The following is a 288358-nucleotide window of genomic DNA, read 5'->3' on the forward strand; positions in this document are numbered from 1 at the left end:
CAAGTACGTGCTTAGCGGATGATGGAGAAGTATGTACTGTTTAGTATATAGTAAGCTATGCCAGTATTGGGACCGATTGGGACACACTACCTCGTCATACAATTGCGTCTCAACATTAGATAATTTTGTCACGCATTAACACAACGCCAAGTTTGAATATTTAGCTAGAGGCCATTAAGCATCGTTAACCTGATTAACGTTAATTTCTTGTGAAGTCTAATGGTTAATTAACCAGTAAGTAGATTATGGGATTAAAAGCAAACAAATAATAATCAACAATGTAATAATAAAATATATTGGCACGTGAAAGCCAAAAATCGATAATCTTACAAATACTTGAATGTATTTTTTTGCTTTCAGTTGCGATAATTTATATTCCTTCTTTGTACATTTTTCTTTTGAGCTTTTCAATAATATTTTTTGGGTTTGCGATATTATTTCTGGGTTAGCGACTCAGAGTTCTCTTGAGGGGGTTGGGTTTTGAAGAGGGTTTTAACGCTTGCGATATTTTTTCCTGCCTTTGGGGCCTTTGTGAATGGGACACAAATGTTGCAAACTTCACCGGGGTAGAGGGGCAGAGTAGTGGAGAGCGTCAGTTGGATGTATGCCAACCTGAAGTAGTATCAATCATAATCGTAATAATGGCACTATTATTTCCTTGAATTGCTGAACTTCTCCACATGGCCAGACCTGTGGTCTTTTACCCTTGTAATGTTCATCTTAAAAAATGACATATGGTCTGAAAATAATACTAATGTAGCTAACTCAGTAACATTTCTAGAACTAAAACAAAACAAAGTATTCCTTTATTGCACTGCTAACTCGGTAAAGGCAATGACTAAAGTCACATGTGGATAATGTTACTCTTGGCAGTAAATTTAGACTAGCTAAACCTGGACCTGTTGCAATTCCGTTACTGAGGTGTCTTTGTGTATCCACATTGTTCTTAGCTAGCCTGTGTGTGTCTTATGCTGCCCGTTTTTTAAACTTATTTTCTAAACATTACTTTCAGGTGATGACGTTTTCTGTAGTTTTGTTCCCGGAGGAGGATGACTGTGTGGCAGCAGTTCCACGCCAGGTATGTGAATTACATGTTGATCTTGTAATTGCTGCAATATTTACTTGGTTTCACCATATTTACCTGTTCACCAACTTTTATGTTTATTTTTAGGATGGAGCAAGCACAGTACTCCAAGGCACCAGATAGGTACTCCACGCCACCATATAGAGGATGGCTACATAGGTAAGTGTGGGTTCATTCACTTAACCCAGATGCTTAACTTTTTATTAAAGCATGTTGCTTCCAATTTTATTTGTCAATTTCAATAAATTTTTAAGGGCAAGAAGGCAGAGGTAGGGGGATGTTTTAGCTCTGCACATGAAGGTAAGAATGAACATGTTGGTGGACACTGCGATTTGAGTTCTGATTGTAAAATAACCAGATATTTAGGACTGATTAATTAACTGTCTGTCTTTACTTTCAGAAAATTTGAAGAAGATCAGGTGGCTGACTGAAGAGAAGGTTGAGCTGAGGGCACAGCTGGCTCTACAATCAGGTAGAAACAAGACTATAGTTATGCTAGCATCTTGTCTTAATGAAACTGTATTTGTCTGAATGTGTGCCCTTTACTGAAATGCAATACTGTACAGCCTTTCTGAAATTACATGTATATGGCTGTTTTGTTTATTTCACTATTAAGCTATTGACATTTCATTGTGCTTTTTAGCTTCTGATAAATGTCTGACTGAAAAATGTCAAGCCGAGGGCACAGCTGACTCTACAGTCAGGTAAAAACAAGATTATAGTTGCGCTAGCATGTTGTCTTCATGAAACATTTAATTTGTCTTGAATGTCATGCAATTCTCAAAATCACGTCAGACCATTTAAGTACAATATCTGATTACTGTATTACAGGAGCCATAAGAAAGAATCTTTCCAACCGGGATGCCACTGATGAGGCTGTCCAGAACCAGGTCCCCAGGTACCAGAAAGGGGCAGCTGACCGTGCAGGTTGGGAGATGTCGCAGCGGTACAAGAGACCTGCCGTGAATATGAATGACATCTCCAGCACAACCAATATTGCTGCTAAGCTGCAGTACTGTATTCTTTTTTTAATTTATTTTTTTACTGCTGCTATGTACAGTGTTATATATTTATGATTGCATTATCCTCTTAATATATTTATAGCTCTGTGTGAATGTTCTTAATTCTGACTGTAGTTGTAGTGTTATGCCACCATTCATAAGCTTATTGCACTGATGTATCTATGATATTCAATAACTATTGATTGCTGCTAGGTCATACTTATGTATATTACTGCCATTCTAGCCCTTGTTTATTTTGTATTGTATTATGTTTATTTTGTACTTTCACATTCAAATACTGTAATTTTACTATCTGTTGCTGGACACGTTTTCTTGCACTATTTGATTTAGTAAATTTTTTATTTCAATTAATTTGCACATTTTTATTTTGTATGCTTGCTGTATAATACATGTTTTTTTTGTGTGCATCTTGCACTATTTGAAATAAATTGTTTAGATTTTATTCAGTTCATTGTCATTTGTGATATGACCAAAATTATTATAAAGGAATATTATGAAGGAGCCGCCGGTGGGCAACTGGCATGTTGCTTGCTGGGAAATCGCTTGTAAATTCAACAGGTCCCTGATCACAAGACCTATACGCTTCAGGTAACTCTTATAATGTTCAGAGGGGTGGCTCACACATTGCACAGACTTTGGTTTCCCAGTTAAGCACCTACACTTTTTTTTTTGGGAAGCGTTTGAAAATGCAAAATTAGCTTTCTCAACATGAGACTAAGACACATCATTATGATGCTAAATTATTCCCTACATAGAGCAGCATGTTGCACATTTTTTAGTTTTCCCAAAATAGGGATCCCGATTTTATTTTCAATATACATACATTCCCCTCCAAGAACTGCCACCTTAACGTGGTGGAGGGGTTTGAGTACCCGAGTGACCCTAGGAGCTATGTTGTCTGGGGCTATATGCCCCTGGTAGGGTCTCCCAAGGCAAACAGGTCTTAGGCGACGGGTCAGACTAAGAGCGGTTCAAAACCCCCTTAATGATGAATAAAATTATGAGTACCGTGACGTCGCCCGGTATGGCACAGCCGGGGCCCCACCCTGGAGCCAGGCCCGGGGTTGGGGCTCGTATGCGAGCGCCTGGTGGCCGGGCCTTCCCCCATGGGGCCCGGCCGGGCTCAGCCCGAACGGGCGACGTGGGGCCGCCCTCCCGTGGGCTCACCACCCACAGGAGGGACCATAAGGGGCCGGTGCGAAGAGGATCGGGCGGCAGTCGAAGGCAGGGGCCTAGACAACCCGATCTCTGGACACGGAAACTAGCTCTAGGGACGTGGAATGTCACCTCGCTGGCGGGGAAGGAGCCTGAGTTAGTGCGTGAGGTTGAAAGGTTCCGATTAGAGGTAGTCGGGATCACCTCTACGCACGGCTTGGGCTCTGGAACCACACTCCTTGAGAGAGGATGGACTCTTCACCACTCTGGAGTTGCCCATGGTGAGAGGCGGCGGGCTGGTGTGGGTTTGCTTATAGCCCCCCAGCTCTGCCGCCATGTGTTGGAGTTTACCCCGGTGAACGAGAGGGTCGTTTCCCTGCGCCTACGGGTCGGGGATAGGTCTCTCACTGTTGTTTGTGCCTACGGGCCGAACGGCAGTGCAGAGTACCCGACCTTCTTGGAGTCTCTGGGAGGGGTGCTGGAAAGTGCTCCGACTGGGGACTCTATTGTTCTACTGGGGGACTTCAACGCCCACGTGGGCAACGACAGTGACACCTGGAAGGGCGTGATTGGGAGGAACGGCCCCCCTGATCTGAACCCGAGTGGTGTTCAGTTATTGGACTTCTGTGCTAGTCACAGTTTGTCCATAACGAACACCATGTTCAAGCATAAGGGTGTCCATCAGTGCACGTGGCACCAGGACACCCTAGGCCGCAGGTCAATGATCGACTTTGTTGTCGTTTCATCTGACCTGCGGTCGTATGTCTCGGACACTCGGGTGAAGAGAGTGGCGGAGCTGTCAACTGATCACCACCTGGTTGTGAGTTGGATCCGATGGCGGGGGAGGAAGCTGGACAGACTCGGCAGGCACAAGCGTACTGTAAGGGTCTGCTGGGAACGTCTGGCCGAGTCTCCTGTCAGAGAGATCTTTAACTCCCACCTCCGGCAGAGCTTCGACTGGATCCCGAGGGAGGCTGGAGATATTGAGTCCGAGTGGACCATGTTCTCCACCGCCATTGTCGAAGCGGCCGCTCGGAGCTGTGGCCGTAAGGTCTCCGGTGCCTGTCGAGGCGGCAATCCCCGAACCCGGTGGTGGACACCGGAAGTAAGGGATGCCGTCAAGCTGAAGAAGGAGTCCTATCAGGCCTGGTTGGCTTGTGGGACTCCTGACGCAGCTGACGGGTACCGGGTGGTTGTGGGACTCCTGACGCAGCCCGGGTGGTTGTGGAGGCAAAAACTCGGGCCTGGGAGGAGTTCGGTGAGGCCATGGAGAAGGACTATCGGCTGGCCTCGAAGAGATTCTGGCAAACCATCCGGCGCCTCAGGAGAGGGAAACAGTGCCCTACCAACGCTGTTTACAGTAGAGGTGGGCAGCTGTTGACCTCAACTGAGGATGTCGTCGGGCAGTGGAAGGAGTACTTCGAGGATCTCCTCAATCCCGCTGTCACTTCTTCCATTGAGGAAGCAGAGGATGAGGGCTCAGAGGTGGACTCGTCCATCACCCGGGCTGAAGTCACTGAGGTGGTCAAGAAACTCCTCGGTGGCAAGGCACCGGGGGTGGATGAGATCCGCCCTGAGTACCTCAAGTCTCTGGATGTTGTGGGGCTGTCTTGGTTGACACGCCTGTGCAACATCGCGTGGCGGTCGGGGACAGTGCCTCTGGGATGGCAGACCGGGGTGGTGGTCCCTCTTTTTAAGAAGGGGGACCGGAGGGTGTGTTCCAACTATAGGGGGATCACACTTCTCAGCCTCCCCGGGAAAGTCTATGCCAGGGTTCTGGAGAGGAGAATACGGCCGATAGTACAACCTCAGATTCAGGAGGAACAGTGTGGTTTTCGTCCGGGCCGTGGAACACTGGACCAGCTCTATACCCTCTACGGGGTGTTGGAGGGTTCATGGGAGTTTGCCCAACCAATCCACATGTGTTTTGTGGATTTGGAGAAGGCATTCGACTGTGTCCCTCGCGGCATCTTGTGGAGGGTGCTTGGGGAATATGGGGTCCTGGGTCCTTTGCTAAGGGCTGTCAGGTCCCTGTACAACCGAAGCAGGAGCTTGGTCCGCATTGCCGGCAGTAAGTCAGACTTGTTCCCAGTGCATGTTGGACTCCGGCAGGGCTGCCCTTTGTCACCGGTTCTGTTCGTAATTTTTATGGACAGAATTTCTAGGCGCAGCCAGGGGCCGGAGGGTGTCAGGTTTGGGGACCACACAATTTCGTCTCTGCTCTTTGCAGATGATGTTGTCGTGTTGGCCCCTTCTAACCAGGACCTTCAGCATGCGCTGGGACGGTTTGCAGCCGAGTGTGAAGCGGTGGGGATGAAAATCAGTACCTCCAAATCCGAGGCCATGGTCCTCAGTCGGAAAAGGGTGGCTTGCCCACATCAGGTTGGTGGAGAGTGCCTGCCTCAAGTGGAGGAGTTTAAGTATCTAGGGGTCTTGTTCACGAGTGAGGGAAGGATGGAACGGGAGATTGACAGACGGATCGGTGCAGCTTCTGCAGTAATGCAGTCAATGTATCGGTCTGTCGTGGTGAAGAAAGAGCTGAGCCGCAAGGCGAAGCTCTCGATTTACCAGTCAATCTACGAGCTTTGGGTCATGACCGAAAGGACAAGATCCCGGATACAGGCGGCCGAAATGAGCTTTCTCCGCAGGGTGGCCGGGCGATCCCTTAGAGATAGGGTGAGAAGCTCGGTCACCCGGGAGGAGCTCAGAGTTGAGCCGCTGCTCCTCCACATCGAGAGGGGTCAGCTGAGGTGGCTTGGGCATCTTTTTCGGATGCCTCCAGAACGCCTTCCTGGGAAGGTGTTCCGGTCCCGTCCCACCGGGAGGAGACCCCGGGGAAGACCTAGGACACACTGGAGGGACTATGTCTCCCCCCGGAAGAGCTAGAGGAAGTGTCTGGGGAGAGGGAAGTCTGGGCATCCCTGCTTAGACTGCTGCCCCCGCGACCCGGCCCCGGATAAGCGGAAGAAGATGGTATGGTATACATACATTGGGGAGTACAAGTATTTGATACACTGCCGATTTTGCAGGTTTTCCTACTTACAAAGCATGTAGAAGTCTGCAATTTCTAAGACGGAATCTAAAAAAACAATCCAGAAAATAACATTGTATGATTTTTAAATAATTAATTTGCATTTTATTGCATGACATAAGTATTTGATCACCTACCAACCAGAAATTATTCAGACTCTCACAGTTAGTTTTTCTTCAAGAAGCCCTCCTGTTCTCAACTCATTACCTGTATTAACTGCACCTGTTTGAACTCGTTACCTGTAGAAAACACACCTGTCCACACAATCAAACAGATTCCAACTGCTCCACAATGGCCAAGACCAGAGAGCTGTGTAAGGACATCAGGGATAAAATTGTAGACCTGCACAAGGCTGGGATGGGCTACAGGACAACAGGCAAGCAGCTTGGTGAGAAGGCAACAGCTGTTGGTGCAATTATTGATCATGAGGAAGTTGAGAGATAAGCCCAGAACTACACGGCAGGACCTGGTCAATGACCTGAAGTGAGCTGGGACCACAGTCTCAAAGAAAACCATTAGTAACACACTACGCCGTCATGGATTAAAATCCTGCATCGCACGCAGTCCCCCTGCTCAACCCAGCGCATGTCCAGGCCCATCTGAAGTTTGCCAATGACCATCTGGATGATCCAGAGGAGGAATGGGAGAAGGTCATGTGGTCTGATGAGACAAAAATAGAGCTTTTTGGTCTAAACTCAACTCGCCGTGTTTGGAGGAAGAAGAAGGATGAGTACAACCCCAAGAACACCATCCCAACCATGAAGCAAGGAGGTGGAAACATCATTCCTTGGGGATGCTTTTCTGCGAAGGGGACAGGACAACTGCACCGTATTGAGGGGAGGATGGATGGGGCCATGTATTGCAAGATCTAGGCCAACAACCACTGTACATTGAAGGGTGTGTCTACCTAGCAAAGATCAGGTTTCCAAGAAAGAAACCCCCATGCCAAATGGTCAATGTAAACATTCATGTGGTTATCAGAGCGCAATATACAGGCACATTCACTTCCAATGAAACATACATTTACATTGTAATTGTTAATGCTCAGGTATGCCTAACTCAATTGTTTGGTGGCCAAACACTTTAGTTAGGCATGTGCCAAGAAACTACAGGATATTCTAAATGCATGATAGCCAATTTCACAGACCTGTGTGATGGTACTGTGGTAAAGTCAAATTTGAGAGCTGTTTAGCTATGTTGTAAAATTTGTTAATAGGTTATATGGTTTATAATTCCTTCACACAAGCGACCGTGTTGCACATTGATGTCTTTGATGTGTTAGTGAATGTTCATGGTTTTTTTACATTTTAACTTTGTTTTGATGAATATACAGGATGCAACTCCTTATTGTATAGATTCCAGATCCATCCCTATTACCAATTCTCTATTTTTCATGTCCGTCCTGAAGAGATGGCCAGTGCGGGTTCAGGATGGCGATTCCTGTGGCTGTATTTGTCATTGTTCTTCATTCACTCATGATGTTACTTTCCATTGACTTAATGAAGTGGCAGGGGGGATGTATGATATGATGGTTGATTATGATTGGAAAGAGTTGAGCTTAGGCATCTGTTATGTTTTACGTTTTCCATTTACAGGATGTTTTTAATTGGTTTATTTGGAGATTGTTTTTTTTATATATATAAGGTCTAACATTTTAATGGTTGAATCGCATAAATCTAACCATTTGTGATTTGGCTAAGCAAAGTCAAGTCTGACAATCTTATTCCTTTTGCTAGTTGCTATCGGGCATTAATATAGCACTAATATAGCATTAATATAGCACAAGGAGTCAAATAACATACAAGCCATTTCTGGATGGAAAAGGAACTTTGACATAGACTTTTATGGAAACTTGTTTGAATAGAGCGTATGCTTCACTATGATGATGGAACTTCTGTGATCCACAAGATGGACTGTTGAAGCACACTAATCGTTGTTTTGCAGTTATACTTTCAACAGATCAGGACATCACAAACCCTTTTCTGATGATACATCAGGTCACTGACTGGACACAGACAACTGAGTGTGTGAGTACCAGCAACATGTTCAAGAAGGATTTCTACAACTACACTGGTTGAATCTGTTTCAAATCTTCCTGACCACTCACATGGCAGAATGATGCCAGGGTCAGATTACTTGGCTTCACACTCCATTTCTAGATGAGTCATCGACAGCAAGATGAGAAGTCACCCTAAACCTGGGTCGAGATTATGTTGGGGTACATAGTGCTTCCATAACCAGAACATCTTAAACTTTCATCAATATCTTTGTCTGTTACCATGGCAACAGTGGCCTTGATGCAACCTGTGAATAACAGTTTATTATTATTTTTAAATGTACACAGACTAGCTTATATAATTCTTAAACTTCTCTCCACATATTGCATTGGGAAAGCAGCGCATGAAAAGGCTGTGATTGCCACCTTATAATGGTGTGATTCATGGATAATCGAGTGAGAGAATTCAATGCCCAGATAAAGCCCCGCCCCCACGCCAATAAAGGCTCAAAACTTGGCATTGAGAAAAGATGACGCGAATGAAGGTGGGAAGAAATTGTAATCTAAAGAAGTAGCGAAAATACAAAAAAAAACGTGTTTGAACAAAGATATTTTGACATCGGACGCAAAAATCAATTTAGTGATTTTAGCATAGCCTACTTTTACCACATTTGAATATTTTTTTTATATGATTGAATTTAGTTTTTTCATACCATGAAATATTTCAGTTACGTTTTTCTTTTCTTATAGTCAATACATCTGAGCTCAATTTGGCTCCATAGAGACCTCGTACAGGATGGAGGGATGGCAGCCACCGTCATGGCTCCCTGTGGAATTCCAACAGGTGGGTTTTAAACCTGAATCAGCATGATTCCATTTACAACCGATGGCAATAAAGTAGGTCTACAGCTGTATTCTAACTATTTTACCATATGTTTCAGAGTCGTCTTCAAAAAGCTGTGATGCTGCCGCCATATATTTTGAAGGAAACTGTCATGCATGCAAACAGCACAGGAATGTTCACTTTACAGTCGTTGCTCTGCAGCAGCAGAAGACACGGGATGTTTTTACAAAGATTCACGTTAGTTCCGACTTCATGAGGGCGTACTACTACGTAGTAGAATATTGTTGCAGTCGGCTCTTTAACAGTGCAGAGATAATAAAGAAAACACTCACAGACTTTGAAGCGCATTCTCGCTAAGTCTGTAAGGGCATAAGGGCTGTCCCACTGTCAGATCGTCATTGAGCCCTTTATGCACCCTTTTCATAAGTCCGCATTTCGGTAGACTTTGCGTGAGGTAATTGCCCAGTTGATAGCATTGTGACAGTGGTTACCAAGGGAAGCCCAGAAGCGAGGGAAAAATTCTGGCAAAAGAGAACAAAGAAGAGGAACGGTAAACTACATTACATTAACAAGGATTTAAGATGGCACATAGAACACATGAAATCAGAGGAATGCAATCACCTTATTACACACCTAGTTTATTCAACTATTTATTTTAGTTTTTGCTTATGTTGAGATAAATGAAGTTTAAATAATGCTGATTTAATAACCATGTATTTTTATGTTTTTGTTTTATTAAATTGTATGTTGCAGCCAGGTATAACTTCCAAGGTTTAAAACTCCATCATACTGTTTAAATTCTCACACCTTATCTCTGGGAAGAATAGGTAAAGACTGTCTTTTGTCTTACACTCAGCCACACTCACTCAGACTTTACACCTGGCTCAGTTAGAGAGACAGGATTAAAACCCAACCATTAACATACAAATGAAACTGCCGCCTATACAGCAGGAAGAAACCTGCTGTCTCCAACCCCCTGATTTTCTAGTCTAGGTTAGGTCAATAGAATGTAAATGACTGTAACCTTGTTAAGATTTCACATCTGTATGCAAGAACCTGTTGATCTGTGACCGAAAATAACCCCAAAGGGGAAGAATTTACCTTCTTTCATTGGACAGTGAAAACAAAGAGATTCGTCCAACATGTCACCATGCCAACGAAGAGCCAATAAGGATGGGTTTTACTCACGAGAGTGAAAAGTAACCGCCCCTGTGGCGGGAGAAACAAAACCAATGGTTAATCTTCATTCGGGGCGAATATTTGTGGAAGCTTGAGGGTTAAAACAAGTATTTGACCGCTGCAGTGTATTTCATGTATTTTGACTTATCATTTCCTATTAATAAATCTTTGTGTTAAATTTTCATTCGGACCGAAGCCTCGTCCTTCTTCAGAGATTCTGATACACGCAAATTCTTAACACTTAACAATGCTGTTTTGACCAAATGTAGTACATTGATTATTGTCCACATACAGATTATTATTGACAATTACTTTTCGTCCACTCTGCAGTGGTCACTTTTTCGGTCACTTTTGCTCGAACTGCATTGTGGGATTGTTGACGTGCTGTACTCTGCTTGCTGTTACCTACCTGGCTACCAAACTTTTTCGAATTTACTCGATATAAACTAATTGGTCAAAATTCTATTTTAGAGTTTTACCAACGCAATATTTATCTGTTGACCTCTTACCAGGCAAGGATTATGCTAGTGTAGAAATAGAAAAATCTGCGTCAGTGCCACCAGGTAGAAACAATAGTTTTGTTAGCCCCCCGGCACAGCTCCTGCAGCCGGGCAATAACTTTCTCTTGGTCACTGGGAAGAAATGCCGTCGACCAGTTAAACCTGAATCGTTGCTAAAACCAACTGAGACTTTGAACAGGTTTTCCCCACTGGAGTCGGAGTCAAGGCTCGAGCCGTCTTCGGAGGGGAATGATCAGCAGGCATTTTCTACCGGTGGCCTTGAAAAACTAAAAACTTTAATCATTGGCGATTCCATTACACGCAGTATTAGACTAAAGAATCAGCCGGCGATCGTACATTGTTTACCGGGGGCAGAGCCACCGACGTAGCCGCAAATCTGGGGTTGGTGCTAGCGAACTCTAAAACTGGCAAGTATAGAGAGTACAGATGTGACAACTGCGACCTCTGCTGGTTCACCTCCCCCTGCAGCGGGCGGGCCCCAGCGGTCGACGTCACCGGCCTTCTGACACCACCGTCTCATCATACATTTCACCTGTGTCTCGTTTAGTGCACCTGTTCCTCATCATCGCTGTTTCCCCCGGTATATATGTTCCCTCTGCTCCCCCTGTCTTTGTGTGTGATTGTCTCTACCTGTGTGTAGAGCTGTGCTACGCTTTGTTAAGCTTAAGCTGTATATGTTCGAGTGGATACTATTAAATATCCTTCCACCACGCCTTCTCCTGCTCCTCCTTGCTCCTCAAACCCCGAAGCCGTGACAGAATCACACACCTAAGAAATACAGCAAGGATATGGAGCCTACAGGAGCCACAGGCAAGGTCGGTGTTGCGGAGGCGGTCCAAGTACATTCAACAATGCTGGCCAGCCTAGGCGCGGCAATGGACAACGTCTTGAAAGCGGTACAGCGCCTAGAGCTGAGCCAGCAGACCCCCGCAGCACCGGCCGTTTCTCCGCCTGCCCTTTCCTCGCCGCCTAGCATGGGGGCACTGCATCTCCCCTTGCCCAGGGACTTCGACGGGGCGGCGGACCGCTGCCAGGGATTCCTCCTACAACTGGACATCGCGCTCCAGGCGATGCACCCTGCGCCGACCGAGGCTCAGAAGATCACCTCGCTCATCTCCTGCCTATCCGGAAAAGCCCTGGAGTGGGCCACCGCCGTCTGGAACACCGAGCAGCCCACCCAGGGCAGCTACGCCGATTTCACCCGCCGCTTCCGAACCGTGTTCGACCATCCACACGAAGGAAGAGAGGCGGGTGAACGGCTGTTCCACCTACGGCAGGGGACGAGGTCGGCGCAGGAATTCGCTCTGGAGTTCCGGACCCTGGCAGCGGGATCGGGGTGGAACGAGCGGGCTCAGATCGACCACTACCGGTGTAGCCTTCGCGAGGACGTCCGGAGGGAGCTGGCTTGTCGAGACGTGTCCCTCTCCTTTGACCAACTGGCGGACATGTCCATCCGTCTCGACAACCTGCTAGCTGCCCGAGGACGTCCCGGAAGAGGCCCGCCCGTTCCACCCTGCCAACCAGACGCCGCCGTCCCCATGGCCCTGGGGGCGGCTGCGCTGTCGGGCAGGTGTAGGGGAGGAGAGGTGTGGAGTGCCTCCAAGAGGAAACGAGGCCGTACAACCGCGCCGCACCGCACCTCCCTCCCCGAGTCAAGAGGTGACAGGCAGGGCACTTCCACATCACCCCAGGTAGCACATGCACATTCGCCACTAACCTCTTCCCTCTCTATGTGCACTGTCCCTGTTAGGTTCCCCGGCTTTCCGCGGCTCTCCCGGTGTAAGGCGCTGGTAGACTCAGGCGCAGCCGGAAATTTCATGGATAAGTCTTTTGCCCTGCGGTCACGCATACCCCTCCAGGCCCTCGACACCCCCCTGCCCGTGAGAGCTCTAGACAGCCGGCCACTAGGGTCAGGTCTGGTCACGAGTTGCACTGTTCCCCTCCTCCTGGTTACCGACAACCGACACAGTGAAACCATATCCTTTCACGTAATCGACTCACCCACATTCCCAATAGTTTTAGGTTTCCCCTGGTTATCCCTACACGACCCCGTCATCTCCTGGTCTAGTCGACGTCTGTCGGGGTGGTCGCGGAAGTGCCAGGGTAGGTGTTTGGGTGTTTCCGTTGGCTCGACCTCGGTGGAAAGTCCAGACAGTGCGCCCGCCGTGCCCATTCCCCCCGAATACAGGGACTTGGCTACGGTTTTCTCCAAAGCCAAGGCTGCTGTGTTGCCACCACACCGGCTGGGGGATTGTGCGATAGACCTCGTTGACGGAGCCGCACTCCCGAAGGGTCACGTGTATCCACTGTCTCGCACCGAAACGGAGACTATGAACGCCTACGTTACGGAAGCGTTGGAACAGGGCTACATTAGGCCCTCCAAGTCACAGGTCTCCTCGAGTTTCTTTTTTGTGAAGAAGAAGGACGGTGGTTTGCGCCCGTGCATCGATTACCGGGCGCTGAACAAGATCACCATTCCGTTCCGCTACCCTCTCCCTTTGATCTCTGCGGAGGTGGAGAGGATGCACGGGGCCCGCTTTTTCACTAAATTAGACCTCAGGAGTGCCTATAACCTGGTGCGTATCCGGGAAGGAGACGAGTGGAAAACCGCTTTTAGTACCACATCTGGCCATTACGAGTATTTAGTGATGCTACCCTTGCTACCCTTGCTGTTCCTGTCCTTGTCCACCTGGTCATACTTCTGACCTAGTCTAAAATCAAATATACTCTGGATTTAGCCAAGAGAAATGTATTTATTATTCCAATTGGACTCTTAATATCTCACCCGGCACAGCCAGAAGAGGACTGGTCACCCCTCTGAGCCTGGGTCCTCTCTAGGTTTCTTCCTAAAATTCGACCTTCTTAGGGAGTTTTTCCTAGCCACTGAAATTCAACACTACTGTTGTTTGCTCCTTGGGGTTTAAGGCCGGGTGGCTCTGTAAAGCACTTTGTGACAACTGCTGTTGTAAAAAGCGCTTTATAAATAAATTTTGATTGATTGATTTGATTGATGCCGTACGGGTTGATGAATGCTCCTTCAGTCTTCCAGTCCTTCGTCAACGATGTATTCCGGGACTTGTTGTGCGAAGGAGTGGTAGTGTATATTGATGACATCTTGATATTCACTGCTACCCGCGCCAAACATGTCTCGTTAGTGCGCAGAGTGCTGGCTCGACTGCTGGAGCATGACCTGTACGTGAAAGCCGAGAAGTGTCTGTTTTTCCAGTCGTCTGTGTCCTTCCTGGGATATCGCTTTTCCAGCACAGGTGTGGCTATGGAGGAGCCTCACATTGACGCCGTGCGTAATTGGCCGACCCCAACCACGGTTAAGGACGTGCAACGTTTCTTAGGCTTCTCTAATTACTACAGGAGGTTTATCCGGGGCTTTAGCCAGGTCGCGGCTCCGATCACCTCCCTTCTGAAGGGGGGGGCGACCCGGTTGAGGTGGACAGTGGACGCAGAGCGGGCGTTTGTGGAACTGAAACACCGTTTCACCACCGCTCCGGTCCTGGCCCATCCCGACCCGTCGCTCCAGTTCATCGTGGAGGTGGACGCGTCCGATTGTGGGCTCGGTGCCATCCTCTCCCAGCGGACGGGGTGTCGTAACACGCTCCGTCCCTGTGCCTTCTTCTCCCAGAAGCTCAGTGCGGCGGAGCGGAACTACGACATTGGTGATCGTGAGCTGCTGGCCGTGGTTCGAGCTCTGTCGGCGTGGAGGCACTGGTTAGAGGGGGCTAAACACCCTTTCCTCGTCTGGACTGACCACCGGAACCTGGAGTACATGCGGGCAGCGAGGAGGCTGACCCCTCGCCAGGCAAGGTGGGCTATGTTCTTCACCCGGTTTGTGTTTACTCTCACTTACAGGCCGGGGAGTAAGAACGTCGGGGCTGACGCGCTGTCCCGCCAGCATGACACGGAGGAGAGGCCAGTGGATGATGCTCCCGTGCTCCCGGAGTCATGCATCGTGGCACCGGTGGTATGGGAACTGGACGCGGACATCGCCAGAGCGCAGCGCGACGAGCCCTCTCCGCCCACATGCCCTGAGGGCCGTACGTATGTGCCGGCGTCTGTCCGCGACCGCCTCATCTACTGGGCGCATACATCTCCCTCCTCCGGTCATCCTGGCATCGGGCCAACAGTGCGCGCCCTGGCCGGTAAGTACTGGTGGCCCATTTTAGCCAAGGACGTGAGGGTATACGTCTCTTCCTGCTCGGTGTGCGCCCAGAGTAAGGCACCCCGGCACCTACCTGTGGGCAAGTTGCACCCCTTGCCCATTCCACAACGACCATGGTCCCACCTTTCTGTTGATTTTTTGACTGATCTCCCCCCTTCCCAGGGCCATACCACCACCGCCTCTTGCCTCTGCCCGGCCTTCCTACAGCCCTACAGACCGCGGAGGCCCTGTTTACACACGTCTTCCGGCACTATGGGGTGCCCGAGGACATCGTGTCTGACCGGGGTCCCCAATTCACGTCCAGGGTGTGGAAAGCTTTTATGCAGCACCTGGGGATCTCGGTCAGCCTGACCTCGGGCTACCATCCCCAGTCTAACGGGCAGGTGGAGCGGGTAAACCAAGAAGTGGGTAGGTTCCTCCGGTCCTACTGCCAGGACCGGCCGGGGGAGTGGGCAGAGTTTCTGCCGTGGGCAGAATATGCACTGAATTCTCTGCACCACTCCTCCACGGGCGTGACGCCATTCCAGTGCGTACTGGGCTACCAGCCGGTCCTGGCGCCCTGGACGCCGAGCCAGACCGGTACCCCTGCGGTGGACGACTGGTTCCGGCGGGCAGCGGGCACATGGGAGGCAGTACAATCCCGCCTCCGGCTCGCTGTCCGCCGTCAAAAGACCTCTGCGGACCGCCACCGCGGGGAGGCCCCGGTGTATCGGCCGGGCGACCGGGTCTGGCTCTCGTCCAGGGACCTGCCCCTCCGCCTGCCCTGCCGGAAGCTGGCCCCGCGGTTTGTGGGGCCCTTTAAAGTCCTGAGGAGAGTCAACGAGGTAACATATCGGTTACGCCTTCCCCCCGACTACCGTATTAACCCCTCGTTTCATGTGTCTCTCCTCAGGCCAGTGGTGGATGGTCCCCTTCAGGGGTGTGAGGTGCGGGAGGTTCCCCCTCCCCCTCTGGACATCGAGGAGGCCCGGCGTACTCTGTCCGCTCCATCATTGACTCGAGGCGCCGGGCGGGGGGCCTCCAGTACCTCGTGGAGTGGGAGGGGTACGGCCCGGAGGAGCGGAGCTGGGTTCCGGTGAAGGACGTCCTGGCTCCCGTCCTTGTCCGCGACTTCCATCAGCGTCGGCCGGATCGCCCTGCTCCGCGCCCCCCGGGTCGGCCCCGAGGCCGGTGTCGTCGCGCGGCTAGGGCCGCGCGTCAGAGGGGGGGTACTGTGACAACTGCGACCTCTGCTGGTTCACCTCCCCCTGCAGCGGGCGGGCCCCAGCGGTCGACGTCACCGGCCTTCTGACACCACCGTCTCATCATACATTTCACCTGTGTCTCGTTTAGTGCACCTGTTCCTCATCATCGCTGTTTCCCCCGGTATATATGTTCCCTCTGCTCCCCCTGTCTTTGTGTGTGATTGTCTCTACCTGTGTGTAGAGCTGTGCTACGCTTTGTTAAGCTTAAGCTGTATATGTTCGAGTGGATACTATTAAATATCCTTCCACCACGCCTTCTCCTGCTCCTCCTTGCTCCTCAAACCCCGAAGCCGTGACAACAGAGATATTGTTATCCACATTGGCACCAACGATGTTAGGATGAAACAGTCAGAGGTTACGAAGCAGAACATAGCATCAGCGTGTAAATTAGCTAGAAAGATGTGTCGGCATCGAGTAATTGTCTCTGGCCCCCTCCCAGCTAGGGGTGGTGACGAGCTCTACAGCAGACTGGCGCAACTCAATCGCTGGCTGAAAACGGAGTTCTGCCCGTCGCAGGAGGTAGAATTTGTAGATAACTGGCCTTCTTTTTGGGACTCTCCCAGAAATAGGGCCAGGCCTGATCTGCTGAGGAGCGACGGACTCCATCCTAGCTGGAGTGGTGCTCTTCTTTTATCTAGGAACATTGACAGGAGTCTCACTCCTATAGCTTTAACATGAGATAGGGTGCAGGTCAGGCTGCAGGCTGTTAGCCAGCCTGCTAGCATAGTGGAGTCTGTCAATAGCATAGCCAGAGTAGTTAGTACAGCTTTACCTATTGCCACTGTGACTCGTTCCAGGCAACAAGGTAGTGCTAACAAAAACAACCTTATTAAGATAAAGCCTTCCTCCACCTCTGTCAAAAATAAAAATAATTGTATCACTTCGCATCTCAAAATGGGACTCCTAAATATTAGATCTCTTGCTCCAAAGGCAGTTGCAGTAAATTAATTAATCTCTGATCATAAACTAGATGCTATTGGTTTCATGTGAAACGTGGCTAAAGCCTAATGAATTCACTGCCTTAAATGAGGCCTCTCCTCCTGGCTATACTAGTGATCATATTCCTCGTGCGTCCCGAAAAGGAGGGGGTGTCGCTAATATTTATGACAGTAAATATAAACTTACTCTCAAACATATCACAGAGTTTCATTCTTCTGAAGTTTTACTCATGAAAGTTAACCAGGCCAATAAATCATTTTACATAGCTACTATTTATAGACCCCCCGGGCCATACACATTGTTCCTCAATGAGTTTCCAGAATTCTTGTCTAACCTTGTAGTCATGGCAGATAGTATTCTAATTTTTGGCGATTTCAATATTCATATGGAAAACTCCAATGATCCTCTTCAAAATATAGATATAGATATTGTAGATCTAATAATTTACCCCCAAAATCCTTATTACATTTACCATTAAAACAAGAAATCCACTTGCCCCCCAAACAATGAGTTTCAAAAGCTGTACTATAAATTCTCGGACTTCAAATAAATTCCTTGATATTCTTAAGTTCGCTCATTAACGACAGAGTAAATAAATCTGTAAACGATCAAATCGAGGATCTAAACTCAATACTGCGAAATACATTAGACATATTTGCACCACTAAAAACTAAAGAAATACGCAACAACAAGCTTGCTCCCTGGTACACCAACAATACTAGAGCACTTAAGCAAGCCTCCAGAAAATTGGAGCGAAAGTGGCGCTCCACCAAGTTGGAAGTATTTAGACTTGCCTGGATAGACAGTACAGTAAAATACAGAAAATCACTCACGTCTGCTCGATCAGCTTATTTCTCCAACCTGATTGAGGGGAACAAAAACAATCCAAAATTTCTCTTTGATACAGTTGCAAAGTTAACAAAAAAGCAAAGCTTAGCAAGTGAAGTGGGTCTTCACTTTAGTTGTAATGAATACATGAACTACTTTGATGAAAAGATCGTCACCATTAGAAAACAAATAACTGACTCCTTAAATAGTTATGGTCCTCAAAATCTCAGTTGTCCAAAAAATTTCCTGAACCTCCCTGACCAGGTGTCAATGGGGACACTTGAATTTTTTGATACCGTATCGCTCGACACATTTACAAAATTTGTAACGAGTTCTAAACCCACAAACTCTCAGCTAGACCCGATTCCTACAAAATTACTTATGGAGTTATTTCCTGTGCTAGATCAGCCAATGCTGAACATAATAAATTGCTCCCTTTCCTCCGGATGCGTACCAAACTCACTAAAAATTGCGGAAATTAAGCCTCTTCTAAAAAAATCTAATCTAGATCCCGACATATTAAACAATTATAGGCCAATATCGAACCTCCCGTTCCTCTCAAAAATCTTAGAAAAATGTGTTTCCCAACAACTGAATGCCTTCCTAAAGACAAAAAACATTTATGAAATACTCCAGTCCGGTTTTAGATCCCATCATAGTACTAAGACTGCACTCGTGAAGGTAACAAATGACCTTCTAATGGCCTCAGACAAAGGTTCCGCATCCGTCCTGTTGCTTCTTGATCTTAGTGCTGCTTTTGACACTATTGATCACTCCCTGCTCTTAGAGAGACTGGAAACCAATATTGGGCTACGTGGACATGTTCTAGCCTGGTTTAAATCTTATTTATCTGAAAGATATCAGTTCGTTAGTGTGGATGGCATATCCTCTGACAAGTCAAAGGTATGCTTTGGAGTTCCTCAAGGCTCGGTTCTGGGCCCATTATTGTTCTCACTATACATGCTCCCTCTGGGCGATATAATCAGAAATCACAATATTAACTTTCACTGTTATGCTGATGACACACAGTTATATATTTCAATGAAGCATGGTGAAGCCCCTAAATTAGCTATTTTGGAAGCATGCGTTTCAGATATTAGGAAGTGGATGACTTAAACTCAAATGAAACAGAAATGCTCCTTTTAGGACCCAAAAAACAAAAGAGCTTTGTTAGCAGATCTCACTGTGAATCTCAACGGCTGCATGGTCGTATCCCAAAAAACTGTAAAAAACCTTGGCGTTACCCTTGACCCTGACCTCTCCTTTGAAGAACATATAAAATATGTCTCAAGAGTTGCTTATTTTCATCTTCGAAACATCGCAAAAATTAGAAACTTTCTATCAAAAACTGATGCCGAAAAATTAGTCCATGCTTTCGTTACTTCTAGATTAGATTACTGCAATGCTCTTCTCTCTGGTTATCCAGACAAATTAATAAATAAACTTAAATTAGTGCTGCACACGGCTGCTAGAATCCTAACTAGAACAAAAAAATTTGAACACATTACTACTGTCCTGGCGTCCTTACATTGGCTGCCTGTTAGGGTTAGGGCTGATTTTAAGGTTTTACTCTTAACCTATAAATCAATACATGGACTTGCTCCTACTTACCTTGCTGAAATGATCCAGCCATACATACCTACACGTAACCTTAGATCGCAAGATGCAGGCCTTTTAATTGTACTGTCACGGCTTCGGGGTTGAGAGGAGCAAGGAGGAACCGGAGAAGGCGTGATGGAAGGATTGTTTAATGTATCCCAGCGAAAGTAATCAGCATAAGCTTTAACAAAGCGTTGTACAGCTCTTATCGTAGCAAGAGACAATTACACACAAAGACAGGGGGAGCAGAGGGAACATATATACCGGGGGAAACAGCGATGATGAGGAACAGGTGCATTAAACGAGACACAGGTGAAATGTATGATGAGACGGTGGCGTCAGAAAGCCGGTGACGTCGACCGCTGGGCCCCGCCCGCTGCAGGGGGAGGTGAACCAGCAGAGGTCGCAGTTGTCACATGTACCTAGAATTTCTAAACAAACAGTTGGCGGCAGGGCCTTTTCTCATAGAGCTCCACTCCTGTGGAATGATCTGCCAATTAAGGTTAGAAATGCAAACTCAGTGCAAACTTTCAAGTGTCTACTAAAAACTAATCTCTACAGCACGGTTTATAATTAGGTGTAGCCTGGCCCGGAGGCGTGAAGGTGACCAGTAGGCTTGATACTGTCCACCCTTGCTGTCTTGCCAGGTGGGCTCTCGTCGCCACTGGGATGCCCTCCCTCCAATGCCTTTCGGGGGAAGAGTCACTGGCTTGTTGTTGACTCTCTGTTGCGCACTTGTGCAATTGGGCTGTATGCCGCTAGCAATACTCGGCCCTCATTCAGGGGGGTTGCGGTTGGTGGGTGTCCCTTTGGTTGATGCCTGGCAATGTGGTTGGATTGATTTCCTGCCTGTTGGGCCCTGTCCAGGGCCTCCCCCGGGTAGGGCCACAGTGTCACCGGACACCCCCGTCTCAGTTCCAAGTTGTTACGCTGCTATATTATTGTGCTGGGGGATATGAGGGATGTACTACTAACTTTTCTCAGTTTCCTCCAGTTTTAAATTTTAGAAGGAGATGAGGTCCTGGTCCACACCTGCGGATTACCTGGTTTGGGGGGCCCATTGCTGTCCCTGTCCTTGTCCACCTGGTCATACTTCTGACCTAGTCTAAAATCAAATAGACTCTGGATTTAGACTCTGGACTCTTAATATCTCACCCGGCACAGCCAGAAGAGGACTGGTTACCCCTCTGAGCCTGGGTCCTCTCTAGATTTCTTCCTAAAATTCGACCTTCTTAGGGAGTTTTTCCTAGCCACTGAAATTCAACACTACTGTTGTTTGCTCCTTGGGGTTTAAGGCCGGGTGTCTCTGTAAAGCACTTTATGACAACTGCTGTTGTAAAAAGGCTTTATAAATAAATTTGATTGATTGAAATTAGACTGTAGGGCAAGAGCCTGCAAGACATATAAATCAGGCAGTCAGTATATTAAGTTCCTTGGCCGCAAAGAAAGTAAAAAACATAAAATAAAAACCCACAATAGTGTGCAACAGGTTTCAGCGTCGTCAATGTAACATGATAAAGTCACAAAGTGCTGTCCTATTACTATTTATAGCATTTTGAGCCCTTGCAGCCTCTTACCAGGTGACATCAGTTAAGTCTGTGAGGGTTCAGGGCTTAAACTTAAACTTAATTGTGACCACTGGGCCCACATGGAAATGCTCTGGTTTTTGGATCTCAGTCAGTTCAATGAAACTGTTCAGTTGTACGGTTGGTTTGATAAACAATCATTTAAAACAACAAATGATCTTGAACATTATACCAATAAAAATACAATGATTCCAGTAAATCAGTAAGATCAGTGAGGTCATGGAAAAACTCTGAAATAGCCCACTGCATTAACACAGGCAGCCCATTTCACCCCAAATAGTTTTTCTACTAAATCTTTTAACATTAATATCACTTTTTCAACAATAATCAGATTTGTCAAAAGACTAAAAAAAACTAAATTGGGCTGTTCAAATGTAACGGTCAAAGTATTGACTTTCGTTTGACTTAACCAATCAAAATAGAACAGCATTTTCTCTCTCTACATCAGATGTTTAAACTAAGATTTACCATGCTAAACTGCAGGGTCAAGACTAGCAGGGTCAAGACAAGCCCGATAGATAACATCACTTACAATAGTATTTTCTAAATTCCCTCTTCTGGCATTTATAATGAGTTTTCCCCCATCAGCCATATGTCACATTTACATCACCTGTTTATGAAAGATAGGCAGGAGACTGAGGCGACTGAGGAGTTTTCCCAGCATTCTAACTGTTGAGGAAGTTTTGAGCATCTGAACTGTAGTTCGCAAGGCGTCTTGTGTGGTTTGGTACATTGTCAGAGAACCCTTCTTGAGAGCTTGGTTACCTACTTTACCCTAAATAACTACTTTACCAACGTCCGTAGGACAACTCAGTGAAATTATCTGGTAGCTTTATGACAGACACCGACTCAGACAATTGTTCCTTCAAAATATATTGAAAAAAGTGTCTAGCCTCTGGTGGTCAGGTAGTCTCTAGCTACGCTCAAAGAATACGTCCTGTATGATGTTGTCGTCCAGAGATGTTCGGATGCCCATCGGGAGTGTTCGGTACTGTCGGAATCTCCAAGTTTGTCTTCATGTGGGGCATGTCTCTGTTAGGATTATGAATAGGAACATCAAAGACAAAGTATTTTATTTATCAAATGCACCAAATAATATAGCATAATTCTGGACAATTAAATTATTATTACAGTAAGAAATATATTAAGCAAAAATATGGCTAAAAATATACATAATGTAAACTAGCAGCAATTCCAGAGTGTAGAACAGGGTGTATGGAAAATATGGATAGAAATATTTAATATTATAAATAAGTATAAGTGTAATATTCCTATGAATGTGTAATATTCCAATATGATCATTGATCAGTGTTGCTGGTTGAGAAGCCTTATGGCCTGAGGGAAGTTAGTGCCATAACCCTCCAGTAGTGTCTACCAGATGGCTGCAGTGTGAACAGCTGGGTGGCTGTAGTCTTTTATGATGTTCTGTGCTTTTCTCAGGCATCTTGGCCCTCATTTATCATTCTTGCGTAGAAACGGGCGTATATGTTGGCGTAAGATTTTGCTTACACTCCTCTCATCGCCTGATTTATGAAACTGTGCGTACCTTTAAAATCCAGGTGTAAGCAATACCTTCCCTTGATAAATGCCGCGGATGAAAACGATCGTCATTAGAATAACACGCCCCTATATATTCAAGTCTCCGCTTTCCCCACGCCCTCATTTTACGCCATGGACACACGGAAGACGGCAAAAAAGAGAAACTTCTCTGACGTGGAGATTGAGACGATCACCAGGGAGGTAGAAAGAATTGTTTCATTTGGCAGTTTAAAAAGCGGAATAAAAGATGATGATGTGATGTGGAGTACCATTCATTCACATTAATAACTGCATGACAATTTGTAATATTCGTCTTATTATTTCACGATATTTATCAATGACGTTTATTGTTATTTAGAAGAAGAATGTCGTTATTATTATTATTTCTATTATTGTCTAAAAGAAGAAGAATGTCATTTTTATTATTTTGTCAGTCTGAATTATATTTTGGTAATTCAAAGCCTTTTATTACTGAACCCAGTCCATGCGCAACTGCCGGGCCTAACCCTGAAACGTCATGTAAAGCGCACAGACTCGCATCTGAAGGAATACATACACAAGTCAAATGCTTTGGTAAAGTCACACAAATTAAACATTGAAGTCCATGTTGCACAAAAATAAACACTGATGTTTGTAATTATGTTGTTGGTTTTTTTTACAGTAGGTCATAATATATCACATCTTTTAGTTTGTCAGTGCGTTAGGATTTTCTTTTCTGCGCTGTTAAGGTTTCATTTCGCTCCGCCATGTCCATGTGCAATATTTTGTTGTCATCCATCCACCAAAGATCACTCAAAATATAACTATTAATACTGTTTTATTTTCAGTTTACATATCTGCACTGGCATAACATCAGTGCACGAGGGAACTGCAGCAGGGGCTGAGTATACGGCTACACATTTTTTACTTGAGACAGGTCAAAATAAAAGTCCCGTCTCACACATGCGCACAATTAACTCTTGCACAATTTTGGGTATACAACAGTCAGTATCATAATTAAACAACATAATATAACATAAATGATGAGAACATATAACTCAACATGCGCATTTCCACACTAACTCAAAACGTGCGTACACCACCTCCTGAGCTGGCGTAGGATTTGAGAGTGCCGTACGCCAACGTCCATATTGATAAATCTCAAAGTCACCGTGGTTTTGGGTATACGCCAGGTGTACGCTGGAAATTTGGTGTACGCACTTTTGATAAATGAGGGCCCTTGTGTGGTAGATGCCTTGCACGGAAGGAAGATGGCAGCTAATGACTCTGCAGACTTCACCACCCTCTGGAGGGCCACCCTCAGCTGCCATACCAGGCAGTAATACAGCCTGAGAGAATGCTCTCAATGGTCAGTGTTTGCAGACATGCCAAACATATTGAGTCTCCTCAGGAAGTATAGTTGCTTTTGGGCAGTTTTTACCACAGCGTCTGCTTGCCTGGACCAGGTGAAGTAATCCTTAATGAACACGATCATGTCCTTAGTCATGCAGACATTGAGAGGTAGTTGTCCTGGCACCAAGTAGCCAGGTCCCCTACCTTCTCTCTGTAAGTGGTCTCATCATTGTTGGAGATGATGGTAGTGCCATCCACAAAATTAAGGATGACATGGGAGCTATGTTTTGCCACACAGCCATGCATGTGGAATACAGGAAGGGACTGAGAATGCAGCCATGGGGTGCTCCGATGCTCAGGGTCAGTGCAGAGGAGATGAGGTTGCCCATTCTTACCACTTGGGGTTTGTTCGTCAGGAAGTCCAGGATCCAATTGCAAAGAGAAGAGTTAAGACCCAGGGCCCTGAGCTTAGGAAAAAGACCTGTTCAGTCTTTTTCCTAACCCTAACCCTACAAATATGTTCAGCCAATTATAAATACTTGTTCAGTATTTACAGTATATACATTCTGTATATAGTCAGTGGGGGCTTTCATCATCTTGGCAATAAATTCTGTGGAATGAATCAGATGTAAAATGGCCTCAAACACAGCACTAATACAGTATAATATAGTCTATACCACACTGTTCTTACCTTAATATCAATGTGGAAGTTACAAAATCAATACAATGCCAAATACGATTATTTCTAGCCTGCCCCTAGGAATGAGGTTGTGATGATTCTGCAGTTTTATATCAAATCACATCACAGTTGAAAGAAGGAAGGCAGGCAGGACACAAGGCGCAGAGCCAGAGTAGGGAAACATCCTTTTAATATTTTCAGTAAAACAACAAAATGAAAGGTACAAACCGCAAACTGAGGCACACAGCACACCCACAACTGGCACAAACAATGATCCGGCAACTTACATAGGGTCCCCAATTAGAGACAACAAGGTGCAGCTGCCTCTAATTGGGGAGGACAGAAACCTGACATGAATTTCCTATATATTGAATACTATCTTAACTCTTCCCCTTTGCAGCAATCTCTTGCTTAGGGCCTATAGTTTTACACACAACAAACACACACACACACTATCAAAACCTGAGTCATCTTAAAAAGCATTATAACACCTGTCCTATATACACTCACCTAAAGGATTATTAGGAACACCTATTCAATTTCTCATGAATGCAATTATCTAATCAACCAATCACATGGCAGTTGCTTCAATGCATTTAGGGGTGTGGTCCTGGTCAAGACAAAACCCTGAACTCCAAACTGAATGTCAGAATGGGAAAGAAAGGTGATTTAAGCAATTTTGAGCGTGGCATAGTTGTTGGTGCCAGACGGGCCGGTCTGAGTATTTCACAATCTGCTCAGTTACTGGGATTTTCACGCACAACCATTTCTAGGGTTTACAAAGAATGGTGTGAAAAGGGAAAAACATCCAGTATGCGGCAGTCCTGTGGGCGAAAATGCCTTGTTGATGCTAGAGGTCAGAGGAGAATGGGCCGACTGATTCAAACTGATAGAAGAGCAACTTTGAGTGAAATAACCACTCCTTACAACCGAGTTATGCAGCAAAGCATTTGTGAAGCCACAACACGCACAACCTTGAGGCGGATGGGCTACAACAGCAGAAGACCCCACTGGGGACCACTCATCTCCACTACAAATAGGAAAAAGAGGCTACAATTTGCACAAGCTCACCAAAATTGGACAGTTGAAGACTGGAAGAATGTTGCCTGGTCTGATGAGTCTCAATGTCTATTGAGACATTCAGATGGTAGAGTCAGAATTTGGCGTGAACATGGATCCATCATGCCTTGTTACCACTGTGCAGGCTGGTGGTGGTGGTGTAATGGTGTGGGGAATGTTTTCTTGGCACACTTTAGGCCCCTTAGTGCCAATTGGGCATTGTTTAAATGCCACGGCCTACCTGAGCATTGTTTCTGACCATGTCCATCCCTTTATGACCACCATGTACCCATCCTCTGATGGCTACTTCCAGCAGGATAATGCACCATGTCACAAAGCTCGAATCATTTCAAATTGGTTTCTTGAACATGACAATGAGTTCACTGTACTGAAATGGCCCCCACAGTCACCAGATCTCAACCCAATAGAGCATCTTTGGGATTTGGTGGAACGGGAGATTCGTGCCCTGGATGTGCATCCCACAAATCTCCATCCAAGATGCTATCCTATCAATATGGGCCAACATTTCTAAAGAATGCTTTCAGCACCTTGTTGATTCAATGCCACGTAGAATTAAGGCAGTTCTGAAGGCGAAAGGGCGTCAAACACAGTATTAGTATGGTGTTCCTAATAATCCTTTAGGTGAGTGTATAATGAAAAATGCCACCCAAGCAGCTATGCAAGTGTTTGACTCAAATCTACAATATCTTGTAATACCTGAGCTCTTTTTTTCTTTCACTTACAGAGACTGAATTGCACAGCTCACAGGGATATCACTATTTTTCACTATATTTCATGTACAGATCCCCCAAAAGAGAAATTATGACCTATTCTGTGCTCATAAAAAAAAATTGGGTCCAGCACAGGGATCACATCTGCAAGTCTCCACTGGAAGCACTGACTTACTCCACTTACAGTAGAGGTCTAGCATTTGTTTACATCCTGAATATTTAATTTATGTCTTTAAACAGGTGTGAAATTGAGGAGCTTGTCATTTCAGAGGTGTGGTCATTTGAAATGTTTATTGAGTTTGGCAGAGAAAAACGTAAGTGAGTGATAACAATGTGTGCTTGATAATTTTTTGTTTGGAAATCTTTTATTTGCCCCCCAAATATGCAACACAAACCTTGGTTTTATCCAGTAGGGCTACATGTAGGTTCAATAAGAGACATGAGGGAGAATATTCACAAACTTAATGATGCATGCCAAGATTTGCATCCATTGTAAAAGTGGCTGTCGAGCCAAAAAGGATGTAAATTAAAATTGTGTATATTTTCTTAATTGCAAAAATCCCAGTTCGCATCTTATGATTGTGTTGTAGCTGGAGTAGCTGTCTGATGATTCCAAAATGCCACTCCACTCACCCAACTGATTGTCTGTGTCCTTGTCCATCTGGTCATGCAGCTGATTTGAATAGTGTTTTACATACTCTGGACACAGCCCACATGCATGTATTAATTATTAGCAAGCAAGTTTATTTATATAGCACAATTCAAGCAATTCAATGTGCTTTACAAAGAAAAAGAAAATATATAAAAACACAATAGCATAAAAACAAATACCCTAATGAAAACATCAAAACAACATAATAAATATATATAATAATAATAATAATAAGAAGAAAACCTAGAATAAGAAAATAGAAAAAGAATAAAAACGGGATAAAAACATAGGAAGCTATAAAAGTGGTAAGGCTAAATAGTGCGGTTAAGTTTAAGCGCTCAGTCATAGACGTGTGAAAAGATATTTAAAAAATGACATGTTTGGGGCACGTCTAAGATCTTCTTGTAGTTTATTCCACTTGTGTACAGCATAACTGATAAATGCAGTTTGACCATGTTTAGTTTGGACTCTGGGCTCTGCTAGCTGACCTGTGTTCATGGATCTAAGAACCCTGCTCGGTTTATATTTTTCAAACATATCAGAAATGTATTCAGGGCCTAAACCATTCAATGATGTACAGACTAACAGCACCACTTGAAAATCTATTCTGTAACTGACTGGAAGCCAGTGCAAAGATTAAGAACCAGTGTGATTATAGCCAGAAGAAGACTGGTCACCCCTCTGAGCCTGGGTCCTCTCTAGGTTTCTTCCTAAAATTCGGCCTTCTAAGGGAGTTTTTCCTAGCCACTGAAATTCAACACCACTGTTGTTTGCTCCATGGGGTTTAAGGCCGGGTGTCTCTGTAAAGCACTTTGTGACAACTGTTGTTGTAAAAAGGGCTTTATAAATAAATGTGATTGATTGATTGATTGATGTGCTCTGTTCTCTCGGTCCTGGTTAACATTCTTGCAGCAGCATTCTGAATGAGCTGCTTCTGTTTTACAGTCTTTTTGGGGAGTCCCGGTAAGAGGCCATTACGGTAGTCAACCTTACTAGAGATAAAAGCATGCATGAGCTTTTATCGCTTTTATCTCTTTATTACAATTTGTATTCTTAAATTCTTCACTGGGCTCAGCCAGAGAGTCTCTTCGTTCTTGCACCAGCAGGCTCTGGAACAGTTTGTTTCCATCTACTGTAACCCTGCTGAACTCTGTGACCCATCATCACTAACCATACCCCCCTCCCCCACCCACCTCTCAGGGACCTTGTTGCACTGCTCGCTTTGTACACTGCCTTGCAGAGTCTGATAATGGATGTTTTCAGTTGTTACTAGTACAACCTCACTGCTGCTATCCCTGCATTTCAGTTGCACATGCAACTAACACATTCAATTTACCTCTTTGCACATTTAGAATTGCTGTCGTACTGGCATTTTTACAGTTGTTATATACCTAATTGCTGCTATCTCTGCTTCTCAGTTTCACATGCTACCTTACTCCTTCAATTTGCCTCATTTTCACATCTTGAATGCCATTTAGAAATGCCATTTATACCCGCACAACTATTATCCCACTTGCAACAATATACTTTTTCTGCCCTCTTCTATTTGCACTTCTGGTTAGATGCTAACTGCATTTGGTTGTGCTGTACTTGTACTTGTTTAATAACAATAAAGTTGAATTGAATCTAATCTAAAGAGGACTGGCCCCTCCAAGTCACCCTTTAGAGTCTGGTTCCTCTCTATGTTTCTTCCTATGTTCCGACTCTATTAGGGACTTTTTCTAGCCACTGTGTATCAATCCTGTCATTGTTTGCTCTTTGGGGTTTCAGGGTTTGTAAAAGCTCTTTGTGACAACTGCTGATGTAAAAAGGTCTTTATAAAATGCACTGCTCAGTAAATTAACACGCAATCATCACAGTATAACACCAAGTCAATTAAACTTAAAATTAAATTGAGATATAAATTTGTTCAGTTAGGATTGTGAATCAATTGAATCTGTTTTAGTGCAAATGAAAGTGACAACAGGTGCACTGGAGAGGCAACAGAAACAGGGAATGGTTTTGCAAGTGGTGGCCACAGACAGTTGCTCTCTCCTCGTCCATCCTGATTGATTCTTCTGTAGTTTTGCGTTTTGCTAGTGTCCTTGTCACTGGTAGCATGAGGCGGTACCTGCAGCCCATCCAGGTTCCACAGGCAGTCCAGCTCCTCCAGGATGGCACATCCATAAGTAGCGTTGCAAAAAAGTTTGCTGTGTCTCCCAGTACAGTCTCAAGAGCCTGGAGGGGATACCAGGAGATGGGCCGTTACACAAGGAGACCTGGACAGGGCCGTAGAAGGGCATGACTCTAGAATCAGGACTGGTATTTGCTCCTTTGTATGAGGAGGAACAGGAGGAGCTCTACAAAATGATCTCCTGTGGGCTACGGGTGTGCATATTTCTAACCAAACTGTCAGATACAGACTCCATGAGGGTGGCATGAGGGCCTGACATCCTCTAGTGGGACCTGTGCTCACAGCCCAGCACTGTGCAGCTCGATTGGCATTCGCCAGAGAACACCAGAACTGGCAGATCCACTAGTGGAGCCCTGTTCTCTTCACAGTTGAGAGCAGGTTCACAATTAGCACATATTGCAGACATGGTGAACGTTATGCTGCCTGCAACATCATCCAGCATGAACGGTTTGGTGGTGGGTCAGTGTTGGTCTGGGGAGGCATATCCTTGGAGGGTCGCACAGACCACACTGGGCTGGCCCTAGCCTTTTAGGGGGCCCTAAGCAAAATTTGGGGGCCCGCTCTTCCCTATTGGTCTGGGGCTCACTAGTGGACTGGGTCCCCTAGAGGTCAGGGGCCCTAAGCAACTGCTTATGTTGCTTATGCCTAGGGCCGGCCCTGCCTCCACATGCTAGCCAACGGTACCCTGACTGCTGTTAGGTACCAGGATAAAATCCTCAGACCCATCATGAGAGCTTACGCTGGTGCAGTGGGCCCTGGGTTCTTCCTTGTGCAGGACAATGCCCAGCTTCATGTGGCTGGAGTGTGTAGGCAGTTCCTGGATGACGAAGGCATTGATGTCACTGACTGGCCCTCACGTTCCCCAGACCTGAATCCAATTGAGAACCTCTGGGACGTTATGTAGCAGTGCATCCGCCGCCCCCAGGTAGTGCCACAGACTGTCCAGGAGCTCACTGATGCCCTGATCCAGGTCTGGGAGGAGATCCCCCAGGACACCATCCCCCTTCTAATCAGGAGCATGCCCCGATGATGTCGGTAGTGCATAAAGGCACGTGGGGGCCATACACACTACTGAGTCACATGATGAGTTGCCATGATGAAATTCAAGTTGGATCAGCCTGTGATTTCAGTTGTTTACTTTGATTTTTTTTGTTATTTGAATCTAGCCCTCAAGATGGATTCAAGAAGACCGTTGTTATGTAATTTTGTTAGTCATTTTGATCTTTAATATATTTCGTTCAACGAGACATGATATGTGATTTCAGTGTTCCCTTAATTTTTTGAGCAGTGTACATTTAATTGATTGATGGATCTTTAACAATGTGCTTTCTAAAATTCCAAGTTACCAGCTTTCAGTTCCATACTCAATAAATGAGTAATATTATCCAGTATAATGTTAATATACAGTATTTATTTTCATTGTTTTGGAATAATTATTTTAATCGAAATGTTGAATAGTTTAAAACATTAGAGGAATGTAGGATAGGATCCTTGGGTACACAGCTTTAGATCTTAGACCTGCTTCTGGGGGAATTTGTTGATCTCATTCACAGGAATGATGAAATAGGTGACTTGCTGCCGGGTTCCAGTCTTATCCTTGTAGTTCTCTCTGTGTTTCTGACAGAGCTTCCAGCCAATTATTTATGATTATGTACAATTACCCTTCAAATAGTCATATTAAAAACATCTCAGAACTCCCGTCCCATTCTCACCTGTCCGAAGGTCTCGAGCGTCTCCTGGCGGTCGAAGTCCACATTGACGTGCGTCCAGTAGGGGGTGTTGAGGGTTCGGTGACGGCTCTGAGCCTGATGGGCTGACACTAGGAGCCGGTTGTTGGAGAATATGGATAGGAATATCTCACCGAGGCTATACGGGTTTGTGCTGCAGGATGTCCTGAACGTTTTTGATAGTAGCATTGCCAAAAGTATTCCCGTACAAGTACTTATTGCCTGGAATATGGCCGCAGTACCTAAACAAATGTGAAAGCACACGTCTTTAGGACCTACTATAGCTTAGAGTTATTTTCTATAGACATCTGTTATTTATGGGACGTTCAGCTCGAAAGATACGTCGCTCACCTGGGCATCAGGGAAGGTGTGATATAGATCGCGTTGTTGTGCTTAATAAGCTTTCTATTTCCTCTGATCGCCATGTTACTGGTATTTTCTACCGGACCCTCGGACCACGCAAGGAGCAGGACAAGCAACTGCCCAGCACCGGACACAAACACATGAAGAGACCTACCTAACTTCGCACGAATAACAGGTTGCCTGGCAACTGCCCTGCCGGTCACGATATAATGACAGAACTGCGTAGGCTACATAGCTTCATTAAAAAAAAAAATATATATATATAAAATAGCAGGATCACATAAAAACTAGCCCTATTAATTACTTAGAAATGACTAATCTTATACTAAAACATTATTGCTTTTCTATAATCTTTAAATATAGGCAAAACATGTGAATGTGTAATTGCTTTGAGTGCTATATAGGCTACCCAAACACATTTTCTAGTTAATCCTCAATATATCTGGTTTATCTAGACTACAGGGCATTTCTTCCTAGAAATGGTAAACAGTATTATAAATTCAGATAATATACCGCCCTGACCCCCTCTCTCCATAGCTTGCCACCTTCGGCTTCTTCCATTTCCCTCCATCTGCCTACGCCAGACGCGCAAGTCAGGCACCGCGATGCACAAGTGAGGACAGCCTCTGCGCTCATAGCGCGGGATAAAACGAAAGCTCATGAATATTTGAACACCTTTTTGTCCAAGGAGGATAAAGCAGATGCTGCATGCGAAGTGGAGATTTTTGTTCACATGCGACGCTATGAAAGAGTCTAGGTTCAAAGATCAATGAACATTTGGTCCAGATAGGTTTAACAGCGGCACGTTAGACGTTTTTCTTTGCTCTCAAATCAAGCCAACAAGAACATTTCATCCTAAAGTGCAGGGTTGAAGGTTTCCTAAGTTAAAATGGCTCTTTTAGTCCACGTACAGACTGTCCGCGACCTTCGCGGGAAGGGGGACAGAATCGCCAAAGTCACATTTCGAGGTAACAATCTCAATTACTTTATTACCCTAAATATTAATTGATTTCTCTATGGCCTAAATACTATCCTCATTTTGATGGCACTGTGCCAGGGGTTTTGCGATGTGATTCATTTCGTTTGGCAAGACTTTGGTTAGGTTGGTGAACCCCAATGAGTTAACGCGCGTTCTACCTTTGAGCTGAAAAGTTGGGGAAACCCCTCTCTGCCTCTGCATTCCCGGGTGGTAATTAGAGACTGGATTGTGGAGGTGAGGAGCTTTTAACAAAATGGGAATACATAATAAGCCTACCAATGTTTTGAGTCAATGAAAACATTTGGGGAAAAACTATTTAATGTCGTTTTAAAACGTTTTTAGGCTAACCATTAGATTGAGTAATTTGTTAATTAAAGCATATTGTCCCATATCTACCAGAGGGAGATTATTTATCTAATCCAGCACGTAGCGGTTATACTCCTTTATTTCACATTGTACGGCATTAAACTCTGATCCACCGGGGCTCACCCCCTCCTCACCACGGGCTCAGTGGAGCTGGATAGTCGACACTGCATTCAAGCACCAATTATTTTATCAAATTAATGGTATTCCAATAAGGAAGCTGTTCTGTGGTATATATCCAATCACCAGCCATGTCTTGTAGAAAACGACTTGGCAATGCTAATGGGCTTGGATAGATAAAGCATGCACGAACAAAAATACTTAAAAATACTCTGTATGAAGGCTTGACTGATGCTCATTAGTGTAAGGGTTATGTGTGTGTCTGCCTGTGTGGGAGTGCGTGTTTGTCGCTTCAGCTGGTTGGCAATTTCAGCACCTCGGAGAGCGAAGTCAGGTTTCTGATAACACTGTATTGACAAACATTTTGGTGTGTTTCTGTGCGTGCAGGTGCGGTGTGATGTAAGGGCTTCAATGTGTGTGTGTTTGTGTGTTGTTGTTGTAGTTATTGACGTTCTCCCTCTTTTTTGTGCCCTCACATTTTTTTACTACGTTTGTGTGGATGAATACCTGCAGTGACGAGTAAGGGCGAATGCGTAAAATCTTTAAACATGAACCATAATAACCTTCTCAAGTGTTGCCGTGATGTGTAATGTAAATGCTTTGTTAAGTGTACGTAAATGAACCTTTGGTCTGTCTGTAATGTATTTTGTATTTGCGTTTACACTGGCAGCCGAATGCGATTTTGTTTAAAACGAATTGTTTTTTAAAAATAATCTCATGAGACTTTTTCAGATCTTTAGAAGTTCTCATATCAGACCAGTAAATGGAAAAAAAGAATTTTGGCAACGAATATTCTTATAATAGGTCATCCAACGAAATCATCCGACAAAATCCTACAAAATCATCTCTGAAGTGCCTAAGAGGATGTTTCTATAATCTTTGCAGTTGCTGCAAAACATTTCATGATTTCACAATGTTAAATGGTTTCTTGATACGTTTTTGTGGCATCAAACCGACACATTTTTGGTCATTATGCTTTTAGACATCAAACAACGTTATGACATGGCTAATTGGTTTTATTTATATTTGTGATGACATCATAATGCTGAATTCATTGTTGAAAGAAAGATGGGATAACACATAATAATAATTAATGATAATAATAACAACAACTTATTGAAAATCTGTAGAGCTTTTCATAGAATGTCAGAATACTTCAAGAGCAAAAAATGAAAAAGCAATGTATATTTTACGGGTGTGTCTTTGATTTCTGCATCCCCCTAAGATGAGAGGGTCAGGTCATGGCTTGAGCAAGGGAAGTGGTCAGTGGATGGTAGATATTGGTGATGGAATAATGGGGTTTTATAGTTGCTCACTTCTATTCTTCCCCGTGTGGGACCCACTTAGTGATTGCCTCAGCAGCTCTGGGCATCAGAACGATGAAATCAGAATAGTACAGTGTTCTTCACTACAGCCCTCTTCATATGCAGTGTTGTATTTCTCTATTTACTATTCCCCGCATGCTTCAGATGCTACTCCTCAAATACTATTTGCAAAAGATTAGAAACTGGCAGGCCTGTGTAACAAGAACTGTGAGTGTGTTTCAGATGCATTTTTTTCAGATAAAAGAATTAGCCAACTAGCTAGATAAACTAAACTAGTCAAAAACATGTTAGTTCGTAAGTCAATCTGCAACCCAATGGCTAAAGAATGCCAGTTACATACAATAAAACAATGAAACAAGACCAGAAATAATCATTTAAAACACCAATAATAAAAAAAACTGAAACAAGCACAAATGTACAGGTAACCTGACATCTCCAGAACTTAAATTATGACAATGAGTAGCCTACTATTTAGGAAAGAGAAGGCCAATAGCTGTTTACACTGTGGCATATGATAATAAAAACCTGCTTCAACAGTGTCGCCCATAGCTGTAAGGATGAGGTTTTGCCAGTTGAAAAAGACACCTGGTGTACTTACACTGAAACCCTATCTCATGTGGCTTGTCGTTCAGTGTAATTGTGGAACTATAAAAGGTGTTCGGTTTCTTAACAAATAACATATGACATCAGAGATGCGTCTGATATAACAGTGTAAGACAATCCTTTAAAGCAAAAAATGCGTTTTATTTTAATTCAATCTTTTTGTTCTTCTCCTTTGCTCCTTTCAAATCCACATTACTTCCTGTGGTGTTTGAGATTTTGTTAAAAACATCCTGCTTGTGCTCTGGTACAAGCTGTCAGCAGGGCTTCCCAAGTGCTTTCAACAGACTGTTTCCTGTCTGGACAGGAAGGGCCCTCACAGGAAGCCTAGAGGGGTGGACACCTGACGGTTTTGTAGCATTGTTACCAGTAACCAAAGAATTAGACCTCTCTCCAAAAAGAGTGTCATGTATATTTACCTATGTATCAATTTAGAAGATGATGATTCCAATATGTTTGTTTTTTTGTCAATGCATTGATTGATATTTGAAGTTTGCAAATATCATACCATAACCTGTATGCCCGCACATTGTAAAAATACCTTGATTTTAGGAACTGGTAAAGGACAGTATGTCCACTAAGGCCAAGATTTTACCCAAATCTTCTGGCACCAAGTTGTTGAATGAGAGCATGGATGTTGTAAAAGTTATTCTGTTATTCTATTTCTGGAGTCCCCCCTTGACATCATAATAGAAGGATGCTAAATTGCCCGATGGTTTTTGGACGGCTTTGTTAGCTTCAGTATAGTGATTACATAAGCGACCCAGTTGTGAAGTCTAGGTCTTCCCTTAGCCAGATACAACGATTTGCACTGTACTGTAGTATGGTAATGCCTTTCTTCTCTTCCCAGGCCTGAGGGAAGTTACGCAGCCAAAGTGTTACAGTGTATATCATTTAAATGAGAAATTAAACAATTAAACAATTCCACCATTGCATCATTTTGTCTGAGTCACCCTGGTTGAAATTAAATTACAGATTAGCAAATAGGTTATCATTTGGCTAGGTTTTGACAACCATTTCTAACACTACCTTCTTCCTGCTTTTCTGTCTCTTTTGAACTCTTCTATAACAAATTAAAATGTATAAGAGTCTTTATTGGTGTTTGAAGGCTTTGTTTTGCACTTTCTCTTTTCTGTCAATCTGTTTGTTTCTGTCAGTTGCTCTGCTCAATTAGAGAAATGAAACAGGCTGCCAAACTCATTCTCTACATCCCAGGGACATTAAAAGTGCTAAGACCGTCCCAATTCTATTTCAATATTTTATTTTATTCTACCTTATTTAAGGTAAAAAATGTTGCTTGTGCCTGTCTTTCTCTGCCCTGCCTGTTGTTCTTTTGGTCTGACTGTTTGCCTTTTTTATTGTCTGTCATTACTATTAATTTAGTTTTGTCTCTCTCTGTCTCTCTCTGTTGTCAACTATTTGCCTTATTCGCTCTCCCTTCTACTCCGTTGTCTAATTTGAGTTGTTTGGTCTTAAGATTACCTTACATAACAGTCTGTGTGTAAGAGAGAACCAACTCTCTTGAACTAACAAGCCCATCATATCAGTTTTATGAAAAGATAAATCATGACAATCACATTCCGTCAGTCCAACGTTCTCTGTGAAGATTAAATATATTGACGTTTAAACTAATGTGACAAGTTATCCTTATGAAATCGTCAGAGCAGCATGGTCTAAGGCTTTTTTTTACATTCAACATCTTGAATATGTAGTATTTATTAACAAATCTATATTTTATCCCCTAGGATGCAGGAAATGTATAAAACAGATGTTACTCAATAATAGTTTCAGTGACTGAAAAGGAACCAGGCAAGCCTAATTCGTCCCGCCTGTGAATAAACGGGATGAATTATGTTGCCCTTGCTGGATTTAACCCAGGGTCTCCTATGTGTTATACATGCGTACAATCAAATGTAATCTTAAAATGTACGTACGTATGATTTCACCGACAAAGCTGGTATTCATCAATATTATCTTTGTCGTATCCTTAAGATCAAACTCATGTCTGGTCGGAGACCGTGTAAACAAATGTAAAAATAAGATAATTCTTGATTCTCAATAAGACCATCATTATCACGCAAAACAGCAACCCTAACAGCCTCAGTATAACACATTATTATAACACATTATAAAATAACTACCGTAGGCTATTATTGTATTATTTATTTCATTTTATTCTGCATTTTCCCTCTGTTTGTTCATGCGTTTGTATGCTTTGAAATGTCTTTGTGTGTGTAATGTCCTATACAAATAAACTTGCTTTGCCTTGCCTTTCCTAACTCAGGCCGTATCAACGTATTTGGAGATATGGTCATTATCACTTCAGTGGCTGGCTTCTTTATTAGCTAACAGATCTTATGTTGACTAGTGAGAGGATACATTAACCAGTGGTTCTGGGTCAAGCAGTCACTCTAATGATGGCAAAGTTCTTTTAAAGGACTTTGTCTCTGGGCTGAGATGCAAAATGCTGTTATGTAACTGCATTGATTTTGCATAGATATATTTTTGGTTAATTAGCCGTTTCAGGCTATAATATATGTTGAAATCTGTGAATTCATAGTTTGATGATCGCCACACCTGCATAAATTACAGGTTGTGTAATATTTAAATAAGGACAGGTGCAGGGCGTTCTCACGTCCATGGCTTTATACGATTTACCAATCTGCGATGACACCTACGCTCATTTGGACTAAGGGCAACCGTTTCATGAATCACACTTAGAGATCATCGTAAGTCTCTACCAACATTTGAATCTGAGATCTTTCCTGAGAAGGTTTCATGAATGAGGATCAATGACTCCAATTACTCTATGGATAGTTTGTTTCTTTAGAAAACAATGAGTTGAATAGCCAACCATTATGCTATGTGAACTACGTTATGTAAATTGAGAATGCCGTTGTTCCATCGCATAATCACCATCAACAGTTTTATTTTAGGCTTACTATAACATAGCTACTGAAGCTTGTAGCCAGTGTTTCTGTCTATCCTTAAAAAATCCTAATGCATAATTTGTTTTGTCCATGGCGAGGATTGGGGTCATGCCAGATATTTATTTATTTATTTGCCTACCAAGGCTAATTACTGGTCTGTGACAGGAGCAGTAATAGTGCGCATGTGTGTGTGTTTAGTTGGCAACCTCTGTACACATCTTTCCACACACATTGACAGGCATGAATAAACACAAAAACAAACAGCCTCACAAAAGCTTTTGGATAATAGCCCTCATTTACAAAATGTCTTTGACCAATAGGCACTGTATTTCCTAGCAGTTTTTTCTATATATAGTACATTGAGTCATAATTTCTTAAACAACCTGGAGGAAAGTGTAAAAGTATGTGTATCTACTCTATCACTACATAAAGGAAATATAATGGAGATATATCTTTGTCCTTGTTTTCTAATCTTATTTAAAAATATAATGTCTCCATAGAGAGATGTAGTTCTCTTGTCTGTCTCCCTTTTTCTTTCCCCTTGTCTGTCTTTGGCTCCCACCTCTATATTTTCTGTCCATCTCATATGGTGCCATTATGAGTCATCATTTAATCATATTTCCTCTCCTGTGGCTCCCTATATCAAGCATCATGTGGTTTTATGTTTGTCATTAGATTATTATAGCACTATTACTATCATTTGACCTTTACACTTAGTCACATGTAAACTGTGTTTCAAGTATTTTCATTGTTCCATGGAGCAGATACACAATCAAACTACGGGATTATTATTATTGTAATCAGTTTACATAGAAGTAACATGGAGGCGAGGTAAATTGTAGCAAAACAGCACTAAGATACATCAAAAGGACATGATAAACCAAGCTTCTCATCCACCATTTATTAGCAGCTGAATAGTTTGGGAAGAGACTTCTATTTCCTATTTGTCAAAGGATGAATCCCTCTTCTCTGTTGCCTTACATAATTGTTTTAATATGATGGAGGTGGTGCAGAACAGCTATGATGGGGATTATCCCCCTCACCACACCGGCTCTGTGTTCACCAAAGCCGTGAGTTCTCTTTGAGATTTTAGAAGTCTCTCAAAGCCATCCAGGGGATACTATCCACTCTCCCTAACTCCCTTGTGTTATTTGAGATTCCTGTATAATCCATAGGGGTTTCCACCTCTTCCCGGAGCATGTTGTTTCTGTACTTCAGTGAGGGCGACACTATCCGAGTCTGTGCCAGTGTGCACTCATAAGAATTTAATCATATCTGAAGGTAGCATTTGTTGGAGCAACGGCGGTGCAGTCCATTAGTATTTGGACAGGTACACAAGTTTTGTTTTTTTGGCTCTGTACTGCAGCACATTGGATTTGAAATGAAGGAAGGACTAAGAAGTTAATGTGCTAAAAGAAAGTGTAAGATTGATTTAACCTTATTTCTCTTGAACAAGAAGGATGAATTTTCTAAATGTGACTTGCTAATATAAGTGCGCCATCAGAAAGTCTGAAACAAGTAAATTGACCTTATAAGGCAGGGGGTGGGAAGCTAATGTCAGATGGTATTGAAAGTGATGGTGTAGAATGTGAGTTGCATCCATGATTACTGAACTATACTTGACTTGCAAAAATACACTGAAGCTACGGAGAGAGTGGCTAAAATGTTAATAAAGCACTAATAAATATCCACATAACTGACAATATGTCAGTCGGACAAAAGTTATCCTAGAATGTGATGCCTCATCATGGAATAATAGAAAATGCTCCCCTCATTAATGTGCAAACATTCCACAGTGGTAATGTCAGGCTATTTGTCAGTTGCACAATACATCCTAAAAAGTATATTTTTGTGTGTGAGTGGTTTAAGATAGCTATGGAAATTGTTTAGAAGTATGAATTGTCTTTAAAATGCCTGCATGATAAATTAACATTAGCAAATGTTAAATGCTTTAAGTAGCTAATGTCATAATTATTAAATTCAGATTTGTTTGGCGGCTAATAAGGAGATGGCAATTGAAAGAACAGTGGTGGATGTACAGTATAGCCAGTTACACTCAAGTAGATTACAGTATTCAAAGTTTGCACAGTCCAAACCACAATATGGGGTTGTGACTGAATAATCTAAATTTGGGCCCTAGAGGAAAACCAGTTAAGAATCACTGCTATAGTGCCTAACGGTGCCATTACAATAGAAACCATGAAATTCTGGCAAAACAGATTTGACAAACCAGACATGGTCAATTGTAGTTGTGAAAAACCTGTCCTCATTTGTAAATTTTTACAAAGGCCTAAAAGAAAATCTAGATTTTAAAGAATACCTTAAGTGGCTGGAAGAGTCATTACCACAACCAGTCAGAATGAATACCTAAACTGAACCATCTAAAGTTGAGGTTCTTGTGAGAACCTGTTGAGGTAAGGGTTATTTAATGAATAATTAGTATGCATTAGTAGTTTTATTATTTGATTTAACCTGTCTAACCCATAAATCTCGCCCTTTTCTTCCTCAGGTCTGTCATTCTACACGCGTGTGCTGGAGAACTGTGAAGATGAAGCCAGATTTGATGAGGTTTGATACACTTTATTTTAGGACTTATTTATAATGACTTAAAAGAAATCATCCAAACTACTTTAAACACCTACTCTGATGCATAGCTTTGGCCTCCAAAAGCTTACAATCGTGGAATCGATGTCCTCTGGCCATTAGGGAAACAAAGGCATTTATTTAAAAAAAAATCCACCAGTCAGTGTCACTTATACCAAAAGGTTCTGGAACCCTAAAACCCATGGGAAAAAAACAATCTCTGCAACCTACAGCACTCCAATATGTTCATAGCACTGCTACACCTATGCCCCTTATAGTTCTCAATCTGAACAACACCCATTCCTCCAGTATTATTGAATAAGGTGCAGGAAAAGTGGCATAGTCCAAAAATCTACTTGGCTCGATGATCTGGGGACATGTTTTTCTTCCCCTGTCATCTTAGCACTTTCACATGCCTGTTAATTAAACCTCTCATGACTAACAGCTGAAATCTCTCGGCATTGGAAATCTCCTGCTGTGATCCCTTTTCACACTGTAGGGGCAACAAGATGACCCCAAATGTTAAAAGCCTTAAACTTTTATCTTGCTCTGACAGTCTAAAGATTTAGAATGCCTGGGCAACAAAGCGTTAACTGCCAAAGCATTAATCTTGAGTCCCACTCCATTTTCTCTGCAGCTCAGTCAGGCTTCCAAGCTGGCCGTAGTATTTCAGCATCTCTTAAGGTCCTAAATGACATTATTTCTTCTGTAGACAGAAAGCAGTGTTGTGCAACAGTGTTTATTGATTTGACTCTGTCAACCATCACGTACTAATTAATAGATAGAGCAACCTATGGTTCTTATTGGACTGTCTCGCCTGGTTTGAAAACGATTTCTCTGACCACATGCAGTCTGTCAAATCTGAGGGGTTTCGGTCCACATCTCTTGTGGTATTTAAATGTGTTCCTCTAGTTGTGATTCATGGGCATCCTATTCTCTGTTTATGTTAATGATGTTACGCTTGCTGACGGTAAACCCCACATCTGCATTTATGCCAATGATACTATCATGTAGACAACTGGCTCCACTCTGAATACTGTGCTATCCTACAACAAAGTTTTCATAACCTCCAATACCATCCTTTGACCTCCACCTACTCCTCAATACCAAACAATTAAATTAATGCTCTTCAACTTGAGCCTACCAAAACCTGTCTAGCCCTCAAACATCCATTAATGGGACTAAGTTAGATTATGTCAACACTATAAATACAGTGGTGTATAGCTTGACTGATCACTCTCATTGAGTACTCACATCATCCAACTGTTTAATATTACATCCAGACTTTGTTTTTCCACAACAAGGCATCCATTGTCCACAATTCCCAGTATTGCCTTCTAACTTTGACCATCCTGCCATGCCTCAAATACACCAAAGTAGTCTATAGTCCTGCAACTTAAAAGCCCCTCAGTAAATTAGATGCAATTTACCACACTGCTTCATCATCAACAGTCATCACTGTGACCTTTACACTCTGCCAGCCTACGCTTTATATATAATGCCAGACTAAATGATTTTAACCTATTTTCTAGTACCTTTTAGGTAGATTCCCCTTCTTCCTTAGATCACACCTTAGCTCCTGCTACTCTGATAGTAACCTGCACTCTCATAGATAAATTGGACTGTTCACCTCTAAACCATTGCAGAGGGGATCATGAAAATGCTAATTCATTTTGGTTCCCCACTGACATTGACTGGAATGTATTTCTAAAGACTTTAAAACTTGACACTGTCATTCAAAAATGAACAAAACAAGCCACTACCAGAACAATGTACCTGCTTAATCCATTGACCACATCTGTCTGTATTTGGTGTAATTTGATGTTTATTGTTTATTCCCTTATTTCAGTGTATAATGTTAATTCTTTCTTTTTTTTATTATTTATGTGGCTGTGTGTTGTCTCATCCTCTTGCAATTGAATGCTTTTGGCCAAGTCAACACAGAAAATATTAATTAGGTTTTCAGTTTTTAAGGCTACATATTTTGTATGCCTTATTTTTACATAGGTAAAATCATTATGTAGGGGGAGATGGATAGAGTACAGAGGAGCACTGAGACAGGAAGGGGTTATCAAAAATCTTGTAGCTAAATAGGATATGTGGCATATAGAAATGTATTGCTTTTCTATACCTCTGTCCGATAGATAACTTTATTTTTCTTTTCATATTCCACCACAACAAATGTTACGTCAATGAAGCCTGCTTAAATTGATTTCCAACTGAACAGAGAGTTAGAGCCATTTACTGTAAATTAACAAATACCATAGCAGGTTTGAGAATGCTGGAATGTGATTCTGATCCACTGTAGACTTGTAATCTCTCAGCTTTGGTTGAGGCTGATGATTGGCGGGCTCTGTTTAGTTCTGTAGCTGAATGTTTCCCAGTGGAAGTCCTCTTTTCACTTTGGGAAATCAGCTCTGCTTTGCTTTAAGAGATAAAGACTACCACTGGGAATGGGATGATGAATATAGGGAGTGAAGGTAGGGTAAGAAGGTTTCAGAGATTTAGGGATGGATGGGTGAAAATAATGGAATAATGAGAAAGAGGGGAGAGGAAAATAATGTGGGAAAAAGCAATGGAGATGGAGATTTTCTAGACAAAATGTAGGTCAGTAATTCCCATTCTTTCCCATTCAAGGTTCTCTTATAGGGAAGACAAAACATTATAAAGATTAAGTCATCCAGTGCAAAATGGAAAGTAAAAAAAATATATTTTATTAATCTCAAAAGTCCCAAGCTGCATATTTACATTTTGGGGCTTGTTGTCTCTAAGCAGAAAATTGTTCAGTTGAAAGGCTTGGCTCAGGGAGTGAGTAATGTTTCCTTTACTTATAACCAGAGCCATTGTTTTGAGTCTAATCAGCGACAACAGTTTTGTGGAATTTGGAACTTACTCATGCCAAGGACACACAGACGCACCACTCATTTACCAAGGGTACTCTTTCAGACCCATTTACTTGCTTTTGCTCTCACTAGCAGCACTAACAGAACCTGGTCCAGTTTCTGTATAGGGGGAGTGATGTGAACTGACAGTATTCCAGCTCTCCCTACCCAGGATTTGTGGATATTAACAAAGAAACGATTGAAGAGGTCATTATGTCAACATTAATAGATTGCCAAGTCTTGCCCCAGGCAGCCAAGGGCCTAGAGTCCCCCTCGACAATGTATGTGCATGTAGTCTGAAAAAAAGTAACTGAAAATGCTTAGGATGTAATAGCAGTTTTGTCTTCGTTATTGTAAGCCTCCTACTCCTCTTTCCTCCTCCTCTATCCCAGGCTCTCTAGTAGAGGGAACAGCACCATTAGCATAGAGATAGGATGGCTGTTATTTTAGGCATGGACTGGAACATGCCTTTGATATCAGAACGATTTCTGAATCTCTATTCATAATTCAACACGGCTGTGGTTGCGGGTTAGCTTTTAGCTGCAGTACATTGGGACTGCCACGTTGATTGAACCGTAATTTTAATTTCTTCTACCCCATGTTAGAATTAGCCTAAAAGCAACAGATATTTTTAAATGCATATTACATGCTGTCCTCATCACATACTACATGTTCTCTCCTTTACATATTACTTTGTCTCTTCAGTAAGTACTGCAGGTTCTCTGCATTGCATATTACACAGTCTCTTTATGACATATTACAGGTCCAATTTGCATATTATCTTGAGTGTGTCAGCCAAGTGTAAAGGGTTTTCACTGAAAGTTGCTCCTTACTACTTACTGAATCCCACTTCTTGATTCCTACCATCATCCACTGTGGCTGACCTCAGTGGTTAATTATCTGGTTACTTAAAAGTCACTTCCTGAAAGTGCCGGAATCACATCCCTGATTGGCTCAGGCTGTAGTTGAATCACAGGAAGCAGGGCAATGTGGCGGTTTCCGTTGTGTTTAATTGAGCAAGTATTTTTGTTAACTCAGCTATCTAAATCAGCTATCCAATTCATGGACGGTTCGGCTCTAGACAGGAATTTTCCAAAATATGAGCATTTTGAATAAAAGCAAGAGTAAGAAATTATATAGTATCATGAGGGCTGTTAAACAAATGGCCCTCTGGTGGTTTGAGTAAAACAAAAAACTAAGCATTAAAATGTGTGGGGGTTGGGAGATAACTCAGTATACCTAAAAATGACTAAGACGAAATTTAAAGTAGATATTACATTCATAAATTTTTTTGTACTCTCTCAGCTCTGTTTATATACAGTTTTTTTCAATTGCTTGAGGACATTGTCTAACTAGAATTCAAGGCCCAAACACTATTGGCCAGAATTTAAAAAAGGCTCTCAAAACAAATACATGACACAAAAGCACTACCTGCATCGAAATGTACAATTTGTTAGCAAATTAAAAGTGATTAATTACTCAATAAATACCAACTACAACTATCGAAATACCCCAATATGGTTAACCCTTTATTATATGTCTGTGCCATTTGTTTATACAATAATTACATTTTCTACCATAAAAGGCAAATAAACGTTATTACAGCATCTGCTGTATTAAGATTATTTCACCAAAGATGACCAATGTAGAAAGAATATCAATTAAGAACATGAATATTTAGAAACACAAAGACTTTACCTTTTTCCTTTTTTTCTTTTACAAATTCAATAATGCTATATATAAAGAGAATATAAATAAAATACATCAAGCTAAAAAATTACTCCAAAAAAAGCACAGTAAAAAATGTATTTTACACTTCTTATCTACTGTATACAGTACAGTAGAGTTTTCCACAATTGCTAACCCACTAAAACTGTTTCTTCAAACAATACACACAAAATAAATGTATTCCAGAAGGAATACCCTAAACCATATGTGCTATTCACCTGCTTCACACAATTCTCTGTTCCATTGGCACCTTTGGCACCGGCAGTCAGAATGTTAGAATGAATGGTAACACTTTACAATAAGGATACAGTCATAATCATTATTAAATGCATTAATTGACATGGATTAATGACTTATTAATGCATTTTTAAAGCCTTGATTATGTGTGCATGTGTTCGTAAACATAATAACGAATTATTAGTTAACTGTTGGAACACATATCGATAAACATTAACTAATACATTAAAACATTGTGTAAACTCTAGTTAATTAATGCATCGGGAAAAAAATGAACTGTGTGTGATTGTGTCAATAAACATGTTACCAAATGAATAGGTAACTAATAAAGGACATGTTAAAAAACATATATTGCAATCCAAATCTTAATTGATGCAAATTTTCATTGGTGTGCATGTGTTAATACACAGGAATATGTCTAGGTAACTGTTGAATGGCCCAATAACAAACATGAAATGATTTCATGATGATATAATGCAACTACAGATCCATGATTTGGTGTCTTTCATCATAGCAAAAACAATTAAACGTTTATTATTGAACATAATCAGTTCAAATGAAGTCATTTCTTAGAAGGCAACATATAGAATAACCCTAATTCCTTTAACAAACAACACCTTTCCCCCAACTACTGTCATTTGTTGCTGAATACTGTCCAGTCACAGAAGCCAGGCTTTTGTCCTTCGTGAACATTACCTTACTTGTTACTTAGTGACCTGTTGCTTACTTACTTGCTTTTTCTTGTGTCCATCATGAACAATAATAGCTGTTGTCAATCCTGTGTATTATTTCTTGTTGATATGTCATGATGTTCAAGAACTTATGTGTTACACTCCAAAAGTATTGCTTAATTAACACATTTATAATTCTGCTGTTTCAAGAATCTGTTATATATATATACTTTAAACATGCTTGAATGTTCTCACAAAAAACAGCATTTCATTAACTCCAAAGTAATATTACCCAAATGTCTGATGCTTTTTATAGTCTTTTATGCAAAAATGCAGATCTAATTTATTCATGCTAATGACTGTAAAGCAGTATTTTTTAGTTTATTAATGCTTTTAGATGATTATGGACTGTTACATACTGATAATTAATAATTAGTTAAGTTAATGTGTTATCCTTATTGTAAAGTCACTACTATTCATTTATTTATTAATTGCTGAATAGAACTTGCAAATTGTTATAAACTATGAAGTTCTTATAATTAAGTATTAGTTAAGTAGCTTTGTGATCCTTGTAAACTGTAAAGTCATAACTATGTTTTCACAGCTTAAAAGCACTTCCAGACAATAATAATTTGTTTGATTATAATTAAAGAAAAAAAAAAATTATTGACACAACCACACACAGTTCATTATTTGTAGATGCATTAATTAACTATTAGTTTACACTATGTTTTAATGTATTAGGTAATGTTTATTGATATGTATTCCAACAGTTAACTAATACTTAGTTAATATGTTTAATAACACATGCACACATAATCAAGGCTTTATAGATGCATTAATATGTCATTAATCCATGTCAATCAATGCATTTAATAATGATTATTACTGTATCCTTATTGTAAAGTGTTACCGAATGAATTAAAACTGCCACAGGCAAGATCACCTATATTTTAGAACAGTGGATGACAACATAAGATAGAGAGGTATAGGGAAGAGCAAACATTTAGAGGAAGAAAAACCACAATTTTCAATGTGATTTGTGACACTATAGTTCACCATGTTCTTGTACATGGTATGACAATGAGGGAAATTGGGCTGAATACAGAAAAACCAGGGCTGTTTCACTCTTGCATCAAATGTCTGGACCTTACTTTAAACTTATCTGACTACTGTGCTGACCACCCTTTTTTCTGTATCTGTGTGGAATAGCACACTGAGGACAGTATAGGACAATTACACAAAACTGACACTGGTTTTCATACAATTTTTTTTGTATTGTCAAGAGACACCAACTCATGGTGGTAGACCATGCATGTAAGGCCCAAGAACTAGGCATTGTGAAAATGGCTGTTGAAAACAATATTATACATACCCAGAGAAGAAGAAGAATTTAAAACAATTTAAGGGTATACAAACATCCTGAGCATTATATGAAGACCTATGGCCAAGGTTGAGCCAGAATAAACAGAATAAACATGTAATTCCATGAATATTATTCTATATCTGTCTAAGACACTTTTTGCCGTCTTGGTCTGCAGTGTGTTTGAAAGCAAAGAGAATAACTGTTTAGTAAAATAAATAATGCTGTTTTCATTAGTTCATACTGCGGGAAACTCTAACACTCAACAGGATAACACAGCTTCCCAGCTCACACAAACGCACCATTCCTCCTCGTTCTCAATCACCGGCATTCTAAGCACCTGTTTCTCATTACCTCTTCAGAATATAACCTAGGTCTGTCCTCCTTTCTCTGTGAGGTATTGTTTGTAGCATACAACCTACTAAGCCTGTTCTAAATATGAGATTATTGTCTACCAATTTGTCCCTAGCCTGCCTTTGTTTTTTTTTTTAGTTTGCCTAGTCCTTCTGTACTTTTTCCTGTGCTTTCCTGTGTACTGACCAGTTTATAGTTCTTTGACATTCTGTCTGCAGCTCGCAGCTCACTGCTTGTCCTGTTTCCCTGTTCTTACCTAGATTACCCTGTTTATCGACCACTGCCTGGTCTCCTAACCAAGTCTATTGCCTGCCTCTGGATTGTTTATTAAAAAAAAAGTGTTTATTTGTTTATTAACTTCTGCAAGCTCTGCAATAGGGACCAAACATCTGCCTCCGAGTTGTATTCTCACAGATGATCAACTTGACTCCAATTTTATTAAAAGCAATTGAGAAAAATATTAATACCAACTAAAAGCTAGACTGTTTGGGAGAAATTCCCCCCAAAACGAATAGAGGACTATTTATTTCCCCATTTTGACAGCTAGAAATAGTCACTGCAATCCCACAGACCTCATTAAAATGCATCCCCAAAGGCAAAATAGTGAGACACCCTGGCCCAGATGGCAAAATAGTGAGACACCCTGGCCCCACTGTCTTACTAAAGGCAAGCATTTCATGGGTATTTATGACCATGAAGCTATACATTGCATGTGTCACTTCTATGGTTTATTTTTTGTTGCTGAGTTCTTAAAGATTCAACAACAAAAAACACACACACGGACACACACACTGTGATTTCTAATGGGGAATGTTTTGTCTTTGTTCCTCCTCTGCAATGCGCACCACCATTAGACTTCAATGACATCTCACACTCACAAAGAAATCGCTCCTCTCTGAATTTAACCTAGAAATGACACAAAAGCCCTCCATGAAACAAAATCGAGGAAAACCGATCGTGACCATTAATAACTATAAGATAATTGTCTTATCATGGCCAAAACTGGAGATAAAAGTTAAAAACAGGGCATGTTAGGGCATTTCTGTGTCAGTTATTTTCCCAGGTACATTTCTTCTAATAATCTACCGACTCTACTCAGCAGTTCACCCTACACCAGATGGCCTCAGAGCCCCACACAGCAAGAAAGCAAACAGTTATTGGAGTTTAATCAAGGCTGCAGTCCAGTTGAATTAAATTCCCAATCATTTCACATTAGATTAGCTCAATCTAGAATGACTTCACAGCAACTGGAGAACAGCTGACTGAACTAAAAACTGGACTTATTTAAAATGTACTCAAAGTCTAATAATATTGTATGCTGCTGGATGATCTTTGTACTTGTGTGGATTTAACAGTTGAATTCGTGCCTCGTTATTTAGACAAACGATGTGCTCAGGGAGGTGCCATCATTGATGGTGCACTTTGCCATATTGACCACATTCATAAATAACAGTGCATACATCCTTATTAACCTCTAATGAGTTTGGGCTATATGTCACTCAACCGGAATGATTGCATGTATAGTTTGCGGCATTGAGAGATAAAATGGATTATAGCAAGATATAGCCAGACTTAGTTGTGAGAGATACGCTTGAGTGATTGACATACAGAGGTGGCGTGGAGAAAAACAGGAATGGATCGTCCAGTTGATCAGAGTGAGTGAGGGAGAGTTGGAGGCAGAATGTGTAGGAGTGAGAGGGAGAGCGAGAGAATGTGTAGGAGCAAGAGGGAGAGGGAGAGCAAGAGAATGTGTAGGAGCGAGAGGGAGAGGGAGAGAATGTATAGGAGCGAGAAAGAGAGATCGAGAGAATGTGTAGGAGCGAGAGGGAGAGCGAGACAATGTGTAGAAGCGAGATGTGGATAATTGGAGAGCACACACATAAAATGCACTCATTTACACACACACACTCTTCTTTTGAAAGTATGTCCACCTTCCTTCAGTGAGTGTAAAGCAATCCACCATGTGTGTAAAGCACCTTCTCCTGTAATGCCAAATAGAAATGTTTACGTAGGTTAAACAAATTATTGAAGGAGTTGAAGTGAATTATGTAAGACTACTTTCCTTATCTCTGATGGGGAGCCTGTGTGTTTGTTGATGTGAGGTTCAAGCATGTATTGGATGGGCCACCTCCGCTTTCCCTCCCCCTGTCCTGAAAATGCAGAGCAAAATATCACATCCCTCCCTATGAAAATGACTTATGTCATTTCCCAGCTCAAGTAATGAAGAATAGCCCACGACAAAGCTGTTCTAATGTATTTTTTTCTAATTCAATATACTTAATTACAGGCACTTCATACCTAATACTTTTTATGGAAGTCACACATAAAGACAGATCGAGACTTAGTGCAGTCATACAGTAGGTACATAATTGATCTTATCTTAGATGTTTTCATCCTGTGTCCATGGTAACAGTCAGGAGGAGTCAAGGGATATGGTCTGAGGACCGCAAGGTGACTTCGCTCACCCGATTAAGCCCTGGTTTTTACAGTAAAGGATTATGGGGGTAAATACTTCACCTCAGCTGCATCTGTGCAGTCAGTGGGTACCTGGTGTCTTCAAGAAGAGCATCATTCTTCCAATTAGGGCCAGCTGCCTGCTTTTTTAAAGAGAACTCTTTAATGACCGAAGAAATAAGGATGAGATGCGAGCTAAAGAAGTAGATTTGTGATCCCCAGACAGCTTGAGAACTCTTTGAGGTCAAAACACTGTTTTTTATTATCTGAGGCTAATGCTGTATGATATTAGCTGTGATTTTCTGTATGATATGAGCTGTGATACATATTTGAAACTGTGATTTGATTTCAATTCCACTTACTAAACATATTGCTCACCACACCTCTACTGCAGAGGGACAAGGGAGAACCAGGAGAAAACAAGTTTTGATCAGTCATGAGGTTTGAAGTTTTAGGCTTGCTACTGTAGCAGCCTGGAGGCCACAGTTAGGGCCTCCAGGCTGTTCCCTATTGCCTCTGGTTGGGGATCCTATTTAAGTTGCTTCAGTTTAGCTTTCAGTTGTCAGTCATTGTTTTGTGTCTGCGTTGTATGCCATTTCAGTTCACGGTTGTTTTTCTGCTTTGTTGTTTAATGCAAGAGGAAGTATATTAAAGTAATGGACATCCCAAAATGCTTTACGCCTCACGTCCTTCACCTCAGCAGTGACACTGACTTTTTCTTTAAGTGAAAAGATGAGGGAATCATGGAAACCCCTACTCTTTTACTCCCCAAAGGGGTGACTAGATTAGATTAGATACAGTACAATGAAATGCAGTTAGCATCTAACCAGAAGTGCAAATAGAGGAGGGCAGAAAATTAAACTATTAAGAATGTTAAGTATATATACAGTTCTGGAATAAATAAAGTGACCACTCCAATTTTTTCTTAAATCAGCATCTGTACATGTATGGCATCCATTCCATTCTAGTGTCTTTTAAATTCCAACCCAGGCACACCTCATTTTACTTAATCAGGTACTGATTAGGTGATTACCTGAACCAAATCTAATTTAACGATGAAAAGTATAAAAACAACTGCTGTGATCATCACTATCCTCTTGCAATAAGACCAGCTGGATGGCAAAAACAGTGCAAGTAGTACCTCAAAGCTAATTTGAATAAAAAAATACTATTCAGCATGACAAAAGAGTTGAAAAGAAAAGCTTTGAGTGAGGAAACAAGTTAAATTCTGGTTTTACTGTCAGGGGGATACAGTGAGCATCAGGTTGCTTCCATCCTGAAAATTGCAAAGCCGGCGGTTCATAAGAACAAGGTCAAGCAACAGACATTGGGGACAGCAAAGCTACAGACTGTCAAAGGGCGAAAAACGACGGTCCACTGACCGAGATTACGGCAACTCATTCGAATGTCACTCAACAACCGTAGGATGACATCAAGTGACGAGGACGGTTCATTCATCATCAATGAAGAGCAATGAAGAGTCAGGCTGAAGTTTGCAAAAGACCATAAGGATTGGACCGTAGCGGAATGGAGTAAGGTCATCTTCTCTGACGAGTCAAATTTTCTGCTTTGCCGAAACACCTCGTTGTCTAATGGTTAGACTGAGACCTGGAGAGGCCTACAATCTAAACACAAAGTGATTGTTCCCTTGGATCCATTCCAAAACTTTAATATTCTTCTGGTGATGCCATGCTTTTGTGGTTTTGGATATGTGCTTTGGGTCATTATCGTGCTTAAATGGGAACTTCCTCTTCATCTTCAGCTTTCTAACGGACGCCTGAAGGTTTTGTGCCAAAATGTACAGGTATTTAGAACTGTTCATAATTCCCTCCACCCTGACTAAGGCCCTGGTTCCAGGATGATGCTGCCACCACCATGCTTCACTGTGGGTATGTTGATCTTTGGGTGATGTGCAGTGTTGTTTTTGCGCCAAACATACCTTTTGGAATTATGGCCAAGAGGTTCATCCTTGGTTTCATCAGACCATAACACATTTTCCCATGTGCTTTTGGGAGACTTGATATTCGTTTTTTGCAAACTTCAGCAGGGCTTGGATGTTTTTCTTTGTAAGAAAAGGCTTACATCTTGCCACCCTACCTCATAGCCCATTCATATGAAGAATATAGGAGATTGTTGTCACGTGTACTACACAGCCAGTACTTGCCAGAAATTCCTGCAGTCCCTTTAATGTTGCCGTATGCCTCTTGGAAGCCTCCCTGACCAGTTTTCTTCTCGTCTTTTCATAGATTTTGGAGGGACATCCAGTTCTTGGTAATGTCTCTGTTGTGCCATATTTTCTCTACTTGATGATGACTGTCTTCACTGTGTTCCATGGTATATCTAATACTTTAGAAATTATTTTTTACCCTTCTGACTAATATCTTTTACCCTTCTGACTAATAACAATGAGATCTCTCTGATGCTTTGGAAGCTCTCTGCAGACCATGGCGTTTGCTTTGAGATGCAACTAAGAAAATGTCAAGAAAATCCTACTAGAACAGCTGAACTTTATTTGTGATTAATCAGTCACTTTAAATGATGGCAGGTGTGTAATAACTTCTAGTTTGAATGTGTTTGGTTAATTTTGAACACAGCCACAGTTATAAGAGGGTGTGCACACTTATGCAACCAGGTTATTGAAAGGTTTTATTTATCATTTTTCCCCCTCGAAGATTTCAGTTTGTATTTCAATTGAATTGTTCACATTATGGGTCACATTAAAAGTGGAAAATGTTCTGACATGATTTCTCTTTGTCTGATTATTTTACATCACAAGAACCAGGCATTTTAACAGGGGTGTGTAGACTTTTTTATATCCACTGTAGGTGTTGTCCAGGTGGGTCAGGGCAGAGTGTAGAGCTGTGGAGATGGCGTCCTCTGTAGACCTGTTCGACCAGTAGGCAAACTAGTAGGGATCCAGTGTTGAGGGGAGGCAGGACTTAAGGTGGGCCAGAACTAATCTTTCAAAGCACTTCATGATTGTGGGGGTGAGTGCAGTCCAGTCGGAAGTTAGACGCGATTGACTGCTTCGGCACTGGCACAATGGTTGTGGTCTTGAAGCACGTTGGGACAACCACCTGGGCCAGTGAAACGTTAAAGATGTTGGTAAAGACCTCGGCCAGCTGCCCAGCACATGCTCCTAGCACACGCCTGGGGACACCATCGGGGCCAGCTGTTTTGCATGCATTCGCCCTGTTCAGTGCAGACGACCCTTCTGCGGTGGATAGTCTGACAGGGACGCGTCTGGGGGGAGTTCAGCTTTAATGGCTGTCTCTTTCCCGAAGTGTGTGTAGAACTTGTTTAACTCATAGGGTGAAGGAAACGTTGTTGGCTGTGGCGGTAGTGTTTTTTGGCTGGTAGTCAGTGATGGCTTGGATGACCTGCCACATGAATCAGGGTTTGGAGTTGTTGTTGAAGTGTTCCTTGAGCCGCAGTTTGTGGTAATTTTTAGCCATCTTGATGCCCCTTTTCAGACTGGCCCTGGATAAGCTGTAGGCCTCTGCATTGCTGGATCTGAAAGCAGCGCTGTGTGCCTTAAGCAGTTCTCTGACCTCTCTGTTCATCCACGGCTTCTGATTGGGGAAGGTCTTTATTAGTTTATGGGTGGTGACATTGTTGGTGCAGATGTTGATGTAATCCAGAACGAGGAAGCATATGTTTCAGTGTCCGTATGGGAGTTAAGGGTGGCTTGAGTGGCAAACAAACTACAGTCTGTGTGTTGAAACTGGTGCTGTAGAAGTGAGTCTGACCCTTCTGGACACATTTTGACTGTACTCACTGATGGTTTCACACGTTAAATACTTGGGCAGTAGAAATTGTGAAAAATTGTCAGATTGCTCCAAGTGGTGGAGGGGAATGGCTTTGTAAGCCTCTGGAATGTTTGTGTACCCATGGTCTAATGTATTGTCTCCTCTGGTGGGGCAGGAGACATTCTGGCGGAATTTGGGAAAAACTGTTTTCAGATTTGAATGGTTGAAATCCCCTGCAATCACCAAAACCCCATATGGGTGTTCTGTCTGGTGTTTGCTAATGGCAGCCTTGCTAATGGCAGTTCTTTCATTGGTAGTTTAGCATTACCATCCGGGTGTATCTCCTGAGACCTGTAAAATGGCGTACATCTATTCATTAGGTATTCCTGATTGCCAGTTAAGATAGTTTTCGTACAGCATTTTTTTTATATATAAATGAACAGTCTACCACCTCTAGTCTTACCGGAATCAATTTAAATCCTATCCGCTCTGAATATATCTCGGCCATCCAGCTCAATTGTGTTGACGGTTATGTTGTTGTTAACGGTTATGTTGTTGTTAACTCTAGATGAGTTACTACAGATATTAACCAGTTTAATATACACAAACATGATAGGTTGTGCATAACCTATTTTTACAAACTTTTATCAACATTATGTTCCGTTCACCACCTGGTAACTTGCAAATCCTTGAAGGATGTGGTGAGCACTCAGGAGTTGTGACAGCTGGCCTACTTTCCCTGGCTGGAGAGCAAGTATTTTCTAAATAGTTAGAAAAGTTTTCAGGTACCAATCAACACTTATCTCACTATACTGTTAAATATAATTAAATGTTTTTGACAATTTAAATGTAAGTTAGAAATAAAAAGTATATTCTCATATCAAACAGGGCGGCAGAGCTACAGCATTATAATATGTTGGATCACAGTTGCTGGTAGCGTTTCACCTGTTTCATGTATTATGTTGTGTTGGGTAGTATTGTAAATATAAGCATGCTCATTCTATTCATTCTCCCTCTGTTTCATGTACAGCTCCGGAAAAAAATTAAGAAACCACTGCACCTTTTTCTTTCCTTTCCAAAAAAGTTGAAAAGGAAAGTTTGGGGACAGAAGTGTTCAATTTGCAGTGGTCTCTTAATTTTAACCTTTCTGTTTCTCACTCAAACCTTCCTTTTTGACTTTTTTGGAAAGGAAAGAAAAAGGTGCAGTGGTCTCTTCATTTTTTCTTGAGCTGTATATGTTATGTTGGGTAGTATTTTAAATATAAGCATGCTCATTCTAATCATTCTCACTCGGTTCTTGATTTAGGTGTGGCGAATCTCAACAAGATGCCCTGGGCTGTAAGGGAAAAAAAATGTGTGTCCCACTTGAGATTTAAATTTGCAGAGAGTGCTTTTTTAAAGACTATTTGGGATTCTCTAGTAACAAGAAGCATGGGGTTCTCCAAGGATATTTTACGGTCTCCTGATTTTCCTGGACAGTGCCCAGAATGTCAATTTAAGGGCAGGAGAATGGACTGTGTATTAGGCTTTTTTTTGTTTATTTATACAAGTTGTTAAGGTATAATGATTATAACAAGCTAGTTTTAGCAAGAGGTAGATGTAAGGGAATCCTGCGTCCCCTCAACAAGGGGTCTAGTTGAGGGTCGGTGATGGTCTTGTGGTGGGACAGCACAAGGCACATGACTTCATAACCACAGAGGCCAGTACGATGGGTCTGTAGTCGTTAAGTCCTGTGATCCTTGGCTTCTTGGGAACTGGGATTATGATGGAGAACTTGAAACAGCTCGGTATGCAGCATGTCTCCAGTGAAGTATTGAAGATGTTTGTAAACACAGCAGAAAGCTGATCTGAGCTTTGGGGTGGATGGGGAGACACCGTCAGGCCCTGCTGCTTTCCAGGGGTTCTGTCTCTTGCATAGTCTATTAACGTCCCCCTCCAGGTTTGACATTTCCATTGTAGTGGCAGGGGTGGGGATGATTGGGATGGGTGATTGTGAATTGGCCCGATGGTGGGGGGTTGGTGTTGATGGGTGGACACACAGGGAGATGGTATGTTGTCAGGATGGCCCTTTAGTCTTTCAAATCTGCTGTAGAACTCATTCAGGTCACTGGCAAATTGCAAATCATTAATGTAGTGGGTGGGGGGGTTAGGCTTGTAATTGGTAATCTGTTGGAGGCCTCTCCAAACAGAAGCAAAGACATAGGTCAAGAACATTTGTTTTAATTTATACAGGCACTTTACTTCTTTCACTGCCTTACCAAAGCTGTATTTAGCCTCTTTGGACTTGTCTCTCTCCCCGCTCCTGAACGCCTCCCCCTTTTCCAAACGCAGCGAAGTTTGGAAGTGAACCAGGGTTTGTCATTGTTGTAACTCACCCTAGTCCGTGTTGGTACACAGCTGTCCTCACAGAAGCTTATGTATGATGTCACAGCATCAATGTACTCATCCAGACTATTAGTGGCAGACCTAAACATTTCCCAATCAGTGCATTCCAAACACGCACACAACTCCTCAATTGTTTATTACTTCACATCTTTGACATTTGCACAGCAGGCGTAGAAAGTGTTTGCCTGTATGTGGGTATTAGATGGATCATGGTGGTCTGAAAGCCCTCCAAATGTTTTTTTTTTTGTTTTCAATAGATCCTTACTGGAGAATTCTGCACAATGTGTTTCCTCAGAGATGAACTCAGTTTGACTTTATACTGTACCAATATGGTTCGAACCCATCTTGGAGACATATGTGTGACAAAATGGGTTTTCTCTGTAATGACCTCAATTCCATGTGTCACACAACCCCATGTTGTGGCATGTTGCTACTGTAAGCTATCTCAGTTTCATCATCACAGTTGGTGTGTGAGTTTTCATCTTTGTCCCATTAACATCACGCTGTGGCTTGCCTTCACTCTCCAGGTTTTCTGGAGGGGAACAAATTTAGATTTAGTGTCAGATTTAAGTGAAGTCTTGGATAGTGGGTTCAGAAGTTTGATCAAGGATATGAACAACAGTTCAGTCTGTTCAAGATTTGTTTTCAAGATTAATCTTCTGGTTTGCTCTGTTTGTTTTCATATTTTTTGAGCAACCCGCAGTATAGTTTACCTTTTGTGTGTAAGAAATATTTTTCTTTCCCAAATTGATGAATTATGTACATCACTAATATGCCAGTTGCTCTTGTTATTCATTGATTTTATACTGTATGCATATTTTCCAAATGCTAACGACTGAATTTAATATAGAATGTACAGTAAGAGAGAAACTGGTAAGAGGGAGAAACTGAGAGCAAAATTGCTACATCCCTCTTTACAGACAATATTTTTTTAGTAAATGGAGAAGACATGGACAAAGCTATACATGCATTCTAATTAAATAACTGCATTCTAATTACATTTTAACAGTAGCTATACATGTTTTAAATTTCCCTTCAATTTGTTCAGGAAGTTATGTACCCAATTAGGCACCTGAGAGAGAGAAAAAGAGAGATGGTAAAGGAGGGATGGGACAGAGGAGCTTTATAAGGGTGTTCATGCTCGTCCTCTCTCTATTAGGGAGATTGACACCTCTGACTCTAGGGATATAATTTGGCCGGCAGCACCCATTCTGGTATAACAGGAACACAGACACTCACATAGACTCACGCACCTACACACCTGGAGTCTTCTGTATGGCTTCCAGTGGAAGGTAGAACCACAGGTTTCAGTAATAGGACGGACTTGATTGATCACTGCGCTGACTAAAAACAGCACTCTTTGCTTTCCTCAGCAAGCAGGAGAGAGGATCAGTATGAACTTCAAACAGTACAGCAGAAAATATCCACTTTTATTCCACTCAGTATTGTTTTGCTGTTGTATTTTTTACAGGATTCAACTAGCTCTCTCCATATGGACACTTCCCCTATTCCAGTCTCAATTACCTTTTTTGAACTAGATGTTTGAGAACATGCATAAAATGACTATGTGGAGGGAAGGGCTGCTGATTGGCTAACCAATTGAGTGCAGCCAATTAGAGCTGTGTTTCCTGGGACATGTAACCATTTGCAGGCAAACAAGAATCAATGTTCCTGTAAAGATTGTGTCTGCAAGTCTCACACAAAGATGTCCGTTCCAGGGATAAATAAAGTAGTAGGTTGAAAACTAAAAGATAATGTGGTTGCAACCAAATTGTCACTCTGCAGGCCGACTTGAGTTTATCTTTAAAAAGGTTTTTAATGTTTTTCTTAAAAATATCTTGCTGGTGTTGCTTTGATGTTGTGTGGAAATTTTTTTCTCCAACTAATTATAGCATGCAGGCATAATTGTGTATTCTATGGCTCAATAGGCGAAAGCACTTGTGAATAATCTTGTGTTTATTGATTGACATTAAATACTTGAACCAGTTTGTCAAATTATTTCCTTACCAACTGTGGATGTTGCGGTTCAATCAATAGTCCTGTGGTTGTGCAACCTGTCACTTTGTGTTTTGCCAAATATCTAATTACCTTTTCTCTTCTCTCAGACGTTCCGGTGGCCAATTCCCAGTAGAGTGGATGAAAACGAGATACTGGAGGTTCAAGTGTTTAACTACAGCAAAGTCTTCACCAACAGGTCAGTGACAAAAACTAACTGCTGAAAAAGTTCAGACCGACAGGCAAGTTGCGGTCCTGTCTAGTTCATGTTGGTAGAGCATGGTGCTTAAAAAGTCAGGGTTGTGGGTTTGAACATGTATGCACACGTCATTATGGTTATTTGCTCAGGATTACAGCATCGGCTGAAATACTTATGTAAAAATTTCATAACACGTAAAAAACATGTGTCACAGATCATATTAATATACATCAAATTGCTCAGAGATGTAACATACAGGTGCTGGTCATATAATTAGAATATCATCAAAAAGTTGATTTATTTCAGTAATTCCATTCAAAAAGTGAAACTTGTATAATGTATACATTCATTCCACAAAGACTGATATATTTCAAGTGTTTATTTCTTTTAATTTTGATGATTATAACTGACACCTAATGAAAACCCCAAATTCAGTATCTCAGAAAATTTGAACATTGTGAAAAGGTTAAATATTGAAGACACCTGCCACACTCTAATCAGCTAATTAACTCAAAACACCTGCAAAGGCTTTTAAATGGTCTCTAATTCTAGTTCTGTAGGCTACACAATCATGGGGAAGATTGCTGACTTGACAGCTGTCCAAAAGACGACCACTGACACCTTGCACAAGGAGGGCAAGACACAAAAGGTAATTGCTAAAGAGGCTGACTATTCACAGAGCTCTGTGTCCAAGCACATTAATAGAGAGGCGAAGGGAAGGAAAAGATGTGGTAGAAAAAAGTGTACAAGCAATAGGGATAACCGCACCATGGCAAGGATTGTGAAACAAACCCATTCAAAAATGTGGGGGAGATTCACAAAGAGTGGACTGCAGCTGGAGTCAGTGCTTCAAGAACCACCACACACAGACGTATGCAAGACATGGGTTTCAGCTGTCGCATTCCTTGTGTCAAGCCACTCTTGAACAAGACACAGCGTCAGAAGCGTCTCGCCTGGGCTAAAGACAAAAAGGACTGGACTGCTGCTGAGTGGTCCAAAGTTCTCTGATGAAGGTAAATTTTGCATTTCCTTTGGAAATCAAGGTCCCAGAGTCTGGAGGAAGAGAGGAGAGGCACAGAATCCAGATTGCTTGAAGTCAAGTGTAAAGTTTCCACAGTCAGTGATGGTTTGGGGTGCCATGCCATCTGCTGGTGTTGGTCCACTGTGTTTTCTGAGGTCCAAGGTCAATGCAGCCGTCTACCAGGATGTTTTAGAGCACTTCATGCTTCCTGCTGCTGACCAACTTTATGGAGATGCAGATTTCATTTTCCAACAGGACTTGGCACCTGCACACAGTGCCAAAGCTACCAGTACCTGGTTTAAGGACCATGGTATCCCTGTTCTTAATTGGCCAGCAAATTCGCCTGACCTTAACCCCATAGAAAATCTATGGGGTATTGTGAAGAGGAAGATGCGATACACCAGACCCAACAATGCAGAAGAGCTGAAGGCCACTATCAGAGCAACCTGGGCTCTCATAACACCTGAGCAGTGCCACAGACTGATCGACTCCATGCCACGCCGCTTTGCTGCAGTAATTCAGGCAAAAGGAGCCCCAACCAAGTATTGAGTGCTGTACATGCTCATACTTTTCATGTTCATATTTTTCAGTTGGCCAACATTTCTAAAAATCATTTTTTTGTATTGGTCTTAAGTAGCATCATAGCATAGCATCATCTTCCGCTTATCCGGGGCCGGGTCGCGGGGGCAGCAGTCTAAGCAGGGATGCCCAGACTTCCCTCTCCCCAGACACTTCCTCCAGCTCTTCCGGGGGGACACCGAGGCGTTCCCAGGCCAGCCGGGAGACATAGTCCCTCCAGCGTGTCCTAGGTCTTCCCCGGGGTCTCTTCCCGGTGGGACGGGACCGGAACACCTTCCCAGGAAGGCGTTCCGGAGGCATCCGAAACAGATGCCCAAGCCACCTCAGCTGACCCCTCTCGATGTGGAGGAGCAGCGGCTCTAAGTAATATTGGTCTTAAGTAATATTCAAATTTTCAGAGATACTGAATTCGTTGTCAGTTATAATAATCACAATAAAAAAAAAATAAACATTTGAAATATGTCAGTCTATGTGCAATGAATGAATATAATATACAAGTTTCACTTTTTGAATGGAATTACTGACATAAATCAACTTTTTGATGATATTCTAATTATATGACCAGCACCTGTACAGTGAAGAATGACATTAACATTTAAGTATTTTTCACCTGCCTTGTGCCAGCCACCGACATAATGCAGTCAGTTGTGTAGAATATTTACCTAAAATGCGTATAGATGTCACGATTTCAAAGAAGCAGGACCCAAACGCAGACTTGAAGGAAAAATAAAGGTTTTAGTGTTGGAACTGATGCAGGTAAACAAAGCATGGAGAGGACCAGAAGTAGGGACACCGGGCGGGGCCGGCGAGGCAGGGACACCGGGCGGGGCCGGCTCAGGGTCTGGGACGCTGGGCTCCATTGGCTCTGGGCTGCCGGGCCGCTCCTCCGCCCTCCGCCCCGGCTGCCCCCATAGCTCCCCCCAATAAATGTTTGGGAAGGCCTCCAGGTGGAGGACTGAAACGGCCAGCTGGCAACCCCCTGGTGGGAGGCTATGGCCCTCATGACAAGTCTGCTGGGTCCATTGTAGGGTCAGTAATTCTGTCACGATTTCAAAGAAGCAGGATCCAAACGCAGACTTGAAGGAAAAATAATGGATTTAATAGTTGAACTGAAGCAGGTAAATACAAAACAAGAAAATGGCAAAAAAACAGGCAGGCAAAAACACATGCTGGTGGCAGGGATGGGCATAAACCAAGTAGAAAAACACAATGACTGACAAAGGGCTAACAGAAGAGGGCAAACTAAATAGGGAGCTAACGAGGACCAACAAGACACAGATGCAAACAACAACCAAACTTGACGGGGCTACATTCAAAACCAGAACAGAACGTCACAATATATATTTTCAGGCATTTTAATGATCTATTTTTTGAGACAAGGGGGGAGATGGAGGAAAATATTTCCATCAAAACAGCAGTGGGTCAGATTTGAACCCACGCTGCAGTAATACATATGTACCAGAGGTAGCTGCTTAGAGCACTGAACCAACATAAGCCTGAATAGTGTAGCATTGTAGAAAGGCATTAAGGTGATGCATTAACTCAAATGAATGTCTGTACTGCAGGGCAGGATCTGATTGCATTTCTATAGAGTGGAACAAGGCAGTAATTAAACTGTTTTAGATATGTGTTAATGGATGTGTCATTTACACCTAAGCTAAAACACTCAGACGAAAGAAGAGATTAAGTAAAATCTTTATCTAAAAATGTTCTTATGCTAGTGCTTAAAATCTATACATATATATACAGTATTGTGCACAAGTCTTCAGTTACCTGAGAAAATTGTTTAAAGCTATTTCTCTGGGCAGTAAGAGTTTAATTGTCCAACAAAGCAAAATATAACATTAGAACAACTACAAATAAACATTAATACAAAAAAGTAACAAGAATTTCTTGTCATACATATGGTAATTGATACTGTATTTTGTGTGATGGCTTGAAGAAATGTCATAAACTTGCCCAGTTTCTTTTTTTTTTTTTTTAAAGACAGAAACCCAAAATACCATCTGCATCTCATGAGCGACATCTATGTCGACATCCCTCTATGAGAGACAGAAGTAATGCTAATGGAGTGCTTGCTTAGCAGCTGGCATTTTCCATTGCTCAAGAAATTGCCATCTTTGACTGATCTTTGATATTTAACACCTGAACCGCCAAATGCCTACGCCAATTGGCATTTAAGTTTGTAATAAAAATGTAACTACCATTTTGAAAGCTACTCCCTCCTCCTCCCAGGATTTTTTCTAAATAGGCATACTGTATATTACATTGTTCTGTTGTCAGAATCCTAAAGTCACAAACAGAAACCTATTAAGAGACTATTTACCTGTTTTTCTACCCCGTTTTCTGACTTAATCCGCCAAAAGCACACGTTGGTACCCAAACAGCCGCTAATGGTACCCAGGCGCTAATCACCCCCCCATGACGTCAATGGATGAATGCGCGATACTCCCAGATGAATGGTTGAACTTGAATGAACTTACAAATGAAATACAAGGTTTCCATGACCATTCAACAAATTAATTAGGCTATTATTGAAACATAATACAAACGATATAGGCTACTCGAAAATTCGTCTCCACTAGAACTCCCGGGAGAGACCTACAAAGATGCTCCATTCCCATAGCCTATTCATTTGGGGAAATGGACCTCGTCTTTTTCTAAAAAACAACTCTCGCTTTTTTGATAACTTATTCAAGTCACTTATTGACAAACCTCATATGTTAGTAAACTAGGAGACTAGAACTATACATTGACATTGAAACCAACTTGATAGCCCCACTAAAATACCTGGGAGAGACCTGTATTGACGTGCCATTCATATAACCTATTCATTTGGAGAAATGAACCTCGTCTTTTTAAAAAAAAACTCTTGGTTTTTCGAAAACGTATTCACGTCACCTATAGATTGGCTCTGTAATTTTCATTTAGTACATTTATAGGGCCTAATGAATGAATTAAAATACTATAGTCAATGTTCTTTGAAATAATTGTTCTTTGTATTTTTTTTGTATGATAAGACCTTCAATACAAACACATTCTTGTGTTCTTCAAATCGAATAACCATTTAAAACAAATTCTGTAATTTAGAATTTTTTGACTATTCTATATAGTTTGACCCAGTAGATGAACTGATGCTCTGGCTGGATGATGATGCTGCAGAGGAGAATGTGTTTGCTAATAGGGCCGATTCGTACTGTATGCTAATGACGCGAAATTACAGAGCATTCGGCTCTGGCAGATACTGGGGGTCAAAAAGGCCTTGCGGTTCCAGTGCTAAGAGTACTTAAGCAAATAATTCCATGTAGCTCTGCAAATGAAGCACTCACAGTCCACGCATTACACTGACCATTACAACGTGTGCCTTACCTAAACAAAATGGCAGGTGTTTGTGGGATCACTTGGACAGGGGGAAAAACTAAAAGAAGGAAGTCACGGAAAATATTGACTTTCATTGTTGCTTGTTTTTTTTTATGTGTATGTTATATAGTTTTTTCTTTCAAACAAGTGAACACTAGTAAGTTAAACTTTTTTTTTGACAACCTTAAAAAACATTGTTTCATTTTTTTATGGCATAATGATTGAGAAATTGAGTAAACTGTACAAAACTTTAGCCACCAGGAAATGAACAAGTGGTAACCTTGTCCCTGACCAAAATCCTAAACTTAACCACACTGGAAGCATTATCTAATTATCTATCCGATGCTTCCCTCAATGAGGTTATCAATGAAATGGCTTCCCTCCATATACAATTGCAAAAGTTTAGATATTGCCTCTTTAACCCACATAATGATTGACTATGACAGGCCTAATAACTTTTTGGTAACCAAAAGATTAACTGTTAACTTCAATATTACAAGCGTATCATCACCAACTTTGGGGACTACTCTTGTATTACTGGATGCATACCGTACAGGAGAAAGTTTATGTTTTTTGTGCTGTTAGACAGGAATGAAGCCAGTGTTTCCAGTTGGGGATCTCTTAGCCATATTGTTTCAATCCCATCAAATCACATACCAGCTGCCCAGTCTCAGTGGCTGACAATGGCAGTCGATGCGTTTCCACACAGAAACCCTGTCAGTGTACGCAAACTCTGTGTGTGTGTGTGTGTGTGTGTGAGAGGATGTTTATCTCATCTACTTAAAGAGATGTGTCAGAAATAAAAGAACTCTGACAATTCTGTTTACAGATGTTCCATGAATGTTCCATCAACAGAGACACATGATAATGTCCTGCATGCTGTGTGCTTGAGAAATACAAAGAAAACCTTTTTTTATTTGACCAGTTAAGTATGACTAAGAACACATTATTTACAGAAATGACCTGGAAGCAATAAAGTGAAGTGCTTTACTTAGGGACAAAACTGCAGCTGTGGGATTGGAACCAGCAACCTTTCCTTTACTGGCAGAATGCTCTTATAGCCTAATAGTCTATCTTGCCACCCCATTCTTGTTTACAAAAACCATGGGACCTCCTGTTTCCACTGATAATCGCATTTCTGTAATGTTCAGGCCTATTAGCATGTCATTAATATCCCAGTACAGGTTTGTGGCCTGGCTCACACACAGTTTTGATGACTCCCAAGTGGAACCTTATTGTCTTCATGCCATGTTTGGCCCTATAACTACAATGGTTGGCACATCTTCAAACCCACATTATCAGTTCCTCTTCAAACACAAAGCATCAGTTAATCTATTAAATATTGTGTGTAACTCTCCAAATTATAGCTAACAAAGGGAGCTGGTAAATAATTCAAGTGGATCACCAGCAGTGTTGGCCATATGTCTCACGGCCATATGTCCACAGAACGCAATGATATGAGCATGACGGATACCCATGGCTTCTTGTTGATAGCATCATGACCTGACAACCGTCAATAATTGCAATGTCACCACAGCCAGCCGGCCATGTCATACAAAGTTAGGACTAGAACGGAGATAGGGAGGAGTGGGGGACGGTGTGTGTGACGAAGGGCATGTTACTGAAAATCAGAAACATTCTTTTGTTGATAACACGCACATGCATTATTTTTTTCCTTCAATTTGATCCATGTAAAGGATGTGAGTGTGACAGTAGAATAGCCCTAATTCTACACAGCCATCCACAGTGGAAGAAGAGTGTGTATAATTCATTCTCCTCCTCCCAGTCTGAGCTCCTCTCTGACTTTTCCCCCTCCCTCCATACATTAATCAGGCTGCCTCTTCCTTTTTATCCCTCGTTTCCTCTGTTTAATCAATTCTATCATTATTTCCTTCATTTAATCATCCATCCCCCTGTACATTCTGTCATCCTTGTCAGTCCATATGAAATGCAGTTGTTATTTTTCACTCCCTTTAAGGAAGAGTGAAGGAAAACCTTATGTTGATCCAGTTTCTCTATTTGCCAATAGGGGGCACTGTAATATGACAAACTAAATCACTGACACTTAAAGCTAAATAATTTCTCTTTCATAGAACCCCTTCAGGACCTACAGTAGAGTCATTTCTGTAATTGAATACTAAACAGTCGTGTTTTGTTTACCTCTCTGTTGAAAATCATTAACATTCCAAGATTGTCTCTGCAGTCATTTGTTTTAACAGCAAAAAAATTTGTTTTCGCCAAGCCTTGATTTAATTAATTACGCAATAAAATCCCAAAAAGAGACTTGAAGGTTGACCTAGATTAGAAAAAGGAATTTGACTTGAGAAGGCAGGGAAGAAACTGTGTTCTAAATTATGAAGCAGATGAAAGTAAATTGTTTGGCAGGGGAGGTTAAATAATAAATGGTACCTTTTGAAAACCTAAAAAAGTGAGCCTGAACTTGATAGGCTGGTTTTCTTCTATTATTCAGGAGGTGCAATCGCTGAAAGGGACCAACAAACCGTTACCTTTTCTGAGGTGGTCCCAATGCCCATTGTGACCCCCTCAGTGCCGCTCCAGACAAACAGAAGATCCAGTTTTCAGAGGAAACGGATGGATGCAATTTCCTCTTTTTGAAGTTTAGAAAGTGACACTCATTCTTAACTCTTCATCCTCATTTACTGGATTGGTTGAACAGTGCAGAAGAGAACCTCCCCAATAGGTATTATTTCTTTTTCATTCTCATAGATACCACAACATGGGAGATCTAGTTTCAGGTATATGTTACATAACAAAAAAAATAGCAAAAGGACTGGGAGAGATTCTACTGCTGTATTCTCCACTGGGAATAGTCCTAGGTGTCTGCCGAAGAGATATGCACAACACAATGTTATTCAGTATTCAATCCCTTAGCTCATGACTGGTGATGGGATGATTTGTTACTGTGAGAATTTAACCTGGGAAGAAGGGCTGTCTCTGTCATCGACTTCCATGTTGGCATTGAGTGAGGGCTCCTTTGCTTGGTTCCAGTTGTTCCTGTTCTGTGTTGGCTGCATACTGCAACCATCTCTCAGGTGGCAGGGAGAGAGGGATAATACAACCCCTGCGAGAGAAAGAGAGCAGAGAAATGGGACCGATGGAAAAGCATGAGAGAAAGACAGGGATACATTGGTGATGAGGGCAGGGGGGGAGAAAGAGAGGGAGGGAAAGGGTAGAAAGTAAGAAGAAGATGCGATGAGAGAGCTAGAGACAATTTATAGGGATGAACACATTGTTTTTTACAATCTGGGTTTTCCGGAATATGGCATAATGGCCAATTGAGGCTATTACTGGATTTCCAGTTAACTGTTTCTTCATCTCCATATCTCTCTCTTTATCTGTTCTCCTAATGGCCTTTGGTCACCGTCTTCTTGTGCTTCACCGATCCAAGTTCCCAGTCTTGTAAGGCTGTTCTCACTGTTACTGATCTTCCCTTACAAGAAATACCATCAGCCTTCTACAGTGTGTGTCTTTGTGTGTTAGTGTACATGCCAACGTGTAATACCAATGATATGTTGCTCTTTTTAGATTAATCAGTGTGTTACTTAATAGGCTTCTGCAGGATGTGTGTGTATGTGTGCATGCGTGTGTGTTTGTTAGGGGTTGTTTTAGTGTGTGATCATTAGGCCTGGCCTGACATCTGTCTGGGGGAGCCCAGTGTGTTCCAGTGATCTGGGTCTTTGTGTGGTGTGTGGCTGATTGGTCTGCTATAACGTTGAGAGAGTGGGGTTACTATATCAATTATTTACATCTTCTTCAATGCTTTGATTAGACGACATTACGTTTTGAACCCATTTTACACTTCAGGAATAGGACATTATCTCTGAGATGATTTGAGAAGCATCTGTAAATGCCAGATAAATGATTTACCGGGGTAATGATGTACTCTTTCAGTGTAACCATATTTCTGTATGCAATCTTGTTTGTGGTGAGACTGGGTTATTAGTGAACAGGAGTTAAGATTGGCTCATCCCCAAATGCAGTCGTTTGTAGCCTTTGGCTTTTTTCACTTGAAAACAATAGGAAAATGCTTTCTGCGCAATTAGTAATTTATTTCAGGTTCTTAGCCCCAAGGATGGAAAGTCGATACGCTGTGGGAATAAATCACCTAAGTTTTCTTAGACAGTTTCTTAAAATTGTTGTGCCCCAGGGCAGTGGTACCAGCCAATGAGAAATATATCAGGTAATAACTCTCTGGTGTTAGAAGGAAGGCTGGATGTTACTTCACAAATTCTTTGCTGGCGCTAATAAGCAGAGGATGTGTGTGTGCCTATAAAGTGTTTACTATGCTTGTGATTACCAAAAATCCTTGCAAGTATAGAAAAACCAAAATGTAACCTTGATGGAACATATATCCAACCCGCATGAGGAAACATTCTATTGATTTTTAGTTGCCATGGCCAGTGTGATTGCTTATGCAGAAGGCTCCTTTACGTTTTCTAAATATTAATTTTTTTTTTTTTTTTAAATATGTGTATATATTCTGGATTGCATCAAAAAAAATTCTGCCAGGGAATTCATGACAAATCCGCTTGTTGATCATTGCTAGCTATTGATGCTAGTTAGTGTGTACTTTTATTTGAAAACACCAACCTATTTCTTTTTTCTTTCAACCTGTTTGTTTTCGCTTTCCACGGTTTCCTGACCCACGTGGGATTATGTTGGTTATTGTACATTACATAGAAGAGTTAATGGCTACAGAGAAATCGCAGTCGTACAGTGCAGAAGACAGGGTTAGGTAAGGGTTCAGGGTGAGGTTAGATGTTTTGGGTCAAGGATAGGGTTACAGTTGTTTGATTCAAATATTGTTAAACAAGGACACATACAGCCACACAGCTGCATGGTACAATGTAACCTACTACCGCACTGACCGATTACACAACCTTACCAATGTTTCTAGCTGAGGTGCGAGCCTGTGCATAGAATTTTCTACTCTATTTACTCATGGTTCTTATGGTCCGTTTGTTCCAGAGTCATTGGAACCTTCAAGATGGTTCTGCAGAAAGTGACAGAGGAAGGCCAACTGGAGGTGACAGACACACTCATCGACGACAACAACACCGCCATCAAGGTGAGCCCAAACACCGGTCCCAGATCAGTCTACAGGTCTTCATCCATAAAAGTGGGTAGGCTCTTGTGATCGATGGTCAACATGCTGTATAAAAACCCAATGCAGCCAAATAGATAAGTAAATAGAGTTTTATTGACGTCAGTATTGATCCAACAGCCGTAGATATTCAGAGAGAAACATTAACAGAGGAATTGTCAGAGAGGAAGTGGGAGATTTTTGGAGCAATGTAGGGAGGGAGTTATAGCAAAAGAGAGATGGATAGTGGGCAGAGAAATTGAGAGAGATAAAGACAGAGGGACAATTCTGGGGCTGATCGTATTCATCACCCCTGGCTTAAATTAGAATATTGGACCGGTGAATACTGACTCTCTGTTATTGAGATGATACTACACACCAGTCAGAATGGCCCAGAGGGTGCATGCACACAAAACACACAGACATAGCTCTCAGCCCCTCTGCCCCTCCCAGTTCCTGCTCCCTGGTAAGAAAGTGCAGGCCCTGAGTCTCACCTGACTTACCCGAACGTGTTCTTATTTACTGCCTTCTGCTGAAAAATGCGGGGTTACCATGGAAACGCCGCTAAGCCCCGCAGTGATAATCTGGGGGTCGCAGGGCAGTGGGGGAGAGAGAGAGTGAAAGAGAGAGAGAAAGTGATATTTATAGAGCCAGAGAAAGGGAGAAAGTGGTGGAGGGAGAGAGAGAGGCAGAAAGAGACATGGAGGGGAAGAGGGAGAGTGGGGGAGAGAGGCAGACAGGGAATGTGGGAACATTACCTACTTTTCTGTCTCTGTCAGTGAAATAAATTGCTTGGTTTGTAATAAAGATAAGTTCTCTGTCCAGTGGGACTTATAAGTCGCCTGAAGACAGAAAAGATTAATCGTTCTGTCTCTACCACTTCCTGTTCAGATCACAACAAACGGTTACTGTCACACAGAATAAAACTTTGTGCAAAAAGTGACCACAGTTGCCTCTGTCAACCTATGTAGCATTTAACAGCAAAATCAAGTTTAACTTACATTTTTGGCGGTGGCTTTCTTTAAATTATGTTAATTTCTTCTACAATATTCACATGAAAAGAGAGCCAGAATGGTTCTATAGATAGTTTTATGTAAACCTACCACCCACCCGGGAGGTTGATGACCCATTTCGTACTGCCCTCCATGAGAGTCCCGACCACTATCAGTATGCCACGAGTCAAACAATATATGATTGCTTTACTACAAGTCTGAAACATAAACCACTGCGCAATTCAGGACCCTGAAGTAGTATACATTTGACTATAAAGGACTAATAAAGACCTTTAAGTATTGTAATTTAAGCCTGATACTTGACAATGCCTTTAAAGGTTTGTATTTGCTTTAGTTTGTTTCATTGTAGATGCTTAAGAGTGTCTGCTAAATCGCAAAATGTAAATGTGAAATGTGATTGTAGTTTGTTTGAATTTATTCATTGTTTGGCTTTTCCATTCCAGACCAGCATTACCATAAACATCAATTACACCACTATGGATGGGACTGTGGGGGTTTGGAGCGATGGAGAATTTCTGGACGTCCCGAGCGACCCGGAAGGAACGTTTCAGTTTGAGACAGACAGCCTGCTCTCCGGACGCAGCCACAGGTCAGGATCAGTGGCATCTCCAGGACGATCCATCCATGGAATTCCCACTTTTAGGAAGTAAGCATGTCAACTTTGCAAACCTGCATTCACCCTCTGCACACTTAGTACATTTTCTCTATCATCATTAACAGCAACCTCAAAGCTTAGCTAAGCTAAGGTTATTTTCAGCATCATTAAATCTAGCATTATGCTCAAAATGCGCAACAGCCACTTGTTCATCATCATCATTATAACAAAAGCAAAGGCAATAAAATCATGAATCTACACGCTGGAGGAGACTCCTCAGTTTGCCACTGTAGTCTACCAGTCTGTAGGGAATTAATGTGCTCTAGCAGGATGTTCCAGCCTCCAGACAGTGCTCACGACTACTAGCCTTCTGTGTGTAGTGAGGAGTTTTCTGCTGCATTATGTGTAGGCTAATAAGGTGGAAGTGGTATTGATTTCACTTTGGCCGTCTGCCGAGCTAGGCTCGGTGCCTTCATCCATCATTACAACACATGGTAGGAGTGGCGGTGTGATTTATTCAAGATACTGTTTGAAGGTAGGGTTCCACGCGTATTGTGAAGATGATTCGGGACTACACTCTCCCGACATAAGAGGAAAGCTGGTTCTGTTATTTGGCTGCCGGATGGAGACAAGCTTGAAATCGGCTGAGGGGGAGCTGGCCTCCTGTGGGGTGGGACAGCGAAGAGACCGGTGGTGGAACAGGAGAGTGTTCGGTTGGGGTAGAACATTAAGGTTGGGAAGCATACTTCCTCTTGCTGAATCATATGTCAAGTCCCAGGGGCTTTGATTAAATATTTGACTGGAATCCAACTTACTGAAGAGTGTACTGAAAAGCGGGTTGAATTGGGAGAACTGGCATCAGGCAGACTGCGGTGTTCTGGATGAATTACAGTGGTTTGACAGCGCAAGCAGAGGGCTCACCAGTCAACAGAGAGTTCCAGTAATAAAGATGGGAGATGACAAATACATGGCTTCCTGTGTGAGGAAAGGTCATCCTCGATGTATGAGCGTGCTTCTAGCAGAATCTGTTTTGATGTTCATGAAGAACGACAGGTGTTGTCCCAACAGGATATCACGCACTTACTTCCATTTTAAATGTAATGGGAGAGGGATAAATGTATAAGTATAAAGGGAAAGTAAACATTAAATGTAATGGTTATGATTAGATGAATGAATTGGATTTATACAGACTATCACTTTTATTACAACTACGATATGTTATCATTTGACCACCAATGTGGAAAACTCACCTGGAGGATACTCAGTGTCCAATAGTTGCAAGAACACTCATTTCATCCATTTTGAGGTAAAATGTGATGGGTGATATGTACTGTGCATAACTAATGTAAGATTTTAACAATTAAGTACAGTGTATACCCGGTCGAGTCAAGGGAGAGATACATTCAGTTATTTATTGGAATTGCTGTTATCTTCACAAATGCCCCATACATCACCTCATCATTATAACGTTGTTCTCATCAACATGTCTACCTAGAACAACACATTAATTCTGTTACCCAGAGACCCCTCTACCTCGACAACCCCCATACCCAATGCCTGAGAGAAAATTTAAACACAGATGTTCTCTTGTTCCTTAACTTATCAAAATGAGCTTAATTGTCACAAAACATACATTCATACAATAATAATACAATCAGAATACTACAATAATGAGGGGGGATGACTATGTGTTCATGGTGCGAATAAGGATAGGTTTGGAAATGATACTCGATATTGGGTTCATGAGAACCAGACGAGATTATATTTAAACACAATTTCTTAGAAATCTTCAATGACGAAATATGTGACTGGAAATATAGTCTTGTAATGAATGTCACTTCAATTCGACTTTCTGAGTATGAATTATCACATGCAGTAAAATACAGAACAATATCCAAGCACTGTGAAAGGTTTTGCCACAAACTCAACTGACAGGCTTCTCTTCTGTATGATTTCACATGAGAAAATGCTGATATCTCGTTATTGCCGTGGCTCTAGCGCTTGACTGTGGAAGTAGAGATGCATACACATTTGTCAGCGTTGTCTGGCCTTTCAGTGTTTTGTTCACAGGCGCGTTAGGTTTTAGTTGATTTGGTTCTGTTGGGGTCTTGGCATTGTGATTGTGTTAGTCACAATGTTTACATATTGTTTGCGTCTTGTCTGTCACTCATTTGAATGTCAAATATTTGAATACCCAAAATTCATTTGTTATTCAAGTACTTGTGTGTGTATTCAATTTAGTCCCCCATTTTTTTACCTGTAGTGTTGTCCAGTGTTAGGTATATTGCCCGTTTGTTGTTTTTCATGTCCCAGATGTAACGTTCAATGTGTAACACTTTCACACGTGTTTGTTGTTTACAATCGTCAATCAAAGCAGTAGTATTGTGGTAGGGTCCAGTCAGTCAGAATGACGTAAATGTCAGCAAGTGAATGATAGCTAACTAATTAATGGGAAGATGGAATATGGCCACAAAACTCTATGTAAAGTTGTGGAATTTAAATTTGCTGTGTAATTGAAATTTGAGAGTGCAGAAAAAGAGTTAAGCAAATAGTATATAGCTGACTAGCTTAAGTAACTATCTTCTGTAGGCTCTTCCATCCAATAAACTCAATGTTATTTACAAATATAAATATTGTCTTCTAGTTCTCTAGACGAGTTTTGCGTTTCAACCACACAGCTTCCTTCATACGTACAGTCGCTCTTTTCTCACAAGTACGGTCATTGAGACATTGTTAGATGAGAACGTCACCCACTCATTTGCGTGTTATGTTGTATTGGTAGTTTTTTAAAACATGTATTTCGGTTTACTAAATACTATTCAAATAATAACACAAACTATTCGGCTATCAAAATCCAATGCACATCCCTACCGGTTACCCAAAATGCTGCCACACAAATGATTTAAAAGTGTCGGGGGCATCTTCTATGCTAATTTTATCTTCACACTCTGTCACGGTGATATCACAAGACAGCTTTTCACCTCAAAGAGAAATATTGTCACGTTTTAATATCGCAAGATCTCGTCACACCCCTACTGGGTAACACTTATGCTTTTCAAATTCAAATTTTTTGAATTTGTGACCACAAAGAGCCATGTTACACATTTAACGTTACATCTGGGACATGACAAACAACAAACGGGCAATATACCTAACACTGGACAACACTTATGAAATCTTTAGGCTACAGGGAAGCGTGACCCCTTACTGGCCCTCCAACACCATTTCCAGCATCATCTGGTCTGCAGTCCAACCAAGACCACCTTGCATGCTAAGCTCCAGATGCAAGCCATTAGTGGGAAACAGTGATACGCTGCTTGCTAAACAGTAAAACAATTAACTTTAAGCATTATTTTATTTTGTTAAGGGTTTGGAAAGGTTTAAATTTTTTTTTTTTATGACTGACGAGCACAGGAATTAAATGTGGTGCTCACAGCCATCGGCCAACCCCGGTCCACAATACTTGCGCACTTTATCTTAACTGTGCTCACTGTTTGGTGTCAGGAAGAGTTATTTGGTGTCCGGAGAAATGAGGAGAGGGCCTAGAACTGAACTTAGGAGGACACCAGTTGTGAGATAAAGTTGTGCAGATGCACACAGGTTCTTTTTACACCACTTGCCAAGATGGTTCACGGTTCTGCCTACACATATTCACCATATGCTATGCATTATACTGGCGGTCTAGACACACATTCATACACTTATTATCCACTGTACTTTGCAATACCTGTCCACAGGTAAACATACATACACACACACACACACACACACACACACACACACACACAGAGACACCTGTCCATTCCACCTGTCAACTCTTAATCACAGTGTCAACATACACACACACAATCATCATGTCAACATTAATTGATGCGTTGTACTGCTAACACTGTACCGTTAATGACAGTGTTAATGTGTGTTAATGAAAGTTTTAACAGTGTTAATGACAGTGTTGATGCATGTTTATGACAGTGTTAACACAAGTTAGTGAAAGTGTTAATGTGTGTTAATTATTGTGTTAACATATGTTAATTATAGTATTAACACATAATGAAAATGTGGTTCAGCATCCCACGGATGCAGACATACGCACAATTGCGTCTTGTATTTGGAGCAGTTAGTTTAGTTGCTGAAACATTAATCCTTGCCACATAAAGGCATTATTACAATCATAAACTTAATTCATTATCATCTGACATTATGTTTGATGACATTTCAGAGTAATGAAACAGGAAGTTATTCCTATCCGGCCCATGCATATAAAATCAGTGTCACAATCTATTTAATCTGTAATAATTTGTTTTCTGCATTTCCATTTTTCTCATTTAGCAGAACCGCATAGACAATATCTGTTCGTTATGAGCTTGATTATGTTACGGCTGAGGGCTAGACGTGAACTGCGGGAAGGTAGTGGAAAATAGTGTGTGATATTCATTAGAAGGTTAATGTCTGGCATAGATCAGTTACTTACGGACCTAATCCTAACACCTTACTGAGCAGCTCTGGGTCAGAGAAAACGACCGTTTCAGCCAGGAACAGTATAGGCTAGGCACAAGAAATGGAAGCTCAAACCATCTTATTCAGTCTGTCCTGCATCCTGTGTTGCGACCCCATCCATAATGCTGTCATCATATATGGCTTAAAGTTCACCCCGCATCGTTACAGTTTCCTCTGTTGGAGGAGATATTTTGCTCTTCTAAAAAAGTGATATAGACTGATTACAACATAGTTTAAGAGAAAAATGGTAGAATTTCATGAGAGTTCCAACCCAGACTTGCCTTCTGCATTTAATCCAACCCCTTCGAACTGGAGAGGTGTGTTGAGCTGCAACTGTCAGCCATTAGAACAGGATGTCCACTGAGGGATTTGATCTAACAACCTTTTATTACTAGTCAGATGTGGAATCCACGGGGCTACCTGCTCCCCTAACAATGTGTGTGGTATTAAGGTCTTGCCTGACACAATAGTGGTTTCAAAGAGAAACGTGTGCACACACAGACACACACACACACACACTACCATGCCCTACCATTCCTAGGCATTGCCCTAACTCTGGCAGTCCAGAATGATTTGTTGCAAAAGTTGGAATGTTTTTCATCATTTCCACCCAGTTGTATACAGCTTTTTTTTAATGCTATTCATATAAATCTCCTCACACTCAACCAGTTTGCTATGGTGCTTGGGTAAGCATTTTGAGGTACTCTGGTGAGATCAAAATATTTTTTTGTGATGCTGTGCCCACCACAATTCCTGAAAATGTAATCCAAGTTCCCCTTGGAATTGTACTTCTGAAATCTTATGTCTCATGTCATTCACCAGAGTACCTCAAAATCTGAGTCCTTTTGTGTGAGAGATGACAGCATTATCCTTTTAGAACCCACAGTCATGAATTAATGAACACACACTGACACATATACTGCACCCAGATTAACTTTATTTTTTCAAGCTATTGAAATATGCAATGGACTACTGCTCATTTACATACTCCACATGTATTCCTATGCAAAGCAGAGGAAACCCAGTTAGGGATGGATGAAAGGTTCATTTGATTAGGCTTTTATTTTGTTAATTTATTTACTTTTGTGTTAGAATATACCCAAGTGGTGCCATGACATCATTTGATCGTACCCACAATGCTAATGGCATATAAAACAACATTGTATTGGTAATGTTGAGACATATGTTTATAGGCAGTATTCTTATATATCGTATAAGCATAACACAGTTGTAGAAAGTTTTTAATGTACGTTTTTATGTTTTACACCATATGAAATTAAAGCAGCAACAACAAATACTAACATTTTCTTTAATGTGTAGAGGGTCTTTATACACATTAAGTCTGTGTGAACTTACAGTGGCAGACCTGTTGGAATGTTCTGGAATCGTCTAATCTGTCTAATCATTTTGTGTGATAATTCCATATACATAATTAGAGTTAATTAAACTGACTAATCGGCTTTGGTGCATTATGTTAAGGTGAAGACATGAACAAGGTTGACAATGAGTCACTGTAACAAGTTTAGATTTCATTTGCGATGACAATATAGATATTCTACAGATGTATTGTGTTGGTTAGCTTAGATTTAGAAGGCATTTGACGAAGCCCTAGAGAGTGTGTTGTTTTTGAAACAATAGAAAACTGCCTGACACTTGATGCAATACCAGACGCTGAAGCGCAAGAGCACTATTTCTAGACTACTGAAGAGTTGGTGAAAGTTTTTCCACTGCAGATATACTGCCTTTCCTCTCTAATTTCTCAGGCTCATTATCTCCATTTCTGCTTCTTTTTTTGCCTGACCGCGTAAGCGGAGCCGGCCGAGAAGTGTGAATGTCTCTTACTGACTAACTGAGTGAGTGACTGACTGACTACCCCTAGTTAAATAGTGTAGTGGTTAGTGAAGCGGACTAAACTATAGGTCCCGAGTTTGTATCTCCTCGCAGGTGAAGCAAAGTATGCATTATTAAACTTCGGTGGCTAAAACCATTAGGATCTACATTATATTCCACGATTCTTTCGTATTTTCACTTGATGAAAAAGTTAGTTATTGTCGCCTTTATTGATAGTTATTGTATAAATGTAATTTACGAAAAAGTATGTTGTTTTGCCATGAAAGAAAAAAATATGTTTTTATGTCATGAAATTAAATAGCTTTGGCAGACTCACTAACAACTGCTCAATTCTTATGACTATTCCAGTAAGTTAGTAGATACCGATAAAGCTTATTACTGGCTATTAGGCTGTTAAAACAGCCAGTGGCAAACGCCATACATAGATGCTATTTGTGGTGGTGGTAAACTTAGTAAGAAACGTTAGTCAGTTTAACTGTATCAATGCCATTCACAAATGGCCAATTAAAACAGCCAGTGGCAAAAGAGAATTTGGTCAGGATAGAGACAAGAGGCTATACTGACAGCCAGTAACTATACAGCTCCGTGGTGTAGTGGTTAATGACATTTCCTTTCATGTGGGTGACGCAGGTTCAAATCTTGAAATGGGAACACTTTCTATTGTGCGCCGGCTGAACTAGGCTTGCCTGGTTTCTATTTCTGTCCTTGCTCGTTTGGTCTTTCTCTCCAAAAGTAGGCATGCATGCTTACGCAAATGAAAGGCTTTTTTCGTTATTTCTTTTTTTTTATCCAGTTAGGGCACATTGACACAAAATACTGTACTATGGTGTTATATTCACAAAGTGTCCTGCTGTTTGACACTAATGAGGAAAAAAATGCCTCACCAACCCAGAATACAACATTATTAAAAATACATAAAGAAAAAAAATCCCAAACGACAGCCAGGAACAACCTTATTACAAATAAACAGAGGAGGCCAAAATCAATGCTGTAGCTAAAGTGGCATTTTAAATACCCCTCTCTGCAGCTAATTTTGTTTTAGTGTCATGAACACCAATGTGTAACTAGCCGAAAGAGCTTAGCTCTTGGGATATTGACAGTCATATTTCAAAAGGCTACATTTGTACTGAAATAGGAATAGATTGAAATGCTAAATGTAATTGAAAAAGAGATTTATAAACACACCTTTGGGGATCAATAATACAGAACAATTCCTGAGATCTCAGCGAAGCAGTCAATCTGTTTTTTAGACTTCCAATTTCATGATGTCCAAACCTCAATTATGGCATTGCCTTATTGCAGAAACTCCCAGTATGTTCAGGGTAGTCGAGGTGTCCTTTAGTGAATGTTTTCCATCCCACTTGAAATGACACAGCTGTACTGCGAGGTGGTGACTTAGACCAGAGTGCCAGTCTGGACCATTCTGAGAGAATGCTGTGTGTGTGTTTTGTGTGTGTATGTGTGTTTGTGTGTGAGTCTATTCAGTACCATCCAACAGAGCCCCCAGGGCAGGACAAAGCTTTTTGGCTATACATTATTAATCACCTGAAGCTCAATTAAGTTTTCTCCTCTTATTTATTTATATTCAATTTCCCCAGTTTGTTTATCTCTTACACTGATCATTCTCCACTACCCCTATCTTCCTGTCTCTTTCCCTCTCTCTCACTGTCTCACTCATTGCCTCTGATGCTCCTGTTTCCCATGGAAGGCAGTTAATTATACTTTTCTTTAGAGAAATGCCGTGAATGTATACTGTATTCACTTATCTGATGTTAATGTCTTGACATTTACACTCACCTAAAGGATTATTAGGAACACCTGTTCAATTTCTCATTAATGCAATTATCTAATCAACCAATCACATGATAGTTGCTTCAATGCATTTAGTGGTGTGGTCCTGGTCGAGGCAATCTCCTGAACTCCAAACTGAATGTCAGAATGGGAAAGAAAGGTGATTTAAGCAATTTTGAGCGTGGCATGGTTATTGGTGCCAGACGGGCCGGTCTGAGTATTTCACAATCTGCTCAGTTACTGGGATTTTCACGCACAACCATTTCTAGGGTTTACAAAGAATGGTGTGAAAAGGGAAAAACATCCAGTACACGGCAGACTGTGGGCGAAAATGCCTTGTTGATGCTAGAGGTCAGAGGAGAATGGGCCGACTGATTCAAGCTGATGAGAAACTTTGACTGAAATAACCACTTGTTACAACCGAGGTATGCAGCAAAGCATTTGTGAAGCCACAACACGCACAACCTTGAGGCGGATGGGCTATAACAGCAGAAGACCCCACCGGGTACCACTCATCTCCACTACAAATTGGAAAAAGAGGCTACAATTTGCACGAGCTCACCAAAATTGGACAGTTGATGACTGGAAGAATGTTGCCTGGTCTGATGAGTCTGGATTTCTGTCGAGACATTCAGATGGTAGAGTCAGAATTTGGCATAAACAGAATGAGAACATGGATCCATCATGCCTTGTTACCACTGTGCAGGCTGGTGGTGGTGGTGTAATGGTGTGGGGGATGTTTTCTTGGCACACTTTAGGCCCCTTAGTGCCAATTGGGCATGGTTTAAATGCCACGGCCTACCTGAGCATTGTTTCTGACCATGTCCACCCCTTTATGACCACCATGTACCCATCCTCTGATGGCTACTTCCAGCAGGATAATGCACCATGTCACAAAGCTCGAATCATTTCAAACTGGTTTCTTGAACATGACAATGAGTTCACTGTACTGAAATGGCCCCCACAATCACCAGATCTCAACCCAATAGAGCATCTTTGGGATGTGGTGGAACGGGAGCTTCGTGCCCTGGATGTGCATCCCACAAATATCCATCAACTGCAAGATGCTATCCTGTCAATATGGGTCAACATTTCTAAAGAATGCTTTCAGCATCTTGTTGAATCAATGCCACGTAGAATTAAGGCAGTACTGAAGGCGAAAGGGGATCAAACACAGTATTAGTATGGTGTTCCTAATAATCCTTTAGGTGAGTGTATCTTCATTGTAATCCAGACTTTGAACAAAAAGCTATGCTTATTGATGTGCTGGGGTCCTGTTTGGTTCAGTTGGTAGAGCATGGCCGTGAATCTGACTAGTGACTGAAATATTACTAGATCAAATCCCCTAACCAGCGAATTAAGAAAAAAGAAACACATTATTTTCTTGAGCAAGACAGTTAACCATAATTGCTCCTGTATGTCACTTTAGAAAAGATTGATTGCTAAATGACTAAAACATACAGAAATATATAATGACTAGTTGCTGCATCAACTAAAGTTAATGGGGATAAACAGAGAAGTTGCTGGCTAATCGTGCTGTTACTCATCCACAGTGAGTTGGGAATCCCCTTCAATTACAGGGTAGTGGTCACATGACACACGTGTGCACATGCGTGCACTGTAAACATTCATCAAAAACATAAGATGACAGGCTTTCATTTGCATAGCTGCAATTGCAAACCTGTGGTGTATTCAAGGTTTTCAAATGCTTCTAAATAATATTTTGTTACGGCTTTAACATTTCAGATTTGGTATCAACCCCTACCAAAAATGTGTATTTAAAAAAATCCACATAATTCCTGTTGGCTAATTTTCCTTATGTAATTGTGGTTTGAAAAAATATTCTACATCTGAACTGTACAACTCTCTCATGGGAGGCGAAGAAGCTGTTCGTTCATTTGAGAAAACCGACGGTTATTTCTTAACCCATATTTTCAACCAGAAATTATTGCTTCAACAGTTATTATGTTCTATCGATCCCACAACCACAAGAGTCAGGTCCAGACAGTAGCGTTACTTAGTCATAAGGCAGAGGGCCAGTTTGTATTGATGTTCATTGTCTTTTTGCGTTCCTCTGGAGTCACTATACACATACAGAAGCCCTCTCATTAATTATGTATCAATACAGAGTGCAAAAAAACAATATTCATGGTTACCGGGTGACATATCACACACCCTTGATAATATTGTTCAGTGTGAATGGATGTGGTTGGTATCAGAGGATTCTGTTGTCAATGATGACGTTAGGTGTTCATGAACACACATTGCAATCTAGCTGCATGGGGTTGTTTGACTTTAATTGTCTCAATCTTTATTGCTGTAAAATGTTTGCTGTTTGCTGAGTCTGCTTTGGATATTCCTCTGTGATGCTGCACTGAAGCTGAAACAGTAGTGTGCTATGGGTTCTTGCTCCTCATGGCTGTGGAGTTGCTTGAATGAGGCTACTTTATAACCTTATTCAAGGTGAAAGCTTGTGTGGTTTTGATCGGTTTGGTGTGCTGTGAATGGTTTGATCTGCAGTATTTTGAAAATCTCTGAATTCATTCATAATGTTTGATTGTTTGGTTTTTCTTCTATTTCAGTTCAAAGGAAAAGAAGGCCAAAAAGACCAGGTATTTTGTTACATTGTTCAAATTAAACAGAGATTTTATTGTAAAGACAAAAACACGTTATCCCTGATTTAATTTATGGGAAAACAGTCATTTTGTTCAGTGGGTTGAAATACCCTCATCTGAATAATGACTGGATAAATTGCGTACCGCTGATGTCTTATAATATATTTTTTCAGATATATTTTTATGGTTTTTCTGAAGTTCAGTCAGTTTTTAATTTCTACTTCTCATCATTCCATCTCACTGGTCTGTCTACTGACTGACTTTTCAAATTCTCACACATCACAGTCTCCTATATAGTCTATCAAACTAAAGTCACAGGGTCGTTGATTAAATGACAATAGCCAAAACGCAAAAGGCTCACAATCAGTTTCTCTCCCCCATTTCTCTGAGTCGGATACAGATTCATTTGAAAGATAATGAGGTTTGTGAACCAATCTATTTGTCACAATCTGCATTTCCAGATGAGTGGGGAGGGATGAAAGCAGGAGGTATAACTGCCGGCTTTGTTTCTTTTGTAGTGTTTGAGTCTTTCTCTTTAGTCTCTTTGATGTATCTGTGTTGAAATTTTGAAGGCTGACAGGCTGCTTCCTAAGTCTGTCTACTGCCTTTTCATCACTTCCATCTTGTTACTGTAGCCTTTATTTCCATAGAGCACAGAATATACTCTGTGATTTGCTTTGAGTCCCTGCTATTGTGAAAATAGCAATGCCGATTGTTTTGATTACAAGCTAGGACCCGATACCTCTATTCCTCTTTTGATTGGAAATAGAAGGGATCGAGTGTCTAATTTGTTAACTGTAACACGTCAACCTACAAGTCCCGGAACCCCTATCACATCTATTAAGCTGGCTTTACTTGATATCAGATCTCCTGTCAACAAATCATTCTTGGTAAATATCATTATAGTATCCAACAACCTAGATGTTATGTTTCTCACTGAAATGTGGCTAACAGAAGATTGTAGTGCTACTGTTCTTAATGAGACAGCACCCGAAGAATTTGGTTATATGAATATGTGTCGAAATGGTAGGAAAGGAGGAAGAGTGGCTGCCCTATTCAAAGATACATTCCAGTAGCATTTTTTTAATCTGTTTTACATTGAAGGGTACCCCCAAAATCTTCTTTTTAACCATTTACAGACCTCCACGATATTCTGCAAATTTCACTGATGATTTTGCTGAACTACTCTCAGTTATATCAGTTGATTATAAATTGTTTATTAATTACAGGGGATTTCAACATCCACAGAGATTATAATACGGACAATAATGCCAAAAAAAAAATGTGCACTACTTAACACATTTGATCTCATTCAACATGTGAAAGAGCATACGCACACTCAAGGCCACATTCTAGATTTGGTTATCTCTAACGGTCTCGATATTTCCTCTGTCATGGTTAAAGACTTGGCCCTGTCTGATCCTTTCTGTGTCTTTTTTGAATCACATATCACCCGAATGTTCCAGTAAACTGTTTCTGTTACAAAAAGGTACATTACAAATGCTCAGTTTATGTAAGCCATAGCTCTCTCTCCAACAATAAGCGCTGTGTCAGTTGATGTACTCCTGGAAAATGTTTATGCCAAATTATTGAATGTCATGGATCTTGTTGCACCGGTAAAGGTAAAGAAAACTATGAGCAAACAGAAAACACAGTGGAGAACCACCATGATGGCAAACGTCCTCAAAACAGAATGTAGTAAAGTGGAACGTAAGTGGAGGAAAACTAAACTTCAAATTCACTAAAACATCAATAAACAAATCCTTGGTAGCTTCAACAATGTGTTACGCAGGGCCAGACAGCAACATTTATCGGTAATGAACAACAAGAATATCAACAATACTCGCACTCTATTTGCCATGGTCAACAAGCTTAAAAATCCCCTAAAGCAGATAGCATCAGAACTCATGTCCACTGTGAAATGTAATTAATTTGTGTGTTTCTTTAGTGAAAGAATTATAAGTATTAGACGGACCATCAGAACTACATAGTCTAACAAGGACTCTGTACCGTCACCACGACCACCAAGACATAACTTGGTTATTATGTTGCATTTTAATACAATTGATAAAAAATCCCTAGAAGAAACAGTTTGACATCTTAAAGCTTCTACATGTTTTCTCGACACACTGCCATCAGGTTATTTTTAACTCTATAACAATGGACATATAGCAAATAGTTAATAGCTTTCTGCAATCAGGCATTTTCCCAACTTCTCTAAAAACAGCTGCCATTAAGCCCTTATTAAAAAAGGGAAAACTGGATTCATGTATATTGAACAACTATAGACCTGTATCACATTTCGCATTTATACCCAAGATCATTGAGAAGGTTGTCTTCAATCTACTCAGCAATTTTGTAAACTCAAGAGACCTTTCAGTCAGGCTTCCGACTTCACCACAGTACTGAAATAGCCCTGATAAAAGTTTTAAATGATATATGGCTGAATACTAATTCGAAATAAAAAACAGTTCTGGTTCTATTAGATCTCAGTGCAGTCTTTGACACTGTAGATCATAGAAAACTTCTAGATATGCTGGAAAATTGGATAGGACTCTCCGGGACAGTCCTTGATTGGTTCAGATCTTACTTTGTCACCATTGGTAATGATGAATCTGATAGGGTGGCTATGACATGCGGAGTTCCCCAGGGATCAGTTCTCGGATCGCTTCTGTTCAATCTCTATATGCTACCTCTGGGCCAAATTCTACAGAACAACAACAGTAACTACCATAGCTACGCAGATTATACTCAAATATATATGACTGTCGAACCGTATGAGAAAAGCTCAATAGACTTTGACTGTGTCACTGTATAGAGCACATAAATACGTGGAAAATGTTCTACAATTAAACCAAGATAAAACAGAGATTATTGTGTTTGGCAACAAAAATAAAATATCTAGTATTAGTAAACAGCTGGATTCTCAGGCCCTATAAACCAGGGACCAAGTGTGTAATCTTGGTGTTCTGATTCAGACCTCACATTTTACAGTCATTTCAAAGCTGTCACCATAACAGCATTCTTTCATCTTAAAAATACAACCAGAATCAAGGGCTTTCTGTCCAAAAAAGACAAGAGTAGCTCATCCATGCTTTTATCTCTAGTAGTGTTGACTACTTTAATGGCCTCTTAACTAAACTCCCTAAAAAGACTGGAAAACAACTGTAGCTCATTCATAATGCTGCTACTAGAAGGACCAAGAGAACAGAGCACATCACTCCAGGTTAAAAACACTTCTCTTTTCACACGCCAATGATTGAGCGCTTAAACTTAACCAGCTTTTATAGCTTCCTATGTTTTTATCACATTTTTATTGGATTTCTATTTTCTTATTCAATGTTTTATTATTATGATGTTGTTTTGATGTTTTCATTTGAGTATTTGTATTTATGCTCTTGTATTTTTATATTTTAAATGTTTCTTTGTAAATCACATTGAATTGTTTCTATGTTTGAATTTTGCTATATAAATAAACTTGCTTGCTAAGATGAAACCGTCATCCCCTACAGATCTCTGACTGACACACACCAGACTGTTCTCTTTAATCATCTTTCAACGGCAAAAGAGTGAGAGATTAAATGCTTATACAACCGATGCACTGTGTGCATGTGAGAGCGTGTTGGCGTGCTCATGCACCCTTCAGTACAGACCAGTATATGCTGTGTGTTTGCTCCCTTGCCATGCTTTGCTACCCTATCATATTGTTTAATCGTCAGTGATCCCCCAACCCCAGAGCACCTCTACCGCTCTCGCTCCTGTGTCTCCCTGGATTCACACCTGTATACCTCCACATTAGGCAGGACCTACCTGGATTCAGGTACGCCTATTAGCTAGGCTCCATACGGAATAGCGTGAATGGTCACAATTCAAGCTTATTTTGTTGAGAGACAGGAATGACCTCCTGAGCTGGTTTTGGACCTTTCGAATCTTGCATATGGTATGTATGGACCACTTGCTTCTGCCTGAGTGGTATGAACAGCTTCATTATGTGTTAATCTGACTGATATTTTTATTCAACAATGTATTGAATAAATCTTCTAATTTTATCAATCAGAGACAAAAACATTTTCAACATACCGTTTTTCACAGCCCAGGAAAAGGTAACTTTTGATATGTAATTCTGTGAACTCAAACCTTGAAATTGTTGTTGAAAAGTTCAGTACTCTTATTTGGGGCTGAAACTTTAATTGCTTAAACCCAATTTACCGTCTTTAACAGACCGTTTGAAAATGTGCTTGAGTTGGCCAATCGCTGTCTAGAGAAGGATGAGCTGGTCATTTTTGTGTGTGTTTGTAAAGAACCCTATTTAACCTAAATGCTGTGGTCATAAACTTGTTGTAACACTCACATAGCAGTCAGTACTAACTCCATTAGTGACCGTTTGGTATGGGCGACATCTTGTGTTGTTCTGTACTAAAATTCATGGTAACCTCACTTTTATTTGGCTGCAAGTGTTCTTGCCCATATTGGCTTACATAGTGATGTGTAATTGTTGAGTCCAGTCCAAGTAAGGAAATTAAACAGCTATAAAATAACTTTTAATCACTTGTGAATTACAATGGTGATGAATATTTATTATTGAGACTGGCTAAATAATATAAAATGGAACAGTGATTAGCTTAGTATTTCTGTGTAGTACAAGATGAATTAAGTGTACATATGTAAGACATGTAGTAAGTTTGTTAATTTACTCAACATTCAAGGATATTCTGTAGCTGGCAAAAAGTAGTGTTGCAGTCCAGCAGCAAAATATTTATTTTATTTTTACTCATCAAGCTTTTTCAAATAGAGTGTATAGAGTTTACAGTCTTCAAGACATTAGAAAACAAAGCTATTCACCTCTGAAGTAAACTGATTTTACAGAATATTGCTGATTAAGGAATTTCTCCAATTGAAAAGTGAAAAGCTTGCCAGTTTGAATACAAAAATGTGAGGCTTTCCTTTAATTATTTTTTCTATTGTGTTGAATCGAACTTTCTAGACACTCCAGCATTGAATGAAAGACTGTCTTTGGTAGTTGTTAACTGCTTCTTTTTAAAGCAATGTTTCATTTTCAATCCATCCTGCTAAACTTGGCATGTTGGACACTTTGTAATTTCATATATATTCTTGAAAGAACACTCTTATCTCCTTTATGTTCTGGTTCTTATCAAACAAGGCATTTGATGGATATCAGTGAATTTGTCAAATAATGGAAACCAGAACTTGAACTCGGCTCAACTGCTTCACTGCAGAACACTTGAAGACCTCCCTTTCATCCTCTATCTGACATCTACCCATATCTGCAACTAATTGGTTGGTCACGCTCATCGTTTTTAATTATTAAGGCCCCTCATTTGTTGGTCCAGGCCTTTGTTATGGTTCCGGTATTGCTGATATGTGATCCTCAGTAATAACTATGTGCTGTCACAGGACACCGCCGGTTTCTATTGTGATTGGGGTCAAGGGGTGAAGAGACTTGTCTTGTCAACTTGATGTTTGTCTCTGCAAAATGTTTCCATCCTGATGGCGCATGTTGTCATGAGTGGCGGTATCAGGACACAGGCGCAGAGGCTCAGGAAGAAACGTACTCTTTATTGCACAACTCAGGAACAGAACATGCTGCAAATGACACATGACATTCATACAATGACTGACAAAAATACAATCGTAGGAAGAACTTAAATAGGGACACAAAGAGGAGTAAACAAGGCACAGGTGAAAACGTTAAAAGCCAAAGGACAAGCTGTGTGCAAAATCAAAGTACAAAAACTAAACAGAACAGGCCACGTTCAAAACCAAAAGAAAAATATATTCTGAACAAAAACAGAACTGTAGCTATGTTGGTGTGGGGTTTAGTTAGTTACTGTTTTTCTACAGGTTATTTATTAAAGAATTTCTCCCCAGATTAATACATGAAGACTTAAAACAAAATAATAATGAGCCTAATGAAAACACATAACCTGACATTTTGGGCAATTCTCTCTGTCAGTAATCCAACAGCTATTGACCAGATTTTCCTTAAAAGGATTTCCTATATCTCTGCACTTCCTCCCTTAGAGCAGGAAAGGGTGTATTTGCAGCCATGAAGCTTGGCAAGAACAAGAGCTCCAAAGATGACCACAGGAAAGGTACACTTTTATTAATCAGTTGTTCTTCCAGTCCGTGGTTGGGTTAACACTAGAACCACCAAATGCCTACGCCAATTGATGGTTGAGTTTGTAATTAAAATACCAGAGAAGTAACCAGGCACACTTCATTCAGCTGGCCTGCAATTAAAAGTGATAATTGTTGCCACCATCTGCAAGCGAGACTGAAGGTGAGCTGTGCCCTGCCTAAGCTATTTCATTACTTCATCATTCATGAATGATATTGATAAAATAATGGTCAATATAAGTGACGATAACCTACTTTTTCATCAAGTGAAAAAACGAGAGAATCGTGGAAACCCCTACCCGTTTACTGCCGAAGGGGTTTTGATAAAGCCGATTTTACCCCAAAAAGTATGCACGGATGCGTACTTAGAAAATCCACCAGAAATTGTCGCAATACATTATAACCGTAAATAGTTTTAGTTTAGACTTACTATAATGTACAGTGAGGGAAAACATTATTTGATCCACTGCTGATTTTGTAAGTTTGCCCACTGATTATGCTATTTAACAACGGGTAGTCAGTCAGTCAGTCTGACACTCAGTCAGTCACTCAGTAAGAGACATTCACTGCTTGGCTGGCTCCGTTTACAGGGGCTGGCAAAAACAGCCAATTTTTTAAAGCTTCCTAAATAGGCATATATTACATTGTTCCATTGTCAGAACTCTTAAAAAATAATATTTTTCCTGTTTTTTTACCCCTTTTTCTGACTTAATCCTACAAAAGCACAAGCCACTTAGCGTAGGTACCCAGGCTGCCGATAATGGTACCCAGGCGCAAATCACCCCTAACTGAATACATGATGTCAATGGATGAATGTGCAATACTCCCAGATGAATGGTTGAACTTGAATGAACTTACAAATGAAATGCAAGGTTTCCATGACCATTCAACAAATTAATTGAAACATAATACAAACGATATATGCTACTTGACAATTCAACATCATTCATAGCCCAAACTAGAAGCCCCGGGAGAGTCCTGCAAAGACGCACTGTTCACATAGCCTATTCATTTGGAGAAATTGGCCTCGTCTTTTTCTAATAACTCCTCTCAGGTTTTCGATAACTTATTCATGTCACCTATAGACAAATTATATTTTAGTACTCTAGGAGAATAGAGCTAGGAGATATATGCTAATTCGTATGCTAAAGACACCAAATGGCGTTTGGCTGTTGTCGATACTGGGGGTCTGAAAGGCCTGGCGGTTCTAGTGTTAATCTGTGGTGTTAAAGACAAGATAGAGATAGCCAAGGTGGCCCACTCCTGGCATTAACTGACATTAATTGTGTTGGCATTATAATGGCACCCTCCAGATGAAGCAGCAATACTGGATATGGAGGATTTGGACAGGAAGCCTATACGTCTGGACCCAGACTGCATCTCCCTTGCCTCCTGCACTGCTGTGACCACTAATGTCTCCAACAAGAGGTCAGTGTCAATGTATTTTTAAATTTTTACCAGAGAACCTTCATGACGCAGCTATGTGTTTATAACCCATGTTACAGTAACGAACTGCTTTCTACATTTCACAAGGAATTTATTGTTTTTAATCTTTAATTCTCTCAGATCAAAGCCTGATATCAAGATGGAGCCTAGTTCTGGGAGGCCGGTGGATTACCAGGTGAGAGGAATTATAGACCATCACTACTCCCTTTGTAATTTTAATCACTGTGGTCAGGTGTAACCATGGACTTTCTTTGACAAGCAGCCCCTAAGGGGAGATTTGGCCTACGCCTAACTCTGTTAGATGTGTGTCTTAGTTGCATTGGGTACATTCCTCCATAGCTTCACTGCAAAGTAGCTGCTGGTGTTTAGTTGATAGAGGAGGGAAGAATGGATGGAGGGATCTCTGTGAAGTGGAAAGAAAGAAAGCTCCAGTAAGAATAAAGGGGATAATGCAAAGGCTGGGTGGGTAGAACAGAGGCTAGCATTAATTTAGCTTATAGGCTGAATAAACCCACAGATATCCCTGCCAGCAACAGCACGCTGGCCTATATGGAGTTATGTGCCAGTCTCTATGACCATGGTCTGAGATGTTCACAGCCCAGTAAATACACTGTGCTGTGCTCTATGCACTAGACCATAATCTTCTAATACAGGGATAATTAGCCCTGAGAGACTTTCATCTTTCATCTTATTCGCTTAGATTTACCACATTGTTCTATGGTGCAATCATTTACTTTTACACATTAGGAGATGATTCCAAGGTGAAAGATTCCCTTCCCAATTATTCCCTCTGAATTCTGGGAACTGGGATTTTAGGTGATGTTTTATTCATTTGAAACACTGATGCCGATGTTTCCCGTTAGATAAGCGTCACAGTGGTGGAGGCCAGACAACTGGTTGGCCTCAACATGGACCCTGTGGTGTGTGTGGAGATTGGGGACGACAAGAAGTACACCTCCATGAAGGAGTCCACTAACTGCCCCTACTACAATGAGGTACATGCATCTTTCTCGTTCTCCCTCTGCTTCCCTCACATCCCCTCTCCTCTTTTTTTCTACAGTGATAGACTTGAAACAGTGAGAAGAGCGGCTGGTGTTACTACGGAGGCTCCGGCACCGGCCTTGCTCTTTGGCTCTGTTCAGATCAAAGCCTCTTCAACGGGCTCAGCGGGAATGTTTTCTGCCTTAAGCTCGGCATATTAAACTTTTATTTCACAAGAGAGAAGCTGAGCAAAATGAGAATGCATTATTCAGTTAGTGTCGGGATCCTGCTCCTGACAAATGTGTTCATCGGTAAATGTACTGTTGTTTTATATACTGTTAACATGGGTGTGACTCTGATTTAATTCATCCATGTTGGAAGTACTTTTGTTTATTGGTTGTATTCTTGTATTGAACTCAAGCATTTAGAAACCTGTGGGTTGTGTCCTTGATGAATTTATCTTTATAGGTTGAAATCAACATAAAGCTGAACTCCCGAACTTTGGATAATTTCAACCACTAGTTTTGAAATTAGTGTTTACTGGCAGAAATTGATCCTGTGTTGTGTGTGATGTCATAGAATTGTGTTCACCATCATGCACTTATTATATGATATGTTAAATCCAATACGTTATTTGTATTTGTTTTGTATGATATGTTGCAAAGTCCTGTTCATGGAGATTTGTTGTGCTTAATATCTTGGACTGTAGAGGGCATCTCAAATGTCAAAGCATTGCTTTCAAGTGTCAGCATCACCCGGGTTGTTTGGAGGGATGTTGGATAGGGTTACCAAGTCATGTTGCATTCTAACCACTCCCTGTGATCAGTCACGGGAGCCTGCTAGCTCAATTGTGATTATTATTCTAAGGTTATTTTACAAGTGCTTAGGTTTCAGCATACTCCCTGGGTGAGCAAGCAGTGTGAAGAGGAACTGAACCTCCTGGCAGGACACAATATGCATTTGAGGACACGTCCTGATCTTTGACTCTGCTTTGCCCACTGGGAGTTGCTGCAACGAGATGAAGCCACGATCATGAATTACACATCACAAAATAATGCCATGACTATCCCATGACATCACGTCTTTTCTTCTCCCCACAGTATTTTGTCTTTGACTTCCACATGCCACCTGATGTCATGTTTGACAAGATTCTAAAGCTTTCAGTGAGTGGTGTATCTTTCTGAAACTCACACACATAAACAGCCACACACCCACTCAGTCATTCACTTTACTGCAATAGCCTTTGAGCATGAAACCAATGTTTTCTCTTAGTTCTACCACAATGCACTGTACTACCTTCACAACAACTACAACCCCAACAGCCTCTGTTATAGGAGTGGTGTAGCCTATGTGGTTTCCATGCATTTGTTATTGACCAGCCGCAACTATTGATGACCATCAGATTATCGCCAACTCATCTTAAATTAAAACTTTACTCTGGTTGTTTTTTGATTGCAGACAGGTTTCCTTTAAGGGAACATAACCAGATTTGATAGCATTTCAAATTGGCCAGTGGGTAACACTTGTAGCACCGGGCTACATTCTCTATGTTGAAATGACCCACTGATGTTCTCATCTTTACACCAGGTGATCCATTCCAAGAACCTACTGCGGAGTGGAACATTGGTTGGCACCTTCAAGATGGATGTTGGCACAGTCTACTCCCAGCCTGGTAAGTCTTGAGACTGGAGACATGGATCTGGATGTCTTTCATAATGAGTTGTCTCAATACGTATGTATTGCTAGGACAAATTATAATTCTTCACTTGTAAAATGAATAAATAACTGATTGAAAATTGTCTATCACAGAACATCAGTTTTACCACAAATGGGCCATGCTGTCAGACCCTGACGACATCACGGCGGGTTGCAAAGGTTACGTAAAGTGTGACATTGCCGTGGTAGCAAAAGGGGACAACATCAAGACCCCGCACAAAGCCAATGAGACGGACGAAGACGACATAGAAGGGTGAGACAATGTTTTGTTGGAGGGTTACAAAGTACAAATGGGAATAGAATGTTGTTGAATAGTGAGACTTTTGTTGAGGGCTTAGAGGAAAACATAAAATGGCCTGTGAATGCTATCGAGGAATTATGATGAGGTAAATTTGTTATTTCAACTGTTTTTTCTGGTCAGGAACCTCTTACTTCCAGAAGGTGTTCCCGCTGAGAGGCAGTGGGCGCGATTCTATGTAAAGGTCTACCGCGCTGAGGGCCTCCCTAAGATGAACACCAACCTCATGGCAAATGTGAAGAAAGCCTTTATAGGGGAAAACAGAGACCTGGTTGACCCTTACGTACAAGTGGTCTTCGCCGGACAGAAAGTGGGTCTACTAACAGATACTTTTTTAGGAGATCATGACCCATCCACTCCATTCAATGCTTACAAAGGCATTATACATCTGTTATTCATTATGCAATATGATTATTTATGTATTGAGTATGTTTAACTCTTTTTTAATGTATGTGATTATTTTCAATGTTTCCTCCAGGGCAAGACATCAGTCCAGAAGAGCAGTTACGAGCCCATCTGGAATGAGCAGGTGGTCTTCACTGAGATGTTTCCTCCGCTCTGCAAACGCATGAAGGTCCAGATACGAGACTCTGACAAAGTCAACGATGTCGCCATCGGAACTCACTTTATTGACCTGCGAAAGATCGCCAACGATGGTGACAAAGGTAAGGTGATCTTTGGTGACAAAGGTCAGGTGACCCTGACCATAGGTCAAAAGTACAATGGGTCAATCCAATCTTTTTTTCTTTTTACTTTACCAGTTAAATCATAGGTGGAAATCCCGGGGAGGACATGGGGTCATGACCCTCCCATCCTGGGGAAAACTATGATTTGTCCCCCCAATATATCACTGTAAACATAAATATTTAATTTCAATAATAGTATTAAGACACAATGAAAGCACTTATGCTGATTATAGACACAGTGCGTCACAGTGGTTTGATCCACTGCCCCCCACCCCTCAGCAGTGACAAATCGTGCAGGTACCCTACATTAAGTTTCCACAAGCTTGGATTGACATGAAAAAATTATAAAACCAACACTTGGTGGAAAGTTAAGTCACTGTGCATGCACAGCTTGCTGTCAACTGTCAATCAAATTTGAATGCTTTAGTAACTGCAGTAGTTACACATTCTTTGTAGTTTAGTGATCACACCACTTAAATCTTCAATCGCATTCTTTGTAGCTTAGTGATCACACCACTTAAATCTTCAATCGCATTTGCAGAAAAAGACAACAGAGCTAGCCTACATTCCCACCAGTAATTGGTGAAGTACAGTATTGGGAAGCATCTAACCCAAAATATTTTTGGGGGGCAAAGAATTCTTGCTGGAGGGCAATGCCCTGATGTTGTCAGGTCTGTGTACATGATTAAAGGAATAATACATACAGTGGATATAAAAAGTCTACACACCCCTGTGAAAATGCCAGGTTTTTGTGATGTAAAAGAATGATACAAAGATAAATCATGTCAGAACTTTTTCCACTTTTAATGTGAACTATAATATTGACAATGAAAAATTAAAAATAAAAACCTTACAATAACATGGTTGCATAAGTGTGCACACCCTCTTATAACTGGGGATGTGGCTGTGTTCAGAATTAACCAATCATATTCAAAGTCATGTTAAATAGAAGTCATTACACATCTACCATAATTTAAAGTGACTCTGATTAATCACAAATAAAGTTCAGCTGTTCCTGATATTTTCTTAGTTGCATCTTAGAGCAAAATCCATGGTCCGCAGAGAGCTTCGAAAGCATCATAGGAATCTCATTGTTTTCCCACTTACAAAGCATGTAAAGGCTGTAATTTTTATCATAGGTACTCTTCAACTGTGAGTGACGGAATCTAAAACAAAAATCCCGAAAATCACATTGTATGATTTTTAAGTAATTCATTTGCATTTTATTGCATGACATAAGTATTTGATACATCAGAAAAGCAGAACTTAATATTTGGTATAGAAACCTTTGTTTGCAATTACAGAGATCATACAGTACGTTTCCTGTAGTTCTTGACCAGGTTTGCACACACTGCAGCAGGGATTTTGGCCCACTCCTCCATACAGACCTTCTCCAAATCCTTCAGGTTTCGGGGCATTTGTTTGGCAATACAGACTTTCAGCTCCCTCCAAAGATTTGAGATGTGAGAGCTGGAATTCTTACTGGTTGGTAGGTGATCAAATACTTATGTCATGCAATAAAATGCAAATTAATTATTTAAAAATCATACAATGTGATTTTCTGGATTTTGGTGTTAGATTCCGGCTCTCGCAGCTGAAGTGTACCTATCGGCAATGTATCAAATACTTGTTCTCCCCACTGTACCATGGAACACAGTGAAGTTAGTCATCATCAAGTGGAGAAAAAATGGCACAACAGAGACATTACCAAGAACTGGATGTCCCTCCAAAGTTGATGAAAAGACGAGAAGAAAACTGGTCAGGGAGGCTTCCAAGATGCCAACAGCAACATTAAAGGAACTGCAGGAATTTCTGGCAAGTGGACTACATGTGACAACAATCTCCTATATTCTTCATATGAGTGGGCTATGGGGTAGGGTGGCAAGATGGAAGCCTTTTCTTACAAAGAAAAACATCCAAGCCCTGCTGAAGCAAAAACAAACATCAAGTCCCCCAAAAGCATGTGGGAAAATGTGTTATGGTCTGATGAAACCCAGGTTGAACTTTTTGGCCATAATTCCAAAAGGTATCCATCTTCTTCCGCTTATCTGGGACCGGGTCGCGGGGGCAGCAGTTAAAGCAGAGATGCCCAGACTTCCTTCTCCCTAGACACTTCCTCTAGCTCTTCCGGGGGCGTTCCCAGGCCAGCCGGGAGACATAGTCCCTCCAACATGTCCTAGGTCTTCCCCAGGGTCTCCTCCCGGTGGGACGGGCCCGGAACACCTTCCCGGGAAGGTGTTCAGGAGGCATCCGGAACAAATGCCCAAGCCACCTCAGCTGACCCCTCTCGATGTGGAGGAGCTGCGGCTCTACTCTGAGCTCCTCCCGGGTGACCAAGCTTTTCACCATCTCTAAGGGATCGCCCAGCCACCCTGCGGAGAAAGCTCATTTCAGCCGCCTGTATCCGGTATGTTTGGTGCAAATACACTGCACATCACTCACAGTGAAGTATGGTGGTGGCAGCATCATGCTTTGGGGCTGTTTTTCTTCAGCTGGAACCGGGCCTTAGTCAGGGTGGAGGGAATTATGAACAGTTCCAAATACCAGGCAATTTTGGCACAAAATCTTCAGGCGTCCTTTAGAAAGCTGAAGATGAAGAGGAAGTTCACCTTTCAGCATGACAATGACCGAAAGCACACATCCAAATCCACAAAAGCATGGCTTCACCAGAAAAAGATTAACGTTTTGGAATGGCCCAGCCAGAGCACAGACCTGAATCCAATTGAACATCTGTGGAGTGATCTGAAGAGGGCTGTGCACAGGAAATGACAGATTTGGAGCGCTTTGCAAAGAAGAGTGGCCAAAAATTGCCACTTCAAGATGTGCCATGCTAATAGACTCCTACCCAAAAAGACTGAGTGCTGTAATAAACTCAAAAGGTGTTTCAACAAAGTATTAGTTTAAGGGTGTACACACTTATGCAACCAGGTTATTGAGAGTTTTTTATTTTTCCCCTTCAAAGAAAGGTTTGTTTTTCAATTGAATTGTTCATGTTATAGCTCACATTAAAGGTGGAAAAAGTTCTGACATGATTTATGTTTGTCTCATTCTTTTACATCACAAGAACCTGGCATTTTAACAGGGGAGTGTAGACTTTTTATATCCACTGTAAAAGGCAACAATAGTACATAATATAATACAATAGTACATATAATACATAGAGGGCCAGACTAAAATTGAAAACACTTAAGACAACAAAAATTATGTAAAATCAAATCAAAGTAATACAATAAGAAATGATGAGAAATTTAATAAAAGCAACAACAGATTGAAACACAGTAAGAGGGTGTTAAAAGTAAGTAAAGAGTGGACTTGACAAAAACCAAGGGACAACCTCAGGCTGAACTAAAAACAAGAGAAAAGGGTGGGTCTTTACATTTAATTTAAAATTGAAATGGTAAAATGGATTTAATGTGGAATGGGAGACTATTCCAGAGCATGAGGAATGGGAGACTATTCCAGAGCATGAGAGCAGCAACAGACACAACTAGGCTACCCCATCCTTCCTGGAGGGTGGGTTCTTGCTTCTTCCAAAGATACCAAATAGTTTATTTTGAAAGACCAAAAATCTTGCCCATGTCTATGATCAGATGTTTTAATCCTTAATATAATTGATGCAACTGCTCTTATTTTCTCTATTTCCATCACATTCATGTTCACAGTAGCAGAGGAGTTTGAAAATGATGCATAATAGAACAAATTGATGCATAAAAATTCACCAGAATGCAGGAAATGAATCATCTGACACTCTCATTGGGGAGGACCCCCAGACACTTCATTTGTGTCCCCTGGGCTTCGGGCCGCTGGCAAGGTGTCCCTTATTTTTCCACATTGAAGGTGGCAACCCTAGTCTGAAAGGCAACTCAATGCACATAGCAAACGTGAGGTTAATCTAGTACATTTGTTTTATGTTGGTAGGGTTCACACACTAGCTGAATTTGCGGAGCTACAGTAGCAAGAAAACAGATGGTGCAAACTAAAACAGTATTACAGCACTACTTTTGGTGTCCCCCTCAAACATTGCTCTTGAGAAAGTGTTTGTTATGGTCCCCTCCACATTTGATATCAGATTTTTGACCCTGAGTTAAGTAAGATTTTCTTTATAGGAAGTTTGTTTACCCTGCAAGCTCGGGGACTCAATCAACCAACCTTTCGGTTACTGTTCAGATTCTGTAACCACTAGGCTAACTGCTGCTCATATTGTTTTTGATATTCACTATTCAGTCATTTCAAAGTCTTTATGGTGCTTTGACCCAAATGACACAAGTCAACAAGAATTAGTTGCTCCTTCACCCCGAATCAATTGCTTTTTTGCAATTTAACAATTGTCCTTTGTTAAATTTTCCTGTCATTCACTATCCACGCCTCCTTCACCCCTGTTCTGTTCTGTTCTGTTCTGTTCTGTTCTGTTCTGTTCTGTTCTGTTCTGTTCTGTTCTGTTCTGTTCTGTTCTGTTCTGTTCTGTTCTGTTCTGTTCTGTTCTGTTCTGTTCTGTTCTGTTCTGTTCTGTTCTGTTCTGTTCTGTTCTGTTCTGTTCTGTTCTGTTCTGTTCTGTTCTGTTCTGTTCTGTTCTGTTCTGTTCTGTTCTGTTCTGTTCTGTTCTGTTCTGTTCTGTTCTGTTCTGTTCTGTTCTGTACCCCCAGGGTTTCTCCCCACTATGGGTCCAGCTTGGGTCAACATGTATGGCTCTACCCGTCAGTACACTCTGATGGATGAGCACCAGGACCTCAATGAGGGGTTGGGGGAAGGCGTGTCCTTCAGGGCCCGCCTCCTCATCTCTGTCGCCGTGGAGATCCTGGACACTGGCTCCAGTGAGATTGTGAGCTCCACCGAGGTGCAGGTGGAACCCGTCTCCCACATCTCAGAGGTGAGTGATTATTGAATGGCGATTCATTGGATTCATTGCCTATTAAGTATGTACACTATCTTTATATTTATATTTTTCTTTTCAGTGTAAAGCAATTGAATTGCTTCTATTTATGAATTGTGCTATATGAATAAACTTGCTTGCTTACATTATGAGTTTATGGTTAGGGCCATTTTCATGTCCTTTTAGAAATGGAGGTCACTGGCTGGTTACCAAAGAAACCTCTTATTACTGTTTTCAAACTAATTTACTGTACCTGACCCTTCCCAACACCAGTCAATCAAGATCAAGAATTCTGAGGCAGAGGACATTTGGAAACAAGCAAATGGCCAAACAATAGTGTCCCTAATCTATTCAGATGTACACAAAGCGTCAGCTAGATATCTCTATTCAGTTGTTAAATTACATTATATCGACATTATTGTTGTTAACTGGCCTTTAGGGAAATCAGTTGCCAGTGTTATCCCTAAGCTAAACATTTGCATTGTTTTTTACCCCGGGCCAAGTACCTGACTGACCTATGGCAGTCACATTTAACTAATGCTTCCCTTATGCCTCCCTTGGGTGCAATGGGTTATTGATACCAGTTTGACGATATGCCAGGAGCTGGTGTAGCTATCACCTCTTAGCCTGGGGGATGTGGAATGAGATGAGTGAGACAGCGTTATGGCTATGTGCTTTGGTATTGTAAACACATAAAAACATGTTTCCTATGCCAATAAAATACCTTTGAGTTTAAATTAATTGGTGAGAGGGAGACAAACAGAGGCACATTTTCATAGAGGCCTACCATAGCATTCCCAAAATGTCAGTCAACTGTCAATCAGCCAAAGCAGCAGTCAGGTTTGGGGTCCACTTGTAAAATAAGATTTCACTCAATGGGAAAAGCACCGCATTGAAGCATTGCATACAGGGGTCTGAGAAATCGCCTTTATATCCTTCATGCAGGGAATTACTAGGTCCATTTGCTATTTGCTAATTACAACCAAAAAGAGCAATTCAGCCACTGAATTACAGTCACTGTCTTTCATATTCTTAACAAGCCCTGCAATACCAAGAGTTGAGCCAAGATAAGAGTCAATACTTTAGAAGAGTACAAAATACTGGTTTAGTGAGCACAGCCTTAACATTGAGAAGGGTAAGCAGTGGAAAACATGGCTGCCTGTAGAGGAATCCCTGCACCACAGCAGAACCTGAGAGAGAGCTGCATATTCAGAAAGAAAACATTGCAGCATTTTCCAATATGTTTTACCATTTATTCAATTTTTGTAAGACCTATTTGATCAAAATAATAAAATGAACCAGGCGAGCATGCAATTAGAAGGGTTGTGTGTTGTTGCCCTCACTGGATTCAAACCAGGGTCTCCTGTGTGATAGACTGTGTGTTTAACCACTATGCCACATGTACAGAGATGTGGTGTTAGTATACTACTCAAAAGTAGTTCACTACATTAGTTAACATGCCGCTTTCACAGTCCGGCCAAAAAATTGGATATGTATCCTTGACCCTGAACACCTTAACCCTGGTCAAAAAGGCAGAGCAACGCCTGTACTTTTTCAGGAGGCTGAAGAAGGCCCGCCTGTCTCCCAAGATCCTTGTGAACTTTTACTGCTGCACAATCGAGAGCATTCTGATGAACTGTGCCACAGTGTGGTTTGGCGGATGCTCTGTGGCTGAGCGGACAACCTGGTCTTAGAAGGATGACTTAGACTATTTTACGTACATTATAGTCAGGGGATTTCGTAAGATATATTAGGTGCAGTAAAATAACGTTTGTCGGAATGGAGAAAAAAACCCAGTAACCATGGTTCAAACGGGCGACTTTCCACATCCTAGACTGGCACGCTACCCACTGCCCCAGTGAGGAACCTGTAATCAGTCTTGACGAGTGGTGTTGTCACAACATAAATATGTTTGAAGTGATTTCTCTGTAATCCTAAACCAGACGTTTTCAGTTGTTACATGTACATGTCTACCCTGGGAACCTCATTGCTGGTATCCCTGCATTTTATTTGCACATGCTACCTTACACCTCCAATTTGCCTTCATTGCGCATTTTTATATATCCAGAATCAAGAATATTGAAATGTTTTCCAATTATCATCTAAAGGATTATTAGGAACACCATAATAACACTGTGTTTGACCCCCTTTCGCCTTCAGAACTGCCTTAATTATACGTGGCATTGATTCAACAAGGTGCTGAAAGCATTCTTTAGAAATGTTGGCCCATATTGATAGGATAGCATCTTGCAGTTGATGGAGATTTGTGGGATGCACATCCAGGGCACGAAGCTCCCGTTCCACCACATCCCAAAGATGCTCTACTGGGTTGAGATCTGGTGACTGTGGGGGCCATTTCAGTACAGTGAACTCATTGTCATGTTCAAGAAACCAATTTGAAATGATTCAAGCTTTGTGACATGGCACATTATCGTGCTGGAAGTAGCCATCAGAGGATGGGTACATGGTGGTCATAAAGGGATGGACATGGTCAGAAACAATGCTCAGGTAGGCCATGGCATTTAAACAATGCCCAATTGGCACTAAGGGGCCTAAAGTGTGCCAAGAAAACATCCCCCACACCATTACACCACCACCACCAGCCTGCACAGTGGTAACAAGGCATGATGGATCCATGTTCTCATTCTGTTTAAGCCAAATTCTGACTCAATAGAAATCGAGACTCATCAGACCAGGCGACATTCTTCCAGTCATCAACTGTCCAATTTTGGTGAGCTTGTGCAAATTGTAGCCTCTTTTTCCTATTTGTAGTGGAGATGAGTGGTACCCAGTGGGGTCTTCTACTGTTGTAGCCCATCCGCCTCAAGGTTGTGCGTGTTGTGTTGTGGCTTCACAAATGCTTTGCTGCATACCTCGGTTGTAACGAGTGGTTATTTCACTCAAAGTTGCTCTTCTATCAGCTTGAATCAGTCGGTCCATTCTCCTCTGACCTCTAGCGTCAACAAGACATTTTTGCCCACAGGACTGCCGCACACTGGATGTTTTTCCCTTTTCACACCATTCTTTGTAAACCCTAGAAATGGTTGTGCATGAAAATCCCAGTAACTGAGCAGATTGTGAAATACTCAGACCGGCCCGTCTGGCACCAACAACCATGCCACGCTCAAAATTGCTTAAATCACATTTCTTTCCATTTCTGACATTCAGTTTGGAGTTCAGGAGATTGTCTTGACCAGGACCACACCTCTAAATGCATTGAAGCAACTGTCATGTGATTGGTTGATTAGATAATTGCATTAATGTGTAATTGAACAGGTGTTCCTAATAATCCTTTAGGTGAGTGTACATCCCACTTGTAACATTAATTGTTCTTAATTGTTTCAGTTCTATTTGCACTTCTGGTCAAATGCTAACTGCATTTCGTTGTACTGTACTTGTACATTTTCAGTGACAATAAAGTTGAATCTAATCTAATCTGTGGCATGCCTAAAAGAGAGACGTGTGACAGACTAACACATCTTTGTTATTTCATAGTTTTTTGGTTATACTTTTTTATTCTGTTGATGATTGTTATTTTGGATTGTTCACAATCTTGATAATTTTTACTTTAGTTAGCACTTTAATGCTTTATTGTACATAAAGAATAATTTCCAAAAGTCTGATACATCGTAATAATTTATGTGTAGCCAATAAAGCTCAGGATTTGTAAGTTTTTCTGTGCGAAGATCAAAGGGGGACTGCCCCGTTTACTCTGTTGTTGAACAGGACTTCTTTATTCTGTATTTTTTTGTTCAGAGCGCCACAGGGAAAGTAGAGGAATTCTTCTTGTTTGGTTCCTTCCTGGAAGCCACCATGATTGACAGGAAGATCGGCGATAAGCCAATCAGCTTTGAGGTCACAATAGGTAAGAGCCCTCGTCCCACTACTAGTCCTGGTCAGTCCATGCTGAATATGATAATGGAGGCCATTTAGACGTCCACTTTCTTCTGGTCTAAAGATCAAATCTTAGTGCCCCAGAGCACTGAAGGGGACATTGCTCTGCTTAGAATGCTATCCTTCATATGGGATGTTAAATGGGTGCCTGTCTGTGCTTGCTAAAAAAATCACTTAGCACTTCTCAATATAGTGGTATAAATCTCTATGTCCTGGATACATTTTCAATCTGATCATCATTGCATCATGGCAATGAATTATCCCAGGCTTACAATAAGCTAATTCATCCCTTCTACTCCCCTGTTGTTTTCCTACTATAGGAACTAACCGTATGCAATCAATAATGTACACTGATCAGCTATAACATTATGACCACTGACAGGTGAAGTGAATTATACTGATAATCTCAACACCTGTCATTGGGTGGGATATATTAGATAGCAAGTGAACATTCTGTCCTCAAAGTTGATGTGTTAGAAGCAGGAAAAATGGGAAGCGTAAGGATCTGAGCGACTTTGACAAGGGACAAATTGTGATGGCTAAATGACTGGGTCAGAGCATCTCCAAAACTGCAGTCCTTGTGGGGTGTTCTCGGTCTGCACTGATCAGCACCTATCAAAAGTGGTCCAAGGAAGGAAAAGCGGTCTCACTCATGCATGTGGGGAGCGAAGGTTGGCCCGTGTGGTCCGTTCCAACAAACGAGCTACTGTAGCTCAAATTGCTGATAAATGTAATGCTGGTACTGATAAAAAAAATTGTCAGAACACATAGTGCATCGCAGTTTGTTGCGTATGGGGCTACACAGCCACAGACCAGTCAGGGTGCCCATGCTGACCCCTGTGACTGCCGAAAGCACCTAATTTTGAGCATCAGAACTGGACCACGGAGCAATGGAAGAAGGTGGCCTGGTCTGATGAATCATGTTTCCTTTTACATCACGTGGATGGCCGGGTGCCTGTGCGTCGCTTACCTGGAGAACATGGCACCAGGAGGTAGCAACATGGCTATGGGAGGTAGCAAACTGGTGGAGACAGTGTGATGCATTGGGAAATGTTCTGCTGGGAAACCTTGGGTCCTGCCATTCATGTGGATGTAACTTTGACACGTACCACCTACCTACAAATTTTTGTAGACTATGTGCACACTTTCATGGCAATGGTATTCCCTGATGGCATTGCCCACTATCAGCAGGATAATGCGCCCCACCACAAAGCAGAAATTGTTCAGGAATGGTTTGAGGAACACAACCACAAGTTCAAGGTGTTGACTTGACCTCCAAATTCCCCAGATCTCAACCCAGTCGAGCATCTGTGGGATGTGGTGGACAAACAAGTCCGATCCATGGAGACTCCACCTCGCAACTTACAGGACTTAAAGGATCTGCTGCTCACATCTTGGTGCCAGATACCACAGCACACCTTTAGAGGTCTAGTGGAGTCCAAGCCTCAACGGTTCAGGGCTGTTTTTGCAGCAAAAATGGGACCTACACAATATTAGGCAGGTGGGCATAATGTTATGGCTGATCGGTGTATGTAAGTTGCTATGGAAAAGAGTGTCAGCTAAATGACTGAAATTTAACTATAAACTGCACTATGGAGGATACAGTAACGACCTGACAGATTCAATTAGCGTTAGTGTTAATTGAAGAATTGAGTGTTTGGCTAGTTTGGCACATGTATATCACACAATAACAAAGCCATACAATTATACTACTGTATACCTTTTCTCCATTTACTTGCAGGTAACTACGGCAACCATATAGACGGCGTGAGCAAGACCTCGGCAGCTAAGAAAAAGAGGAAAGAGGGAGGAGGAGAGAGCGATGAAGATGATTCAGAGTTGATCCAGCAGAACTCCAGTGAGGACGAGGCGGACGATGATGCAGACCTTGTGTCTGTGTCCTCCACCCCTCCCATGAAACCTGTCATCACAGACAGGTCAGAGGGCAGGGGGTCAGGGGTCATCACGAGTTGTGGTGTGCAGTGGAAGAGGCCAAGCGGGTGGGATATGTCTTCCTGAAATCTGTCTCTAAGCTGGTCATTAGGAAAGTAAGGTGTTTTTCTATGTGAGGATTATTTGATCTAATAGAAGTTTCATAACATATAGGTTGTTGCGAGTTTACTAGCATACTGCATATATACTATATATATACAGTTGTGCTCATAAGTTTGCATACCCTGGCAGAAACTGTGAAATTTTAACATTGATTTAGAAAATATGACTGATCATACAAAAAACTGTATTTTATTTAAGGATAGGCATCGTATTAAGACATTTATTATCACATAGTTGTTTGGCTCCTTTTTAAATCATAATGATAACAGAAATCACCCAAATGGCCCTGATCAAAAGTTTACACACCCTTGAATGTTTGGTCTTGTTACAGACACACTAGGTGACACACACAGGTGCAAATGGCAATTAAAGATGAATTTCCCACACCTGTGGCTTTTTAAATTGCAATTAGGGTGTGTGTATATAAATAGTCAATGAGCTTGTTAGCTCTCATGTGGATGCACTGACAAGGTTCTTGCACAATTGTTAAAGACAGATTTAATGATTTTCAAGAACTTTTGAAACCTCGACAAAGACAATTTATTTGATTAGAAAATAGTAAATTTATTGAATTATTGTTCAATAAATTACCTCTTTAATATTGAGGTCAACAGACATATTTACTGAAGAGTTCTTCCATCTTGGACCTTGCTGTATTTTCAGCCTTCTTTACAAGTTTGTCTGCATCCTTCTCTAGAGCTTCGCATACATTTGTGATTGTGCTTCTTTTCTTGCGTAGCTCTTGAAGCTCATTTTCAGCCCTTTTCCTCTTGCCCATCTGTTCTGTCTTTTTTTTCTGTCCTTTCTTCCAAGTGGATCCTATACCGGCTTCGTACTGTTGCACACTCATTTAGCAGCTCTTAAGTTAGTGGCCCTTTCACCACTCCACCACACACACTCACATAGTCGCATATTGGTCTCTGTGAGACTACAGTGTCCTCCTCCATATTGCACATCTCCACATCTTTGTTTATGGAGAACCCACGCTCTACAGTAGCTTGTCCAAGGGACAGAAGCAACAGCCTTTCCACAAAGCTCCAAAGTTTTGCAACTCATGGCCTTGTGCATGAAAATGTCAACTCCACTGAATAAGAACTTCTGAAATTGTTGTGCAATCACCTGCAATTAGATAAAAGCATTATTTGTAAAATGTTCAAGTTAATAATATATCTTGTGAAAATAACGAGATGGATTTTCAATGTACTATATAAAATATATCTCAGATTTCTGATATATATTAGGCCTACAGTTTCTGAGTCATTAGGGTGTTTTCAATGATAAAATACAACAATTATGAAATGCTGAACAACTTGTTGATTGAAAATAACAATCTAAGTGAAAGACATTGAGGAGAGCAGGTCAATAACCTTTAGGGAAGGTGCCTTAGTCAAAGACATTGAGGAGTAAAGCAAGATACAATTTGGTAAAGGTGCCCAAAGATTCCTAATGCCAGGTATGTCCAACCACTTTGCCGCCACTTTAACATTGATGTCAAGGAAGACAGATTTAGCAAAGCAGGACTGAGAGACTGGGGGCATTTTGGTCAGTTTTGTATAAAACATGAAGCTAGAGTAAAGCCCATGCTGCTCCTGTGGCCAGATACAAAGGTTTCATGGACATTAAAAGGTCTGACATCATGCATCAGAACTTACAGAGACTTTGGAGTCTAATGAAATGATACAAATATGTAAGGATAAGTCTAGTTGTAATCGATCTTTAGGCTGTCCTAGTAACTTTTCAAGTAAATGTCATTTGGGGTATGCTGTATAGTCATTCTGTAAAGAATGATTGTACTGTGACGTTTGAAATAACAATCAAAGAATGGACTACTGTGTTGTAGTGAAAACGTTTTCCAGATGCACACTACAGTCTTTTTTCTGGCTATGCTACTGGTCCAAACTATTCCATAAAGGGCTTAGTGCATGCAGATTTTTGTTGCAACCAATCAGGAGATTAGATCTTTACTAATCAACTCACTTATGACAGATCAGTGGATATAGAGTCAAGCCTGTTGTGCTCCTGCTTGTTTGGAATAAAAACATGCAGCCACACAGCCTGCCCTATGCTAAACAGTAGTCTAGTTTTTTATTTCTTATGTGTACATACAGTGGGGAAAACAAGTATTTGATACACTGCCGATTTTGCAGGTTTTCCCACTTACAAAGCGTGTAGAAGTCTGTCATTTTTATCATAGGTACTCTTCAACTGTGAGTGACAGAATCCAGAAAATCTCATTGTATGATTTTTAAGTAATTAATTTGCATTTTATTGCATGACATAAATATTTGATACATCAGAAAAGCAGAACTTAATATTAGGTACAGAAACCTTTGTTTACAATTGCAGAGATCATACGTTTCTTGTAGATCTTGACCAGGTTTGCACACAATGCAGCAGGGATTTTGGCCCACTCCTCCATACAGACCTTCTCCAGATCCTTCAGGATTCGGGGCTGTCACTGGGCAATACGGACTTTCAGCTCCCTCCAAAGATTTTCTATTGGGTTCAGGTCTGGAGACTGGCTAGGCCACTCCAGGACCTTGAGATGCTTCTTACGGAGCCACTCCTTAGTTGCCCTGGCTGTGTGTTTCGGGTCGTTGTCATTCTGGAAGACCCAGCCACGACCCATCTTCAATGCTCTTACTGAGGGAAGGAGGTTGTTGGCCAAGATCTCACGATACATGGCCCCATCCATCCTCCCCTCAATACGGTGCAGTCGTCCTGTCCCCTTTGCAGAAAAGCATCCCCAAAGAATTTTGTTTCCACCTCCATGCTTTAAGGTTGGGATGGTGTTCATGGGGTTGTACTCAACCTTCTTCCTCCAAACATGGCGAGTGGAGTTTAGACCAAAAGGCTAAATGTTTGTCTCATCAGACCAGATGACCTTCTCCCATTCCTCCTCTGGATCATCCAGATGGTCATTGGCAAACTTCAGACGGGCCTGGACATGCGCTGCAGGATTTTAATCCATGACAGCGTAGTGTGTTACTAATGGTTTTCTTTGAGACTGTGGTCCCAGCTCTCTTCAGGTCATTGACCAGGTCCTGGCGTGTAGTTCCTCATGATCATTGATGCCCCACGAGTTGAGATTGACCATCATCTTGAACTTCTTCCATTTTCTAATAATTGCACCAACAGTTGTTGCCTTCTCACCAAGCTGCTTGCCTATTGCCTTCTCATCCCAGCCTTGTGCAGGTCTACAATTTTATCCCTGATATCCTTACACAGCTCTGTGGTCTTGGGCATTGTGGAGAGGTTGGAGTCTGTTTGATTGAGTGTGTGGACAGGTGTCTTTTATATTGGTAACGAGTTCAAACAGGTGCAGTTAATACAGGTAATGAGTGGAGAACAGGAGGGCTTCTCAAAGAAAAACGAATAGGTCTGTGAGAGCCGGAATACTTACTGGTTGGTAGGTGATCAAATACTTATGTCATGCAGTAAAATGCAAATTATATATTTAAAAATCATACAATGTGATTTTCTGGATTTTTGTTTTAGATTCCGTCTCTCACAGTTGATGTGTACCTATGATAAAAATTACAGAACTCTACATGCTTTGTAAGTAGGAAAACCTGCAAAATCGGCAGTGTATCAAATACTTGTTCTCCCCACTGTATAATATACTGCCATTTTGGTGGTTCTAGTGGTTCTATGTCATGCAATAAAATGCAAATTAATTATTTAAAAATCATACAATGTAACATAAAACAACCCTATGTATAAACGAGGAAGAGGAGGAGTTACCCTGCCCGGAGGAAACCCGGGGCCCCTGTCTGGAGCCAGGCCCAGAGGGAGGGCTCGCCGGCGAGCACCTGGTGGCCGGGTTTGCCACGGAGCCCGGTCGGGCATAGCCCGAAAAAGCAACATGGCACCCGCCTCTCCATCCTATGGGCCCACCACTCATGGGAGGAACCGCTGGGGTCGGGTGCGCTGTCATATGGGTGGCAGTGAAGGCCAGGGGCCTCAACGGACCAGACCTGGGCGGCAGGGGCTGGCTCTGGGGACGTGGAACGTCACCTCTCTGTGGAGGAAGGAGCCGGAACTTGTGAGGGAGGTGGAGCGCTATCAGTTAGATCTGGTGGGGCTTACATCCACTCACAGTCTCGGTTCTGGATCCGTACTCCTGGATAGGGGATGGACTTTATTCTTCTCTGGAGTTGCCCAGGGTGTGAGGCGCCGGGCGGGGGTTGGGATACTCACAAGCCCCCAGCTGAGTGCCGCTATGTTGGAGTTTACCCCAGTGGATGAGAGGGTCGCCTCCCTACGCCTACAGGTTGTGGGGGGGGGATCTCTGACTGTTGTTTGTGCATAAACCTGGCTAGAACATGTCCACATGGCCCAATATGGGTTTCCAGTCTCTCTAAGAGAAAGAAGTGATCAATAGTGTCAAAGGCAGCACTAAGATCAAGAAGCAACAGAACAGATGCGGAAACTTTGTCCGAGGCCATTAGAAGGTAATTTGTTACCTTCACGAGTGCAGTCTCAGTACTATGATGGGGTCTGAAACCGGACTGAAATCCTTGCCTGAATTTGCGTCTGAAGCAAAACATGTAACTCTGCTATCTTTACCTGAAGATGATAGTTCTCCGTGGTGTAGCTACAACAATTACAGTGATAAGGCATAGTTACGGTACTTAGCTTCGGGTGTTCAGGGGTGAGTAGTTCTGTTAATTATCCCCAAATTGAATCCCGGTGTAGAAAAAAAAGTTTGGCAGGTAGTCAGGTAGGTAACAGCAGGCAGCATACAGCATGTCAACAATCCCACAATGCACATGATGAGCTAGCCAGCTAGATGTTTAGCTCATCCCAATCTAGCGTAAACTAAACAACTACTGAAGACGACAAAAAGATGGCATGTAGATGGGATACAATGAAGACCCACAGGTAACCTCAGGAGAAATACAGGCTGCTCAGGAAAAAGACGATCAAAAATGACATGCATAGTTGAGTTGGCAGAAAGAAGCTTTACTGCGCCAATGCCACAAAAAAGCCTGGTAACAATGTACCCGACAACACCCTGACACGCCCCCCAGCTCCTGGCACACTGTAAATTAGAAGGACGAGACAAAAATAGAGCTTTATGGTCACAAACATAAGCGCTATGTTTGGAGAGGGGCCAACTATAGTGAACAGAATACCATCCCCACTGTGAAGCATGGTGGTTGCTCATTGATGTTTTGGGGGGTGTGAGCTGTAAAGGCATTGGGAATCTTGTGAAAATTGATGGCAAGATTAATGCAGCATGATGTCTGAAAATACTGGCAGACAATTTGCGTTCTTCTGCACAAAAGCTGACTATAGGACTTTCCAGCACAGTGACCCTAAGCACAAGGCCAAGTTGACCCTCCTGTGGTTACAGCTAGGGGTGTCACGATATACAGTACCTGTAAACCTTGTATGTATTTTTCCAAAAGCCCCTCTCAGTCTTTCAATACCTTATTCTTGTCACCTATAGACAAACGATGCATGTGCTTAAACAAAGAGACTGGACCTATGCACTGGTGTTGAAATCAACTTGTTAACCCCACAAGATCCGGGAGAGTTCTGCAAAGAAGCTCTGTAGCCTATTTACATGGAAAGAATTATGTTGTATTTTTTCAAAAACTCCTCTAGGTTTTTCCATAGCTTGTTCATGGACAAACGATGCATGTGAACAAACTACAAGTCTGGACCTATACACTAGAGTTTTGAATTTTCGTAGCCAATTCACTAGGCTAAAATGTTTTGTATTTTTCCTAAAACTCCTCTCCGTTTTAGGCCTTGTGGATCTTTTGTTTAGGAGTTCATCTGGTTGCCTTTTCACTATCCATTAAGTGTAATTGTTCTTTTTGTACGATAATTTTTTTTTATTTGTAGAGTTATGGTTACAGACTCTCTCCACCTCCATACATTTGAGTGTAATTAATTTGCCAAAAAAGAGAAAAATATTAAACAAAGTTACGATTAAATTGATAGCATTTTTTTTTACTTAAAATGTCATATAGATACCGTGATAATATCGTTACCGTGAATTATTTTGGCCACAATAATTGTGTATTGAAAATCTGATATCGTGACAGCCCTAGTTACAGAAGAAAAATCTGAAGGTTCTTGAGTGGCCATCACAGTCTCCTGACCTTAATATCATCGAGCCACTAGGGGAAGATCTCAAAGGTGTGAGATGACCAGAGACTTTGCATGACCTGGAGGCATTTTGCCAAGATGAATGGGCAGCTATACCATCTGCAAGAATTTGAGGCCTCACAGACAACAATTACGAAAGACTGCACACTGTCATTGATGCTAAAGGGGGAGACTGGGGTGCGGTTGCAATGAGAGATTTCATTTTCCTCACATCCATTGTACTAACAGATATGTAGCCTACTAACGCGTTTTTAGGCTGTTGTTGTTAAACTAGTGCAGAGTAAACACAATTCATGACATGAATGCCTACTCTCCAGTGATATATAAAAAATGTCTGTCTAGTGCTCAGGATTAACTGTGTCAATGATGAATGGCTAAGGCTTGAGGGGGGGGCAATGTAATTGCCCAGTACTTGTCCGGAGTCTATACATATTGATGAGGCTAGCATAGCATTTTACTCTACAATGAATCCAAGCCGATAGTGTCCACACCACTCATTGAATATTACCCCCTCCAGACGTACACACCAATCCAACGGAGTAATTAGCCAGAGCTTGACAGCCCACTGCAATTATTCTCATTGTTAGGGCAGAGACGAAAGAATCGTATCATTATTTCCAGTATCTCTGTGGTGGCTAATTTTCCATTTGTTTTTCCTGATACAAAGCTAACGCAAAATATATTTTGCTTATGGGGTTGCATAACTAAATGCAGGTATGACGATGCTTTTTTACCTCAACAGATTTGTTTCACCAACAGTTTTGGGGTTAACGAGTAAGTAACGCGTTACAGTACTCAGACTTTTTAAAGGTAATGAGAAACGTAAAGCATTAGTTATTTAATTTAAGTAATCCCTTACTAATAATTTTTTCTAATAAATATGGCATTATTCAATATCCCTCAGTGCAACCAATGTAGCTTTACTTTTCTCTAGTAGCAAGTGGCAACAAAGGACGCAAAGATGCAGCACCAGCTCTCCCAGATAAAGGACATGATACACGTACTAAAGCCACTTGCCCTGCTCCCATTCATTTCATTACGATATGTAGCGTCATCTAGCAATTTGTGCCACGGAAAGCTCGGGTGAGCATCGCGATTGTTGGCTTTGGAAGCAGTTCACTATTTCGACTACATCGTTATTACCCTAGCATGTAACAATCACACGGTGGCTGTTGTTTTGCTGGGATTTCTTGCCTGTTGGACAACCAAAGTTTGATCGGAAATCATTCTCGGTTGGACAACCAAAGATGATCCTACTTCCTCCATTATGTCCAGGCAAACAATTGTTTAATCCGAATGAACACGTAGTTGCACGTCAGAGCTATATTAACAACAAAAGATTATGGAGCGCACTTAAATAAAGGTAATAGGGCAGCGAGGCTTATTTGGGAGTACGCTTTCATTCCATTAATACACGTTATGTAGCCCACATTGTTTTTATATATGGGAGGTGTTATAGTGGTTTAATAGTGGTAGTTAATATAAGCAGATTTTTTTTTCTTTTGTCAACAATATAGTTTATAGTAAATTAACATAAATAGATCATCTGTTTCTAAACACGATTTTCTGAATAGTTTCAAAAACAGATTTAGTAATTATTCACCTCTGAATAAAGTCATGAAACATTGATGGATTATGCACATTATTGCAAAGAGATTTAAAATTGATGTTTTCTTTTTGAAAAGGTATGTTTTTCAGTGTACAATGCTACAGTTGTTATATTTGTTCCTCATTGTTCACCACAATGAATCTATCTAGTATTGAATTCTGCACATATAGGTAGGCTGTATTATAAGCCTGGCCTGAAAATGTGGAGGCACTTGCAATACAAAATAATGTATTGATGGAAGAGATTCTTGTTTAAAGAACTAAACGCAAATATTATTTGGCATTCTGGTATATGATTACTTGAGATAATAGGGTTGGTCACTCTTGCTGTATAATGATTGATAGGCTAATGTTATATGCTTTTGAGTAACACTGACTACGTAATACCTGACTACGTAATTATACAACGTCCCATTAAATCGGTGCCTTTTGGGTATACCTGACCAATAAGTGAATATAGAGTCAAAGGATCTTAAAGTAACTAAGTAATAACACCTAACTTTCTAAAAAAATAAAAAAGATGAAATTTGAAAGTAATCCATTACCACATATCTCATTCTCTGAGATACTCTTAGAAAGTCAACATTCACCCTATCCCCTGTCAGATAAGAGTGAGGATAAGCTCTATACACAGCCTTTTGAATAAATACTTTTTTTTCTTTTATTTATGACAACCTTTAGAAACTACTTCCACCTGCCCTACTTTGAAAAGAAACCATGTATCTACATCAAGAGCTGGTGGCAGGACCAGAGAAGACGACTGTACAACTCCAACATCATGGACAAGATGGCTGACAAACTGGTTAGGAACCACTCATGTTGAACACACACCAGTCGCAAAATACGTTTATTAACATCAAGTCATAATGCATTAAACATAATATATTACTGTACAAAATTCACTTATGTGTGTGTTTTTACCGACAGGAGGAGGGTCTTAATGACGTGCAGGAGATCTTTAAGACAGAGAAGGCCTTTCCAGAGCGTAGACTCAGAGGGGTGCTGGAGGAACTCAGCACTAGCTGCATGTGAGTGAACATGACAGATATACCACAACCACATTCACTTCCACAGTTACCTTGACTGGAGTACCATTGCCTCTGTGTGACACATCTTTAGTCGGACAGCCTAATGGTTAAATCGTCTTTAACCAGAAACTGTTGAGTTGCTAGATCAAATCCCAATACTGTTAGAGGGAAAAATCTGTATTCCTGTCCTTAAGCAAAACAGTCAACTGAATCCCTAATTGCTCCTGTGAGTTACAGTGGATAAGAGCTAAATGGCTAAGATGTAAAAAAATTATAAAATAATATGTCAGTGTTTTTATTTTCAGTCGTTTTGTCACTTTGGCCAACAAGGATCAGCACCAAGCAGGCCGAACCAAACTGGACAAAGAGAGACTCAAGTCCTGCATGAGAGAGATGGTAGTGTACCACTGTGAGAGTTATTAAGGGTGTTGCTATGGTGGTGATTTAGTCCATGTGTAGCAGAGCGGGGCTACGTGTCTGATGGCATTTCTCACTCTGCAGGAGAGCATTGGGCAGCAGGCCAAGCTGATTCGGTTCCAGGTGAAGAGGAATACAGTGAGAGACAAACTCAAGATAGTTCAGAACTTCCTGCACAGGCTTCGTTTCCTTGCTGACGAGGTACAGATTATGTTTCTGATCAGATTTGTGTTTTAACAATTGGAGGGTAATTGATAGCAGCCCCAGAAAGATTCAGATTGAGAGAGGGAGCAACATTGCCCTACCAAGCACTGGTGTGTGTGTATATACACATCTCTGGAAAAAATTCAGAGACCACTCCTAATTTTTCTTAAAGGTCCCCTGACATGAAATTTTCATTTTGTGAGGTTTTTTAACATTAATATGAGTTCACCTAGCCTATATATGGTCCCAAATTTTCTAAAAATTCCATTCGGTGTAAATTGAGCATTTTCTATCTTTCTCTGACTTGGAGAAAACGGAGAATCAAACAGGCTGATCTGGACCTGTCTCTTTGTGACGTCGCAAGGAGAAATTGTTAACTCCCATGGTAACTCCCCTTTTTCTGCTTTGCCCGCCCAAAGAAAGAATTTAAATAGAGCCAGGTGTGAGGCACACATGTGTGTGAGCGCGACTTCAATTTGTCTACGCGACGAGGAGGGGCATCATGGCTTTTGAGCGAAGGAAACACAATAATTGCTCAGTAATAGGATGTAGAGATGAGCAACGAAGCCTTTTTTTACTTCCTTCGTACATGCCACAGAAGAACCAGTGGAATGATTTCATTTTCTCCGGAAAAGCGCCGACACAGCTTCCCAAAGTTTTGCATGTCTGTGGCAAACATTTCACCGACGACTATGTACATAATGTTACACAACAAAATGATTTACTCCTGCGCGCACATAAATATATAGGCTTTATATATCTTGTGTAACGTGCCTTCATGATATGAAGGGAGAATTTTTACATTTAAAAAAACCCTCTTCTCTAAACTAGAATATTTACTGATATAGATGCTAACACAGCTTTAAAATCATCACAAATCAGAGAAACATGAAAAGGCAAAAGCAGATTAGCTTTAGCTTTAACTTACATGATAATCAGACATCCTAACAAAGTATCATATAGACATAATATTTTTAACTAACCATTCGGAAACATCCTTCTGGAGGCGCTGAGTTGCAACTTCTTCATCCGTTGCTTCTACATCTGGATCGGATTCTGGGTCAAACTGAAATGCTTCAATGTGTCTTCGTGCCATTGCAATATGATCCAGACATACCGGTAAACATGCACGTTACCTTTGCCGCAAGATAGTAAAGGCCACGCCCACCCACCACCTTGCCCCGCCTTTTTCATCCTCATTAAAATTTAAAGTCACAGACACCAATACGGGCCGTTTGAAGGAAGCTCATTCTGTGACTGTATTGTAGTGGCTATAATTCTGCAGCAAGGCTGAATTTTTGAAAAAAGATTTCAGATACAGTACTAGGGACCACTATGGCCTATATTAAAGCCTACAAAAAGTAGCATGTCATGGGACCTTTAAATCAGCATCTGTACATGTATGGCAGCCATTCAATTCCACTGTCTGTTAAATTCCAACATAGGTACACCTCATTTTACTTAAAGAGGTACTGGTTAGGTGATTACCTTAACCAAATCTAATTTAACAAGAAAAAGTATGAAAACAACTGCTGTAGTCCTCACTATCCTCTTGCAATAGGACCAGCTGGATGGCAAAAACAGTGCAAGTAGTACCTCAAAGGTAATTTGATTGAAAAAATAACTATTCAGCATGACAAAAGAGTTGAAAAGAAAAGCTTTGAGTGAGGAAAAGAAGGGTTCAATTCTGGCTTTACTGGCAGAGGGATGCAATGAACATCAGGCTGCTTCCATCCTGAAAATTTCAAAGAAGGCGGTTCATAAGAACAAGGTCAACCAACAGACTAAAGAATGGCAAACAGCAGCTGGGGTGAAGTGCATGGCGAGGACGGTTCAAAACAGGCCCCTAGGGGCAGGGCTGAAGTAATGCAAAACAAAAAAAAAGCCCTTCATCAATGAAGAGCAAAGAAGAGTCAGGCTGAAATTTGCAAAAGACCATAAGGATTGGACCATAGAGGAATGAAGTAAGGTCAATCTTCTCTGACGAGTCACATTTTCAGCTTTGCCCAACACCTCGTCATCTAATGGTTAGACTGAGACCTGGAGAGGCCTACAAGCCACAGTGTCTCTCACCCACTCTGAAATTTGGTGAAGGATCTTTGATGATCTGGGGATGCTTCAGCAAGGTTGGAATCGGGCAAATTTGTCTTTGTGAAGGACGCATGAATCAAGCCAAGTGCAAGCTTATCTTGGAAGAACACCTAGGAAGTTAATAGATTCTAGTAAGCCTATTACTGGCTAATAAGCTATTAAAACGGCCAGTGGCAAAAGCCATACAATTCATAGACGCTATTTGTGGTGGAGGTAAACTTAATAAGAAATGTTAGTCAGTTTAACACAATGCTCAGTGGTGTCTAGCAACTGATGAAGTGTGTAGTGTCTTGGCGTAGTGGTCGAAGACAGTGCCTCACACAATGAAGTCCATTGTTCGAATCTTGTGAGAACAACGACATTTATCAATATTTTGACTATTTCTTGTGGATTTTTGAAGTACGCACCCAGGTTCGAATCTCGAAAGGGCAACACTTTCTGTTGCTGGCTGGCTGAGCTAGGCTTGCCTGGTTTCTTGTTTCCAGAGTTGTATATGCAGTTGTGCATAAGTTTGCATACCCTGGCAGAAATTGTGAAATTTTGACATTGATTTTGAAAATATGACTGATCATACAAAAAACTGTCTTTTATTTAAGGATAGTGATCATATGAAGCCATTTATCATCACATAGTTGTTTGGCTCCTTTTTAAATCATAATGATAACAGAAATCACCCAAATGGCCCTGATCAAAAGTTTATACACCCTTGTGTTCGGCCTTCTAACAGGCTAAACAAGGTGACAGACAGGTGGAAATGGCAATTCAAGGTTAATTTCCCACACCTAGGGCTTTTTAAATTGCAATTAGTGTATAAAGAGTCAATGAGTTTGTTAGCTGTCACTTGGATGCACTGAGCAGGCTAGATACTGAGCCATGGGGAGCAGAAAAGGATTGTCAAAAGACCTGCGCAACTAGGTAATGGAAATTGATAAAGATTGAAAAGGATATAAAATTATATCCAAAGCCTTGCAAATGCCAGTCAGTATTGTTAAATCACTTATTAAGAAGTGGGAAATTCAGGGATCTCTTAATACCAAACCAAGGTCAGGTAGACCAAGAAGGATTTCAGCCAAAACTGCCAGAAGAATTGTTTGGGATACAAAGAAAAACCCACAGGTAAACTCAGGAGAAATACAGGCTGCTCTGGAAAAAGACAGTGTGGTTGGTTCAAGGAGCACAATATGACGATACTTGAACAAATACTTGGTTGAGTTGCCAGAAATAAGCATTTACCTCGCCAATGCCATAAAAAAGCCTGGTTACAATATGCCCGACAACACCTTGACACGCCTCACAGCCTCTGGCACACTAATTTGGAGTGACGAGACCAAAATAGAGTTATGGTCACAACCATAAGCGCTATGTTTGGAGAGGGGTCAACAAGGACTATAGTGAACAGAATACCATCCCCACTGTGAAGCATGGTGGTGGCTCACTGATGTTTTGGGGGTGTGTGAGCTCGAAAGGCACTGGGAATCTTGTGAAAATTTATGGCAAGATTAATGCAGCATGTTATCAGAAAATAGTGTCTGACAATTTGCATTCTTCTGCATGAAAGCTGCTCATGGGATGCTCTAAGACAGCATGACAATGACCCTAAGCACAAGGCCAAGTTGATCCCTCCAGTGGTTACAGCAGAAAAAGGTGAAGGTTCTGTAGTTGCCATCACAGTCTCCTGACCTTAAAATCATCAAGCCACTCTGGGGAAATCTCAAACATGTGGTTCATGCAAGACGACCAAAGACTTTGCGTGACCTGGAGACATTTTGCCAAGACGAATGGACAGCTATACCACCTGCAAGAATTTGGGGGCCTCATAGACAACTATTACAAAAGAATGCACGCTGTCCTTGATACTAAAGGGGGCAATACACAGTACTAACAACTAAGGGTCAGTTCTTTTTTTTCTTTGTTGCCATGTTTTGTTTAATGATTGTGCCATCCTGTTATGACCTACAGTTGAATGTGAATCCCATAAGAAATTAAAAATGTTTTGCCTCCTCATTCTTGTTTTCTTTACAAATGGTACATATTTTACCAATTCTCCAAAAGGTATGCAAACGTTTGAGCACAACTGTATATATTGTATACACATACACTACCATTTGAAAGTTTGAGGTAACTTATTTTTGAAAGAAAATGTAACTTTTTTGTCCATTAAAATGACATCAAATTGATCATAAACACAGTGAAGACATTGTACTGTATGCCCATGTAGCAAATCAGCCATTTCCAGCTACAATAGTCATTTAAGTTAACAGGCCCGTTATCTGCAACCATCAGTCCTGTGTTCTAATGGCACATTGTTTGCTAATGCAGCTGAATCATTTTAAAAGGCTAATTGATTATTACAAAACCCTTTTGCAATTATGTTAGCACAGCTCAAAGCTTTTATGCTGATTAAAGAAGCGATAAAACTGGCCTTCCTTAGACTTGTTGAGTATCTGGAGATTGGCAATTGAGGGTTCGATTACAGGTTCAAAATGGCCAGAAACAAAGTTCTTTCTTCTGAAACTTGTCATGCAGAGTTGCAAAGAAAAGCAATTTCTCAGACAGGCCAATAGAAGGAAAAGATTAAGATGGGCAAAAGAACACAGACACCGGACTGAGGAAGATTGGAATGAAGTGTCATGGAATGACAAAATCTAGGTTTGAGGTGTTCGGGTCACAAAGAACATTTGTGAGACACAAACCAAATTAAAAGGATTTCAGCGTCCTCTACACCATCCATCTCTTAACTGTTTTCCACCATCTCTGTCATGCTGCATTACCTGGTACATCTTCTATAGCCATTTTTGTTTGGTCGTGGCCCCAAGTTTTCCCTTGGGACTTCTTAAATTCCCCCTTTGATGAGGTCCCAATGGTAGACAGCTGTGCAGGCTCATGGGAAGGAAGATTCTTGAAGTTGACAGATTTCTTTGGTGTGATGCTGATTCAGGGGGTGCGGACGCGTTTGCCTCACAATATACCAATTTGGTTGCATAATAAAAAAAACGTTAAAGTATTTTTTCTCAAAGCAATTATTGCCTTTTTGTCTGGTAGGCCTTTTTTCTTGAAATCTAACAAGTACTCTAAGATGAAAGTATATACACTGGTTACAAAATTAAGGGAACACCTAAATCACACATCGGGTCTCAAACAAAATATATTAAAGATTAAAATCTTTACTGTACATTGTGTAATTTGCTGAGAACAAAATGACGTAACAATGATGAATGGAAATCAAAATAACCAGCTGATTGAGGGCTGGATTCAAACTCACAACAAAAATCTAAAAAACATTTGAAATCAAAGGCTGTTCCAACTTGAATTTCATCTTGGCAACTCATCATGTGACTCAGTAGTGTGTACGGCCCCCACGTGCCTGTATGTACAACCAACAATGTCTGGCCATGCTCCTGATGAGACAGAAGATGGTGTCCTGGTGGATCTCCTCCCAGACTTGGATCAGGGAATCAGTGAGCTTCTGGACAGTCTGTAAGCGCTACTTTGGCGGTGGCGGGTGCACCGATACATAACGTCCTAGAGGTTCTCAATTGGATTCAGGTCTGGGGAATGTGAGGGCCAGTCAATGGCATCAATGCCATTACATGAACTAGAGTGATGGCAAGAGGAAAGTGTAGAGTAGAAAAGGTTTTCCGCATTGCACCTTATCTGTGAAATATGGTTGGGGTGTATTGACTTGCGCATGAAGGTCTACCACTGGAACTGGCTCACTTCATTGATTATGTAAGTGCTGACTGCAGTAGCAGGATGGATTCTGAAGTGTACAGAAACATCTTGTCTGCTCAGATACAGGCAAATGCCTCTGAAATCATTGGACCGTGCTTCATCATACAGCAAGAATTTATTTTTCAAACACTGCTAGAGCAACTGGGTAATTGTTCAGGGCAAGAAATTCCTGACTAGCCAAGTTAATCTCCGGATGCCATTGTTCTGCTGAATAAATTATTTGAAGGTGCAATCCAGTCACATGATCTCCCTTTGAAATTGCCAAGCATCTGTTTTAAAAAGGTGAACTATCCTCACCTTGTCTAAGACAGATCACCACTAATCACAAACTCATTCCAAATGAGGTTCAGGTGTGTAGCAACTCATGTGGGGAAGGGGGGAGGGGGTAAACTGATACCTCAGTTTTAATAGGCTATGGTCAGTTTTCACTTACCCTATCCCTAACCCAAACTTCAGATAGTTATTGCACGCAAAGTGCATGCAACTAAATATTAATCATACACTACCGTTTGAAGGTTTGGGGTCACTTAGAAATGTCCTTGTTTTTGAAATAAAAGCAACAATCTTTGTCCATTACAATAATATCAAATTAATCAGAAATACAGTGCAGATATTGTTCATTTTGTAAATGACTTTTGTAGCTGGAAAAGGCTGATTTTGCTACAGAGGTCCATTATCAGCAATCAGCATTATCTGTGTTCCAATGGCACGTTGTGTTTGCTAATAAAAGTTTATCATTTTCAGTGGCTATGTGATCATTAGAAAACCCTTTTGCAATTATGTTAGCACAGCTAAAAACTGTTGTGCTAATAAAAAATTATGCTGGCCTTCTTTGGGTTAGTAGAGTATCTGGAGTATCAGCAAATGTGAAACTCATCAGTTAATTCTTGTTCTGAGTATGGTCTTGAAACAATCTTCTTAGCAGAAGATCCTTTAAGTCCTGTAAGTTGCAAGGTGGAGTCTCCATGGATCGGACTTATTTGTCTGGGGAATTTGGAGGTCAAGTCAACACCTTGTACTTGTGGTTGTGTTCCTCAAACCATTCCTGAACAATTTCTGCTTTGTGGCGGGGAGCATTTTCTTGCTGAAAGGGGGCAATGCCATCAGGGAATACCGTTGCCATGAAAGGGTGCACATAGTCTGCAAATATGTTTAGGTAGGTGGTAAGTGTCAAAGTAACATCCACATGAATGGCAGGACCCAAGGTTTCCCAGCAGAACATTGCCCAAAGCATCACACTGCCTCCACCGGCTTGCTTTCTTCCCATAGTGCACCCTGGTGCCATGTGTTCTCCAGGTAAGCGACGCACAGGCACTCAGCCATCCATGTGATGTAAAAGGAAACATGATTAATCAGACCAGCCCTTTTTCCATTGCTCCATGGTTCTGATGTTCACGTGCCCATTGTAGGCACTTTCGGCAATGGACAGGGGTTAGCATGAGCACCCTGACTGGTCTGCGGCTACGCAGACCCATATGCAACAAACTGTGATGCACTGTGTGTCCTGACACCTTTCAATCAGTACCAGCATTAATTTTTATTGCAATTTGAGCTACAGTAGCCCGTCTGTTGGATCGGACCTCATGGGCCAGCCTTTGCTCCCCACGTGCATGAGTGAGCCTTGGTCGCCCATGACCCTGTCACTGGTTCACCGCTTTTCTTTCCTTGGACCACTTTTGATTGGTACTGACCACTGCAGACCAGGAAAACCCCACAAGGGCTGCAGTTTTGGAGATGCTCTGACCCACTTGGGTAGCCATCCCAATTTATCCCTTGTCAAATTCGCTCCTATCCTTACATTTCACAATTTTTCCTGCTTTTTACACATAAACTTTAAGGACAGAATGTTCACTTGTTGCCTAATATATCCCACCCACTGACAAGTGCCATGATAACGAGATTATCAGTGTTATTCACTTCACCTGTCAGTGGTCATAATGTTATGGCTGATCGGTATATATAAACATAGAAAGTGGCATTACTTTTAAAGACCACAAATTTTCACCTATAATATTTACACAGATGAAATCCCACTCTTGAAGTGTGTACTTTCTTAATTTTATGTTAATAAAATGTTGAACCGGTATTCCCTGTGTCCTCCAGCCACAGCACAGTATTCCAGATGTGTTTATATGGATGATGAGTAACAACAAGCGCATTGCGTATGCTCGCATTCCCTCCAAAGACGTCCTCTTCTCCATCGTTGATGAGGAGACTGGCAAGGACTGTGGCAAAGTCAAAGCTGTCTTCCTTAGGGTACGTAACTTGGCTCTCTCTGACCCTTAGTTTTTAATTGAGGGATTCTTGCAGGATATGCTATAGCAGTTGCGCAATCAGTGCAGGTGCATACGAAACATTAAGTAAAAAAATATATAGAAAACAACCTCTTTTCCTCAGTAAAGCGTTCCTTTGCCAAATATCATTATCACCTAAAAGGCATCAACGTTTACAGTTGTTTAGCATTCTGAAATTAGGTGAGAAGAGAGTTATCATTGTCTTATCTAAATCTGTAGTTACAGAAGGAATTTCAAGAATTTGCCATTCCTGTGACTCAGTATAATATCTTCACACATCTTTTGAGGTTTGACAATTGAAGAGCTATTACAGAATGAATACAATGATTCAACTTAATGCATCAGAGAGGGACAGCCTTCTTTTTGAGACATGTGACATTGTGACTCAGCTAAGATGAAGATGTCCTGATAAAAGTTCTATAACATCCGTATAACATTGCTGTGAGGTTTGTGTCTCCAGCTGCCTGGTAAGAAGGGATTTGGTCCCGCGGGATGGACAGTGCAGGCAAAGATGGAGATGTACCTTTGGCTAGGACTCAACAAACAAAAGAAGGACTTCCTGTCTGGCCTGCCCAATGGCTTTGAAGAGATCAAAGCTCCCAGGACTGCCTCCTGTCTGCAGTCTTTACCCCCCATCAGTCTAGTCTATAACAGTAAGTATGTCTGCAGGCTTTAAACCATCAGTCTGTTTTATAACTGTCTGTAAACCATCAGTCTGGTCTATAACTGTCTGTAAACCCTCAATGTCTTCTGTAACTCTCTTTTAACCATCAGTCTGTTCTATAACTGTCTGTAAACCATCATTCTGGTCTATAACTGTCTATAGTTGGTAAAACGTCAGTCTGGGCTATTACTGTATGTCTACAGTTAGTATTGCTATAGTGCGTAGTTGTTTTAGCCACTTTTCCCTCCACCTATTTAAAAAAAGGCGTATTCAAATGTTGATGGCTCACAGCTGTGTACATGAGTGTTGTCTATTCTATGTCCTCTCTTCACGGCAGTGAAGCAGGTGTTCCAGTTGAGGGCTCACATGTACCAGGCCAGAAGTCTGTTTGCTGCAGACAGCAGCGGCCTGTCTGACCCATTCGCCAGGGTCTTCTTCTCCACTCATAGTCAGGTCACGGAGGTAAGTGTATGTGTGTGCGTGTGTGTGCATGCATGTGTATGTGTGTGCACTTGCATGTGCATGAGTCAGACTGATCTTTATTGGTCAAATAACATGCATAGCTGTATTTGTTCATGTGTGTTTTTTAGGTCCTGAGTGAGACTCTGTGCCCTACCTGGGACCAGCTGTTGGTGTTTGATGATGTTGAGCTCTTTGGGGAAGCTGGCGAGCTACGAGATGACCCACCTATGATTGTGGTGGAGGTCTACGACCAGGATACTGTGGTATGACATCATAGAGAGGGAGAGAGAGAGATGTGTGTTTCACTTTAGAGAGAAGTAAAGAGAAAAAAGATAGTTCACTGCATGTTTCACTGTGGAGACAGAATACCCATGGTAAACTAGATGTTTTGTGGAATTAATAGCATAACAGGACTCAAAGTACTGTGAGATCTGTGAAACCAACATGTGTGTTTGTCTATATGTGCTTACTGTAAATCTGTTCCTGTCCTAATTGACCATGTATATCTACCTGCTGTTCCAGCTTGTGTATGCTGTTGGGGCTAAGTAGAGTTTGAAAGCTAGAAGTAGCACCTCTCCTGCTTAGCAAGTGTAATGGAAGAGGCTGGACTGGCTATTTCAATCTATTCCTGAACCTGGTTTAGCATTGATTGAGAATGTAGCCACAAGCATGTTCCTATTGCATTACTCCATTAGTGGATGTGGTTAGTAGTTGTAGTTGGTCAGTAGCTGAAACAGTAGTTGACTGGTTTCAAGTGTTCACTCCAGCCGATTGCATGTTTCTCATGAACTGATGGAATGCTGAGGGACCGCTGGTAGGACTTCTTTTTAGTATCTAAACTGACAGCATTTTCTCTGATTAATGCCCATATTATACCGTTTTTCTTTTACAATTTCTGTGCTAACACTGACCCCGAGTGGCCATGACAGGAAGCACACCTGTTCCTAACTTCTCTCTGCATCGTCTCCGTTGCCATGGTGGCGTCCAGGGCAAGGCGGAGTTCATAGGTCGGACATTTGCTAAGCCCATCACCAAGATGTGCGACGAGCACTACGGCCCGCCGAGGTTCCCACCGCAGCTAGAGTACTACCAGATCTACCGCGGCAACTCTACTGCCGGAGACCTTCTGGCTGCGTTCGAGTTGCTGCAGGTAAAATGGCCTCACGCACACACTCGTCCACACAAGTACAGTACATGTGCACACCAGGGACAAGCATGTTCACATACACACCATTAATGTGTGCTTACACACACCTACACATGCAGTTAGGTCCTGAAATATTTGGACACTGACAACATTTTCATAATTCTGTCTCTGTATGCCACCACCATGGATTTGCAATGAAACAACTGAGCTGCAATTGAAGTGCAGACTTTCGGCTTTTATTCAAGGGGTTGAACAAAAATATCATGAAATGTTTAGGAATTGCAACCATTTTCATACACAGTCCCCTTTTTTCAGGGGCTCAAATGTAATTGGACAAAATAACACAATCATAAATAAAATGTTCATTTTTAATAGTTTGTTGAGAATAGTTTGCAGGCAATGACTACTTTAAGTCTGGAATGCATGGACATCACCAAACGCTGAGTTTCCTCCTTTGTCATGTTTGCCAGGACATAACTGCAGCTGTCTTCAGTTGTTGTTTGTTCGTGGGTCGTTCTGCCTTAAGTTTTGTCTTCAGCAAGTAAAATGCATGCTTGATAGGGTTGAGATCAGGTGATTGGCCATTGCAGAATATTCCACTTCTTTGCCGTAAAAAAAAACTCCTGGTTTGCTTTCCGCAGTAAGTTTTGGGTCATTGTCCATCTGTACAGTGCTATATCTGTACTGTGAAGCGCCATCAACTTTTCTGAATTTGTCTGAATCTTGGCAGACAATATATCCCTATACACTTCAGAATTCATCCGGCTGCTTCAGTCTTTTGTCACATCATCAATAATCACTAGTGACCCAGTGCCATTGGAAGCCATGCATTCCCATGCCATCAGATGATGTGGTATGCTTCGAATCATGAGCTGTTCCAAGCCTTCTCCATATATTTTCTTCCCATCATTCTGGTACAGGTTGATCTAAGTCAATTTTCCAATTACTTTTGGTCCCTTGAAAAAGAGGGGGCTACATATTAAAGAGCTGTAATTCCTAAACCATTCCTCCAATTTGGATGTGTATACCCTCAAATTACTTTAAGTCCATATTCATTATTTAACTTGAATATATTTGTTAAAGCCAAAATAACAAAACTTGTCCAGTTATTTCCGGACCTAACTGTACACACAACAGGAACACAATCAGAGCATGCTGGTCACATGCATGGTAGGAAATGCACACACATGCAAGAAGATACGAGATAAGTTGATCTTAACCTTCAACAGACCACAAAAGCATGGAACATGCGTCCACTGAACAGGTGTGCACGGCCTTATCCACAGAGTGCAGTTAAGAAGTGTTACTAAAAAAATATTTTTTTGAAAAGAAGGGTCTTTCTTTCTCTCTGTTGTTTCTTCTCATGATTTGCCATTCCTATTTCATCAAATGTTCTGTTCTTTTACTATTCTCTCTGGCCCTCTTTTTCTCCATCTCTCTGCGCACGTCGGTCTTCCTTACCCGCCATGGTCCTACATTTCTCTACATTCCTTCTTCTATCCTCACCTGAATACCCATCCCCCACACCCCCTTCATCGGTTGTGCCCCCCAACCTCTGCAGATTCCCTATGATGATGAGGAGATCAGGAGGGCTCTGATTGCTGTCCATAACTTTGCTGTTCCTCAGATTAAGGTGCTCTTTTTGCTCTTCTAGCCATCCCATCTGTAGTCATTATCTGGTCAGTTCAACTCTATGGTCATTCTCTGATCAGTCTACAACTCTAAGCGTTCTTCTACTAAGTATTTTATTCTCTGACAGTGCTTACTCCCTGTCCGCCCTATCCATCTCTATTTACCTCTGTAACTACTCTGTCTAAATTCTGTTACTCTTTAACTAGACAGATAGTTTGAAGCAAAGCCCAACTGCTTAGCCAAACTGGAAACATTAGACAAGCTACGAAGATAGTTGGATCTCTTTTATCTCAGCATACTGATGCTGACTGTTATTCAAACTGTCCATTTCAACATGATTTTGTTTCATGTTATATAACTTTTCATAGGCTGTTGTATAGTGTATGTGGATACCTCATAACCTCTTCTATACCCTGCGTAGATTGGACAAGGAGGGAGGGCAGAGCTTCCTTCCCTCGATGGTCATACTGATTCTGACCGTGGGCCCATTCTACCTGTTCCCATGGGAATTAGGCCCATCCTCAGCCGCTACCGAATAGAGGTGAGACAACCCTCAACAGCAACAGATTACTAAAGCCCAACTAAGAATACTAAAGCAGTACTAAAACAACCAGGTAGGCAGGTGGCATCTGAAAGAAAGTATTCAGGGACAAGGAGGTGGAACTCTCTATTTGGGTCGATGAGGTGCAAGTAGGGGAGTTAAAAAATAAAGAATTGTTATTCGTAAGTGAGGACCTAAATAGGTTGAGGGAGGAGCTGTTTAAATGGTCTGATCCAGTGCAATGTGTTGTGATACAGGTTCTGTTCTGGGGCCTGCGGGACCTGAAGAGGGTGAATTTGGCCCAGGTGGACCGACCCAGAGTGGACATAGAATGTGCAGGTAAAGGTGTCCAATCTGCACTCATCCAGAGCTACAAGAAGAACCCTAATTTCAGCACCCTGGTCAAGTGGTTCGAGGTGGTGAGTACAACAGGGTCAACTCTTGACACTTTACATAAAGAAATCAAGTTGATCTATGCTAACCTTTTGCTCTTACTCTCGGCTTGAACCCCTGACCCTATCAGGATCTGCCGGAAAACGAGCTGCTTCACCCTCCTCTGAACATCCGGGTGGTGGACTGCAGGGCTTTTGGCCGCTACACCCTGGTGGGGTCCCATGCTGTGACCAGCCTGCGACGCTTTATTTACAGCCCCCCAGATAAGATGCAACAGAACTGGGCCAGCTCAGGTAGTCAGTCTGTGCAAGATGCTTTTCCAGTACTTATTTTTTCTATTACAATGACAGATGACATTGTTCTATTGGTCTCCAATGGCATGTGTTCATACCGTTTAGTAAATTTGGTAAGATTTAGTACTGTGTATCAAATCTTAGTTCTGTATCAAATCTCCAATAATCTTTTCATCAGTTTCTGATGTATTCTTACTGGGAATAAGAATTATGTGTGAACATCATCTCAATTTCCTTCTGTTTTACTCACTTTGATGCTTTTTGCGCTTGCTTTTCCTCTTCCTTTCTTTATATTCCCATCTCTCTACCAATCTCTTATTTTCCCCCTTCCTGGGTACGTTCTTCTTGGGGGTGTCCTTCCTGGGTGTATCCTTCCTGAATGCATCCTTCCCTGGTGTGTCCTTTCTCTGTGTGTTATTCCTGGGTGTGTCCTTCCTGGGTGTGTTATTTCTGGGTGTGTCCTTCCTGGGTTTGTTATTCCTGGGTGTGTCCTTCCTGGATGTGTACTTCCTGGATGTGTCCTGTCTTGTTCTTTCTTGGTCACTTCCCTGAACCCCTCCAGCTAGACTGATGAATGGCTACATGGTCCTGACCAATGGGGGGTGCCAATCTCGCCTCTCCTCCCCTTACCCCCGCACCCTGTCCCGCACCTCTTGCCCTGCAGGTGATGTCATAGTCAACATGGACGCTGACCCTGTGGCCCGGAAGATGGACACGGTGGTCAAGTTAGACGCTGTAAGCTTCGATGCCTCTGTTGTTTCTTGCTTTTGATTTGTTGCATCCTTCCAGGAATGAAACAAACAAAAGTAGAGATGCGCTCAAATACTGATATTGAGGTTTATGGCTTTTACCACTGGTCCTGTGTGTGGTGTCATTCAATATTTGTTTTGATTTCCCTACTCAGACTTTCATTTGTGTGTAATTTGGTGTTGTTCTGTGTGACCCTTCCCCTATAGACGTCAGATGCAGTTGTTAAAGTTGATCTGGTAAGTCATGGCATGGACCTGTCATTTGAAAGAATATTACAATGTGGACTGACCTCAGTTGCCACCTGTAACATTCGTTAACTAAGCCAGTTAGCACATGTTTGTATTTTCACATTTGCCCCCTTGTAACTTCAGAACGAGGAGGAGAAAGAAGAAAAGAAAAAAAAGAAGAAGAAAAAGAAGGGCGAGTTGGAGGAAGAAGACGAGACGGATGAGAGCATGTTCGACTGGTGGTCCAAATATTTTGCTTCCATAGAGACATTGATGGAGGTGAGAGATTGATTAGATTCCATCCTATTGCTTCATATTTTGTCAAATTTTTCTCTTGCGTCTTATACACTCACCTAAAGGATTTTTAGGAACACCTGTTCAATTTCTCATTTATGCAATTATCTAATCAACCAATCAAATGTGGCAGTTGCTTCAATGCATTTAGGGGTGTGGTCCTGGTCAAGACAATCTCCTGAACTCCAAACTGAATGTCAGAATGGGAAAGAAAGGTGATTTAAGCAATTTTGAGCGTGGCATGGTTGTTGGTGCCAGATGGGCCGGTCTGAGTATTTCACAATCTGCTCAGTTACTGGGATTTTCACGCACAATCATTTCTAGGGTTTACAAAGAATGGTGTGAAAAGGGAAAAACATCCAGTATGCGGCAGTCCTGTGGGCGAAAATGCCTTGTTGATGCTAGAGGTCAGAGGAGAATGGGCCGACTGATTCAAGCTGATAGAAGAGCAACTTTGACTGAAATAACCACTCGTTACAACTGAGGTATGCAGCAAAGCATTTGTGAAGCCACAACACGCACAACCTTGAGGCAGATGGGCTACAACAGCAGAAGACCCCACCGGGCACTTGTCTCCACTAAAAATAGGAAAAAGCTCACCAAAATTGGACAGTTGAAGACTGGAAGAATGTTGCCTGGTCTGATGAGTCTCGATTTCTGTTGAGACATTCAGATGGTAGAGTCAGAATTTGGGGTAAACAGAATGAGAACATGGATCCATCATGCCTTGTTACCACTGTGCAGGCTGGTGGTGGTGGTGTAATGGTGTGGGGGATGTTTTCTTGGCACACTTTAGGCCCCTTAGTGCCAATTGGGCATCGTTTAAATGCCACGGCCTACCTGAGCAGTGTTTCTGACCATGTCCATCCATTTATGACCACCATGTACCCATCCTCTGATGGCTACTTCCAGCAGGATAATGCACCATGTTACAAAGCTTGAATCATTTCAAATTGATTTCTTGAACATGACAATAGAGCATCTTTGGGATGTGGTGGAATGGGAGCTTCGTGCCCTGTTTGTGCATCCCACAAATCTCCATCAACTGCAAGATGCTATCCTATCAATATGGTCCAACATTTCTAAAGAATGCTTTCAGCACCTTGTTGAATCAATGCCACGTAGAACTAAGGCAGTTCTGAAGGCGAAAGGGGTTCAAACACAGCTTTATTATGGTGTTCCTAATAATCTTTTAGGTAAGTGTAGTGTTGTCATATTTAAAGAAATTAGGAGCCATTGCGGCTGACTTTTAAGGCAGTGTTGTCCTGTAGAAATATGCTTTTATAATAATAATTTAATGGTTCCAGAATATAACGAGTTTCATGGGTGTCGTGAGGGATTCTCCTAATTTGTTGTGGTGTTCTCCTAGATCCTAAGGGCTCAGGAGGCAGCTCAGGCCGAGGCTGAGGAGAGGGAGGACCAGGAGATCGCTGCAGAGGCAGCAGGTAAACACTGTTGACACTGAGTGTCAAAATAGTCTCTCCAAATTAATGACAATTCTCTATGTGACAGGATTCTTTTCAAGCCTTAATTGAGGCTTAGAATAGTGGATGGCTGTGGTGTGTGCGTTAAACTAATTTACTGTAGGATGAGTTGTCTCTTCCTGCTTCTGGGACAGGTTGTGAGTAGGGCTGTCACGATATCACATTTTCACTACACGATTATCATGGCCTAAATAATTCACGGTAACGATTTTAACTTGGTATCTATAGAACATTTAAAGAAAAAAAATGCTATCATTTAAATTCATCTTCAGCTTTGTTTAATGTGTTTTTTGTCTCTCTTTTGATAAATTAATTACACTCAAAATACGAGTGTATGGAGGTGGAGAGAGTTTTTGGAGAAATACAAAAAGAAATCACCTAGTGAATAGGCTACAAAAAGGCATTATCTCAAACACTAGTGTATAGGTCCAGTGTATAGGTCCAGACTCGTAGTTTAAGCAAATGCAGAGTTTTTCCATGAATAAGATATGGAAAAACTGAGAGGAGTTTTTGGAAAAACACAACATCCTTTTTTCCATGTGAATAGGCTACTAAAACAGTGCGTCTTTGCGAATCTCTCCCAGGGGTTCTAGTAGGGCTAACAAGTTGATTTCAAAGCCAGTGCATAGGTCCAGCCTCCTTGTTTAAGCACATGCATCGATTGTCAATAGGTGACATGAATAGAAAATTGGGAAAAATACAACTACAGTTTCGCCTAGTGAATACGATATTATCATATGTGTTTGATTAACAGAATATCAAAATTTCAGTTTTTAAATATCACAGTTATCGTCAATACCGCAACACCCCTAGTTGTGAGGGCACTGGAGTTGACCTGAGCATGACACGACCTCAACTCTACTTTGTCACTAATAAATCTTCACCCGTCCATCACCACCTGAAGGAAATGTTAGATGTGCACTAACAAATGATGTGCACTAACAAATATATAACTTCAATTGACTCACTGTCAGGGATACCACTTGCCCTGGCAATGGATGTCCTGAGGGCTCAGATGTCAATGATTGACATCCCTCCTTCTACACCCTTCCTCCCCACCTCACCCCCACTCCCTTTCACTCTTCTCTCACTCCCTCCACACATCATACACTCAGATATCAAAGCTGACGACCTTCTTGTGAAAGGCTCCAAAGGGAAGGAGAAGAGCCGGGACAAGAGCAAGAAGAAGAAGAATAACAATGCAGGAGAGGGGACTGATAAACGGCTCAGCAAACCCAAAGTGGATGAGCTGCTGGTCAGTAGGCCTACATATGGTTGCACACACACTCATACACACACACACAGAAACACAGTATACAACAAAATTCTCACTTTGATAGGAATTGGAGTACACACACTCTTTGTTCAGAGTGTCTGATATCATACAGTTTTGCTCATACAGTAAGTTTGCATATCCTGCCAGAAATTTTGAAATTTTGGCATTGATTTTGAAAATATGACTGATGCAAAAACACTGTCTTTTATTTAAGGATAGTGATCATGTAGTGATCATGTGATGCCATGATGTAATAATCACATAGTTGTTTGGCTCCTTTTTAAATCATAATGATAACAGAAATTACCCAAATGGCCCTGATCAAAAGTTTACATACCTTGAATGTTTTGCCTTGTTACTGACACACACACAGGTGACACACACACAGGTGAAAATGGCAGTTAAAGGTTAATTTCCCACACCTTTGGCTTTTTAAATTGCAGTAAGTGTTTGTATATAAATAGTCAATCAGTTTGTTAGCTCTCACGTGAATGCACTGAGCAGGCTAGATTCTGAGCCATGGAGAGCAGAAAAGAACTGTCAAAAGACCTGTGTAACAAGGTAATGGAATTTTAAAAAAGATGGAAAGGGATATAAAAAGATATCCAAAGCCTTGCAAATGCCAGTCAGTACTGTTCAATCACTTATTAAGAAGTGGAAAATTCAGCGATCTCTCAATACCAAGCCAAGGTCAGATAGACCAAGAAAGATTTCAGCCAAAATGCCAGAATAATTTTGCATGATACAAAGAAAACCCACAGGTAAACTCAGGAGAAATACAGGCTGCGCTGGTAAAAGACGGTTTGGTTGTTTAAAGGAGCACAATATGATGATACTTGAACAGAAATTTGCTGCATGGTCGAGTTGCCAGAAAGAAGTCTTTACTGCGCCAATGCCACAAAAAGCCTGGTTACAATATGCACGACAACAACTTGACACGCCTCACAGCTTCTGGTACAATGTACTTTGGAGTGACGAAACCAAAATAGAGCTTTATGGTCACAACCATAAATGCTATGTTTGGAGAGCGGTAAACAGGGCCTATAGTGAACAGAATACCATCCCAATTGTTAAGCATGGAGGTGGCCCACTGATGTTTTGTGGGTGTGTGAGCTCTAAAGGCACGGGAATCTTGTGAAAATTGATGGCAAGATGAATGCAGCCTGTTATGAGAAAATAGTGGCAGACAATTTCTTCGAAACCTGCGCATGGGACGCTCTTGGACTTTCCAGCACGACAATGACCCTAAGCACAAGGCCAAGTTGACCCTCCAGTGGTTACAACAGAAAAAAGTGAAGGTTCTGGAGTGCCCATCACAGTCTCCTGACCTTAATATCGTTGACCCACTCTGGGGAGATCTCAAACATGTGGTTCATGCATGATGAACAAAGACAAAGCATTTTGCCAAGACGAATGGGCAGCTATACCACCTGCAAGAATTCGGGGGCCTCATAGACAACTATTACAAAATACACAGTTTTAAGAACTAGGGGTATGCAGACTTTTGAACAGGGATGAGTAAAAAAAAGAAATGTGTTGCCATGCTTTGTTTTATGATTGTGCCATCCTGTTATGGCCTACAGTTGAATGTGAATCCGATAAGTACTTGTGTTTTGCCTGCTCACTCATGTTTTGTTTACAAATGGTACATATATTACCAATTCTCCAAGGGTATGCAAACTTTTGAGCACAACTGTCTGATATGCATAGTAAAGCCTGACTATTCCGTCCCCACAAAGTGTTTTAGTCAGCCTACAAGGAAGAAGATTATTAGGTATTAGGTTTCCTTACAGTTGGGGTTTATCTTTAGAATTTGGGTTATTAAGGTAATGGATTGGGCATCAATGTTAGGTTTTTGAGATTTTCATGAGGTTAGGGTAAATAAGGTTAGGGTAAATTGTCATGAGGTTAGGGTAAATCTAAGGGTTAGGTTTAGGGAATGAGGAAAAATAGGGAATCATTTTTCTGGTCTCCACACTGATAACAAATCAAATATGCGTGTACTTTCCAGGTATACAATAAGGAGCTGGAGGCAGAGTTCGATAACTTTGAGGACTGGCTCCATACCTTCAACCTGTACCGAGGAAAGGCAGGAGACGACGATGAAGCAGCCCTGGATGATGACAGGATCGTGGGCAGGTTCAAGGGCTCCATGTGCATGTACAAGCTGCCTCTGTCTGAGGAGATCACCCGGGAGGCGGGCTTTGACCCAAACTTGGGCATGTTCCAGAGCATTCCACACAATGACCCCATCAATGTGCTAGTACGAGTGTACATTGTCAGGGTGAGTGACAGCCTAATCTTCAACTCCCCAACAGAAACAAAATCTTTCTCTGGTTGATGCTTGAATCCACAGAGGTCTAATCATTTGTTCTTTGCTATCCTACTTGCAATAGTTTAAGAGTAGCATGTTTTGGGCTAATTGTTCCAGGTTGACAAATAGCTGTCTCCAGCCTATATATATATATATATATATATATATATATATATATATATATATATTTTTATATATATATATATATATATATATATATATATATATATATATATATATATATATATATATATATATATATATATATACAATAACATAAAAACTAATACTAAAATGAAAACATCAAAACAAATGAAAAAATACAATAACAAAACATATAAATATAAAAAATGGGATAAAAACATAGGAAGCTATAAGGCTAAACAGTGTGGTTAAATTTAAGTGCTCAGTCATAGGCATGTGAAAAGAGGAGTGTTTTTAACCTGGATTTAAAAATGTATACGTTTGGAGCACGTCTAAGACTTTCTGGTAGTTTATTCCAGTTGTGTACAGCATACGTGCTAAATGCAGCTTCTCTATGTTTAGTTTGGACTCTGGGCTCCACTAGCTGACCTGTGTTCATGGATCTAAGAGCCCTGCTCGGTTTATATTCTTCAAACATATCAGAAATGTATTTGGGTCCTAAACCATTCAGAGAGTTATAAACTAAAAGCACCACTTTGAAATATATTCTGTAACTGCCAATGCAAAGAATTAAGAACCGGAGTGATGTGCTCTGTTCTCTTGGTCCTGGTTAACATTCTAGCAGCAGCATTCTGAATGAGCTGCAGCTATTTTAGTATTTTTCGGGAGTCCAGTTAAGAGGCCTTTACAGTAGTCAACCCTACTTGAGATAAAAGCATGGATGAGCTTCTCTTGATCTTTTTGGGACACCTAGCCTTTGATTCTGGCTATATTCTTTAGATTATAGAATGCTGTTTTGATGACTGCTTTGATATGACTGTTAAATGTGAGGTCTGAGTCTATCAAAACACCAAGATTACGCACTTGATCCCTGGTTTTTAGGGCCTGAGAATCCAGCTCTTTACTAATATTTGTTCTTTTATTTTTGTTGCTAAACACAATAATCTCAGTTTTATCTTGATTTAATTGTAGACAATTTCAATCAATCAATCAATCAAAATGTATTTATAAAGCGCTTTTTACAACAGCAATTGTCACAAAGTGCTTTACAGAGACACCCGGCCTTAAACCCCAAGGAGCAAACAACAGTAGTGTTGAATTTCAGTGGCTAGGAAAAACTCCCTAAGAAGCATATAGAGATTGAACAAAAGCAGTCCGAGAACTGATCCCTGTGAAACTTCCTATGTCATAGCCACCCTATCAGATTCATCATTACCAATGGTGACAAAGTAACTCCGGCCATCTAGATAAGATCTGAACCAATCAAGGACTGTCCCGGAGAGTTCTACCCAATTTTCCAGCCTATCTATAAGTGTTCTATGATCTACAGTGTCAAATGCTGCACTGAGATCTAATAGAACCAGAACTGTTATTTTATCAGAATCAGTATTCTGCCGTATATCATTTAAAACTTTAATCAGGGCCATTTCAGTACTGTGGTGAGGTTGGAAACCTGACTGAAATTTGTCTAAGAGACCGCTTGAGGTCACAACATTGCTGAGTTGATTGAAGACAACCTTCTCAATGATCTTGGCTATAAAAAGGAGATTTGATACAGGTCTATAGTTGTTCATTATAGATGCATCTCTTTTTTAATAAGGGCTTAATGGCAGCTGTTTTTAGAGACATTGGAAAAATGCCTGATTGCAGAGAGCTATTAACTATTTGCTGTATGTCCATTTTTATAGTGTTAATTTAATTTTTTTTAAGTCTGATGACAGTGTGTTGAGACAGCAAGTGGAAGCTTTAAGATGTCGAACTGTTTCTTCTAGTGATTTTTTTATCAATTGTATTAAAATGCGACATAATAACCAAGTGTCTTGGTGGTCATGTCTTGGTGGTCATGGTGATGGTACAGAGTCCTTGTTCGACTGTGTAGTTCTGATGTTCCGTCGAATACAAAAATGTTCACTAAAGAAACAGGCAAATTCATTACATTTCACAGTTGACATGAGTTTTGATGCTGTCTGCTCTATTGGGTTTGTAAGCTTGTCGAACATGAAAAATAGAGTGTGGGTATTGTTGATTTTCTTGTTGATCATTCCCGATAAATGTTGATGTCTGGCCCTGCGTAACTCATTGTTGAAGCTACCAAGGCTTTGTTTATAGAATTAGAAGTTTAGTTTTCCTCCACTTACTTTCCGCTTTCCTACATTTTCTTTTCAGCGTGCTTACTATCATGGTGGTTCTCCATGGTGTTTTCTGTTTGCTCATAGTTTTCTTTACTTTTCCAGTGCAACACGATCCATGACAATGGACATCCATGTCAATATTTTGGCATTCAAATTATCCAGAAATACATCAACTGACTCAGCACTTATTGTTGGAGAGATAGCCATGGCTTCCATAAACTGAGCATTGGTACTCACATTAATGTACCTTTTCGTAACAGAAACAGAGTTTACTGGAACATTCGGGGTGATCAGTGATTAAAAAAAGACACAGAAAGGATCAGACAGGGCCAAGTCTTTAACCATGATGTAGGAATCTAGAATGTGGCCTTGAGTGTACGTACGCTCTTTCACATGTTGAGTGAGATCAAAAGTGTCAAGTAGTGCAAAAAGTTATTTGGCATTATTGTCTCTACTATTATCTATGTGGATTTTAAAATCCCCTGTAATAATAAATAAGTTATAATCAAAAGCTAGATTCCTAGCTTGTACTCAAAACAGTCGGCATTGCTATTTTCACAATAGCAGGGACCCGAAGCACTAGTAATAAGTAGTAATAACATTATTATTAAACTAATAAATAATAACCTAAACCCTACCACACTCCAACTCTTTATGTCAGGCCACAGACCTCCATCCTGCTGATATCAATGGGAAAGCTGACCCTTACATTGTCATCAAACTGGGCAAGTCAGAGCTGAAGGACAAAGAAAACTACATCTCCAAGCAGCTCAACCCTGTCTTTGGCAAGTGAGTGTGGATCGATTTGCTGATGGCACGTCAGTGCAGATTCAGCTGGTCACCTCACCAAAATACAGTCAAGTATATTAAAGCTTTAATTCACTGTTTGCATTGACGGCATGGTAGCTTACCACTTTTATCTCCAATCAATGTCATCTGTATTCTCTCCATCTCTGCATTACTTGTCTTTTTTCCTCCCTCCTCCTCTGCTTCCCTCACTCCAACATCTCTCTCAGGGCATTTGACATCCAAGCTACATTCCCCATGGAGTCAATGTTGACAGTGTCGGTGTATGACTGGGATCTGGTGGGCACTGACGACCTCATCGGGGAAACCAAGGTCGATTTGGAGAACCGCTACTACAGCAAACACAGAGCTACCTGCGGCATCGCTAGCAATTACTCTGTGTGAGTTCCATTCTGTGTATCTGTTTGCACATCTCTCTCTCATTCCATCCGCCCTCCTCCCATTCTCCATCTCCAAATGAAAAAAATTACCAAAAAGTATTCTTAACTGGTGGTTTGATTTGTGTTTTGCATAGTCATGGTTACAATGTGTGGCGTGACCCTCTGAAGCCAAGCCAGATACTGGCAAAGCTGTGTAAGGAGGCCAAGTTGGACGGACCCCTATATGGCCCGGGGGGCAGGGTCAAGGTCGCCAACTGCATCTTCACAGGCCCCACAGAGATTGAAGATGAAAATGGTATGGCGTTGGTATTTGGTTTCAATCGGTTATGCCTTCAACCATGCCAGATTTAGTAAGCGTCGCCTGTAGGAATACCTGGTATTTACTTTGTGTGTGTGTGTGTGTTTGCAGGTATGAAGAGGCAAACAGATGAACACCTGGCCCTGACGGTGTTGAAGCACTGGGAGGAGATTCCCAGAGTCGGCTGTAAACTCATCCCTGAACATGTGGAGACCAGACCCCTGCTTCACCCTGAGAAACCCGGCATAGAACAGGTCACTCACACACACACTCCTGATCCTCATAAACACTTTTAATTGGATGTATTGTAGGGATTTATCTGGAGGTAGGAGTTAGGATCAAGTCACTTTTGTCACTTTTGAGTAAACAATATATTGCCATATTAAATAATTAAGAACAGCGGGTAATAATGCTGTCATAAGCGTTTAACTTTTTATGACCTCTGTTATACCTCAGGGGCGGGTTGAGATGTGGGTAGACATGTTCCCCATGGACATGCCAGCACCTGGACCTGCCATTGACATATCACCACGGAAACCAAAGAGGTACGTTCTTTTTGGGGCTGGCCAAAGGGCCACAATCCAATGAGTGTAAATATTATACTATACTGTAAATCACAGATCGATCAGGGGACAACGTAAAAATGAAAGCCCCTTTAGGTTCACTAATCAAATGCTTTTCGTGTGGTTCAATATGAAGTTCTGTATACAGTGCCTTCAGAAAATTCAGACCCCCTCACGTTTTTCTTAAGACTTCATTGATAACATTCATTGATATTTTTTGCATTCAGTCTACACACAATGTCTTATAATTACAAAACGAAAACATGTTTTTACAAATTCAATTCATAGAAAATAAAATATCTCATGTACATAAGTATTGAGATCCTTTGCCATGACATTCCAAATTAAGCTGAGATGCGTCCTGTGTCCTTTGATACTTTTTGAGATATTTCAAAAACATAATAGGAGTCAATCTGTGGCAAATTAAATAGTTTGGACATAATTTAGAAAGGTCCCCATATTCACAGTGCATGTTGCCAAGCAGTGAGTTCAAGTAACAGACCCATCTCAACTCCAAATGTTCAGAGGAGCCTACATGAATCAGGCCTTGGTCTAATTGCTGAAAAGAAATCCACTACTGAAGGACACCAATTTGAAGAAGAGACTTGCTTGGGCCAAGAAACACGAGAAATGTATAAGCTAACACTCATCACCTGGCTAATACCATCCCTGCGATAAAGCATGGTGGTGGGAGCATCATGCTATGGGAATGCTTCTTAGTATCAGGGACTGGGAGTCTGGTCAGGATTGAGGGAATGATACACAGAGCAAAATACAGAAAGGTCCTTGAAGAATCCAGAGCACACAAGACCTCTGACTGGTGCAAAAAAATCTGGTTTAGGCATACCCAAGCAGACTCAAAGCTGTCATCGCTGGACAAAGTACTCAATTAAATGTCTGAATACTTATATACATGAGACTTTTTATTTACAATAAATTGGTTTTAGCTTTGTCATTATGGGTCGCTGTAACCTAACAAAATTTGAAGAAAGTGAAGTGGTATAAATCCTTTCCGAAGGCACTGTACAGGTGCAGGTCATAAAATTTGAATATCATCAAAAAGTTGATTTATTTCAGTAATTCCATTCAAAAAGTGAAACTTATATTCATTAATTACACACAAACTGATTTATTTCAAATGTATATTTATTTTGTGATGATTATAACTGACAACTAATGAAGATCCCAAATTCAGTATCTCCCCGAAAATTTGAATATTACTTAAGACCAATACAAAAAAAATATTTTTAGAAATGTTGGCCAACTGAAAAGTATAAACATGAAAAGTATGAGCATGTACAGCACTCAATACTTAGTTGGGGCTGCTTTTGCCTGAATTACTGCAGCAATGCAGCGTGGCATGGGGTCGATCAGTCTGTGGCACTGCTCAGGTGTTATGAGAGCCCAGGTTGCTCTGATAGTGGCCCTCAGCTCTTCTGCATTGTTGGGTCTTGCGTATCGCATCTTCCTCTTCACAATACCCCATAGATTTTCTATAGGGTTAAGGTCAGGCGAGTTTGCTGGCCAATTAAGAACAGGGATACCATAGTCCTTAAACCAGGTACTGGTAGTTTTGGCACTGTGTGCAGGTGCCAAGTCCTGTTGGAAAATGAAATCTGCATCTCCATAAAGTTGATCAGCAGAAGGAAGCATGAAGTGCTCTAAAGCTTCCTGGTAGACGGCTGCGTTGACCTTGGACCTCAGAAAACACAGTGAACCAACACCAGCAGATGACATGGCACCCCAAACCATCACTGACTATGGAAACTTTACACTGGACTTCAAGCAATGTGGATTGTGTGCCTCTCCTCTCTTTGTCCAGACTCTGGGACCTTGATTTCCAAAAGAAAATCCAAAATGTACTTTCATCAGAGAACACAGCAGCAGTCCAGTCCTTTTTGTCTTTAGCCAAGACGAGACGCTTCTGACGCTGTGTCTTGTTCAACAGTGGCTTGACACAAGGAATGCGACAGCTGAAACCCATGTCTTGCATACGTCTGTGCGTGGTGGTTCTTGAAGCACTGACTCCAGCTGCAGTCCACTCTTTGTGAATCTCCCCCACATTTTTGAATGGGTTTTGTTTCACAATCCTCTCCAGGGTGTGGTTATCCCTATTGCTTGTACACTTTTTTTCTACCACATCTTTTCCTTCCCTTCGCCTCTCTATTAATGTGCTTGGACACAGAGCTCTGTGAACAGCCAGCCTCTTTAGCTATGACCTTTTGTGTCTTGCCCTCCTTGTGCAAGGTGTCAGTGGTCGTCTTTTGGACAGCTGTCAAGTCAGCAGTCTTCCCCATGATTGTGTAGCCTACAGAACTAGACTGAGAGACCATTTAAAGCACCCATATTATGACTGCTTTTCAACAAGTTAAAATAGGTCTATAAGTTCCATAAAACATGTTTCTGAAGTTGTTTGCTGGAAATAGCTTGTAGGAAAAGATTCTTACCTCCCTCTATTACCCTCTGTTTAAGTCCCTTTCAAAGTTTTCTGTTTTCTGCTGCTCATTGCATATTCATTAGCTGCTGCTCCTTTGCCCACGCCCACTCTAACTGTTACCATGGTAGCGGGGAGAGCGTAGTTGTAACGGTCTAACGTAATTTGCGCAGAACTACTTACATGTCCCTCGTCTGCAGGTATTACACCCAAAGTTGGAATTGCCCACTCTTTTAGCAAAAGTTTCTTGGCTAATCCTGCCTTGTACTGACCAAAGTTGGAGAAACAGCCCGCCTCAAAGTGGTTAGCACAAACCGACAATTTTTTGACAACTGTAGCAGGGACATTGCCTTCAAAAATGAATTCAAGCCATGCCGCTCTTCTGTCCCCTGCTGCTGGGACGCGATGGAGTGTTTTCTGCTCCTCTTTACAGCCAACAACAGCACAGTTTAAGTGGTGCTTCGACATGGTGCTTCTGAATCAGTAACAACATGGAGGATATCAGAGAAGTTACTGCTGTACCTGGTGGGTGGACCCTATAGACGGTGGAGACATTAGGTATGCTCTGTTGGGAGGGGGTGGAGGGTGGGAATATTCAAATTTTTGTGACGTCACAGTCCGAGGAGTTTTCTAACAGCTCACATTCAGAAACCCATATCTCACTCAAAACAGCATGGATGTTTTTTTTCCAAAGTTTGTATGCGTGTGGAAGCACCAGAGACAAAAAAGAACACCCCAAAACCCAGAATTTTTCATAATATGGGCACTTTAAAGGCCTTTGCAGGTGTTTTGGGTTAATTAGCTGATTAGAGTGTGGCACCAGGTGTCTTCAATGTTGAACCTTTTCACAATATTCTAATTTTCTGAGATTTTCAGTTTTCAGTTATAATCATAAAAATTTAATGAAAAAAACACTTGAAATATATCAGTCTGTGTGGAATGAATGTATACATTATACAAGTTTCACTTTTTGAATGGAATTACTGAAATAAATCAACTTTTTGATGATATTCAAATTTTATGACCAGCACCTGTATAAGACTTAAATCAAATGATCTTGAAGTTTTCCTACTAATTCCGCCACCAAGTTTTCTGTTTTAAGTGTTGTATTTCCTTTGAGTAGGTTGGTTATCTAGATTTTGCCCTGGGACAGGGGTGTAGAGACAGCAGCCGTGTTCCAGGGCTAATTTAGCATCAGACAACAGCAGTCCAACTGTGTGTGTCCCTCCTGCCTCCTCGCCAGATATGAGCTAAGGGTGGTTATATGGAATACAGATGAAGTAATACTGGAAGACGATGATTACTTCACTGGGGAAAAGTCCAGTGACATATTTGTCAGGGGGTAGGTACCACAGAGGGCCGCAGCTTTAAAGCCTGGTCGCCCCGTGGGTCTGACGAAGTTGCGCGCTTTTTCTTTTCGCCGTTAATCGTAGATTTTTGTTTTGTTTTGTTTGTTTCCATGTTTTTTTCCCTCTGGTGTTTTGTCGTGTCACTTGTCTGTCATCTTCTCTCTCTTCTGTGTGTTCTGTGTGCCGTGCTGTTGTCTAGCTTTGAGCTGCGTGTTATTATTTGGAACACTGATGACGTAATTCTAGAGGACGATGCTTTCATGACAGGAGAGAAGATGTCTGACATCTATGTCAGGGGGTAAAACACACAAAATTCCATTGCATGGCTCGTACAAAACTCACTCCCTTTCCTTATCGTCCCTCCCTAAGCTATCCAACAAGCTACCCAACCAGCACCCTGCTACCCAAGACCCACACCTTTTCCTCAGCCCTCCTACTGATGCCTTCGCGGCTAGAGATAAGAGGAAGCTAATCAGGACCATACCAATAAACAGTCTATAGATGTCAAATTGTCATTGAAGACAACACACAAATTACATCTTCCAAGCTTTAAGCCAGATATTAAATTTATTGATTTGACTTTCATTTTGATAAAATTGGATGTATGCTTTCACATAATCATGCATACTATCAGAGTGTTTAACTGGTATGATCCTGAATTCCTACAGCAACTATACATTGGGGATTTTAGGAAGTCTCTTGCATGACAGTATTATGTTTGCATGGGAAATGGACCACAGTCCTTGTTGTTTTTTGGTTCTTGTAAATGTATTGTAATTTGCTGCTTTCTATTAATTATCTGATAGTAGTAAATAAATACTAATGACATTTAAAGACATAAAAAGGATTTTGCCTGAGGCTTTTTCCTTCTTGCTTCTCTTATTTGGCCACCTTCAGGGGTTCAATTTAGACCATTCAGAAAAGTTCAGTGGATTGTCTAACTATTTACTCCAAAAGGACTTTTTGTCTTTGGACAAATATGAGATGTCACAACAAAGTAAATTTGTTGTGTTACGAGCTGGAAGTAAACAGTTAAAAATGATTCTATAACTTTGATTCCCACCATGCACACACAGTGCTTTGATGATGCAAAATATTATTTAAATATTAAACAAAATATAATTACATTTATTTTATATTGGATAAGTATTGACCCACCAACTCAATACTAACTGAAATTATAGCTGCAAGATGTTTTTAGCTCGGTCTTCACCAGTTTAGCACATGTAGTTCATTATTTTCAGCAAAACTGTTAATGCTCTATCAAGTAGTAGAAGCAGCATTTGTCAGCAACTTTCAAGCCTTGCCAATAATATTGTTTTGTAGGCCAAACCTACAGAGGATATAAAATGTTTACACACCCCTGTTAAAATGCCAGGTTTTTGTGATGTAAAAGAATGAGAAAAAGATAAATCATGTCAGAACTTTTTCCACCTTTAAATGTGACCTCTAATGTGAACAATTCAATTGAAAAACGATTGAAATCTTCGAGTGGGGGAAAATGAAAAATAAAAACCTTACAATAAACTGGTTGCATAAGTGTGCACACCCTCTTATAACTGGGGATGTGGCTGTGTTAAGAATTAACCAATCACATTCAAACTCATATTAAATAGAAGTCATTACACACCTGCCATCATTTAAAGTGACTCTGATTAATCACAAATAAAGTTCAGCTGTTCTTAATAGGATTTTCCTGACATTTTCTTAGTTGCATCTCAGAGCAAAAGCCATGGTCCACAGAGAGCTTCCAAAGCATCAGAGGGATCTCATTGTTAAAAGGTATCAGTCAGGAGAAGGGTACAAAATAATTTCCAAAGCATTAGTGAAGACAGTCATCATCAAGTGGAGAAAAATGGCACAACAGAAACATCACCAAGAACTGGATGTCCCTCCAAAATTGATGAAAAGACAAGACGAAAACTGGTCAGAGAGGCTTCCAGGAGGCCTACAGCAACATTAAAGTAACTGCAGGAATTTCTGGCAAGTACTGGCTGTGTGCTACATGTGACAACAATCTCCCGTATTCTTCATATGAATGGGGTAGGGTGGCAAGACGGAAGCCTTTTCTTACAAAGAAAAACATCCAAACCCGGCTGACGTTTACAAAGACAAACATCAAGTCCCCCAAAAGCACGTGTTATGGTCTAATGAAACCAAGGTTGGACTTTTTGGCTATAATTCCAAAAAGTATGTTTAAGCGCAAAAATAACAATGCATATCACCCAAAGAACACCATACCCACAGTGAAGCATGGTGGTGGCAGCATCATGCTTTGGGGCTGTTTTTCTTCAGCTGGATCCGGGGCCTTAGTTAGGGTGGAGGGAATTATGAACAGTTCCAAATACCAGGCAATTTAGGCACAAAACTTTCAGGCATCTGTTAGAAATCTGAAGATGAAGAGGAAGTTCACCTTTCAACAACCCAAAGCACACATTCAAATCCACAAATGCATGGTTTCGCCAGAACAAGATTAACGTTTTGGAATGGCCCAGCCAGAGCCCAGACCTGAATTCAATTGAACATCTGTGGGGTGATCTGAAGAGGGCTTAGCACAGGAGATGTTCTCGCAATCTGACAGATTTGGAGCGCTTTTGCAAAGAAGAGTGGGCAAATACAGTGGGGAGAACAAGTATTTGATACACTGCCGATTTTGCAGGTTTTCCCACTTACAAAGCATGTAGAAGTCTGTAATTTTTCTCATAGGTACTCTTCAACTGTGAGTGACAGAATCTAAAACAAACATCCAGAAAATCACATTGTATGATTTTTAAGTAATTAATTTGCATTTTATTGCATGACATAAGTATTTGATACAACAGAAAAGCAGAACTTAATATTTGGTACAGAAATCTTTCTTTGCAGTTACAGAGATCATACGTTTCCTGTAATTCTTGATCAGGTTTGCACACACTGCTGCAGGGATTTTGGCCCACTCCTCCATACAGACCTTCTCCAGATGCTTCAGGTTTCGGGGCTGTCGCTGGGCAATACAGACTTTCAGCTCCCTCCAAAGATTTTCTATTGGGTTCAGGTCTGGAGACTGGCTAGGCCACTCCAGGACCTTGAGAGGCTTCTTACGGAGCCACTCCTTAGTTGCCCTGGCTGTGTGTTTCGGGTCGTTGTCATTCTGGAAGACCCAGCCACGACCCATCTTCAATGCTCTTACTGAGGGAAGGAGGTTGTTGGCCAAGATCTCGTGATACATGGCCCCATCCATCCTCCCCTCAATACGGTGCAGTCGTCCTATCCCCTTTGCAGAAAAACATCCCCAAAGAATGATGTTTCCACCTCCCTGCTTCACGGTTGGGATGGTGTTCATGGGGTTGTACTCATCCTTCCTCTTCCTCCAAACACGGCGAGTGGAGTGTAGACCAAAAGGCTCTATTTTTGTCTCATCAGACCACATGACCTTCTCCCATTCCTCCTCTGGATCATCCAGATGGTCATTGGCAAACTTCAGACGGGCCTGGACATGCGCTGGCTTGAGCAGGGGGACCTTGCGTGCGCTGCAGGATTTTAATCCATGACGGCGTAGTGTGTTACTAGTGCGTTAGTGTGTTACTTTGAGACTGTGGTCCCAGCTCTCTTCAGGTCATTGACCAGGTTCTGTCGTGTAGTTCTGGGCTGATCCCTCACCTTCCTCATGATCATTGATGCCCCACGAGGTGAGATCTTGCATGGAGCCCCAGACCGAGGGAGATTGACTGTCATCTTCAACTTCTTCCATCTTCTTCCATTTTCTAATAATTGCGTCGTTGCCTTCTCACCAAGCTGCTTGCCTATTGTCCTGATGCCCATCCCAACATTGTGCATGTATACAATTCTATCCCTGATGTCCTTACACAGCTCTCTGGTCTTGACCATTGTGGAGAGGTTGGAGTCTGTTAGATTGAGTGTGTAGACAGGTGTCTTTTATACAGGTAACGAGTTCAAACAGGTGTAGTTAATACAGGTAATGAGTGGAGAACAGGAGGGCTTCTTAGAGAAAAACTAGCAGGTCTGTGAGAGCCAGAATTCTTACTGATTGGTAGATGATCAAATACTTATGCCATGCAATAAAAGGCACATTTATTATTTAAAAATCATACAATGTGATTTTCTGGATTGTTGTTTTAGATTCCGCCTCTCACAGTTGAAGTGTACCTATGATAAAAATTACAGACCTCTACATGCATTGTAAGTAGGAAAACCTGCAAAATCGGCAGTGTATCAAATACTTGTTCTCCCCACTGTATTGTCACTTCAAGATGTGCCATGCTAATAGACTCCCAAAAAGACTGAGTGCTGTAATAAAATCAAAAGGTGCTTCAACAAATTATTAGTTTAAGGGTGTGCACACTTATGCAACCAGGCTATTGTGAGTTTTTATTTTTCCCCCTCAAAGATTTCAGTTAATTTTTCAATTGAATTGTTCACGTTATAGGTCACATTAAAGGTGGAAAAAGTTCTGACATGATTTATGTTTGTCTCATTCTTTTACATAACAAGAACCTGGCATTTTAACAGGGGTGTGTAGACTTTTAAAATCCACTTTATGTTATTCTATTCTGGAACGTTCTGCCGGACATGGATGTAATCTGAGATTGTTTGCCACTTTAATTTCATTCTATAAGACACTTGAAATTCTAATTATGTGACTTCTGATGGAAATTGACTACTTATTGATGTGTTAAGTGTCATGAATGAGTGTTATGAAATGAACATTTTTACTGAATTAAAAGAAAAAATTATGTTTTCCAACACTGACATTATGGAATACTTTGTGTAGATCAGTTACAGAAAATCTGAATTCAATTTATTTTAGTTCAAGATAGTAACATAGCAAAATGTGGAAAAGATGTTGAGGAGTGAATACTTACACAATTGACTGTAGTTTATATTGAATGAAAGGAATTTCAAAAATAAAATCAGAATTTTGATCTAATTTAATCTGGCCATCCACATTAACCACAGCCCTTTTTGTGCCTCTGAGGCCATATACTGTTCTGGACTAGATTATCATTGTATGGCACATCTTATGTTTATCTTGTAGCTGCATCTTCCCTCCAATTAAGGAAAGCACTATCATAAACCTCTCAGAAAAGCTGTGCATGGCATTTGAAGTCATGTTACCCTCCAACAACAAATCAGCTAATTTGTATTTAAATTATAAATACACTGTACAAATGATATTATTGTTGGTTATTGGTATTTACACATATTGAAATTATCCTGTACACAATAGTTGCATATAAACAAAATGTAGTCCAACTGGCTTAAATTAATAATCTCATAAATTTCTCGTAAGTGGCCGCTTTTTTATTGGGAGGTCACATCATTAAAGTGTTTTTGTTTTGAAGTACTTGCATTTTTTTTTATTGTACTAAATGGTTGATACCGGTAATGCACAAGATTATTGAGCTATAAAAAATCTCAAATCACGTTTACAGAAGTATCATGATGAACTGAACTGAACTTTGTCTGCCTAAGTTCTAGACAACCTTCACACACAAAGCATGCTGAGTGAGGCTAACATACTAATACATTTAAAAAAGAATGTACAGATTTTCTATTGCACCATCCTTCTGATTGATCGGCCCTTTGACTTCTGACATGTGTAATTTTTAAACCTCTATCTCAGCTGGCTGAAGGGGCAGCAGGAGGACAAGCAGGACACCGACGTCCACTACCACTCTCTGACAGGCGAGGGGAATTTCAATTGGCGCTTTGTGTTCCCCTTTGACTATCTGATGGCTGAGGAGAAGATTGTCATCTCCAAGAAGGAGTCCATGTTTTCCTGGGATGAAACTGAGTACAAAATCCCTGCACGCCTCACTCTGCAGGTCTGGGATGCGGACCACTTCTCCGCTGATGACTTCCTAGGTAGTAACTCTTGAACTTAACACATATTTTTCTTTTCATATTATTGTAATTCCTCTCAGTTGTTGTGGGTCTCAACCACCTGTTATACTAGTTTATCTTCATTTCTGCACCTTAGAGCACACTCACACATCATACACAAATTCAGGTCCCTGTACGACCGAAGCAGGAGCTTGGTCCGCATTGCCGGCAGTAAGTCAGACTTGTTCCCTGTGCATGTTGGACTCCGGCAGGGCTGCCCTTTGTCACCGGTTCTGTTCGTAATTTTTATGGACAGAATTTCTAGGCGCAGCCAGGGGCCGGAGGGTGTCAGGTTTGGGGACCACACGATTTCGTCTCTGCTCTTTGCGGATGATGTTGTCGTGTTGGCCCTTCAAGCCAGGACCTTCAGCATGCACTTGGACGGTTTGCAGCCGAGCGTGAAGCGGTGGGGATGAAAATCAGTACCTCCAAATCCGAGGCCATGGTCCTCAGTCGGAAAAGGGTGGCTTGCCCACTTCAGGTTGGTGGAGAGTGCCTGCCTCAAGTGGAGGAGTTTAAGTATCTAGGGGTCCTGTTCACGAGTGAGGGAAGGATGGAACGGGAGATTGACAGACGGATCGGTGCAGCTTCTGCAGTAATGCGGTCGATGTATCGGTCTGTCGTGGTGAAGAAAGAGCTGAGCCGCAAGGCGAAGCTCTCGATTTACCAGTCAATCTACGTTCCTACTCTCACCTATGGTCATGAGCTTTGGGTCATGACCGAAAGGACAAGATCCCGGATACAGGCGGCCGAAATGAGCTTTCTCCGCAGGGTGGCTGGGCGATCCCTTAGAGATAGGGTGAGAAGCTCGGTCACCCGGGAGGAGCTCAGAGTAGAGCCGCTGCTCCTCCACATCGAGAGGGGTCAGCTGAGGTGGCTTGGGCATCTGTTTCCGATGCCTCCGGAACGCCTTCCTGGGAAGGTGTTCCGGTCCCGTCCCACTGGGAGGAGACCCCGGGGAAGACCTAGGACACGCTGGAGGGACTATGTCTCCCGGCTGGCCTGGGAACGCCTCGGTGTCCCCCCGGAAGTGCTGGAGGAAGTGTCTGGGGAGAGGGAAGTCTGGGCATCCCTGCTTAGACTGCTGCCCCCGCGACCCGGCCCCGGATAAGCGGAAGATGATGCGATGCGATGCGAATACTGAATATACAAAAACTGTATACCAAGTTAACATATCACTGCAGAATATACGAAGTTAAAGTCTCTCTGCGAAAACAAAGCAAGATGAGCCCAAGATGTACTCCCTGCCTGTCACCCACCTCACCAAAGAGATAAGTGCCAAACAGGACAGCTCAGGGGTGGAAACCACGACACAGAATCGCTTCCATCCTGCACCCACCAAGCACATACTGTTGCGCGCTGATCACAGCCCCCAAACAAATGTACACACAGCACCAACCCAACCGGTTCCTCCTCAATCAGCATCGACTGAAAAAGGAGCGTCCGAGGCCAGCCCAAAGAACACGCAGAGACCTGGACTCGGTTCACAAGGAGACGCTCCAGCACACAAAATGCGAGCGTCACACAAAAAAGCGCACAGGTACCCCGAAGCAGCAGACGGACCCACTTCAACGGTGCCGACCCAGCAGCTCAACGGACCTAACTCACACCCCAGACTCAGCTACACTGAGCACAGCAAAATCGGACAAACGGCGACGGCGTCCCCCAAGACGCGGCAGCACAAATGTCCTCCACCCCCACGCCCCTAAACAGTGCAGCTGAGGCCGCCACCCCACACGTGGAGTGGGCCACCGAACCCACTAGGCGTAGGAACTCCATGTGACCTGTAGGCAAGATCAATCGCCTCACACAACCTGTGAGACAGACGCTGTTTCGACAACGGCTGGCCAACCTTGGGGCCACCGTGACACACAAAGAGCTGGGGCGCAGTCCGCACCGCGGCCGTGCGCTGCACATACTGTGCCAAAGCGCGGACCGGACACAAACAATGCAACCGCTCCTCCCTCGCACCCGCATGGGGAGAGGGAGAAAACGCCCACAACACCATCTTCATGGAACAAATGATGGTGAGACAGCCAGGCTGCGTCGACAGCGCATACAGGTCACTGACCCTCTTAGCAGAGGTCAGAGCCATCAAAAGCGCCGTTTTAAGGGACAGCATCCGCAACGGTATCTGATCAAGAGGTTCGAACGGCGCGTCGCACAGCGCCTCCAGAACCAAAGCCAAATCCCACTGAGGCAACGTCCGCCTGGCCACCGGCCGCAAACGGCGCGACCCGGCCAGAGACCGTTTAACCAAGGGGTGGCTAAACACAGACACTCCATTGAAACCCTCATGACACGCCGAGATCGCACAAGCATACACCTTGAGCATTCCAGGGGACTTTTGCTGCTCAAAAAGATTCTGCAGGAACGACAGGACACTGCCCACGTCGCAACAGAGGGTGTCAACCCCTGCGCCCTCACACCAGCGGGCAAAGATACCCCAGCAGCTAGAATAGCTAGCCGCCGTCAATGCTGCCCTCGCACCCTGAATGGTCGCGACCACTTCAGTCCCTGACACCGCAGCCTGGCCCTCTCATGACCCAAGCCCGCAGCGGCTGACCCAGTACAGGGAACGCCCCAATCGAGCCGTTCGCCTGCAACAACGCCCCATGGTGGTACGGGATCGGCCTCGGCGTCCCCACCGCCATCTGGGCCGCCTCTGCAAACCACAGGGCACCCGGGCGAAAGGGGGTGATCAGTATGAGCGACAACCCCTCCGACCGCACCCGAGACATGACAGAATGCACTGTAGAGGGGGGAAACGCATACAACAGTACCCTCGGCCATGGTCGGTGAGCCAACGCATCCACGCCCAACGGGGGCCTGTCTTGCGCTCGAAGAGAATACCACAGGGGGCAGAATAGATCCACCTGGTCCCTCCTGAAGCGTCTCCAGATCTCGGCCACAATGTCGGGATGAAGACACCACTCGTCGTCCCGGGGACCACCCCGAGACAGCAAGTGCGCACCCACATTGAGCTCTCCGGGAATGTGAAGGGCCCTCAGAGACCTGAGATGCCCCTGTGCCCATTCCCAAATCTGCACTGCCAACAGGTGGAGGGGCAGAGACCCCGCCCTGCCTGTTCACGTAAGCAACCGTGGTGCGGTTGTCCAACCACACCAACACGTCCTGGCCGCGCAGGGCCGGAGCAAAGTGCAGCAACACTCGTCGGATCGTGTCCAACTCCGAAGGAGGCCACACGCCTCTGACCGAGCACGACTGGCACGTTCCGCCCCAGCCCGACAGGGACGCGTCCGTAAACACCGGGACTCGAACCGACGCTCTGCCCATGGGAACCCCATGAAGCAGAATGCGCAGGTTCCTCCAGAAAGCCAAATCCCGCTCCAACGAGACCGGGATCTCGACCAACCGTCGCTGGTGGCGTACCGGATTCAAACGGAGGCGGGCAAACCAGCGTTGAAGGCCCCTCCTGTGTAGCAGACCCAGCGGGACCACCGCATGGGCCGACGACATCAGGCTCAGGAGAGACATGACTGCGTACACCGACACTGTGCATGACGGCCGGATATCCGAGCCCTCATAGAGACTGTGGATAACTGGAGCCCCAGAAATACCACCAGTTGACTGGGCTGGGGGGCACTCTTTTTCCAGTTCACCGCAAAGCCCAGGCGAGTGAGCTGAATCACTAACCGGAACGTGTGAACCCTTGCCTGTTCCGCCGAATGCGCCAGAACCAACAGGTCGTCCAGGTAGGCCAGAACCCTGACCCCCTGGCACCTCAGTGGTCCCAACGCTGCCTCTACACACTTGGTGAAAGTGCGGGGGGCCAACGCGTACCTGAACGGAATCCTTGTGTACTCATATGCCTGACCCTGAAAGGCAAACCGCAGGAATTTCGTGTGGCGCGGCAGAACAGGAACATGAAAGTAAGCATCCTTCAGATCGATGCTGACGCAAAAATCTCCGGGATGCACACACTCCAGGAGACACCTCATCGTGAGCATGCGAAACGGACGCTTTGAAACTAATTTGTTCAAAACGCGCAAGTCCAGAATCGGCCGCATGTCCCCCATCTTTTTGGGCACCAGGAAGTACAGCCCCCTTTTCCAGCCCCCTTTGGGCACAGCCCCCTTTTCCAGAAGGTCCGCAATCTCCCCCTGTAGGGCAGCGACCTTCACAGGAGACGTCATGACGGTCTCCACGACCCCTGAGAACGGGGGAGGCTGACAGTGAAACTGCAGCGCGTACCCTTTCCTCAGCGTCACGTCTAGCCACACCGGTAGAGTGCATAGCCGATGCCACTCTGAGTAGAACAGAGAGAGCGTGTGAGCACGCAGCTGAGGGGCCGTGGTCAGCCACTGATTGTACGCATCCTCCGCTCCAACCGCCGCGGGAGGGCCGTCCATGAACAGCCAACCCGCCCAAGGCGGGGCCCCCCGAAAGGGAGAGGACGATGCATGCGTCACCTGTGTCGAGCCGTCCGTCTCCCCACCGGTTACAAGCGTAACCAAGGAGACAGAGGCTCCAGCAGGCAGTGCATCTGAGCGCAGCTGACCTGACACCACAGAAGGGCGAGCAGAGAAGTCTGCCCTCCCCAATGGAAACCTGCTCGGACACCCATCCTGGCCCGCCCCTTCAGGGTCGGCGGGGAGGGGAGTCACAGATTCATGGAGTCAGGCACCTCTGACCTCAGGCAGAGACTGAGGGCAGGAAGACTGCTCACTAACCAAACCCAGGCCTACAGCGACCGTCTGAAATGAAGGCTCACTCACAGGTAAATAAGCTGAACACATTGCTTTATTTACCAAACAAGAGGAGCTCCCCACCAAACGCACACAGGGTGGGGAAGCGTCCGAGGGACACTCCCCCCCAAAGAGTCAGGCATTCCGTTTCTTAAACGGAGGGGCCTTACGACCCCCGTCATTCTGTCGGCGTGGAGGAGGAGGAGGGGATGACCTCTGGGGACGAGGTTCCCTCACCTCCCGTTGCGCAGGACGCATTGCGTCCTGTTCAGCCGCCCCCGCTGCCTTGGCACGGCGATGTTGTGCCCGGCGGCGTAGGCAACCCCCTGGTCTCTGAGAAGCCTCAGTAGGAGCAGAGGATGCCGCCGACGAAGAAGGGACGGGCAAGAGGGGCCCCAAACGAAGACGCTCCTCTCTGTCCCTCTTCTGGCGCACCAGGGCCTCGGTGACCGTAGCCCCGAACAGGGCGTCCTCCTGAAGTGATGCGTTCGGAAAAGGAACCTTCTCCGGCTCCTTCAGAGAGGTCAAGGCCAACAATAGGTGCCAGACCTGCACCACCGACGTCACCATCACCCTACCAGCCGATTGGGAATTGGCCTGAGTCAGCTTCAGGATGGCCGCCGAGGCACGCGCCACCTCGCTAACCTCAGCCAGGGACAAAGAGGTGCGGCCCTCCGTCAGCCTAGCCACAGCCGCAGCTAGGAGGCAGCTAGGAGACTGCACCTAGAGAGCGTATTGTTTCTCCGCCAGGCTGGCGGAGAGACGGTCTCTCACTGAAGGCAGGGCGGGGCGCTTGTCAGACCAGGTGCTCAGTCCCGGAACCAGGGAGGACGCCAGAGATGTTTCCAGAGGCGGAATGCCCTTACTCAGCGCCTCCAACCTCCCCTCCACTGCAGTGTCCCCCTGGTCACAAGGCGCACTCCATGCCTCCTCTGCGTACTTACGCCGAGAGGGGACCTCTGGCGCCGGCGCCGTCATCGGCGCCGTGCGGTGGGCCCGCGTCCATCGGGCAGCCTCAAACAGGTCATCCCCCTCCTCTGGCACAGGCACCGGCATGGGGATGCACAGGCGCCGTGCAGTGGCAGACATGGCAGCGAAAAAGTCCTCTTTCACTGCCGGGGGGTCGACACCTCTGTCCACAGGGAGAGGAAGAGCTAGAACGCCGCCGCTCCCACTCAGCCGAGCGGAAGGGAGCAGTTCCAGAGGTGGGCAGAGCCGTCACCGGGCCGGTCTTTTCAGCTGGTGCCCCCGACTCCTGAAAGGAGTCCTCCTCGGAGAGGAGAGAGAGGACGTCAGCGAGTGGGACCTCCTCAGTGAAATATGCCAGCCGCTCCATCCTCACCGGCAAAGGGAGGACGGCGCAGGCGGTGCATATGGGCTCCTCCGTAGCACCCTCACAAGCGTGCTGCGGCCCCAAACATGCACAACACAGAGTGTGCGTGTCCACGCCGCTCCAGCGGCGGAAGAAGGTGAAGTCATACTTGACTCTCGTAGAAAATCACCAGATCGTATAAATAAACGTTCTTGTGAAGAAAGAAGGGATGCAGATTGGGGTGTGAGCACCTCTTTTATAGCCATGGGGCAGATGGCCTAGAGAGGTGCTATTTGCATATTAAAATTTTCAGTGACTGCCTACTGGCAGAGAGGGTAAACCAATAGGAGCGAAGCCCCTATGGGCAAAGCTTCACGATATAGAACTGTATTTCTTTGTATACTGTCACACCCTGATGTGTTTCACCTGTTGTCATGTCTCCACCACCTACCAGGTGTTCCTGGTTCCCCATTAGCCCTCTGTGTATTTACCCCTGTTCTCTGTTCTGGCAGTTGCCTGATCATCTTGTCCCATACAGTTGCTGCCAGCATTCCTTGTTTCCAGTGTTTTCTCGTTACCCATAGTATCTTTCTGTCTTACTGATTTTTGTTCCCCAACCAACAAGCCTGTCTACCCCAGTGTACCTCTGCCATTCTACCCCTGTCACCTCCTTCGTGAACCCACTGACTATGAGACTGCCTTTTCCTGAATCCATCATTAAAATAATTAAACAGATCCTATCCTGGCTCCGTGTCCGCCTTTGGGTCCACTGTTCTGCCTTGTGTCAGTATTCCACTTTTAGCTACATCGCCACCACACAGCTGAACCCCTCTTCTCTTACCCTTTCTTGGTCCATTCTTGCAAAAAGCATATGTGACCTCTTTTACTCATGAATGAAAACAAGTTTCTACATTCAAGGAATGTAGATGAGTTTCACATTCAAGGAAGTAGTTTCTAAAGCTCTGAATACATTTTTTAATTTTGTTTGACATGATTTATGTTTTTAGAGAGTTGTGTTATCTCTTTTGCAAAAATGTGCTAAGCATTGACATTGTGTGTCAAAGCAATGAAAACAGAATACTGCTGTGCTCATTAGGTTAAAATGGAGATCAACCTTCAGTAAAAGTGTCTTATCAATGGAGAAAGACTCTAATGCTGTGTTTTGTCTATCCTGACAGGTGCGATAGAGCTAGACCTGAACAGGTTTCCCCGTGGTGCAAAAACAGCCAAGCAGTGTTCCATAGGAATGGTGCAGAACGAGGCTGATCTGCCATGCATTTCCATCTTCAAACAGAAGCGGGTCAAAGGGTGGTGGCCATTTGTGGCCCGCGACGAGAATGACGAGATGGAACTCACGGTGAGTGAGAGAGGCACACGCACCCAAATCAGCAAACATTGCACACAAACAAGCTAACATGCACATACATGTGCGTGATCCATAGGCTGATTGGATTGTCTGTCATCTTCTCAGGGTAAAGTGGAGGCGGAGCTTCATCTCATGTCAGCAGAGGAGGCGGAGAAAAGTCCTGTCGGTCTGGGACGCAATGAGCCTGATCCACTGGAGAAACCAAAGTAAGATATGTACAGTTACAGGACACACACACACACAAACACACACATATAACAAACACCAAATTTAAAAACAGGATATGCTATTAGCAATAATAATAAGGAAGTTTTTCCTATTTTGACCCTGGCAAGTCTTTGTGGTGTGAAAATATCACCTTTACACTTTCACACTGTCATTCAGTCCTCCTCCTGCCATCTCCTCACCCATATCCCTGTTTTCCTTATATCTTCCTCTTTTTTGCCTCCCTTTCTCCTTTACCTCCAACCTGCATTGTCTTTCCTTTCATCCTTCCATCTCTTCCTTCCTTTCCTCTTCTCTTCTTCCATCTTCCCCATACTTTTGAAGTCGTCCAGACACCAGTCTGATGTGGTTTGTGAACCCTCTGAAGTCCATCTGCTACTTCCTCTGGCACAACTACCGCTGGTTGATCCTCAAAGCCCTGGGCCTCCTGCTTCTCCTGCTCCTGGTCGGCCTGTTCCTCTACTCCTTCCCTGGCTACCTGGTCAAGAAGATGCTGGGGGCCTGAGATCCACCATAGCCACTGGTAGCCCTCCCACCCCCCCACCCCCCACCCCCTCCTGCTGTCCTCACCTCTACTGCTTTCTGTTCTTTCCTTCCTCTGTTCTATTCCTTTTCTCTCTCTAGTGATTTTTCCCGGATCTCTCCTCTTGCTCCTCCATTTTCTCTTGTCTTTTTCTTTCTTTCATGTTATCCTCTTTCCATTCAGGTCCTATTTTCCACATCTCACATCTGTCTCTTAATCTTTGTTTTTCCCCTGCCATTTGTCGGTTGTCATTCATGAGTCCATTGTTCATCACAACATCATTACACTGGTGACTTCAGGTGAAATACTATTGCAGTTACATTTTTCATTGTCGAACAAACATGTCATTTCATATCCGTGTCTCCATTTTCTGAGGAATATGTGTGTGCTTGCTGACTGTCTGTGTTCTGTACAAAGTAAAAACGAGCATTGCTCATTTCCAAACAGGGTCATTTGGGTGAAGTACACAACTTTTGTGACAAGTTAGAAATGGACATTGTATGGCTTACTAACGCTCTCTGTCCTCTGTCCTCTTTTCTCTCTTCACCCCACATCATTGTTCCCCACCTTAACTGTTTCCTCTCACTCTACCCCCCCCACCCCACTCACCTATTTGTCTGCCACCTACACCTCCCCCACAACTGACCCTTAAACCATGTTATACCCATTCCCTGGAACCCCCCCCCCCTCTCCACCCCCCCCCCCCCCCAGTCGGCCAGACACCACCTTCCTGTGGTTCCTGAGCCCTCTGAAGGCTGTCCGCTACCTGGTGTGTAACCGCTACAAATGGCTCATCATCAAGATCATTGTGGCCCTGCTGCTGCTCATGATGCTCGGCCTCTTCCTCTACAGCATGCCGGGCTACCTGGTCAAGAAGCTGCTGGGGGCCTGAGGGGGCTGGCTTGGGGATGCAGGGACGAGTAGCTGGCTTGGAGATGGCCATGCAGGGGGATTGTAAATCGTAGAATAGGTGAGGGAAAAGTAGATAAATGGGAAGAGACAGACCCCCCGTCCCCCCAGTCCACTCTTTCAGCATCCCAGCCTTGACACGGCCTCACCGCCACTCAATCACTTTCCGTCTCTTGGACTAAAAGTTGAAAAAACTAAGAACTTCCATCTACCTTTTTGCTTTACATCAGCACAGGAGTCTTAACTAAATGTTCCACTTCAGGATGTTAACCCATCTTAACTAACCTCATCCCCACTCTGACCACTGACTACCAATCAAACTAGAAAATCCTGATCTGATCATCTTTGATGTTGCATTACATGTTTATCTATTGATTTATTTGTTTATTTATGAGTTAAATTATTTGAAAGGACATGTTTGCTGGTAAGTCAATTGGTACTTTTCTTGCATGGACTTAAATTCCAAATATTTTCTGTTTGGAAATGGGTATTACTGTATAGGGTTGGTGTGAAAGGTTGGACATGACGAAATCAAATGTTTGTTAACAAGTATGCAAAAAAAATTATAATGATATTGAAAAATAGATGTCTATTTTCCTAGGGATGAAGAATACAATCATAACTTTTGAATATAGATTGGTTAGTGAGGTAAGCTTAATTTAGTAACACAAGTGTCTCGAAACTCTTGATTATATTGAACAAAGTTGAACTCTTTCATCACATCCTTCAGTGACCTGGAATGCTCTTATTGGTTGTTACTGTTTTCCAGAAAATGTACAGTAGGCTTAGAGACAAAAAGCATGCAACTGTATTTTAACTTCTCACAGTGATTCAGTTTATATGGTCATCAGATGTGGCATGACTTCTTTCCTACTGTAGCTTGATTGTCAGTTACTAAGTGATTTTGCAACTACAGGCACATTTGGCCAACACAAACACTTTTTTATCTGGAACCATAAACAGGTATTGGCTGTGACCATTCTATTTAATAATACTGTACAGTGAATTCCCTTCCATTTCCCACAATATACATTCAGCAGCTGTCATTAACACCACATCATAAAACATGCAATAAATAAAATATTGCATGTTTTATAATGTGCAATAAACATGCAATAAATAAAATATGCAATTACTTATTGAATAATATGTTTAATTGTCGTACTTGCGACGTGTTTATCTTATTGAGAAGAAAAGAAGAAAGGAAGGGTTATTTTGTCTTATTTTTTGTTTAATACGTGTAGATTGTGATCATAATAATGTGTAGCAGTAATCACACTGGACGGGTAAAATGCATTGTAAGTTCAAAATAACTGGGTAGACATGTATAGTTAAACTATATTGATTGCTGTAAAGATTTTTATGAGCAGCAGTATTGAGCAGGGGAAGAAAAACATTTTGTATTCCAAGGGTTTACAAAAACAATTATTCTTGGTAGTGCAGTACTGGTAATTATAATTAGCATTTTCTTTGTATTGAACTGCCAGGCATACGTTTTATGTAAAATGTGTTGAATTCCAATGAAATCACAATTAGAGTTATTCTTTATAAAAGTTGTGGTTATGAAACATAAATCAAATATTCTGTCATGCTGAGAAAGGAGGCTGGAGGTCAAATGCAGGAGCTTCTACCAAAACTGAAACAAAACAGTAACTCTGTAAATGGGATGTAGCCTGGACTCCGCTTAGCATAACTCAGTAAACAAAACTAAACAATAGAGGGCAAAGCTAAACAAAAGTAAGGTCCAGAGAACTGCAGCTCTGAGGCAGCATGACTGCACAAATAACAAGGGACATGGGGGAACAGTGTCCCCCATGTCCCTTGGGAACCAGGTGGGAACTAGGTGTGAAATGATGGCGCCAGACAGCCCGGGGTATGTTCAACAAGGGTGTGCTGTTGAGGAACGATATTAACTAGAAGGCATGCGATGTTGACCGGTACAGAGCAGGTGGAGAAGGGGGGAACCTGGACATATTCTTTATTTTTTACTTAATTAAAAGGACCATTGTGAAGGTTGAGATTACATTTCAAACACTTGTTCCCCATTGTCACTACAAAGATCTTATGTGAAGTTTATTTGAAAAAACAATGTATAATTTTTTTCAATGATGATAAAGATGCAATAATTTTAGATTATGTATTTTGTTTAAAAAATAACAAATAGCTTATGCACATCACATATTTATGTAATTCTATAAAACTTCACTATTTTCCTGAATCTGAATCTGGGTGTGAGACTGGGTAAAAACACAACAAAAACATTTAACATTTAGTCATACAGAATCTACAATCCTGTTTCCAAAAAAGTTGGGATGCTGTGTAACTGCAAATAAGAACAGAATGCAATGATGTGCAAATAATTTATCCCTACATTTAATTGAAAATAGTACAAAGACAACATATCAAATGTAGAAACTGAGAAATGTTATTGTTTTTGGTTAAAAAAAAACACGCCCATTTTGAATTTGATGCCAGCAACACGTATCAAAGAAAGTTGGGACAGGGGCATGTTTACCACTATTTTGCACTTTTAACAACACTCTGTAAGTGTTTAGGAACTGAGGAGACCAATTTCTGTAGTTTTGAAAGTGTTTTCCTATACTTGCTTGGGTTAGGGGTTAGGGTTAGCTGTTCAACAGTTCGGGGTCTCCTTTGTTATATTTTTTATTTCATAATGTGCCAAATGTTTTCAATGGTTGTCAGGTCTGGACTGCAGGCAGGCCAGTTTAGCACCCAGACTGTTTTTCTGAGGAGACATGCTGTTATAATACGTGCAGAATGTGGTTTGGCATTGTCTTGCTGAAATAAGCAAGGCCTTCCCTGAAAAAGTCGTTGTCTGAATGGCAGCATATATTGCACCAAAACCTGTATACATTGTTCAGCATTAATGGTGCCTTCACAGATGTGTAAGTCACCAATGCCATGTGCCCTAGTTCACCCCCATACCATCACGAGGATGTTAGCTTTTGAACTGTGCGCTGATAAGAAGCTGGGTGGTCCCTCACCTCTTTAGTCCAGAGTACACGTCGTCCATGATCCTCAAAAATTATTTACAATTTTAATTCATCAGACTACAGGACAGTTTTTAACTTTGTCTCAGTCCATCTTAAAGGTGCTTGGGTCCATAGAAGGGGCCAGCGTTTTTGGATCTTCTTTATATATGGTTTCTTCAATGTATGGTAGACTTTTAATTTGCATTTGTGGATCCAGCAACAAAGTGTGTCTGTAAGACAAGGGTTTTCGGAAGTGTTCCTGAGCCCATGCAGTGATTTCCACTAGAGATTTCTCCGGATTCTCTGAATCTTTTAATGATATAATGTACTGCTTAACATTTTATAAAATGTTCTAATTTCAACATATGATATGTTTTATTTGTACTATTTTACATAAAATTTAGGGTTTAAATGATTTGTATATCTTTGCATTCTGTTTTTATTTACATTTTACGCAGCATCCCAACTTTTTTGGAAAGGGTTGTAATTGAAATAAATTTGTTTTGGTCAGAAAGTTCTTTGTTTCTGTCCATTTTTAGACTGTAATCAAACAGTTTTCAGTGGTGCTAACATATTCGCAAATGGGTTTTCTAATGATCAATTGGCCTTTTAAAACAATAAACTTAGATTAGCAAACACAACATACCATTGGAACACAGGAGTGGTTGTTGCTGAAAATGGGCTTCTGTACGCCTATGTAGATATGCCATTGAAAATCAACCATTTCCAGCTTCAATTGTATTTACAACATTAATAATGTCTAAACTGTAGTTCTGATCAATTTAATGTTATTTTAATGGACAAAAAAATTGCTTTTCTTTCGAAAACAGGGACATTTCTAAGTGACCCTAAACAGTAGTGTATCTGCATATAGATGACTGACCACAATTTTCAGGGACATGTCGTGGCTCCACAGCTCCACTTTCACAACCAGTGGCAAAAAATCCCGGAATGCATCTTTAATATATGTAAAGTAAAAATAAAAATGTAATAAAAATGTTTTAAAGAAGGCCTGTAGTTGCAAATTCATCCTCTTAACATGTTTGTAAATGCACCTTATAGCACTGAAGATGATTGGTCAGAGGGAGGAGGGGATTGTCTTGAATTCTGTCATATCAGCCTACAGATGCCATATATTAATTTGAGTTTTACACAGCAGGAAACCATTTTTCTAAAGGGAACATCAGGTCTGACATTTTAACACTGAAATTACAATTGTTTAAACCTTGAATACGCTAGAAGATTTTATTTCCTGCAACAGGGTGATCATATTAAGATATGGCATCTGTACCAGATTACAAACTTTGCCCTATCAGCCTATCAGATATGTCTTGGTGTGCTGTGTTCCCTCTGTTTTGCCCATGCTTGACCAGTTGGGTATAATTTTGTTGCAATCATTTTAGTGATACCACATTCACTAAATACAAACCAACAAAGAATATTAAGATTTTTGCACTAACTTTTGCCTGTTTGTATGCTATTTGTATCTTCCTGTTGAAAAGTGTGTAATATGTTTTTGTTATTTGTTTTAAGAATTATTTGAAATTAATTGAATTAATTGAAATAAAAATGTTGGCTTTCTATCCAATAACAATGTGTGCCATTATGTCTTTGAATGAATCAAAACCAACAGTTTAAGAATGAATGTCATTTTTGAGGGTAGTGTGTTTTTGTGTCTGTGCGCATGCATTAGTTTTATGTGTGTATGTCTCCCACTGCAGCCGTCCCAACACCAGTCTGTCCTGGTTGCTGAGCCCAGTGCGTGTGGTGTGTATCCTGGCTTGGAGGCAGTATAAGCTGCATTGTGTTCTGCTGTTGTGGGCCGTCCTGACAATACTGTTCCTGGGTCTGCTTTTCTTCTCCATGCCCTCTGCCCTCAGCAACAAGATCTTCAACATCGCTGGCTGAACAGATTTGTCAATCACACACATGCAAACTTTCTCTTTCCCTCTGGCTTGCTTTTTCAGTTTGGCTGATATATGAAAGTATTTTTTATATTTCATAAGCAGGCACGTTTTTACAAGCTCTAATGCATTGCATTATTACTCATTCTTGTTTGCATACTTTTCAGTACATTATACTTTATTATGAGGTAATCTATCTTGCTTTGGCAGGCCACATTTTAAATTGAAAATAATATAATGGTCCATTTTAATCTAGGCTATCGACCGTTAATCTGTGTGTAGACACAGAGAAAAAAATATATTATGAATATGTTCTTATGCATAAACATACAGCATGTTGGGATATCAAAGCTGTTTGTGATTTTGCACCAAAAAACTAAGTTATTGTACAATTGGTTAATGCGATGGTTCTCACATCTCTCCTAGGGATCCCAGTCCATCTCACAAGTTTGTTGTAGCTCACCTGAATTAAGCAGTCAAGGGTTTAAAAATGGTTAACAAGTTGATTCAGGTGTGCTAGCTCTGGTGTAGATCTAATGCATGGAACGGCGGGGTGCCTCAAGGAGAGGTTTGAGAAGCACTGGTTTAGTTAGTCATTGACATGTCATGTCACTAATGAAAGGGCATTTAGTTGACTGAAATGGCCCATTGTTCTCATCGTTTTGACAATAACTACACAAAATCATTATACAATGGGCCACAATTTCAGTACAATGTCATGATATTTTAGTCATAATTGTTTAGCATTTTTTACTAAACACAGAAGGCAAATAAAACAATACAAACATTCGTTACAAGAAATATATTTTTTTTTGTAAATTAGAAAATATGAAGAGGAAAAAAAAGATTAACATTATGGGTAATCTGTTTTCAAGCCCCTGGTACCCCCGGAATAATGATGTCAATCTGAGTCAAACGGGGTGTAATTGCAAGAATGATCCTGATGAGACAAAATCGTTTGCTTATTTTATAATTTTTTAGTTTACAAATATTCTCTTAGAGAATATAAACAATTCATTCAGTCTCACAACGCACACCACACCTTCTGCAGGTGCGTCATATCAATTAATTACTTGCGCCTCTTCTCTGGAGTTTCCCTCATGGACGCGCATGTACGCTACATCTTTTGGGGAGCTTCTTCAGCACGGCGTCCTGATATTGTGTCCTGTATGTAGTTATTTCAAAACAAGGGGTGCACAGAAAGCCGAGAGGATACCTAGTATTCCAGACATTTTTAATACATATTAATCATTTAGCAGATTTTCTTATCCAGAGCCACAGTTTACCTTGAGTACAGTATAGAGTAATAGGATATTTTTTATCATACTTTTGTATAAACATTGTCTGATTTATGGCTTTAAGGATTGACCTTTGAAAGGTGTGAACGGAAGTAAAAGGTGATTATGGGATTCATAATTTATCGATTATATCAAATGTTAAAAGGGTTTATTTCCGGACTCTACAGATGTCTTTCAGGGAGGGGGGTAACAAAAGTGTTTTATGTATCTGTTTTCATAGGTATAAGATGTTTTTGCCGGACCACGTAAGCGGAGCTGGCCAAGAAAAAAGAATGTCACTGAGTGACTGACTGACTGACCCTTGTAACATAGCGTAGTGGTTAGAGAAGTGGATTTGTACCTCCTCGCAGGCAAAGCGAATTACACATTATGAATTATTCCGTATAGATGAATACTTCGCTGGCTATAACCTTCAGTATCTATATTATAGTAAGCCTGAAATAAAACAGTTTACAATTATATCGCAACTGTTTCTGGTGGATTTTCGACGTATGCATCCATGCATACGTTTTGGGTCCGGATTGACAAACACATTTGCTGGTTACAACATACAGTAGTTACATTATAGTAAGCCTTAACTGAAACTGTATACAGTTATATTGTGACTGTTTTTGGGATGGGTTTTTGGGATGAAGTTCTTCTTCAGTCTTGCTTGAAATTGCTCAAATCTTATGATTTTTCCTAGGAAGTTAGTAGATACTAGTAAGCCTATTACTGGCTAATAAGCTGTTAAAACAGCCAGTGGCAAAAGCCATACAGTTCATAGACGCTATGGTGGAGGTAAACTTAATAAGAAATGTCAATCAGTTTAACTCAATCCTCAATGGTGTCTAGCGACTGCTGAAGTGTGTAGTGCTGTGGCTTTGTGGTTACAGACAGTGCCTCTCATGTGGAAGACCTAAGTTTGGATTTATTGAGAGCTACTACATTTATTAATTATTTCTGGTAGATTCCACGATTTTCACCACTCAATGAAAAAGTTAGTTATCGTCACCTTTATTTATAGTTATTTTATGAATTATTTTATTTTATGAATGTATTTTATGAATGTCATTGTCATGTAGTTTTGCCATGAAAGAAAAAAAAACGTTCTTATGCCATGAAAAGAAAGAGCTTTGGCAGACTTACTAGCAATTGGTCAATTCATATGATTATTCAGGTAAGTTAGAAGATACCGGTAAAGCTTATTACTGGATAATACGCTGTTAAAGCGGCCAGTGGCAAACGCCATACATAGACGCTATTTTTGGTGGAGGTAAAGATAGTAAGAAATGTTAATCAGTTTAACTGTATCAATGTCATTTACGAATGGCCAATTAACTCTTAAAACGGCCAGAGGCACAAGAGGCTATACTGACACCCAGCAAATGTACAGCTCTGTCAAAGGAATGATGCAGCGATAAAAGGACAGGCCAAAAGTAGGTTGAGCACCATTCAAAGTACCGTGGTTGCTATGGTATCAGAGAACTCTGACGGGGGCGTATCCCCGTCATCATATCAAAATCTCTAGAAAAAACATTCACATATTTTACTAGTACGGACAGTCCTAAGTCACCATTCCGTTCTGACGTTTTTGACAGAGGACTCAGCCTGGCTTTTGTAAACGCTATAAAGGCATCCATTGTAAACTTTTTAGGGATTGTGATTGAGGAGCACAAAAAAGAAAACTGCCACGGGTGTCTGACAGGCCACAGAAGTCAGCGACGGCATCAGTGTCTCTATGATTGTCCTAAATATTATTACAATGCCAATTTTGAAGCCATGATGACGCAACTGTGGTCTAAAAGATTCCTACCAGCACTTGCCAGAGCCCTCAAATCCTTGTGGGTTGAAGTTGAACTACCTCGGGTTTGTGAAATGTCAGAGGTTTTTCTAAATGAGTTGAAAAAATCCCGCTCCATCAAGAAGATCCTGAAAAAAATCTTTAACTCGCTGCTGGGCGGGAACAAAGACTGACAAGGCCTGGTAAACGAAATTTGTGACTTTCTGGCGGAACAGACCCAAAGATAAAGAAAACCTAAAAATATCCAGAAAAACTTTCTCCTGAAACCCTTAAGGCTTAATTGTTATAACCATTGTAGTGTTTTACTGATATAACCATTGTAGTGTTTTATTGATATAATGGGTAACTGTGTTTTTATGTTATTTGAGAGAGTAATTTTCTTTTGAAAAATCTAACAGAACTTATGATGCAAATTATCGAAAAGAAAGTGAATGACACGTTTAAAACTTTTGTCAATGCTGAACATTTGAAAAGAATGGAAGAAATCTTGGATGACTGTGTATAACTGTGCTATGGCTCAGAAATGTGGAGAGTTGATGTTGCATGGTGTAGAGGGGCAATTAGAAATATCTTTACCCAAAGTTTAGAGTTTTTCCTTTGAACCGCCAATGACATGTAACGTCTATCATTTATTTTGTTTGTCTGCCTTTATAATCGATGTGTGTGTTTTAAAAATACAGAACCATATGTCTGAAAATGTAATCGATGTATTCAATGTTATTATATAACCGAGAATGTTGATTTTAAACTCTTGATTGACCTCATGAATCTTTTGAAATAGAGATGTAAAAACAAACATTTGGGGAAACATTTTTATTTCTATAATTGTCTGATACAGACTTTGTAATATTCATAATTATTGAAATTAGGCGGATGGAGTAGCTAATGAAAAACAAATATATTTTAACCCTTCTCATCAAGGCTAGTTTGGAGGAAAGGCTAAAGTTCAGAGAGCTGTTGCACAAGAAACCAGAAATAGTATAAGTGACGCACAAGTAACTGATTGGTTGTCCGATCAGAACGCTTATATTCTCTATAAACCAATGAGAAAACCTTCCCGCGAAATAGGGTGTTTACCACCCACCAACTATCACAGTTTGAGGCTGACTTGTGTGATATGCAAGCTTATGCTGATAAGAATGACGCTACATGTTAAGTAGCTTTCATGAGAATGTTAAAAAATAAGAGCGGCCGGAAGTGACTAGGGTTTTCGCATCTATTTTGAAAGAGAGTGGAATTCCCAAGAAAGTCCAAACGGATTCCGGAAAGGAGTTCTTTAATCGTACAGTACATTTAAAAAATGAATGAATGAGCACAATATCATCCATTTTGCTACAGGTTCAGATCTAAAACTTCCGTTATTGAACGTCCTTACCGAACTTTGAAGGAAAGGATGTGGAAATATTTTACAACTCATAACACATGGCGTTATGTTGACATGATTCAAGATCTGGTAATACGTTTCAATAATAGCTATTATAAAAGCATACGCATGAGGCCATTATACGTCACATCCGAGAACACATTTGAAGTTTTTCAAAATCTTTATGGTTTGTTTCCCCTTCATAGAAAGAAAGCAATTGCTTCTAAATTTAAAACAGGTGACATTGTTCACATATCAAAGTTGTACTGTGTTTTTGACAAAAAATATGAGCAAGCTTCAGAATTATGATAGGAAATAGGCATGAGATAAACCCATGGACCATAGGGGAGGTTGAAACATACCATACAAGCTTACCATGTAGGATAAACCTTTCTTATTGGAGGATAATAGACTGTGTTATGGTTGGCTACAATCACTGACCACCTACTATGTGTATTGGCATAAAGGACTGTGTTAACTTGCAATTATTGGAGAGAAAAATGAAAGAATGGAAGGTTAACATCGTAGCCTCATGCTGAATAAAGATTTCTCTCCCCTGACTTCTGGTTGCATTCATTTTGTTCATGGATCAAAACTGGACAGAATCTAACAGATGGTGCCGTGACCCGGATGGATGGTTTTGCAGTGAGTCAAACCACTCTAAAAGAACAAGTCAGTTTAAGGAGCATGAGTATCCAGATGAACACATCTGGACCAACAAGAAGAACTAGAAATGACGCTTTTTAGGCAATGGAAACCTGTGGTGAGTACACACAAGACTTTAAAGATACTGAAAGATATGTGCTTTAGTTCATGAAATACCACAGGAGAGGCTAAGAACTTTTAGGCCACTGAAACAGTGATTAAAACTTCCTCATGTTATCTGGAAGTCATTGATAGAAGAGTATCAAGGGACACGTGTATAATATTTGTACAATTTTAAGTTTAAGTTAAAAACAATGTGGTAAATATGGGGACTGCAGCCCTCCCGTTGTAATTTAGAAAATGGCGAAATCATTGGCTGATGACATTAAAAGGAGTTTGAAAATAGATGACTGTTGCCAAGAGATAATTATCAAAAATATGCCATTGTTCCAGAAGAAGATTTTTGGAGTTTTTTTGATATACAGAAAATATGGGACGAAATTCAAAGAATGCCTGATGAATTACAAAAAACACATTGGTCGTTGATTGTGTTATCAGAAATTCAAAAATGGAATGATAAATTCCATAAAGATAGTCTTGAAAGATCTTTGAAGGAGAAAGAATGTGTTGAAAAAGGGAACTAGAAATGTTGAAATTTGGAAAAACATCTAAAGACACTCAAAGCCCATTGAAGAAGAAACCAGGATCATGTTAATATTGTGGAATCCCGGGCCATTGGCAGAATGAGTGTCTCAAGAAGAAGAAAAACCAAAGGAAAAAGACAGGATGCACAGACAGTTGGAACATGAGACATTCTGCCCACACGCACAGCAGCGGCAAGGACAGATCTTCCATGTATGGAATCAAAGATGGAGGATTTCCTGGTGACATCTGGAACAGACATGAGCTTATATAATAATTGATTACGAGTTTTTGAATGTTTAGTTCCTAAAATGTATCATACATAACCATTGAATGGAGCTGGAACTTATAAAGGTAACCACTTTCCTCGGTAATAGCCACGCTTATTTAATTGAATATTACATATTAATTTGAAAGCACTTTGATGGTAAATTACATGTTTTAATAGGTATTCAAGAAATAACCTGTTTTGTTGTGCTTTGTCATGTTCACTTATATAGTTTTGACTCAAACGTATTTATTGCGTGGATGATAATGTTTAAAACCGTAGGACCTCAAGGGGGGTCTCATGAAATGTGGGTAGGCCTTAACCAAGGCCCACAACATGTAACTGTCTGTTGCGTGCTGAGCTGTTCGCTAGCACACGTGGGTACATCTAACCCATCTCATATCTCATCTTCATAAGCTTATCCGGTATCGGGTCGCAGGGACAGCAGCTCCAGCAGGGGACCCCAAACTTCCCTTTCCCGAGCCACATTTGCCAGCTCTGACTGGGGGATCCCGAGGCGTTCCCAGGCCAGTGTTGAAATATAATGTCTCCACCTGGTCCTGGGCCTACCCCGAGGTCTCCTCCCAACTGGACGTGCCTGGAACACCTCCCTAGGGAGACGTCCTGGGGGCATCCTTACAAGATGCCCGAACCACCTCAACTGGCTCCTTTCGATGCAAAGGAGCAGCGGCTCTACTCCGAGTTCCTCACGGATGGCTGAGCTTCTCACCCTATCCCTAAGGGAGAAGCCAGCCACCTTTCTGAGAAAGCCCATTTCAGCCGCTTGTACTCGCAATCTTGTTCTTTCGGTCATGACCCAGCCTTCATGACCATAGGTGAGGGTAGGAACGAAAATTGACCGGTATATCGAGAGCTTTGCATTCCGGCTCAGCTCTCTTATCGTCACAACGGTGCGGTAAAGTGAATGCAATACCACCCCCGCTGCTCCGATTCTCAGGCCAATCTCCCGCTCCATTGTCCCCTCACTCGTGAACAAGACCCCAAGATACTTGAACTCCTTTACTTGGGGTAACGCCTCATTCCCTACCCAGAGGAGGCACTCCATCAGTTTCCTGCTGAGAACCATGGCCTCAGATTTAGAGGTGCTAATCACCATCCCACTCGGCTGCGAACCAGTCCAGTGAGTGCTGAAGGTCACAGACCGATGATGCCATCAGGACCACTTCATCCGCAAAAAGCAGCAATGAGATCCCCAGCCCACCGAACTGCAATCCCTCCCCACCCCGACTACGCCTCGATATCCTGTCCATAAAAGTTACAAACAGGATTGCCGACAAAGTGCAGCCCTGGCGGAGGCCAACCCCCACGTGGAACGAGTCCGACTTACTACCAAGAACCTGAACACAGCTCTCACTTTGGACGTACAGGGATTGGATAGCCCTCAGAAGGGACCTCCTCACCCCATACTCTTGCAGTACCTCCCACAGTATCTCCCGGGGGACCCGGTCTAACCCTAGTGATAAATTAGAAATTGGTACAATGATGATATTCTTATCTGGTAAAATAGTCTCATGGTTTTCTTACAAAAGGTAAAAATATTGTGCTTTCTCTCTCCTTATATATTGTATAAGTGGCAGAATGAAGAATCCACAGGGTGATAGTCTAATGTTAAGGACACATGCTGTGTCCCTTGAGGACTGAATTTGAATCCAATATAGTTATAGCCTAAAAAAGAGGGTAATACGGCTCAAGCGAGTTTACTCCCTACAATAAAATTAGATGCTGTATTTTAAATGCTGAATTGAGTTTGGTTAAATAATAATATAGTTATTTGTATTTAGCAACGATAACTGGGATAATACTTGTGTTTTTAAAACCAACGCCTGATACTCGTTGATGGAGTTTAAATTCTAAAATGGTAAATTGACTAATGAACACAAAGTATTGATGGAGCAGTGTTTAAGGCCTACATTGAATGTCCTTTGGATTACTTGTTGTACCTTGATACATAAAGTGAAAGCTAAATATATTTTCCTCTCAATAGCTTTAATGTTGAAATTTATGATTTTTAAACCAACTGAAGTAAGGGTAGAGACTTAAAGTCATCCCCCATTCTTGCTGATAGAAAAATCAGTAGAACCACAGACGTGGTCAAAGAAAAAGCATAAAAGTTGTGATTTAGGTTTTGGCTGACTGCCACTATTTGGACAAAAAATTATTCTAATTTGTGAATTCCCTAAAATGTAGGAGGTTAATCAAGACACTGTTTGTGTTTTTCATGAGGTAGTTTGGCCATTGCCTGAAGAAATGCCACATTCGTATGGTGTAGCTATGCTAATACAATCACCCTGGTGTTTGCTACAGGTAAACCACTGCAAACATGGGCTGGAGTTTTTCACTCCTAAAATGTAGTTGTGCAGCTTATCCCCTAGGGGGCAAACAATGTTTTTGTTAGGCATGTGCCAAGAAACTACAGGATATTCTAAATCCATGATAGCCAATTTCACAGACCTGTGTGATGGTATTGTGGTAAAGTCCAATTTGAGATCGGTTTAGCTATGTTAGACAAATTTGTTAATAGGTTATATGTTTTATAATTCCTTCGCACAAGCGACCGTGTTGCACATTGATGTCTTTGATGGTGTTATTGAATGTTTGTGTTTTTTAACATGTTCACTTTGTTTTGATGAATGTACAGGATGCAACACCTTATCGAATGGATTCTAGATCCATCTCTATTACCAATTCTCTATTTTTTCATGTCCATCCTATAATGATTGCCAGTGCGGGTTCAGGATGGCGCCTCCTGTGACCGTATTTGTAATTTTTCTGCTTTCAATCATGGTGTCACTTTCCATTGACTTAATGAAAGCAGGGGAGATGTATGATATGATAAATCATTATGATTGGAAACAGTTGAGCTTAGGGCTCAATGCAAATCAAAATTGGAGTTACATGAAGAGTTAAATTAAAGAAAAAAAATCTGTTTGCATAGTTATAACAGAGCATTGGTATCTGTTATGTTTTACATCTTCCATTCTTAGGATTTGTTATACATTTTTGAATTTGGAAATTGTTTTGTTTGATGTAAGGTCTAACCATTTTTGATTTGGTTAAGCAATGTCAAGTCTGATAAAACAAAGGAATCTCATTCTACTGCCAGGTGCTATCGGGCATTAATATAGGACACAGACAACTGACTGGACACAGACAACTGAGTGTGTGAGTACCAGCAAAATGTTCAAGTAGGATTTCTACACTGGTTGAATCTGTTCCAAATCTTCCTGACCACTAACATGGCAGAACGATGCCAAGGTCAGATAACTTGGCTTCTCACTCCATTTCTAGATGAATCATCGGCAACGAGACAAGAATCCACCTGAGTCCTGAAGGACTCCACATACTACAGGTCAGAGTATCACGGGCCAGTTAACTGGAAAGGTCACATGGTCCCAACACAGTGGAAGACACTGTTGAGCTGTTAATCTCACTATTCCACTACACACCTACACTGACTTGTTAGGAGAATGTTATGGTAATTTTGAACTAAGGTACATTTGAGAAATGTCTGTCTTTCCATTTGGCTGATATGTAGATCTTTACTTTGATTGTGACACACATGTCTGTATAATATCAGAGGATTAACAGGTATTTGGGCCATGTCCTCCTGCCTAGAAGAAGGGTGTCAGTCTTTTGTTCCTCAGGAATGTGGTCCTTGGGGGGAGTAAGGTCAGTTGGCCCCTTTGGGTAAACACTACAGTAAATATTATGGCAGGAAGGATAAGGTGGGGGAAGATAGCATTTGACTTGTGTGATAGAACAAAGGGAAAGGTGTTTGATTGACATGGGACAGATGGCAGCATCTTACCACACCCCTTTTTCCTATGTGATATATACGGTTGAATGAGCTATATTGAGTTAGAGACTCCTCAGACGATTATGTGTGTGTAAGCGGTTGACGCGTCTCTCATAATAGTCTCTGTGCATAATAATTAATAAAACGGTTATAATGTACAAAGAGAACTTTGTCTCAGTGTCCCTTACTCCGAGTGTCGATACATGGAATTACCATCACAATTTGGGGGCTCGTCCTCGGTTACTGATACTGTGGTCTCCTACTTTTTGGGATTCCTCAGTACAGGTACCAGGGCTTGAATTTCGAACTCGGGAGGTAAGGGCACTTTTTTTTGCGTTAGGGCGCGTGTATACATGGGGTTAGGGCTCCTTTTTGCGTTAGGGCGCAAGTATACTTGGGGTTAGGGCTACTTTTTGCGTTAGGGCGCGAGTATACTTGGGGTTAGGGCTCCTTTTTGCGTTAGGGCGCGAGTATACTTGGGGTTAGGGCTCCTTTTAGCGTTAGGGCGCGAGTATACTTGGGGTTAGTGCTCCTTTTTGCGTTAGGGCGCGTGTATACTTGGGGTTAGGGCTCCTTTTAGCGTTAGGGTGCAAGTATGTGTTAGGGCACATATTAAATCTGCAGTTGAGGTTGGACCTTATCAATTAAAATCTGCAGTGGTAGGTTGGACCGTTCAAAATCTGTAGCAAAAGCTGGGCTTTTTGTGAGATTGGATCTCTTTCGGTCTACAGTAGGGTTGGACCCTTTTAAATTAGAAACGTGGTCCATGACAGAACCGACTACAACGATAAATAAATAAATGAATTAATTAGTTACCTGAGGTTTATGGTGTTTGGAATATTTGAACAATGTTTTTTGGAGTGTTATTAGGTTTTTCCGGCGACTGGCGTTCTCATTTGGTGATGGATGCGCGGCCTGTGGGGCTGCTTGGAGGTAGATGGACGTGGTAACGTATGGAAGTAGCAGGAGTCGTGAGGTGAAGTTGTTTGGAAGGCGTATGCCATGGTATGTAGGACGTGGTGACTGATGAAAGCTTTAGTAAACTTTGGTGCAGACGGACCAGGTGAGCATCAACCGGTGAGATTGTTCCTTAATACAGTTTTCATATGCTTTAGTAAACAATGTGGTTGTTTTTGTAAGTCAGATTTGATGGTTTTGTGGAAGTTGATAGATGGATTTGAGAAAGTATGGTGGATAGGAGTTATTTTTTGTAGTATTGCAGTCATGGCGGCTGTAGTTAGTGTACTGTCGTTTTGTTCCATGTCCTGACTACCATTCCCATGCAGCTAACTTCTTGCGGGGTGATTCGTGCAGGATTTTACATAGCTCTCTTTTGGTGGAATTGGTTTCTTTGCAACTGTCTGTGCGGAATGCGAGAAGGGTGTCCGTTTGTTTTTCAACTACAGGGGAATTGAGCCCCTATGTCTCCCCGTGCAACCTGTGTTATGGGTAGGGGAGAATCGGTCCTATGGGCTAGCGGTGAGCAGGCCTCGGGTTGGTTTCCAACCACGTAGCTAGGGCACTGATGGCTAAGGGGCTATATCTGTTGCGCGTCTATGGCTACTGCTGTGCTCGGGGGGACCTCGCAGATTTTGTCAAGGCTCTATGTCCACCAATTTCAGATTGTAGGAAGGAGTAGGGCTTGCTCCTGTAAATTGCCAAAATTGTTGGTCACTTTATGGTTTGGATCAGTAGTTATGCTACTGATGTTGTGTATGCGCACGCCAATTGTCTTTGTTCTGTATGTGATTATGGCCCGAGTCCCGGGCATTTGTCATTATCTGTTTGTGGTCATCATCTAGTAAATGCATTTGTCCATTTTGGAAATCCCTGTGCACGGGGGTTCCGATTGGCTGCATTGTATGTTCCTTGGTGGGATATGTGTATTTGTTCAAGGTTGTTGTTACCTTGGGAGTTTTGAAATCGCAAGGTTTTGCTTTGTTTGGTGTCCACTGGGGTGTATGCGAAAGTAATGTCTTAAATTTAATAAATGGGATAGATTGGTAATTGGTATAATGCTGCTTCTCTAATTTGGTACACTATGGGAACGACAGTAGTCTCAAGATGGGGTCTCTGGAATCATGGACGATACTAGAAACTGAGGTGTGCTTTCATAATCATTGATTTCCTAAAATGTATCGTGCCTAACCATTAAATGAAGCTGGAACTTATCAAGGATACCTGATCACCTTCCTCAGTAATAGCCAAGCTTATTTAATTGAATATTACATGTAGTTTGAGAAGCACTTGAATGTTACATAGCATGTTTTAATAGGCATTCGAAATAGCCTGTTTTGTTCTGTCATGCTTGACCATGTTTTAATAGGTATTCAAGAAATAACCTGTTTTGTGTACGTATGTAATTTTGAGTCAAACGTATTTATTGCGTCGATGATAATGTTTAAAACCGTGAGGCCTCAAGGGGGGTCTCACAACAATGTAGGTAGGCCTTAACAAAGGCCCATCACGTGGTAGCCGACTGTTGGGTGCTGAGCTGTTCGCTAGCACAAGTGAGTAGTCTGAAACCTAGTGATGAATTAGAATTTGGTACAGTGATTTTCTAATCTGGTAAAATAGTCTCATGGTTGTCTTACAAAAGGTTATCGTATTGTGTTTTCGCTCTCTTTATATATTGTATAAGTGGTAGAATGAAGTATCCACCTGGTGATAGACTTGAACCTTAAGGAGACACGCTGTGTTTCATGAGGGCCGCATTTGAATCCAATAGTCATGGCCTATGAAGAGGGTTGCACAGCCAAAGCGAGTTTACTCCCCACAAAATTTGATGACCTATTTTTTTAAATGCTAAATGGAGTTTGGTTAAATAATATGGTTTCTCTTATTTGTATTTCCAATGATACCTGGGTTAATTCTTGTGTTTTCGGGCCTATGCCTGATGCCCGTTACTGGCTTTATAAATTCTAGCCTGGTAAACTGACACATGGGGTTGATTGATGTGTCTGCGTTTAGAGTTCTAGCCTGGGGTATCATGGGGTTCGCTCACTGATTGTTCCTTGATTTTAGTGAAGTCATATGTCTGTTTTCTGTTGACTTGTGTAGATATTGATAAGCAGATGTATTTTTTAATGAAATGCGAAACTATAGGATGGGTTGGACACTAAATCTAAAATCTTCAGTTAACGAACGATGTAGGCTAAATTGATAGTATGGTCTGGGGACCATAAACTAACATTTGGCCTTGCTAATGGCTCACCATATATGTGTGGAGCTCAGAGCTTCAGGAAGGGTGGGCAAGTCCACTGGGATGGCTTCCGCCACCCTTAACATTATATCAAGGTAGCGTATTACTAAGGGTTAAATTCGAGTGTTCAGCCTGTTCTCACCCGTGGTCATTTTACCAACACAAGCATATTCAGTTTTGGGTTAATCAGACATTAAGTGAAAGCTAGATAAGTTTTCCTCTCACTGGCTTTAATGTTTACATTTATGATTTCGAATCAAATTGTAGTAAGACTTGGAGACCTTAAGTCATCCAACATTGTTAATTGCTAGAACAAATTCGATGTCTTTGCATGAGATGTGCGTGGAAGTAGTGATTTTGGCTGACTGGTACTATTTTGAATGACATTGACTTACATCTAAAGTTGAGTAAATTCCATAGACTTTAGGAGGTAAATTGAGTCATGATGTTTGTTGGTCTCAACTTAGTTTGGCCATTGCCTGTGGAAATGCTAATTTTGATATGCTAATTTGGGTGATGTTTCAATATGCTTCCTTCACACGAGCGACCCGTGTGGTGTAATCGTTTTTTTGATTTTCGCATTTGTTTTTCTTGGATTTTCAGTTTGCGACTTTTTATTGGATGCATGTTAGAATTTTCTTTTCATTTTGGTCCTGTAATGGTTCTGCTTTCAAGCTTGGAGTCATTTTCGTTGACTCTGTCGTGAAAGCAGGGGGGGATTGTATGAAATGATTATCTATAGTGGAAAAGAGTTAAACTTAGAGTTCAAAGCAAATTAAATAGGTACTTAAAGAAGTTACGTGAATAATCTAGTTTGTCTAATTGGGTTTTTGAAAAGCATGTTTTATGCGAAATCTAACATGGTTATGGTTGAGTGGAATACATCTTACCATTTTTAAATGGTTTAGCTAAGCAATAACTAATTTGATAGGTGTGTTACTGTTTAGTTTGTTTGATATTTGATTAAGAAGTAATCATTTTTATCTTATGCATTATGGAATAAGTGGGTAAAAACATGCAGGGAGCACATTTTGTTATTTCTTACATGTTTACAAAATTTTGCCATGTTTTAATTGATATTGAGAAAATAATTCTGCATCAAGTTATATTTCTGGAAAACCAAGTTGAGAAGTCTTACATAGTCTAAAATTGCATGAAGAGAGGTACAGACCCACTGTAGCACTCCGCTCACTGACAAAAAAACCCAGTTTGAGATGGATTTTAACTTTTTGGAACTCTTTGGAAGAGAAACAGACATTATCAAAATTGGGTATTCTAATTCTAATTTAATTTCTGTCCTAGTAAGCAATCATTGGAAAGTTAATGGTTAACAGAGGTTTCTTTGAGGTGAATGAAGAGAAAAAAGGTTGTTTTACTATTGTCAATGCCTGGGTTGTTTCTCAAGATAACAACAGTGTCCCTTATTGATAAGGTGACCCTTCTTCAAGACCAGGGTTTGTTCTTAGGTCAGTAGACCATCCCCCACTCCAGGGAGAGCCCTGTGGTGATAAAGGCGTAAAAGGGTCATGATTTATGACAGGATTTCAGAGTGTCTTTGATGTGCTAGGATAATAAGAAGAGACTTGGAGACATTCACACTGAGTTTCATCTTGTAGAGAAATTAGGCTAAATAACAGTTATGTTAGCTGACCTTCAAGATGGTGTGAAATGTTTGATTTGAAATAATGTATTTGATCCTTTATGTGAAACAATGGTGAATTTGATTGTAGTTCCGATACAACACAATCAGATGTAAATTATATAGCTGAACTGAGAATTGTTCATGAACTACTCTTAGAGAGTGGTACTTCAATGTAAGCAAACTATCTTAACTGATAAGTTTTTGGAACAGTAATGAGAAATGTGTAATTGTGTTCTTCTGTTCTTTGTGTTGGTTGTTAAACCAACTATAGAAAAGAGTGGAATTGTTATTTTGCTACACTAGCAGAACAGAATAATAATAATAATAATACATTTTATTTATAATGCACTTTATATCAATTAAATGACCTCAAAGTGCTACAATGCATTAGCCTAAAAGCATAGAACAGCGACATTAAAATAACACAAACAAAAAAGGCTTTTCTAAAAAGATGGGTTTTCAGGCCCTTTTTAAAAGAGTCCACAGTCTGTGGGGCCCTTAGATGAACAGGGAGAGCACCAGAGATGTTAATGTTTTAACGATACTGTTATTGATTTCAAATGTTCTACTCTATTTGGAGAAAAGAAGTAGAGAGATATTGGAAATATAGGGTTTGAGTGTTTGATAGTGTGTAGTTCTAATGTATCAGCGAGATGCAACAAGCTAATGATGTACTGTGCAGTTGCAATGAATTCACACATTCAGATACAGGACACTTGAAAGCGATTCGACAAGCGAGGACTTGTTGGAGCCCAGAGAAAGACTGAGCTTGGCTTAAAAGGACAACTGTGAGGTGGCTGAGATGGATCTCACAGACACCCAGACCGACTGTCCTACTACTCTGGAGCGCTGCACGTCTAGATGCTGAGTTCCTGTGAGCTGGACTGACTCGAGTCCTGATGATTCTGCAATGTGATGGAGAAGGCAACCTCCGACGAGAGGGTAGAGGCGTAGGAAAGATCTACTGCACAACATCATGCTACGCTGATTGGGTCCATACCAGGTACATCTCATCTGCTGTCCAGGTAGCTGAGAGAGGAACCTGGGGTCAACGACACGCTACAGGAGGATTTCAGTGTTGAAAGGTTAGACACAGTGAATTGAAGTCACTGAGGGAAAAGTGAATTTTCTGGTGCTCGTAACCAGTCACTTTCTACCTGGCCTTTAGCTCTAGAACCTTTAGCTAAAACTGGTCATCTTGGAGTTCACAAGGGAGAACACAGATTCTCCTGGCCTGGCTGATAAAGAAGCTGTGAAGGACAACACCTTGGAATATACACCTGACTTTTTCGTTCTGTTACACCGACCTGCTAAAGGAATGGTTCATAACTGACTGTCTGACGTTTGGAGGAGCAGAACATTTGTGATGGCTTTGGAAGTACATCTAAATGGAACCATGGAGAGGACTTTTCAGTGAATCGAGCAATTGGCATGAGAGAACTTTGTACCAGTGATGAATTGAAGGATGCATTCAGTGATCGGTGTTTATGATGTTTTTAAAGTTTTGCTGTACTATGTTATGGTTCTGTAGGATGACAATGTGTGATCTTGATGTTTATACGGAAGGAAATCGTCTAGAAGAATGTAAAGGAGGATCCAGACATTTCAGATTGGTTCTGTTCTCTAATCATCAAGGGTAATAATATTGACTGGGTCATGTTGTTAAAGAGTACTGTTTTGTTGCAGTCTACATCCTAATGAGTAAACTGTTTGTGGTTTGATACCAAAGTTTGACATGGTATCAAGAGGATGGAGTGTTATGGTAATTTTGAACTAAGGTACATTTGAGAAATGTCTGTCTTTACATTTGGCTGATATGTAGATCTTTACTTTGATTGTGACACACATGTCTGTATAATATCAGAGGATTAACAGGTATTTGGGCCATGTCCTCCTGCCTAGAAGAAGGGTGTCAGTCTTTTGTTCCTCAGGAATGTGGTCCTTGTGGGGAGTAAGGTCAGTTGGCCCCTTTGGGTAAACCCTACAGTAAACATTATGGCAGGAAGGATAAGGTGGGGGAAGATAGCATTTGACTTGTGTGATAGAACAAAGGGAAAGGTGTTTGACATGAGACAGATGGCAGCATCTTACCACACCCCTTTTTCCTATGTGATATATACGGTTGAATGAGCTATATTGAGTTAGAGACTCCTCAGACGATTATGTGTGTGTAAGCGGTTGACGCGTCTCTCATAATAGTCTCTGTGCATAATAATTAATAAAACGGTTATAATGTACAAAGAGAAAGAGAATTTTGTCTCAGTGTCCCTTACTCTGAGTGTCGATACATGGAATTACCATCACAAGAACCAGGCAATTTGCTGGATCCACATCACACTGACTTCAATAACTGATATTGGAACTTTACATCATTGATACAAGACAGAGAAGACTGAAGACTAGAACTACAGGACATTTGATGGGAATCTAGATTCCTTCCTAACAATCAATAGTTGTCCTAAATTGACTGGTGTTATGATATTATGTATGTATGTTCATTCCTAACAAGGCAGGTAGAGGACTACATATGATCACTACCCAAATATTGGTCATTGATACTTGTCTTTTTGTGAGGTTGCTTAATAGTCATAATTACAACAACTATCCTGAAATGTTTAATAGTGCCATATTCCCTTTCAAAGGTAAAAACTGTCAATAGTACATTAATTGGAGTTGATAGTTGTGTTACATTCAGGATATGTTGGGTTGTTAGTATGATTTTGATGCATGACTCATGATATGGACAAGGGGGGACTTTGATTGTTTAAAAGGTTTATTGGGAATGAATAATGCATTTCATTAATATGTCATGTTATGTCAGTTTCTGTTGGACACAGGTTAGACTGATAGTAGCCTGGGACTTGATGTGTATGGTAAAGATCGATCAAAATGGTCACTACGACTGCAATGTCATATGCTATGTGTCAGGGTAAGGTGTGTCCACTGCATGTTATATTCATTTCATTTAAGGAATAATAAAGCCTCATAGGCCAGATAATCCTTTTTATTATTTTACTTTATTGTTTTTTAACAGAAGTGTTTGGACCTTTTCAGTTCATTAGGAACTGGATTGAACTTTTATTTTGCTAGTTTTATCAACATGTATTGATTAGTTACCACATGTTTGAAGGGGGGGCTGATAGGAAATAGGCATGAGAAACTTTAAACATAAGTGCTGACTAATGCTGAACAAAGGACAATAGATAAGACGAGGTGGCCATTACTGATTACTAACTTGCACATTTTGGATAGAAAAATGAAAGAATGGAAGGTTAACATCGTAGCCTCATGCTGAATAAAGATGGCTCTCCCCCAGCAAGCAACAGCCGCCGGCAGCAGCCGCTTTTTTTTATAGCGCAGTCGGGCCGCCGGTGAGCCGCTTTCATGACAATGCCTTCTAACAATACCCTGATCAGCGGCCCGACGGCGGCTAGCTGCTTTTATGCAATAAACCCAGCGGGATGCCTCACGCAACAATATTAGGTTTTATTTATAATAATCCTTTATAATAATTTTGGTCATATCATAAATGACATTGAACTGAATAAAATCTAAACATTTTATTTCAAATAGTGCAAAATGCATACAAAAAAAACATGCATTATACAGCAAGCATACAAAATAAACATGTGCAAATGAATTGAAATTAAAAAATTACAAAATCAAATAGTGCAAGAGGACGTGTCCAGCAACAGATAGTAAAAAACTGTATTTGAATGTGAAAGTACGAAATAAACATAATACAATACAAAATAAACAAGGGCTAGAATGGCAGTAATATACATAAGTATGACCTAGCAGCAATCAATAGTTATTGAATATCAGAATTAAGAACATTCACACAGAGCTATAAATATATTAAGAGGATAATGCAAACATATATATATATATATATATATATAACACTGTACATAGCAGCAGTAAAAAACAAAATGTAAATACAGTACTGCAGCTTAGCAGCAATATTGGTTGTGCTGGAGATGTCATTCATAATCATGGCAGGTACCTTGTACCGCTGCGACATCTCCCACCTGCACGGTCAGCTGCCCCTTTCTGGTACCTGGGGACCTGGTTCTGGACAGCCTCATCAGTGGCATCCCGGTTGGAAAGATTCTTCCTTAAGCCTCCTTTAATACAGTAATCAGATACTGTACTTAAATGGTCTGGCATGATATTGAGAATTGCATGACATTCAAGACAAATTAATTGTTTCATGGAGACAACATACTTGTCACGATGGGTGTGTGTGGAGTGTGTTTAAAAAAGGCGAGCCAAATGCAGGGAGGTGATGAACGTTTCTTGTATTTTCCACAACGTGAAAAATGGCACGCCAAACAAAAGCGCAACAGTGCATACAAGCGTGCACAAGTACACTCCGCACGTCATCGCCGGCGTTCTAGCCACGCCGCTCCTCCTCCCATGGCACTGTCATGTTTTGTTATTGCACACACCTGGTGTCCATTCCCTCATTAGATCGCATATATAAGTTCCTGTGTTTCCGGGTGTCTTTGTGTGGTATTGTTCTATGTCCTTTGACTGTACTGGAGTATACGGATGCACGCTTGTTTTGCGTGTCATTTCACTGTGTTCAATACAAGAAACGTTCATCGCCTCCCTGCATTTGGCTCGCCTTTTTTCGACGCACTCCACTACACCCACACTGTGACACAATAGTGCAATAGGCAAAGTCTATTTTATTTATAAACTACCAAAGTTGACCAAAATTCTGTACACTAAAATTTTACAATATTAAAATAAATCAAATAATCAGTACAAGAATAAAAGGGGTACAATAGCATCTCTGCTGGAAGAAAATGACAACACAAGCAGATACAGCAGACTAAAGTGCAAGCCCTCTTTTTCGGCGGCTAGCCGCCAGCGTAACGCAGTCGGGCCGCTGGTGGAAAGTCGCCTGGGATGCAAATTAGCTTATGCAAATTGAAATCAGGAGAAAAGCGGCAAAAGGTGGTAGTCCTCTGGCTGTACGACATTATAGCCGCCAGCGACCCGCAAGCAGCAAAACACTGGCAACACGCAAGCAATTGCTCACTTGGCCCCTGACTACTGGTTGCATTCATTTTGTTCTGACAATTATTTACAGTGACGGAATGTATCCCGCGTATTCCCCCTGTTTATAAATTAAATGATGACGATGGTGAATCTTTCCATGGAACCTTCAATGAATTAGAACTCCTAAAGGTGAAGATAGCTAAAGACAAAGTATTTCATGTAGAGGAAATACTAAGCAGAAAGAAATTACACAGAGAAACGCATGTATTTATTCACGAAAAAAAATTGCCAGAAAAATTAAAGAGCTGGGTCCTAGAGTTTGACGTCTTATCTGCAAAAATCATTGGTCAGCAAAACCATTGCTCACAAGTGATTTAGTAAATCATGGAACGTTCCGGTTTTCATCTGACTGCCCAGAGAATCAGAAATTGGGAAGTAGGGATAGCTGAAATTATATATCCACATAGCTGACCAAATATATAAAAAAATTATTTTGAGTTTATCTACAAAAAATTATCTAAGCCTCCTGTGGCTATCCACCTTGGCACAGGCTACTATAAAAACATAGAAGTGGTTGTCTATGGGGTGAACCAGGCCTTAAGTGATAAGGATAACAACGTGTTTTTAGGATATGACAATAATCAAAAGCGAGTGAAACTCATAAGTGGAGATTCCAATACTGCGATCAAAACTCGAGGCAGTTTAGATAACGTTTTAGGCTTGCAAGTGGGCGAAAGCAACATATTTCTGTCTCCATTGCCAGCCAATATACATGGCAAATTTTATAACATGTTTGTGTATACAGATATTATATCTTTTCAAAGGGTTGGAGACAGTTTTGTTCCGCTCGTACGCACGATTCATATATGGGACAGATAGTGATATCATCACAATTAGTTATGCATGACCACACTACGTACCAGTAGCAAAAAGGTATATTGATAACATACATATTGAGATTATGACAGATCAGAATAAAAATATAGCATTTGATTGGGGTAAAGTGACTGTTAAACTGAATTATCAACCTCAACCAGTCTTTACATATTTAAAGATGTTACACCGTCCGCATCTTGACCCTAATCGTTATGTATCTTACTATATAGATCAGATAGGCAATGGGCTATTATGGAACACCGACCATGTATGGTTCAGGGGTGGGCAGCATATTCCTTACTCTATTTAGGATGGTGATCCCGTTCATGAAGAGAGGTATTAGCATCGCCAAGCTGCATTTAAAAAATGCTGCTAAAAACATTGTCAGTGAAGTCATTTCTGCTATGGCCAATCGCAATGCATCAGATCCTGAGTGACGGCTAGGCTCAGGCGGGCTCATGATGTTGGCTTGCAGACCTAAAAAGGAGTGCGGCTTCCTAAAAAGCCACAGTGAAAAGTTAAAATAAAATCATTAAAGTAAGGTAGGAGGTCTGCAAAGCAAATACTGAAGAGTATTTTCAAAAAAATGGCTCTGTTACAGTTAGGGGAAGCATTTAAGACTGAGTTGAATCTTTTTTGGCCCCCCTGACCCAATTGTCTATAGATAGTGCAAATGACGTTGAGATCATGCCAATCTTGGCCCTGGGATAGAACGGCCCTATAATGTTTTTCATCCCCAGTGATAGAGAACAGTGTCTGGACCTTACTACCCCTAATCCTCAAAGTAACCAAGAAAGATGGTAGTAATATTGCTGCGTATGCCAAGGTAGCTCTCAATAATTATCCTTTGGCTACCATCTTCTCCCAAGTGGATGTGACATTAGGGGATCGACTAATGAGCCAGAGCAGCTCCATGTACTCCTACAGAGCCATTTTGGAGTGTTACTGAATTACTCTGTAGATACACTGAATAAGCAATTTGCACTGGGGTTGTATAACAAAGATACAAGAGTATGGCATGTGAAAAGGGATGTTAATAAGATATTTAAACTACCTAACGTGTATACCACCGCGTACCAATCAAATGTATTTATAAAGCCCTTTTTACAACAGCAATTGTTACAAAGTGCTTTTACAGAAACACCCGGCCTTAAACCCCAAGGAGCAAACAACAGTAGTGTTGAATTTCAGTGGCTAGGAAAAACTCCCTAAGAAGGCTGAATTTTAGGAAGAAACCTAGAGAGGACCTTTTGCTGTTGTAAAACGGCATTTGTAACGGCAAGTGCTGCAATAAGCGCCGTCATTTCCGGCGTCTTCAATCACTCATGTCGCCGTCCAAAATGCCGTTTCCCCTGTTCTACCCAACATTTGCGACGCTGTTGTTGACGTCAATAGGCACCGTAACTTATGAGGGGTGGAGTCTGCCATAAAGATCTAGATAAGCGACATACCGTCAACTTGCTCTCATTTAACATCACCATGAGAGAATCTCTTTGGCTTAACGTTGTTGTAAGTGAATCTCTTTGGCTTAACGTCGCCGTGAGTAATTTTTTTTGGCTTTAGTAGATTAAAACTTGGTTGTTCCCAGTGCATGCTGAAGGTCCTGTCTTGAAGGGGCCAAAATGACATCATCATCCACAAAGAGCAGAGACGAAATTGTGTGGTCCCCAAACCTGACACCCTCCGGCCCCTGGCTGCGCCTAGAAATTCTGTCCATAAAAATTACATACAGAACCGGCGACAAAGGGCAGCCCTGCCGGAGTCCAACATGCACTGGAAACAAGTCTGACTTACTGCCGGCAATGCGGACCAAGCTCCTGCTTCAGTCGTACAGGGACCTGACAGCCCTTAGCAAATGACCCAGGACCCCATATTCCCGAAGCACTCTCCACAGGATGCTGCGAGGGACACAGTCGAATGCCTTCTCCAAATCCACAAAACACATGTGGATTGGTTGGGCAAACTCCCATGAACTCTCCAGCACCCTGTAGAGGGTAAAGAGCTGGTCCAGTGTTCCACGCCCCGGACGAAAACCACACTGTTCCTCCTGAATCTGAGGTTCTACTATCATGCAGCAGACGCTTTTATTATTTAAACGTTATTGAAGCTATTGGTGTTCTTATTTTGTCCTGACTGAAATTGCATTTCTGTTTATTTTTAAGTGTTTGCAAAGTATTAATATTTCAGCGTCAGTTGTTGAATTATGTTTCCTTTATCTGTTCAAGTTTGAAGAGTTTGTATTTGTCATGAAATGCTTAGTTTCCGTACTCCGCAACAGTGCAGATAAGAATAAAAACTGTATGATCTAAAGAAATTAATGTCAATGTATGATCTGTTCATATATGTACACATTTGAGCAAAAAACAAATTTTCTGTGTATGTACATACCTATATACAAATGCACCTTTAGCAGCCTTTAGCAACCTTTAGAGTAAAAATATATATTTAATAAACAGCAATGCAGGTTATATTAACAACAGTGTATTTTGATCCATAGTAATACCACATAATTTGTGGTATATTATTTAAAAAAATTATATTAGAAATTTCTATTTCATCTTATGTTTGTTAATGTGTTATAATTGTCTTACTCCTTGCGGCGTAGGACGTTTGCCTGATACACCATGTGGCTAAACAAGTGAACTACACACCGACAGATTACTGCTGTACATTTAGATTTTGGATTTAGCTGTAAATATGCGGTGATCACTGTACATTTCATTGTATTCTGTAAAATTTACTCTTTAGTATTTTCATTAATAGAGACTGTATGTCCCTAGAGCCAGTTTCCGTGTCCAGAGATCGGGTTGTCTAGGCCCCTGCGTTCGACTGCCGCCCGATCCTCTTCGCACCGGCCCCTTATGGTCCCTCCCGTTGGTGGTGAGCCCACGGGAAGGCGGCCCCACGTCGCCCGTTTGGGCTGAGCCCGGCCAGGCCCCATGGAGAAAGGCCCGGCCACCAGGCGCTCGCATACGAGCCCCAACCCCGGGCCTGGCTCCAGGGTGGGGCCCCGGCTGCGCAATACCGGGCGACGTCACGGAACTCAAAATCTTAAGCATCATTAAGGGGGTTTTGAACCGCTCTTAGTCTGACCCGTCGCCTAAGACCTGTTTGCCTTGGGAGACCCTACCAGGGGCATATAGCCCCAGACAACATAGCTCCTAGGGTCACTCGGGTACTCAAACCCCTCCACCACGTTAAGGTAGCAGTTCATGGAGGGGGAGGAGCTCAGAGTTGAGCCGCTGCTCCTCCACATCGAGAGGGGTCAGCTGAGGTGGCTTGGGCATCTGTTTCGGATGCCTCCGGAACGCCTTCCTGGGAAGGTGTTCCGGTCCCGTCCCACCGGGAGGAGACCCCGGGGAAGACCTAGGACACGCTGGAGGGACTATGTCTCCCGGCTGGCCTGGGAACGCCTCGGTGTCCCCCCGGAAGAGCTAGGAAGTGTCTGGGGAGAGGGAAGTCTGGGCATCCCTGCTTAGACTGCTGCCCCCGCGTCCCGGCCCCGGATAAGCGGAAGAAGATGGATGGATGGAGACTGTATGTTTTGTCTCAGTGATATTTTGACCTAGGCTTGTGTTGTCATTATATATATATATATATATATATATATATATATATATATATATATATGTTGTAATATAATTTATTATAAACTATTTGTGTGACAATTCTTTTCACTGACTACACTAGTATTTTACAAATATGTTATTAAACTCATGATTGAAATGTTAAATCTTTATTTTGCTACATTCCTTTACTCTTGGCGACACTCACCCCATCGTTCAGACGTTGCACATTGTTAATCACTCAGGGCGACGTTCAGACGTTGCACATGTTAATCACTCATGGCGAGGTTTAGACGTTGCATCATGTTAATCACTCACGGTGGCGTAAGAAATGTTGACAACATCTATGAGGGGTGATTCATGCATTTAATAGGCCTAGGGAAGCTACTGATATGACTCACCAAGTCACTTAACGTCTGAACAGCGCCTTAAAATTACATATTAAATTAACACAGTTCATCAATGGAGACACATTTTTCTTACAGACTGTGATGACAATTTCTAAAATCCAAATCATTCTATGAAAATGGTAGGTAAGACAGGAGAAATCAATTGCGCAATAAACGGTTTTAATCTTGCTTGCAAGGAGAAAGTATGCAGGTTACAAAGTAACAGTGGATATTCTCTAAATAAAAACATGATTTCGACAGTATTTATTACATAGGAAAAGGGGTGTGGTAAGATGCTGCCATCTGTCTCATGTCAATCAAACACCTTTCCCTTTGTTCTATCACACAAGTCAAATGCTATCTTCCCCCACCTTATCCTTCCTGCCATAATGTTTACTGTAGTGTTTACCCAAAGGGGCCAACTGACCTTACTGCCCCCTTGTTGTATCTTCTCCTATCCTGTCCTAAAACCCATTGATCTCCATCTGGACAGACAATAGATGTCCCCTATGCAAATACCAGATCCCCCACATTCCTGTACCTATCTTAACAGTGGGACTCAGTCCTTTACTCTGTGAGAATACATTGTATAAAGAAATTTCCACAACACAGACAACACGTCAATAACTCCCACACGACACGCCAACGTTAAGACGACACGTAAATGGCCTATAGATGACACGAACACGTCACGTGTCAGTTTTACGAGTGAATTGATAATTGAAAATCTTAACATGAACACGTCTCTATTACGCATCTCTATAACATGTCTCTATAACGCGTCTCTACAACGCATCTCTATAACATGTCTCTGCAACGCGTCTCTATAACGTGTCTCTATAACATGTCTCTACAACGCGTCTCTACAATGCGTCTCTACAACGCGTCTCTATAACATGTCTCTGCAACGCGTCTCTATAACAAGTCTCTGCAACGCGTCTCTATAACATGTCTCTGCAACGCGTCTCTATAACATCTCTGCAACGCGTCTCTATAACATCTCTGCAACGCGTCTCTATAACATCTCTGCAACGCGTCTCTATAACATCTCTGCAACGCGTCTCTATTACGCTTTGCAGAAACGCTCTGCGGCTGCAGCAGCAAAAAGCTAGTGGGCCGCCGGTGGGCCACTGGCGTGTTGCTTGCTGGGACCCCATCACTCTTTTTTTCTATAGAGTATCCACAGGGGTCACAGTGCTGTAAAAAGGAGTTCTTGGTGTCAGTCACATCATCCTATTTAACATCTTCTCCATTCGCAGGAAATACATTCCAACCAGGGCTGGGTTTAATCTAATTTGAATACAGTACCTTAGTTAAATCATCAGTGTACTTCAGAAATAGAAAATGTTCTTGAAAGATGTTTTAATTACAGTTCCTGAACTACATTTACTGTTATGACTCCATCATTACGCTTTATTAAACAGAAATTTGGTCAAAGTTATTTTTTGCATTAAGAGTAATTGGACAAATTTAAATCCTTGCCTCTGCAGTACATGTGCACTGGAGGAAGTGGACTAGACTGCAGGAGGATCTTTGGCCACACAGCCTGGGAGGTAGACAAGGGAGATCCAGTGGAGTAACAACACTTACACTTCTTAGCCTAGTCATAGTAAAAAGCAGTGAACAAAGTCAAGTACTCTGATGAAACATGGGGAAGTACTTTTATCACCTTTGGCTACAGTAACCTGTGTTCTATACACAAGCATCTTACATAGTATTGTACTGTATATCTCTTAACTTTTATATTGCAGTCTGAGACAACTTCGGTATTGGCTTTGGATAACCTTCTCGAACCTCACCTGGGACTGACTGAGAAATACAAGTATCATGTACTGCTGGAACATCTTAAACTCCCAAAGGCTCAGATGATAGGTCAGTCCCTACAGCTACAGTGGAAGCTTAACTCTGCAAGCCTGAACCCCTACAATCTGCTGGACTTTGCTGGATGGCTCAAATCCAAGGCCCAACAGCAGCGGCTGTCCAGTCGGTTACTTCAACGCTAACAACAAGGGAAGCCTCCAAGCAATTTCAAGGAGAAGGTTCAAACCAAGACCAGGAGTCAAAGTGCCACCATCTACCATGGTGCAGAACCGGCAAAGCCCAAGGTACCTGGCCCTCCTATGCAGTCAGAATCCAAGAAGCCATTCAAGGTGCACTGTCTTTTTTGTAACAGCAATGAGCACTATATTACTCGCTGTGACAGCATTAAAGAGCAACCTACAAAGGAACTGATCGGATGGATAACCGAAAGGAAGCGCTGCTGGAGGTGTGCTAGTTCCCATCCACCGGAGACATGCAACATCAAGAAGCCCGGCAGCGACTGTGGTGGCATTCACCTTCAAGTCCTCCATGGTGTAGCCTAAAACGGTTCAATCAACCCTCCATCTGGCACCTCGGAGAGTCGGATCTGTCTGACACCTTCCATTATGTCAGGCAACGTGCTTCTGAAAGTCGTGCCAGTCCTACTACATAACTCCAAGTCAATGGAAACTAGGGCTGTCAAAATTCCTCAAAAATGATGTTCAAATATTCCCTCTAAAAAAACACAATATTCGAACTATTCGAACATCTGGTTACGCATGCGCATTTTGTCAATGACGCACATTACGTCAATAACAGGACAAATTAATACAAAGAGACATAAATAGACTACCTATACAAGTAGTTAAGTTTAAACATATTTGACAACATATTACCTACACAAAAACAAGTAAATCAAATGATGACCAAGGCCGCAGACCTCACGCTCGCTCGCTCAAACACTTTCTATCTCTCGCCCTCACGCTCTCTGCGCAATAACGGTTTAAAATGAACAACAATAAACACATTTTAAATGCTGATCAAGAGTTTTGTGCAAGCAATATAAGGTTGCGACTATTGTCCCAAATATAGCAGGCTTCATTCAGTGATTGAAACAAATATTAACATTAATTGAAGTTTCACAGTTGTAGTGTATCCAGTAGAAGTAGACGAATATCTTTCAAACTAACCTTTGTTGAGCTGAAATGAAGACAGATTCAGCAACTGCATGGCCTATTTCTAGCTTAAAAAGTTTTCAGAAACACATTTCAGTGAACTATTTTTGTAAAATACGAGATTGTATTCTCAACGAGCCGCAATGACACTGTTGAAATTCTCGAGTAGCCAGACCCACATCACGCGTTCATCCAATCAGCTGCTGGTCAGGGGCGTGGAGCATCAACCATGGCTGTATGACGTCGCGACACCACGCTTCAGTTATTTCGAACACGCTTCAGTTATTTCGGATCTGTACCGTCAGGCGCGCTAGCGCGCCCACTCGCAAAGCAGACAGCCAGACAACCTCTGCTACCGCGAATGTTTTTTTCCACATTTTTTTTAAAATTCAAATATTAATATTCACTTTCAAAATGTTAAACTATTTGAATATATATTCGAATTTAGAATATTCGTTGACAGCCCTAATGGAAACCTTTGCAGTCTTGGATGACGGTACTCAGCGGACCATGATCCTACCTACAGCTGTACAGCAGCTCCAATTAGCTGGCATGCGGGAGAGCCTTGCCCTCTGTACTGTACGGCCCGACATTACTCACCTTAGTGGATCCAGGGTTACCTTCGAGATTTCCCCCAAAGATAATCCAGGGAAGCGCTATCAGGTCCAAGGAGCCTTCACTGCTTCAGGTCTGGACTTGGTGGAGCAGAACTACCCAGTCCAGACGCTCCAGAGATGGCACGCTCATCTGCGAAAGATTCCGCTTCACCCCTTCCACAATGCACAACCTCTAGTACTAATAGGTTCAGATCATGTTCACCTCATCACTGCCATCGTGCCAGGGCACCGAGGTGAAAGGTGCGATCCAAACCAAACCTCGGTTCATCAGTGCCTCTTCCTTTCTGTAGTGAGTCCGGAGGATCTCCTTTACCGAAACGTTGAGAGACTGTGGCAGCTTGATGTCCTCCCTTATCGAAGCGAGAAGTCTTCTTGGGGACAAAACTCAGCGGGTCGATGTCAGGGGGGTTCAACGTTAAGCTAATCCCCTCCTGCGCAAGTCAGGTGCACCCAAGCTGAAAGGTTCCATCCAGTCGGTGTGATGGAAATTCCATGTATCGACACTCGGAGTAAGGGACACAGAGACAAAGTTCTCTCTGTACATTATAACCGTTTTATTAACTATTATGCACATATGAGAGACATGTCAACCACTTACACACACATAATCGTCTGAGGAGTCTCTAACTCAATATAGCTCATTCAACCATATATATCACATAGGAAAAAGGGGTGTGGTAAGATGCTGCCATCTGTTTCATTTCAATCAAACACATTCCCTTTGTTCTATCACACAAGTCAAATGCTATCTTCCCCCACCTTATCCTTCCTGCCATAATGTTTACTGTAGTGTTTACCCAAAGCGGCCAACTGACCTTACTCCCCCCAAGGACCACATTCCTGAGGAACAAAAGACTGACACCCTTCTTCTAGGCAGGAGGACATGGCCCAAATACCTGTTAATCCTCTGATATTATACAGACATGTGTGTCACAATCAAAGTAAAGATCTACATACCAGCCAATGGAAAGACAGACATTTCTCAAAACCCCCTTAGCTCAAAATTTCCATAACATCGGTCACAGCTATCTTGAGGAGCACAGAGAAAAGACTTGAGAAAGCGTCTGTCTATTCAGCAGAGATTGCCAAACTTGCCGAAGCAGGATACGTCACCAAGCTACGACCTGAGGAGGCAGATCATTTAGAAGGGTCTTGGTACCTTCCTCATCACTTGGTACACCACAACAGCAAACCAAGATTGGCTTTCAACTGCTCATTCCAACACCAGCGAATGTCGCTAAATGAGCAACTGCTGCCGTGGCCCACCTTAGGACCATCCCTGTTAGGAGTCCTCCTGCGATTCCGACAGCACCAGGTCGCTATCAGTGGGGATATCCAGGGAATGTTTCACCAGAGCCATCTGCGGCCTGAGGACAAACCCCTTCTCAGATTCATCTGGAGAGACCTGCGCAGCGAGGACCCACCTGATGTGTACAAATGGCAAGTGCTGCCATTTAGTACAACATGTAGTCCGTGCTGTGCCATTTTCGCTTTGCAGATGCATGTTCGTCATTACCAGGACAGTCATCCTGACATTCCACCATCAGTGGAACAAGGTTTCTACGTGGACAACTGCCTCGAGAGCCTTCCCAATGTACCGGCCGCCAAGGATCGAGTAGACCAACTACGTAGCCTAGTGGCGGAGGGAGGTTTTGAGCTCAGGCAGTGGGCCATTAACCGACCAGCAGTAGTAGCTCATCTGCCTACTGAGGCAAGGTCAGTCGCTACAGACCAATGGCTAGTTCAGAACAGAACCAACCCATTAGAACCCGCTCTAGGCCTCAGGTGGAACTGCGCAGAAGACACTCTTGGTTACCATCACCGGTCCATGGGGCACTCAGCACTGACAATGAGAAAGGCCTACCAGGTTTTAGGCAGTCAGTATGATCCTCTGGGGTTTATAGTGCCATTTACTACACGAGCTAAGGTGCTCATTCAACAGCTGTGGTCTAAGAGAAGAGACTGGGATGATCCTGACTTGACTCTGGATCTCCGAAATTGCCTGGGAGCCCGAGCTAGAGCACCTCAGCGCAATATCCATACCGTGCTGCTACTTACCTGCTCCAGATGATGGTGACAAGACCAGTCGCACGCCTGATCCAGCTCCCCGCTCGCAAGGAGGACACCCAGGACATTTGATCAATTCCCTTGATTGCACATTTGCTACTCAAATGTGGGGGCGACTGTTGTGAATTCCTCTCACTACAGATTCTACCGTGTGTATAGTTACGGCTAGGTTAGTAACTCGCCATGAGCGCCTCGTGCTTCTCCCATTATGGCAGTTGCTTGTTCAGAAGTCAGAGACGATGTAAGTTGGTATTCTTTGTTTTGTTATTGTGGCAGCGGGTTAAGCTATCCCTGAGTTGTTTCAGCCTGAAATGAGTACCGAATTTTAACGGTTTACGCTTTCATGTGAAGCTGCTATATTATCTGTGTTTGCTAGCTTGTTAATTTATGTGCTAACTTGCTTTCTTTTAGTGTGTGATACGTTGCTGGGGGACTAAATTAATCTTATTCTTACTTCTACAGTGTGATAGGAATTGTACATGTTAGTTCAACATTTGCTACTAAGTGATTAATAACCCACTGTTATGTCAGATTATAGTAGTTATAACAGCCGTTACATTAACATACCTTTTTTGGGTTTATTTCAGAAACTTCATTCCTTCAAACATGCAACAATGTACAGCTTGTGACTGCCTGTAATGCATTACAGAGTAAAAGGTTGAACTCTGTCTGGTGCATTACAGGGTTAAAATCCCAACACAGCACTAAAACAATCTTATTACATGTTTTAAGCCAAAGTCATAAGAAAATCTCCAACATACTTATAGATAGCGCAGTTTGGCCAGCAGTCATTCTTGTTATTTTTCTGTGTTTCAAAGTTGTTCTCCTGAGCGATTGTTTGAAATCTAGCCATGTGATTGATGCAAAATCCAAATAAGGAATTGAAACCAAACAGACGTTAATAACGGTGTTAAGTGAAACTGAACGCCGTAAGTTACAACGCTTATTGACATCAACAACGGCATCGCAAATGCCCAGTAGAACAGGGGAATCTGCGTTTTGGCCGCAGATTCCCCTGTTGGCCCATATTGATAGGATAGCATCTTGCAGTTGATGGAGATTTGTGGGATGCACATCCAGGGCACTAAGCTCCCGTTCCACCACATCCCAAAGATGCTCTATTGGGTTGAGATCTGGTGTCTGTGGGGGCCATATCAGTACAGTGAACTCATTGTCATGTTCAAGAAACCAATTTGAAATGATTCGAGCTTTGTGACATGGTGCATTATCCTGCTGGAAGTAGCCATCAGAGGATGGGCACATGGTGGTCATAAAGGGATGGACATGGTCAGAAACAATGCTCAGGTAGGCCGTGGCATTTAAACCATGCCCAATTGGGACTAAGGGGCCTAAAGTGTGCCAAGAAAACATCCCCCTGCACAGTGGTAACAAGGCATGATGGATCCATGGTTTCATTCTGTTTACGCCACATTCTGACTCTATCATCTGAATGTCTGAACAGAAATCCAGACTCATCAGACCAAGCAACATTCTTCCAGTCTTCAACTGTCCAATTTTGGTGAGCTCGTGCAAATTGTAGCCTTTTTTCCTATTTGTAGTGGAGATGAGTGGTACCCGGTGGGGTCTTCTGCTGTTGTAGCCCATTCGCCTCAAGGTTGTGCGTGTTGTGGCTTCACAAATGCTTTGCTGCATACCTCTGTTGTAACGAGTGGTTATTTCAGTCAAAGTTGCTCTTCTATCAGCTTGAATCAGTCGGCCCATTCTCCTCTGACCTCTAGCATCAACACAGATTGTGAAATACTCAGACCGGCCCGTCTGGAACCAACAACCATGCCACACTCAAAATTGCTTAAATCACCTTTCTTTCCCATTCTGACATTCAGTTTGGAGTTCAGGTGATTGTCTTGACCAGGACCACACCCCTAAATGCATTGAAGCAACTGCCATGTGATTGGTTGATTAGATAATTGCATTAATGAAAAATTTAATAGGTGTTCCTAATAATCCTTTAGGTGAGTATATATGCACTTCAATAAAAATGTAGGGAGAAAAGACATACCTCATTTGTGTCTGCATCTGTTGGGGTTGAAACTGTTGCTAATCTGTGAAAGATATGTCCTGTGAAAGATATGTTCTATGTTTAGGCTTCAACATGTGTTCAACAATGTGTATAACATCTTCTCAATTTCACATCTAACCCACCAACCCTGGGCCATATCTACTGCCACTACTGGACATCCATTCATATCCACAATAAATAAAACCTAATCTTGCAATCGTGCAGCAGTGTAATGACTTTTCCGAGGCACCAATATGAGGCTCCAGGTATGACAAAGTTTTACGCAGGTTGAAGGGCAATTCCAGACAATTCAGAACATCTCATTACCTCAAAACTTTCTATAATTATGTTGATTTTAAATAAATACCTTATGACAGGAAGAGGCTTCAAGAGTGGGTGGAAAAATGTGATAGGTTCCAAGTGACTTCTTTGTTCGTGGAAGAGCCTGTACTAGGCTTGTGAGGATAACTTCCAGAGGCACATTCACCTCAGATCCAGGAGACATCAACTGTTATCTGGTAATAGTGTGCCCGGGGCCATCCTGCAAAACAGTATGACCAAATTGTCTATAAATTACATACAAGCTTGCAGTATCATTGGCCAAGCTATGCACAAGGAGGAATATACAAATTCAACAAGTAATGGAAATGTCTGGTCTTGATGGTAACATATCAATATTAGAGGCTTTATGGTTTTTGTCTATCCTGAAATTGCTTATTGAAATGGTAACTGTAGCACAATTATATCATACAACTTTGCCTTATGTCATATATTTCTATACATCTTATCCCAAGCTTAAATCAACCATGTATTGCAAAAATAAATTTCTACAAAAGTTTGAGGATTTGTATGAGCTGAACATTTACTGAACATTTGGCTGTATAATTTTAACAAAAATAAGGTGAGTAATGACTACAATAAAAAGCATGCAAGGTTTATTTTATTTTACTTGGACCCATGAAATTAAATAGCAATTCTATTAACAGCTGCACAATATACACAAATTGCAGTAAGCTAGCTAGCATGTAAACAAATGAGGCGATGTGTATGTTGTGTATTATAACAAAGCATTCGGAAGTATTACTTCTGAATGCTATTACTTAAATCTGTCTTGTCTCCATGCTATATGCTATTACGTGCTATTACGTATTACTTATTACTAAATCTGTCGTCTCCATGGGTTGAACTGGGTAACTGATGTAATTGCATTTACCTTCAGTCCTCTTCTAAGTGAACGTGGGTCACGATCCTCTGCAATAAAATTTTTATGGCATACTCATATGTCTCGTTTGCAATGTTCCTCCATTGATTCTCCCTCTCGGGATTAAGATATGGCAACAAGTGAAACCCCAAGTCTCCTCTCCCATATCTCTTGTACCCTTCTTTGCAAAGAAAACATGAATGCGGCATTTTCCAAAAAGATAAATGTAGTCCGACAAAAACAGGTCAGCTAGCAAAATTAAGTCACTTCAAGTGGCTTGTTGAGGTTAAAGCTCATGCCAACCCTGATGACATCATTGCCAAAGAACAGCAGCTGTGTGTGGTAGCTATAGGAAATAGTACGGTAGTGCAAGTTTGAATTCACCCAATACTGCTGTATGTTTCGTCAGAATAGAGTTTAAAATATCTATGCTATTGCGATGGATTACCAAAAGTATTTTGGAGTAGTTTTCTGCTTGCAATGTAGATTTGATATAGTGGTATGCACTGTTTCCATTCATGAATTGGGACAACACTAATAATGCTAATTATGGACTGGGACAGAGCTGAATAATGGACGTTTAACCAAATGTGATTTTTGGACAAACTATCCCTTTAACTGACCAATTGTGGTCTTTGACATACAAAAGCTTCTCTTTTGTAAAATAAACTTTACTGCAGAGATGGGGACAAGTCACACATGGTCAAGTCCAAGCAAGTCTCAAGTCTAAACCATCAAGTCTCGAGTCAAGTCTCAAGTCACAGTTCAGATAAATCAAGCAAGTCAAGTCAAGGGTTCACCCTAACCAAGTCAAGTCGAGTCCTTATAAGTTTCAAGTCAAGTCAAGTCACAGTACTAAAGAGATGAAGACACACACACACTGTCCTCGGTTTCTGACGTGCGCTCGGTGCGAAGCTCGATTTCAAAATCAAATATTTTTCTCCTCCGCCATGCAATTTTTTGGGGGGACGAAGCGGAGGGATTTTAAATCAGCCTGAAGGGGTTGTATTCGCTATAACAACCGCCTCGCTATACCTTATCCCGCTTATGACATGGCTACCTACCAAAAAAATCAATAATTTGACACAAAATATTGATTTCAAAAGGAATTGATTGATTTAAAAACGATTGTATTGCTTCCTCTAAAGAAAATAGTCTGTTCCGTCTCTGGTTATAATCCTGCTGCGTCCATAGCAAGACGCTGTTTTTCATGGCAACGGTCTGTTATCAAGAAATAACACGCATTCTGCACTGGAATTCAGCCAATCCATGTAAAAATGGCTAATAATAACAACCTTATAAACTAATTATTGTGACTGAAAAACTGCCTAATATGTAATTACGCTGTAATTATTCTTGTCTGTAGGAGTAAAAAAAAAAAACTTTTCGAAATGTTTAGGTGCTAGTAATCACATCGGCGCCTCGTGTTAGTCTTTCATGTAGTAAAGTTAACTGTTATGGTGTAAGCACAATGCTTTTTAGTTTCCACACGCAGTCCACAAACACTTGAAAATGCGCACATTTAATACAGACATTATGGCCTACGTGTAATAATATACATGCCCGCTCATTTTAAGATGCCCATCAACATTAAAATTCAGGCTATGCCACTGTTATAGTCAAATTCCCTTACATCTATTTACTCGACTAACCTTACTGTCTGCCATGTTTGGCGCGGTTTGGGCACATACGCTGATTAGTGCTGCTGATGTCACAACATATAAAATAATTTTATTGCTGTTTGTTTTTTATAAGTTCAAGTCATTGTCGAGTCTTCCACTTCAAGTCAAGTCAAGTCTCAAGTAACTTGTTCTCAAGTCAAAGTCAAGTCATTTTCATACTTTAATCAAGCAAGTCACAAGTCCTGAAAATTGTGACTGGAGTCAGACTTGAGTCAAGTCATGTGACTCGAGTCCCCCACCTCTGATTTAATGTAACACTAGCTTCATCACTGCTTACAAAGCTTGTTTTGTACAATATTACCAAATGTCCTTTAACTCATTCACACAAAACTAAAAGAAAAAAATCAGAAGAGGCAACAAAAAGAGGCGCCAAATGTGGCTGCTGAGCTAATTCAGCTTGCATTTTTGTATTCGAAATTGTTTAAAATACTGCCTCGAAATTGTTTATTCTGCCTTTGATTTCGAGAGGGGCTGTATAAAACCAGTAACGTTATGTCGACTAATTAGGTTGATTAGGCCTAACTACTAACATTAGCTAAAGTTAGCTAAAACACTCAACATTAGCGGAGTTCAAACAACCATTTTTGCAAATTCCCCAGTGTCTTAGCTCACAATACTTCGACAGTAATGATGGTTTAATACAATAATTTTACATAATAGAGAGTGTTAAGAATTTTACGTGTACCAGAATTTCTGAAGAAGGACGAGGATCCGGTCCAAATGGAAATTTAGCACAAAGATTTATTAATATGAATTGATAAGTCAAAATACATGAAATACACTGCAGCGGTCAAATATTTGGTCAACCCTCGAGCTTCCACAAAATATTCGCCCCGAATAAAGATCGAACATTGGTTTTAATACTCCCGCCACAGGGGCGGTCACTTTTCACTCTCGTGAGTAAAACCCATCCTTGTTGGCTCTTCGTTGGCATGGTGACATGTTGGACGAATCTCTTGGTTTTCGCCATCCAATGAGGAAGGACGTGCTCTCACTCTCGGTCATTGATCAACAGGTTATTTGCATACAGGTGTGAAAACTTAACCAGGTTACAGTAATTTACATTCTATTGTCCTAACCTAGACTAGAACATCAGGGGGCTGGAGACAGAAGGTCTCTTTGTGCTGTATAGGAGGCAGTTTCATTTGTATGTTAATTGTGGGGTTTTAATCCTGTCTCTCTATCTGAGCCAGGTGTAAAGTCTGAGTGACTGTGGCTGAGTGTAATGTAAACTTTTTATGGTTATTGTATTCAATCATATTTCCCTAACCTGGCTGCAGCATACAATTTAATAAAACAAAAACATAAGAATACATGGTTATTAAATCAGCATTATTTAAACTACATTTATCTCAACAAGAGACAGGTATGCTACTCACCAATGTTGAAAACGTGCTGCTACTGCGGACTGCTGCTGTCGGCACTGATCCGTAGAAATTCAAAAAAAGCGCGCAGTGTGACGGTTACAGTATGTTGCAATACACATACGTATAAACTAAACTCTTAATTTTGAAAAGCCTGGCCAGCGTCTGTCTTTGTCAAAAAATGTTCTGCTTATAAACTATGGAGCAACTATGGAGCGTCAACAACAACAACAACAGATTAATAATTCCCAAAATAATTACAGGGGGCTGATCTTGGATCTTCTCACATGTTTTTAAGAAACACTGTAAAATTTAAAGCAAAATGTGCCCTGAAAAATAATAACTCATTTTTGTTTAAAAATATACTTTATTAATATAGTTTTTTCCATAAATTATTTTATTCAGTATATAAAATTTTTTAAATATTTTTTGTATTCTTATCTTAGTAAGGTAATACAATTATTACTGTGAAAATATATAGGCTATCCAGTGGCTTAAGGATATGCTGTTGTAGACAATTGTCAGATTCAACCTGCCTGGCCATTCCATTCCACTTCTGCCCCACAGAACTGCAGCTGCTTACTTGTGTTGTGTGTTTTTTCCCCCGCAATGTGTGATAGATGTATCAAAGGTAAGAGAGCACTAAAATTCTCAAACCATTCACCAGCAATCTGTCTACAGTTTGATCCGGTCTGTGCCCACCTCTCCTTACAAGCCTGTCCAACAACAAGCCGCCTCCCGAACATGCCACAGCATACAAGATAATGCTGATGACAATGCTGTCATGTTGTTTTGCAAGTTCGACTGTAATATTGACTGTATGAATACCGAGCAATCCAGTCTCACACCAGTGGCAGTCGGTCCAAAAAAGATTGAGGCGCATTTCACCTTGTTACAGCACACCTGACTTCTGCTGCTTTTATGTCTACAGTCACAGAGTTATTAAGAAGGAAAATATAGCCTGTAGATTTTAATCAGGGTTTATACACTGTTTTATTCTGACCTGAGAATGTGTCACATGTCAATGTATCATCATGTCTGTATTTACGTTAATTATGATTATAAAAGATAGTCCACCAATGTTTAACTGGGATTTTGATGTTTTTAAAATGAAAACAATAAATGCAACAGAGTTTAGCAGAAAAAAAAATAAAAACATAAAAAAATCAACACTGCATTAGAAAGCTGTCTAACCTTTGGCCAGTATAGCACTACTTGAATACCCTTTGTGCTCTAAAAAAAGAGGAAAATGTTTCCCCAATACGTACATGCATCAAATTTGGTTTGCTAAATCCTGGGGCCAAGAGTGTGTACCCAAAATGTGGGGTCCGAACTGAACATTTGTGCAAATTTGGAGTGAGCATAACTGTAGAAAATACTACAATTAAAATTATAAAGCAACATGGGCCCCAAATATTATCACCAAGTTCCACCCCATGCCGACTATACCCAATTAGATCCCTTGTGGGGCCCATGGAGTAGGCCCACATGGGCTTTTCATGTGGGGCTTATGTTAGGTAACCCACATGAAGCCCACATAAATCGCCTACTTCCATCCCATGCCCACTTTGCTCACTCATTTCCCATTTGGGGCCCAGACAATTTGCCCAGTTCCAGCCCATTCCCACTTGGTACCCATGCAGCCCCTTTGTAACCCATATGGGGCCCACATTTACATGTTGGCTGGGCTCCGCCGTCCTCCCCGGCTCCCGAACCTCCGCCGGCCATCCCGGCTCCTGAGACCCCACCGGCCATCCAGGCTCCTGATTCCCGGCTCCTGACTCCTAACCCTCAGCCGACTCTCCCTGGTCCCGACCCGCCTCCGACTCTCCCTGGTCCCGACCCGCCTCCGACTCTCCCTTGTCCCGACCCGCCTCCGGCTCTCCCTGGTCCCGACCCGCCTCCGGCTCTCCCGGCTCCCGCCTCCGGCTCTCCCCGGTCCCGACCCGCCTCCGGCTCTCCCCGGTCCCGACCCGCCTCCGGCTCTCCCCGGTCTCGACCCGCCCCTGACTCTCCCCGGTCCCGACCCGCCTCCGGCTCTCCCGGCTCCCGACCCGCCTCCGGCTCTCCCTGGTCCCGACCCGCCTCCGGCTCTCCCTGGTCCCGACCCGCCTCCGGCTCTCCCGGCTCCCGACCCGCCTCCGGCTCTCCCTGGTCCCGACCCGCCTCCGGCTCTCCCTGGCTCCCGACCCGCCGCCGGCTCTCCCTGGCTCCCGACCCGCCGCCGGTCCCTGGTCCCCATCCTGGGACCGAGCCTCCGCCTTGGTGCCCTGCCCGTCCCCCCCTTTTGATGTTTGGGCGCGTCCGGGTGTCCGCGCCTTTGGGGGGGGGTACTGTAACGGCCCCTTCCTGAAGGGACCATTCCACTTCATGTTTTCTGTGTGTCCTTGTCTTGTCCTTGTATGGTCTTTCCTGTTCTTGTTTCAGTTAATCAGTATATTCAGTTCACCTGTGTTTTAGCCTCCACCTGTTTCTGTTCTCCTCGTTTATCAGTGTATTTAGTTCAGCCCTTTTCTCCCTGTCATTGTTGGTCATTGTGCGTGTATGCCCGTCATGTTTTGTGTGTGCCTGTGCCTTAGAACCACTGACCCATTGACCCCTGGACTATTTTGAAGTGCTCGGCACTCTGTTTTGGTTTGTTTTATTTTTGTTTAAATAAAACAGGGGAAACCCTTAAACTTCTGCGCCTGCCTCCGTCTCCAACTCAACAAACGTGACAGTCATAGGCAAAAAAAAAAGTATGTGCTAGAAATTCAATGGCTTTTAAAATTCAATGTCTGATTTAGATGCAAAATAAAATTCTGTGTTAAAAATTCTATCTAAAAAAATTCAATGCTAAAAATTAGAATTCAAAATCCGATGGCACAGATTTACTTCCATAGTAGGCTGCTAGTGTGTACATAGAAATTCTCCGCATGTACATTAAAAACCTGTACATTGTGTCCCAGGGCAACTACAGCTTAAAACCCGCCAGTTTAAAAAAATACCAGCCCAAAATACATACTGTTATTAAAACTGTTATACAATAAAACACACAGAATTTATTATCTTATTAAACAACCAGACTAACAAATCGCAGAGCACCATGCTCGCTGCATTTTTCCAGTGCATCTTTTTAAAAATATGAATAATAATTTTAATAAAGCAAGGTCTACATCGGAAACCTCAGAAGGGGAAACATTTTTTTTATTGTTCTTGTGCTACTATTGTCAGAACTACAGTTCTTCTCTAATAGGCCAATTCTGAAAGAATTGCATTACACTTTACTTTTTGTATTAGTGCTTAAAAAATGTGTGCTTTTTTTACAATTAATTAAAAAATGTATATTATAATTATTATTTAACTTATAGACCACTGGGTGAATCAAGATGAATTCACGTTTTTTTCCTTTTAATTTTAAATAAAATAACAACTGAATGATACACTGAATCGACACTAGACATTACATCATCTACCCTACATGTTATTAGGCTTAAGAAATGATCAAACATGACATCAGAATTGTACAGCGAAATAAAAGTGTGCTATAATAGCATAAACACGCTTTCCTTTTAATATGGAGTTAACGTAACTGGAGAATCTCTGCAGAACTGATGAAAACGTTTCTATTATAGAACAATTATAGAACTATGAAATTATATAACCAACTTTGTACAGTCACAACCAGATAGATTAATAGATCGTTGAGTCAAATCTCTCCAGCAACTGCCTGGGAGGTTTGAACGTTGCCGGGGTAAAGCCATTTCAGGCCAGTGTGTACATCCATGATGCTGAAGAGTAACGGTAGTCCCATACGATTCCTAGTGTCATGTTTTAAAAGCGAGACAAAGGAAAATGCTCGCTCAGCATGGGCTTTGGAAACAGGCAGAACAAGAAGTCTTATGGCACCTTGTGCCAATTCCTGGAAACACTTGTAAACGCTTTGACTTCGAGCCAAAACGTATCAATGTCCTGATCATCAGAGAAGCTTGCGGTTGTCACATTCCTCCACTGCGATTCTAATGTACCAATGGGGCACGAGAAAAGATCAGCTGGCAAGTCCTTTACTCCAGGCTTATTTACAGTGGACATAGCAGATGAGCTCCAGTTTGCGCAGGAATTCCATTGAAGCAGGTAAACACAATTGGTACTGCTTTACAAGTTCTTTCAGAAAATCCATACAATGCGAAGCTATTCTCTCCATGTCTGGGGCTAACCTACTTTCCTCCAGTTTGTCCATAAATGTGGTACCCAGGTCCGCATCTAGAGGGGATAGGAATATGCCAGACTGTGTGAGGTCAAGTTCACGGAGCTGCTTGTGATTACACAAGACGCACGGTTTGAGAATGCGTCTAACAGTTGTCATGTACAGCCTTTCCAAGTCTCTAAACACACCAAGAGTGTTTCCTGTTTCTAATTGAAAGCATTTATTTACAGCTTTGATTTCAATCAGAACACGTTGAAGAAAGTACATGTAAAGATTACTTTTGTCATTGTACATTTCCTTTAAAAGCCGAGCAATAACAGTGTTTTGTTCTTGAAGCCATGTTAAAGTGCAATGTGAGGGCATCTTTTTGATCCATAATGCGGTTAATGCAGTCAGCCATCACAAGCCAACGGGTACAGCTTGGACTTATTAATTTCAAGGGGCAGCCCCTGTTATTAATAGTCTCGTATATGTTCTTGTATTCATACTGACGCTTTGTTGAATGAGCGAACCAGTTGTAGGTTTCTCTAACCATGTATTCTATGTTGCTCGGAGGAACCTGCATTGCTTTATTTGCAACAATGTCAAGTGAATGGCAAACACAGCGAATAAGCTGCAGGTTTGGCTGTATTTGTTTGAGTAGGGTGAACACCGAGTGGTTTTGTCCAACCATTACGCTGGCACCATCTGTGGCAATGCCCGTCATGTTTTTAATCTGCAGGCCGTTCTTTAATAGAAAAGCAACAACAGTGTCTGATATGGCTTTAGCATCAGCATCTGTCAGCTCCACAAGTCCAAGATATGTACTGACAAACTTGCTGTGTTTTTTTGTGCTAGCATGCTCTTTCAAATCGTTTAACTGTGCTCTGAGTTCTGATTGACAGTATTTACAAAATGCATTTGACTCATCGCCTACCACGGGTGCAATCCATGTTTTCAGAGATGGGTCGCTCTCCCATTCCTTTCTGTAGGACTTTTTATATTTACCCCACTTTGGCAAGATAAATGATGATGATAAATGCAGTTTTGACGATATAACGATTCAAATAGAACGATTAGCCTACAACAACCCGCCAATCAAGCTTGAAGTCCGATTGGACAGGATTCCCCTGAACCTTATTGGCTAACCTGAAACATACCTAATTTAAACGTCATCCTACATTATATAATTTATTTTATAGTTCGTTTTCATGAAAAATATTTTAAAAATACTGTTTATAGTTAAAAATTAAAACACGCCTGTTGCATCAAAAACCAGCCCAATTTTTAAAGACCTGTCCATTGCATTTTTTTCCGGTCGGACGTGACCAAAAGGAGTCCAATTGTACTGGAACCCTCACCATCTGGCAACACTGGGTGTGGGCTAAACCCTGAATGTTTTGTGATCCTACCCAGAACCGTTGAAAAAGAGAGTTGCGACACTCCCATAGACCGCCATAGGAACTTTGGAATGCGGAAGTAACAAGTGTCGTGGAGCAGCCAATAGTTCCAAATACTGATAGTTCCAGCACTGAAGACCATTAATATTAGGAGCTTCCAAAGTACGCTCGCTGGTAAGTTGATGAAATTATTGTAATTTTGACTATTAAACACATTTTCCAACCTCTCATGAATCTAGTCAGTAGTTTTGTTTTATGTTGCCAGTTTTAGTTAATGTTTATTTATGTGAATTGTTTTTTTAACATATAACAATAGGATATTGGTAATTATGACCATAGAAGCACGAGAAAAATATATACAGTACATACTGTAAATGCATTATACCTTTTGGAGCAGTCCCCCTTCCCTACAAAATTAAACACAAAAAATAATTTATTCAATTCAAAGGGCTTTAATGGCAATAAAAGTTTCAAGAATAATGTTTTCAAAAGGATCAAATTATGATTTGTCAATATAAACACAATATACAGTAATATGAACATTAACAAAACACTAGTACAACTGGGTGAGGAACAGCCAAACCTGGCTAACAACATTGGATAAGACCATTAACTGTCAAAAGTTATACTGAGCACTACAAAAAAGGCATACAGCCGTTTTTAGATGTGCTGTCCAAGCTCTTTTAAAGAAGCACAAATAAACTGACAATGTTGAGGACTGTAGTGATCATCCAAAGAAAAACTTGCTGCAGCAGATGAAAGACACATTATGCCACAAACAGCATCATCCCTTGTTTTCGGAAGATGTTTAGCAGTGCCATCAGGTCAGAGCTGCAGAAAACAGTTGAACCCTGGTACACCCATCTATTGTCTGGAGAAGTCTGGTCAGAAGTGGCTGTCATTGAAGATTTGGGGCAAAAAGATGTACCTCCGACAGAAAATAGGCCAAGAGACCTGGATATGCAGGAAAATGACAGCAGGTGCTCTGGACTTTATGTATGTAAATGTATATGTGTGTGTGTATATATATATATATACACAATTTATATATTATGGGTTAGGGTTAGTTGTGTACATATTTATACTTAAGAGTAGGTCTATACTAGTCTGTACAATGTGTACATCATATCGTATGGATGTATTATTAATTTTGTGTGTGTGTGAGTGTGTGTTTTCTGATGCATGGTTTAGTCTATGATTAAGGAAGGATGAATGGGTACATTGGCCATACTGAAATCAATCCCATTAACAGTTATGGGTCGTATTAAGGAACATAGTTAATTCACTCAGTAATTATATCTCCGGTTTCATTTCATGAAGTTAATATTTACCAAACATTGCTGCAAATATAGTCGTTGCTGTAAATGTATTCTACGTTATGGGAGTCCATTTCCCTCCAAAATTAAACACAAAAACGTATTAATGCTGTTTCCGGCACTCTCCCCCCCAAAAAAGTATATTGTATGCATTAAATGTTAGCGTAAACATAATAATCAATGTACATTATGCGTCAATATTTACCTATAATTGCTGCAAATATAGCTGCTGCTGTCTGTCCCGCTTAAACTCATTCAAACTGGTTGACAGCGCAGCTCTGTTTGGAACTATTGAGAGCTACATAAACCACGTGACTGCGTGGCGGCGAGATCATAGTGTGTCGCAACCATAGACATCATATATAAAGGCTAAATACTTTGTCCGCGCTGTTGGGCAATGGAGGTCGACGTCCGCACATGGCGGCCATCTTGCCACAGGCCGCTCGCTCATTCACTCGTAACATTGTGTTTTATGGTGCATGTACTTTTTAAATAACCATAATTTTCAAATTTTTCTACCGATTTTCAAACGGTTTGGTTTGTTATAAACGTCAGAGATGAAGTTATGACACTGCATACATATGAACCATTAAAACCATGGACATCCATATGAAAATATCCTTGAACAGAACCAGATAGGTGTAATGAATATACAAACACAAGGTATTTATGTTAAATCAATAAATAGGCTACAGAAAGGCAACAAGACATATACACTTTTGTACTATTATAATAAAATCACCATTATAAAATAATTTTAATTACTACATGTTTTTTCTTTCTGCCGGATAACAAGCATCTCTGAACTGACCACATTTCAGCCCTCTAGGTCACTCGATATGACTTTAGAAACACAACTGAGCCCTAGCACCAGGTCTTGTGAAGCTGTGTGCAAAAGCAGATCAATATAGAATAAAATTGAATACTTTAGACCATTACGTGCCCAGGTATGGTCATGCATATAGTAAAATGCCCTATGGAAACTACCCATAGGACTTTGTCAGACAAAATGCTGACAATAAAATGCTTACTGTGTGGCAACCTCTTCATGTAGAAGCATAATGAAATGAAATCAAATGAAAGGTAACACTTGTTACTTGTAGACTATTTGGATTGTATGTCAGGGGTTCTGATATAGAATGACTACAAAAAATATGGAATCATTACACAAGTCTCTATTTTTAAACTATTATAAAAAAAGTGACATTTATTTGCACACAAAAAAAAATAGGTACATGATTCCCCTTTACAAATATCCAAAAAAGAAATGCTGTAGAGAGAACTACACTACTGTTGAAGTAAAAGAGGACAGTACCTTGAAAACACATACCTTGGGCTAATGCCCTTTGAAAAGGACAGTTTTATTAGGTTTCTGTTGCATGTTGTTGCTCTGTAAGCTGAGGATTGTAATTCTGACGATGTGGTGCAGCTTTAACTTAAAAAACAGGGACAGAATTATTTTTAACAGCCTATAGTGCTGGCTGTCTATCCCAACACAAACATCCTCTGAACCGATCCTTTTTCAGACAATGTAAACAACCTCAAGCAGTTTGATGGGCTGTGATTGTCTGGTACTGCCTGATGACTGCCGAATGACCCACTGTGCTGCCCTGACGACCCTCACGGTTCCCTCTGATGGAATCACCAGACCTCCATTGTTTTTAAAGTCAGCAGGTGGTATCTCTGGTCCTTGATGGCAGATGCAGCATCTGTCACCAGGCTGGCACGGCAGACATCACACGACAGCTTCTTCAGAGCCTGTCGCACAACAAATCCTGAAATTTGAGTTAGTAATATCATAACTTATAACAATAATCATTAATAAGCATGGGGAAATTAAGGGAACACTTCTCTTTTTGGACAATCGTGAGATTGTTTTTCCCCAGATTGTGACTACTGGCACTTTTGGTTATAGGGGAAAATCAACTTTCAGTTAGCCTTCACCTGAAATGTACATGACAGCGTTGTCCACAAGACCATCAAAGTGGACAGGGAAGGTAGCTGTGATCATGTACTAGGGCAGAAATGTCAGCAAACGGGGATGGAAGATCTTCTCCTCCTGCTGCAGAGGACACATCTACAGCTGACAAGCTTGTAGAGGTGTCGATGACAGCTGGTAGGGACTCTGTGTCATCCTGTGCCGTCACATGGCCCAGTGTGGGGTTGTTAAACCATGCAGAGGCAATCAGCTTTACAGCCTAAAGATGTACTTGAACTGGCTGGCATTAGGGTTGTTATTCCAGCCATCATTTAAAAAAATAAATAAATAAATGAATAAAAAAGATACAAGTATAGTACACAGATATTCAATACATGCTTTAAAATGTTTTTGCTTAAAACATTTTTACAAAAAAAGACTAATTAGAACTAGCCACCCCTGAAAGATCTTTCCACATAAAATAGGTTGAATGACATTATCATACAATTCAGACTGTATCAGTGATAAGTTCTGCAAACAAATAGTCAAACACAGGCATTTTTCTAAATACTCAAAATGGTTTGTGACACTTCCAGGTATTGTGTATGTCTTAGGGTTAGGGTGTATGTCTTCAGAAAACATGTTACCAAAAGTAAAAAAAAAACATATGGACCGACAAACTGAAAACAATACAAGCATTTGCTGACACTGTGTCCCTTAGTGTTGCAGCTGGTAAATATAAATTATGAACCCTACCAGATGCTCTGATGGAGTTGAAGAGAAGCTCCAAGTGGTCCTCGCTGAACCTGTAGGTCAGGACATATTGCTGTCCTTCAAGCAGCACAGGAACCAACCGGATTGAAAATCATGTGCAACTTTGCTGGTTAGCAGCTAAACTGTAACGTTAGCTGCCATAGGTCTCACTCAAAGCTTATTGTTATTAGCCAGCAAATAACTACAACCACATCCACAAATATTGTAATTTAGACAAAAGATTAGTTGTCATAAAATCGTTATTGGTGTCAGTAAAACCTTTATAATCGAACAGCTCGTTTGTGATATCTGCCTTGATAACTTGCGCAAGTAGCCGTGATCCAACTATGCTGCACGATTTAGACGTTTTTAGAAAAGAAAAGCTGCAATTTCAACATTTTCAAGCATTCAGTATTATAGCCACGTTACTAACGTTTGTAAGAAACCAAACTGTTTGTAAATCCGTCAAGGTTTCAGCAAAATAAGAGTATTTGTGTTATTGCTGATCGCTCACCTTACATCAGGTACCACAGAGCCCGCCAGGAAGCCTGCCTGTGACAAGATGGCCACCAGTGATGCCGGAAGTGACTGCGCCATTAGACGTCTAGCCTTTATATATGATGTCTATGTCGGATCCTACCAACACTTCTACTATGCACATAAACTATGGAACGCCAAAGGGGTCAGAATTCATGCGTTCAGAACGCTATTGTTTAGCGCCTACGGCTGTTAAGCATACGTCCGCGTCTGTTAAATAAGCGTGTTCGCCTGTTAGCAACGCTTATGTAAGGCCAAGTGAGTCAAATAATGACACATTACGGCGTCAAATGACATGCAAAATACGCCGTTCCCCAGTAACCCGCCATCCAAAACGCTGTTTCCCCTGTAAGCCGAAGTCGCTGATGTCAATAAGCGCCGTAATTTACGGCATTCAGTATCACTTAACGCCGTTATTAAGGTCAGTTTGGTTTCAATCCCTAATTTGGATCTTGCATCAATCACATGACTAGATTTCAACCAATCGCTGATGAGAACAACTTTGAAACATGAAAAAAATAACGAACACCAGCAAGTAAAACTGTTGGCCAAACTGCATTACCTGTAAGTGTGTTGGACATTTTCTTATGACTTTGGCTTACAACATGTAATAAGATTGTTTTAGTGCTGTGTATTACTGGCTAGATGTTGTGTTAGTAATGAAGCTAAAATGACATTTTCACTCTGAAGCTCTACATTGAATGGCAGCAACATTTATCTAACTACAGCTGGTTAGCTAGCTAGCTTGATGGTTACTGCAAATGGCTTTAATCGTTTTATTATCAAGTAGCTAGATTGTCTAGTTTGTTCTATGCTAACAGGCTGTGTCCAAATGCATACACTGGTTTTAGGTGTTGTGTGTTACATTTAGTGTCTGTCACCTTCATGAACTGGGGAAAGCTGGCTTTAGGTAGCTAGATAACTAGTGCCTTTAGTTATGACTGTTAGTTATTGCCACTGGAGTCCTCTTCCACTCCTCCATGACGACATCACGGAGCTGGTGGATGTTAGACGAAAGCCATGCAGACCAATTTGATGCAGTGTGTGGCGTATGGTCTGAGCATTGACAGGCTGACCCCCCACCCCTTCAACCTCTGCAGCAATGCTGGCAGCACTCATACGTCTATTTCCCAAAGACAACCTCTGGATGACGCTGAGCACGTCATAACCATTCACTCAACCTCTTTGGTCAACCATGGCGAGGCCTGTTGAGTGGAACCTGTCCTGTTAAACTGCTGTATGGTCTTGGCCACCATGCTGCAGCTCAGTTTCAGGGTCTTGGCAATCTTCTTATAGCCTAGGCCATCTTTATATAGAGCAACATTTATTTTTTCCATATCCTCAGTGTGCTTTGCCATGAGGTACCATGTTGAACTTCCAGTGTCCAGTATGAGGGAGTGTGAGAGCGATGACACCAAATTTAACACACCTGCTCCCCATTCACACCTGAGACCTTGTAACACTAACGAGTCACATGACACCGGGGAGGGAAAATGGCTAATGGGGCACAATTTGGACATTTTCACTTAGGGGTGTGCTCACAGACATTAATGGCTGTGTGTTGAGTTATTTTGAGGGGACAGCAAATTGACACTGTTATAGAAGCTGTACACTCACTACTTTACATTGTAGCAAAGTGTCATTTCTTCAGTGTTGTCACATGAAAATATATACTCAAATATTTACAAAAATGTGAGGGGTCTACTCACTTTTGTGAGATACTGGAATACCTCACATGGTCATTGTAAAACTAAAGTCTGTTTAGAGCCCTGCTGAATTGTGTTGTGCACCTTTTAAGAGGGCATGGGACAGTTGGAGTGTATAAACACATGGTTTGAGAGAAGTGTCATGTGAGATGTTGACTGGACAGAAATTAACTGTGCCTATTCTAGCTGTAGGAATGAATATACAGATGTAAGTGTAATTAATTGTTATGGCATATTAAAAGACCTGGTACAAAATATTTTTTCACAAGTTACAAATGGGTTACTTTAAATAAATTGCATTTCAGGTTGTATTTATGTAAGATCATTATCTAACTTCTTCCAAATGTAAGTTCCCTTTCAGTACACCGTGGCAATGCAATATTGTTTGCTGGGAAATTATTAAATGAGCAAAATATCTAGTAGGATTGACTATGTGGTTTGTGCTTTAAAACAAACAGGAGATTATATTGCCATGTACAGTCATGGCCAAAAGTGTTGTCACCCCTGAAATTATTCCAGAAAATCAAGTATTTCTCACAGAAAAGTATTGCATTAACACATTTCTTGCTATACACATGTTTATTCCCGTTGTGTGTATTGGAACAAAAAAAAAAAAGAAGGAAAAAAGCTAATTGGACATAATTGCACACAAAGCCCCAAAAATGGGCTGGACAAAATTCTTGGGACCCTTTCCAAATTGTGGATAAATAAGATTGTTTCAAGCATGTGATGCTCCTTTAAACTCACCTGGGGCAAGTAACAGGTGTGGGCAATATAAAAGTCACACCTGAAAGCAGATAAAAAGGAGAGAAGTTGACTTAGTCTGTGCATTGTGTGTACCACACTAAGCATGGACAACAGAAAGAGGAGAAGAGAACTGTCTGAGGACTAGAGAACCAAAATTGTGGAAAAACATCAACATTCTCAAGGTTACAAGTCCATCTCCAGAGATCTACACTCACCTAAAGGATTATTACGAACACCATACTAATACTGTGTTTGACCCCCTTTCGCCTTCAGAGCTGCCTTAATTCTACGTGGCATTGATTCAACAAGGTGCTGAAACCATTCTTTAGAAATGTTGGCCCATATTGATAGGATAGCATCTTGCAGTTGATGGAGATTTGTGGGATGCACATCCAGGGCATGAAGCTCCCGTTACACCACATCCCAAAGATGCTCTATTGGGTTGAGATCTGGTTACTGTGGGGGCCATTTCAGTACAGTGAACTCATTGTCATGTTCAAGAAATCAATTTGAAATGATACAAGCTTTGTGACATGGTGCATTATTCTGCTGGAAGTAGCCATCAGAGGATGGTTACATGGTGGTCATAAAGGGATGGACATGGTCAGAAACAATGCTCAGGTAGGCTGTGGCATTTAAACGATGCCCAATTTGCACTAATGGGCCTAAAGTATGCCAAGAAAACATCCATTACACCACCACCACCAGCCTGCACAGTGGTAACAAGGCATGATGGATCCATGTTCTCATTCTGTTTACGCCAAATTCTGACTCTACCATCTGAATGTCTCAACAGAAATCGAGACTCATCAGACCAGGCAACATTCTTCCAGTCTTCAACTGTCCAATTTTGGTGAGCTCGTGCAAATTGTAGCCTCTTTTTCCTATTTGTAGTGGATATGAGTGGTACCCGGTGGGGTCTTCTGCTGTTGTAGCCCTTCCGCCTCAAGGTTGTGCATGTTGTGGCTTCACAAATGCTTTGCTGCATACCTCGGTTGTAATGAGTGGTTATTTCAGTCAAAGTTGCTCTTCTATCAGCTTGAATCAGTCGGCCCATTCTCCTCTGACCTCTAGGGATGTAACGATATAAAAATCTCACGGTACGATACAATTTCGATATTGACCTCACGGTACGATATTTATTGCGGTATTGTGGAAAAGCTCACGGTATGGTTAAACTTAAATAAAATAGTCAGTCAAAAAGCCTTTTAAAAAAACTTACCTATCATTTAGCTTATGTTCACATTTTTCATCAGAAAGATCAAAATATCTACATTGCAAGGGAGAAGAAAAAAAAAACAGTAAAAAAAAAAATCCTTAAACAGTCTGGCAAAAAGCCTTCTGAAAAACACTTGTTTGTGTTTCCCGTGTTGTATCGCAGTTTACTGTGGCAGTGCTTGCACATAGTCCATTGTCTGTCCACCACCTTCTCTCCTTTTGCGTTTTTTGACACTGCGAAACCAAAATGTTTCCAGACATCTGATTTAAAAGCTGCAGGGGCTGGCACAATCTCAACTTCGGGGTTGTTGTTTTCATCCTTACAAGTATCGCTGTCGGCCATGCTGGCTTGCTGTGAGCTTGTGTGGACAGCGTGCAGTGTGCAATCCTATTGGCTTAACAATGGTTGTTGTGACGACGCAGCGCAAAGGATCATGGTCTATGTAGTTAACAATGATTTGTTCCGCGGGACTGTGTTTATTCCTCTTGCTTTTTGACGGACACCTGTCCTTTTAATATTGTAACCCAACCACGACGATATCGACACACGTTTACCACCGCGATAGCGCGATATCGTCAATATTGTTACATCCCTACTGACTTCTAGCATCAACAAGGCATTTTCGCCCACAGTCTGCCGTGTACTGGATGTTTTTCCCTTTTCACACCATTCTTTGTAAACCCTAGAAATGGTTGTGCGTGAAAATCCCAGTAACTGAGCAGATTGTGAAATACTCAGACCGGCCCGTCTGGCACCAATAACCATGCCACGCTCAAAATTGCTTAAATCACCTTTCTTTCCCATTCTGACATTCATTTTGGAGTTCAGGAGATTGTCTTGACCAGGACCACACCCCTAACTGCATTGAAGCAACTGCCATGTGATTGGTTGATTAAATAATTGCAATAATGAGAAATTGAACAGGTGTTCCTGATAATCCTTTAGGTGAGTGTAGATGTTCTTTTGTCCACAGTGCGCAGCATTATCAAGAAGTTGCCAAAATGTACTTGAGTAAGCCAAAATCCTTCTGGGAAAACGTCTTGTGGACAGATGAGACCAAGATCAAGCTTTTTGGTAAAGCACATCATTCTACTGTTTACCGAAAACGGAATGAGGCCTACATAGAAAGGAACACAGTACCTACAGTCAAATATGGTGGAGGTTCAAAGATGTTTTGGGGTTATTTTGCTGCCTCTGGCACTGGGTGCCTTGACTGTGTGCAAGGCATCATGAAATCTGAGGATTACCAAAGGCTTTTGGGTCGCAATGTAGGGCCCAGTGTCAAAAAGCTGCGTTTGCGAGACCGTGGGTCTTCCAGCAGGACAATGACCCCAAACATACTTCAAAAAGCACACAGAAATGGATGGCAACAAAGTGCTGGAGAGATCTGAAGTGGCCAGCAATGAGTCCAGATCTAAATCCCATTGAACACCTGTGGAGAGATCTTAATATTGCTGTTGGGAAAAGGCGCCCTTCCAATATGAGAGATCTGGAGCAGTTTGCAAAGGAAGAGTGGTCCACAATTCCGGGTGAGAGGTGTAAGAAGCTTATTGATGGTTATAGGAAGCGATTGATTTGTTATTTTTCCAAAGGGTGTGCAACCAAATATTAAGTTAAGGGTGCCAAGAATTTCGTCCAGTCCATTTTTGGAGTTGTGTGCAATTATGTCTAATTTGCTTTTTTTCCTTTTTTAATTTTTTGTTCCAATACACACAAGTGGAATAATTGGCCTTTTATTGTGGCTAGCCTAAGGCACACCTGTGCAATAATCATGCTGTCTAATCAGCATCTTGATTTGCCCAACCTGTGAGGTGGATAGATTATCTCGGCAAAGGAAAAGTGCTCACTAACACAGATTTGTGAACATTATTTGAGAGAGAGAGAGAGAGAGAGTCCTTTTGTGTACATAGAGAAAGTCTTTGAGTTCAGCTCATGATAAATGGGGGCAAAAACAAGTGTTGCGTTTATAATTTTGTTCAATGTAGATACTTTACTGGTAGTACGTAGTATGCAATTTGAGATTCAGCCATAGTCTAGGCCTATGTCAATTAACTATTGGCTTTTGAAGACTGAGTGGTAAGACTTGCTTTTCTTAACTTGTTTATTCCTATTGATATATTCTTTGGAAATAAATGAAACACGTCAATTGATGCCTGGTCACAATGACAGAAAAAAGTCTGAACTTATGTTTCCGAACACTGACAGGATAAACGTGATGTGAGCGAGAAAATACACGGAACGGTCTTTTGGGATTCTGTTTCCGCCTGTTGGACAATCTTTGAAACACAGCTAAACGCTTGACAGTTAGCCTGCGAGGGAGCAGGCTAGTTCAGAGGTATGTTACCTTGGTTACTGTGCTGGTACTCCAATAAGCCGCATTAATGGAATGGAACTCTCACTTAAATGAACCAGACTTATCGAAATAAGCCTGGATTTTCCTTTATCTGCCTTGATGGAATACCCCACGGGTATGTGTATGTATATATATTTATTATATTTCTTTTTCAGGGAGTCGGCGGGAGAATAGCAGTTTACGGTCAATAAAATCTGGCAACCTTGCATACAGGACCACACAGGTCCTGACACTGCGGAGACGAGTAACGTGGAAAAACAAGTGGATCCTAGTTTTCTTTAAACACCCAACCTTAATAACCTCAAAGTACATCCAGACCACATATACTTTTTTTCAATTTTTCAGGGGACTTCTAGTAGCCTAGAATTACAGACTTTTTAAAAGAGAGATCGCGAAAGACCATCAGATTAGGGAATGTACTGACACTAAAAACATGACGCTATATATGCAGTGTAAATCTATTTACAATTCACATTTTTAAATCATTAACAATATAAGTATATGAACATTAGATCAGCAACAGCAGCAGATCCTAGTACAGCTGAAGAAAGTCGAGAGATTGATATTATCAATGTGGTGTCAAGGCAAGTGTGGAAATACAAATTACGTGCTAAGGCTGTAATATATACAGCTCTTTTGTTTTTCATGCAAGTATATATTAACAAGAACATAGCGTAACAATGAAAATAGACAACTGTAATACTGACTTGGATTAATGATATAGCTGAGAGATTTCATATTTCTTTTTAAATAATATGTTAATAGGTCTATGTTAAAAATATGTTAAATATATTGCTTGCAGTGTATTTTGCTAGTTACGTTACTTAGTTACTTGCAGTAGAAAGTAAGGCGTTAAGTTACTTAGTTACTTTAATAAGAGACGTCCTTTGATTCTATATTCACGTGTTGGTCACTTATTTGCAAAAGGCACACATTTAATGGCACGTCGTATAATTATGTAGTCAGGTATTACGTAGTCAGTGTTACTCAACAGCATATAACATTAGCCTATCAATCATTATACAGCAAGAGTGACCAATCCTATTATCTCAAGTAATTTTATACCATAATGCCAAATAATATTTTCGTTTTATTTTTAAATCAAGAATCTCTTAAATCAATAGATTTTGTATTGCAAGTGCCTCCATATTTTCAGGCCAGGCTTATACAGCCTATATGTGCAGACTTCAATACTAGATAGATCCATTGTGGTGAACAATGAAGGGGAAAAAAATTACAGCTGAAGCATTGTACACTGATAAACATACCTTTTCAAAAAGAAAATAACAATTTGAAATCTCTTTGCAATAATGTGCATAATCCATTAATGTTTCATGACATTATTCAGAGGTGAATAATAACTAAATCTGTTTTTGAAATGATTCAGAAAATCAGAAAATTTAGAATCCGAACGTGTATTTAGATGTTTTTTTACTATAAAATATAGTTGACAAAGAAAAATGTTTCTCTGCTTATATAAACAACCAATATTAAACCACTATTTACACCTCCAATATTCAAAAACAATCTGGCCTACATAACGGGGGTATTTCAGAAAGCAGGGATAACATACACAGAGTTAAAACCACAACTCTGGGTTGACTAACTCTGAGCTGTCAAACTCAGAGGTGACTGTTTCAGAACAGGTGGTAACAATTAGTTCAGTCAACTCTGAGTTAAGTTAACCTTGAGTAAAGCAGGTGCACAAGGAGATAAACAGCCATCATCAGTGGAACGCAGATAATGTGATTCACCATAGTAACAGGGGAAAATGGTCACAAACCCCATACTTCTCCCCAGTGTAGTTGGATATATATGAATGCACATGCCGAATATGAGAATATATTCAAGAGAAAAGCAATACAGTATCAGAAGAACGTGAGCTGGCGTGGTAGAAAATTGCTGACTGAGACAATACAAAAAGTCGCATCTCGAGTTTTCCACTCATTAAACATTTATATAATGTGTGGGTGTACTATCATGTTCAGAGTTTAATTATCAAATGCACCAAATAACACAGCGTCCTTCTGAACAGTGACATTCTTTTGACATGGCACACATCTACGTAGTATTAAGAAATATATAAAGCAAAAATATAGCAATAATATACATAAAAATGTAAACTAGCAGCAATGTTTAAAGAGAGTAGGGTGGGAAATAGGAACAATATGGATAGAAGTATTGAATATTATAAATATCAGTGTAATATGCCTATGAATGGTACATACAAAAGTTGAAAATTGTAATTTAAATTAAATGTACATAGAAAGACATCAGAGTATTTTGAATGTTCATGTGTAATCAGTATGATCATAGATCATTGTTGCAAGTTGAGGAGCCTTATGGCATGAGGGAAAAAACTGTGAGTCTGGAAGTGTGTGCTCCGATGCTCCGGTAGTGTCAACTAGACGGCAGTAGTGGTGTGAATAGACCATAGCAGCGGCTGTAGTCTTTGATGTTCCATGCTTTCCTAAGGCATCATGTACAGTAGCTGCCTTGCATGGAGGGGTGATGGCAGACAATATATTTAAGTAGTAAGTGACATTTTTTAAGCAAAAAATAAGTACAATTCTCTATCACCCCTGGAAACCCAAAAATATTAACTGATTTGTGCTTCAAGTCTCAAAGCTTCCTACTAAATCAACTGATTACTGCTTAGACTGTTACCTGCAATTCTGTGGAATAATTTTTTTATGAGTCTTGTGTGTCTGTGACATAGGAACACTACTAAAGTGTACAGAACACGTTTCAGTGCAAGAGTCACATCTCTGACAGCCTGACAGAGACGGTTGCCTTAGACATATGCTCAGCGTCACCAATGTTATACAGAAAACTGCAACACAAAGAATTTGATAGCATGTCCACCATGTATCATAAGAATGCAATGAGGGCTGAGAATATTTTTCAGATAAATGATTGATTGTGCAGAAAATAATCATTAGGGAATGATAAAACATCCAAGCAGGGTCTGATCACTCTCTCCCGACTGAGATTTCTGCTGAGAATTTGTGCTTCTACTGGCTCTTTGAGAAAAGGACTCGCCCTGTCTGACACATTCATGAGTATTACAAACTCAGGGTTAGTTGGATAATAGCTTCATGGAGTATGGTGCTATAGTAACTAACTCAGAGAACTGCTGAACTGGCTCTTTGAAACCGTAAACCCAGAGTTTCCATCAACTCTGAGTCAACTAACTCTAGGTTTTCACTAAACCTGCTTTCTGAAATACCCCCAATATGTCATATTAAATTTTGTCCAGCAGATGTCTCTACTGTGCACTGTGTTGGAAAGCTTCTAGGCAGTGAAGCGTTTTTTCAAAAGAAGTCTCATTGGTTCAGAAAGCCTGGATTTCCTATCCCTAGTCTGGGGTGAAACACAACCGACTGGGTTTTTAAACCAAGGGAAGCGTGATGTGATTGGGCTGTGAAAACATGAGCAGGTGGTGCAATCAGGAGGAGTTTCCACTTATTGGTCCCCCTCAGCAATGGAGCAAGTGAACTGATGTCGGACAGGAGAAACACCAACGAGCAACAATCAGGAACATAAGGGACACCTGTATCCATAACAACATTAAGGCAAATACACTACTTTTCCTGATTTGAACACTATGTGCTTTCATTATTAACAGACAATAAACATACCAATGATCCTGTGATCATTTTTTATTAGCAACAGTCTAATTGATGCATTGCCCTATGACAGCATATAGCCATTTTGCATTCATACCTATAACAAATGTAATAGTTTTTTTAGATTTGCATCCAGAGTTAAGGTTGCATCCAGAGTTAATGGATTTTTCAAGGGCCAATGATTCTCATTGATGCCTGTGGCAATCGAAGCAGCTGCCTGTTGGTTACTGTGACATTTACTGGATAGACTGTTGGCTAGCATTTCATTAATGATGCATTAGGTTATAGGAGACAAGTCATGTCCCATTGTTGATCCATTTTATTTTTTTGTCTGATTTAATTTTTTTTAAATATAAATCTCCAGCACATGGCTAATGTCTGTCTGTGTCCATTTTGTTATTGTGATATTGATGTATGCATAAATAGGTTGAATTAATTCCACTGCAACCATCCATGTGACTGTAAACCTCAAGCTTTGGCCAAAGGTTTGGAACTTTTGCACTTTCTTCAAAAAACTTACAATTGTCTTACAACTTTTTGGGAAAGGAAAGAAAAAGGTGCATTGGTCTCTTGATCTTTTCAAGAGCTGTATCTTATCTTTCCAATAGCATCCTGTATTATTCAACCACCTTGCCATGTTGGAATTTTCCTGTACCTCCTTCACTTCCAATTCTTCCAAAGCTGAAAGTGAATATTATCAACAGTGTAGGGACAAATTAGAATCTTTTACATTCAGATAGTGGCATTTGACACTGACAGGTGTGCGCATAAAAAAATTGTTTACTAATAAACTTATAGCTTCTATGCTCCAGTTAGACTAAGAGATATTTGAGTTTCAATTAATCTAAAACATCAACTCATTACAGTGATGGAACAGAACAAATCCAGAGACGTTGGCCCACAGGAGAAAGGCAGTTTTCCAGAGCGTGAGTTTCAAGGAATAAATTACATTTTCAATTAGTTTTATTTTCATACAGAATTAACCAGTATTAAATCTCCTTGCATTTGTCTCTCAGCCAAGGTACTGATGCTACCAGTAAACATCATCTTTGATTATGAGGACGATGAGGCCGACTCCTCAAGAGATGAAGAGCAGTGTTTATCAGGGGACATCAGTGATTTACAGTTTTCCAGTGAGAATGAGGATGGGAATGAAGACTCCACCTTTGAAAAGAGAAGTCCCTCATCCAACGAAGCAATGTCTTCCACCAGCACCATGGAGTTTACCATGACCGAGGAGGAGGAAGAAAAGGATGAAGACAAACGGACAGCTCAGTTAAGCCATAACATTGTCTCCAGGGAAAATGTCCTCATTGCAAATTCTGTGACAAAAAAAACTGATCAGGTCACTGACGCAAAAAGGCATGTCAGGTTCCCAATGAAGACCATGCCACATTGGGAGGAAGATGTAAAGATGAACACCTGGAGAGCAGGCAAATATTCAGTGGTCCGCAAAGACTACTACTGCCTAGAGTGCTCCTACAGAAGCAGCAACTCTTATAACCTGAAGCTGCATGAGAGGACTCACACAGATGAGAGGCCCTACGCTTGCCCAAAATGTCGAGCTAGCTTCCGCACCCAGAGCCACCTCAACCGCCACATCACGCATGTAGACTGCAGTGCCAGGTTACAGAGGGTGGATGGTCAGCCCCAGAAATGTGTGGTCCGCCAGCGCAGGGGGGAGGTGGCAGAGTTGCGGTGTGAGAGCTGCGACTACTCCACCGCCCAATCCTACAACATGAAGGTGCACCAGCGTATACACACCGACGAGAGACCCTACAGGTGTGATATATGCGACGCCGCCTTCCGTACCAGCAGTCACCTGCACAGGCACACACGCAACCACCAACGTGCCGCACAGCCCAAGCCTACACCTGTTGCACTTGTTTTCCCACGTACACCTACACCTGACGCACCTGCTGTCCCTTGTGCATCTACACCTGACACACACACAGTCCCTCGTGCACCTACACCCGAAGCACCCGCTGTCCCTCGTACACCTGCACCCGAAGCACTCGCTGTCCCTCGTACATACACACCTGTCTAAAAGGCAATACGGTCACCCACCCAAACTAAGAACTGCACAGGTCAAAAAGGAAATGCATGCTCTTAACCAAAAAGCCTGATCCACCCCTTGCACAAACAAAAATTGTGCCTGTTCCTGCTAAGCTAAAAAAAAAAAAGCTGTGCTAGACCAGTAGCTTGTAAATTATCACTGCATTTGTTATAAACAAAAGGTAGTTCCAAATGTATTGTCTGTTTAACAATATATATGGTAAAATATACATGATGTGTTCAGATATTTAGGCTACCCAGTCTGTTGACAGTATGGCCAGTTTAACTTATCAGTCTTTATTGTGCTTACAACTTACTATTAAAGTTCTCAACTTTTAGTTTTTAGGAATATTAAGGGTAGTGAGAGTATGTTAGTATACTTTTATAACTTCAAGCTGAGTTGCTATAGCTGGATAGTTGACCAGATTGGTTTTCCCATAAGAAACTTTCAAGATGGAGCCAAGATGGATCTGCTGTTACATTATTCTTATTTCATACACTTCAGAGTCCATCGGAGTGAAATAACCCACAGGTCGTGATCTATCCATTGACTGCTTTCCAATTGGAATGTCACACCCATTTTGGTCTCTTCATTTGACATTGGTCTGTTCTCTATATCTTCTTTAGCCATAGACAGTTTGTACAGTAGAGGGTTTGTTTGCACAAGTGAGCTAATAAATTGTAGCTCAGCAATTTATATCATATTTTTATTGGAAATATTGTATTGTATTCCTTGTATTCTAAATAAATGGGAACATCACCCAAAAACAAGTATGTTTGGAGAGCACTATCTGTGGACAAGTCATGGATGGCTTTCTCCTATGCCAGCAGCTTTTCATAGGGAGCTGATTGATATTGATTGATTGGTGCAACAGTATTTACAGTATTTTCAACCAATCGCTGTATGGACATTAAATATAAATGGCTCATTAACATTTTAATGGCTTAATGTTAGAATTAATACCATTTGCCGTCTTAAACGAGACACAAGCAAACACAATCGGATGAAAATGCTCATTTTACTTAATGCATATACACTCACCTAAAGGATTATTAGGAACACCATACTAATACTGTGTTTGACCCCCTTTGGCCTTCAGAACTGCCTTAATTCTACGTGCCATTGATTCAACAAGGTGCTGAAAGCATTCTTTAGAAATGTTGGCCCATATTGATAGGATAGCATCTTGCAGTTGATGGAGATTTGTGGGATGCACATCCAGGGCACGAAGCTCCCGTTCCACCACATCCCAAAGATGCTCTACTGGGTTTAGATCTGGTGACTGTGGGGGCCATTTCAGTACAGTGAACTCATTGTCATGTTCAAGAAACCAATTTGAAATGATTTGAGCTTTGTGACATGGTGCATTATCCTGCTGGAAGTAGCCATCAGAGGATGGGTACATGGTGGTCATAAAGGGATGGACATGGTCAGAAACAATGCTCAGGTAGGCCGTGGCATTTAAACGATGCCCAATTGGCACTAAGGGGCCTAAAGTGTGCCAAGAAAATATCCCCCACACCATTACACCACCACCACCAGCCTGCACAGTGGTAACAAGGCATGATGGATCCATGGTTTCATTCTGTTTACGCCAAATATTTGTAGTGGATATGAGTGGTACCCGGTGGGGTCTTCTGCTGTTGTAGCCCATCCGCCTCAAGGTTGTGCGTGTTGTGGCTTCACAAATGCTTTGCTGCATACCTCGGTTGTAACGAGTGGTTATTTCAGTCAAAGTTGCTCTTCTATCAGCTTGAATCAGTCGGCCCATTCTCCTCTGACCTCTAGCATCAACAAGGCATTTTCGCCCGCAGGACTGCCGCATACTGGATGTTTTTCCCTTTTCACACCATTCTTTGTAAACCCTAGAAATGGTTGTGCGTGAAAATCCCAGTAACTGAGCAGATTGTGAAATACTCAGACCGGCCCGTCTGGCACCAACAACCATGCCACGCTCAAAATTGCTTAAATCAACTTTCTTTCCCATTCTGACATTCAGTTTGGAGTTCAGAAGATTGTCTTGACCAGGAGCACACCCCTAAATACATTGAAGCAACTGCCATGTGATTGGTTGATTAGATAATTGCATTAATGAGAAATTGAACTGGTGTTCCTGATAATCCTTTAGGTGAGTGTGTGTATATATATAAAAGCGGCAGATTGCTCGAAAATAGCGTTTGCTGCGGAAGGTCCGCCTTTTTTATAACGGCGGTTGGCCCACAGGCCAGCCGCAGAACGAAGGCGGCTGCCGCTTTTTAAAAAGCGGCTGGCGGTGAGCTTCTACTGTCTCTGGAGGGCCGCTTCCGGTCCACCAACTCATTGCTATCTTCGGCCTGTTGCACAAAATTAGAATGAAGAAATCCAGGATAACTGAAAAAGCGCAGCTTGACTTAGCGTGATCCGCTCATCGCGGCTTAATCGGTTGCACGTTTGCCGAGCCAGGATGAGATGATGAAGCTATGTCAAGCCAGGTGTAGATAGCCGTGGACGTGCACTTATTCCGACTTTCTTAAATAGATATCGATCACAGATTTATTGATGCAGAGATGGAGAAGACGCATGCAGCATATTTTTCACCCGAGGAGCAGCAACTAATTATGGATAGTTATGAGGAGGTAAAGCATCTAATATGCAGAAAAATTTATACGGCGGCTGTTATTAAACAGAGAAAAAGCCTGGCAGACAATGGCGGACTGACTGAATGCGTAAGGATTTAAAAATATCTACTTTCTATCAAAGTTGTACACTGTTTTAATTGCTTTTAATATGTTGGTTTTATGTGTTGGTTTCAGTGCTGTATTTTGTTGTGTGCTAAATGTGCTGGTTGTACTGTAAGTGTCTGAGTAGCCTAACATGTAAAGCATAATATAAATAACATTATATTATTTAGCCTACTTTTGCCATAAAAGTGAGCAGAGGGAATTAATGTTCCTTGGGAAATTTACCCTAAAGACTAGGCTTAATTTCAAACTCTCATGCGAGAATATGTTTTACAACCATGTGCACAAATCTCTAGAAGCTATGTCTAATTCTAAATATATCTTCCTACAATTAATGTTCATACAGAACAAATGTGACTGGGCAAAAAAGAACCTGGCAACAAGTAAATATCAAATATAAAAACATTTTGCAGGCTGGTAAGTGCCTTCATTCTTAACAGTGTGCAAATGGTATGTAGAACTTACTTACAAGATGCCTGCTCACATTTTATCTAAATGGATTTTAGCTGTTAAGAAGAAGACTCATTTTTCTGGCACGGGGGGGGGACTTCACCCCAGCTGAGGAAATGGCCCTTAATTTGAACCAAGGAAAGCCTGTGATGGAAGGATCTGTATGTAACAGGATCCAGACGCAGTACAGTATGACAGCCAGCCTGGCAACATAGTAAGTACGGGCTAATGGAAATCTGAATTATGCACAATTCCTGCTGTGCTAATCAATGGGTGGTTTACAGAATTCACAAACTGTAAGATGTCTGTATACACGACATCTGAACAAGCAAATAGAGCTGGCAGATGCACAGATTGCTGTAAGTAAAAGGACTCTCCAGGATCTGGACCTTGGTATAGAAATCAAGAAGAAAACACTGAGGAAACTGGATCTGGAGATACAGAAACTAGAAAAAGGAAGTGACTTCAATCCAAACTGTAAGCACATCTGTAAAACAATGTATTAATCATGTTTTTCTTTCTCTCTCCCAAGCTCCAAACTGACAAGTCACAGCACTAAAATAAAAAGCTTAAGAAGCATTGTGGTGTTCCCTGTGTGATGAATGTACACTACACTATGCAAAGTTATTGGTTCAGTGAGGTGAGATGAAAATTGAAAAACATTAGGCCTAATTAAGGAGTAACACAAACAATCCTTTATTAGAGAAGGACAAGACAATGAAATCACTCATCTGAAATAATGTATTGGTCTCTGACCAGCCTGCCATTAATGTTATCTGGGAATATAGCTGCATTGTCCCGCACTCAATCTCCGGTGCCACTGCTGGACCTCTTTCCTTTCTCAGACAGGCAATATTGTGTAGGACCGTGCAGGCTACAGTAATGTCACAGGCCCTGTCTGGGGTGACCCTCAGGTGGTGGAGACACTGAAATCGTGACTTGAAAAGGCCAAATGCCATCTCAGTTCGGGCCCTTGTTCTTGCATGGGCAAGATTGTATCCTTGCTGTGCTGCTGTCTGAGGGTCTGCAAGGGGAGTGAGAAGGTATGTCTCACAGGCATAACCCTTGTCTCCCAGCAGAACGCCAGAGAATTCACCTGAGAATACAAAATGTAATCATTACAACTACACATAAGTGCAATTGTGTTTATCCGTGAAATGTGTGTGGCCTACCTTGTGATAGTCGCTGGGAAATGGTACTGGACCTAAAAACTTAAGAGTCATGGACGGACCCAGGCCACTATGCCTCCACATTGGTAATGATACAGGCAGCATCAAGATCATCTGAAACAATGCAATGTTTCCTATTCAGTATACATGTCATGCACAGAATACATTTGAGCTAGTTGACAGTAACTAAATAATTTTTACCTGAACATTGATACCATGGAAGGATTTTCTGTTGACATAATTTCCCTCGTGGGCCCCTGAGAGACGTTTAATGCGGATCTGTGTGCAGTCCAGCGCACCAATGACATTAGGGAAAGCTGTAACACAAAATAGTCTGAGTATATCCTGTGACTGTTGTAATGTAACAAGTTTTTGTAATCTGTAATTCATGTTACCTGCAATCTTGTAGAAATCCTCTTTGATGAAGCACATTCTTCTGTGGCCAGCGTAGGTAATAAAGATGTGTGCCAAGGATTTCAGTGCCAACCACACTTCTGACACGGCAAATAGTGCCTTTATTTAGAATTTCGGCATCTCCCACGGCGTATAAAAAAAAGCTAAAGGGTCTGATCTGTCCCGAAACACCCTCTCACGTTTGAAAGCACGTCTAAATATCAGCGCTTCATCCAAAACGTCATTCAGAAATGGGCATGCCATGGTGCAGGGAGAAACACAGGTGAATGGGACTTTATATATTGTCCTCATCACTGACTTCATTGAAATCCCCGTTGCAAATTCATCAACCATTTCAAACCAACGTAAATGCAATAGTAGGATTTAAATCGAACTCGTCACAGCAATAGTGACAAGTAATGCATTTTAATAACAATAAAGCAGAACACATTCAGAAGACAACGGAACGACTGTTAAAGACGTTTATTTCGGATCAGAGCGGCAGCTGATTTAACACTTAAGACTCCAGGATTAATCTTAGCCTGGCTGTTAGCCTGCTCTGGAGCAGGCTAGCTGCAAAAAATAAATCTCCATGGTTACTTGGCTGGGTTTAATTCAGCCTGCTTTTGTGCAACCAAGTCAAAGCTAAATTAATCCAGGATAACTTGGATATCCCGGCTTAATCCCTTATCCTGGTTTTGTGCAACAGGCCCCTGGGCAGTAGACAATTGTTTGTGTGTTAATAATGACTTCATTTACGTGATTATTCACAATTTCACTAAAGATGTTGAAAAATCATGAATTCCGATTCTTGCATATTTAGTAATGGACAAATACGATCAGAGAAAAACACCTTTTTGAAAGTTATGTTGAACTTGTTTGGCTAATTACGGTTTACGTGCGCAGCCATTTTTGTTTTCATTCCATTGAATCCCAGCAAGCAACACGCCAGTGGCCCACTAGCGTTTTGTCGCTGCGGCCTTTGAGTGTTTCTGCAAAGCGTTTGGCAAGCCGGCCACCGGTGGCCGGCTTGCTGTCATGACAATGCCTTCTAATAATGCCCTGATCAGCGGCCCGACAGCGGCTAGCCGCTTTTATGCAATAAACCCAGCGGGATGCCTTACGCCCCAATATTAGGTTTTATTTATAATAATCCTTTATAATAATTTTAGTCATATAACAAATGACAATGAACTGAATAAAATCTAAACAATTTATTTCAAATAGTGCAAGATGCATACAAAAAAAACATTATACAGCAAGCGTACAAAACAAACATGCGCAAATGAATTGGAATAAAAATGTTACCAAATCAAAAAGTGCAAGAAAACGTGTCCAGCAACAGATAGTAAAAGTACAGTATTTGAATTTGAAAGTACAAAATAAACATAGTACAATACAAAATAAACAAGGGCTAGAATGGCAGTAATATACATAAGTATGACCTAGCAGCAATCGATAGTTATTGAATATCGTACATACATCAGTGCAATAAGCTTATGAATGGTGGCATAACACTACAACTACAGTCAGAATCAAGAACATTCTCACAGAGCTATTAATATATTAAGAGGATAATGCAATCATATATAACTCTGTACATAGCAGCAGTTAAAAAATTAATAAATACAGTAATGCAGCTTAGCAGCAATATTGGTTGTGCTAGAGATGTCATTCATATTCGCGACATCTCCCACCTGCACGGTCAGCTGCCCCTTTCTGGTACCTGGGGACCTGGTTCTGGACCGCCTCGTCAGTGGCATCCCAGTTGGAAGGATTCTTCCTTATGGCTCCTGTAATACAGTAATCAGATATTGTACTTAAATGGTCTGACATGATTTTGAGAATTGCATGACATTCAAGACAACATGCTAGCGCAACTATAGTCTTGTTTTTACCTGATTATAGAGCCAGCTGTGCCCTCGGCTTGACATTCTTTTCAGTCAGACGTTTTTCAGAAGCTAAAAAGCACAATGAAATGTCAATAGCTTAACAGTGAAATAAACAAAACTGCCATATACATGAAAGGCTGTACAATATTGCATTTTAGTAAAGGGCACACGTTCAGACAAATGCACTTTCATTAAGACAAGATGCTAGCGTAACTATAGCCTTGTTTTTACCTGATTGTTGAGCCAGCTGTGCCCTCAGCCCGATCTTCTCTTCAGTCAGCCACTTGATTTTCTCCAAATGCTCTGAAAGTAAAGACAGAAAGTTAATTAATCTCATCTTCATCCGCTTATCCGGTATCGGGTCGCAGGGGGCAGCAGGTCCAGCAGGGGACCCCAAACTTCCCTTTCCCGAGCCACATTTGCCAGCTCTGACTGGGGGATCCAGAGGCATTCCCAGGCCAGTGTCGAAATATAATCCCTCCACCTAGTCCTGGGCCTACCCCGAGGTCTGCTCCAAGCTGGACGTGCCTTGAACACCTCCCTAGGGAGACGTCTTGGGGGCATCCTTACCAGATGCCCGAACCATCTCAACTGGCTCCTTTCGATGCAAAGGAGCAGCGGCTCTACTCCGAGTTCCTCCTTCTTGCTCTTAAATATAAATTACATACACATACATACATACAGCTTCATCCGGGGCCGGGTCGCGGGGGCAGCAGTCTAAGCAGAGATGCCCAGACTTCCCTCTCCCCAGACACTTCCTCCAGCTCTTCCGGGGGGACACTGAAGCGTTCCCAGGCCAGCCGGGAGACATAGTCCCTCAAACGTGTCCTAGGTCTTCCCCAGGGTCTACTCCCGGTGGGACGGGACCGAAACACCTTCCCAGGAAGGCGTTCCGGAGGCATCCGAAACAGATGCCCAAGCCACCTCAGCTGACCCCTCTCGATGTGGAGGAGCAGCGGCTGGGCAAGCCACCCTTTTCCGACTGAGGACCATGGCCTCGGATTGTGAGGTACTGATTCTCATCCCCACCGCTTCACACTCGGCTGCATACCGTCCCAGTGCATGCTGAAGGTCCTGATTTGAAGGGGCCAACACGACAACATAATCCGCAAAGAACAGAGACGAAATTGTGTGGTCCCCAAACCTGACACCCTCCGGCCCCTGGCTGCGCCTAGAAATTCTGTCCATAAAAATTATGAACAGAACCGGCGACAAAGGGCAGCCCTGCCGGAGTCCAACATGCACTGGGAACAAGTCTGGCTTACTGCCAGCAATGTGGACCAAGCTCCTGCTTCGGTCGTACAGGGACCTGACAGCCCTTAGCAAAGGACCCATATTCCCGAAGCACTCTCCACAGGATACCGCTAGGGACACTGTTGAATGCCTTCTCCAAATCCACAAAACACATGTGGATTGGTTGGGCAAACTCCCATGAACCCTCCAACACCCTGTAGAGGGTATAGAGCTGGTCCAGTGTTCCACGGCCCGGACGAAAACCACACTGTTCCTCCTGAATCCGAGGTTCTACTATCGGCCGTATTCTCCTCTCCAGAACCCTGCCATAGACTTTCCCGGGGAGGCTGAGAAGTGTGATATAGTTGGAACACACCATCCGGTCCCCCTTCTTAAAAAGAGGGACCACCACCCCGGTCTGCCATCCCAAAGGCACTGTCCCTGACCGCCACGCGATGTTGCACAGGCGTGTCAACCAAGACAGCCCCACAACATCCAGAGACTTCAGGTACTCAGGGCGGATCTCATCCACTCCCGGTGCCTTGCCACCGAGGTGTTTCTTGACTACCTCAGTGACTTCAGCCCGGGTGATGGACGAGTCCACCTCTGAGCTCTCATCCTCTGCTTCCTCAATGGAAGACGTGACGGCAGGATTGAGGAGATCCTCGAAGTACTCCTTCCACCGCCCGACGACATCCTCAGTTGAGGTCAACAGCTGCCCACCTCTACTGTAAACAGCGTTGGTAGGGCACTGTTTCCCTCTCCTGAGGTGCCAGACGGTTTGACAGGATCTCTTCGAGGCCAGCCGATAGTCCTTCTCCATGGCCTCACCGAACTCCTCCCAGGCCCGAGTTTTTGTCTCCACAACCACCCGGGCTGCAGTCTGCTTGGCCTGTCGGTACCCGTCAGCTGCCTCAGGAGTCCCACAAGCCAACCAGGTCTGATAGGACTCCTTCTTCAGCTTGACGGCAACCCTTACTTCCGGTGTCCACCGCTCCGAACCTTACGGCCACAACTCCGAACAGCCGCTTCGACAATGGTGGTGGAGAACATGGTCCACTCGGACTCAATATCTCCAGCCTCCCTCGGGATCCAGTCGAAGCTCTGCCGGAGGTGGGAGTTAAAGATCTCTCTGACAGGAGACTCGGCCAGACGTTCCCAGCAGACCCTTGCAGTACGATTGGGCCTGCCAAGTCTGTCCAGCTTCCTCCCCCGCCATCGGATCCAACTCACCACCAGGTGGTGATCGGTTGACAGTTCCGCCCCTCTCTTCACCCGAGTTTCCAAGACATACGGCCGCAGGTCAGATGAAACGACAACAAAGTCGATCATCGACCTGCGGCCTAGGGTGTCCTGGTGCCATGTGCACTGATGGACACCCTTATGCTTGAACATGGTGTTCGTTATGGACAAACTGTGACTAGCACAGAAGTAATAACTGAACACCACTCGGGTTCAGATCAGGGGGCCGTTCCTCCCAATCACGCCCCTCCAGGTGACACTGTCGTTGCCCACGTGGGCGTTGAAGTCCCCCAGTAGAACGATAGAGTCCCCAGTCGGAGCACTTTCCAGCACCCCTCCCAGAGACTCCAAGAAGGTTGGGTACTCTGCACTGCCGTTCGGCCCGTAGGCACAAACAGTGAGAGACCTATCCCCGACCCGTAGGCGCAGGGAAACAACCCTCTCGTTCACCGGGGTAAACTCCAACACATGGCGGCAGAGCTGGGGAGCTATAAGCAAACCCACACCAGCCCGCCGCCTCTCACTATGGGCAACTCCATAGTGGTGAAGAGTCCATCCTCTCTCAAGGAGTGTGGTTCCAGAGCCCAAGCCGTGCGTAGAGGTGATCCCGACTACCTCTAGTCGGAACCTCTCAACCTCACGCACGATCTCAGGCTCCTTCCCCGCCAGCGAGGTGACGTTCCACGTCCCTAGAGCTAGTTTCCGTGTCCAGGGATCGGGTTGTCTAGGCCCCTGCCTTCGACTGCCGCTCGATCCTCTCCGTACCGACCCCTTATGGTCCCTCCTGTGGGTGGTGAGCCCACAGGAAGGCGGCCCCACGTCGCTCCTTCGGGCTATGCACGGCCGGGCCCCATGGGGAAAGGCCCGGCCACCAGGCGCACGCGTGCGAGCCCCAACCCCGGGCCTGGCTCCAGGGTGGGGCCCCAGCTGCGCCATACCGGACGACGTCACGGAACTCAAAAAATTTTCATCATCAAAATAAATTGACAAATAAAATTGGAAGCAGCATGCTTTAATAACAAGTTAAGCATCTGGGTTAAGTGAATGAACCCACACTTACCTATGTAGCAATCCTCTACATGGCGTATGTGGAGTACCTCTCTGGTGCCTTGGAGTACTGTGCTTGCTCCATCCTAAAAATAAACATAAAAGTTGATGAAGTATTTGTACTTCGTTACTTCCCATCTCTGTAAATATGGTGAAACCAAGTAAACATTGCAGCAATTACGAGATCATGTAATTCACATACCTCCAGGGCTGCAATCCACAGGGTGTTGTGGTGTAGATGTGCGTCATTAGGGTGGCAGGCTCTCACGCTGGAATGATTTTCGCTCCTCTGTCTCTCACGTGTCTAGGAAAAGTTGTTTTGTAATCATTTATCCTGCAAAACATATTTTCGTTCCAAGTTTCAAATTGTTATTATGTTTTCAAATTCACTTGTATTCTTGATGAGCTTATTAGCTTGACACCTGGGACAGCCTCCACTTAACACTTAACGCTAGTTATTTATGATAGTGCAGAACAGAACTCACCATAGCTATGTAGGTGACTCTGCGTTCAACAATTTTCGGTCTGATGTCCAAGAAATTCTTGATCTTCATTTGTTTCGGGAATTCATCAAATTGTAGTAAAACAATGTCATAATCCACATGTTGTATTGTCCAGTTCAGAGCATATAGCTTATACCTTACACACTTTGAACAAGAGTTCCAACTCACTAAAATGAATGATCACGGTACTACAGCGTGGCATTCCAAATGGCGATTGTCTTGCCTTACACATGTGCAATTTACATTTAATATAACGCCATCTATGGACACGGCGGTGTTTAAACACAGTAATGAACTGTCCCCCATGAAGCATTAAAGTCAAGGCTATAGGCGAGTAGTTGAAGCCGGTACCATGCAGTGGAAAATGGCCATTCGTTTGGGAAAATATTATGGTAAGCAATGGCGAGATGTGTTTACTGTACATGTCTACACAAAGGTTCTTTACACAAGCAATAGTGCAATAGTCAGTCTATTTTATTCATAAATTACCAATGTTGACCAGAATTCTGTTCACTAAGATTGAACAATATTAAAATAAATAAAATAATCAGTACAAGAATAAAAGGGGTACAATAGCATCTCTGCTGGAAGAAAAAGGCAACACAAGCAGATACAGCAGATCACAGTGCACGCCCTCTCTTCGGCCCCACTTTATGCCCCACTTTGGAAATCAAATGCCCGTCCAACACGTTTGTTTTGGTTACTGAACTGAACTTGACTGGTATGCAGGTTAGGACTGTAACCAACTAATAGTTTGTTTTAACCAGCAAGGTAGTAGATAAATGTAGCTGCCATGTATAAAAAGTGTGCTGCGGCTAATGACTTACAAGAGGGGGTGATTACTTTGTCAATTAAATTACGCTATATGGGCTTAGAAAATACACTGACATGCAGATATAGGGGTGTACCGATATCGATTCTAGTTAGAAGATTTTTAGGTTCAATTTCAAACTGCGAAATTGAAGAGGAGTTTGCAAATTCTGTGATTAAGTATCAGCATGTCATTGATTGTGGCCAGTTCTTACTACCTCCACGATATCCATGCAACCGATTATGTACCGTTCATGTAAAGGAGTTGGCATTAAACAAATTGCACACATTAAACCAAACTATAACGCTCTATACTTGCAGGCCTATTATTTATTCAACAGTAACACTACATTAGAGATTAGTCAGCAACAGTAAGACTTCCGATTTTCATATATTGCCTTCAAAATAAAGGTCTGTGGTGTGTCTGTAATTTGTGTTGTGTAGGCTACATTTTCAAAGGATAAATTATGTTGGGGAAATGATAAATTAAACAAAATTTCAATAAAACTACATAGGTTAACGTCTATTATAAGGGGGAGCACAGAAGAAATGGTTAGAGCTTATATAAGCTAATGTAGGGAACGTTCTAATATATATATTTTGATGTTATTTTTTTTATTTGCTTGTGCTCATTTGCTTTGGAGATTGATTGTGCAATACATCCAACCACACTAGATATGTTTACACTGCAAATTAGCCTAGGGCTAACAGCATCCTAAGCCCTGTGCTAAGGGCCTCCTAAGCCCAGGGCTAAGCAAGTGTTCACACTTGCATATTTTGAAGTGGGAAAGCACCACCCTCAGCCTAGGGCTAGCTGGCCATGCTCTGGAGCAGTGTTAGCACTGACTTTTCAGGGCTAGCTCCAGAAAAATTGTGACAAAATAACCAGTGTGAAACAGGGTCAACAACAAACCATAGAACATTTATTGTCCAATCACAAAAGCTGCCCTTTCACTTAATTTACATACACTTGTGACATGCACCGTTACCATCAGCTTCATCTGTTTTTGTCCTTTCAGTCTGCAAAGTTTTGTCGTTTCATTATACCTGCTCTATCTTAGCGAAGTAATTATTGCAGCTTGCTTTGGATGTATCCAGCAAATATGTCGAAAGAATTAAGGTTGACTAACGTTTTTCTCTTTCTTTGCATAGTTATGACAAAGTTGTTCTAATAAATACCGACAGGGTGGGAATCTGGATCAGTCGATGTCATGAAGTCGTTAATTGAATCGAGGTAGCGTAACATTGATCATGTGTCAGTGATGTAAGCTACAGTAAATTTATTCGCATGTCAGACAGAACGCAACATTTGCGGCTTGTAATATAATTTAAAATGGCATTGTGTTGTAATTGTCCGTTAGCCCAGGGCTTAGGAACACAAGTGTGAATCCTTAGGCCAGGGTTGACAAACTGTTGTGTAAACACAGGCTAAAGTAACCTGGAACCAGACTTAGCCTAGAACAATGCAGTGTGTAAAGGCCTTATTTTCCATCCCCCCACTGTAATGTACATGGGATACTTTTTGCCGAAAAACTCCTCAGTACCGCTCTGAATGTATTGTACAAAATACTCAGGAGAGTATATAAAATTACAAATATAATTTGCAATCATGGGGCACTGTGCAACATCTAGCAAAACAATATATTGCCCCTCTTTAACCCCCAATGCCAAACACTATACTGTACATGGAATTCATATTGCCTCATTAGTTAGCAGCTAGTGGCTTTTATTAAATCTGGCTAGTCACTCCATGTAAAATTATTCTGGTGACATGAACATTATAACTGACTGTTTAGCTTTTTTAATGTGCATTTTAGATTTGATGATATGAATTCCAGCCTCAGTAGCTAATCTATGCTCAGTAGCTAATTAATCCAGTGTTTTAATTTGTACAATGACTTGCTACTATAAGCAAATATTCAGTAGAATGCAATGTTGCTTTGATTATTAAATTTTTTTTTAAACGGACTAGCACAGTCAAAACAAAGGCTAACATTAACGATAAATGCTATCGACGTTAGCTAGTTTCACAGCCTTTACCTCTGGGATCACCCGATCAACTTACCCCTTGTTATTTATCAGACCTCAGTTTTAATCGAGTAACGGCGCCAAGCGTCTTTGGTTATTCCACACTTGCCCTAGGATCTTTTTATTTGGATTTTACGTCTTTGGAGGGATTACACCGAACTCAGTTTACCAGGCACTGGAATGTAGCTTAAGGCGTATCTTGACCCATTGCAAGGTCAGTTAACTTCCACCCTGGCTTATGACACGCGGCCTAAGTCTGGAACGGTCCTATCGATCAATCTTCCGAGGGAGGAACTTTTTATGTTGCCACCCGGCGGTTCCTAACACGCAACAATATTTATAGTTGTGCTTATTTAGAACTGGTTCACTGAGAGCCTTTAGGTCCCCATATGGTCAGTTTAAATTATTTTCTGGTTTTCTCCAAGGTGTGGGTATTTCCCATCTATAAAGCCCAACATATCTAACTAATGCTGATCTGTCTGTCTGTGAGTTCTCCGCTCAGAAGGGGTCAGAGATCAGATCATTTTTTTATGGTGGGGATTGGATTCAGGTTTCGTATTCCTTCTCGGGAACGAATCCCTGATCAACCCACTTCTTTTGCCCTACAATATTCTATCAAATATACTTACCTTATTAAACCCTTCTAAAAATATTATCTAACTAATGCTGATCTTCTGTCTGTCTGTGCGTTCTCCACTCAGAATGGGTCAGAGGTCAGATCTTTTTATGGCGGGGACACAAGGTTTGTATTCCTTCTTGGGAACTAATCCTGGGTCAACCCACTTCTTTTTTGCCCTACCATATACTATCAAAACTATAATATACTTACTTTTTAGTAAACTCAGACCTCAAGGAATTCATGTATTTTTCACCCAACCTTAGAGCAAACCAGTACCAAACACACTCTCACCCTGCAAGGGACCTGGACGGGGAACTGCTATCGTCTCTAAGTCTAAGTTTTGATTTATGGAATATGCAGAATCTCACTGACTACTAACTCTGGGCTGGACTGTGACAATCACACCTACACACAGAGACCAAGAGGGAGACAGAGCTCTTAAAAGTTCCTACCTTTATTTAGTCAATCGCTAGTACAGACAGCACCGGGTTCCGGGAGGGTCCAATAACCAAGAGTCAGATCAATTCTTATCGAGCCCCTTATCAAACCCTCCAGGCCCTTTTATAAAGTTTTTTTATTCATGAGGTTCATGAGGGAGGTACACATTTTACATAAATGTAAAATGATTGGTTTACCATAATATCATATTTCAGTTCCCTCCCTTTGTGTATGAAAGATATACAAACCCGATTCCAAAAAAGTTGGGACACTGTGCAATTTGTGAGTAAAAAAGGAATTGAATAATTTACAAATCTCATAAACTTATATTTAATTCACAATAGAATATGGATAACATATCGAATGTTGAAAGTGAAACATTTTGTAATGTCATGCCAAATATTGGCTCATTTTGGATTTCATGAGAGCTACACATTCCAAAACAGTTGGGACAGTGTGATGGCAATTTCTAAAATCCAAATAGTTCTATTAAAGAAATTTCCACAACAACAGGTAGCAATAAGCGGCCGGAAAAGTTAACTGTACAGATAAGGAACAGCTGAAGGACCAATTTGCAACTTATAATGTCAATTGGCAACATGATTGGGTATAAAAAGAGCCTCTCAGAGTGGCAGTGTCTCTTAGAAGTCAAGATGGGCAGAGGATCACCAATTCCCCCAATGCTGCAGCGAAAAATTGTGGAGGAATATCAGAAAGGAGTTTCTCAGAGAAAAATTGAAAAGAGTTTGAAGTTATCATCATCTACAGTACATAATATCATCCAAAAATTCAGAGAATCTGGAACAATCTCTGTGCGTAAGGGTCAAGGTCGGAAAACCATACTGGACGCCCGTGATCTTCGGGCCCTCAGTCGGCACTGCATCACATACAGGAATGATACTGTAATGGAAATCACAACATGGGCTCAGGAATACTTCCAGAAAACATTGTCGGTGAACACAATCCACCGTGCCATTCGCCGTTGCCGGCTAAAACTCTATAGGTCAAAAAAGAAGCTAAACAGGATCCAGAAGCGCAGGCGTTTTCTCTGGGCCAAGGATCATTTAAAATGGACTGTGTGGAAAAGTGTTCTGTGGTCAGACGAATCAAAATTTGAAGTTCATTTTGGAAAACTGGGACGCCATTTCATCCGGACTAAAGAGGACAAGGACAACCCAAGTTGTTATCAGCGCTCAGTACAGAAGCCTGCATCTCCGATGGTATGGGGTTGCATGAGTGCGTGTGGCATGTGCAGCCTACACATCTGGAAAGGCACCATCAATGCTGACAGTTATATCCAAGTTCTAGAACAACTTATGCTCCCATCCAGACGTCGTCTCTTTCAGGGAACACCTTGCATTTTCCAACATGACAATGCCAGACCACATACTGCATCAATTACAATGTCATAGCTCCATAGAAGAAGGATCCGGGTACTGAAATGGCCAGCCTGCAGTCCAGATCTTTCACCCATAGAAAACATTTGGTGCATCATAAGGAGGAAGGTGCGACAAAGAAGACCTAAGACAGTTGAGCAACTAGAAGCCTGTATTAGACAAGATTGGGACAACATTCCTATTCATAAACTTGAGCAACTTGTCTCCTCAGTCCCCAGACGTTTGCAGTCTGTTATAAAAAGAAGAGGGGATGCTACACAGTGGTAAACATGGCCTTGTCCCAACTTTTTTGAGATGTGTTGATGCCATGAAATTTTAAATCAACTTATTTTTCCCTTAAAGTGATAAATTTTCTCAGTTTAAACATTTTATATGTCATCTATGTTGTATTCTGAATAAAATATTGAAATTTGAAATCATTGCATTCTGTTTTTATTCACAATTGTACAGTGTCCCAACTTTTTTGGAATTGGGTTTGTACATCTTATACAACATTGTTCAATGATTGGTTTATCATTATCACATGACCCCAGACATTACCACCCCTCCCATAGTCCTTATTTGGGTTCTATGTAGGCCCTCCCCATTTCTTCACAGAGCTGTTAAAATTTTTCTGTTTTACTGGGGTCTTCATTCGGTTCATAGGCAAACACCAAGGGTGAGGGGGGTCGTTGTACATCATCCGTCTCAGGTCCTGGTGTAGATTAACACCAAGGGGGAGGGGCGTAGATGTACATCTTCCGTCTCAGGTCCTGGTGTAGATTGATGATCCGTCCTCGGCTGCTGCTCCCAAAACCCTTGGCTCACCTCCTGTACTCTGCCCTTTTTCTCAACACCATCCTCTTGAGCTGAGGGTTTCCGAACGATCCAAACCCATTTCTGATTTCAAATTATCTTCTCCACCGGGATGGGGACAGTATGCACCCAATCCAACAGGACCAATGTACCTGTCTGCACAGCAGATTTACTGTCAACCAACGGCAACCAGTTACACCATCTAGTGACTGTAGCGACCCTTGCATGATTTCTAGGCGGACCTGATTATTAGCAGGTCAAGCATAATCTATGAGAATACCATCCTTTGTCCTGAAGGTGAAACTGAATGCCCTGGTCCTTGATGGCATGAAGCACAGCCCACCTGTCGGGAAAAAAGCACAGCCTTCAGGAGGAACCTACCCGAGGCCTACCGCCCGAGGGTCCTGCCCAGATGGGTTTTCAGTGTTACGAGTTTATCCTCTAGTTTCCATCAGCCAGGCTCCACTGTCAGTATTATGCTTTACCCTCTCCTTTAACCGCCACACCTTATAGCAGCCTGCAGTCATACAAGCCCTAACTGTACAGTACTGTAAGAATAATTACATCAACACTTCCATCAATCCTAAAAGGGCATACAGAGCATAACGAGCCACCACTGTTAGAACACCAATGAACCTGTTCCACTGCCCTGTAACCCATGTACCGGCCACATTTAATCCCTTTTCTACATGTGTCTTTGCAGCCACTTCTACTGCCCTTAAGGATGTCCCAAATACCATACCTGCATGTGCAGTTAAGCTGAACGTGCCTACAACTCCACAATATGGTATCCCCATTTAAGGGACCTCCCCGACATTATTTGCATGGTGGTCCTGTTTACTACACCATTCACTATGGTCCTCATAAAGAGTTCATAATCTTCATAAGGCTGGGTAGTGTCTCTCCCAGTCTATAAGGGGTACCTGTGCCTGGCTAACTTGTGGATGAGTCATTCCATCCCATTTAACTAGACCATATATGATTTTACCTCCAGTCTTTGCACAATTCAATGTCAATTAAATCATAATAAGTAGTTATGCGATGGCCATTCATTAGTGTAACCCTATCATCCGTGGTTAAACCCAATATTGGGTAATGGTATGGGACTATCAATATAGGTAACCCTGTTGCCAATACCGATCCAGCAAGTGGTTTAGATTTAACATAGCCGTATGCCTATTTTTATCGGGGTTGTCTTGTCCCAATTCTCCTAATGATATCATATAACCAAAGTTACCACCTGCGAGATCTGTCTCAAATGGGTAAACCCATGAGACTAAGAGGTAGGTTGCCAGTGAGTGATTATACGGCTTGCTGGTATTCATTTTGTTAGTTAACCATGTCTTTGTCCATGTGGTATTGGATCCCCTATATGTGGCTTTACTATTTTGGTCCCATCGTAAATACACTTACCTAAAGGATTATTAGGAACACCTGTTCAATTTCTCATTAATGCAATTATCTAATCAACCAATCACATGGCAGTTGCTTCAATGCATTTAGGGGTGTGCTCCTGGTCAAGACAATCTCCTGAACTCCAAACTGAATGTCAGAATGGGAAAGAAAGGTGATTTAAGCAATGTTGAGCGTGGCATGGTTGTTGGTGCCAGACGGGCCGGTCTGAGTATTTCACAATCTGCTCAGTTACTGGGATTTTCACGCACAACCATTTCTAGGGTTTACAAAGAATGGTGTGAAAAGGGAAAAACATCCAGTATGCGGCAGTCCTGTGGGTGAAAATGCCTTGTTGATGCTAGAGGTCAGAGGAGAATGGGCCGACTGATTCAAGCTGATAGAAGAGCAACTTTTACTCACTCCACTCGTTACAACCGTGGTATGCAGCAAAGCATTGGTGAAGCCACAACACGCACAACCTTGAGGCGGATGGGCTACAACTGCAGAAGACCCCACTGGGTACCACTCATATCCACTACAAATAGGAAAAAGAGGCTACAATTTGCACGAGCTCACCAAAATTGGACAGTTGAAGACTGGAAGAATGTTGCCTGGTCTGATGAGTCTCGATTTCTGTTGAGACATTCAGATGGTAGAGTCAGAATTTGGCGTAAACAGAATGAGAACATGGATCCATCATGCCTTGTTACCACTGTGCATGCTGGTGGTGGTGTAATGATGTGGGGGATGTTTTCTTGGCATACTTTAGGCCCCTTAGTGCCAATTGGGCATTGTTTAAATGTTACGGCCTACCTGAGCATTGTTTCTGACCATGTCCATCCCTTTATGACCACCATGTACCCATGGCTACTTCCAGCAGGATAATGCACCATGTCACAAAGCTCGAATCATTTCAAATTGGTTTCTTGAACATGACAATCAGTTCACTGTACTGAAATGGCCCCCACAGTCACCAGATCTCAACCCAATAGAGCATCTTTGGGATTTGGTGGAACGGGAGCTTCGTGCCCTGGATGTGCATCCCACAAATCTCCATCAACTGCGAGATGCTATCCTATCAATATGTGTACGTTCAACAGTATGGTTCTGTGGATGACAAAGATTTGATGTAAAGGCTTTCCAGGTTTGCACAAAACCACAATCCAAAAAAACAAGGTGCACAGTATAGGTTTTGTATGAAGACAAACTGCATGAATAATCGGAGACCAGACATTATTTATGAAAGTGTGACTTTCAGTGCCTAATTAGAATGGACTGGGTTAATATAATACTGACCCTGGCTGATATGGTGTTTGCAGATATGGTCTCTACTCTCTTGATCTCAGCCAAAATCATGTTTTTTTCTGGGTCACTGCACCAGTTTAAGCTGACACAATCCTCAACACAGCATAAAAACAGACATACTGCCTGTGACTATCAAGCAGTTGGAATCATTTACAAAACATGTCTCAAGAATATAACCAACTGGAGATTGAACTCCACAAGGCTGAGGCCTGGCTGTGTGACACCATTACTGACAACGCTGTAGACTTCTACGGTACCCCAGACCGCGACAACTCGATTCCACAGGCATAGACAACATGAAACTACAATTGGCTTGTCCGGTTTGGTGATCAGCTAGGACCTCATAATCTGTGATACCTTTCAAATGATGAGTTATCACAAAATGGACAAATGCCTTGCACCACAAGTTTTAAAGATCATCAAAGCATCTTTGGGTATGATTCTGGAAAACGTTGTTGGGGCTGTTCTCCACAAAGCATGCATCGGATGTGAAGTGGACCACCCGAGCCAGAGAAGACATTCTTGTCTCGATCCGCCTGATTATTTTTTGAGACCCATTATGATGACGTCGTGGAGACAGTTTTAACACTGTGACTGAAACGTGTTGGTCAAGGCTTTGAACGCATTGGGGTTTCATGCATCAATGACCGATGTTCATGTGGCCGCTGAGAACTTTCTGCATGAGCTCAAGTTGGAACCAAACATCACACAGAGAATGAGTGAGAACAGGGATGAATACATGGATACATTTAATGAAGATGCTGTATGGGACGCAGTGGCTTCTTGGTGCGACAAAAGCAAAGAGTCTGTTGTCTAAAGATAGGTAACTTCAATTGTCGTGTTTACATGTATATAAACAAATCCTATGTGGGTTTAGCGATTAAACAGTAGATGCACAAAGCTGTCAAGAGTAGTGTTGATTGTTGTAGACATTTTAATAACCGAGACCATGTCAGTTTAAAGCGTTTTAATAATCTGAGCAACCATATGGAAACGGTCAGGAACACACGTGATGATTGGTGGCAATTGTTGTCAGACAGTGTTGAATCAACGGCTCTAAACAACTTAATGTATATACTTCTAACATTTTCAAATGTTGACAACAAAGACATTAAAATTGGGCACCTTTTTGTTTACGTATGTAACAGATGTTTGTGTAATAAAATTGTTGAGTAATGATGCTGTAGCTAAAGATTGTATTTCTAAATTGTTTACAGATTTTGTAATCAGCAGAAATTTTAATGTTTGTGTAACTTTTCTGAATTTCTTGGATGATGTGTAATTTCGGAAACTCAAATAATACAATGTTAAACATGTATTTCTTCTCATTATTGCCCGAATGCTCTACGAATTCAGAAAAGGTATGAAAAGTATTTAATACGACCCAGCAAACCTTGGTGCTTATGTGGGTAGAGAGGGAATGAAAAGACCGGGGAGATCCTCAAAAATTGTGAGGCAGATTACTGGCTACTCACCCAGGATATACAGACATGCTCAAATTTGTTGGTACCCCTCCACAAAAAATGAAGAATGCACAATTTTCCCTGAAATAACTTGAAACTGACAAAAGTAATTGGCACCCATGACCTGCGACTGCGACATGACCTGCACCCATGATCGGCTGGCCTCGAAGAGATTCTGGCAAACCGTCAGTCTGGTGCTGCCTATTCAACCGTTCATGGGAGTTTGCCCAACCAATGTGTTTTGTGGATTTGGAGAAGGCATTCGACTGTGTCCCTTGCGGCATCCTGTGGAGAGTGCTTCGGGAATATGGGGTCCTGTGTCCTTTGCTAAGGGCTGTCAGGTCTCTGTACGACCGAAGCAGGAGCTTGGTCCGCATTGCCGGCAGTAAGTCAGACTTGTTTCCCAGTGCATGTTGGACTCCGGCAGGGCTGCCCTTTGTCGCCGGTTCTGTTCATAATTTTTATGGACAGAATTTCTAGGCGCAGCCAGGGGCCGGAGGGTGTCAGGTGTGGTGACCACACGATTTCGTCTCTGCTTTTTGCGGATGATGTTGTCATGTTGGCCCCTTCAAGCCAGGACCTTCAGCATGCACTGGGACGGTTTGCAGCCGAGTGTGAAGCGGTGGGGATGAGAATCAGTACCTCCAAATCCGAGGCCATTGTCCTCAGTCGGAAAAGGGTGGCTTGCCCACTTCAGGTTGGTGGAGAGTCCCTGCCTCAAGTGGAGGAGTTTAAGTATTTAGGGGTCTTGTTCACGAGTGAGGGAAGGATGGAACGGGAGATTGACAGACGGATTGGAGCAGCTTCTACAGTAATGCGGTCAATGTATTGGTCTGTCGTGGTGAAGAAAGAGCTGAGCCGCAAGGCGAAACTCTCGATTTACCGTTCAATCTACGTTCCTACTCTCACCTATGGTCATGAGCTTTGGGTCATGACCAAAAGGACAAGATCCCAGATACAGGCGGCCGAAATTAGCTTTCTCCATGGCTGGGCGATCCCTTAGAGATAGGGTGAGAAGCTCGATCACCCGGGAGGAGCTCAGAGTAGAGCCGCTGCTCCTCCATATCGAGAGGGGTCAGCTGAGGTGGCTTGGGCATCTGTTTCGGATGCCTCAGGAACGCCTTCCTTGGCTGCGCCCAGGGAGGTTGGCTACAGTTCCATGGACCTTAAACTTCTTAATAATATTTGCAACTGTTATCACAGGGACATCAAGCTGCTTGGAGATGATCTTGTAGCCTTTACCTTTACCATGCTTGTCTATTATTTTCTCCCCTGATCTCCTCAGACAACACTCTCCTTTGCTTTCTCTGTTCCATGTTCAGTGTGGTGCACACAATGTTACCAAACAGCACAGTGACAACTTTTCTCCATTTAAATAGGCTGAATGACTGATTACAAGATTGGAGACATGTGTGATACTAATTAAAGAAACTAATTAGTATGATATATAACTATGATCAAGTTATTTATTATCTTTTCTAAGGGGTACCAACAAATGTGTCCGGGCCATTTTAGAATATCTTTGTAGAATAAGCAATAATTAATTTCTTTTCACAGCTTTGCTTTATTCTATGACATACCAAAAGCATGCAAGTATAAATGATAAAATAGCTTTCAATTTCATCACTTTTCAGGAGGAATGAAGCATTATTTCAATGAGCTGTAGGGGTACCAACAAATTTGAGCATGTCTGTATACAAGCTACACAGGCCTGTAGCTATACATTTTCAAAGAAATAGAGTTATTGTTCATGATATAAATTCACAATTTCAGCTGGATTTAGTTGACGTGTGCTTATAGTGTGGAAAAAGTTAACATTACATTTATGTTAACATGCATGGATGTATTAAGTAAATACGCAGGGATCCGTGTGCTGAGAAATAAAAGTGCTATTGAGGTAAAGCGAGAATTTGAAGATATTATAAGAAGGAAGAACACCACAAAAGGTCCAAACGGACAAGGAGAGGAGTTTTTTAATACACATTTTGAAATGTTGATGAAGAAGTACAACATAAAACATTTTGCTATAGGAAATGATGTCAAAGCGAGTATCATTGAGAGATTTAATAAAACAAATCACGAATGTGGAGGTTTCTCACAGCTGCCAACACTCATCACTCATCTATGTTGAGGTTATTCAAGATTTAGTTAATGGTTACAACCACAGCTATCATTGGTCTATTAAGATGAAGGCTGCTAACGTTTGTGAAGAACATTTTAGACTAGTTCTCAAGAACCTGTATAGTACAAAAATAATGAGTAATGGTAATCAAACTTACAAGTTCCGGGTTGGGGATACTGTGAGACTCTCAAAGTTGAGAGGAGCGTTTACAAAAGGCTATGAAAAAGATGAGAAAGTACAGAAAAGGAAGAAAATTAGTCTTGTGAAATGGCTTGGTTGGCCTGAGAAATTAAACTGCTGGATAGCATCGGAACAAGTGCTTGACCTAGAAACTGGATTTTCATGTGACAGTGGTTTCTACATAAGGCAGCCTATTAACTTGTCGAGACATCTCTATCCAAACAATTTGAGTTTGAGCTATACCACAAAATTTGCCAAAGGTAAGGTTTGAAAGATGATTGAGAAGTATCTTTGATAGAATTCCAGTACCTGCATACGTGGAAGACCTTTACATGGGGTGAAAACGCATTTGAATGACATGACTCGAAACACAACAAAACTTGGAAGTATGAACTCAACAACGGTTATTACAATGGGATAGGAAAACTAGTGGCAGAGATCAACAGTTATATAAAATCACATGGTGTATGGGCGGGGTATGATGAATAAAAAAATGTAATGTTTCTAAAAGGCCAGCCCCATTTTAGTTTGAAATTTAGTGCAAACCTGGAACAGATATTATGCTTAAAACCAGGCGATCGGTGGTACGCCCCATGGTACGGAAACATTCCCCACAGATATTCTGGCAGGGTTTAACACATCTACATAGATATAATTCATTATCAACGAGTTGGTGACAGTCATCTCCTGTTGTTTATAACTGTACATATTGCAGGGAAAAATAACAAGGTTTAACAGTGACGTACGACAAGCCACTCTACGTACCTCTTAGTAAGAGTTAGTTTGATGAGATCGGTATAAGTAAAATCGTAGTGGGGAAGGTGATTGCAAAATTACACTTCAAACCCTTCAAACAATATTTTAGATTATAAGATGCCACCTCAGAAACTCTGCAATGATCCTCAAAGTTATGTTGAATACTACACAACACAGGCCGGTAACGGTTTACCGGGGTATCATGGTGGTGCTGCAATGTATTGGGCTGGTCTGAGGGGCCTTTTCCGAGGGTTTTTCGAGATGGCAATACCAATATCTGAAAAATGCAATATCTGAAAAATGCAGCGAGGAATGTAGTTGGCGATGTTGTCAGCAGTGTTATGTCACGACAAACAAAACAGGACGGATCAGGCTTGATGGTTATGACTCGAGGTGTTAGAAAGAGACCACCTGGTAGGAGGAGCCTACCAAAGAGTAAAAAAAATCAAGAATTAGACAAAAACAAGAGCCAGGGTTAAAAGAAGGCATACAGCTCGTAGGACACTCAAATGGAACCCCGCAAAGTTGATTAAGAATATATTTTAGAAAGATGGCACTCCTACACCATATGTCTGGTGCTGCCTATTCAGCGGCTGCCTATTCAGCGGATTGTACAACACTTGAAATGATTGGCCCTATTCATAACAATTTCAAGAGAAACTCATGTTAAACGGCATTGACAAGGTTAAGATGGTCCACGGTAAAGACAAGTTGAAAGAGTGTGTATGAAGACATTTAGTTTACCGGCGGAGAGGTCGTGTTTGCAACCAGGAAAACCTATTTTTAGGACCTCTGCCAAAATGTATTGTCTTTGGATTGGTGGACAATGACAGTTTTACAGGAATTTACACAAGAAATCTATTTAATTTCAAACATTATAATTTGGAGTTTATGGCTATATATGTAGACGGTCAGCAATTTCCTAGCAAACCATTCCAACCAACACAACAGGGTCAGCAGTGCGTGAATTTTACCAATTGGCCTTAGCTTCAGGAAAACACCTGAAGGACCAAGCCTTGGCTATTAACAGGTCTGACTTCTTACACGGCTATGCTCTTTATGCATTCAACTGCATGCCAGATGATGAATGTGGTCAGCACCTATCCATGATCAAGTCAGAGAATGTACGACTTGAGATGAGGTTCAGACAACCACTGCCCCACACAATTTATTTGGTTGTTCATTACATTTTTTGACTCCATTATCTAAGTGTCAAACCGGCGACAAGTCATGGTTTACTACTATTAGGAAAACGGTGTGGAAACGAATCCCACAGAGTTGACCGGTGTGGTGAACCAATTTTCATCAAGTACTAATTTCTATGGTGTGCTGGCATGCAACAAACTACCCAGTGGACTAGTCCGAGATGTTGCATCAATGATGATTGTTAATACACACCCGAGCAATCACCCCTGGGAGCACTGGCTGGCTATTAACATACAGACGATGGCATTGGAAGGTTTTATGACAGTTTTGGAAACCCCAAAGATTTTACATATTTTCCCAAGTCAATCAGTGCCTTTCTGCAAACCTGTAAGAATGTGGAATACAGTTTTAAAACAAGTACAGGACATGATTTCAACCACGTGTGGACAACATTGTGTGTTGTTTCTCTATCTAATGACAAGAGGTTTTAGTTATAAAGATGCTATGTCTTTTTATATTGATGATTTATGAGAAAATGATGCGCTAGTCTCAAAGTTAGTAGCTAAGATGTACCAGTAAGTGTGATAAGCAAATGTTTAATTGCATACAACATGCTCAATCTTATGAATCGTTTAATTTGTGTCATGGTTGTTGAAGAAATACAAAAGTAAATCATGTGTATGTCAGCTTTATTATTCAAAAATATTTGTAAAACCACAATGTTTACATAGTATTATTCAAGGTAAAACATACACTTTGACAATGATTTACAAATGATAAAAAAGCATAAGATAAAAACACATTAAATGGAAGCCATTTTGTGGGGTCTGTGTTAGGGGGTACAAAAAAAGCTTTGGTTGGTTGATAACCAGTTGCTGGGGGAGTGGCTAAATCATCCATTGTGTCGCTAGACGTTTGTTTATACAAATTTTGGAATAGTTGTCAAAGGCATGTTGAGACATGCCATGGCCTTCCATTGTAAGCAGTTTTATTGGTTGCTGTCACACTTTTAACCAGATCCAACAGGTGAGAACCCTATCTGTCCTTTGAAAATGAATTTACCATTTGAAGTCCATGAAATCAAATCTTTAGACCTGTGCATTCTATTAAGAATATATTCAACATTCTTCCTACGCCTCGCAGGCACATTATCCAAAATGTAATCAACAAGGTTAACATTTCGGTCAACAGTTTGCTTAGTCTCAGTCATGTTTACTACATCAGCCCCAGTCTCAGACCCAGGTAGACTTAAAGTCGGTGTATTAGTGTCAAGCTCCCCATCTCACAACTGTCAAAAATCTTTGTAAAATGGCAGAGTATAACTGCAATTCAACATTCCGGAACCCTAAGACCCCATTGTTTAACATCAAACATCTCGCACCTGTTATAACACTCGTCCCGGGTGCTCATCAGTCGTGGTAAAACATCAAACATGGACACATCAATGCAATCATAATTCATAAAAGTCACCGGAAATGCATATGTCATTCCAGAAGTACAGTCCTAACACACATCATACAGGAAGACCATATGTCACACCGGAAGTCCCATCCTACAAACCAGATGTCCTGCTCACCTGTCAAATCAATCTTGAAGCCCCGCCAACCAAATAAATCACCAAAGTGACACAATATATCCTACATTTACTACTCATATGACAGAGTGGTGTTATCTCAAGAAGCAAACAAGCTAGGCAATAACAAGCAAACCTTTTGTCCCTGCATTCATACCTTACAGAAACAAAATGTTAACTGTTAACATTCCAATGATTGCCAACTAGGATAGAAAGTATGTACATAGGTATACATGTCTATAATAAATAAGTTAAAAGAATGAAGAATCATTGAATATGTAAATAAATATAGAATTGAAATTTATCGGTTCCTTCAGCCAAAGGATACCACCTCATCTGTGAAGCATGGGGGAAGTAGTGTCATGGCATGATCATGCATGACTGCCTCTGGAACAGACATCTTTATTGATTATGTAACAAATGATGGCAGTAGCACAATGAATTCAGAGTACAGAAACATCTTGGCTACCAATGTACAGTAAAAGCTGTCTGTACTCTTGCCTCAAGTCTGTCTATTCCTGCCTCATTTACCTTTAATTGTATTGTAATAGGCTTAGAGTGTACTGGGACTTTTCTGTCCCAATATTCATGGAGGGCACCATATATTGGCCATACACCACACCTACTCAGGCCTTTTGATTTAATCAAAGGTAATACTCCCATTTTAAAACCTTAAATATCTTCTTGAATATAAATTTCTAAGTTAAAGAAGATATTTTCATAATTAAATATAGAAAAATGTACACTGCACTGTGGGTTTGTGTGGGCTCTTCCTGAGTGGTCAGCTTGTTCCCTCAGGAGCCAACTGCTTCACCTTAGTGGGCGGGATCTCCAGCTAAGCACTGACCTACAGTATCAGAACAATAGTGACTGGTTAGAAGTCTGTCATTAAATTAAATTAGCATGAAAATTCTGGAAACATATCCTCTAAAGGTGCGCACAAACACGCCTTCACTACTTACAGTTGTATTCAAAAGTGTGGGCATACTTGGTCAAAGTGCATGTCTTGTGGATGTTCTAAGTTAAAAGAATGAAAAATCTAACTCTGCAGTGAACAAACTAGCGGATCAGTTGGAAAGGTGCCCAAACTTTTGCACAAACTTTTCCTTGTTATATGTATACAGCAAATGAATAATAACTGTGCATTTCATATTATCTAAAGTTGATGTTTGTTCAATGCAGAGGTTGTGTTACTATATTTTCCCTTAGAACATAAACAAAACATGTAATTTCCATACAACTGTAGTAAAGACATTACACATACTCACCCTGGAGTTGGCATGTTGGTGCAGCAGCATCCGTAGCTCTGCATTCTGTTGTTTCAGACTCTGTGTGTCTTTGATGAGCTTGCACCTATCCATCAGAACAGTACTGGGAACAAAAAATATACAAAATAAGATTAATCAAACAATCAAAACATGTTCTATATCACAATGAGAAGATACTGTTGACAATAATAAACTACAGCTCTTTTCAAACAATCTTAAATTTCACAGAAATGTAACAAAACCAGAAAAGGAACTAAGAAAGCCTAGTTCAGGAGGCCCGCAATTAAAAGTAATAAATGTTGTTCCCTCATGGGATTCAAACCCAGATCTTTTAAGTTTACCTCCACCACAAATAGCATCTATGAACTTTATGGCTTTTGCCACTGGCCGTTTTAACATCTTATTAGCCAGTAATAGGCTTAATAGTATCTACTAACTTACCACTTGTTATAGTCATAAGAATTGAGCAATTTCTAGCGGGACTGAAGATAAAACTGCCAAAACTATTTAATTTCAAGGTACAAAAACATTTAAAAAAATTATTTCATTCGTGAATGACACTGATCCAATCAATTTTAAGTGACGATAACTGACTTTTTCGGCAAATGAAAAGACCAGAGAATCGTGGAAACCCCAACTCTTTTATTGCCCAAGAGGTTTTGATGAAGCATGCAAAAAAGCATGCACTGATACGTACTTCAAAAATCCACCAGAAATAGTTCTAATATTGTATAACCGTAAACAGTTTTAGTATAGGCTTAACTATAACATAGCTGCTGAAGGTTGTAGTCAGCAAGGTTTTGTCTATCCTGATCCAAAAAGCATGCAAAAAATGCGTACTTTGAAAATCCACCAGAAATAGTCAGAATATAACCGTAAATAGTTTTATTTTAGGCTTATTATAACATAACTACTAAAGGTTGTAGCCAGTGAAGTTTTTGTCTCCATCCATCTTCTTCCACTTATCCAAGGCCTGGTCGCGGGGGCAGCAGTCTAAGCAGAGATGCCCAGACTTCCCTCTCCCTAGACACTTCCTCTAGCTCTTCCGGGGAGACACCGAGGCGTTCCCAGGCCAGCCGGGAGACATAGTCCCTCCAGTGTGTCCTAGGTCTTCCCCGGGGTCTCCTCCCGGTGGGACGGGCCCGGAACACCTTCCCGGGAAGGCGTCCAGGAGGCATCCGGAACAGATGCCCAAGTCACCTCAGCTGACCCCTCTCGATGTGGAGGAGCAGCGACTCTACTCTGAGCTCCTCCTGGGTGACCGAGCTTCTCACCCTATCTCTAAAGGATCGCCCAGCCACCCTGCGGAGAAAGCTCATTTCCTTTCGGTCATGACCCAAAGCTCATGACCATAGGTGAGAGTAGGGAGGTAGATTGACCGGTAAATCGAGAGTTTCGCCTTGCGGCTCAGCTCTTTCTTCACCACGACAGACCAATACATCGACCACATTACTGCTGAAGCTGCACCGATCCGTCTGTCAATCTCCCGTTCCATCCTTCCCTCACTCGTGAAAAAGACCCCTAGATACTTAAACTCCTCCACTTGAGGCAGGAACTCTCCACCAACCTGAAATGGGCAAGCCACCCTTTTCCGACTGAGGACCATGGCCTCGGATTGTGAGGTACTGATTCTCATCCCCACCGCTTCACACTCGGCTGCATACCGTCCCAGTGCATGCTGAAGGTCCTGATTTGAAGGGGCCAACACGACAACATAATCCGCAAAGAACAGAGACGAAATTGTGTGGTCCCCAAACCTGACACCCTCCGGCCCCTGGCTGCGCCTAGAAATTCTGTCCATAAAAATTACGAAGAGAACCGGCGACAAAGGGCAGCCCTGCCGGAGTCCAACATGCACTGGGAGTCTGACTTACTGCCGGCAATGCAGTTGTAGTTGTAAACAGCGTTGGTAGGGCACTGTTTCCCTCTCCTGAGGCGCCAGACTGTTTGCCAGAATCTCTTCCAGGCCAGCCGATAGTCCTTCTCCATGGCCTCACTGAACTCCTCCCAGGCCCGAGTTTTGCCTCCACAACCACCCGGGCTGCAGTCCGCTTGGCCTACCAGTACCCATCAGCTGCCTCAGGAGTCCCACAAGCCAACCAGGCCTGATAGGACTCCTTCTTCAGGTTGACGGCATCCCTTACTTCCGGTGTCCACCACCGGGTTCGGGGATTGCCGCCTCGACAGGCACTGGAGACCTTACGGCCACAGCTCTGAGCGGCCACTTCGACAATGGCGGTGGAGAACATGGTCCACTCTGACTCAATATCTCCAGCCTCCCTCGGGATCCAGTCGAAACTCTGCCGGAGGTGGGAGTTAAAGATCTCTCTGACAGGAGACTCGGCCAGACATTCCCAGCAGACCCTTACAGTACGCTTGGGCCTGCCGAGTCTGTCCAGCTTCCTCCCCCGCCATCGGATCCAACTCACCACCAGGTGGTGATCGGTTAACAGCTCCGCCCCTCTCTTCACCCGAGTGTCCAAGACATACGGCCGCAGGTCAGATGAAACGACAACAAAGTCGATCAATGACCTACGGCCTAGGGTGTCCTGGTGCCACGTGCACTGATGGACACCCTTATGCTTGAACATGGTGTTCGTTATGGACAAACTGTGACTAGCACAGAAGTCCAATAACTGAACACCGCTCGGGTTCAGATCAGGGGGGCCGTTCCTCCCAATCACGCCCCTCCAGGTGACACTGTCGTTGCAAACGTGGGCGTTGAAGTCCCCCAGTAGAACGATAGAGTCCCCGGTAGGAGCACTTTCCAGCACCCCTCCCAGAGACTCCAAGAAGGTTGGGTACTCAGCACTGCTGTTTGGCTCGTAGGCACAAACAACAGTGAGAGACCTATCCCCAACTCGTTCACCGGTGTAAACTCCAACACATGCCGGCAGAGCTGGGGGGCTATAAGCAAACCCACACCAGCCCGCCGCCTCTCACCATGGGCAACTCCAGAGTGGTGAAGAGTCCATCCTCTCTCAAGGAGTGTGGTTCCAGAGCCCAAGCCGTGCGTAGAGGTGATCCCGACTATCTCTTGTCGGAACCTCTCAACCTCACGCACAATCTCAGGCTCCTTTCCCGCCAGCGAGGTGACATTCCACGTCCCTAGAACTAGTTTCCGTGTCCAGGGATCGGGTTGTCGAGGCCCCGCCTTCGACTGCCGCCTGATCCTCTACGCACCGACCCCTTATGGACCCCGTGGGGAAAGGCCCGGCCACCAGGCGCTCGCATACGAGCCCCAACCCCGGGCCTGGTTCCAGGGTGGGGCCCCGGCTGCGCAATACCGGGCGACGTCACAGTCCTCAAAATGTTTTTCATCATTAAAGGTTTTTTAACCGCTCTTAGTCTGACCCGTCACCCAGGACCTGTTTGCCTTGGGAGACCCTACCAGGGGCATATAGCCCCAGACAACATAGCTCCTAGGGTCACTCGGGTACTCAAACCCCTCCACCACGTTAAGGTGGCAGTTCATGGAGGACAAGTTTTTGTCTATCCAGAACAATCCTAATGCATCATTTGTTTTGACTGTGACGAGATTCGAATGTGGGACCAACCATTTGCAGGGCTGCTTCTCTAACAAGGGGTAGTCAGACAGTCAGTCAGTCAGTAAGAGAAGATTCGCTCTTTTTGGCCGGCTCCGCTTACATAGTCCGGCAAAAACAAAAGCTTTGAAATGAGAGAGATTCAAAGTCTAATCGGCTTTGGGCAATGTTTAGGCGGTTGGATCTGTTAAGGAACCATAGATTCAATGTACAGGGCATTCAGGAAAGTATTTAGATCCCTTGGCTTCTCCACATTGTTGTGTTAATTATGTTTTTTTTGCCATCAATCAACAAAAGTTTTTTTTTTGGTGGGGTACTTTGGGTAGATTTCAGGCAAAACAAATGCCTACCCCATGAAGCTGATTGAGAGAATGCAAAGTGTGTGCAAAGCTGTCAACAAGCCAAAAGGTTGCTACTTTAAAGAATCAACAATATGAAATATGTTTTTATTTATTTTAACACTTTTTGTGTTACTGCATGATTCCACATGGGTTATTTCATAGTTTTGATATCATCACTATTATTGTACAACATGGAAAACAATAAAAATAAATAAATAACCTTGAGTAGGTGTGTGCAAACTTCTGACTGGTACTATATAGTGAATCAGTTATAAATGTAGTCTAGAACACTACTAAACATGGAGAAACAAATGGGGTCTGAATAATCTTGAAAGGGACTTGGTACTCACTGATATTTGTTGAGTGCTGTCTCCAGGGCGTCCCAGACCTTGACCTTGGCCTCTGGGATGACGTCAGCCATGGACTTCCAGTAGGCTGCATCTTCAGAGTCATCTCTCCCTCCTAGAGCCAGCATATTAGCACCTTGAGGGGCAACCACGTCCCTGGAAACACAATCATAAACATCACTTCACTGTGACAAAAAAGTTTTAAAGTAAATCTTGTCTAGATTTGATTTCTATAGGCCATGATTAAAGCCCATGGTGTCAATATATAATGCCCATACTAGCAAGCCTCTTACAATAGTACTATTGAAGATATCTTAGTGGGTAAGGCATTGGGCTAGTAAACAAATGTTATATTCTAAATAGTAAAAGGTCTTGGAGGATACTTTCAGGGTCCTTCACTGAAACTGTGTGGGAACCGCTATAAGTTCTACAAGAGAAACAGGAAACCAGGCAAGCCTAATTAAGTCGACCCGCAATAAAAAGTGATGAACGCTGTTGCCCACACGAGAATCAAACCTGTATAGCCCATGTGACTGGCAGTGTCTTTAACCACTACGCCATCTAGCTAAACATTGTGTTCTGACACCTTTCCATCAGTACTAGCATGAACTTTTTCAGCAGTTTGAGCTACAGTAGCTCATCTGTTGGATCGGACCACACAAGCCAGCCTTCGCTCACCACGTGCATCAATGAGTTCTGGCTGCCCATGACCCTGTCGTCGGTTCACCGCTTTTCTTTCCTTGGACCACTTGATAGGTACTGACCACAGCAGAGTGGGAACACCCCACAAGGGCTGCAGTTTTGGAGATGCTCTGACCCAGTTGTCTAGCCATTACAATTTGGCCCTTGTCAAAGTCGCTCAGATCCTTACGCTTGCCTGTTTTTCCTGCTTTTAACACATCAACTTTGAGGGCAGAATTTTCACTTGCTGCCTAATATATCCCACCCACTGACAGGTGCCATGATAACAAGATTATCAGTGTTATTCACTTCACCTGTCAGTGGTCATAATGTTATGGCTGATCGGTGTACGTTTCGGGTCATTGTCCTGCTGGAAGACCTATGACTGAGACACAACTTTCTGACACTGGGTTCAACACTGCGCTCCAAAATGCCCTTGGTACTCTCCTGATTTCATGATGCCATTCCCACGTTTAAGGCACCCAGTGCGAGAGGCAGCAAAGCATCCCCAAAACATCACTGAACCACCTCAGTGTTCAACTGTGGGGAAGGTTTTCTTTGAAGACTTTAGTTTGTTACTGGTAGACATAGCAATGGTGTCCTTTAACAAAAACCTTTAGGTTGGTCTCATCTCTCCACAGAACACTGTCCCAGAAACATTGTGGCATTGTGTTCTGGTGTGCTTTGGCTAGGATTGGGTGAGTTTATATTATTGTACCTTATGTTTAAAAGTCAACTTAAATCTGTGTGGCAGTAGACTTGTGGTACTTTCTCTGCCAATCAAAACAGTCCTTTGCTCCAATCTTCCATCAGGCGTTTTCTTGCGAACATATCCAGGGTGATTGGCTATAGTGGCATGAGCTTTAAACTTGAAAACATTATATACCATGTATCTGACCCCATCAAACACTTACAGTTAAGCCCAAAAGTATTCATACCCATGCCAAAGTTTGAGCTATAGTGAATTTTCGTTTTAGACCAATAGGTTTCTTCTGGTTGGAAATGACATAAACAAGTGACAAAACACGGTAAGACATGGTGCTGGAGATACAAATGAATGACAAGTAACGTAACCTTTTGATTACTGAAACTCAGTAACGTAATCTGATTACTTTGAATTACTTTTAGATTACTTTCATTTTAAGAGGCATTGGAAAACAAATAGGAATAGCCTATAACCAACTGAACACCTTTTGTGGGATCAATCAATGTTAGAGTTTACATAGATGGCCAAAAACAGAATTCACATTTGATCTTATGGTTGTATAGGTTACAGTGCCTTTGGAAATGGGTTTCTAAACCATTGCTTTCTACTTCAATATGATTGGGCTACATCTCTACATTACACGCTAAAGGTCTGTCAGATATTCAGTCATTCCAATTAATCTAATAAACCTCAACCTTCCAGAATCAGAATTTTTATCTGAACATAACCCAAAATCGAATGATGCTTAAGCCTGTTCTGTTATTTGTGTTTTATTCATGTTTTAATTGTTTCAAAACATTGTTGAAAAAAAAATGTCAAAATCTCCGAAAAGGCTATTGACGTTGTCGTATATTAAAAAAAAAATCTGTTGATTTTCGCGCATAAACTAAATCTGCAGTAGTCTGATGATTTGCTCAACAACCAACATTGTCAAAATGTTGCAGAAACACCTGGCACGCAAATGCACGTTTGCAATCATGAACACCTGCATATAAATATGATTTACCTGCACAAACGTAACCTGCGAATATTATGGCCACCAGTGATGGATTTTCAAAATGCAAATGAAAGAAATAAACTGTTATTATAAACCTGCACTCTTACCTTAAAGTAAAATATGTCAGAAGCATAATGAACATCATTTTTTAGAGATGCAAAGCAAGCAGAATCACATGGCCTACCCGTCTAGATGGAGTTGATGTGGCTGCGTCAAATGCAAATAATCATCCTTTGGCAGAGTGCTTCCCAACACACCTTTTCACCTCAAATTCCATATAATGTTTTATCTTGAAGGCAGCACCATATTACAGCTGTATAACAAATAGTTGCCTAATCTATTAAACTATTCCTGTTCCTGGCTGTGCTGTTCAGTGCATTTGACAAATAAACCTTTAAACTTGAGAAAGATATAACAACAGGTAAGCCTATTGGCTATCATTGTTCTGAGAATTATGCATTGAGTAGATAACTAAATAACATTTTATATGACTCGGCTAATATTATCTAAGACATACTCTGTTTTTACCAGCCATCCAACCAACTAAAACGGGAGAAATTTAAACTAGCACTTCCTCCATCACTAAACTGGTTATGCGCATCCACCTTTGCGTGCTTGATGATCACACATACAACTGAGGCGCGTAATTCATATATTTTGGTTCAAATAATGATGTTTTTAGAACATTAAATAATAAACTCAAACATACAACGTGTCATAATAATTACTTCTTCAATTGAAGTAATCCAAAAGTAATCTTTTTTTTAAGTATCTGTATCCGATTTGTTGTAGGTAACTTAACGGATTACAGTTACAGTTTTTTTGTAATCACAGTTACAGTTTTTTGTTACTCCCCAACTCTGCACTTGAGGCAAGTTTACCTAAAACTATACAACAAAACAAAAATGCTTAAAATGCTAAAGCGTTTTGTTTCTATATAAATGTAGTAATTAGATTTTGTCGAGACGATAGACTGTAAAAAATCGTTTTAGACTTGCAGATTAGATATTAGATTTTCACATATAACTTAAGTTATTAGCATAGACTGTATGGTATTGTTAATTTGGATGTCACTTGATTATAACGTTACTTGTCAGTGACTGGAGTAGCTGAGGCAACACCAGAAAGGACAAACTGCTAGGACAGCACCAAGACCACACCTGTCACTCAATTGGCCAAGCCCCCTAATTATAAGACATAATATCATTTATACGGATGCGTTATTAAAAAAAAACTCCCCCACAGTTGTCAAAAAGCATATAAGCAATATACACTAAAACCAGGCTGTAAACATGTTTATTTCTGCTGTAAAGTTGGGCACTTTGCCATAGAGATCTATGGAGATTGCTCCCTTTTGCAGCCAGCCTCAAGTGGTCATTCGATGAATTGCAGGTTTTGGTACTTCCGGCATTTTTCAGCCTCTGAGTCACTATTAGACAGCTAGCTACAGTGGGGAGAACCAGGATTTGATACACTGCCGATTTTGCACTTACAAAGCATGTAGAAGTCTGTAATTTTTATCATAGGTACTCTTCAACTATGAGTGACGGAATCTAAAATTAAAATCCAGAAAATCACATTGTATGATTTTTAAGTAATTAATTAGCATTTTATTGCATGACATAAGTATTTGATACATCAGAGAAGCAGAACTTAATATTTGGTACCTTGGTTTGCAATTACAGAGATCATATGTTTCCTGTAGTTCTCCATACAGACCTTCTCCAGATCCTTCAGGTTTCGGGGCTGTCACTGGGCAATACAGACTTTCAGTTCCCTCCAAAGATTTTGTATTGGGTTCAGGTCTGGAGACTGGCTAGGCCACTCCAGGACCTTGAGATGCTTCTTACAGAGCCACTCCTTAGTTGCCCTGGCTGTGTGTTTCAGGTCGTTGTCATGCTGGAAGACCCAGCCACGACCCATCTTCAATGCTCTTACTGAGGGAAGGAGGTTGTTGGCCAAGATCTCGCGATACATGGCCCCATCCATCCTCCCCTCAATACCGTGCAGTCGTCATATCCCCTTTGCAGAAAAGCATCCCCAAAGAATGATGTTTCCACCTCCATGCTTCACAGTTGGGATGGTGTTCTTGGGGTTGTACTCATCCTTCTTCTTCCTCCTGTTAGATTCTGTCCAAGTTTGATCCATGAACAAAATAAATGCAACCAGAAGTCAGGGGAGAGCCATCTTTATTCAGCATGAGTCTATGATGTTGTCCTTCCATTTCTCATTTCTCTCTTCCATAATTACAAAGGCAACACTGTCTTTATGCCAGAATACAAAGGAGGTGGCCAGTGGTCATAACCAACCATTACACATTCCAATACCCTCCAATAAGAAAGGTTTATCCTACAACAGACCCTTGTATGGTATGTTCCAACCTATGGTCAATGGACCTATCCATATAGCCTATGTCAGTCACATGGGCAACTCCTAACAGGAGGAATGGACCGAATGTATGGACAGGATGTGTGGGGCCCATCAGTAACAGGCAACACGTCCTGTCTATGGTCCTTCTTTCAGAGTTAGTCAGCACGTCTGTGTTGTGTTAAGTTTCTCATGCCAAATTCCTATCACTCCAAACATGGCGAGTGGAGTTTTGACCAAAAAGCTCTATTTTTGTCTCATCAGACCACATGACTTTCTCTCATTCCTCCTCTGGATCATCCAGATGGTCATTGGCAAACTTCAGACGGGCCTGGACGTGCGCTGTGGGATCTTGCGTGCACTGCAGGATTTTAATCCATGACGGCATAGTGTGTTACTAATGGTTTTCTTTGAGACTGTGGTCCCAGCTCTCTTCAGGTCATTGACCAGGTCCTGTCTTGTAGTTTTGGGCTTCCTCACGATCATTGATGCCCCATGAGGTGAGATCTTGCATGGAGCCCCAGACCGAGGGAGATTGACGGTCATCTTGAACCTCTTCCATTCTCTAATAATTGCGCTAACAGTTGTTGCCTTCCCACCAAGCTGCTTGCCTATTGTCCTGTAGCCCATCCCAACCTTGTGCAGGTCTACAATTTTATCCCTGATGTCCTTACACAGCTCTCTGGTCTTGGCCATTGTGGAGAGGTTGGAGTCTGTTTGATTGAGTGTGTGGACAGGTGTCTTTTATACAGGTAACAAGTTCAAACAGGTGCAGTTAATACAGGTAATGAGTGGAGAACAGGAGGGCTTCTTAAAGAAAAACTAACAGGTCTGTGAGAGCCGGAATTCTTACTGGTTGGTAGGTGATCAAATACTTATGTCATGCAATAAAATGCTAATTAATTATTTAAAAATCATACAATGTGATTGTCTGGATTTTTGATTTTGACACATGCCATTCGCTAGCCACGCTTCCCTTCATTGAAATGAATTGAGCCATCGTCCCCATTGCAAATAGTTCAATGTATCATTAAACTGTATTTCTGTTTTGGTCCTTTCACTCTGCAAACTTTCCTTGTTTCAGTATAACAGCTTTATATTAACAAAGTAGTTACTGCAGCTTGCAAAAAAGTCAGTAAACTAAAAAGTCGTTAACTGAATCTTGGGAGAGTTAACATTATTCGCATGCCAGAGAGAATGACGCATTTGTATAGAATGTAAAATAGTCTTGCGTAGTATTTCTCTGTTAGCCCAGGGCTAAGGAATATACAAGTGTAAAACCTTAGCCTAGAGATAAACCTTATCACAGGGTTAAACTCTTCTGGCCTAATGCAATGTGAAAAGGCCTTTTGTGGAATAAAATTTTTTATTAAAAGATTTTGTAAATTCTCAGTTTTATTCTTTTTTTTTGGTTTTGTTCAATTCACAACCAAACAAATACATGGATATCCAAAGATGTTGACGTTTTCTGCATTATTTGAATTAAGTATGGCTTTGAGTCCTTGAGATAGGCTCTCTAATTGCTCTTGTAGTATGTCTGCTAAATTAGTAAAATAATTCATTCTAAGTGGTATGCTAGTTTGGGGCTTCAAACAGAGAGCTCCAGAGCTGACCTATGCCGGCAGTGACAGGCAGTGAAGCTCTTCAGGGCCACAAGAACATCATTGGGGTTCATTAGGTCAGAGGTCCACTCCCCTGCCTCCTCCTGAGGACTGCCCCCGCCTCCACCTCCGGCAGACACATCCTGAACAAATACAAGAAAATAAGAGTATAATGGATAGAATCATTCTGACATGTTATAGTATATCATTAATAATACATATTTGATTTACTACAGATGGGGGATGGGAACAATTTGAGGAAAATCAAACAAAGTGTCTCATTAAGGTATTGGCCCACCACGAGCCAAGAGAACAGCTTCAATGCGCCTTAGCATAGATTCTACAAGTTTCATACTTGCCATCTTGATAATATCATGCGATACACCTGTAAGGAAGCTTCTGCTTTTGTTTTTTTCCTCCACTCAGTTATTAATGTTTTTCCTTTAATTTGTCACTGTCAGTATATCTGTGGAGCCGCCATCCTACTTTTTTTTTACCTGGGCCAGATCCCCTTGCAGCTGCCAGTATTCCATAAAAAAATTAACCAGCTTTTGCACATCTTCCTGGCTCTCTATTCCCAGGGCCTGGCAAGGGAGAAGAAAGAAGAAAAGAGACAACACTGAAACAAATCGTCACTACTTTCCGATGTTAATGTGAAAGTGATTTGATGGTCACTATGACATACAGTAGATTTCACAGTGTCACTCACAGTGAAGATGGAGTCCATCTTCATGAGACACTGTTCGTCCTTCTCCAGTGGAGAGAGGAGCTTGAGAAGTTTACTCTCTATCAAAAAACCCTGTGGAGGAAAAGGGAGAAAATGATGAGCATTGTAGTGAGACTGTCTCCCCATTCTTCCATCTATCCCTCTTCCACACAAAGACACAACCTTTTGGCCCGCTCACCGCCTCGTCGCAGAGCAGCTCCAGGAGCTTCTTGACTGTCTTGATCGACACTGTCCCGCTGTTCTTCCCCCCATTTCCAGTCTTATCGGCCTTGCTGCTCCTGCTCTCCTGCCCTACTCCTGATTCACACGTATATCCAGGCCCAGCACTAGCCTCCTTGTAATTCCCCAGGCAACATGGACTGGTCCCCACAGGCTGGAGCAGCTCAGCGGCAGTCTGGCGTGCTGTGTTCTGGGCCTGTCTCTGGTTCTTTAAGGGTCCACAGCGCTCCATGAAGGCCATCGGAGGGCGCTGCCAAGCCAGACCCAGCAGCTGTTCATGGATTAACCGGTCCGTGTCCAAGGTTTTCGTCACCAGCGCCTTGACCTCCTCCTCGTTCATCAGCCAAACCTCCTCAAACTTCTTGGCGTCGATAGCCGCAAAGTGCCTAATTAGAAGGACAGGGGAGATAGTATCGCAACAAAGCGATATTGTTTGGATGTATCCACAAGTGCTTGACCATTGTTGGTGTGATCGGGGCATTTATTCACCTCATTGGTTACGCACTTCAAATGCTTTTAAAATACATAACTCAAATACAGGGAATATAGGGCATCTTGATCAGTTAATGTCTGATTAGACATGATAATATTTAAACAAACTAGACCCATGAGCACTAACAAAACTATTGCATGGATGGTTATCAATGATTATTTTCCACTGCAGTGCAAGTCAAATCCATCCCTTGTGCTATTTGAGAATTGATCTGATGTTCTGCAATAAGGCACAAGGGGGTGTGGTTTACACAAGGGGGTGAGCTGTTCTTAAGAACCACACTGTAGAATGCTTGTATGCAGCCATTAAACATGGTATACTGGTAATAATCCACAAACCCTTGAAGTGCCCTATTAATACAAATAAGTAATTAGCACTCTATAAAAAGGTATGTTACAAAGTCTCTTATAAATCGGGTGTTTTGAATCCTGAATGCTGATTGCCTGGTATGACATCACATCACTTTTTACTGTTGTAATTACTTTGTTAACCTGTTTAAAAGAACCATAAGGCACCTCAGGGTTTTCTGACATATTGCCAATATAGCACAGCTAAGCACTGTGTTTTCAGCCAATCAGCTTTCAGGGTTCAAACAAAACCATTTATGTCAAATTTTCTACCATATCTAGTGTAAAGTAATAGACAGTAAGAGACATGAAAATACAAAGACTGACAATGTGTGTGTAAGACAAAGATTGTGTGTGTGTGGGTCACCTCATCTTCTGCTGCATGTCTTTGTACTGCTGCATGTTGCGTGTGTAGTCTTCAGTGAGCTTCTGGTTCTCTTCCCTAGACAGCTTTTCTTCATTAGCACATTTGATCTTCAGGCTGCTCACAACATCCTGCAGTCTGGATGATAATAGTGTTGAAGTGTATGAATGTATGCCTGTTTATATTTAGATAACAAAAGAACATCTGTTTATCTGTACACAGGAATTCACGATTGTTCAAAGCCTGACAGTAAGTAGCCAATGGACTTAAGGTAATTCTGTCCTGCGATGTCTATAAAGTAGAGGACTCAAAATGTCAGACGGACCCACTTAGTAACTAATATTGCTCATCTAAGGCACAGCAGTTTTGTATTTTGTACATCTGGTGGTACAGTAATGTTTTTGTAGTAGTAGTGTTATAATTATGTAGTGTCATAGTTGTAGCTACCTGGTGATTTTTTTCTTCTGCAGGGACTTAATGATGGTGTTCTCTTCATCTCTCTTTTTCATCACCTGTAAGTTATAATCAAGCTTCTCCTGATTCAGCTGGAACGTAGCCTTCGTTTGCTGCAGCTTCTGCTGGAGAACCTACAGACATACCCACACAAACACAGACACTGGTAATTTAAAAACAGCAACTAGCATATCTGCACTCCTTTGATACATTTCCTATTGTTTGCCTTTACCTGAACATCTGTGTCAAGTTTGAACTTTATCATGTTGTACTCCTCTGCATCAGTTGTCCTCAGCTGCTGCAGTGACTCCTCATACTCCTCCATTCTCCTCATCCTCTGCATAACATTCTCCATCTATACAGGCAGAGGAAGATGAGAGGATGTAGTATTCAAATGTGTCTGAAAGAGATAAACTGCTAAACTCCACTTTCAGGATGAGAAGAGTGACAGAAAGATATACCAAGATCTATAGGCATGGAGTTGGTGTTTTAGAGTCCTATTGACCTCTTTGTGACGGCGCTCCTCTGTGTGCTGTTCCCATTTTTTCCTGTTCCCCGTCAATAGAATCTTCCGCTCCTGCTCAAAGGAATTCTGCAGATCAACCGGACCAGATCATCAGCCATCACCGAAAATATCAATAAATATGCCAAAAACCACATAAAACAGCCAAGCAAAGAGTATACTATAATCAATAATCTAAATCATGGCATATGTCAGGGGTCATGTCAGTATGTAATTCAGGGGTCACTTGGGGGCGGGGGGGGGGTCCTACCTCAATCTGGACCAGTTCATCCCTGAGGGAGCTCATCAAGAACTTGGCCTGGTCCTCCATCCTCTCAATTATCAGGTCTATATCTTCTGCCTGCTTCTTCAGATTTTTGACGTAGCGGTCGTCACTTAACTTTACCTCCTATAAACAAACATGCACACATACACACGCACATTATACATCATTTGAAAAATGATTTGCACTAGCCATAAAGATGGATATATAGTAATCGTATGTAATCTTTACTTAAACACTACTGATAGATAAAGGTAATATACATTAACAAAAGGCACTGAATACATTGTCAGAATTTCTACAACAAAAGCTTCAAAACTGGTGTTACCCCCTTTGGCTGAAATAACTTATTGTAGCTGTTTCCTGAAACTTTATGTCAGACTCTTATATAGATTAGGAATACTTTTGCCAACAGAGGTGTTTCATCTGCGTCATTTCCAGGCCTTTTTTTATGTGCAGTCTGCTTCAAGTTCCCCAACAACATTTCATAGGATTGACTCTGCCATTTCATAACCCTCCATGTCTTCTTTTTGAGCTATTCTTTAATTGCTTTGCTAGTGTGTTTTGGGTCTTTTCACTGTCCTATTGCAAGAACCGTGTATGTTGCAGCTTCAACTTTTTGATTGATGGCCTCACTTTCTCCTAAGCAACTCTCTATGACAATATCTTCGACATGCCTTGAGGCAGCAAAGAAGCCCCAAACCATAATGCCACCGCGTCCATGGCTAGTATAAGGTTCCTCTTTTCAAAGGCAATGTTTAATTTTCACCAAACATGGTGTCTGGCATCGTAGTCTCACAACTTCACCATTGACTGATCTGTCAAGAGCACACTGTGGCACATTTTGGTCTTTATCCAGGTCTTGTCTGCCAAGTGTTAATCATGTCTTGATATTCTTTTGTAAGTGGAAAGGGTCTTCCTTACTGACTGTCACTTCTCCCTTTGTACTGGCTCCCCCATCTGGCCAGTTGCGGATCCTGTGCTCGACATCACCGGTCTACTAACTGCCACCGGCCCATTTTCATTAACCAACCCTGGAGTGTTGTCGTCTTGTCATTATACACAACTGTTCCATATCTCCTCATCATGAAGTGCATATATGTTCCCTCTGCTCCCATTGTCCTTGTGCTTGATTGTTAAATGTGGTGTCTCGATTACCGACGTACAAGTTGTTTAGGCGTACACTCTGTTTCCAGGGTCACCCTGTTTATTGTTTTATAATTGAAGTCTGCACTTTACGCAGTGCCTTTATTTGTGCAATGCGTGTAGTTACGAGAGGAAATAAACTCTGTGTTTCTCTCCACTCACACACACCACACTGATCTTCCATGTAGGTGAAGTTAGTGCTTTCTCTTTATGACAGTTGATTCATGCACTTACAAACTGATTGTGGCAAGAAAGGCCTGTAAATCCTTTGAGGTTAGCCTGGGGTTCTTAGAGATTGCTATGAGCATCTTTCGGTCAGCTGTGTATACTGCCAGTGGTATGGACTTTTGTTCATTTGTAGATTTTCTATCAAACAGTGGAATGATGTACTCCGAATTGCTTGGAAATGGCTCTTTCACCCCTCCCAGACTCATGGGCATCAATAATCTTTCTTCTTAGGGCCTCGGACAGATGTTTTTTTTTATCTTGGCACGATATGTTACCAGATACCCATATGGTTAAGACCAAAAAACAGACCATTTTCCTAATCTTTATAAAATGTTATGTGGTGTATAGGTAGGGGTGTAAAAAATTTTTCTGCATAAGGACATTTTACAGTTTAATAATTTATCTATTTCTCTTTTCTCCATGCCACATTTCCCATTGGGAAATATATACAATTTTCAACTGTGCTAGAACTGAGAAAAGTGTAAAAGTCAAGTGTTCAAAAATAAAAAGGCCCAGTGAATGGTGCACATTTTACAATCCATTTAAGTGATTTAACTCATCACTCAACATTTGTCATTTTTGGCACTCAATAAATTGGGGGAGACAAAAACATTCCAGGGTTGTACTTTTTCACATGACTGTGCCAACCCAAAAAATGAACACACAGGGAGGAAAACATACACACACGCTACCTGCTGCAGCTCGTGGATTAGTTTGTTTTTGTCCTCTATGATCTGGGCACACAGTTGCTGCTGGCTGTTTAGACAGTCTCTCAGATCCTGGGGGATTTCCTTCATCTTGGCCTCTGTCCATTTCCTGGTGATCTCCTCAAACTTCTCTAGGCTTGACTTTGCCTCATTTTCCAATTTCTCCACCCTGTTCAGGGAAGAGGTGGGAGAGGAGGAATGAGGAAGAGGGAGGTTGGATAGGGTTTTGGCACATGAAATGAGGAGTTAGGGGGAATGTCAAAAAAATGTATTGTTAGAATTTGTCTGTTGTGAGATGCTGTGAGTAGGTTGTATCAGTTTAACTTGCCCTACTGCTCGTCAAAATTACTGTAGATCTCAGCAAGAATGTACACAGTTCATTGCCAGCAGAGGGGGTACTTGGATTAAATCTACTGTTGAACAGCCTCTGGGGTATACCCATGTACCTGAGTCTGCCTGCCTCGTACATTTCTGCCCGCCGCTGGGACTCCCTAGCATCCGCTGCTACCTGGATGTTGGTGACCAACTCGGTCCCGTCTCTATGCAGGTTTATCATGCGCTGGGAAAAAGAGAGTCAGAGACCACTAGCCAGTGAGTCTATAATGCTAACTGTGTAACATATGCCTAACGATACTGTACCTTCTCACTCAGTTCCACTTGCTCCTGGCTTTTCCTGGGCTCCTCTTTTGTTACATTATCAACGGCGTCAACTCCATCTTCTCTGAATTACAAATTAGAAAAGCACATTTGATGTCGGCATATTGCTAAAGTTGCAGATTTTTCTACCTACCTTACAGTGAAATAGCTAGCTACTGTAAACATTTCAGGCAGCTTGACGACGGCTGATTTACAGGTGCAAGCGTGTTAGCTTAGCAAGGAATTCACCTTTTATTGGCTTTACTTCGAGCAACTATCCGGAGACGACGGGCTGCAATTCTCTCCTCTGGATTTTCAGGTAGGTTACGGACTTGACTCATTTTTCCTAGCTAGACGAATTAGCTACCAACAACTGAAGGAACATTTGGTGTCACTTTCAATTATCCCAAGTCTGAGCTGTAACATTAATTCTTTTTGTTGTTGTAGTCGTTGCTATAGGTACGGTGGCAAGTCTAAAAATGCTACACCCTGCTGGAGGTAAATGTAAATGCTATTGAATAACTTCCTCTCATCCATCCTGAAACGCTTTCCAAATGGGAACTATATTTTAAAAATGTCATCATCTTTCTTTTAATGAAGAAAAATCTCCTCAAATCTCAGACTAACCTTGTTAATTTGCTAAGGCTTAGGTAGGGGAATCGGCTCACTTTCCCGGTTGCTTATTGACGCACTGTAACCCAGGCACATCTCCTCTCCATGGGCCTCATGTATATATGGGTGTAAACCATGCGTACGTCAGTTTTGACGCAAAGGTAGGCATTTATCAATGTCGAACTTGACGGGAAAATGTGCGTATCTTTACGCAAATGTCAACCCATGTGTATCCACAGACTCGCGGTTGAAATGAATAAATATGCTATTTCGGAAAAGCTGGTATAGGAATGTCAAATGAAATTCATGGGAAAAATCTTATCAATAGAAATATGAAAAGCCTACTGGAGTGCGCAAACTGTGAGTGACAGCAGGTTGACATGCCACGGCATCTGCCACGTTAGCAGTGGCATTTTTAGTGGCAGGTTGAGATGCCACGGCATCTGCCCCATTAGCAGTGGCAGTGATGCAGTGATGCGGGTGGCAGGTTGATGCCAACGATTTTTCCTCAGATGCCACGGCATCTTTCGCCGTTTATATGGTATTTCTGGTGGCAGCCTGAGATGCCACAAATGTACTCGACCGATTATGGGATAGAACGGTGGCAAACAAGGGCTGTGTCCGAAATCACCCACTACTCAACATATACAACCAAACCAGTAGCCTGTCGTACTGTAGAGGAAAGAGCATATCCGACTGCAACTGCTGGTGTTTGTAGCATTTGCTAGTGAGATACCTTATAGTTTATAAATGTTAACATTTGCCAATATTACACTTGGTAGCATTTTCATGACCCTATTTGTTCATTTTTTTTTAAACGTTTCTTTGATTATTTATAATATTTTATTTGTATTACAGTCTGTTATGTTGCAGTGCTAAGGAAAGAAATTGGTGGTAGCCTATTTTTTTTTTTATTTAAATGCAATGACAAAATACTTTACTCACTCAAATAAAAGACTGCAGTTTAAAGCATGATTACATTAGGGGAACAATATTTAGGCTATAGGCTTACACTTGGCCAATGTTTGTGGCAATTGCCACTGGCCCCATGTGGCAGCTGTCCCTTTCTGATTGTAAATTAAACAAGATGTTGTAACAGATGACCTATCCAAAATGATTTACTTTAAGACAGATGTATTGATGTATCTAATCTGGACTGCCTGCCACACTCTTGCTACTACAGTACCTACGTACAAAAAAAAGTTTCATTTTAATAGGTTGCAAATAGTAGCCCTGATGGACCTCATTTAATACTTACACTCTTGACAGCCCCTCTAACCTCCTCAACAAAGCTGGAACCTCACTGTCTTTGGCTAAAAACACTCCTTCAAAGAAGGCTGGCTCCTCAGCCCTACAACATATGTTCAGAAAATGTTATGAACTATCATTACAGTTGGAGCATATACAGATAGTACCCTATACTGACTCAACAACTTCGAATAGCAAAAGGAAAATCACATTATGACAAGTAAGGACACATACTACTCACTGATTGGTTTTCTGGAACCGATAAAGTTTTTTGTTGCCGTCCACTGAAACAGCCACCATTATAGGAGCACAGGCTGGACAGACAAACTGCTCAATTCCCAACAGTTCGCTCACTTCAAATTTACAGTATACATACTGTAGAAAACTCCTTTGAAAGGTATTCGGGTTGACTTTGCCAATCAGGAACAAACAATTTTGCTATAAATTTTACAATTACTAAGTAGATGAATATATACCATACCATACCATCTTCTTCCGCTTATCCGGGGCCGGGTCGCGGGGGCAGCAGTCTAAGCAGGGATGCCCAGACTTCCCTCTCCCCAGACACTTCCTCCAGCACTTCCGGGGGGACACCGAGGCGTTCCCAGGCCAGCCGGGAGACATAGTCCCTCCAGCGTGTCCTAGGTCTTCCCCGGGGTCTCCTCCCGGTGGGACGGGACCGGAACACCTTCCCAGGAAGGCGTTCCGGAGGCATCCGAAACAGATGCCCAAGCCACCTCAGCTGACCCCTCTCGATGTGGAGGAGCAGCGGCTCTACTCTGAGCTCCTCCCGGGTGACCGAGCTTCTCACCCTATCTCTAAGGGATCGCCCAGCCACCCTGCGGAGAAAGCTCATTTCGGCCGCCTGTATCCGGGATCTTGTCCTTTCGGTCATGACCCAAAGCTCATGACCATAGGTGAGAGTAGGAACGTAGATTGACCGGTAAATCGAGAGTTTCGCCTTGCGGCTCAGCTCTTTCTTCACCACGACAGACCGATACATCAACCGCATTACTGCAGAAGCTGCACCGATCCGTCTGTCAATCTCCCGTTCCTTCCTTCCCTCACTCGTGAACAGGACCCCTAGATACTTAAACTCCTCCACTTGAGGCAGGCACTCTCCACCAACCTGAAGTGGGCAAGCCACCCTTTTCCGACTAAGGACCATGGCCTCGGATTTGGAGGTACTGATTTTCATCCCCACCGCTTCACACTCGGCTGCAAACCGTCCAAGTGCATGCTGAAGGTCCTGGCTTGAAGGGGCCAACACGACAACATCATCCGCAAAGAGCAGAGACGAAATCGTGTGGTCCCCAAACCTGACACCCTTCGGCCCCTGGCTGCGCCTAGAAATTCTGTCCATAAAAATTACGAACAGAACCGGTGACAAAGGGCAGCCCTGCCGGAGTCCAACATGCACAGGGAACAAGTCTGACTTACTGCCGGCAATGCGGACCAAGCTCCTGCTTCGGTCGTACAGGGACCTGACAGCCCTTAGCAAGGGACCCAGGACCCCATATTCCCGAAGCACCCTCCACAGGATGCCGCGAGGGACACAGTCGAATGGCTTCTCCAAATCCACAAAACACATGTGGATTGGTTGGGCAAACTCCCGTGAACCCTCCATCACCCTGTAGAGGGTATAGAGCTGGTCCAGTGTTCCACGGCCTGGACGAAAACCACACTGTTCCTCCTGAATCCGAGGTTCTACTATCGGCCGTATTCTCCTCTCCAGAACCCTGGCATAGACTTTCCCGGGGAGGCTGAGAAGTGTGATCCCCCTATAGTTGGAACACACCCTCCGGTCCCCCTTCTTAAAAAGAGGGACCACCACCCCGGTCTGCCATCCCAGAGGCACTGTCCCCGACTGCCACGCGATGTTGCACAGGCGTGTCAACCAAGACAGCCCCACAACATCCAGAGACTTGAGGTACTCAGGGCGGATCTCATCCACCCCCGGTGCCTTGCCACCGAGGAGTTTCTTAACCACCTCTGTGATTTCAGCCCGGGTGATGGACGAGTCCACCTCTGAGCCCTCATCCTCTGCTTCCTCAATGGAAGACGTGACGGCGGGATTGAGGAGATCCTCGAAGTACTCCTTCCACCGCCCGACGACATCCTCAGTTGAGGTCAACAGCTGCCCACCTCTACTGTAAACAGCGTTGGTAGGGCACTGTTTCCCTCTCCTGAGACGCTGGATGGTTTGCCAGAATCTCTTCGAGGCCAGCCGATAGTCCTTCTCCATGGCCTCACCGAACTCCTCCCAGGCCCGAGTTTTTGCCTCCACAACCACCCGGGCTGCAGTCCGCTTGGCCTGTCGGTACCCGTCAGCTGCCTCAGGAGTCCCACAAGCCAACCAGGCCTGATAGGACTCCTTCTTCAGCTTGACGGCATCCCTTACTTCCGGTGTCCACCACCGGGTTCGGGGATTGCCGCCTCGACAGGCACCGGAGACCTTACGGCCACAGCTCCGAGCGGCCGCTTCGACAATGGCGGTGGAGAACATGGTCCACTCGGACTCAATATCTCCAGCCTCCCTCGGGATCCAGTCGAAGCTCTGCCGGAGGTGGGAGTTAAAGATCTCTCTGACAGGAGACTCGGCCAGACGTTCCCAGCAGACCCTTACAGTACGCTTGGGCCTGCCGAGTCTGTCCAGCTTCCTCCCCCGCCATCGGATCCAACTCACCACCAGGTGGTGATCAGTTGACAGCTCCGCCCCTCTCTTCACCCGAGTGTCCAAGACATACGGCCGCAGGTCAGATGAAACGACAACAAAGTCGATCATCGACCTGCGGCCTAGGGTGTCCTGGTGCCACGTGCACTGATGGACACCCTTATGCTTGAACATGGTGTTCGTTATGGACAAACTGTGACTAGCACAGAAGTCCAAGAACTGAACACCGCTCGGGTTCAGATCAGGGGGGCCGTTCCTCCCAATCACGCCCCTCCAGGTGTCACTGTCGTTGCCCACGTGGGCGTTGAAGTCCCCCAGTAGAACGATAGAGTCCCCAGTCGGAGCACTTTCCAGCACCCCTCCCAGAGACTCCAAGAAGGTCGGGTACTCTGCACTGCCGTTCGGCCCGTAGGCACAAACAACAGTGAGAGACCTATCCCCAACCCGTAGGCGCAGGGAAACGACCCTCTTGTTCACCGGGGTAAACTCCAACACATGGCGGCAGAGCTGGGGAGCTATAAGCAAACCCACACCAGCCCGCTGCCTCTCACCATGGGCAACTCCAGAGTGGTGAAGAGTCCATCCTCTCTCAAGGAGTGTGGTTCCAGAGCCCAAGCCGTGCGTAGAGGTGATCCCGACTACCTCTAGTCGGAACCTCTCAACCTCACGCACGATCTCAGGCTCCTTCCCCGCCAGCGAGGTGACGTTCCACGTCCCTAGAGCTAGTTTCCGTGTCCAGGGATCGGGTTGTCTAGGCCCCCGCTTCGACTGCCGCCCGATCCTCTATGCACCGGCCCCCTTATGGTCCCACCCTTCCAAAGTGCTTTGTTCCCTGGTCCAGCATTGCCGTGAAGGCTTGTCTAGACAACCCTGGAGCAGTTGTCTTCATTGCCTCAAACGAAACAGGTCTTGATGGAACAAAGTCTGTGCTTGCATGGTGGCTGGCCAGTACCCACTCTTTACAAAGTCATTGACTTCGGAGCCCAATGGTTATTGCAAAGATTGCATGTCAGCACAGGAACATTCAGATCATACCGGCCTGAGAGAAGATAAAATACATAAAAGAAACTCCAATATTGTCTAGTATCAATAAATCGAATGCATTCCTACCATTTATGCAAACTAGTATGATCGACCTCCCAGCAGAGACTGCAACATCAACAGGGTCACAGGAGCATATCCTTGGAGGAAAGGAAGTTGGCAGGAAACACACTACAGGGACAAATCAGAATCAGGATGTCACTTAGGAAAATCTTGGCATTGTATGTACTTTTATTACAAAATACAAGACTATGATGACATATGTTAGAAAATGAAATTTGGCAATCAATTGAGACACCAACCCTGTTCACAGATGCTGTATTTGCCTTCATTGAGGGTGATAGACTCGCCTGGAGCAATGGACTTGTAATATCCATTTAGAATGGTTTGCCTGTTGTGCAGTGCTTGCTGCTTATGCACCGAACGATCACATTCAGCACAGAACCAGTCTAAAGGCATACCCTACAACAGATGACAGCTTCTCTTGAGCCACAGTGGTTACATGTCATCTTACTGACATTCTCGGCAGCCAACAAGTGTTCCAGGTTCTGTGGCCTTGCTTGTTGCCAACATCGTTGGACTCCCTTCTGTCTTTTACTCATGGCATACAATCATGGCATATCTATTTTCGGAGCTATTGAAAGGAAGAAGTACCGTCAAATTTGGAAACTTCTTATTTAGAAAAAATAAAGGGTGTACATGTTCCCCACTCTCCCCTGATCAAGAATGTGTACTTTTTATAATCATGTCATATCTTTTGTTGGAGCTATTGAAATTAAGTTCAGTCACATTTTGAAACTTCAGATTTTGAAAAAATAAAAGGTTTGCATTGTTACTCGCCTTCCCCTGATCAATAATATATACTTTTCATAGTTATTGTATACTTTTTATACATTCAATTACTTTAATTCAATCTGGAGTATATTTTCATTAATTCATGAAAATTTAGTCCAGATTGAATTAAAGCCATTGATTGTGTTGGTAAAGTAGAGAATCAATAGCTGTGGGAGTTTAGGAAAATGTAGGTACTATATATTTTGATTGACAAAGGGACACAGATTTCACCTGTGCCTGGCAGAAATGGTGTCACCGTCTTTAATGAAAGAAAATATACTCCATATTGAATTAAAGTAATTGAATGTGTTGGTAAAGTAGAAAATCAATAACAGTGGGAGTTTAGGAAAATGTAGGTACTATATATTTTCATTGACAGGGGGACAACGATTGACTGTCGGAAATGGTGTCCCACTCTTGAATTAATAAATATATATTCTTGAATACAAAACATATGTAACATTGTTGGTGAAAGATATTTTTTGGACAATCCAGGTTGAGTTACAATGGGGGGATTCCTCCAGTGACTGACTAGAATGATGACCACTTTATTTTAGAAGATACTAATGTATATTAATTTGTTGCATTCACTCAATGTATCCTCAATGGGAGCTGATGAAGATTTAGTCTAAACTGGATTAGAGGCGTAAAGACGTTATTCCATATCTTATATTATGAAATGTATGCAAAAATATATATAAACACATTTTACTCTGTCCATATTTGCGGCACCGAAGTATCAAAACTGGTATTTTACCTTGAGGTGTACATGCTAAGCATACTGCATAAAACAATTCATGGTCACCGTCCAAAAGGATGACTTGTTGCAACCAACACATTGAAAATGTACATCATTGCTGACATTTTAATGTTGAAATACATCATTTAGGTGTTGAAATACATTTAATCAAAGTTACAGAGGTACAGTATTCTTGCTCCTGCAAAAAACACCACGAACACAACGTTTATATCAATAAATTTTTTATCCAAATTTTTAAGCGGTCAATTGCAACAATTGCGACAATTGTGTTTGACATACAATGTATTCAGATAATATATTTAAAAATGTCCGTACGTGTGGCTTGTAAATATAGAGAACAGTGAAACAAATTGAATTAGCTGGCTAACGTTAGATCACCAGTTGCTTTGACTGGCTGTGCTAGCTAATGCTAACATGACATTTGTCATTGAAACAATTACTTACAAGTATGTTAACCAACAGAATATATTTCCTTTTTGCGGCTGCTGTAAAAAAGGTTATCCATGTACCGCAAATACCACAAGTGCACGAGATATCACACGCTCCCGTTGACCAGAAAGGAATTTTAGAAAGCGGCGCATGCGCACTTTCGACATGCACAATGAATTCGCATGGTCACTGAATTCTTCGTAACACCAGGTCGTGGTGGTACAGCCGGTTGTCTTGCAAACGGAAGATCTGTTAAAAGAAATAGTAGCCTAAAGAATGTGCCCAAGAAAGTATATAACATTTCAGAAATTTATAGAAGATCAATGACTCTTGGAAAGACCTTGTGTTAAAAGGATTGTTCCATTTTAGAGGAATGCATTTTTCGTTTAGTGCTGCACAGCAATAGCCTATAACTTTGATTTTGAGTAGGCCTATTGGCTGTTCTTTTCGATTTGTGGTGAATAAGTGTACTCATTTTATGTTCTATTAATTTTTATTCAGTGAGAATTTTAAATAAAATTAATCTCTGAAATATATTGTCAATTTTGTCAAATTACAAAATGTAAGCCAACGTGTGATAACGCAATAGCTCATTCAAAACCGCAAAGATCCTCTAGGTCGTAAAAGTGAGAATCTTTAAATAAATCGGCATATTATAGTATGTAATGTTATGCAATGTTGAATGTGTTAATAGTTTTTGGATCAGATACAGGCTGTAGGGTTTTGATGCTTGATACACCCGTAGCCTATAAGCCTATGTTGCAGGGAACAGTTTGCAGCAGGGGCTAGCTCAATTTGCGGCATCGGCAGCTCACAGTGGCATTTCCAGTGGCAGGTTGAGATGCAGGCGGTTCGAATGTTATCATTGGATTGAATGGGCGTTATCAGTGGTTATCAGCCTCATAGATATGGATCAGAAGGGGCCTGCTAGCCTACTGGTAGGCTCAGAAGGCTGTTATCATCCATTCGCACGGTTCATTTCCATCCATCCATCCATCTTCTTCCGCTTCATCCGGGGCCGGGTCGCGGGGGCAGCAGTCTAAGCAGGGATGCCCAGACTTCCCTCTCCCCAGACACTTCCTCTAGCTCTTCCGGGGGGACACCGAGGCGTTCCCAGGCCAGCTGGGAGACATAGTCCCTCCAGCGTGTCCTAGGTCTTCAACCACCTCAGCTGACCCCTCTCGATGTGGAGGAGCAGCGGCTCTACTCTGAGCTCCTCCCGGGTGACCGAGCTTCTCACACTATCTCTAAGGGATCGCCACCCTGCGGAGAAAGCTCATTTCGGCCGCCTGTATCCGGGATCTTGTCCTTTCGGTCATGACCCAAAGCTCATGACCATAGGTGAGAGTAGGAACGTAGATTGACTGGTAAATCGAGAGCTTCAGCTTGCGGCTCAGCTCTTTCTTCACCACGACAGACCGATACATCGACTGCATTACTGCAGAAGCTGCACCGATCCGTCTGTCAATCTCCCGTTCCATCCTTCCCTCACTCGTGAACAAGACCCCTAGATACTTAAACTCCTCCACTTGAGGCAGGCACTCTCCACCAACCTGAAGTGGGCAAGCCACCCTTTTCCGACTGAGGACCATGGCCTCGGATTTGGAGGTACTGATTCTCATCCCCACCGCTTCACACTCGGCTGCAAAACGTCCCAGTGCATGCTGAAGGTCCTGGTTAGAATGGGCCAACACGACAACATCATCTGCAAAGAGCAGAGACGAAATTGTGTGGTCCCCAAACCTGACACCCTCCGAACCGGTGACAAAGGGCAGCCCTGCCGGAGTCCAACATGCACTGGGAACAAGTCTGACTTACTGCCGGCAATGCGGACTAAGCTCCTGCTTCGGTTGTACAGGGACCTGACAGCCCTTAGCAAAGGACCCAGGACCCCATATTCCCCAAGCACCCTCCACAAGATGCCGCGAGGGACACAGTCGAATGCCTTCTCCAAGTCCACAAAACACATGTGGATTGGTTGGGCAAACTCCCATGAACCCTCCAACACCCCGTAGAGGGTATAGAGCTGGTCCAGTGTTCCACGGCCCGGACGAAAACCACACTGTTCCTCCTGAATCCGAGGTTCTACTATCGGCCGTATTCTCCTCTCCAGAACCCTGGCATAGACTTTCCCGGGGAGGCTGAGAAAAAAAAAGTTTTTTTTTTATATTCAATACATCTATATTTGAAACTTGTTATTAATATCCTCAATGTACAGTGTTTGTGTTGTAGGACTCAGATGAGCGGACTGCTGGAAGAGGATGGGGTGTGGTTTTTCTTGTTTTTAGTTTTTTCTAAATGTGTGTGTTTTCATTTCAAATATAAATGAACTTATATTGACCCCACACTGGCTATTCTACTTGTTGCTCTTTACATATCTATAGTTCTACATTGTGATTTCCTATCCTGTTTGAGCACTGGTTATCCAGATTTGGTGATCCTGAAAAGTTCCTAACCGGATCAGATTGATCCAATCCGATGTTGCTTTGAAAAACTGCCTCAAAAGTAAGCTGGATTACGTGATCACGGATCGCAAAAAAAAGGATTACTAAATCCGGATCAATTTTATCCGGATTAAACCTTTTGAAAAACTGGGCCCTGGCGTTTGGACCAGAGTGAAAACAAACATATCACTGTATACCACCAGTATGTGTGAAAACACTCACTGTGTCTTTTTTAATTAATTGTTATTAATTCCTAGATTTATATCTGTTTATAAATCTAGGTTTAATGTTTTTCTTTTGCTGTATTTATTCATTCCTCACACAGAGGATTTTACCTGAACCAGGCTTAACTCCTGAACTACTAGCATTACTCTCTCCGTCTCTCTCTCTCTCTCTCTCTGTGTGTGTGTGTGTGTGTGTGTGTGTGTGTGTGTGTGTGTGTGGCCTGCCAGTGAGTAATGGACATATGACAGTTCTTTAAAAGAAAATAGACAGATTCAGGTGAGAGACTAGGGACAGTCCATAATGACCTCTGTCTTGTTTTTTTTTTTTTTTTGTTCTTCTGAACAGTGTTAAGCTAAAGTAACAGATAATGCAAACCAGCTATCTGTTGTTGTATCAAATTACTTATCTAGGCAATGGTCCCCTGCTTTTATTTATTTAATTTATTTCAAACCCACAATGGAGAATACAGCTTCTCTTGTGAAAGGAATTTGTGATTTTAAAAAGTTTCTAAGCCCAATAATAATAATAATAACAACATTTAAAATGACACTCCTCTGTGTGCCTTTTGATCATATCCTTAGAATCTGTAAATGGTCTCCATAACATTTTTGTGACGTGACAAACTGACCTCAACTCTCCTGCTTACAATATAGTTGTGTATGATTGTCAGTGCCAAGGGAAAGAGAGGGAGATGGAGGAGTTAACGGTCAGGAAAACTAGCTGAGTGAAGAAGGTTTTGTGTTTGTTACAGGGGGCTGTCTGTGTGAACTCTCACAATTAAGCTGGTGCTCGGAAAAGGTCTAAAAATATATATATATATTTTGGAGTTAGTTGAACCAATGTTAAAATGATAAAGTTATTTTTCAATAGACATATTTTTTGTTTTTGTGTGAAAAGAGGGTGGGTGGTGGCAGTGGGGCTCATTGGGTGCTCAGCACCCCTAAAGCTCTGACCCTAGAATCGCCCCTGATGTACATTCAAAACCCTGTACTTTCTGTCCCGGGCAGGGCAGAAGGGTGGGGTAAGCCCCAAATGTATTGTGATCCTAGCGATGCCTCTGCTCGGCGTTCAATCATTTTCAGTCCGATGTCCAAAAAAATCTAATGTGAAAACTTTTATTTGACATGTGATTAATCAATTCTACATGTGAAAAATGACAATTTAATGTGAAAATGCTTTTTTCACATGTGTTTTTGTAAGGGCTTGCTTGTTTTTTTAAAGGGATTTTTTTTAAAGGGAAACATCTTCCAAGTTTTACCTACAAGTAGGTTCCCATTTGTTCTTGAAATATATTAGAAATGCCTAATAAACTTAGTTCAGCTGTCGTACCCCAAAGATAATCTTAGTCTACTCTATATACAAACATTGGAGTAGAACAACATACCTTCAAAACATGGTTACAACGATCATTTTCATATAACTGATGGTCAGTAATCGCATATCTCCAGTAATTATAAAACGGTAACGTCTCCAACAAAGTTCCTTGGATAACTTTCAACTAACTGCTGCGTGTAAGCGGTTTCAAAGAACGCACGCCCCTTTAAAGGACGTTACACAGCAGTTCCAAACAATTGCAACAAGGATCAGAGAGCCAAAAAGAAAGCCTAACTCTCTCGCATCGAGATTGTTTGATAACTACGGTTCCTCGTGTGACAGACAGTCGCAGCGAGGAGCAAGGTACCACAGGCAGGTAGACGGTTCGGACAAGGAAGAGAACATAGCACCAATTGATACCCCCCCAGGTAGATGGTAGGAAAATGAAAGACAAGTACGCAAGAGAAATCCATTTTGCTTTTTTACGGGATAGGTATGAGCCTCTAGCTGAAGATGACGACGAGGGAAGGCAAAGAGCGAAAGAAGAAAGGAAAAACAAGAAGAAACAAAAATACAAGAAAGTCAAGAAGGTAGCTATTGTGGGGGAAGAAGTGTATGTAAGAAACTCAATAGCATTTTCTGTTTGATTTTTCCCCCTCCTATTATAAACCTTAACCAACAATTTGTTAAAACCTGTCCAATTACTGCTTGTTAATACTTAACCATGCATACGTCAAATATATGTAGCTTTATTTAGTTATATAATCAAACTATTTTAACCATAAAAGTTCATAAAGATCATATAATATATGATCACCTGGTTGTAAATAGAGAGTAGTCACAAAGATCATCATTATTTACAATTAATTTTCTATGTTTCATTGTTTCCATTTAATTTTATATTTGATTACATGTCATTTGATGTTCAAGCATAATGCAAAACAAGAATGTTACAGATCATGTGTACAAGCTCATAAGCTGTAAGAAGAATGTTAATTCTGCAGACATGTTCATAACAAGGACCTAAGATCAAAGTAAATATTCATACAACTAGTGGTCAGTGGTTGTAGATAGGAGATCCAGTAGGCTTTTCTTAATTCTAAAGTTTTCATGTTACCTCCTCCACTTGGTAGTCTCATGACATATACCTCAGTTAATTTGACTGTGGAACACACTACTAAGTGTGTTCAAGCGGCAGGTCAGATCAAGACAGCGGGGGTTCCTGGAAGAGGTCCACAATTATTTTAGTCTGATTATGCCGGTGCCTTTTCTGAAATCTTTTTATTTCCATTTGTTTTACATAGAGTCACTGGGAGCTTGAACAGAGTGTAAAACTCTCTTTATTTTTAAAGAGGTTAGTCTCCATTAGTCAGCACATCTACAGAATTTTTTGGACTGTGTTCCAGATCATTCTTTTCCACCAAGTCATGGTGGAATTCTTCGACTGAAAATGCTAAATACAGATTTTTTCCTCTAGAAACACTAGTAAAACAGATGGTAGCACTCCCATTAGCTTAATAAATGAAAACCATTTTACATTGAGTTTTTGTAGTTTCGCTGCTGTTGGTGGTGTTGTGGCTGTTGTAGGTTTTAAATAGCAGGTTAGTCACTCCTAGGTGAGCAGGCTATTTGTCCTGCAATGTCTATCCAGTAGTTTTGCTGGTCCAACTGTACTGGACTGAGGCTCAGAGATTCACTACTAAATTAGTAGCCTGGACTAAGTAATTGAGCAACTAAAGAGCTCACATTGTTACATTTATGTAATGTAGCAGACACCCTTATCTTGAGCCCCTTATATTCAGGAGTGCCTACACAGTCTTTATTTCTTCATTTTATCATATTGGAAGTTTAACCCAAAATACTTACCTTTTATGTGCAATGCTCTACTAATTGAGCTACACAGGACTAGCTAGATCTCCAAAGGCTCTCGGTTTCACATCTCAAACCTCTGTTGTGTCCTCAAAAGCTGTACAGTTGGGTAGCCAGTGTTGGGGGTAGAACACAGATAGTGATTGAACCCTGGTCCACGTTATCTGGCCCTGAGGGGGTTCTCTGTGAACATGGTGATGGATGTGGAATATTGATAGCCTGCTGATTATTAGCAATAACCAATAGAGTAGAATAATTAACTAAACTTAGCAAATTCTTCATTTATTTTTATTTTACTTTTTTTGGCTTAATTTAGAATTTTATTATTTTACAACCCATTATCAAATTGGGGTGCGTTGAGTATAACAATTTTAGAAATGGGATTGAGTCAGCTAGTCAGTTGTCTCGATTGCTGACCAGCTTCATTATTTACTGTATACACCTTTTGCTTTTTATACATTTGCACTACAAATTTCCAAAGAGAGAATGAAAGTTTGGATTTTACTGCCTGGGCTCTAAATCTTGTTGATGTAGGTATTGACATTTCAGGAGGCCTGCGTGTGAAATTAAATCTTGAAAACCAGAAAGTCATGAAAGATTCACTGTGAGTTCATATTCCTGCTTTTGCTAAACTCGCTTATGAATAAATTGTAAAAAAGAGGTCTTTGAATGTTTTATATGCAGCCTTGATACTAATAATTAAGACTACAGTGTGGTAAATGTCTTGGGTGTTTTTGAACATCCACTGATGTAGTCAGTTCTGACATTCTGGCACAGCTTCAGTTAGACAGTATTATCCTGAACACTAAACATGGAAACCCATTGTTTAACACATCACTTCTTATTTTAGTTAGTAGAGTACAAAAAAACACTGATTTCCCCTTGCTGAGCTGAGCAAGCATTGTCTCAGAATTTACATAATGATTTTAACCACTTCTGTTTGAAGTTGCATTTTAAGTTTTAATGTCTTATTTTGACCTAGTTCCAGCCTCGGGATCTGTTGATGAAATCATCCTCACACACCACTTTTAATCTGTAGATTAGGAGAAGTCATTAAATTACCTTTAGGTTTGTACTGATGATTATGTTTGTCGATTTGAGCAGTAGATAGTCTAGTGGTAGAAGTGTTGGGCAAGTAACTGTAAGGCTGCAGGTTTGAATCTCTGTGCTGACTGATAAGAACGTTTGCTGAATGTAAATAATGATATTAACTCTGCTTTCTGTGTCTGTCCTCTGTCTTTCAGAATTTTGGCAAGGCCCTTCGCTACAGCTGGAAATGTTTGATGCTTGGTCTTCATAGTATGGCAGCAAGCTACTCCACCCCACTCACTACTGTTGCAAGCCTCGTCCCAGAGTTCCATGCAGAAAAGGACAGGAGCTGAGTTGACCAATCACATTGTTTAATTACCCTTTTTAGTGTTTACTTACTGTAATGATGCGGCATAAAGGGCTTTAAAATGAACCAGCACAAAGCCTTTATGTTTGACGTATTCATTTCACATTTCAATTTCCTTTTATGGCAAACTAATCAGATATAGTTTGATTTGTGTTGCAATTTCTTGTACGGTGTTTGTAAGTTATAAACTGAAAGAAATGTTCCTTTGCATTTTTATCTGACAAATGTTTGACATGATAAGGAAAGGTATTTCAGGAAAGATAAGTCAGAAGTTCTTTTTTATGTCAAGTTATTTCTTATTTATAAACTCTATTACATAATTACATACTAAAATATATTCCCATATAAACCTTTAGCTTTTTTCAATTTAAGCTAACTAAGGAAGGTAACTGAACACAAAAACACCTCTTCATCCTCATGTGGATGAAGACTGCCACATTATGTGCCCTGAGACCCTTACAAACCTCTACAGATGCAAAATAGTCTTCCTGAACCTTTTCATACATTGTCCCAGACACTCAGTGACACATTTTACAAAGCCAATACATATGACCACTGCACCTTTTTCTTTACGTTCCTTTCCTGACATAAAGGACGTTTTTGTGTGAGGAACAGAATGGTTAAAAATTAAGAGACCACTGCACCTTTTTCTTTCCTTTCCAACTTTTTTGGAAAGGAAAGAAAGAGTTGCAGTGGTCTCTTAATTTTTTCCGGAGCTGTATATTCTACTGTATAAAAAACACTGGACACTGTTTCCCATTTCTTTATACTGTTTTTCACACTGTATTTCTAGACTGTATTCTCAATATGGCTTGTTATACTGCTATACATATTATTCTAAACCTGTGAATTAATCAGATGTACAGTATATCTGAATACATTGCATTGTCATTACTGACAGTGTTATACTACAATGACAGTTGTTGATTACATGAATTTAGACTTTTCATAGATTTTTTTACTTTGACATTTTACTGTACTGTTGTGTAGCATTTAACCACAGCCTCTAAGTGAAAGAGTAAAGGATATTTTGCTGCACAAAGAGAATTTGTGAATGTTCTATGGCGTCAATCAGGACAGGACATGAGCTTAACAAAGGAATTTGGATAGAGACAGGAAAGACTTAGCAAGGTTGCTGAGAAGGGAACCACAACAGGAAGGCGGACTAAATCAAGGCCTAAGTGCCTCTGCCTGCATTCCTGGAAAAGGTTGTCTATTGTTCCAGCCAGCGGAAGGCCTTGCTCAATCCTGTTGGATTTGCACATTCATATATTTAAAGAATGTATTCTAAATGCAATATTACAATTAAAATGTATGTGTTTAGTATGATTCAGAAACCTGACTGAAAGACATTAACAATGAGATACATTATTTATTTGTTGGCAGATTTTGAATACAATCACCGCTGCTGCCAAAGAATAAACACTGATTCTTTCTTGAGGGTTGGTATGTGAATAAATATATTTTTAACGTAAAAGTATTACGTATGTCGTTCCTGCAATATGGAAATCGTATTATATGATGAATCTACCTTGGTAGCCTGTCGACGATTAGCGTCATGCAGGCAACATTAGAGATTCCGTAGCAACAATAAGGCTTCCGGTTTTCGGATTTTGCCTTCAAAATAGAAGTCCGCGGTAAAACGCGATTTTAATAATATTAAATGTATCTATTTTGACACTTTGCTTAGTGTATATTGTAAAAATGTACTCTAGGAAATGTTCAGGAGACTCTATAGAATAATTATATGCAAAGAAATCAAGGGGCACTATGTATTTGCAATTGTTGCTGGTGTTTTACTCCACCCATCCTAGATCCTATTGGCCACAATGTAACTCAATGGATATGAAATATATATTGGCCTATAAAAAAAAAACTGTTCTACACGCCGCGGTGAATGTATTGTAGGAAATGTTCAGGAGACTCTATAGAATGATTATATGCAAAGAAATCAAGGGGCACTCTGTATTTGCAATTGTTGCTGGTGTTTTACTCCGCCCACCCCATTGGCCACAATGCAACTCAATGGATATGAAATACATTTTGGCCTATAAAAAAAAAACTATTCTACACGCCGCGGTTAATGTATTGTAGGAAATGTTCAGGAGACTCTATAGAATGATTATATGCAAAGAAATCAAGGGGCATTCTGTATTTGCAATTGTTGCTGGTGTTTTACTCCACCCACCCCATTGGCCACAATGCAACTCAATGGATATGAAATACATATTGGCCTATAAAAAAAAAACTATTCTACACGCCGCGGTGAATGTATTGTAGGAAATGTTCAGGAGACTCTATAGAATGATTATATGCAAAGAAATCAAGGGGCACTCTGTATTTGCAATTGTTGCTGGTGTTTTACTCCGCCCACCCCATTGGCCACAATGCAACTCAATGGATATGAAATACATTTTGGCCTATAAAAAAAAAACTATTCTACACGCCGCGGTGAATGTATTGTAGGAAATGTTCAGGAGACTCTATAGAATGATTATATGCAAAGAAATCAAGGGGCACTCTGTATTTGCAATTGTTGCTGGTGTTTTACTCCACCCATTCCATTGGCCACATTCCAAATTGCTGAATAGCCTTTAGATCCATTATTCCTTTTGTTAATGGAGGTGATTATCACCACTTGGTGATTACTTAACAATTCAGCCAATGATCTAATGTAGTTGTCAATTACTTATATTAACTGGCCATTAGCCTGCTGTATTACCTTTAGAGATGTAGATGTAGGATTTTATCTGTAATAATATAAAATGTGTGTTTAATGTGTGAATGTGATACTGAAAAGAAAGGTTATGTTTGCATACTTTCTCTGTAAGAAGTTTTTGTTCCAGCTTTTAGCTCCATCAGAACAGTACAAAATGTTTTTACTACTGAAAACACCAACATGTATTTACAGTGGGGGAAAAAGGTATTTAGTCAGCCACCAATTGTGCAAGTTTTCCCACTTAAAAAGATGAGAGAGGCCTGTAATTTTCATCATAGGTATACTTCAACTATGAGAGACAGAATGAGAATTTTTTTTCCAGAAAATCACATTGTAGGATTTTTTATGAAATTATTGGTTAATTCCTTTACCAAAAATATGTTTTTGGTCTCCTACAAACAAGCAAGATTTCTGGCTCTCACAGACCTGTAACTTCTTCTTTAAGAGGCTCCTCTGTCCTCCACTCGTTACCTGTATTAATGGCACTTGTTTGAACTTGTTATCAGTTTAAAAGACACCTGTCCACAACCTCAAACAGTCACCCTCCAAACTCCACTATGGCCAAGACAAAAGAGCGTCCAAAGGACACCAGAAACAAAATTGTAGACCTGTACCAGGCTGGGAAGACTGAATCTGCTATAGGTAAGCAGCTTGGTGTGAGGAAATCAACTGTGGGAGCAATTATAAGAAAATGGAAGACATACAAGACGACTGATAATCTCCCTCAATCCGGGGCTCCACGCAAGATCTCACCCCGTGGGGTCAAAATGATCACAAGAACGGTGAGCAAAAATACCAGAACCACACGGGGGGACCTAGTGAATGACCTGCAGAGAGCTGGGACCAAAGTAACAAAGGCTACCATCAGTAACACACTACGCCGCCAGGGACTCAAATCCTGCAGTGCCAGATGTGTCCCCCTGCTTAAGCCAGTACATGTCCAGGCTGTCTGAGGTTTGCTAGAGAGCATGTGGATGATCCAGAAGAGGATTGGGCGAATATCATATGGTCAGATGAAACCAAATTATAACTTTTTGGTAAAAACTCAACTCGTGTTTGGAGGAGAAAGAATGCTGAGTTGCATCCAAAGAACACCATACCTACTGTGAAGCATGGGGGTGGAAACATCATGCTTTGGATCTGTTTTTCTGCAAAGGGACCAGGACGACTGATCCGTATAAAGGAAAGAATGATTTTTTTGTCGTCATGTATCGTGAGATTTTGAGTGAAAACCTCCTTCCATCAGCAAGGGCATTGAAGATGAAACATGGCTGGGTCTTTCAGCATGACAATGATCCCAAACACACCGCCCGGGCAACGAAGGAGTGGTTTCGTAAGAAGCATTTCAAGGTCCTGGAGTGGCCTAGCCAGTCACCAGATCTCAACCCCATAGAAAATCTTTGGAGGGAGTTGAAAGTCTGTGTTGTCCAGCGACTATAAAATGAACTTGTGCTATAGTTATCCCAATCGTCTTTTCAGTTGCCAGGTAGCATCTCGTTCACAAATCTCTCATTTGATAGGCCTGTAATATATAACCAGGTTAGTAGGACCAACCCCATTTGCAGCCAGTCCTTGTTTGGACTCTGCATGGATCAGCTTACATTTGTTCTGAATCACTGTTACATTTTTTTAAGAGGCTTTGTTTCTTCATCAGGTTGGCAATTTCTTCTCAGTTTGTTGGTTTTGCTGTTTGATTCATGTTGGTATGCATATGTTGTTAATTTTATTTGCCTGAGCAAAATTCTGATTGATTGAAGGATTTTTATAGCCAAATGTAGAGACAGAAAATCAATACACACAGCTTCTCCTTATTGGCTTATTTAGATTATTTACAATAAAACTCTTAAAAAGTATTCATAGCAATATTCCCAGAGAGGTCTTTAAAGCACCATGGATATCTCTATGTTAACAAATTTATAGCATATGTCTGCCCTGAATGTTGGTGGCGTAGGGCCAAAACCCAGGTCTTCATTCTCACATTACTGACTTATTTTGACCGGGGATACCATCTGTGTACAGTTGAGTTGGTCTGAGTGCTAACTTCCTCTAATAAACAAAACAGAAAAGTGTTTTGCATTGTGGCCAATGGGGTGGGCGGAGTAAAACACCAGCAACAATTGCAAATACAGAGTGCCCCTTGATTTCTTTGCATATAATCATTCTATAGAGTCTCCTGAACATTTCCTACAATACATTCACTGCGGCGTGTAGAATAGTTTTTTTTTATAGGCCAATATGTATTTCATATCCATTGAGTTGCATTGTGGCCAATGGGGTGGGTGGAGTAAAACACCAGCAACAATTGCAAATACAGAGTGCCCCTTGATTTCTTTGCATATAATCATTCTATAGAGTCTCCTGAACATTTCCTAAAATACATTCACTGCGGCGTGTAGAATAGTATTTTTTTTTATAGGCCAATATGTATTTCATATCCATTGAGTTGCATTGTGGCCAATGGAATGGGTGGAGTAAAACACCAGCAACAATTGCAAATACAGAGTGCCCCTTGATTTCTTTGCATATAATTACTCTATCCACCTTCCTTGACATTTCCTACAATACATTCACCGCGGCGTGTAGAATAGTTTTTTTTTTATAGGCCAATATGTATTTCATATCCATTGAGTTGCATTGTGGCCAATGGGGTCGGTGGAGTAAAACACCAGCAACAATTGCAAATACAGAGTGCCCCTTGATTTCTTTGCATATAATCATTCTATAGAGTCTCCTGAACATTTCCTACAATACATTCACCGCGGCGTGTAGAATAGTTTTTTTTTATAGGCCAATATGTATTTCATATCCATTGAGTTGCATTGTGGAAAAAGAGGGTGTGGAAATATTGTGTTGCTAGATGTAGCACACTGTTCCCTATGATTAGACAGGTTTGTCTTACTCTACACATTCTCCTGGACATTTCCTACACTGCTTTCTCTGTGGAATATTCAATAGTTTATTAGTTATGAGGCAATATGTATTCCATATTCTGTCATTGGCATTGTCTGAATTTTACCCTTGGAACGTTTTTTAACACCCACTAACACCCACTTTTTATCGAAATTACTCTTAAATATGATCATATGTGAATTGTTTTCAATGTTTTAAGAGGTACATGTTCTCATAAAAATTAATAAACTCAATTTATCTCCGTTTTTAAGTAATTCGTTGGTCTCTTTTATTTTGAAAAATTCCAGATTTTCGTGACCCGGAAGTGTTTCTTTAATGTTGCTCACAAGACGCAGATCTGTCGACGTCAGTTTTCGGCGACGGAGGGACTGTCTTCCGCATTCGTTTTTTTTTGTTTACACTCCAGACTAGATGTATGGCGGTGCTGGTGCGACAAGATGACAGACCAGAAACAACAAAATATTAGCTCTGTTCCAATCGATGGATTTAGCAATTTACGAATCACATCAATATGGACATTTCTGATGTCTGTAAGTCGCTGTCTTATTTCACGCAATTTTTCTGCAACAATAGACGCCTTTACTGCTGTTTTGCAACAATCGGATAGGTTAACTTGATAGCTGATACTAATCTACCTAGCATTGTCATGACAATACATTAGTACTTGCACTTCTAGTATTGTGATTGCATTATGGAGATGCGCCAACGTGGAGAAACTAGGAGCTTTCTAAACGCACTAGCTACTGTACAGTTTGTTGCCATTTTAGAAAATACATGGACCTTCACCTCAATATCGGCAATACAATAGTTTTCTGGGGGGCGAATGTTAAATTACACATATGGTTAATGTCTATACACTCAGTAACCAGTGTATTTTGTATACTGGCTTTGTTTTTAACTAAGTTCGCACTCATAACTGCAAGTTCCTAGAGTCAGAACGAGCTCAGCGCTGCCACCATTCTCGGGAAGTACATTTTATTATTTGAAAGCATTTGATACGATAACTTGAGGGGAAAACAGGTTTGTTGATGTCGAGGGACACATTCAGTTTTTTTCGTATAATTATCAATCGATCAAATGTATTTTATAAAGGCCTTTTTACGTCAGCATTTGAAACAAAGCGATTTAAAAACACCCAGCCAATCACTAACAAGAAGGCAATTACGAACTGAGCCAAGGTTCACCAACCTGTTTACAAAACGCTCCAACAGACAGTGAGTCACGTGGATGTGGCGTGCAATATAATGCAGACAAACTGGCGTTCATGTACTGTTCAACGTTAAAATCTGCTAAACACATGACCTAAGTAACTTTAATTGGTGTCTGGTTCGCCAGTTCCAGTACCTCAGAAACAGCCGTACTCTTGTTTGTTTCACGGACAATCGTGTCGAAAGGTGTATAAACAATGGTGAAAACAGCATGTTGAAGACGGGTCTAAGGAGAATGGTCAGATCCAGGTCACATCCTTTCTAATGTCAGCGGTACAGGCTGGTGGCGGTGGTGTTACATTGTACGGAATGTTTTCAGCAAAATTTTTTTACAAAAGCGTAAATGCCACAAAAATATGTTAGTCATGAAAAGGATGTCTTACCAGCTACAGTAGCCAACCCATCATTGCTCTTTTCTGACTGCCCAAGACTCCAACATGATATAGCCAATTTTTGGGAAATATAGCTTGCAAATCCACTCTTTTTGGTTTATTTTTTGACTGCAGATACAATGGTCTGAGTCCTGGCTTATCGGACTTCTGGTGTTCCATGCTGTTTGTCTCCTCACAACACTTCTCACGTCTAGATTCTACAGAGTTCAAATATGCCAATTTCTAGTTATGGGTAAGTGAATGTGTCTAGACTAACACTGCATTAAAGTTGTTGCTTATATGTATTGTAATATGTCTTTACTAAACACTACACACCTGCCTCTCTCGTCCCTACAGTATGCATGGTATACAGTGCTGAATACCTGAATGAGGTGGCAGCCAAAAACTGGAGGTAACGTTATCATCCAGTCGCAGTACATGCATACTGTGGTGTTCTTCTGGGCAATTTTTTTTAAACTGTTGTCACATTAGTCATTCAGTTTGTGAAGAACCTCTGTTGTATATTCACAGGGTGTTTTCCAGGTTCCAGTACTTTGACTCAAATGGAATGTTCATATCATTGGTCTACTCTGTTCCCCTTCTGCTCAACACAATCATTATTGTGGTAAGTCTGAAAGTTCCCAAACCTTTAAATCCCAACAGAAAGGGAGCTCCTCCTACACCTGTGGTAATGGACCTATGTTTATGTTTTTTGTAACAGGCATTGTGGGTGTACAGAACATTTTCCACAATGACAGAGCTGAAGGTCCTGCAGCTGAAGAGAAAGGCCCGCAGAGAGCAGAACAAGAAGACTGATTAATCTGTGGTGGGCTGATGCTGGAAAACACCTAAACCGTTTCCAACAATCTGCTTGGTTAACACGACTCCACATTAAATGGCAAACATCTGTAACAAGTGCTGGCCCAAGTGCTGCAACTGCCTGAACCTCTTAAAAAGGTAGATCTGTACTGCATTCGTATTAATTACAGGACCACATAAGTGGACGTGGTGATCTCTGTTTCCCATCTAATGGGATTCAGATAAAACTCAGTCTCAGTCCGTGCCCAAGTTCACTTCTATTTGTAGAGGTTTGCAGGTCAATAGGCCTTTCTCATTTTGTGAATATTATGTCAACAAATGTAATTTTATGATAAACATGTTTGCCATATTGTTTTACATTCCTTTTTGATTACTGGCCACACACCTGTACAATGCTCATGGCAAATATAAAAAAATGTTTGGGTTGTGGCATAATGTTTATGTTAAATAAAATATTGTATTGCTTAGATTGTTTTGGACTTGCATTACATGAATCTGTGATGGAATAAAAAAAACTTCTAATTGCTAAGTTTATTTACTTATCAGTAATACAAAACCAATCAAGACATGACATGCCATTCTTGGAAAAAAGGGTGAGTAAATAATATCAAGGATTTTTTTTTGTTAAATTTTTCTGAAACTATAAATATTTTTAGAGGCAGGAAGATGAGCAGAGTTTTGACTGCAGTACACTGCAGCTACTTAGTTTATAGTTTGTATGTTGCTTAATGCTATGTTGTCTGGGGCTATATGCCCCTGGTAGGGTCTCCCAAGGCAAACAGGTCCTAGGAGATGGGTCAGACTAAGAGCGGTTCAAAAACCCCTTAATGATGAAAGAAATCGTGTGTTCTGTGACGTCGCCCGGCATGGCGCAGCCGGGGCCCCACCCTGGAGCCAGGCCCGGGGTTGTGGCTCGTTCGCGAGCGCCTGGTGGCCGGGCCTTTCCCCATGGGGCCCGGCCGGGCCCAGCCCGAAGGAGCGACATGGGGCCGCCCTCCCGTGGGCTCACCACCCACAGGAGGGACCATAAGGGGCTGGTGCAGAGAGGATCGGGCGGCAGTCGAAGGCGGGGGCCTAGACAACCCGATGCCCGGACACGGAAACTAGCTCTAGGGACGTGGAATGTCACCTCGCTGGCGGGGAAGGAGCCTGAGATGGTGCGTGAGGTTGAGAGGTTCCGACTAGAGATAGTCGGGATCACCTCTACGCACGGCTTGGGCTCTGGAACCACACTCCTTGAGAGAGGATGGACTCTTCACCACTCTGGAGTTGCCCATGGTGAGAGGCGGCGGGCTGGTGTGGGTTTGCTTATAGCTCCCCAGCTCTGCCGCCATGTGTTGGAGTTTACCCCGGTGAACGAGAGGGTTGTTTCCCTGCACCTACAGGTCGGGGATAGGACTCTCACTGTTGTTTGTGCCTACGGGCCGAACGGCAGTGCAGAGTACCCGACCTTCTTGGAGTCTCTGGGAGGGGTGCTGGAAAGTGTCCGACTGGGGACTCTATCGTTCTACTGGGGGACTTCAACGCCCACGTGGGCAACGACAGTGACACCTGGAGGGGCGTGATTGGGAGGAACGGCCCCCCTGATCTGAACCCGAGCGGTGTTCAGTTATTGGACTTCTGTGCTAGTCACAGTTTGTCCATAACGAACACCATGTTCAAGCATAAGGGTGTCCATCAGTGCACGTGGCACCAGGACACCCTAGGCCGCAGGTCGATGATCGACTTTGTTGTCGTTTCATCTTACCTGCGGCCGTATGTCTTGGAAACTCGGGTGAAGAGAGGGGCGGAGCTGTCAACTGATCACCACCTGGTTGTGAGTTGGATCCGATGGCGGGGGAGGAAGCTGGACAGACTCGGCAGGCCCAAGCATACTGTAAGGGTCTGCTGGGAATGTCTGGCCGAGTCTCCTGTCAGAGAGATCTTTAACTCCCACCTCCGGCAGAGCTTTGACTGGATCCCGAGGGAGGCTGGAGATATTGAGTCCGAGTGGACCATGTTCTCCACCGCCATTGTCGAAGCGGCCGCTCGGAGCTGTGCCTGTCGAGGCGGCCATCCCCGAACCCGGTGGTGGACACCGGAAGTAAGGGATGCTGTCAAGCTGAAGAAGGAGTCCTATCAGGCCTGGTTGGCTTGTGGGACTCCTGAGGCAGCTGACGGGTACCGACAGGCCAAGCGGACTGCAGCCCGGGTGGTTGTGGAGGCAAAAACTCGGGCCTGGGAGGAGTTCGGTGAGGCCATGGAGAAGGACTATCGGCTGGCCTCGAAGAGATTCTGGCAAACCATCCGGCGCCTCAGGAGAGGGAAACAGTGCCCTACCAACGCTGTTTACAGTAGATGTGGGCAGCTGTTGACCTCAACTGGGGATGTCGTCGGGCGGTGGAAGGAGTACTTCGAGGATTTCCTCAATCCCGCCGTCACGTCTTCCATTGAGGAAGCAGAGGATGAGGGCTCAGAGGTGGACTCGTCCATCACCCGGGCTGAAGTCACCGAGTTGGTTAAGAAACTCCTCGGTGGCAAGGCACCGGGGGTGGATGAGATCCGCCCTGAGTACCTCAAGTCTCTGGATGTTGTGGGGCTGTCTTGGCTGACAAGCCTGTGCAACATCGCGTGGCAATCGGGGACAGTGCCTCTGGGATGGCAGACCGGGGTGGTGGTTCCTCTTTTTAAGAAGGGGGACCGGAGGGTGTGTTCCAACTATAGGGGGATCACACTTCTCAGCTTCCCCGGGAAAGTCTATGCCAGGGTTCTGGAGAGGAGAATACGGCCGATAGTAGAACCTTGGATTCAGGAGGAACAGTGTGGTTTTTCGTCCAGGCCGTGGAACACTGGACCA

At 41.9% G+C, this 288358-nt stretch overlaps 4 protein-coding genes and 1 long non-coding RNA gene across 13 annotated transcripts; 3 read left to right on the forward strand and 2 right to left on the reverse strand.

Moving 5' to 3' along the window:
• The first annotated feature begins 32059 nt into the window (after window positions 1–32059).
• Window positions 32060–160562, forward strand: otofa (otoferlin a). Of its 6 annotated transcripts, XM_020056459.3 has the most exons (49): window positions 32060–32425; window positions 40284–40342; window positions 58286–58374; window positions 68324–68423; window positions 69895–70097; window positions 80768–80797; window positions 84313–84369; window positions 86843–86913; window positions 88252–88366; window positions 88505–88559; window positions 89248–89379; window positions 90466–90528; window positions 90953–91037; window positions 91175–91334; window positions 91503–91689; window positions 91858–92044; window positions 96709–96932; window positions 100692–100800; window positions 102571–102766; window positions 111297–111417; window positions 111543–111643; window positions 111949–112039; window positions 112145–112261; window positions 120191–120343; window positions 120842–121034; window positions 121383–121507; window positions 121636–121770; window positions 122496–122657; window positions 124216–124287; window positions 124708–124827; window positions 125085–125246; window positions 125351–125513; window positions 126076–126248; window positions 126470–126499; window positions 126635–126769; window positions 128154–128229; window positions 129384–129523; window positions 131556–131828; window positions 134796–134923; window positions 135151–135321; window positions 135456–135616; window positions 135731–135873; window positions 136076–136164; window positions 139860–139958; window positions 145589–145830; window positions 153048–153226; window positions 153341–153441; window positions 153785–153983; window positions 154695–154777. In XM_020056459.3, the coding sequence occupies exons 1-48, from the start codon at window positions 32347–32349 to the stop codon at window positions 153963–153965; spliced, it is 6237 nt and encodes a 2078-aa protein (XP_019912018.2). In that variant the 5' UTR covers window positions 32060–32346; the 3' UTR covers window positions 153966–153983; window positions 154695–154777. The 6 variants fall into 6 exon arrangements, with proteins under 6 accessions (XP_019912018.2, XP_019912017.2, XP_019912016.2 ...); XM_020056458.2 differs by lacking the exons at window positions 153785–153983; window positions 154695–154777 and adding an exon at window positions 159607–160562; XM_020056457.2 differs by lacking the exons at window positions 139860–139958; window positions 153785–153983; window positions 154695–154777 and adding exons at window positions 140165–140263; window positions 159607–160561.
• A 45871-nt stretch (window positions 160563–206433) lies between these two features.
• LOC105030557 (zinc finger protein 572) lies at window positions 206434–218785 on the forward strand. 3 transcript variants are annotated; one of them, XM_020056071.3, is made up of 3 exons: window positions 206434–206869; window positions 216826–216885; window positions 216976–218785. In XM_020056071.3, the coding sequence occupies exons 2-3, from the start codon at window positions 216828–216830 to the stop codon at window positions 218004–218006; spliced, it is 1089 nt and encodes a 362-aa protein (XP_019911630.2). In that variant the 5' UTR covers window positions 206434–206869; window positions 216826–216827; the 3' UTR covers window positions 218007–218785. The 3 variants fall into 3 exon arrangements, with proteins under 3 accessions (XP_019911630.2, XP_019911629.2, XP_010902775.2); XM_020056070.2 differs by lacking the exon at window positions 206434–206869 and adding an exon at window positions 215024–215905; XM_010904473.3 differs by lacking the exon at window positions 206434–206869 and adding an exon at window positions 216331–216444.
• A 26122-nt stretch (window positions 218786–244907) lies between these two features.
• drc1 (dynein regulatory complex subunit 1 homolog (Chlamydomonas)) lies at window positions 244908–264121 on the reverse strand. The gene is made up of 16 exons (XM_010904469.4): window positions 262899–264121; window positions 262653–262734; window positions 262460–262572; window positions 261999–262182; window positions 259921–260058; window positions 259653–259739; window positions 259380–259502; window positions 259142–259281; window positions 258698–258832; window positions 257450–257876; window positions 257254–257343; window positions 257042–257128; window positions 256557–256687; window positions 250196–250348; window positions 245960–246062; window positions 244908–245538 (listed from the first exon to the last, which is right to left on the reverse strand). The coding sequence occupies exons 1-16, from the start codon at window positions 262988–262990 to the stop codon at window positions 245527–245529; spliced, it is 2097 nt and encodes a 698-aa protein (XP_010902771.1). The 5' UTR covers window positions 262991–264121; the 3' UTR covers window positions 244908–245526.
• A 3789-nt stretch (window positions 264122–267910) lies between these two features.
• On the reverse strand, window positions 267911–270454 carry LOC109616845. The gene is made up of 3 exons (XR_002198127.2): window positions 270263–270454; window positions 268294–268395; window positions 267911–268222 (listed from the first exon to the last, which is right to left on the reverse strand). It is a non-coding gene; the product is annotated as an uncharacterized LOC109616845 (long non-coding RNA).
• Window positions 270455–283523: 13069 nt separating this feature from the next.
• Window positions 283524–286045, forward strand: tmem18 (transmembrane protein 18). 2 transcript variants are annotated; one of them, NM_001303737.1, is given in 5 exon segments: window positions 283524–283654; window positions 284839–284956; window positions 285061–285115; window positions 285235–285328; window positions 285425–286045. In NM_001303737.1, coding segments are annotated over 5 exon segments (459 nt in total). In that variant the 5' UTR covers window positions 283524–283561; the 3' UTR covers window positions 285524–286045.
• Window positions 286046–288358: the final 2313 nt, after the last annotated feature.

This window comes from Esox lucius, chromosome 18 (genome assembly GCF_011004845.1).
Source record: "Esox lucius isolate fEsoLuc1 chromosome 18, fEsoLuc1.pri, whole genome shotgun sequence".
Taxonomy (NCBI): domain Eukaryota; kingdom Metazoa; phylum Chordata; class Actinopteri; order Esociformes; family Esocidae; genus Esox; species Esox lucius.

Excerpts from the sequence above, each read along its gene's own strand:
- tmem18 (XM_020055969.2), top strand. The coding sequence starts at position 284,544 with ATGTTGAAGACGGGTCTAAGGAGAATG. Across the intron at positions 284,571-284,838 it reads AGACGGGTCTAAGGAGAATG|ATACAATGGTCTGAGTCCTG; the intron begins GTCAGATCCAGG and ends TTTTGACTGCAG. Across the intron at positions 285,329-285,424 it reads TCAACACAATCATTATTGTG|GCATTGTGGGTGTACAGAAC; the intron begins GTAAGTCTGAAA and ends TTTTTGTAACAG.
- otofa (XM_020056458.2), top strand. The coding sequence starts at position 32,347 with ATGGCTCTTTTAGTCCACGTACAGACTGTCCGCGACCTTCGCGGGAAG. Across the intron at positions 70,098-80,767 it reads GGAATTCCCACTTTTAGGAA|TTCAAAGGAAAAGAAGGCCA; the intron begins GTAAGCATGTCA and ends CTTCTATTTCAG. Across the intron at positions 135,874-136,075 it reads AGAAACCCGGCATAGAACAG|GGGCGGGTTGAGATGTGGGT; the intron begins GTCACTCACACA and ends GTTATACCTCAG.
- LOC105030557 (XM_020056071.3), top strand. The coding sequence starts at position 216,828 with ATGGAACAGAACAAATCCAGAGACGTTGGCCCACAGGAGAAAGGCAGT. Across the intron at positions 216,886-216,975 it reads GAAAGGCAGTTTTCCAGAGC|CCAAGGTACTGATGCTACCA; the intron begins GTGAGTTTCAAG and ends TTTGTCTCTCAG.
- drc1 (XM_010904469.4), bottom strand. The coding sequence starts at position 262,990 with ATGAGTCAAGTCCGTAACCTACCTGAAAATCCAGAGGAGAGAATTGCA. Across the intron at positions 258,833-259,141 it reads CAGAAGAAAAAAATCACCAG|ACTGCAGGATGTTGTGAGCA; the intron begins GTAGCTACAACT and ends ATTATCATCCAG. Across the intron at positions 250,349-256,556 it reads GCCTGTCACTGCCGGCATAG|GGACGTGGTTGCCCCTCAAG; the intron begins GTCAGCTCTGGA and ends TTGTGTTTCCAG.